Source organism: Rhipicephalus microplus, chromosome 3 (genome assembly GCF_043290135.1).
Source record: "Rhipicephalus microplus isolate Deutch F79 chromosome 3, USDA_Rmic, whole genome shotgun sequence".
Lineage (NCBI taxonomy): Eukaryota > Metazoa > Arthropoda > Arachnida > Ixodida > Ixodidae > Rhipicephalus > Rhipicephalus microplus.
In genome coordinates, this window is record NC_134702.1 from 102534066 (window position 1) to 102822423 (window position 288358).

General features: G+C 46.3%; 1 long non-coding RNA gene across 2 annotated transcripts; it reads right to left on the minus strand.

The window, feature by feature from the left end:
• Positions 1 to 40728: 40728 nt before the first annotated feature.
• Positions 40729 to 222374, minus strand: LOC142803270 (uncharacterized). Of its 2 annotated transcripts, XR_012894036.1 has the most exons (5): positions 222235 to 222374; positions 213110 to 213200; positions 199373 to 199479; positions 100049 to 100114; positions 40729 to 40826 (listed from the first exon to the last, which is right to left on the minus strand). It is a non-coding gene; the product is annotated as an uncharacterized LOC142803270 (long non-coding RNA). The 2 variants fall into 2 exon arrangements; XR_012894035.1 differs by lacking the exons at positions 40729 to 40826; positions 100049 to 100114 and adding an exon at positions 193407 to 193556.
• Positions 222375 to 288358: the final 65984 nt, after the last annotated feature.

The following is a 288358-nucleotide window of genomic DNA, read 5'->3' on the forward strand; positions in this document are numbered from 1 at the left end:
GACTGAAAGATAGGCAGACGAACGAAAACTATGGATGGACGGATGGATAGACAAATAGACGCACGAACGGACTGAGAGACGGGCGGATGGACGCAAGGACGAACACATGGACGGACGGACGCATGGACGAACACATGAACGGCTGGAAGCAAAAATGAACGGACGGACGGAAGCGCGGATGAACTGATGGATGCTTCGCTCCTCTCACCATCATTCAGTCCAGGCATATTCTGTGATTTTTTCGCTATTTCCAGCGTTTATCTAGTCTATTCACTACGTACATGGCCTATGTGTCTTTCCTATTCTCGAATTTTGGTGCCCTGAGGAGCTTCGGGACCCAAAAAGCTTGTGACCCGCCAGGGTGCATGCACAGAACCCTAGCCAATCATAGGCTGTTGCGTTCGTTTTGCCCCAACGCTCAAAAAATCGAAAAATAGCGTGGTCCCCTAAGGCGTCTTAGGTCCACAGCTTGGTGTAAGACACAAACAATTGTTTGTATCTCACACCATGGTCCTCGGCCAGATGAAGCATACGCAGCGTGAGGTGCGGTGCCGTATGGTCAGGATCCCTCATAATTTGAATTTCGCAACGTGTGCCACCCCAAGTGTTTCACTTAATTGTGAACTCTGATTATGCTTGATCAAACGTAAAAGCAAAGTATGTGACGCAGCTTGAGTATTCTCAAACCAATTCTCAACCTGCAATTCTTAAACGGTATTTACGGTAACCTTAACCCTCGTTTGTTCCCTGACCCACTTTATTATCTTCCTGCCTTATGAGGTTGCACGAATCAATTACCTTTTCATTGTTCGCTGCGTCGTCGTGAATTTAGGTTGAACCCTCTTAAGTTAGCCTCCACGCTTCCGCTCCACGTTTATGCGGCTGTTGTATACCTTCCTCTTCAGGGATAGTGGTATACTACCCGTCATGTCTTCAAAATGCTTGCAAAATGGGCTTTTAAATATTAAGCGAAATAGCTAGAAAATCTTTATTATTCCAGTTTTTCGCTATCATGGTCAGTTTCCGCACATACTACCTATAATAAGCAGGCATATTACTTTACAACTTCCAGTGCCTTGCAACGTATCGCGAAGTGCTTTTCTCGGCAGAGACTAGCACAGTACTTTTGTTTTATGCCTATTAGCTATTACGCCTACTCTTCTGCTTTTCGTGTGTAGATCAGCAATCACGAGATGTAATTTTTCCTTTGAGGTACTCATCATTGCAATGTAATCAACGAATCGCAGGTCACTAAGATACTCTCCTTTATTCCTTATTCAAAACTCTCCCTATCTAAAGGCCTCTCAAGCTCCTGTAAGCACGCGGTGAATAGCACTGGAAAAGTCAGGTCCCTCTTTCTTACACTCTTCTTTATTGCGATTCTGTTGCTTTTTTTATGGAGAACTGTCGTTGTTGTGGATCCACTGTAGATCTCTTTCAGCATGTTTATATAAACTTTGTCGATTTCCTGATTCCGCAGTACCTGCTGATATCTCTACTGAATCAAACGCCTTCTCGTAAATCAAGTCTATGCATAGAGGTTGATTTTATTACGCGCATTTTCATATCGCCTGATTGATTGTACGAATATGGCCTATTGTTGAGTAGCCTGCGCGAAATCCTATTTGGTCCTGTGGTTTACTGAACTCTGATGTTGTCCTAGTTCCATGAGCTGTTACTTTTGCAGAGAACTTGTAGTTAATGTGCTGTGACTTCATCGGCTTGTAATATTCGAGCTCCTTGACGTCGCCTTTGTTACGTATCAAGGTGCTAATGAGCTTCTTCCAAAATTATGGTACCATCTCTGTAAAAAGACCCTTCGGATCTACAGTGGTAAGTTCAAATTAGGAGGCTCTGGTTCTCATTCTTCCTGAGCACAATGTGTCTGAAAAGCAAGAGAAAAAATCTACTAGACATGAAAAGCAACAAAAAAGTAGAATTTCACAACAAATGAGCATAGGGACGCTACGCTAGGGCTGATGGCCAAGCTGCCATCAATGCCTATGGAGTCGCGACAGAGCAATTACCAGGAAATACAGAATACCAGTGTGGACATTAAGGCTCACTGCTCACATGTAGGCAGGTTAGTGGTTATCTCTGGCGGGCCCAAGGCTGAATATTTATTTCTATTCACTAGTTACATGCGCTTAAATTAGAAATCATCTCACTACAATCGAATAGTAGGGCCTAATTAGCGAGGGCGCTATGTGGCTGTCAGTGGCAACTTTGTAAGCACTAGGCGTAAGCAGAAGCACGTTTTTGCTCTTGGACTGAATACCTTATAATGTCCCATGGAAGCGCTAACAAAAGCGGTTCAAGCACGCTCAAACATGTACTGTTATTTTCCCACCCAGCGCCTGTAGTTCACAGAGAACTGCACATTTTAAAGAGGTTCTTCGATGTAGTACCTATCTTGGTACAGTCTTGCCTATTGCTATGAGTACTTTTTGAAGTCGTAGCCTAAAATGTGTTTTTTTTTTGTTGCTCTTGACGGTTACGAAGGTGATTCAGTATCAAAGCCATCGGTGTGCATAATTTTACACTCCTTGGGTGGCGTACACTCCAGATTGGTGTTGTGACCTTACATTATGAAAGTGTGTGTTTATCTTGTGCTCAAGTCTGTACACGATCTAGCAGCCTCATGAACACGGAGGTGCCGCAGGTGTTGTTGTTTGGGTTTGCGTCTATTACGAAGGGTGGATGAGATATCTTCTATGTGTGTCAAGTCGTCCGTCACCGTCTTCCGCTGGACACGCACTTGCACAATTATCATCGGGTAGTCCTTTGATGTCGCCTCATTGGATCCGTAACAGTTTGCCCATTTAGTGAAGAAGAAGGGACACAGCAGTTAAGTTTCTACATCTTAAGACTGCACAGTTGGCATGCTGTCTCAATTTTGCACACCGCACAAAATGAGAATTTACACTTGACGTAATTAGCCGACTCTCGCAACAAAACGAGTTGAAGACTTAATTTCAAGTACATAAGGCGAACAGCTTACTCATATAAGTGATTTTACAGGTTAACATGCACATAAAAAATCCAAATTGTCTAAAATTTTTAGAAAAGCTAATGTATAAAATTGATCAGATGTAGTTTTTAAAATGCAAAGCATTTCTTAGCCAACTTCGGCGACTTTGAGCGTATCTATCTATCTATCTATCTATCTATCTATCTATCTATCTATCTATCTATCTATCTATCTATCTATCTATCTATCTATCTATCTATCTATCTATCTATCTATCTATCTATCTATCTATCTATCTATCTATCTATCTATCTATCTATCTATCTATCTATCTATCTATCTATCTATCTATCTATCTATCTATCTATCTATCTATCTATCTATCTATCTATCTAGCCGCCTAACACTTTTAGCTGTCCTGACTGTTTAGACAAGGGTATCAATACCCAACTCTGTATGGCATAACATGACTGTATGTAGAACTAGTCATAACATGAAAATCATGATATGTGCGTCATGAATGTCATGATTTACATTTCATGGTCCTGTAGCTCTTGCGGTGGTTTCGTTCACATGACATGTTGCAAAACTGGAATGGTATGGCAGGATTGCATGGCGAGCACAAGCGACATACCTTAACATGAAAATCATGACATGCGCGTCATGCAATATCCTGACTACTCGCAACGCTTCTTTTGCATTCGCGGCTGTTTCGCAAGCGTCACATGTACCAAATTTGGTACTACAGTACGTGAATGGATGACAAATGTACGTGACAGGTGCAAATATGGTAATCATGAGATGCGTGTCATGTAACAACATGACTACATGCCACGCTCGTGATGCACTGACGGCCGTTTTGTTAGCTTCACTTATACTAAATTTGGTATTACGGGACTTGAATGAATGACGAAGGTATGATAATGGTGCAAACATGATAAAGATGAGATGCGTGTCAAGTAACAACATGACTACATCCAACGCCCATGATGCGCTCGTGGCCGTTTCGCTATCTTCACATGCACCAAACTCAAAATTACGTGACGCGAGTGGACGACATAGGTAAATGACGCAACCAAACATGATAATCACGACATGGGTGTCATGTAACAACTTGAGTACATGCCACACTCACGATGCGCTAACGGCCTTTTCGCTAGCTTCACATATGCGAAATGTGGTATTACGTGACGTCGATACATGACGAAGGTACGTGACTGGTGTAAACATGATAATTATGAGGTGCGTGTCATCTGAGAACATGACTACATAGTCAAGGCGCCAATATAATTCGACGGGACGCGGTGTGTGTGCTTGCCGGCGTTCATTTCGTCGCGTAACACCAGCGTTGCCATGCCAGGCGCCGGTCCTGCCATATGCTCGCAGGCGAGCGCCGCGCTGCGTGGCTTTGACGCATACGCGCTTCAGGGCGTCCGGCGTCCCTCCGTCACGAAAAGAGGAGACGCAGTGTTGTGGGGGTGACGCATCGGCGCGAAATGCAGCATGTCGCAGTTCGCGCCGGTTGCTGTCGGGCCGCACCGACGGACGCAGGTCACGTCTGCCGATAGACTGTAGAGTGCTCGCAATTTGCTAACTAAGCGTTGCGGTGCCACCATGCGCGCGCGTCAACGCTACGATAGAGTACATTGGGCCCTTTTGATGCACTCGGGGCCGTTTTGCTAGCTCCGCATATACCAAACTTGGTGTTACGTGACGTCAATGGATGACGAAATATATGACTGGTACAAACATGATAATTCTGACATGCGTGCCATGTAAGGACATGACAACATACCACGCTCATAGCGTGTTGACGGCCGGCTCACTAGCTCCACATATACTGAATTTGGTAACACGTGACGTGAATAGCTGATGAAGGTAAGCGACACATCCAAATATGATAATCATTACGCGGACGTCATGTACGGCATCATTTACCTTCACCTCGTAACGTTTTGCTGATTTTAAAGTGTCACATCATTATTTCTCATTCACGCTTTTCATATCATTGATTCCCACTGTACGTGGGAACTGCCAATGTTTTAAGCGCTGATATGGTTCCAGGTAGGGCACTGTATTGTGCACTGAACCTACTAAGCACTCTTAACACATGCTCAGCTTTTTTTATTGGTGTCAATATGTCTTGCGGCGTTATTTGAGCAAAAAAATCACAGCATATCTACAGAGTGAATAATGACGAGTGGGCGAAGCTCCGGAGAGAGTCATGAGTGAAACTGTGAATATTCCGTGTGTTATTGGCTCAGTAAACCATCATTTAAAGACATCAGAAACACTGTGTGTGTACATAAAGGAATCAACTTTGCGTTTGTTTTAAGAGGTGACGAATGGCTTGGGATGTCCCTTCATTATTACGGTTTTTTGGTGTTTGAAATGAAGGGTGAGCAGTTCCTCTACAGGTTGCAGTGGAAAATTTGCAAATGCTATGCTGAATTTTAAGTTCAATTTGCAAATGCATGTTCCTCAAATTGTGGTAAGTTTCATAAGGTCATAGGACATACATCCGAGTGCATATCTAGAAGCCATATCTTGGATTAGCCAATTATTGGTTGTGTCTGTGATATCTACGTTAAAATCGCCAACGAGTATGAATGGGGCATTTGGTACTTTGTAGTGTACTCTTTTATTGCTTTGTCTATGTACGCCTTGGCATTTCCGACCAACTGGGCTAGATACATGGTCATGTATACGAATCCAGAGTCAAGTACTTTGATGGCTGCGTGTTCTACATTGTGACTTTGACTAATGACTGGTAGTTTGGAGATCTTCAGCCGTTTCTGTTTGCCTCACGTAGATGGCGACCCCACCTGCAGGACGTTCTAATTCATCAGTACACACGACGAGAACGTATTCTTTGATGAACGGTCGTTTGGCGTTCCATCTCTCGGTAAGGCAAAGCACGTCGACTGCGGTGGGTATGGGGTCCCGTTCCACATCGTCCCCATGTGCATTGAGAGAACGAACGTGGAAAAGGGCAATGGTAAACTCGCTGAAATAGTCAACGTCTTCTCGCAGGGATCTTAGCAGATAGCGGTGCGTCAAGGTCGGTGATCGATGTCGGTCTGGACGTTGAAACTCTTTCAACATCGCCGTGTCTTTGTTATTGTCGATATGATAGAATTGGTGGGCTCCTTTAGCATTGGTGAGATATAGGTTATTAACATTGGTAAATCCCCTGAGTGTGATGTACACCAACTTCTGGGGGTATATTTCATTATATGCATAGACAATTGACGAATACGTTCCCCATTGAGACTTGTGGACCGTGATGGCACTGGCCTGAATGAGGGGGAACTGCCTTCTGTTGCAGGCTACGACAGCTTTGTCATCTAAGGTTAGGGTGGTAAGTCGTGGTTTGATGGGGACCCAGGAGGCATCGATGGCGTGACCACTCCGCCTGGCCTCGTTCACCATTCGCTTGGACTGAAGACGAACAAGCTTACCCATGTTTGCCGCATCCGCAAAGTGTAACTAGAGGCGTTTCGGGAAGCCACTGGAGTTTACCGCTCTCTCGCACACCTTCAGATTGCCAACGGCCCCGTTGACAAGACTGTCTATGACGCCAATGTTGGTGGTAATCATGTACAGTTTGCCGAGAACAATGAGAATTTCGCGAGGGAGGTTTGCAAACTTGGTGTGTGTCACTCCCTCAAATTTTGCGATTGCCTTGTTTAGAGCGTATTGGTTGGCGCACCTTCAGTAGGTACCTTCGGCTCGGAGTGAAACAACTTCTTCTCCTCCCCGCTGTGCAATGAAAGTATTGAATTTGTTCACCTCATCGTTGAAGTAGTAGATTCTTATCGCCGAGGGCGCACGAACCAAGGCTTTTTCTGGGGTGATGAAGTGGATCTCGAGTATTCGCACCTCTTCGTTTCGAAGTGCTCTTCTGTCTCCGATCTTTTTGAGCAGAGCCGAAAAGGAGGCATCGGATTGTCTGATGACTGGAATGAGCGGAAAGTAATCTAGATAGTGCCATTTAATTGTGGCCCCGAAGCACCCGCTTCTCTGCATCTCTTGTACACCTCGTTTTTGCGGGTGAGTGGTAACTTGCGCAAATCACCACACATGATAACGTTGAGGCCTCCGAAAGGTTCGTCTAACTTTTGGGTGATTTACCAGAAGCGACAGTCGATTGCATTCAGGTAATCAGACGACAGCATGTTAATCTTGTAAACGATGATGTACTACGTAACGGAAAGCAACTCGAAACGTATTGAGTTCACTGTCACCCAACCACATGTCAACCTGACTGCGGGTAAGCTTGAACGCAGAGGGTACAGTGGTGCCTCCGAACGCAAGTGCTTCCTTTGCCGTGCTGTCGCAAACGACGTACGAGTTGTACGGTCGTGCCTCTCCATTGTATTGTTTGTATACGTTCTCGATTAGCTTGAGAAGAAATGTTTGGCCACGCCCTGCAGATCTTGTGAGGAAGACCCGCAGAGGAGGCGAACTGGTGGTGGTTTGCCTGTGCACAATCTCTCCTTTCAATTCGTATTGCTCGGAGTTCACCATGCGCATGAGTTTGGCATATTCCTATCTACACATAACGTCTTGCCTTTTGCGCACGGTGGCATAGATACTGGTGTCTTCGACAGCACGCATCAGCTCTTCGTTGGGAAAGAGGTCGGCGTCTTCATCGGCGGATGGGAAGGGTGACGGAATGTGCGGTGTGAACGGCGGCGGTGACATCTTTTCTTTGCTGCCGTACCCTGTGCTCTTCAATCAACTGAGCCACTATGTCCTATTTGTTGCCAATTTTGTATTGACGATGTTTGGTAGCGATCAGGTCTTTCTTTGCCTCATATGTCTGGATGTATTTTTTATTATCTAGAACGTCGACAGCCTCGTTCCTGAAAAGTTCGTAAAGGAGGACCTGCTCTTTCATGTAATTATCTGGCCAATCCGTGTCACTGTAATGGCGGTAGTGGATGATGATTGGGTGCTCGCGACGACCGTATCCGCATTTTAATTTTCTTGCAAAACCATCAAGGCAAAGGTCTTCCGACTAGGGCGCCCTGCCATTGTACCTCTTGACAATGTTGAGGTTCCAGACGCCGGTGGACGAGGCGTCAATGTTTGCCAATTTTTTGTTGGTCTTGCGTACGCGCACTCGTTCCTCTGAGTAGCACATGGGTATATGGATGACCTCATGGCTCTTTTCCAACATTTACCGACATAAAAGGTACCAGGCCGCCTCTTGCGCTGACATTTCGCCCCCCTTGAGCATGGTCACTACCATGGAGCGTTCGATGACAAAATATTCATTTATGGCCTTTCTTCTAAACTTTGTATTACGGCCTTGTGGAGGTTGGCCATGCAGCGATCAGCTTTGACGTAATCGACGACATACATTGCACTGGTGTAGGGGTATAGGATCACCTGAATATCCATGTTGGAATCTAGGACCTCGGTGACCCAGGGTTTGAAGCGATTGACGTTTTTTGTTTTCCATCGGAGTGTGGCAATGTAGAAGGCAGAGACGCATAAATTTGGCTTTTAGAATGTCCTTTATATTCTGCGTCGCGCCGAACGCCGAAGGTGGCAAGAAATTCTTCCAACGAGACGAACGATCTCCTCTCAAAAGCGTCGTGCATGAATTCATACCGTTTCTTTAATTTCCAACGACGTGCCTTCTCAGCTTCGTCCTCGGTCGGAGAAAGGGGGACTACAACCGTAGGGTCATGAACGGTGCTCCGCAACAGCAATTGGTGCGTCCCCACTTATAGCAAGTCTGTGTATGAGCACGCAGCTGAGTCCTAGGTCTCTTTGGATTGTCTGTGTCGAGAGGGAACAACGATTCGACAATTTACAGCGTGCACGACATGTCTCCAGACACTTCCTCTTGAGGAGCGTTTTCAAGCCGCAGCATGGTGTGAGTGTGTGCGCTACCACTCTGTTGGAATTCGACCCGCTTGAAGAAGTCTACCACAATATACAAGAAATTTATGGAAAAAATTTAATTATTAGTAAGTGGTAACTACACGCCGCTTCCGTTCCCCCTTAATTATAACAGCTTTATGGTTGGTGAAGTGATGGATTGGTGATGGGGCGTAGCGGGATGTTTGAGAGGACGAAGTAGTGGGCCATTTGCAAAAGTGGAACTATAGGCGGCCACGTAGAAACTAGAGATAAACACAGTAGGAAAATCTATGGTTCTTTAGCGTGCACACAGATACATGTACACGGTCATCTTGCACATCATATTAGCTACTTCCCAACAGTATTATGGTCGCTGAAGGTCGCAGTATTATGGTCACTCATGGTTGCAGGCTTTATGGTCGCTGAAGTGGTGGATCAGCGATGGGCTGTAGAGGGGTGTTTGCAAAATGGCTACATGCACCAACTGGTGAAGGACAGACCCACATCTTAAGAAGTTCCCTCCTAGAAGAAACATTTCAGTTGCTTTTACAGAAGCTAGAAGTGGTCTATGTGTCGATCAGGGTCGCAGTCAAGGCCGTGTAAGCCATTACAAAACGCTTCCTGTTTTAGGTGGGAAGTTTTGAAAACCATTCTTATAGGCCACAAAGCTCGCACAACATGAAAATCACGGTATATATCGCCGCGTTGGTGTAGTGGCTAAGGTACTCGGCTGCTGACCCGCAGGTCGCGGGATTGAATCTCGGCTGTGGCGACTGCAAGTCAGATGGAGGCGGAAATGTTGTAGGCCCGTGTGCTCAGATTTGCGTGCACGTTAAATAACCTCAGGTGCTCGAGATTTTCGGAGCCTTCTACTGTGGCGTCTCTCATAATCATATGGTGGTTTTGGGACGTTAAACCCCACATATCAATCAATCAATCATCAAAGTCGCGGTATATAATTGTAAGAGGCACGCAGAATTGGGAGCCTGCCATTGGCGTCGCCGGCGGCATGAAATTCCAAAGTGTACGTTGTTTTTTCGTCCGCTGAGGTATTGAATCTTGAGGAGGAACACCATTGGGGACTACACACTGAACTTAAAATTGTCTTGTTTTGATTTTTTTTGCGTTCATATTGGCACACAGCAATGAGCATCCATCAGCTCTGCCAAGTGTAGACTGAAAAAAACGTTTCAAAGCAGAGATCGTATAAAAGCACTGCTTGTTCTGGCTTTTGCTGGCTTTTTAAATACCAATAATCTAGTCGTAACATTGCCTTTAGCCGCACTACCAGTTCACTATTCTCTAATTTCTTAGAGCTTTCTCCTTAGCAAAATTTGTCATGTTTGATTAAAACGAAGTTTTTTATGAGTTATTTGCAATGCTCTGTTCTTCAACTATTAATTTCAATATGGAATGAAAACTTTCTTACTTGTGGAAATAGAGTAGCTTGCCATAAATGCGCTACGTACAACATGTGTTGTTTTTAAACCTTTAGCATAAGAGAGCTAACGCATAGTTACTTTGCAGCACACAAAAACACATTACAACAAACTTTAAAGGAATGCCTAATATTGGCGTTGCTCATGCAAGAACTGCAAGGCAGCAGCGACTTACACACTGTGTATTCACGTCCTTTCCGAGGCCCTCGCGTACGTAAGCAGTGCATTACCAATTGGCAAATACAAAGAGCACTTTTTTTTGAGAAAAGAGGAGCATTATTGTACTCTCAATGTTAGCTTTTTTATTTTACCACATGCGATAACGGTTCTATGAAAGAGGCCTATAATCCCTCATTCCTGTATTCAACTGACAAAGCAAAAAGGTTGCCTTTTGCACACCATAGTGCCATTTGTTAAAAAGAAATAATTCTTGAAAAAAAGGAAAAAAATAAAGCAAAACCATTTTGAGTGACCAAGGAGGTAACTTGCGCATTCAGATAGCAAATAATGAACCAAGTGTTCTCTGGAAACAATGAATTGCGTTCGTACACCAACAACAGGAAAGAAGTATCATCTCATGAGCTTAGATATACTGCCCGAAGAGAACAAAGATTCAGGCGATACAGGCGACCTCATGCAAAGGAATGTCCACGTCTTTTGGTTATTGTTCGAGCAATTGCACAAGCAAAAAAAAGAGAGGGTGAAAAATTGTACTCTACCCTTTGGGTCATGCAGTGGGTTGTCTCATTATGCAAAAAGCTATATCACATGCCCATATGCATACGGATTCACTAAAGCAATATCGACGTTTACATCTACAGCACAAAACACCTGGTTCAACATACAGTATCGCTGTGTGGGGTTTTGGCTGTAGAGTTCCACACAAACGCAGCAATGACGTCTGATAGAAGCCATTCCGATCAGTATATACGTGATAAACCGCTGCATTCATTTATGCAGGCTTTTGGTACGCCTAGCTGGCAGTTTAATCTTGCATGAACTATCGATCAAGCGTGCCTAAAGTCCTTAAAAAATTTACTTTAACAGATATCCATCTACGTCGCTGTTCTCGTGAAACCCTTAGGCCACTGAAGGAAAGCAAAAAAAAACTATAGCTCATATTTCTTCTGAAGTGAATGACATGCCGAAAAAACAGAAAATCTTACGCATTTTCTAAATGTTCTACGGATTAACTGTAAGCGAGCATGAAGCACAAAAAGCATAGTGGGCTGTGAAACGTTTACAGTACATAGCGAGAGTAAAATATTTTTTGTGCCATCGCAAAAGGCCATGCCGTATTCCGAAGGTTACTGATGGGACCCTACAACAAGTTTTTCCGAAAAAGCTGCTTATCTGTAGCCGAGGCTCCTGAAAACACATGAAAACAACCGACAGCATAGCACGTGGTCTTGAATATGCAGATCCTTCTCAATGTGACTGAAACTTTAAATTGAGTACGTATGAAGTAGCTCAGATTTTTGTAATTCCGGCAACTATTTCCGATACCCTAAGCTCTTTGTATTGTTCTGATAATCAACCTAGTGAATCTAACAATTATTTGTACTCTCAGCTCTTTTTAATGTTCTGATACTTATCTAAGCCCAAACATGGTTGCAGAAATAAATCAGAGGAAACGTGCAGTAGGTATACCGCACATTAACGGCGTATCTCACACGCTAAAGAAAATACGAGTCAGATACGGTGTTAGCGTCGTTTTTACGGCTACCAATAGGCTAGGTAAAATTTCTGCAGAGACTGAATGAGTGAGCGAAATGCAAGAATCATGCAGACATTTCTTTTGTAAAACACACCAACAAATTTACTGATTGTCGTACGAGTGTTGCGTATAAGGACTCCTTAAACTGTGGCCGCTTCTGCGTAAGTCAGCCGTGCGGCTGCCTTAACAAGAGATAATCGGAACTTCAGAGATGGCTAACAGGAGGCTCATCTTCTAATGTTTCTTTACATTGCTGCGAATCTAACTGCACTCAAGAGTTCGATGAATGCGCAGTTTTGTACCGGCATGATTGAGGCATGGCATGTCAATATTAGCTACAGTGCATACGTGAGCCAAAGATAGGTTAACTTGCATAAAAAAGATGATCAAATGTCTCAACTGCTATCTTTCACGTAGACCATCACGCATGTCAGGTCGATGAGTTGATTTTCACATTGCATGAGCATGTGGAGGTGAATTTTCAGGTTTTTATATACGCAATGGTGCCTTTTTTAGTGTTGAATAGCCATTTGTGGTGTCTTGAGTTTTTTATTGTGTGCGTGTTTGAACGCCCTGTCTATTTTAGAATGTTATTTCTTTTTTCAATAAATGGTACCACAAACATCGCCGACCACATCACAAAGGCAAGTTTTATGGCAACGGGTTAATTTGATCTCGGTGAATGCATAAGTACCGCGGCCACCGCGGAATTCCGCGACATCAGCACGTGCACACGTGATCATAGTCAGTGTAGGCTACGGGATTGGAGGAAGAAAAGAAAGTGCTGAAGGTCCTGAAGCCCGCTGGCGAAACGGCGCATATTCTGGCCTTCTGCAAGCAAGCCCTCCCTTCATGCCGCGCCTGCGTTGCTATCAGCATGCTCTCTGGAAAGAAAAAAAAGAGCAAGATCGTGACGCTTGCGGGCAAACTCTTTGACTCAGCTCTCATTTGAAACACTTGGAAAATTTTCGCAGCCCTTCATCAGGGAGTAAACGAGGTATTTTATTAAAGCTGATTGATGTTCACTCAGCAAATTGCTGCGGGGCCACTTTATTATTCTTCTGAAAAAGAAATTACGCGACACCATCACGCAAGCACGGCACAGCTCTTGTTAACTATTTCAGTTAACACTCATCTTCCTGCAGCATGGCAAATATATATAAATATACCAGTCACACACAATATAAGACCTCAGCGCTTTAAACGCACAGATATTATCACCAGAGATGAACGTCGAAGTTTTGGGAAAATATTGTGAAATATGGCGGTCAACGACAAACAAACTATCGAGAGGGAAATGCACAACAGCATTGGAAAGCTCTTGATGAACAATAGAATCCCCTGTCAGTACCAACTGAAAGGTTGAGTCACAGGCATGGGAGCACGTGGAAGCAGAATACATATGTTCCAGTTGACGTTGAATTGTCTTTGTCACGTGCTCTACAGCCAGGTGAATATGGACGACAGCCACGTCTTCGCACGACCATGTTGTGCCTGTCATGAGAGTCGAAGAGATGGGCTGTACGTCGATACTTTTGAAGCCGCAAAACGCTGCCCCTTCATGATGTCTTTAACTGCGTCTCGGTTCTTGCACATAAAAAGGTTGAATGCATCATCTGCTATTCATTTTACTATGTGTGCAACGCTTACCGTTTCATCTATGCCACTATGCGCTTTGTGGGAAAACGCAAGCGTGTCCGGGATGAACTCCTGTACGGTTCTGGCAACGCTTTTACCGTGATACCAACTCTTTCTTGGTCGCTGGAAGTCTATTTGTAGACTTGCGAAAAAGGGTGTACTTTTCTTTTTCCCACGCATTCCAGCTCCCAATGTTTTCCTGTTTGGTTCTCGAACCACACTATCGCTGTAGCTTCAGGCAAATAGGATGTTCGTCGGCATAACGGTCTCATCGCAGCGGTAATCCGGACTTGTAAATTCTTACAACGGTGACTAGCCCTTCTTGTCGACATAGTGAGATCCGCGGAGCGTGTCAGGATCTTTTACTTAAGGGAGGACAGCCGTTGTTGTGGTCGTTTCGGTCGCAGTGGACCCGTCATCTGCCAACGTGCACAGGGCCCATAACGTCGGCCACTGCGGATATGAATTACATGATGTTCTTACCACGCACATACACCGTATAGTATGGACTTGAGATTGTAATAGAAAAAAGCGTACTTACATTGGATTCTACGAGAAATAGAAGCACCTGCGGCCAAAACGGTGGAGCAGGGGCAACACGACCGCTATCATTTATTGTCGCCGTCATATGTCTGCCGTTTTCTTGCTCCCCATGACAAACAACAATGTTTAATCTTTGTATTAGTCACAAATTAGATAAATATACCTTTCAAGTAGAGCGATGTTATTTCTTTATAAGTATAGTGTCTGTGTATTTCTTTGTGTTCTAGTGAGAAAGAAGATGAAGTGTTTCTGCGTCCGTTGTACTGCACGAGATGTACCCTTTGCATTAGCCAATTAATGGTACATAATAAGACATCGTGATCCTATAATAAATTGTTGTGTGACCCCTGTTGGTGGTTGTTGACATCTTTGGCTTCAATCTTGAACCTCGGAAGCGAACTTTGTCAGCTCCTTCAAACGGTCTTTTTTTTGTTGTAGTGCTCATTATTTGTACTCTGTTTCAAACATCATTTAGAACGCTGTGGAGGCTAGCAAGACTTTGTGCAGCCGATGCGTTCACAAAAAAAAGCAGTTCAGTTTTCTACCACTAGTAACGGATATTTTATCGTTATCACGGTGAGAAGTTTTGGGTGATAATTTGTGGCTTACAAGCCAAAGCTGTATTGAACGTGTGTTCTCAAGAGGCTGGATAGCTTAGTTTCCACGTGACGTTTATTAAAGGCTCGCAGCGCTCGGTGTGTTATAATGACAGCAACCTTGACTTTTGAGACTGTCAGTTGAGGGGAGTACACCACACCAGGGTCGTTTATTATACGCGTTTTTTGCGCCCTTCCCATTTACTTTTGCTCACTTTCTTCTGTTCGCTCATTTTTTTCGCGAGGTATACTACCACCTCAATCGGTGGAGTCATGCTACACTGTTTCGGCCACAGTTGTGTGACTCTATTGAGGTGGAGCACCTTGACCTTTTCTAGGAGTATTAGTATGATCTGCTTCAAATAGAGTTGATTTATTCTGAAAGTATAGGTAAACATAGGAGGAACAATATTTCCCAAGAAGAGCACCGGACACTATCTTCGTTGACAGAATGAATATTTTGGCGTTTTGCAAAGTTGTGCGGTCCACCACAAATCTATGCGCAACGTCCATCAAGAAATTTAAAGATGACCTCGATGCGCACGCCTGGCTAAGTGGCTGCTAACGCCGTTAATTAGCTGTGTGATTGCTTGTACGAGAATGGTAGCGTTTTTTAGTAATGTTTTTATGGTGTCAAAATGACTGTATTGAGCCGCAATTGTACGATGTGCCCATTGTGCAAGTAGAGAGCTGCTGTACCGCAAAATCTTGGGTAAGGAGTGATGGCGATAGGCGCAGAACATGTGCATATGCGTATGTTTTTTCTTCCTATTGTTAAGAGTTTAAATGCTGTCCTGATGCGAAGTGACCTTTTTCTTCAAAGTAGCGTGCTCTTTGTGTCTTCTTTGTAGTTTCTCTGGGGGTCCTTCGCTGGGCTCTCGCATAATACATGGTGTTATTTTAGACAAGAGATATTTTTAAATAAAGATGCTATGATCGTATGGTTCATGCCGTATTCGCAAATGAACTCTACGGAGAGGTGGAATATTTTTAACGCACGTAAAGTGACATTCAAATCACCTATAAAAAAATAACCACCCATGCATTACGTAAAAACGGGTCACCAGCGAAAGCTGAAGCATTCGGCCCTGGTGTATAGCAGTGGGCTCAACCCGACGCTGCATTCAAGCCTCCCACAGTTACATGTTGTGCTTCTTAATGAGGTTAGACACATGTATCGCTTGGGTTTACCACAAGGTTTATTTCACATGCCGTGCCTCTCATGATCACGATTGTGAAGGCAGTGTAAAATGCATTTCTCAATTCGTTAACCACAATGGTTGTTCTTGAACCGCAAGCGATCATAGACGTTGCAGCCGAAGCCAAATGTCACTGGGGCAACTCCCACAGAAAATGGGCATTCGCCCCAGAGAACGTGTTCTCGCAATCATCACTTTGCCTCCCCTAAATTTAGGCATCTCATCCTGCAATAGTTTGAGCTGCTTTTGAATAGAGCTGTCAGGAGAGGCTACATCAGCCTAGCTCATCTCGTGTCTAGGGCCAGTTCAGGGGCTGAATGCTTTTGTTGTGGCTTCGGCTGCGGCTGCGGTTTTTTCGGCTTTGTTTTGTTATGCTGGGTGAGTGTCCTCTAGCGACGTTCTTGAAAAATGGGCTTGGGTTGAGGAATGAAGCTGCATCTTGCTCGAAAGTTGAGGGTGCGTAGTTTAGTTTCGGCTTGTAGTGCTGTAGGCACTGGGGCGATCTGGCGGGGTGATCACCGTTGCACAACACACACTTAGGTTCACATTTGTGATAAAGGAGTGGGTTCAGAATGCAACACATTGGACATAAAGACTGAGGGACGCCTGGGCATACGTCTGGTCTGGGGCCAAATTTGCGGCAGAGAATACAGGCTTTTGTCCTATGACGATAAGATACGCATCTGTTGAAGCCACCCTGATAGGTTATGTAAAAAGGCACGTGCGTACCTCCGAAGGTGACCACGATGGACGTTGTCAAACCCATGCAACATCCGGTCAGGATGAGAGCATGTCTGTCATAGTCCAATAGACTTGACAAGATGGTTTCAGGTGTGTTGATTGATATGTGGGGTTTCACGTCCCAAAACCACCATATGATTATGAGAGACGCCGTAGTGGAGGGCTCCGGAAATTTCGACCACCTGGGGTTCTTTAACGCGCACCCAAATCTGAGCACACAGGCCTACAACATTTCCACCTCCATCGGAAATGCAGCCGCCACAGCCGGGATTCGAACCCGCGACCTGTGGGTCAGTAGCCGAGTACCTTAGCCACTAGACCACCGCGGCGGGTGTGTGTTCCATATGAATAATATAGATGGCCCCTCAGCAAATACTCGATGGATCGGTAATGTGGGGGACAACCTCAAAGTTGTGCTTGTCCATCTTGATAGATTTGATACGGTGGCATGCTTCGTTCGGTGCGTTCCGAGTCCGGTGTACTTATGAGCAGAATGTTGCTTACAGAGTTGATGAGTTATTGGTCGTGTAGACAGATGTATAGTGAGCGCTACAGCTTTCAGAACTGCATGTATGAGCTTCGGAAGTGAAATGTCAGTACAGCTGACGCCTTCACCTATCCGCAGAGCTATTTTGTAGTCGTTGGCTGGAAGTGGAGAGGGTCTGAGGGCACTGCGAAGAGTCAATGGGAGAGCTTTTTGTCACTGTTTTTGCAAAGTGTTGATGGCAGGCGTCGATTTCTTCTAGGTTGAAGCAGGATTTCTGGCTCTGGCATACACTTGACGCCAGCTGCCTTCATCAACGTTGAGAGCTTCGGCGGATGGAAGCTCCTCTCCCTCTGCTTCGTGGATGATCATGTTGGTAGGCCTAGCCGTTAGGCTTACCCAGCTAGTGAAACGCTGCCCAAAAGTCCATGCTAAATTCGAACGCTGCCCAAATGCGAACCACTCACTTGAAATCACTTCAGATGAAGTGGTCGAATGCGTAGAAAGCTTTGCATTCGTTCAAGTGGCTATTGAATCACCTAAGCAGTCTAAACAGGAGTTTTGCTGGAGCACTTGCGAAACACGGTCACTCCCGCTGCTGTCTATGGCGCCTCTCTCTCGTCTTCGTAGCATCAGGGCCGCGTCTACGGATGGGAAACGAGGAGTGAGGCTGGCAGGCTCAGTGGTACTGAGTGGCGGAGGTGACTATGGTGCTCGCAATCTCAGTGAACCGCATACAATGTCTACGGAAAGCTTTTTCCGTTTTGCTTCACTTAACGTTCGCGGTGTCTCTGCTGAAAGAAACAGAACCAAATGTATTGAGTAGTTGTAGAGTAAGATCTCAACGTTATAGCCGTACATGAAACCAAAGTTGAAGAACAACAAGAGACTGGAAGCATGATGCGGCATTTTATTTCACGGTTCATTGTTTGTATAAGTCATCATATTTGTTCCTCAGCCGGTTGTGCTTTTTTGTGCGCCAGTTACAGAGGCTGGTCATTGAATTTATTATCTAGCTTATCGGGCAGATTAATATTATGCGATTTCAGGCACTTTTATTCTAAATGGTGCGTAATGACTGTGTATGCACCTAATGTGCAATCCGAAAGGTGTGATTTTTTTCCAATCCCTAGAGAGATATTGCGATACCGGCGGGTGGTTGTAATAATGGGAGAGCCTAACTGTGTGCTTTCTGCCCATGACGAGACTAGCAGTGTACCGTATAGGGATCCGAGTACGGCAGCCCTTAGCAACATTGTGATGGGGCGAGATCTATGCTTGTAGTATCGCGTCCACAGAGAATCCGCAGCCGGACAAGATGGCCGAGTCGCCTCTTGCGCAAGCGTCTAATGCACAGGCGTCTTTGTCATCTTCGCAAAGTTCCACGCTTGCTCCTGTCGATAATGCACCGTAACATCACTCCCCTACGGCGAAAGTGCCATCACCGCGCTTGATACGGCAGCGACGAACTAGCAGGGTGATACGGTTTGAGTCTGAAAACGTGGACAACGTCCGTCTAGAGTGAGGGGGTCGAAGAGGCATTGTTTAGGGGTGGGATGTCGTAGCTCACATCACTGAGTTGTCGTAACACTTTGTAGGGGCCATGGTAGTGTTGTAGTAGCTTCTCTGATAAGCCGACTTGGTGGTTTGGTGTCAAGAGAAGTACCAGAGACCCCGGCGAGAAGTGCACGCTTTGGTGGTGACTGCCATAACGGTCTTTTTGGTGCTCTTGCGAGGGGTGCAGCCGATCATGGGCAAGCTGACAGGCTGCATGGGCTCGAGAAACGACTTCGCTGGCGAGCTCAGTAGACAAGGGGGCAGCTGAAGGAAGGAGCGTGTCAAATGGTAACGCTCGTTGTCGGCCAAATAGCAAATAAATCGGCGCATAACTAGCTGTGTCGTGCCGTGAAGAGTTGTACGTTAAGGTGACAAAGAGTGTGCTTTGTCCCAGGTACGGTGATCTGGTTAAACGTACATTGACAGCATCTGCGTCAGCGTTCGGTTCAGACACTCGGTCAATCCATTTGTTTGTGGATGATAAGCGGTGGTAAGCTTGTGCTCAGTAGATCAGGGGTGGAGAATGTCATCCACAACACGTGGAAGGAAGTACCTTCCTCGATCAGTAAGCAGCTGTTGTGGAGCGCCGTGATGAAGAATGCCTTTATACAATAGAACGTCTCCGCGACGTCAGTGGAACAGCTTGTCCGCATTGCTTGAGTGATGGCAAAGCGTGTGGCGTGATCTGTGGCAACTGCAACCCATTTTTTCCAAAGCTGGACGTAGGAAATGGGCCCAGCAGGTCAAGGCCAACACAGAATGGTTCCGTCGGTATGTCAATGGGCTGTAGGAGGCCACATTGTAGCACAAAGGGGCGCTTGCGGCGTTGGCAGCGGTCGCAAGCAGTGACGTAGCGAACCACAGAACGATACAGTCCAGGCCAGAAAAAGCGACGTCGCACATGATCGTAGGTACGAGAGATGCCTAGATGACCAGCTGCAGGGACGTCGTTTAGTTGTTCGAGAACGCTGGTAGGCATGTGATGGGGAAGCACGAGTGTTAATTCCGAGCCATTGGCTTTGAAGCTGCGACGGTAGAGAATGTTGTCGTGCAGTTCGAAGAGGCGAGCGAAAGGGCCTGTTGAAGCAGGGGTCAGACGCTCGATGATGGAGAGTATTGATGGGTGACGTCGTTGTTGGGTAGAGATATCACCCAAAGCATAGATGGAGAGCACGCAGGTGTCTGATTCAAGGTCCTTCAAGTCGGGCGTTTTAACCAGATGACGTGACAAACAGTCTGCGTCTCTGTGCAGGCGGCCCGACGAACGAGCATTCTTGCAGACACAGTGCCCAGCGACCATAACGTCCAGATGGGTCCGTTAGTGATGAGAGCCAGGAGTGAGCGTGATGGTCAGTAACAACGGAAAAAGTTCGGCCGTATTGGTAAGGCCTGAATTTTGTCACGGCCCACACTCAAGCTAGGGATTCACGCTCAGTGATGGAGAACTTCCGTTCGGCAGGCGAAAGAAGACGACTGACGTAAGCAATCACGCGGTCCTTCCCGTGCTGTCATTGGCCGAGGACTTCCCCGATTGCATGGCCACTGGAATTGGTCCGAAGCTCTGTAAATGATGTAGGGTCGAATTGGACCAGTATTGGTGGCGTAGTCAGCAGATGAATAAGAGCCGAAAAGGCGTCCGCTTGCTCAACACTCCATACGAAGGGAATGTCCTTCCTTAGAAGATCTGTTAGTGGCTCAGCGATGTCGGCAAAGTTGCGGACAAATCAACGAAAATAGGAACATAGCCCTACAAATCTTGGTACGTCCTTGGTTTAACGTGGTTCAGGAAATTCTTGTACTGGTCGCACCTTGTCGGGGTCTCGTTGAACACCAGCGGCACTGACAAGGTGGCCGAGTATGGTGATTTAGCGACGTCCGAAATGGCAATTTGCAAAATTGAGCTGGAGAGTGGCTTTTCGACAAACATCCAGAATGGCTGACAGACGTGTGATATGGCTGTCAAAGGTTGGTAAAAAGACGATGACATCCTCTAAGTAACATAAGCAGATGGCCCACATATATCCTCGGAGAAGGGAGTCCATCATGCGCTCGAAAGTTGCCAGCACATTACATAGTCTGAAAGGCATGACTGTGAACTGGTAAAGGCCGTCGGGCGTAAAGAAAGCGGTTTTTTCGCGATCTCTGGGGTCGACAGAAATTTGCTAATAGCCGGACCAAAGGTCAATAGACGAAAAGTAGTGGGCACGCAATCGTAGTGGGCATGCAATCGTGAGCGTGATCAATACTAGGCAAAAAGTATTCGTCTTTATGAGTGACTTTGTTCAAATGATGATAGTCCACGCAAAAGCGTCAGCTGCCATCCTTCTTGTCAATGAGCACGACTGAGGAGGGCCGGGGGCTGGATGAGGGTTCTATTACGTCTTTAGTATTCATTTTGTCCACTTCCTTTTGAATTACTTGGCGTTACTTGTGAGATACGTGATACGGAATCCGCCTTATGAGACTGGCATCACCAGTGTTGATCCGGTGAGTCACTGCAGTTGCTTGGCCTTGATGGTGGTGGTAGAAGTCGAAATCGTCTCTATATGATGTTAGCAGACGGCGGAGGCCGACAGCTTGCTCTGGAGTGAGATCAGGAGCAATATTGTTGATATTGTCATCGGCAGGCAGAGTGTAATTGCGGCCAAGACAGGGGGATGTCGCATCGGTGTCCAAACCAGTAACGTTGCAGCTGTCAAGCGGAGATAGGGTGGCCAAAGACATGTCTTGCGGAATAACTTGAGTCAAGAGACTGACGTTAACTAGGGGTATAACCACTGTATGATCAGTGACGGAGACAACAGTGTGAGCAAGGGCAACGTCTCGGGGCACCAGTACGTCGCATATAAGAGGGACGAAGTAGTCACCATCGGGCACATCATGTGAACACGACAAAGTGACATATGTAGCAGCTTGCGGAGGCAAGCGAACGTGGTGACGAGAGCATAAACGTTGAGAACGGTCAGCTGTAATATCGGCAAGCTGTGGCAGCTCTACCTGAAGAGCACCAGTGGCAGAATCAATGAGAGCAGATTGACGTGACAGGAAGTCCAAGCGAAGTATTAGGTCACAAGGATACAGTTTAATGAAGGCAAACTGAACAAATGTCGGATGACCGGCAATGGACACACGGGCCACGCTCATCCCTTGAACGGCAGGGGTTCTCCCATCAGCGACTCGGAGTGTGCGGGAAGTGGCAGGCATTAGTACTTTATGTAGGTGTCAGCGAAGGTTCACGCTCATTACAGAAATCTGTGCTCGAGTATCTACAAGGAAAAAAAATAGCCACACCATCAACGTAAACGTCTAACAAAGTTTGTCTCGTCGGAAGCGTCAAGAGAGGATTTGTGGACGGAGTCGAAAATGCAGCGTTACCTCCGCGCGCTGCACCGTTTAGTTTTCCGGGTGACCAGGGTTGAATGGCGACGACGGCCTGCGAGTCTGTGGGGAGTGAGACGACTGGTGACGTCCGGAAGTCGAACGATACTGACGACCATGCGGTGACGAACAATGGCTGTTCAACCTTCTGTAGATCTTTGGCGAAAAAGGCCGCACAGCAGATGCAAAGCGGGTGCTGTTCTGCCTGTAGTGAGGTTCAGATGACGCCCGAGGTGGCGAGGACCAGCGGTAAGTGCAGTAACGGACGACACGACCCATACGGTGGCAATGAAAACAAATCGGTCGATTGTCGGTGGTTCTCTACGCAGCAGCTTCCCGAGATCGGGCCGTGAACTGCTTCTCGTGATAGGACAAGCGTGCATGCCATGGAGCTCGCTGTGGGCTGGGCAAAGCGCACACCGAGGGAATACCTATGCTGGTGAGTTCTTGAAGGACGATGGCTTGAAGCATGTTAGCAGTAAGTGGGGTCGTGTCACATGCAGCAGTGTGAGCCGGAGCAGAGACAATGGATTCAAGTTCGCGCAGAACAATTCGGGTCACCTGATCCGATGAAACTAGAGGTGGTGGCTGTGTTATTGCACGGTCTTCGCAAGGCGACGTTGCAGCCGTATTGGGCAGGTGGGCAAACACGTCGTCATCCACCGGCTCTTCACTTGCTCAAAGCGCCGACATTTCTCAATATAGGCGTCCACTCTAGAATAATTTTTGCAGATGAGGAGGTTGAATGCGTCGTCCGCAATCCCCTTAAGAATATGTCCAACCTTGTTAGCCTCCGGCATCTCGGCATTGGCATTGCGACACAATGCTAACACATCTTCTATATACGAGACGTACGACTCCACCGAAGTCTGCGCCCGAGACGCGAGCATTTTGTTCGCAGCCATTTTTTTTCCAATCGGCTTCCCGAACAGGTCCAACATTTTCTCCCTGCACATTGCCCGAATCCCAAGTTCTGCTTCATGGTTCTCATACCTCGATTTGGCGGTTACCCTAAAATAGAACTACAATTTTGTCAGCATAAGAGTCGGGCCGCATCAGTATCGAGTACTCACACGTTCGTACTTTGCCAGCTAATCTTCGACGCCCACCTAATCTGGATCGCTGGAGCCACTAAACGTGCCAGGATCCCACGGGGGCTTGAGCACGAAGGTTGTGGTTGCAGGAGGAGATGTAGTCACTGCATCATCTCTAGCTGCAGGAACACCAGGAGCAGATGCAGACGCCGTATTTTCCGTCATCGTTGCGGAATGACCCTTCAAACGACGGCGGCTGCGAAGTTTCATTGCGAGGCGGTTTCTTCGCACCTCCACCAAATGTGACGGGGCGAGATCTAGGTTTATAGTATAGCGTCGACAGAGAATTGGCAGCCGAACAAGATGGCTGAGTTGCCTCTCGCGCAAGCGTCAAACGCACAGGCATCTTCGTCGTCTTCGCAAAATGCCGCGCTTGCTCGATGATGCACCGTAACAATATTGATTTGGGAACAGTAGTGTCAATCATGTAGGCTACTGTATTCTAGCAGTGATATCAGAGCATAACGACGTACCAACCTCCGAAGCGCACAACATATTTTTTGTCTATCAACAAGTTCCCTTGGGCCAACTGTAGGTCGTTAGGCTTAGAATCAATGTAGCGTACTTACCGAGTAAAGCGGATGATTTTCTCAACCCCATTCAAGACCACATTGTTCAAACTATAATTATGTCGTTCCAGCTAAACGAAAATATGAGTGGAAGCTTTTTGTTGCAGACAATCATTTATAGTTTTTTTGATGACTAGAGATATGCAAAGAGTGCTGTTTCTTGGGCTAGTTGGAAATTCACAGCTTAATGAAATATTTGTGGGGTAACTCAGACAAGGAAAGAAAAAAGAGGAGGCAGGACAGCGCACCAGCCTAACAACTGGTTTTTAAATAAAAATCTGCCTTTCGTATATAAATTCTTGGCTACATGACAATTTCTGGGCTTGATGAATTCAAGAACAACATTTTTTATCTGATAACAGTATCGACAATGAGGTGACACATTTCTACCCTTCGATGATTATGGTCTTTGCGTCCGTGATTTCGTCAGTACAGTTATTTTTGTGCCGGTTGAATATAGTACATTTTCAATACATAGGTAAGCAACCACAGTCATTGCAAAGTGTGAACAGGTGTCGATTTCTCTAACGAGCTACGTTTTGTTTGTGTTCCCAAAAATGATCATTGTTACATCTGCGAGAAATCGTGGTATGAGAAGTGGCCGAATATTTCCCGCCACATGTCAGTGGTAAGATGTACACCATGCCTTCTATGCATGCCACGAAAGGAGCACAGTGTTCTGTCTGGCGTCCTGCCGACTTTTTGAAGTCTGGGTCGGGAAGCTTGCACATGTGGCCTAGCTTAACTAGTGCTCAATGAACCACCTTTACGCCGACCTGTTCTGCTACTTTCTTTAGCCGGTGTGAGACTTTGTGAATATATGGTATCACCACCGCCTTCTCCATTTTGTGGATGTTGTGCCGGGTTTACCCTTCGGGTGATGAATTTTAGTGAGCACATTGCCGGCTACAGAGACGAGTACCTGCGTAGGGTATCCTGCCAAGCACAGCCGTGCTGCTGGTTCATGCAGGCTGATTTCCACGTTGCGTATACAAGATTTCTGGACGGCATTTATGAAGCATAGTTTGACAGTACCGCGCTTAACCAACTTTGATTGTGGTATAAATGGTACGCTTAAAGCGGCTTGTTGGCTCGGGGGTGATAAGCCCAGCATGCATTTTTTTTGTTAAAGGTTATTTGAAGATTAAGAAACTGCAAAGCATTGTCTACCGGTAATTCATGGGTTAAATTGAGTGGGTCGAGGCGACTCCGCAAGATGTCAAAAATATGCTTCCTGGTCATTGTTGTTTAAGGCTTTGTCACAGATGATCACGTAATCGTCGACAAATCTTAGCTTCTTAAAAACATTTGTGCCCTGTAGAGTGTTAATGAAACATTTGTCTATCTGAGCTAGACTTGTTTTCGCTGAAGAGAAATGCTCAAGTAACAGCCTAGAGAGCACCAAAATGTTGCAGATGTTCAGTAGTTAGGCAACAGATCAGTGTAATGATAATGAAAGGTTATTTCGAATTATCAGTGAAAAATACGTCGAGGCAAGCTTTTTCTAAATGAGGTTTTGTAAATATCATCACAGAGGCTTGAAAGCATTAAGAAGCCATCCCATGCATTGATATACCGTAAGCTCATCAAATGTGATCAATGATTTTAAGTCCGACGGAAAACACTACGTAGTGTGAATTCTGGTTACGGGAACGTATGGGAGTGCATGTGGAAGCGCCGACACGCTTTACCCGAAAATCTAAGTTCAACAAGTCTCAGCTGTGCTGTTTGAGCACTGCTTAATTCAAAATATTGTCGGCACTACCGCATAAAGTTTACAAAAGAAGACAATAACAAGCCCAGCCAAACAACCATGACTATGAATAAATCGCCCACACCTATTCAATTGAAATATTTGAATAATAAAACGAACAAAATAAAATGATATATACATCTTTATTTAACTAGTAGATCTTTGATTAGAACATTGCTCTAATAATACCACTTTAAGAAATGGAAACGATCAGCTGTCTCAGGCGCCGCTGAACTACACGGGGTACCATGCTGGCACCACACTGTCTGTGCGGTCACGCCAAATCCGGTTGAACTTGCTTCTTCTGAACGACATTCAAGCAATGTTGCCTGCCAATGACTGACATGCCTCCCCAAGCCTAGGGCACAACCTAAATGAAAGTAAACCAAAAACTGCAGTGCAACCAATTTTCACCGCGCGTCTACACCCAGTCCGTCTTTAAACAAAGTCTTCGAATTTCTCACTGATGCCGAAATTCAAACAGGTTTTCAAGCAGGACCATAGAGTGCCTGCGAAAATTGAGAGCAGTGCGACAGCGACCGACGACTAAGAACGTCCATGAATTTGGCAAGCTTCTTGACTTTAATGGATTAGTCTTGGTGGGGTGGAGCTTTCTTGCTGCTCCATTTTCGATTCCGCCCTTGAGTTCTTCCCTCGGCTCAGCATAGCGACTATTCGTATGAACTTCGGCCTGGATATTCCAGTTTTTGAATAGACCTTGTTAATTACAAGTCTCAGGCTACAGCAGAGATGAGATATCATGATGATAGCAAGAAATGTGTTTTTCTTTGAACCATGCTTCGAAACATGAACATTAACTACATTAGAAGTGTAGCTATAAAAGATATTATGTTTTTTGACTTTAATAAATATAAAACCCCCAGAACAGGATGTTTATTCCCGCATATTATTTGTTTTCAGCCTAGCATCTTCTCTTTGCTACAGAACTACTTGCTTCTAAGCAAAGCTCATTTATTCACGAGACAAAATCGAATATGGTTGTTGGACTGTTGTTGCGAGCGGCTCGTTTCCGAAAACGTGGACGAAGGGTACCAAGTCGGAAATAAGAAACCTCACCATTAAACTAACAAATGAAACACGCCCTTACAAAAATGGCCCCATAGGGGCGTCTTCTTAAGCAGGCGCTTGGTGTGTAGCGGCACCATGGACCCGAGCTAACGAAGGGGGGTTCGACTCCCTCCCACATCTAGCCGTGCGCTGCTCATCCGTGTCAGGGGAAAAGGGGATCCGGGGGTTGAGCTGACGCTGGGTGCTTGGAACCTTTGGGCCTCCTAGCAGAGGTGACACACCCCTTCGGCCCCGGATTCACGGCACCCCTGGGCTGACCCACCCAGGGGAAATCGGCAGTCACCTTTTCCTATCTCTCTCCCCCTGCACCTGCGTCTTTATCTCTCCTTTTTTATATCTCCTGCCTACTTCCATCTTCTGCTTAAATCCGATTTTTTCTGGTGGCACGGGTTAACCTCGTGTGTTCAGACCACCTTGGGATGAATCACATCAGGTTATAGATGCGGTGTACAGCTGGCGTATGCACGCCATTTTTTCGTGTCTTGCTGCGTCCCCTCGTTGGGCTTGGTGGTGAGTGGCTGCCATCGCTACCGAACACAATCCATATTTTATGGCAAAAAACTTTCAACTCTCCATTGATCGCTCCCTGAAGAGGGTGTGCACGGAAGCAAACTTTTAACCTTTTTAACTCAGCAAGGACAACTTCCCACGCCACCTTGTTATTCATAGTGAGATACCTACAAAGCCAGTCAAAAAACTCTCCCCGTTTCTAATTTCAAGGCGCCTGATAAAAACACTGACAACAAGTTCCAGAGCTATGAAAATGGCTAGTGGAGATCTCTTTATTGAAATCCGGGACAAAGCACAATATGAAAGACTATCCAACTTAAGGACCTTTGGTGATGTCCCCATCAGTGTATCGGCACTCCATCCATTGAACACTGTCCGAGGAGTGGTATCGGAGGATGATCTAGCGGACTTGACAGATGCAGAACTTTTTGACAGATGGAAAGATGAGAATGTAGGAAATGTCAAAAGAATTATTATGAAGTGAGATGGCAAAGATACCCAAACTAAACACATCATCATTATGTTTGGCTCCAGCATTCTTCCAGAGACGCTTGTAAATTGGTACACAAAGCTTCGTGTTCGCCCATACATTCCTAACACTCGCCATTGCTTTCAATGTCAGAAATATGGTCACGGCTCCCAAAGCTGTCGTGGTCGGCAAACCTGTGCCCAAAGTGAGTTTTTTGCCACTAATCCAAAACCTGCAAACAACCAGCGCATTGTGTGAATTGTGACGGAAATCATGCTGCCTACTCATGGTCCTGCTTATTCTGCAACAAAAGAAAAATAGATCGTCAAGTTGAAGGTGAGGAAGAAGATCTCGTTTAAAGAAGCAAGAAGAAGTGTTTTGCCATTTTATGGCCCAACCTACGCTGATGTGGTGCGTAAGGGAGCAGCGTAGCACCAGCCCTCGCCACTCATTCTGCCCGTGCTTAGCGAGCCATCGGCTGTGGCAGCTGCCCCCAAGGCGGCAGTAGTTCAGCCTGTTTCGCCTACTCACGAACGGAGATCAGAGACCCTAGAGTTTTCAGGTCTCAAGGCCTCACCTCACCAGGCGAGGCCCAAAATTCGAACTACCAGCTCACACGCGTGGGCATCAAGTGCCTTCCAGGAGGCAATGAATACGTCGGTACGCTTGGTGCCGAAAGAGTGGTGTGGCTCCTTAGAACAAGTCAAGAAAACAAAAAGCAGATAACGGAGCCTGGTGACAGCCCTGTTACTTGAAATCAGACTTCCTGCCTAAACAGCCACTCGCTCTTCGTACACACAGCGCTACTTCACTTTCGCCATAAACACTCAAATTATACAATGGAATGTCAGGGGCCTTTTGAGGAACCTTGATGATGGCCAAGAACTTTTACATGAACACTCACCAAAAGTGCTGTTTGTACAAGAAACACACCTAAATCCAAAACACACCAACTTCCTGAGTAAATACGCGAATTTCCAAAAAACCGTGATGATGCCGTGACATCATCCGGAGGTGTTGCCATTATAGAGAATCAATGATGATATATGGTGTTTTTTTTGGTGCAAGGGCCAATTGATGGCCAAAGAGCGCCAGTTCATGGGACAAAGAATGTGGACAATGATTGTGATTAGCGGCTGTATAAGGGCCATAAAATTCCTCGCAACAAGGCGGGTAAAAACATACAAGTAATAAAATCATGACCATGCCGTGAAAGCTGTGTGTGATGTGAATAGGTGACAAAAGTTAGTGATAATGAAAAACGATGGTGGACATGTATGGCATCAGCACAAGTACCTCACTCGTTCATACCCTTGCGTCCAAGGGCCGTGAGGCAAGTGCTTTCCTGTGTAGCCACCGCAGCAAAAACCTCTCTAGAGAGGTCGTGCTACGGTATGCCCGGGTATATGATATGAAAATTATGAATTTCCTTTAAAAACGCTAATAATGATTTGTGACTAAAAAGCGGTTCCCTACCGACGAACATTGCAGGGTGTAAAGGTATATCTTGTCGGTAGGATAGTGAGAAGTGTTGTCTTCTTAGAGTGTCTAAATGTTTACATTGAATTAAAACGTGAAGAACTGTTAATGCCTCACCACATTTATCACACAATGGTGGATCACCACCGGACAAAAGATGTGTGTGTGTCGAGTATGTGTGTCCTATCCTGAGTCTTGTTAGTGTTACCTCTGTTAGACGTGATTTTGATACTGGTGGCCAATGGCCAAGGTGTGGCTTCATAACGTGTAGTTTGTTTTGTGTGTGTGTATCCCACTTGCTCTGCCACTAGTCCCTGAGTTTTCGTTTGAGAGACGGCTTAAGATCAAGGGCCGGGATTGATGTGGGTGTAATGGCGGTGCTTTCGTGGGCGGATGCAGCAAGCTGATCCTCCATCATGTTGCCTTGAATCTCACGGTGCCCTGGCACCCAGCACACAACAACATGTCCGTTGAGTGTGTACAGTGTTCATAAAATGGAGTAAAGTGAAACGAGGACAGGGTTTTTTTTTTTAAGACTGTGCAGAGCCGTTACCACACTGAGGGAGTCTGTATAAATTACTGCTTTTTGTATTTGTGATTGTTTGATGTGTTTAGCTGCCACAAGTATCGCGTAAGCTTCCGCTGTGAAGATACTTGTGCCTGTATGTAGAGGGCCAGCATCCGAAAAGGAAGGGCCAACAGCAGCGTAGGACACAGAGGAGTTAGACTTAGAGGCATCTGTAAAAAACTCAGGACGTGTGTATTTGTGTTGAAGTTCCAAGAAGTATGTTCGAATATGGGCAATAGGCGCATGTTTAGTAACTTCTAGGAAAGACACATCGCAATCTATAGTCTGCCACTGCCACGGTAGCGGGTATGCTACAGGAGCCATTAAACTGTGTTCGAGTGACACTCCAGTGTCCTCAGCTAGACCCTTCAGGCGGACTGAGAAGGGCTGCCTCATTGAAGGCCTGTTTTGAAAAGGAATGGAGCTCGACAAGTCATTAATAGTAGAGTATGAGGGGTGCCTCTTGTCTGCTCTCACCTTAAGGAAATATACAAAGGACATGTAGGTTCTTTGCAGATAAAGCGACCACTCATTTGACTCAACGTAAAGGCTTTCTACGGGGCTGGTGCGAAAAGCACCCGTCGAAAGGCGGATGCCCGAATGGTGCACGGGATCCAGCATCTTCAAAGCACTTTGAGTAGCTGACTGATAAACAATGGCCACATAATCTAAGCGGGTGCGAATAAGGCTTCTATACAGGTTCATGGGGCATTTCCTGTCACTACCTCACGTAGTACGTGACAACACTTTTATAACATTCATGGCTTTTAAACATTTTGTTTTTAAATACATTATGTGGGGTACGAAAGTCAACTTGTTGTCCAAGATTAAGCCTAAGAATTTATGCTCGGCTTTGACGGACAGTTGTTGCCCGTTCAGTTAAATGTCGGGTTCCGAGTGCATGCCTCTCTTTCGAGAAAACAAGACACACGTGCTTTTTTGTGGGTTAAGTCGAAATCCGTTTTCATCTGCCCACTTGGAGACCTTATTTAAACCCAGCTGAACCTGCCGCTCACACATGGCCAAGTTGCATGACTTGAAGCCAAGTTGAACGTCGTCGAGATATGTACAATAGAACATATTGTGGGGAATGGACAAGTGCAAAGAATTCATTTTAATAATAAAAAGTGTGCAACTAAGCACACCACCTTGTGGCACGCCTGTTTCCTGGACAAATGTTTGGGAGAGCACACTGCCCACACGGACACGGAATGTCCAGTTTGACAGGTAACTTTCGATTATATGAAACATTCTTCCGCGCACACCAAGGTGGGACATGTCTCTTAGAATTCCGTAACGCCATGGAGTATCATAAGCCTTTTCGATATCGAGGAACACAGAGAGAAAATATTGTTTATGGACGAACGCGTCTCTGATCTGTGCCTCGATACGAACAAGGTGGTCTGTGGTGGATCTACTTTCTCGAAACCCGCACTGAAATAGGTCGAGCAAATTATTTGTTTCAAGAAAATGTACAAGTCGGCAGTTTATCATTTTTTCGAAGACTTTGCACAAGCAGCTTGTAAGTGCTATAGGCCTATAACTCGAGGATAAAGAAGGGTCCTTGCCCTCTTTCAAAATGGGAATAACAATAGCCTCTTTCCAGGAGGTAGGAATAGTGCCAGAAGACCAAATAGCATTGTACAAACAAAGTAAGGTTTTTCGGGTTTTGTTTGGTAGGTTTTTTAACATTTCATACATCACACGGTCAGAACCTGGGGCAGAAGTACTGCAGGAGTTTAGAGATGTTTGGAGCTCAGCTAGATTGAAAGCTTGGTTATATGCCTCGTATCTAGTGGATTTGTGTTCGAGCTTCTGCTTTTCTATTCTTGTTCTGTATTTTTGGAAAGTGTCAGTATAGTGGGACGAGCTGGATACCTGTTCGAAGTGTGCACCGAGGAAGTTTGCCTGATCTTCCAAGGTATCACCCTGAGTGTTTATGAGTGGAAGTGTGTGTACTTGTTTTCCTGCTATCCTACCGACCATGTTCCAGACTTTAGCCTCCTGTGTGTATGAACTAACCCCTGATAAAAACTTCTGCCAGCTTTCTCTTCTGGCCTGCCGACGCGTTCTCCTGCCTTGAGACTTTATTTTCTTGTAGGTTTCAAGATTTTCGGCTGTCGGTGAGTTCCGAAGCAGCCTCCAAGCTCTGTTTTGCTGTTTGCGCGCGTTTCGGCATTCAGAGTTCCACCATGGCACACATCGTTTTCCAGGGTGTCCAATTGTTTGTGGGATGCATTTTGTTGCAGCATCAATCAAAAACGCTGTGAAGTAGTTCACAGCAACATCAATGTTCGAAGTACAGATGTCATTCCAACCTAGACAAGCGATAGTATGAAACTGTTCCCAGTCGGCTCTGTTTATGAGCCACTTGGGAACACGTGGTGGACACTCAGTTACTGTCGTTGTGCTCAAAACTACGGGGAAGTGGTCACTTCCGTACAGATTACTGACGACTTTCCACTGGAGTAGAGGCACAAGAGATGGAGATACTATGCTCAGGTCTATGGAGGAGTAGGTGTTATTAGGGAGGTTATAATAGGTTGGTTCTTTTCGGTTTAGGAGACACGCGCTCGACATGATAAGGAACTGTTCGATCAGTCGACCTCGCGCGTCATACCGAGAGTCACCCATTAGCCTGCTATGCGCATTAAAGTCTGCAAGGAGAACATAAATAAGGCTCCGGAAGTTCTTCAATTAGAGAGTGTAAATCGCGTTTTTGCAGCTGATAGCTAGAAAGAATGTAAATAGTGCAGATTGTGATCAGTTTATCAAAAAGAACCGCTCGAACAGCCACTGCCTCAAGGGGTGTTTGGAGTTGTAAGTGTGTGCATGCTATTCCTTGATTCACTATGATGGCAACACCTCCGGATGATGTCATAGCATCAACACGGTCTTTTCGGAAAATAACGTATTTACGAAGAAAATTTGTGTGTTTTAAATTAAGGTGTGTTTCTTGTACACACAGCACCTTTGGCGAGTGTTCATGTAAGAGTTCTTGGATGTCGTCAAGGTTTTTGAGAAGGCCCCTGACGTTCCATTGCATAATTTGAGTGTTCATGGTGAATGTGAAATAATGCTGTGTGTACGAAAAGCGAGTGGCTGTTTAGACGGGGAGTTTGAGTTCACTTGACAGGGCCATCACCAGGCCCTGTTATTTGCTTTTTTGTTTTCTTGGCGCGCTCCAAGGAGCCACGCCGCTCTTTGGGCACCTAGGGTGCCGACGTATCCATTGCCTCCTCGGAGGCACTGGATGCCCGCACATGCGGGCTGTTAGTTCAGATTTCGGGCCTCGCCTGGTGAGGGGAGGCCTTGAGACCCGAAGACTCTGGAGTCTCCGGTCTCTGTTTGGGAGTAGGTGGTGTAGCCTGGGCTACAGCCGCCTTGGGGGCAGGTGCCACAACCGCCGGCTCGGTATGCGCGGGCCGGAGGGGTGGCGAGGGCTGGTGCGGCGGTGCCCCCTGACGCTCTGCATCAGCGTATGTAGGTCCATAGAATGGAGCGACTCTTCGCCGTGCTTCCTTAAATGTAATGTTCTCCTTCACCTTCAACGTAATTATTTCTTTTTCTTTTTTCCAGTATGTGCAGGAGCGTGAATATGCGGCATGGTTTCCTTCGCAGTTTACACAGTGTGGCGGTTGTTTGCAGTTCTCAGACACGTGGCCTAAGACTCCACATTGTGCACAAGTCTGGCGACCACGACAGGTTTTAGAGCCATGGCCATACCTCTGGCATTGGAAGCAACGACGAGGGTTTGGTATGTACGGCCTGATAGATGTCTTTGTGTACCCTGTTTGAATTGATTCCGGTAGTTTACTGGATGCAAATGTAAGTATAAATGTTTTGTCGGTGTTGCCTTATTATCTCTTCTGATGATGATTCTCTGTACATTAGTGACATTTTGGCTCTTCCACCCCTCCAAAAGTTCAGTCTCAGTCAAGTCAAGTAAGTCCATGTCAGATATCACTCCGCGAGTTGTGTTCATTGATCTATGTGGTGTTACGGTTATTGGTATGCCACCGAAATCTGAGAGACGGTCTATCTTTTTAAATTGTTCTTTGTCACGGATTTCGAGGAGAAGGTCTCCACTAGCCATTTTGGTTACCTTGTATCCTGTGCCAAGTTTTTCGGTAAGACATCTAGAAACTAGGAAAGGATAGACGGTCCTGGCTTGCTTTTCAGTTTTTTCACAGTGAATGACGTGGAAATGGAGAAAAGTTTCTGTTGGCTGGTTGAAAAGATTTATGTCGTCGGTGCGTACCCGCTTTAGGCTGGTACGATCAGATAGTAGAGGGAATGCGCCATGCATGCCGGTCTTATTTTTGTTCAGCAGCGTTGGCAGCCACCCATCACGGAGCCCAACAAGGGGACGCTGCAAGTTTGCAGGTGCTGAAAGCTTGCAGACGTCAGCCGTACAACACTGCCATAACCCAATGCGCCTAGACCAAGGTAGGCTATTTGCACAGGGTTAACCCTTGCCGCCAGGAAAATTGGAAGTAAACAGAAGAGAGTAGAAGACAGGACAGATAGATAGTGAGAGATAAAGACGAAGATGTAGGCAGAGAGAGATAGGAAAAGGCGACTGCCGATTTCCCCTGGGTGGGTCAGCCCAGGGGTGCCGTCTACGTGAAGCCGGGGCCAAAGGGGTGTGTTGCCTCTGCCAGGGGGCCTTAAAGGTCCAATCACCCAGCGTCGGCTCAACCCCCAGGATCCCCTTTTCTCCGGACATGGCAAAGCCACGCACGGCTAGGAGTGGGAGGGAGTAGAAACTCCCCCGTTAGCTCGGGTCCGTGGTGTCGCTACACACCAAACGCCTACTTGCGCAGGCGCCCCTGCGGGGATTATAGAGAATCAAGGGACTCCATGCACACACTTTCAACTCCAATCATCTCTTGAGGCAGTGGGTGTTGAAGCTGTGCTTTTCAACAAATTGGTTACAATTCGCACTGTTTACATTCCTCCTAACTAGCAGCTGCAAAAACGTGATTTACGCTTTTTAATAGATGAACTTCCAGAGCCTTATGCCCTCATTGGAGACTCTAATGCACATAGCAGGCTATGAGGTGACTCTCGTTGCGATGCGAGAGGTCGACTGATTGAACAGTTCTTTTTCTCGTCGAGGGCTTGTCTACTGAATTGATTGATTGATTTGTGGGGTTTAACGTCTCAAAACCACCCTATGATTATGAGAGACGCCGTAGTGGAGGGCTCCGGAAATTTCGACCACCTGGGGTTCTTTAACGTGCACCCAAATCTGAGCACACGGGCCTACAACATTTCCGCCTCCATCAGAAATGCAGCCGCTGCAGCTCTTCTGAATCGGAAAGAACCAACGTATTATGATCTCGCTAATATTACCTACTCCTCCATAAACGTAAGCATAGTATCTCGGTCCCTTGTGCCTCTACTCCAGCGGAAAGTCATCAATAATTCCTACGGAAGTGACCACTTTCCCGTAGTTTGAGCGCAATTATATAGTAACTGATTGTTCACCACGGGTTCCCAAATGGCTCATAAACAGACCTGACTGGGAACAGTTTTATACCATCGCTTGTTTAGGTTGCAATGATATATGTACTTTGAACATTGATGTTGCTGTCAACTACTTCACAGCGTTCTTGATTGATGCTGCAACAAAATGCATCCCACAAACGAATGGACACCCTGAAAAATGACGTGCGCCGTGGTTGGACTCTGAAGGCCGAAACGCGTGAAAACAGCAAAGCCAAGCACGGTGGTTGCTTCAGAACTCACCGAGAGCCGAAAATCTTGACAGTTTTAGGAAATTGAAGTCTCAAGGCAGGAGAATGCGTCGGCAGCCCAGAAGAGAAAGCTGGCAGTTTTTATCAGGAATCAACTAATATACACAGCAGGCTAAAGTCTGGAACATAGTTGGTAGGGCAGCAGAAAGACAAGTATACTCACTCACACTCGTAAACACACAGGGTGACACCTTGGAAGATAAGGCGGACTTCTTCGGTCCACACTTCAAATGGTTGTTCAGCTCGTCGCCCTATACTGATTCTTTCCAAAAATAGCGAAAAAGAATAGAAAAGCAGAAACTCGAACACAAATGTACTAAATACGAGGCCTATAACCAAGCTTCCAGCGTAGCTGAGCCCCAAACATTATTAAACTCCCGCAGTAATTCCGCGCCAGGTTCTGACCGAATGGTGTATGAAATATTAAAAAACCTACCAATTAAAGCACGAAAAACTTGAATTTGCTTTCACAATGCTATCTGGTTCTCTGGCGCTATTTATACTTGCTGGAAAGAGGCAATTATTATTCCTATTTTGAAACACAGCAAGGACCCTTTTTCAGATACGAGTTACAGGCCTATTGCACTTACAAGCTGCCTGTGTAAACGTTTTGAAAAAATGATAAGCGGCCGACTTGTACGTTTCCTTGAAACAAACAATTTGCTCGACCAATTCAAGTACGGGTTTCGAGAAGGTAGATGCACCACCGACCACCTTGTTCGTGTCGAGGCACATATCAGAGACGCTTTCGTTCACAAGCAGTACTTCCTTTCTGTGTTCCTCGAGATCGAAAATGCATATAATACAACATGGCGCTTTAGAACATTGAGAGACCTGTCCCACCTTGGCGTGTGTGGCAGAATGTTTACCCTAATGGAAAGTTACTTGTCAAATTGGACGAGTGGGCAGCGTTGTTTCACAAAAATTCGTTCAAGACACAGGTGTTCCACCAGGTGGTGTACTTACCTGCGCACTTTTTATTATCAAAATGAAATATTGCGCTTGTCTATTCCTCGCAATAGTTTTTACTGTACATATGTCGACGACGCCCAGCTTGGTTTAGGTCTTGCAATCTGGGCATATGTGGGCGGCAGGTTGAGTTTGGTTTGAACAAAGTCCCCGATTGGGCAGAAGAAAATGGTTTACGGCCGAATGCACAGAAAAGCACGTGTGTCTTGTTCTTCAGGAAGAGAGGCATTCATTCCAAACCTAATGTTCAACCGCATGGGCAACGTCTTTTTGTTAATACCGAACACAAATTCTTAGGCCTAATCTTGGACACCCAGCTAACCTTCATACCACACATTAGGTATTAAAAAAACAAGTGCATAAAAGCCATGAGCGTTCTAAAAGTGTTGTCATGCACTACGTGGGAAAGTGACAAGAAGTGTTTAATGAATTTGTATAAAAGCCTCATACCTACTCGCCTACACTATGAGGCAATAGCATATCAGTCTGCCAAACCTACTGCACTTAAAATGCTTGGCCCTGTTTATTATCTAGGCATCCGCCTCTCTACGGGTGCTTTTCACACTAGCCCCGTGGAAAGCCTGCACGTGGAATCGAACGAATGGTCGCTCCACCTACAGAGATGTTACATGTTTTTTAAATATGATCTTAAATTGAACGCATACAAGGAACATCCTTCACATTCCACAAATAATGACATATGACGCTTGTTCTGTTCGAGAATGGGCCTTCTATGAGACAGCCCTACTCACTTCGTGTGAGGGGCCTACCGAAGGAAACCGGTGTGCCGCTTGAACCCCGTTTGTTGGCTCCCGCAGTATCCCTGCCACCGTGGCAGTGGCAGGCGATAGATTGCGACGTGTCTTTGTTGGAGGTTACGAAGCACGCACAAATTGCACATGTTCAGACATACTTCCTAGAACTACAACAAAAATACCATTCTCCTGAGTTCTTTACGTAAGCTTCAAGGTCCAACACTTCTGTCTCGTACGCAGCCGTCGGTCCATCCTTTTCGGAAGCCGGCGTTCTGCACTGTGATACAAGCATTTTACCGGCGAAGCTTATGCGATACTTGCGACCGTTAAACATAATAAACAAATAAAACTACAGAACGCAATAATATATGCAGATTTCCTAAGCAAGTAAAAGCTCTGGAAACTCTTAAAAAGCACAAAACCCCTGTCCTTGTCTTGCTTTATCCACTTTTATGCACAGTCTACTCATCCAAACAGCATGTTGTAGTCTAGTGGGTGCCAGGACACCGCGAAATACAAGGCAACGTTCTGGTGAACCAGCCAGCTGGATCCATCAACAAAACCGCTACCAATACATACAAACCGCTACCGAAACCGCTACCAATACCGATTCCTGCACTCGACTTGATACCTTTTCTGAAACGAAAGCTCAGGAATTATTGGCAGAGCGCATGAGACACACACACAGATGATATATTGCACGTCATCAAGCCACACCTTGGTCATTGGCCACAAGTATAAAAATCACGCCACACAGAAGTAATATTAACGAGAATAAAAACAGGACATACATACACTACGCATACATTTCTTTTGTCTGGTGGTGATCCACCGTTGTGTGATGGATATGGAGAAGCACTCACCGTACTTCGCATTTTAATCCAGTGTAAACAATTAAACACGCTAAGAAGACAACATTTTCCATTACCCTACCGTCAACAGATTCTACTTCATCCTGCAATGTTCCTCGGTAAGGAATCACTTTGCACACATAAATCATTGTTGGGTTTTCTGAGAAAATTCCGTTCGTTTCGTGAGATATACATGGGCGTTCCGTAGGACGATCTCTCAAGAGAGGTCTCCGCTGTGGTCGCTACACTGAAGAAAGCACTTGTCTCGCGACCTTTGGACTCAAGGGTGTGAACGATCGAGGTACTTGTGCTAATGCGATCCATGTCCACCATGGTTTTTATTATCACAAACTGTTGTCATCCATTAACACCACACACGTTTCACGAAGTGGTGATAATTTTATTATTTATATGTTTCTAGCCACCCTAGCGCGAGCAATTTTAAGGCCCTTATATAGCCGCTAATTATAATCATCGCCCACATCTCTAGTCCCATGAATTGGCACACTTTAGCCAACAAATAGCTCTTGTGCCACAAAGCACCAAACATCATCATCACCATCCTTACGAAAAATGGGTTTTACCTTCTTGTCACCCACGAGTCACCTATAAGTCACCCTAGTCACATTCCTGTAGACTCGACCTTTTTGTGGACCTGGTCTGCAGCGAAGGCTTATCATGCATGCAGGTCGCATTAACAGGCTATCGCAACCGCGACAAAACATTGCAGATATTCTACAGAAATACGGGAGAATTTCTGTTGACTTTTTGCAGATGTTCCACACATATTATGCAGACGCGCTGCGTCCTGCGCGGCTACAAACGCTCTGCAGATTTTCTGCAGAACGGGTGTACCAACTTCCTACTCGGAGGTGACAGAGGGTGACAGAAAGTTTGTCACTTGGCTTCATATATTCTCTATTACGGGTGGCTAATGGTCTGTAGACTTTCTGCAGATAAGATGCAAGTGTTTTAAGGGCATGACTGACACGACAGAAGTAACACCCGAACGTTGGCAGTTTGTGAGGAGACATGTAATGGATGTCACTTTGCTACACCCGCGTATAGCCGAAATTTAAAACACCGTTGATGTTGACCCAACAAGAAGTCGCAGTCAAGAAAAAAAAAGAAGAAAACAAGACAGAAAGCAGGGAGTTTCACTCAGAGTCGTACGAACAGTATTTCAATTGTCGGTGAATTGTTTCTGGAGGTCAACAAGAGCTGCGATGCCCCAACACGTTAATACTGGATGGAGCACTCTTCGCACCCAGTGGAGACGTAGTTCTAGCATGAAACACCTTCCAGCATGCAATACCTTCGATGAGACATTTTTTCATGCTGAAAGCTAGGTTGCACGTGAGTGCTTGACAGCCGGCATGAACAGCAGCATGAATTTCGTTACTCCCTTGCTAGAAGTTTTCCGCTATGTTGTGAATTCACGGCACTAGGCAGAAAAGGGCCAACAGCGTAATTTTGAGGTTAATTGTATAAGTTTATGTAGCGCAGCTATGACAGCACTGTGGCTAGCATCAAAGTGACTGACACCCAAATGGTAACAAATTACAGGAAATAAATGTTAACCAACATTTACAAAGTGGGAGTTCCAGAAATATTTCGCTGATTGAGGCGAAACGGTGGTATGAGAGAAAAAAAGTGAACTACTGTTTAAAGTTTACTGGAAATTCCAAAAAGGTTAGTAAGTGGCACGCCAGATTTGTGAAGATTATAAGTTAGCCGAGGAACACTACACTGAAAGCTTATGAGCGCCACCTGGCATTGACGTGAAAGGCGTTTTGTTGTGTTGTCTACGTATCTCTGTTGCTTGCTTGACCTTTAACATGTAGCTCATACCCACTGCGGCGGATTGGCCATTTAAACAGGCGGTTAATATAAGGCAACAAATTGAGTTTAGTTGATGAAAAATGGAAACAATTGGCTGTCTAAGAATTATACGAGTATAAAATTTTAATATGCAATACTATCTGCTTAGTAAAAAGAAATGTAAAAATTATTTTTCTTAGGAATATTATAACAAGTATTGCATTTCCAAGTAATTTGCTGATGGAAATGCAGACGTTCTTATTACTGTAGCCTGGGAAAAAAGTCGCAAGGAAAAGAATATTTTCAGAATTAAGAGTAATGCTTTACACTCATCGTAAAATTTTGTAAGGCTTTTTCTGGCACTAGTGAGACCACTGCCAGGAAGTGAAAATTGATCAATCTTTCAAGGCCTTAAATGTAAAGGCATAAAAGGAGGCAGCACTTCCGTCAGCGCGCGTCTTGATCTTTAGCACTTTATATTTTTTGTTCGAATGCGCACCTGACTTTCTGTGTGATTGCGAGTGCACATGTGCCCACAAGCATACCGTGGCGGCCGCATTTACTACGCAGCAAACCATTCTCAAATAAATCAATGGCCGTGGACTTTGAATTTATAGCGCCATTTCCTGAGAGAGTAGTTAGCCGTTCTTTGTTGTCTTGAAGAATGAAAAGCCCAGGCCATGCTGCCCTATATTGTATCAATCACAAGTTCGCAGAAACTTCCACTGCCACTTGGCAGCTTTTACTGACCACACTCTCAAGTTGTCGCAGCGTCCCTTTAAGCCTAGTCAGAATCTGGGCAGTAATGCAACGAAACCTGAAAATTTTATTACACGTCCAAAATATACAAACCGATTATTTATTCATCTGTGAAACACATTTTATTCATAACTCAAATGGTCTCGCAATCTTGCAGTTTGATTTTAATACAATGCCCTTTTCTGCATTCGCCAACCATGCAATTCTTTTTCCCCAGGGTTTTTGAGAATCGCCTATCCTGAGAAAATAAAGATACATATAAAAAGGTGTTTGATGCAGTCTCATGTTTTCACAAATGGAGTTGAATTAGTATTCAGAGAAGAATAACAACTCAAGGTGAAAGAAAGTGCATGCAGTCTTGTCAAGGGGAAGGCAGGGTTGATGAGTGACAAGAAGTGGTGTGAAAAAATGGCTGATTTCCTCTGGTACGTTGAATTCGCGCTTTGTGTTGTATGTGTTGCTACCGTTATTAAAAAGCCCCAGCAAACCTAGCTTTTGTAATAAGACAAAAAAATTGGCCGATCCCACGTTCAGTTGGAATAGATGATATGCGAAGCACGAATCAGAGATGTTCATATGTCACTTTAATGTCAGCACAACGTTACGAGGTGGAGGTAAATGATAACGCCCATGACTTCCGTGTCATGATTATCATGTTTGGATGTGTTGTTTACCTTAGTCCTCTATTTACGTCACTTGATACCAAATTTAGTATATGTGGAGCTAGCGAAACGGCCGCGAGCACGTTATAAGCGTGGTATGTGCTCATATTTTTACATAACATGCGTATCACGATTATCATATTTGCACCAGTCATATACTTCGTCATCCATTGACGTCACGTAACACCAAATTTGGTATATGGGGAGCTAGCAAAATGGCTGCGAGCGGATCATTTAGGACCCAGTATACTTCGATGTAGCGTCGATGCGTGCGCACGCTGGGTACAGCAACGCTATGTCAGCAAAACGCTAGCACTCTACACTGTAAGCAAAAACTATCCGAGTTGGGGGTTTTTGTGGCTCATGACTTCTGAGAACTCTCTCGCGTTTAAAATTACTGCCTCGTGTTTGAATAAAAGATAGTACATGACATAGTTTTACCACCACCTCTGAGGCACGTAGATAAAGGATGTCAAAATCTAGTTTTACCGCGTAAAGAGTTTTCTATTACGTGATTTTTAACCTGCGTTTCAGAGTTTATTACCACGTGAATGCAAGGTGCTGCTGCTTTGGCGGATTTTGCCCCATAGCCCCGGTGACGCTCTCAATGAATCCTGAAGGTACGCGAGGACCACCGATGTTTTTTTTTTTTGCATCGTTGTGCCTCATGACTGACCTCGAGTTTACGCACTTTCACTGGAACGGGGGGCAGCATAAGCACAACGAGCGGGGACAGCATTCTGTGAACGAAAAAAAGGGGGGGGGGGGCGTTAAAAAAAGAAAACCTGCTGCGGAAAGCTGTCCTGCATATTTTCGCAAACTGTTGGCTTTTTGCTCTGTGGTGGCCTTGGAGACGGACGGTGCAAGAAGCTCGAGATCTGTGTGTCGGGTTAAGCTGATGGATCTCACGTGTTTTCTACATCATCGAGTGACCGTGCGCTTCTGAGAGCCTCCGAACCTGCACGTCGCGGATACCTCGCTTCCGCGCGGAATCGCGAAGATCTGCCAGTGGTAACAAAATCAATCTGGTGTCATCGTCCGTGGTTGCTTCCTGGAGAAGCGATAAGCAAGACGCTTCCCTGTGTTGTCAGCACCGAGCTGCGGCCGCCATGACCAGTGGGAGTGCGTCGCCGGGGCAGGTGAAAGAAGCATCGCATATATTTTGTTCTAAGGAAGACGATGTCTGCTGGAGTAAAGTGGTGCTCGAATCGCCCGCCTCATGCACCAACTGTTGTCAAACATGTAGCGCGAAGCCGATACGAGGCAGACAAAACCAACGAGCGGATGCCGGTGAGCATAAACAAAACCCAGACGGTGGTCCGTCTCTTTCGTTGGAAGTATACATACATCCCTCCGTCTATGTAAGACAGCGGACACATGTTCATTTGGGTCTGAAATGACGACGAAATTCGGATAAGATATGTCTTCTGTGATGGCCAGCTGTGTTTCATCGGATAGCCGTGCGCCTCAAAAAGGCCCAGTACGCCATCGGTAAGAAGCTTGTATGCAGGCGTGCACCGCTCTTCTACGCCTGCTGTCATGAATACGTGCTGCTACTGTGTTTGTGCACCGTCTCTGAATGAAAATCATTGAGCTGCCATAGTTTGTGCGTACTTAGGTATATTTTATGGACTTCTTCATCAGCAGTGCTAACACGTGCGGGGCCAAAAGCCTGGTGTGCCAAGTAATTATTGGATAATCAAAAAGGTGAGACCAGGTAGATTTCTGGTAAAAAAGGTCGGTGTGACATTTAGTGGTCTGCAGCTCACCTCAAGTTTACGCTTGCACCTTCAACCGTTGTTGATAATCGATGCAAAAAAGGAGCTCCCCTACCGGTACTACACGGCCGGTCAAAAAGTCGTGCCTATATATAGCGGATTGTCAAAGTACAATCAGTAACGCGTGCAGTCTGTTCGAGTGGGGTTTTATTCTGCATTTATTGTGTGTGCGTGTTTGTCTGCTTGTGAATCTATGTGTCTTCAATTCTGCCGTAATATGACATTTATTAAATTCGTCAACACCAGGCGAATTCACCCATCAATTTTCACTTTTTTACCGCCACAAATACTTAAACTCCCAGAAATCACCTAAAAAACTTGTGAAGGCAGTAAAAACTTGCTCTTTCTATACTCGCTCGAAACCTAACTTGGGTAAATAATTGCTACCCTTCCTACATTCAAAAACTCAGTTAGCACGAGAGTAAACTTTTTCTTCGATAGTAGGTAGTAAAAAAAAAACCAGCAAAGGTAGTGCGCTAGAGGACGTGGGAGAGCGCCGCGGGAGAGCAGTGATCCTCACTTTGGGCCGCCGGTATCATCAGAATTAGCGCTGGCCACAGGATCTGCAACGAACGGCCACGCCTGCTGCGTACTTTGCAGCCACCATGAACACAAAAGGACTGTCATATTATCATGACAGCCGACAAAATTCTATGTAGCTAATCGAGAAGAACTGCCGCTTCAAGTGTGCCAGAAAGGGACACGTCGCACGACAGTGCCGCAACGCAGTGTGGCTTATGTGGAAGCACTACGTGAAGCATCATCTCGCCATTCTTTTTAAGATATGGAAACCGGTAAACCGCATGAATGCTGACAGCAGCGACAAAACGAAATTAGATGGCATCACAGTGATCACCAATGTGCTCGCAAGCAGTTCTGCGCCGCCATCGCCAGCGGTTCTCATGCAAATGGCTACAGTATGGGTTTTGGGAAGACACTATTATTTACTGCTTGACACTGGCAGCCACATGATATTTTTACGGCATGACTTCTTCACGAGACATGGTCTACTTCCGTTGGCACAGAATATCTGTCTCTGCTAGCGTTTGGTAATGCCAAACCTTCCCGCACCTACCGATACCAAACCTGGCAACTCAAGCTGCAGAGTCGTTTCGATGCAAGCAAAATGATCGATTGATTGATATGTGGGGTTTAACGTCCCAAAACTACTATATGATTATGAGAGACGCCGTAGTGGAGGGCTCCGGAAATTTAGACCACCTGGGGTTCTTTAACGTGCACCCAAATCTGAGCACACGGGCCTACAACATTTCCGCCTCCATCGGAAATGCAGCCGCCGCAGCCGGGATTCGAACCCGCGCCCTGCGAGTCAGCAGCCGAGTACCTTAGCCACTAGACAACCGTGGCGGGGCGATGCAAGCAAAATCACGTTGGTTGCTCTGGAAGTGCCAAAAAGCTGCAACGGGAATACGCCAACTCTCGGGCAAGGTCTGCTGATGCAATTGCATGACCACAAGATGCTTGTAGCCGATGAACAGTGGCCAGGAGATCAACCAACCCAAACTATCGCTGTCATCATTGGATTTGACAACTATTGGCGTATAGAGACGGGGTAAATCGAACACCCAGGGAAATCGAACACCAATGCGCCGTTGAGACGACCTTTGGTTGACTGGTGCAAGGCATCTGCCAAAAATACGCCGCCAACAATATGCTTCACACAAAATTACCCAGCATCGGCTCTATTCTTGTCGTGTGAGTACCATAGCCATCAATGAGTCTATTCAGACAGTACGTGAACAAGGATGCTAGTCGGTATGTGGTTAGACTTGTGATAAAGTACCAGAGAACATTGGCTAGCAAAAACCAAAGTGTCGTGAAAAACTGACTCGAGCGCCAACTTCAGCGCTTCGAGGGACAGTCAAAGTTGTTGGAAGAGTACGACCGCCCCATCTGTGAATAGTTTACCGAAAGTCACGCCGAACGTGTCGACACTTCTGCAGAGCCAGGAGCAACCGTTTCTGCGCACGAACGCATCTTCGCACGAACGTTTAGAGTCATCCCTCAGCGATTTGTTAGACAAGGAGGTCATAATTGGTGCGGAGCTCTTACAACTCGTGGTACAGTTCATAATAAACCAAAGTACACAGCCAGAAGGTTTTTATACAAATTGCCACACGAGAAAAAGACCACAAAGCCCTCTAATTTTCATGAGTCAACCGAATCAATGACGAACAGGGGACACCTTATTGCATCGTCGAATGACGCATGACTCGCTGGGTCTTGGGAGCGTCCTCAAGCCCTTTTTTCCTGGCTGCTAATTGGCAGCATCTCATCGAAGACTGCAAGAAGATGGAGCTACGCGTCTACGGAATACATTCTATGTCGACGACCTCGTCTTGGGAGCTTCCACTGACCAAGAGGCTTTCGAAATCTACCATGCTGCACTGACTACTTTAGCAGATGCAGTATGGAGCTGAGAAGGTAGTGCTCCATCTCAAGCCTTTTTAGTGGCGAAGCTTCTTTTACCGGCACCCATTCATCCCTCGTAGCCGTTGTAGTGTGTAACAAGTATAACATTTCGACCTCTAATGTGGTGCCCGTGAGAAATTTATTCTGTGCGTTGTTGAACCATAAAAGATAGTGCTCAATGTACATGCCAATGGCTGCTAAGAGAGAATGAGAGACAGGAGCATTCGGCTTTGAGTTAACGCGCACGCTGCGATCCCCATTAGCAGCCGTTGGCATGTACATTGAGCACTATCTGACAAGAAAGGGTTGCTACGTTATACACGGTAGGTGTAACCTCCTTAGCTTTAGAAAGGTTTAGCGAGCGTTGAGCCGCAGTGCCATGAATACAATGAACTAGTAAAAAGCATGAACTCGAGGTGGTTAAAGGTGAGAAGAAGATACGAAGCATAAGCTGTAAGAAAGTGTGCGTGTGTCACCTCTCGTTAAGTCCTTGGAATGTCCGCTCGATGGCGGTGCTTCTATATGGGGAATATATGATGAAAAGATGCGAGATGGTGTTACTTGGAGCGTTGAATAGAGGGACGAATGGACACACAGATAGATGCATGGATGGACGCATTAACGGACGCAGGGGCGGATGCATGGATAAACGCAGGGACGGATGCACGAACAGACGCACGCACAGACGGGCGGATGGAACATGAACGGTCACACAGACAGACGCATGGACGGATGGAAGCAAGAATGAATAGACAGACGAATGCTTCGCCCCACTCTCCATCATTCACTCCTTGAATATGTTGCGAATTTGTTTGTCAACAATTCCTCGAAGACAACAACTCCATAGACAACACTGGGGAAGCCAAAAAGAGCAAAGTTGCTCGGTTTAGTTTAGAAGCGCAATGATGACACCATCGTGGTAAGCCCCAGAGCCGTTTCCGCACATTCAACCACGAAAAGCACCAATCTACAGCCATTCGCTGGACTTTACGATCTGTTACAACTCATTGCTACGTTCGTCACTCTAGCGACTATTGTTCCAACAACTGTGGTCACTGAACTCGCCATGGGACAATTCATTAGTGATAGACAATTAGAGGCAGTGGCGAAGTATAACTTCCGAATTACCGACGCTCTCCTCACTAAACATCCCACGCTGCGCTGTTTGTTCAACTTCCCGTAAGGTTACGCCTTTTGAACTGCACTTGCTCAGCGATGCAAGCCCACTGGCATACCGTATTTGTGTCTACACGCGTAACGAGGTTGAAGGGGAAACGTTCAAGCTTAAGCTTCTATTGAGCAAGAGCAGGGTCGCACCACTCAAGGCAACTACGCTGCCACGTCTAGACTTGCATGCGTGTCGCCTGCCAGGCTTTGGAACTACTTACGAGGAATAGCAGAAACAGCTAACTGCTGCGTTTTTTCTCAAGTGATTCGTCGATAGTCAATTAGTGGATCACGGCTCATGCTAAACGATGGGAAAATTTCGTGAGGAACCATGTTTTCGAAATACAATGACTTACTTCTGGGTGTTTTTGGAGTCACTGTGCAGGCAACGAATATCCAGTGCATTTTCTCACGCGTGGAGTCGCAGCCGAGGTATTGACGCGCAAGCCGCTGTGGTGGACCAGTACTTCGGGGTTGTCGCAGCATCATTCTTAATGTCCTTCGAAGATTTCGTTCTCTACCTCAACAGATACTACTCCTAGCAAGACCATTCAAGTGGCATCAGCATATCCGACCGCCGTGGTGATGCCCTCTACGCGCACGTGTGAGCATATCATGCTTAATGTGTCGAGGTATGAACGTCTTTCACTATTACTCCAGATTACTGCTTGAATCGAAAGATTCCGCCGCAACGCCCCTTCGATCGAAGCATCTCTAACAGAACCACTGATGGCTTCAGAGTTGAACAAGGAAGAAATATAATGATTAAAGTTAATCCAATAAACCGTATTTGCAAACGAATTTGTGGTCTTGCAAAAAGGATTGCAAGTCCCAAATTCATCCAGTGTCCACACTTCATATAACCATTTTTCAACCAGCTCCGGCTACTTTGTGCAGGAGGCAGGCGTCAGCAGTTGGACGGCACAGAGCATCTGAAGTGTACGATCTTGCTTCCTGCTGACCAACAATTCACCTATCTCCTGGCTGATGCAGCTCGCAGTCGTTCACGAAGCGCACAGACGACTGCTGCACGGTGGAATTCAAACCACCCTAGAACTTCGAGCGTGCTTTTGGGTAATAAAAGGGTGCCGTACATTGAAGAGCGTTCTAAAAGTGTGCTTACCCAGGCGGCGACGCTGCTTACTTCGAGAATATGCTCGTGTACCAGCCCTGCCAAAGGAAATAATAAGTGAAGCAACACCATTTGAAGTAGTGGGAATTGATTTCCGTGAGCCATTGTATTGCCGTGATAAATTACTCTCGTTAGAAAGGTGTACATTGTTGCCTTCTCTTGCGCGGTGACCAGGGCAGTACAGCTGAAAATGATAACCGAGTTGACCGTGCAAGCATTTATATTCGCTGCCAAGTGCTTCGCAACATGACGCGGAATACCTGCGATCGTGTACTCGGACAATGCGAAAGCCTTCCATTGCAGTGTCAAGCATCTATGCTCACTCTTCGAAGACGACGTTCAAGACTGTGCCAGTGCTCACAGTATTCAGTGGCGCTTCATAGTCGAATGTGCGCCGTGGTGGGGTGGCTTTTGGGTACGCGTCATTCGCACTATCAGGGAAGCATTCAAGCGTTGCCTCGGACACAGCAACTTGCGTAACAAGCTGCTCACCGTGCTAACGGAAGTTGAAGCGCCAGTAACTGCCATCCATCCAAGTACTTAGAGGATGACGCCACACCAACAAAAGCTTTGACACGATCCCACTTATTAGTCGGAAAGCGTCTCGTCACCCTGCCTACAGAACGAACATTCTTGGCCTCAATGGAACCACGCCTGACCTGCGACGATGAGCGCAGTACTAAAAACAGCTACTTCGTAACCTGTGGAAGCGGTAGAAAAAAAAGATATCCTGTGGCTGTGCACTGCTCAACACAGCAGGCCGACGTCGTCATCTAAAGTAAAACCCGATGATCTCGTCTTGCTATAAAATTTAAATATTTATCCTCTAACATAAAAAAATCTGGTCGTGTCGGTGAGACATTCCCAGGTAAAGAGGTACACTGCGTGTTCCCTCTTGATACGACTGATGAACGGTCAGCAAGTGCGACGGCCTGGGCAGTGACTTTATCTCCTGCAGGCGCAATCATGTAACATGGCCGCGGGATTGTGATAAAAACTGAATAGGACGATGCGGCGCAGTGCGGGTGCGATGCGTGCTTAGGGCAGAGCCGCTAGAAGGGAAGAAAGAAGCCGTTGCGTTCGAGCAATAAACCGTTACCGTGCGCACGTCACTCTCTTTCCTCTACAGGGGCAAGGAAGGAAACGTCACAATAATTATGAATAAGATAGTTGAGGTGGCGAAGTAGTTATACAGAGGCCTGTGCAGAAGCCAGAACAATCAGTATGATTGCGTAAGAATCAATATTACCCCAGAAGAATTTGACATCCTACCACTCATGACAGGGTTTGTAAGTAAAGCCCTAGAAGGAATCCAAAGAGGCAAAGCCACTAGGAAAGATAAAGTAACAATGGGCCTGTTGAAAAATGGCGGATAAACTGAGTTGTAAAAACTGTCCACCTTATATACAAAGTGTCTTTTGTCGGGAAGAGTACTAGAATCTTTGAAGGACACGAACATCGTATATTTCATAAGAAAAAAGACTTCAAGGACTTGAAAATTAACAGGACACTCAGTTTACGGTCCGTTCTCTCAAAACTATTTAGAAAAATAATAGCTAATAAAATAAAGGTGACATTTGATTTCATTCGGCCGAAAGCCCAAGCAGAATTTCGCACAATGTACCAAATTCATACTATCAATTTGGTAAAAAATTTCGTGAAATACAACCAACCTTTATACATATCTGTCATCAATTACGAGAAGGCGTTTTGTTCAGTCGAGACATCAGCAGGAATGCAGGTACTATAAAATCAGGGCATCGATGAACCTTACCTAATTATATTGAAAGAAATCTACAGTGGCTCCACAGCCGGCACAGTTCTCCATGGGGATAGTGACAGAATCTCAAAAAAGAACGGTGCAAAGCAGGCAGGCACAATCTTTTCAGTGCTATTCAACGCTTGTTTACAGGAGCTTTTCAGAGCCCTAGATTGACAAGAGTTAAAAATAAGAGTTAACGGAGAATATCTCAGTAACCTGTCATTCGCTGATGAGGTAGCCTAGATGAGTTAATCAGGGGAAAAATTATAGCTCCCAATTACTGAACTGGATATGGAAAACAGGAGAGTAGGTCTGGTAGTAATATGCACAATGTTGTGCCATAGTCTTCACAAAAAAAACTGCTCTTAGTGATAGGCGGAGCGACGCTGGAAAATGTTCAGAAATATGCCTATTTAGGACAGGTAGTAACCGCTGAGTAGAACCATGAGAGTGAAATAACTAGAAAAATAAGAATGGGGAGATCACATTCGGCAAGCATTCTCAAATAATGAATGATAATCTGCCACTCACCCTCCACTAGAAGGTATATAACAGCTGCATCTTGCCGGTAATTATCTACGAAGCAGAAATATGAAGGCTGACAATGAGGGTTTAGTCTAAACGAGGGCTGACGTAGCAAGCGATAAAACAGAAAATGATAAATGGAACTGTAAGAGCCATTAAAGCAGCGTAGGTTAGGCAACAATCCAGAGATAAAAATATAACAGTTTAAATTAAAAAGAAGAAATGAACATTGGCTGGGCACGTAGCACATAAGCAGGATAGCTGCTGATCATTAAGGCTAACTGACTGGATTGTCAAAGAATGCAAATGCACGAAGAAAAGACAGAAAATAAGGCGGCAGACGTGGCAGCAGAAAGCACAGGACTGAATTTATTGGCTGATCATGGCCGAGGTTCTTGTCCCTCAGAGGGCGTAGGCAGGCTGCTGATGATGATAACCCTGCCTTTGGCACACACACACACACACACACACACACACACACACACACACACACACACACACACACACACACACACACACACACACACACACACACACACACACACACACACACACACACACACACACACACACACACACACACACACACACACACACATATATATATATATATAAATATATATATATATATATATATATATATATATATACAGAAGAATAACTTCGGTTGCCGCAAGGTTATAAATATGAAAGTAGATGCGCTTTCACATAACAACTGTTTATTGTGCCGACGTTTCGACAGGAACCCTGTCTTTTTCAAGGCATAATACTATTTACACATGTTCCGTGCCTTTTTATATCCTGTCGAGACAGGAGGGGAGGGGTCAAATGAGAAAGAGAGAGAGAAAAAAAAGAAGGAAGAAACAGCGAAACGGGAGGACAAACAATAAATAAAATATAGAAAATCTAGGAGAAGAAGCAAGACCGACATGGCGTAATTAGAAAGGGGCGGCATTTCAACAGAGTAGGGCAGAGGTAGATGAGGAGTGTCATCATTGTCAACAATACCTTTCTCGCACCCACACTTCCCCAAGTGGGCAGGGAGCCGCCGTTTTTGTATTTCACCTTTCCGTGTAGTCCGCTGGCGGCTCGTTCCTCTTTGAAGTGTATGACAAGTTAATGGGGAGGGCTTAAGCGCTTTAAGTGCATGCTGGTGGCATCGGGAGTAGCGAAAAAGCCGGTGAATGAGGCACTGCCATCGATATTCGTTATATGCATTGGTTCCTTGTCAGTGAAGGAACAGAATGTGCGTAAAAGGATTAACGAAGGAAAAAAAAAAGAAGAAGAACAGGGGGGGGGCAGAGACTGTACCACTCCGGGACAGTCACCACACAGTTAAGGCGCACTAGGAAGATATGCGCGCATGTAGGAAAAAGTTAACGAAACCACCTAGCTGTCAGCTTCTTGTCAGTGAAGGCAAAGAATGTGCGTTGAAGCTTGACGAAAAAAAAAAAAAAAGGGAGGGGGGGGGGAGGACCGTACGACCTCCGGAACCACTTATCTGTGCGTTCCGGCTGTGCTTGATGAGGCAAATCGTTTCTTTGTTGTCAGATGCATAGGCCAAAAGCTTCGTTAGCGGGTAATATTATTGTCGTAATGAAACCGGACTGATTAGAGAGAAGCGTTTGCGTCTTTTAGTTGTCGTAACGCAGACAGAGTGCCTGGGTGTTCATTTATTCCGTATTTTATCGTGTTAAATTTGTAGATAAAATAAGATTCCCGTTGTTCCCGTTCTCTGATTGTTCGAAATTTGTTTTCTAGTAGTGTAACCCTGATGTCATCAAAGCTGTGGTCTTTTAATGTGCAGTGTTTTGAAAGTGGAAGGCCTGGCAGAGATCGTACATGTGCCCGATGGTTGTTGAATCTAATTCTAAACGGAGTGTCTGTCTGGCCCACGTATTGCTTGTTACATACCCCACATTCCAGGAGGTATATGACGTTGTCGGAGTCACAGTCTAGTGCACCTCTTATCATGTGCTTAAAATCCGAGTGGGTGCTTTTCGCCACTGTCGTTGTCTGCATGTGTTTGCATACCCTGCATCTGCTTTTTCCGCAAGGTTGACACCCAATTTGAGATTTCACACCTATCTTTGAATTTATTAAATGATCCTTTATATTTTTCGGCCTTCTGTATACAACACAAGGAGGAGAAGTGAAAATTTTGGATAGTCGCACGCTCTGTTCCAATATGTTGAAGTGCTTTCTTAGGACCTTGTTTATGTTCGGTGGGTTGCTCGTGAAAGTTAATAGCAAGTTTTTGTTGCGGTGTTGGTCGGCGTTTCTCTGGTGGTTGAGAAGAATCTGGCGGTCCAGATTTTCAGCTTTTTTGATGGCGTCATCGATGATAGCTGGCGGGTATTCTTGATTAAGGAGTACTTCGCGCATATGTGTGCTGTTTTTGTGGAAGTCCTCGGTGCGGGAGCAAATTCGTCGAAATCTGTGTGCTTGGGAATAGGGAATGCTGGTCTTGCAATGTCGCGGGTGGCAGCTTTTGAAGTGCAGGTATTGTTGCCTGTCTGTAGGTTTTCTGTATACGTTAGTTACCAACGCACCATCGTCAACTCGAATGAGTACATCAAGAAAGTTTATTTCAGTGTTAGAGTAGGTGTGTGTAAAATAAATGCTGGGGTGTACCTGGTTGAAAGCCTGTATGAATTTGAGGAGCTCGTTTTCCGAATGTGTCCAAATTATGAATATATCATCTAGGTACCGTTTATAGAGTAATGGTTTGATATTACAAGATGAAAGAAAATTGGACTCTATGTGGTGCATGAATATGTTAGCGTAGTTTGGGGCCATTCTTGTACCCATTGCCGTACCGCTGATTTGAAGATAGTACTGGTTGTTAAATTCAAAGCTGTTCAAATCGAGTACAAGTCTTGTGAAGATTTCAATTACTTTTTTGCTTGGATAAGCGACAGGGTTGTGTGTGCCATACAATTCAACAAGTGCCCTTACACCATCGTCATGTGGGATATTTGTGTAGAGTGAGCTAACATCCAATGTTACGAGAAATGCACCGTCTGGAATTTTCACGTCTGCTATTTCCCGAAGAAAGTGGTTTGTGTCACGCAAGAAGGACTCATGTGTGGGTGGTATGTCTTTGATTAAAGAATCAATATAACTGGAAATGGGTTCCGTTAACGTTCCCGTGCCTGATATAATGGGTCTGCCAGGGTTATTTTCTTTATGAATCTTCGGCAGCATGTAAAAACGACCAGGCGCCGAATGTACCGTGATAAGTGCCTTTTTAAGCTTTGAATTAATGGCGCCTTCACGTGTGAGATTCTCTAGGGTTGTTACAATGATTTTTTTGTGTTCCGTGGTAGGGTCAAAGTCGAGGTGTTTGTAGAATTGTTTGTTATTTAGTTGTCGCTTGCCTTCCTCAATGTAGTCCGATCTATTCAGAACAACAATCGCGCCTCCTTTGTCTGCTGGTTTGATGACGAGATCTTCGCAGTTGCTCAACGTGAGTAGTGCCTCTTTTTCTCTTTTTGATATGTTATTCATGCTTGGTTTGTGCACTTTGTACGCATGTATAACATCTTTTTGGACCGCGTCTATATAGAGATCCAGATGTCGATCTCTGTTGGCGTCTGGGGTCCATTGCCGTCCGATTACCCCACGAAAAAGTGTGTTATCTTTTTCGGGTTTATCAAAGAAATATTCCTCCAATCGTAAATTTCGTGCGAAGTTGTCTAGGTCTTTTAGGAGCGTGTATTCATCATACCTTCCGTTGCCAGGGCAGAATGTAAGTCCGCGTGATAGTATACTCAATTCTTCTTTGCTGAGTTCTTTGTCGGAAAGGTTAATAACGTTTGGCTCTTTGGGGTGTGGTGGCAAATTTTTTTCAACGTGAGATGATTTGGTATTTTTTCTGTAAGCAGCAGTGGGTATAGCTTGTGACACATTGTCCCGCGCAAATTTCTTCCTCCTAAGTTTTTCAATTTCCTCCGTTTTTTTGTGCTCAAATACGTCTAGTTCTTTAGTTTCCCACTCCGAAAGAGAAAAGTTATTTCTTAAATACCGCTCCTCGTCTGTCAGTGCGTTTAGAGTCTTTCTACAGTGTTCGATGGTGACCTTCATTAGCTTCTGTGTGGCGTGATCGAGAATTTCGTTCCACCGTTTCATTTCCCCTTCGGCAAAGTTATGCATCGATGGTGTTAGCGACAAGCGCAGCCCCTTGGGAGCCGTACCCGCCAGTACATATTGCTCGAGGCTTTGCACGTGAAGTTCTTGCCGTATTCTTTTGTCAACCACTTTTCTAAGTTTAAGAAAATTTGGACCCGTTCTATGGCCTAGTTCATCTGAAACGGACGGAGTTTGCCCACTCGCACAGCCAGTATGTCACTTTGCACAGACGCGGCGAATAGGGCCGCAAGGTGCCCGGAGGTCGTACCTGGTTTGGGTTGGAGCTGGTTTGGGTTGGAGCAGCCCCAGAAACAGTTGCTGCCCGTTCTCCAGGCCAGCATACCCCGTCGAGACCCCCCTCACCGAGTGCACAACTGCCGTCACGCTTGCCACGGCGTCACGCTTGCCACTGTCGTCACGCTTGCCACCGAGTGCACAACTGCCGTCACGCTTGCCACGGCGGTCGTCGACGCCTACAACACACACCCCGGAAACGGTGACGAAGGGTAATCCGGGCCAACAACAACGGCCAGCTGTACCAAAATCAACAGCAACGAGCGGCCAGAGTAAACCACCCGCAAGGAAAAATCAGCAGCCAACATTATCAACGAACAAGCAGCAACCACCAGCAGCCAACAGCAGGCGTCTACAGGCCAGCTCGTCACGGGAGGCACAACGGGATGGAGCTCCAACCCAAACCAGGTACGACCTCCGGGCACCTTGCGGCCCTATTCGCCGCGTCTGTGCAAAGTGACATACTGGCTGTGCGAGTGGGCAAACTCCGTCCGTTTCAGATGAACTAGGCCATAGAACGGGTCCAAATTTTCTTAAACTTAGAAAAGTGGTTGACAAAAGAATACGGCACGAACTTCACGTGCAAAGCCTCGAGCAATATGTACTGGCGGGTACGGCTCCCAAGGGGCTGCGCTTGTCGCTAACACCATCGATGCATAACTTTGCCGAAGGGGAAATGAAACGGTGGAACGAAATTCTCGATCACGCCACACAGAAGCTAATGAAGGTCACCATCGAACACTGTAGAAAGACTCTAAACGCACTGACAGACGAGGAGCGGTATTTAAGAAATAACTTTTCTCTTTCGGAGTGGGAAACTAAAGAACTAGACGTATTTGAGCACAAAAAAACGGAGGAAATTGAAAAACTTAAGAGGAAGAAATTTGCGCGGGACAATGTGTCACAAGCTATACCCACTGCTGCTTACAGAAAAAATACCAAATCATCTCACGTTCAAAAAAATTTGCCACCACACCCCAAAGAGCCAAACGTTATTAACCTTTCCGACAAAGAACTCAGCAAAGAAGAATTGAGTATACTATCACGCGGACTTACATTCTGCCCTGGCAACGGAAGGTATGATGAATTCACGCTCCTAAAAGACCTAGACAACTTCGCACGAAATTTACGATTGGAGGAATATTTCTTTGATAAACCCGAAAAAGATAACACACTTTTTCGTGGGGTAATCGGACGGCAATGGACCCCAGACGCCAACAGAGATCGACATCTGGATCTCTATATAGACGCGGTCCAAAAAGATGTTATACATGCGTACAAAGTGCACAAACCAAGCATGAATAACATATCAAAAAGAGAAAAAGAGGCACTACTCACGTTGAGCAACTGCGAAGATCTCGTCATCAAACCAGCAGACAAAGGAGGCGCGATTGTTGTTCTGAATAGATCGGACTACATTGAGGAAGGCAAGCGACAACTAAATAACAAACAATTCTACAAACACCTCGACTTTGACCCTACCACGGAACACAAAAAAATCATTGTAACAACCCTAGAGAATCTCACACGTGAAGGCGCCATTAATTCAAAGCTTAAAAAGGCACTTATCACGGTACATTCGGCGCCTGGTCGTTTTTACATGCTGCCGAAGATTCATAAAGAAAATAACCCTGGCAGACCCATTATATCAGGCACGGGAACGTTAACGGAACCCATTTCCAGTTATATTGATTCTTTAATCAAAGACATACCACCCACACATGAGTCCTTCTTGCGTGACACAAACCACTTTCTTCGGGAAATAGCAGACGTGAAAATTCCAGACGGTGCATTTCTCGTAACATTGGATGTTAGCTCACTCTACACAAATATCCCACATGACGATGGTGTAAGGGCACTTGTTGAATCGTATGGCACACACAACCCTGTCGCTTATCCAAGCAAAAAAGTAATTGAAATCTTCACAAGACTTGTACTCGATTTGAACAGCTTTGAATTTAACAACCAGTACTATCTTCAAATCAGCGGTACGGCAATGGGTACAAGAATGGCCCCAAACTACGCTAACATATTCATGCACCACATAGAGTCCAATTTTCTTTCATCTTGTAATATCAAACCATTACTCTATAAACGGTACCTAGATGATATATTCATAATTTGGACACATTCGGAAAACGAGCTCCTCAAATTCATACAGGCTTTCAACCAGGTACACCCCAGCATTTATTTTACACACACCTACTCTAACACTGAAATAAACTTTCTTGATGTACTCATTCGAGTTGACGATGGTGCGTTGGTAACTAACGTATACAGAAAACCTACAGACAGGCAACAATACCTGCACTTCAAAAGCTGCCACCCGCGACATTGCAAGACCAGCATTCCCTATTCCCAAGCACACAGATTTCGACGAATTTGCTCCCGCACCGAGGACTTCCACAAAAACAGCACACATATGCGCGAAGTACTCCTTAATCAAGAATACCCGCCAGCTATCATCGATGACGCCATCAAAAAAGCTGAAAATCTGGACCGCCAGATTCTTCTCAACCACCAGAGAAACGCCGACCAACACCGCAACAAAAACTTGCTATTAACTTTCACGAGCAACCCACCGAACATAAACAAGGTCCTAAGAAAACACTTCAACATATTGGAATAGAGCGTGCGACTATCCAAAATTTTCACTTCTCCTCCTTGTGTTGTATACAGAAGGCCGAAAAATATAAAGGATCATTTAATAAATTCAAAGATAGGTGTGAAATCTCAAATTGGGTGTCAACCTTGCGGAAAAAGCAGATGCAGGGTATGCAAACACATGCAGACAACGACAGTGGCGAAAAGCACCCACTCGGATTTTAAGCACATGATAAGAGGTGCACTAGACTGTGACTCCGACAACGTCATATACCTCCTGGAATGTGGGGTATGTAACAAGCAATACGTGGGCCAGACAGACACTCCGTTTAGAATTAGATTCAACAACCATCGGGCACATGTACGATCTCTGCCAGGCCTTCCACTTTCAAAACACTGCACATTAAAAGACCACAGCTTTGATGACATCAGGGTTACACTACTAGAAAACAAATTTCGAACAATCAGAGAACGGGAACAACGGGAATCTTATTTTATCTACAAATTTAACACGATAAAATACGGAATAAATGAACACCCAGGCACTCTGTCTGCGTTACGACAACTAAAAGACGCAAACGCTTCTCTCTAATCAGTCCGGTTTCATTACGACAATAATATTACCCGCTAACGAAGCTTTTGGCCTATGCATCTGACAACAAAGAAACGATTTGCCTCATCAAGCACAGCCCGAACGCACAGATAAGTGGTTCCAGAGGTCGTACGGTCCCCCCCCCCTCCCTTTTTTTTTTTTCGTCAAGCTTCAACGCACATTCTTTGCCTTCACTGACAAGAAGCTGACAGCTAGGTGGTTTCGTTAACTTTTTCCTACATGCGCGCATATCTTCCTAGTGCGCCTTAACTGTGTGGTGACTGTCCCGGAGTGGTACAGTCTCTCCCCCCCCCCCTGTTCTTCTTCTTTTTTTTTCCTTCGTTAATCCTTTTACGCACATTCTGTTCCTTCACTGACAAGGAACCAATGCATATAACGAATATCGATGGCAGTGCCTCATTCACCGGCTTTTTCGCTACTCCCGATGCCACCAGCATGCACTTAAAGCGCTTAAGCCCTCCCCATTAACTTGTCATACACTTCAAAGAGGAACGAGACGCCAGCGGACTACACGGAAAGGTGAAATACAAAAACGGCGGCTCCCTGCCCACTTGGGGAAGTGTGGGTGCGGGAAAGGTATTGTTGACAATGATGACACTCCTCATCTACCTCTGCCCTACTCTGTTGAAATGCCGCCCCTTTCTAATTACGCCATGTCGGTCTTGCTTCTTCTCCTAGATTTTCTATATTTTATTTATTGTTTGTCCTCCCGTTTCGCTGTTTCTTCCTTCTTTTTTTTTCTCTCTCTCTTTCTCATTTGACCCCTCCCCTCCTGTCTCGACAGGATATAAAAAGGCACGGAACATGTGTAAATAGTATTATGCCTTGAAAAAGACAGGGTTCCTGTCGAAACGTCGGCACAATAAACAGTTGTTATGTGAAAGCGCATCTACTTTCATATTTATAACCTTGCGGCAACCGAAGTTATTCTTCTGCATATAAGCCTTACCACAAATGGCTGCTGCCCGCGCCTTTCGCAAGCAACTTACATGGAGGTTTCCGATCCACGGAGCCTCGACGGCAATAGTCGGTGACTCACAACTAAAGTACCTGCATCAACACTTCGATCCGGCCAGCCCCCATTCACCTGCCTTCATCTGCCAGCCTGGCGCATGCATTGGCGACATCGGAGAGCTATTGGACTTCGTCCCTAAAGGTACCTCGAACCTTATTCTGCATATTGGAACTAACGACCTGGCCAATACGGATGCCCCTACAGCATTCAACCGTTACGTCGCCCTCCTTGACCGCATCCGGCATGAGAGACCAGATATTCCTATGGTGTTTGCCACACTAGTGCTCCCACGAGCCCCCAACCAACGACTCCGCCGACACAACTGGCGTGCGGTGAGGCGGTTCAACTTCGAGGCTCGGGAGTTTAACTTGCGACTGCTGAGTTTGTGCCATGAGAGAGAGGGCGTCTTCTATGTGAACCATCGCATCGACGCGCTCCCGCCGTGGACCGTACTCGCGGCCGATGGTCTGCACCCGAGCTTCGCTGGAGTGTCTCTCCTGGCCTGGAACATCTACAACCTGCTCCTCGACCTACGGCGGCCTTACATCAACAACTGGCTGGAACACGCGCCACAACCAGAGGCGGGGGCGTACGAGCTTCGGGAGACGCCATCCTACTCCCAAGCACTGCGGCGTGACTCTTCCGATGCCACCTGTCGAGGCGGCAAAGAGAAGAATATGAACCCAGCAGCCCCAGAAACAGTTGCTGCCCGTTCTCCAGGCCAGCATACCCCGTCGAGACCCCCCTCACCGAGTGCACAACTGCCGTCACGCTTGCCACGGCGGTCGTCGACGCCTACAACACACACCCCGGAAACGGTGACGAAGGGTAATCCGGGCCAACAACAACGGCCAGCTGTACCAAAATCAACAGCAACGAGCGGCCAGAGTAAACCACCCGCAAGGAAAAATCAGCAGCCAACATTATCAACGAACAAGCAGCAACCACCAGCAGCCAACAGCAGGCGTCTACAGGCCAGCTCGTCACGGGAGGCACAACGGGATGGAGCTCCAACCCAAACCAGGTACGACCTCCGGGCACCTTGCGGCCCTATTCGCCGCGTCTGTGCAAAGTGACATACTGGCTGTGCGAGTGGGCAAACTCCGTCCGTTTCAGATGAACTAGGCCATAGAACGGGTCCAAATTTTCTTAAACTTAGAAAAGTGGTTGACAAAAGAATACGGCACGAACTTCACGTGCAAAGCCTCGAGCAATATGTACTGGCGGGTACGGCTCCCAAGGGGCTGCGCTTGTCGCTAACACCATCGATGCATAACTTTGCCGAAGGGGAAATGAAACGGTGGAACGAAATTCTCGATCACGCCACACAGAAGCTAATGAAGGTCACCATCGAACACTGTAGAAAGACTCTAAACGCACTGACAGACGAGGAGCGGTATTTAAGAAATAACTTTTCTCTTTCGGAGTGGAAAACTAAAGAACTAGACGTATTTGAGCACAAAAAAACGGAGGAAATTGAAAAACTTAAGAGGAAGAAATTTGCGCGGGACAATGTGTCACAAGCTATACCCACTGCTGCTTACAGAAAAAATACCAAATCATCTCACGTTCAAAAAAATTTGCCACCACACCCCAAAGAGCCAAACGTTATTAACCTTTCCGACAAAGAACTCAGCAAAGAAGAATTGAGTATACTATCACGCGGACTTACATTCTGCCCTGGCAACGGAAGGTATGATGAATTCACGCTCCTAAAAGACCTAGACAACTTCGCACGAAATTTACGATTGGAGGAATATTTCTTTGATAAACCCGAAAAAGATAACACACTTTTTCGTGGGGTAATCGGACGGCAATGGACCCCAGACGCCAACAGAGATCGACATCTGGATCTCTATATAGACGCGGTCCAAAAAGATGTTATACATGCGTACAAAGTGCACAAACCAAGCAAGAATAACATATCAAAAAGAGAAAAAGAGGCACTACTCACGTTGAGCAACTGCGAAGATCTCGTCATCAAACCAGCAGACAAAGGAGGCGCGATTGTTGTTCTGAATAGATCGGACTACATTGAGGAAGGCAAGCGACAACTAAATAACAAACAATTCTACAAACACCTCGACTTTGACCCTACCACGGAACACAAAAAAATCATTGTAACAACCCTAGAGAATCTCACACGTGAAGGCGCCATTAATTCAAAGCTTAAAAAGGCACTTATCACGGTACATTCGGCGCCTGGTCGTTTTTACATGCTGCCGAAGATTCATAAAGAAAATAACCCTGGCAGACCCATTATATCAGGCACGGGAACGTTAACGGAACCCATTTCCAGTTATATTGATTCTTTAATCAAAGACATACCACCCACACATGAGTCCTTCTTGCGTGACACAAACCACTTTCTTCGGGAAATAGCAGACGTGAAAATTCCAGACGGTGCATTTCTCGTAACATTGGATGTTAGCTCACTCTACACAAATATCCCACATGACGATGGTGTAAGGGCACTTGTTGAATTGTATGGCACACACAACCCTGTCGCTTATCCAAGCAAAAAAGTAATTGAAATCTTCACAAGACTTGTACTCGATTTGAACAGCTTTGAATTTAACAACCAGTACTATCTTCAAATCAGCGGTACGGCAATGGGTACAAGAATGGCCCCAAACTACGCTAACATATTCATGCACCACATAGAGTCCAATTTTCTTTCATCTTGTAATATCAAACCATTACTCTATAAACGGTACCTAGATGATATATTCATAATTTGGACACATTCGGAAAACGAGCTCCTCAAATTCATACAGGCTTTCAACCAGGTACACCCCAGCATTTATTTTACACACACCTACTCTAACACTGAAATAAACTTTCTTGATGTACTCATTCGAGTTGACGATGGTGCGTTGGTAACTAACGTATACAGAAAACCTACAGACAGGCAACAATACCTGCACTTCAAAAGCTGCCACCCGCGACATTGCAAGACCAGCATTCCCTATTCCCAAGCACACAGATTTCGACGAATTTGCTCCCGCACCGAGGACTTCCACAAAAACAGCACACATATGCGCGAAGTACTCCTTAATCAAGAATACCCGCCAGCTATCATCGATGACGCCATCAAAAAAGCTGAAAATCTGGACCGCCAGATTCTTCTCAACCACCAGAGAAACGCCGACCAACACCGCAACAAAAACTTGCTATTAACTTTCACGAGCAACCCACCGAACATAAACAAGGTCCTAAGAAAGCACTTCAACATATTGGAACAGAGCGTGCGACTATCCAAAATTTTCACTTCTCCTCCTTGTGTTGTATACAGAAGGCCGAAAAATATAAAGGATCATTTAATAAATTCAAAGATAGGTGTGAAATCTCAAATTGGGTGTCAACCTTGCGGAAAAAGCAGATGCAGGGTATGCAAACACATGCAGACAACGACAATGGCGAAAAGCACCCACTCGGATTTTAAGCACATGATAAGAGGTGCACTAGACTGTGACTCCGACAACGTCATATACCTCCTGGAATGTGGGGTATGTAACAAGCAATACGTGGGCCAGACAGACACTCCGTTTAGAATTAGATTCAACAACCATCGGGCACATGTACGATCTCTGCCAGGCCTTCCACTTTCAAAACACTGCACATTAAAAGACCACAGCTTTGATGACATCAGGGTTACACTACTAGAAAACAAATTTCGAACAATCAGAGAACGGGAACAACGGGAATCTTATTTTATCTACAAATTTAACACGATAAAATACGGAATAAATGAACACCCAGGCACTCTGTCTGCGTTACGACAACTAAAAGACGCAAACGCTTCTCTCTAATCAGTCCGGTTTCATTACGACAATAATATTACCCGCTAACGAAGCTTTTGGCCTATGCATCTGACAACAAAGAAACGATTTGCCTCATCAAGCACAGCCCGAACGCACAGATAAGTGGTTCCGGAGGTCGTACGGTCCCCCCCCCTCCCTTTTTTTTTTCGTCAAGCTTCAACGCACATTCTATGCCTTCACTGACAAGAAGCTGACAGCTAGGTGGTTTCGTTAACTTTTTCCTACATGCGCGCATATCTTCCTAGTGCGCCTTAACTGTGTGGTGACTGTCCCGGAGTGGTACAGTCTCTCCCCCCCCCCCCTGTTCTTCTTCTTTTTTTTTCCTTCGTTAATCCTTTTACGCACATTCTGTTCCTTCACTGACAAGGAACCAATGCATATAACGAATATCGATGGCAGTGCCTCATTCACCGGCTTTTTCGCTACTCCCGATGCCACCAGCATGCACTTAAAGCGCTTAAGCCCTCCCCATTAACTTGTCATACACTTCAAAGAGGAACGAGCCGCCAGCGGACTACACGGAAAGGTGAAATACAAAAACGGCGGCTCCCTGCCCACTTGGGGAAGTGTGGGTGCGGGAAAGGTATTGTTGACAATGATGACACTCCTCATCTACCTCTGCCCTACTCTGTTGAAATGCCGCCCCTTTCTAATTACGCCATGTCGGTCTTGCTTCTTCTCCTAGATTTTCTATATTTTATTTATTGTTTGTCCTCCCGTTTCGCTGTTTCTTCCTTCTTTTTTTTCTCTCTCTCTTTCTCATTTGACCCCTCCCCTCCTGTCTCGACAGGATATAAAAAGGCACGGAACATGTGTAAATAGTATTATGCCTTGAAAAAGACAGGGTTCCTGTCGAAACGTCGGCACAATAAACAGTTGTTATGTGAAAGCGCATCTACTTTCATATTTATAACCTTGCGGCAACCGAAGTTATTCTTCTGCATATAAGCCTTACCACAAATGGCTGCTGCCCGCGCCTTTCGCAAGCAACTTACATGGAGGTTTCCGATCCACGGAGCCTCGACGGCAATAGTCGGTGACTCACAACTAAAGTACCTGCATCAACACTTCGATCCGGCCAGCCCCCATTCACCTTCCTTCATCTGCCAGCCTGGCGCATGCATTGGCGACATCGGAGAGCTATTGGACTTCGTCCCTAAAGGTACCTCGAACCTTATTCTGCACATTGGAACTAACGACCTGGCCAATACGGATGCCCCTACAGCATTCAATCGTTACGTCGCCCTCCTTGACCGCATCCGGCATGAGAGACCAGATATTCCTATGGTGTTTGCCACACTAGTGCTCCCACGAGCCCCCAACCAACGACTCCGCCGACACAACTGGCGTGCGGTGAGGCGGTTCAACTTCGAGGCTCGGGAGTTTAACTTGCGACTGCTGAGTTTGTGCCATGAGAGAGAGGGCGTCTTCTATGTGAACCATCGCATCGACGCGCTCCCGCCGTGGACCGTACTCGCGGCCGATGGTCTGCACCCGAGCTTCGCTGGAGTGTCTCTCCTGGCCTGGAACATCTGCAACCTGCTCCTCGACCTACGGCGGCCTTACATCAACAACTGGCTGGAACACGCGCCACAACCAGAGGCGGGGGCGTACGAGCTTCGGGAGACGCCATCCTACTCCCAAGCACTGCGGCGTGACTCTTCCGATGCCACCTGTCGAGGCGGCAAAGAGAAGAATATGAACCCAGCAGCCCCAGAAACAGTTGCTGCCCGTTCTCCAGGCCAGCATACCCCGTCGAGACCCCCCTCACCGAGTGCACAACTGCCGTCACGCTTGCCACGGCGGTCGTCGACGCCTACAACACACACCCCGGAAACGGTGACGAAGGGTAATCCGGGCCAACAACAACGGCCAGCTGTACCAAAATCAACAGCAACGAGCGGCCAGAGTAAACCACCCGCAAGGAAAAATCAGCAGCCAACATTATCAACGAACAAGCAGCAACCACCAGCAGCCAACAGCAGGCGTCTACAGGCCAGCTCGTCACGGGAGGCACAACGGGATGGAGCTCCAACCCAAACCAGGTACGACCTCCGGGCACCTTGCGGCCCTATTCGCCGCGTCTGTGCAAAGTGACATACTGGCTGTGCGAGTGGGCAAACTCCGTCCGTTTCAGATGAACTAGGCCATAGAACGGGTCCAAATTTTCTTAAACTTAGAAAAGTGGTTGACAAAAGAATACGGCACGAACTTCACGTGCAAAGCCTCGAGCAATATGTACTGGCGGGTACGGCTCCCAAGGGGCTGCGCTTGTCGCTAACACCATCGATGCATAACTTTGCCGAAGGGGAAATGAAACGGTGGAACGAAATTCTCGATCACGCCACACAGAAGCTAATGAAGGTCACCATCGAACACTGTAGAAAGACTCTAAACGCACTGACAGACGAGGAGCGGTATTTAAGAAATAACTTTTCTCTTTCGGAGTGGGAAACTAAAGAACTAGACGTATTTGAGCACAAAAAAACGGAGGAAATTGAAAAACTTAAGAGGAAGAAATTTGCGCGGGACAATGTGTCACAAGCTATACCCACTGCTGCTTACAGAAAAAATACCAAATCATCTCACGTTCAAAAAAATTTGCCACCACACCCCAAAGAGCCAAACGTTATTAACCTTTCCGACAAAGAACTCAGCAAAGAAGAATTGAGTATACTATCACGCGGACTTACATTCTGCCCTGGCAACGGAAGGTATGATGAATTCACGCTCCTAAAAGACCTAGACAACTTCGCACGAAATTTACGATTGGAGGAATATTTCTTTGATAAACCCGAAAAAGATAACACACTTTTTCGTGGGGTAATCGGACGGCAATGGACCCCAGACGCCAACAGAGATCAACATCTGGATCTCTATATAGACGCGGTCCAAAAAGATGTTATACATGCGTACAAAGTGCACAAACCAAGCATGAATAACATATCAAAAAGAGAAAAAGAGGCACTACTCACGTTGAGCAACTGCGAAGATCTCGTCATCAAACCAGCAGACAAAAGAGGCGCGATTGTTGTTCTGAATAGATCGGACTACATTGAGGAAGGCAAGCGACAACTAAATAACAAACAATTCTACAAACACCTCGACTTTGACCCTACCACGGAACACAAAAAAATCATTGTAACAACCCTAGAGAATCTCACACGTGAAGGCGCCATTAATTCAAAGCTTAAAAAGGTACTTATCACGGTACATTCGGCGCCTGGTCGTTTTTACATGCTGCCGAAGATTCATAAAGAAAATAACCCTGGCAGACCCATTATATCAGGCACGGGAACGTTAACGGAACCCATTTCCAGTTATATTGATTCTTTAGTCAAAGACATACCACCCACACATGAGTCCTTCTTGCGTGACACAAACCACTTTCTTCGGGAAATAGCAGACGTGAAAATTCCAGACGGTGCATTTCTCGTAACATTGGATGTTAGCTCACTCTACACAAATATCCCACATGACGATGGTGTAAGGGCACTTGTTGATTTGTATGGCACACACAACCCTGTCGCTTATCCAAGCAAAAAAGTAATTGAAATCTTCACAAGACTTGTACTCGATTTGAACAGCTTTGAATTTAACAACCAGTACTATCTTCAAATCAGCGGTACGGCAATGGGTACAAGAATGGCCCCAAACTACGCTAACATATTCATGCACCACATAGAGTCCAATTTTCTTTCATCTTGTAATATCAAACCATTACTCTATAAACGGTACCTAGATGATATATTCATAATTTGGACACATTCGGAAAACGAGCTCCTCAAATTCATACAGGCTTTCAACCAGGTACACCCCAGCATTTATTTTACACACACCTACTCTAACACTGAAATAAACTTTCTTGATGTACTCATTCGAGTTGACGATGGTGCGTTGGTAACTAACGTATACAGAAAACCTACAGACAGGCAACAATACCTGCACTTCAAAAGCTGCCACCCGCGACATTGCAAGACCAGCATTCCCTATTCCCAAGCACACAGATTTCGACGAATTTGCTCCCGCACCGAGGACTTCCACAAAAACAGCACACATATGCGCGAAGTACTCCTTAATCAAGAATACCCGCCAGCTATCATCGATGACGCCATCAAAAAAGCTGAAAATCTGGACCGCCAGATTCTTCTCAACCACCAGAGAAACGCCGACCAACACCGCAACAAAAACTTGCTATTAACTTTCACGAGCAACCCACCGAACATAAACAAGGTCCTAAGAAAACACTTCAACATATTGGAACAGAGCGTGCGACTATCCAAAATTTTCACTTCTCCTCCTTGTGTTGTATACAGAAGGCCGAAAAATATAAAGGATCATTTAATAAATTCAAAGATAGGTGTGAAATCTCAAATTGGGTGTCAACCTTGCGGAAAAAGCAGATGCAGGGTATGCAAACACATGCAGACAACGACAGTGGCGAAAAGCACCCACTCGGATTTTAAGCACATGATAAGAGGTGCACTAGACTGTGACTCCGACAACGTCATATACCTCCTGGAATGTGGGGTATGTAACAAGCAATACGTGGGCCAGACAGACACTCCGTTTAGAATTAGATTCAACAACCATCGGGCACATGTACGATCTCTGCCAGGCCTTCCACTTTCAAAACACTGCACATTAAAAGACCACAGCTTTGATGACATCAGGGTTACACTACTAGAAAACAAATTTCGAACAATCAGAGAACGGGAACAACGGGAATCTTATTTTATCTACAAATTTAACACGATAAAATACGGAATAAATGAACACCCAGGCACTCTGTCTGCGTTACGACAACTAAAAGACGCAAACGCTTCTCTCTAATCAGTCCGGTTTCATTACGACAATAATATTACCCGCTAACGAAGCTTTTGGCCTATGCATCTGACAACAAAGAAACGATTTGCCTCATCAAGCACAGCCGGAACGCACAGATAAGTGGTTCCGGAGGTCGTACGGTCCCCCCCCCCCCTCCCTTTTTTTTTTCGTCAAGCTTCAACGCACATTCTTTGCCTTCACTGACAAGAAGCTGACAGCTAGGTGGTTTCGTTAACTTTTTCCTACATGCGCGCATATCTTCCTAGTGCGCCTTAACTGTGTGGTGACTGTCCCGGAGTGGTACAGTCTCTCCCCCCCCCCCCTGTTCTTCTTCTTTTTTTTTCCTTCGTTAATCCTTTTACGCACATTCTGTTCCTTCACTGACAAGGAACCAATGCATATAACGAATATCGATGGCAGTGCCTCATTCACCGGCTTTTTCGCTACTCCCGATGCCACCAGCATGCACTTAAAGCGCTTAAGCCCTCCCCATTAACTTGTCATACACTTCAAAGAGGAACGAGCCGCCAGCGGACTACACGGAAAGGTGAAATACAAAAACGGCGGCTCCCTGCCCACTTGGGGAAGTGTGGGTGCGGGAAAGGTATTGTTGACAATGATGACACTCCTCATCTACCTCTGCCCTACTCTGTTGAAATGCCGCCCCTTTCTAATTACGCCATGTCGGTCTTGCTTCTTCTCCTAGATTTTCTATATTTTATTTATTGTTTGTCCTCCCGTTTCGCTGTTTCTTCCTTCTTTTTTTTTTCTCTCTCTCTTTCTCATTTGACCCCTCCCCTCCTGTCTCGACAGGATATAAAAAGGCACGGAACATGTGTAAATAGTATTATGCCTTGAAAAAGACAGGGTTCCTGTCGAAACGTCGGCACAATAAACAGTTGTTATGTGAAAGCGCATCTACTTTCATATTTATATATATATATATATATATATATATATATATATATATATATATATATATATATATATATATATATATATATATATATTTATGTATATATATATATATATTGTTGCGAGTGATTTCTTTAATACTCTATTTGCAACGCACAGAACTCGACGACCAAGATGGCGCTGCCCAGCATCAAACAAAACTTACTTTATCCTTCTCTTTCATGAAGCCGCAAATAGCGGCTATTATGTATCATAACCCCCGGCGGTAGAAGCACCGTCCCAATGTTAAATCTACGTAGATGATGTCGAAGGGGGGTAATAGGGCTTTAGCCGAGCCACGTGAACGGTGTTGCTCGGAGTTGACGATGACTTTGTTGGATCGGTTGAAAGAATCTTGTACGTGACGTCTGTCACTTGGCGAACGATACGGAATGGTTCAGTGTAGGGTGGCAACAGTTTCTGAGACAGTCCCACACGCCGAATGGGTGACCAGAGGAGCACGAGAGAACCCGAGGAAAAGTGGACGTCCCTATGGTGAGAATCATAGAGCTGTTGTTGGTGCGCCTGTCAAGCCTGTAGACGGTTACGGGTGACTTGGCGCGCGTGGTCGGTGCGGGCAATGATTTCCCCGGCATATTCAGTGGCTGCCGGTAGCAAAATTTCTAAGGATAGAGTTGGGTCCCGGCCATATAGGGGATAGAAGGGCGAATAGCCGGCAGTGTTGGGACGGGATGAATTTCAGGCGAACGGCACATACGGCAAATTAATGTCCCAATCCGGGTGGTCTGGTGCTACGTATTTTTCAACCATATCGGTTAGGGTCCTGTTGAGGAGCTTCGTGAGGCCATTTAACTGGGGATGGTACGAAGTAGTAAATTTGTGCTTGGTATGGAAAGACCTCAGGATTTCACGAACGACAGCTGATAAGAACGTGCGGCCATGGTCGGTGAGAAGTTAGCGGGTAGCTCCGTGCACTAATATTATGTCGTACAGCTGGAAGTCCGCAATGTCGGTAGCGCCACTGGACGGGAGTGCTCGTGTGATTGCTTACCGCGTCGCGTAGCCTGTGGCAAGAGCAATCCATTTATTTCCGGCTGTGGAGAGTGGAAAAGGGCCCAACAGGTCGAGACCAACTCGGAAGAAAGGTTCAGTGGGAACGTCGATCGGCTGAAGATAGCCGGCCGGGAGGGCAGACGGCGTTTTGCGACGCTGACAGTGCTAATAAGCGGCGACGTAGCGTCGAACAGAGCGGGTATGTCCAGGCCAAAAAAAAAATGATGTCGTACCTGATCGTATGTGCGAGAGAGCCCAAATGGCCCATCATGGGAGCGTCATGAAGTGTATGCAGGACAGTGGAACGCAGGTGCGCTGGGATGACAGGAAGTAAGTGTGATCCGAAGGAATCAAGTTGACGGCCATATAGGATCCCGTATTTTACCAAAAACATTCGTAAGGACGGTTCGCGAGGCGTTGACTCCAGTTTGTTAATAATGGCTCGTAAAGAAGCATCCCGACGTTGCTCTTCGCCAATGTATAGGTGCTGCGACACGGAAAAAACGGCCGTGATAGCGTCAGTATCGGTTGCTTCGTCAACAGGGTAGCGGGATAAACAATCTGCATCCCGATATAATCACCCTGTTTTATACATTACAGAGAACGTGTATTCTTGAAGGCGTAGGGCCCAACGAGCGAGACGTCCTGTGGGGTCCTTCAGGGAGGCTAGCCAGCAAAGCGCGTGATGATCCGTGACAACACGGAATGAGCACCCGTACAGATATGTACGAAACTTGGCGACTGCCCATACAAGGGAGAGGCACTCGTGCTCCGTGATGGAATAGTTGCGCTCGGTTGGAGAAAGAGTTGACTTGTGTAGGCTATAACACGGTCGTGTCCCCGTTGTTGCTGCGATAGCACAGCTCCTATGCCGTGTCCGCTGGTGTCCGTGTGAACCTCGGTTGGGGCTAATGAATCGAAGTGAGCCAAGATTGGTGGTGTTGTAAGCAGTGTCGTAAGTTGGTAAAACGATGACGCTTGGTTGTGACCCCAGATAAACGGGGCGTCTTTCTTCAAGAGGTCTGTGAGAGGGCGTGCAATGGTCGCAAAGTCTTTAACAAAGCGTCTGAATAATAAGCACAACCCCACGAAACTGTGGACATCCTTTGTGGTCCTCGAAACAGGAAAGTTGGTGACTGCGCGAATCATCTGAGGGTCTGGACGCACGTCTTGGGCATCGACAGGGTGACCGAGCATGGAAATTTGGCGACGAGTGAAGTGGCACTTGGAGGCGTTAAGCTGGAGTCCGGCTCGACGAAAAACGTCCAGAATACCTGACAAATGATCGAGATGTCAGTCGAATGTGGGTGAAAGTACAATAAAATCGTCTAGGTAACACAAGCAGGTGGACCATTTCAACCCTTGGAGTAATGAGTCCATCCTTCTTTCAAATGCGGCTGGCGCATTGCAGGGACCAAAGCGCATCACCTTAAACTGATAAAGACCATCAGGAGTGATGAATGCGGTCTTCTCGCGGTCCATCTCGTCGACAGCTATCTGCCAGTAGCCTGACCGAAGGTCAATAGTTGAAAAATAAGTAGCACCGTGCAGGAAGTCCAGGACGTCGTCGATGCGAGGCAAAGGATAAACGTCTTTTTTGTAATTTTTTTGAGGTGACGGTAATCGACACAAAAGTGCCATGTTCCATTCTTCTTTTTAACAAGGACGACTGGAGAAGCCCAGGAGCTGCATGAAGGCTCCATGATGTTTTTCGCAAGCATTTTGCCGACTTCATGCTGTAATATAGCACGCTCCGACGCAGAGACACGGTAGGGGCGTCGGTAAAAGGTAGTTGCATGGCCAGCATTTATGCAGTGGGTGACAATTGTCGTTTGGCTTTAAAAGTTGCTGGCAAAGTAGAAAATGCTACGATAGCCTTCAAGAACGTGGCAAAGCGCTGCAGCTTGCTCAGACGTGAGGTCTGATGACACCATCCGCTCGATGTCGGCACCCCAAAAACGTGATGAAATGAAACCACTGACTGAGCTGCAGCAATCATCGACTCTGAAGGGCTCGACATGGTCATCTTGGAGAGCGGTAATTTTGGCCAGGGAAATACCCTGTGGTGGAACTTGGGTGGTGACTGAGAAGTTGACCAGTGGAAGGAAGGTGCAGTTTCTCGTAATCGTCAGAATCATATGCGGCACAGCGACCCCATGCGGAAGCATCGTGGCAGGAATTGGGGTCACCATGTAATCACCATCAGGTACTGGCAGCGTGGAGGATAAGTCGACATGTGTGACAGAGTTAAGCGGGAGGCAAGTGAAATCAATGCAGCACAGGCTGGTTTGTGGTGGGCTGGTGGGGTCGGAAAAGAGAGATAAATCGAGATGGAGAGAGCCAGCTGGATAGTCTATGAGGGCAGAGTGCGTGACTAGAAAATCCATACCAAGAATGAGTTCATGAGGGCAATGTTCGATAACGACGAAAAGAACAACAGTGGTTCTCTCCCCTATAAAAACTCGCGCAAAGCACATGCCGAGAATTGCGGCAGTTTCTCCAGTGGGGCTCGTACAGCTCGGATGAGGGCAGGCGTGACAACTTTTTTAAGTCGGCGGCGAAAGTTAGCACTCATAATGGACACATGCGCGCCAGTATCTATCAATGCGCTGGCACATCATCAATGCGCTGCCGACAGTAACGTCCAAAAGGTGCTGGTTTGTCGTTAACGTTAATCGATGATTTCTCACGAAGGTTGTCAACGCAGCTCCACCTCCAGAAGCTGCATGGCCTAGTTTTCTTGCTGGAGGTGCTGCGAATAGGTTGGGGAGGCCGCACGGCGTTGTGGGGGCGACCGGGACTGACGCCGAGCAGGGGACGGTGACCGGTCGTAGCGAGGTCTGCTCAGAGGTGCTCCAGGAGCGGAAATTGTGGTCGGCGTTGATGGAGAAAGTGATGGGGAAGACTGGCGGACAGAAGTGGCGTTAGACTGAGATGCACAATATGACGGTGGAGCCCAGCGGCTGCGGCAGTGACGAGCGATATGACCAATAGGTCGACAGTTAAAACGTATGGGCCTGTCATCAAGGGTACGCCATTCTGACGGGTTGCGTTGGATGCGAGGAGCAGAAGGGGGACGATGAGAAGGCTCAGCAGAGTATACGGCAGGAACAGGATGTAGGCTGACATTCGATAGCTCTTGACGAACGACGGCTTGTATCAAAGCGATCGTGGTCGGGGAAGGCACAGGCGTCGGTAATGGCATGGCTACCAGTTGTGCTGCCTCGACCTCTCGACAATTGATGTGTGTGAGGTTGTCACATAAAGGGGCCTGGTGGAAGGCATCGTCACGCGAAGTAGCCGCTGTGTTCAGAAGGCGCACGATGATTGGGCTACGCGACGGGATTTAGCTTGTTCCAAACGTCAGCATTCTTTAAGGATGGTGTCGATGTTTGGGAAGTTGTTAAAAACCAGCAGGTTGAAAGCGTCGTCGGCAATGCCTTTCAAGACGTGGTTAACCTTTTCGTCTTCTGACATGCATGGTTCGCCTTGGAACAAAGGGCCAAGACGTCAAGAATGTAGGAGACATAGGTTTCGGTAGAAGACTGGGCCCGTGTGGCAAGAGTCTTCTTCGCAGCGAGCTGATGACCAGATAAATTGCCAAACAGGTCGCGTATCTTTTCTTTGAAGAGATCCCAGCTCGTTATGTCGGCTTCGTGGCTTTCAAACTATGCTTGTGGAGTGCCGTCCAGGTAGAAAAGCACGTTGGCGAGCATGAGCGTTGGATGCCAGCGGTGAGTAGCACTGAGACGCTCGTACCGGTTCGGCCAAGTGTTAAGATCGATCGTACCATCACCGGAGAAAGTGCCGGGATTCCGGAGGTGAGGGAGCGTGACGTAGGTGGTGGCTTGGACTGATGAGGGCGCCGTAGAAGAAGCGCCAGAGGTTGAAGCAGTCGAAACGTCGCTAATTGTGCGACCACTGCGCATCTCCATCGAGGTACGGGGGTCGTCCACCTCCACCAATAAAGTTACTTCTTTAGCAATCTATTTAATACGCACAGAACTCGTCGAGCAAGATGGCGCCAGTGCAACATCAAACATAACTCACTTTGGCCTCGTCTTTCATGAAGCCGCCTTTAGCAGCTGTGATGTATCAATATTGTGAGCACGACTAGCGAATGACTCTTCATTCTTTTTAGATATAATCATCACGAGTACATCTTCATTGTCTGTAAATATCATCGCCAGTGTGATTTAGCTCGAGCCTGGCTGAATAAACAGGTTCATCACAAGTGGTGGAGGTGCTTTTCGTTCCCCCATGTCTTCTCGCCCGTTCTCGCTGGAGCTCCGCTCGGGTCGTCGCATACAACCCGCTGCCATGGCGGCCAAAGAAAACACTGGCCTATTCAACGTCACCGTCCTACTGCAGCCATCGCCACCCGCTTCGCCCAACAACATTCGCCTGCGTGATCCACCAGTGATTTCCGGTCTCTGAGGCGATGATGTCGAAGACTTGATCAAGAACTACGGACTCGTCAGCGATTTGAACAAGTAGGACAATCCACAGAAGTTGCTCAGCGTCCCATTTTAGTTGTCCGATGTTGAGAAAACTTGGTTCTGGAACCACCACCCAGTTCTTCCCGACTGGGACACTTTCGAGCAGCGAATTCGTCAAATTTTTGGTGCCCCTACAGTTCGCACTGAGGCAGCAAAGAAGAAGCTCGCTGAATGCACGCAGCTGCCTGGTGAATCTTACACATCTTATGTTGAGGATGTGTTTGCACTGTGCAAGCGTGTTAATACTGTCATGTCTCAGAACGACCAAAGACGCCACATTATTAAAGGCATTAATACAGCCGCCTTTGACGCCCTCGCCCCACAAAACCCTGCCACCACGCAGGACGTGATAACCATCTGTCAGTGACTTGACCAACTTCAGTCTCTTCGCCTCTGCTACGATGCCACTGACATTCGTTTGCCTGCACCCCTCAACTTGCGTGCCCTTATTCACGACATCGTTCGTGAAAAGCTTCACGGGCGCTGCTCTTCCTGCGCGGCGGATGTTACTCTCCTTTATGAAAAAAGATAGCTTGCGAGAGCTGAATAAACAAAAGATGGCACCCGCATCGCATTGGACTTGTTCCAACGGTCCCTTCGTGCGCCAGACGCGCACGTACGCCGAAGTTGCCGCACTCTACACTTCTACCCTTCGTGACATTCGCCTATAATACGGCTCTCAACCCACTACCGGTTTTACTCCATTTTTTCTCGTTCATGGTCACTCGCCGAGTTTCGCTCTGGATGTTTCTTTCCTTTCGGCTGCAATGGCTCAAGCCGATTACCAAAAAACTGCATTTATTACACCTGACGGACTATACGAGTTTAACGTAATGCCCTTTGGGCTTTGTAACGCGCCCGCCACGTTTGATAGACTTATGGATAATACGCTACGTGGCCTCAAGCGGAATATGTGCCTCTGCTACCTCGACGATGTCGTGGTTTTCTCGCACCACTTTCCTACGCACCTCCTTCGCCTCAGGCACGTTTTGACTTGTCTGACCAACGCTGGCCTGCAGCTTAACCTGAAAAAATGCCGCTTCGCTGCACGCGAGCTCGTCATCCTAGGCCACATCGTGTCGAAGCACGGCGTATTACCTGACCCAGCAAAACTTCGAGCAGTCGCAGAATTTACCAAGCCAACGACCATGAAAGAACTTCGCGGTTTTTTAGGCCTATGCTCATATTTCCGGCACTTTGTTCACAATTTTGCATCCATCATGTCACCATTAACCCAGCTTCTTCGAGGTGACGTGAACATCTCCTCCTGGTCCCCTGTATGTGACGTTGCCTTCACTACTCTGCGCCGCCTGCTCAACTCCCCACCTATTCTTCGCCACTTCGACCCGACGGCTCCTTCCGAAGTGCACACCGACGCCAGCACGGTCCTCACTCAACGAAAACCCGGTTATTCAGAATAAGTTGTAGCATACGCTAGCCGCACTCTGACGAAAGCCGTAACTAATTACAGCGTGACAGAAAAAGAGTGTTTGGTTCTGGTGTGGGCGCTTGGAAAGTTCCGGCCGTACTTATACGGCCGCCCGTTCGATCTAGTAACTCGATCACCACGCGCTTTGCTGGCTCTCCACGCTGAAGGACCCTTCTGGCCGTCTTGCGCGATGGGCACTCCGCATCCAGGAGTACGACATTTGAGTCGTATACCGCTGCGGACGCAAACACTCTGACGCTGACGCCCTGTCCCGCTCACCTTTGCCACTAGATCCCACGTGCGGAAACACGTGCCTCCAGACCTTCTCATCGTTAAATCTTGACTCAATTGCCACCGAACAACGTCGTGACCCGTGGATCACATCTCTTCTCGAATATCTATCCAGTACGCCCAACCTTTCGGTATCTTGATCCCTCCGACGTCAAGCTTTCCATTGCGCCGCCCGCGATCAACTTCTCCGTCGACGCAACTACTCTCCTGATGGCCGCCGGTGGCTACTGGTCATTCCACGCACTTTACGATCGCAGGTATGCGCCTCTCTTCACGACGATCCACAATGTGGCCACGCCGGGGTGTTCAAATGATATGAACGCCTTCGCCATCGCTATTACTGGCACGGCATTTACAAATTTGTACGCAAATTTGTGCAGTGCTCTCCTGGCTGCCAGCGACGGAAATCAACACCGCTATGTGCGACTGGCAAATTGCAGCTACTTTCGTGCCCTGCCAAGCCATTTGATCGCGTTGGCGTTGACCTCTACGGCCCACTTCTATTGACACCAGATGGCAATTGGTGGATTAGAGTGGCGGTCGAACATCTAACACGCTACGTCGAAACAGCCGCTTTACCGAGCGCTACCGCTCAGGATGTCGCCTCTTTCATTTTACGTCAAATTATCCTTCGACATGGCGCACCTCGAGAGCTCCTTAGTGACAGAGGCCGCGCTCTCTCTCCGTCATCGTTTTAATCCACATGTAGACACGCGTCATTTGCCTCCCTCTCAAAGAGCATCGCCCCGATGCGAAGTCTGTAATGAAGTTTTTTTTTTCTCAAGAAAGGTCTCTCGCAATCACTCGCTAACTTAAGGCTTCATGCAGACTACGTGAACGAGTTCAGGATGGTGCTGGCGACGCCTTGTACTAAACGAACTGCCGGGAACAACTTCATAAGTGACATCAATCAGTCGTCGCAGCACTAGGTACGGTTCAAAGTATCTTCTTAAGAACTTTTCGGAAAGTCCTTGTTTTCATTACGGGCGTCCAAACCCATACTTTGTCGCCAGTTTGGTAGACGACTGTTCTGTGGTGAACATTGTAGCGGCCTGCATCGTACTCTTGCTGCTGGCGGATCCGTAAACGTGCAAGTTGCCTAGCTTCTTCTGCGTTTTCGGTAAACGTGTGGGCGTCCGGGACGATATCGTCGCCTTCGTGCGGTAACATTGTATCTAACATACTTCGTACTTCCCGTCCATGAACGAGGCTGAACAGTGTCATGCGGGTCGTTTCTTGCTTGGCCGTGTTGTATGCGAATGTTATGTAAGCAAGGTTTCATTCCGATTTTTGTGTTCAACGTCTACGTACATCGAAAGCATGTCTTGAATGGTTTTGTTTAGATGCTCTGTCAGCCCGTTCGTTTGCGGGTGGTTGGCGGTGGTCTTAGGATGCGTTTTCCAACTCAGCATCGAGACATGGTCCAAAAGAGCTGCCGTAAATGCGGTTCCTCTGTCTTTGATTACGACGGTTGGTGCACCATGCCTCGGTACAATATTCTTGATGAAAAATCTTGCCTCCTCCACTGCTGTACCTCTGTGGATAGCCTTTGTCTTGGCATAACGGGTTAGATAATCTGTCGCGATGATAACCCATCAGTTGCCTGCAGTAGAAGTAGGGAGTGGGCCCGAAATTTCCATGCCGATCAGGTGGAAAGGAGTCATTGGGACCTGTACAGGTTGCAGGAGGCCAGCTAGTTTAGTCGGTGGGGACTTGAGTCGCTGGCAGTCGAGACAGGTACGAACGTGGTTCTTCGCGGCTGTGGTTAGTCTCGGCCAGTAATACCTTTGCTGTACCCTGGCCAACGTTCTCGTGTAACCCAAGTGGCCAGAGGTAACCTCGTTGTGGCATGCTTTTAGTATATCGGTGCGAAGGGCTGCTGAGATGACGAGTAGATAGGTAGATCCCGTCGACGAAAAAATTCTTTTGTAGAGTATTCCGCCCCGGAAACAAAATGATGACAACACTCTTGCGAAAACTCTTGGCGCCTTCTGAGATCTGCCATCCAAGTAGGTAATCAACCCAGGCAACACAGCGTCGTCCCGTTGTTGCTGCTTCAACCCTCCAAGTACCGTGGGTAACTTCATTAAGGAAGCTACGGCTATCCTGGGGGCCCTTCATGAACGCTGCAGGCAATATGACCGCATGTCCAGCAAAGTCCCAGTCAATGCTAACGCCATGACGTCTGAGAAACAAAGGTCCTTACGAGAGTTCATTAGGGAGATAGTTCACGAAGAACTGGAGAGGTTACGGAATCCGGTTGCGGAAAATCCCATCGCGTCGATCGCTGAAGTCGTACGCGACGAAATCTACCAAGCGTTTTCTACGGCTGGTATTGATACTCAGCAGCGTCCTATGAGCTACGCTGCTGTTCTCCGACGTCCACCACCCGCTATGCCGACGCTTTACCACCAGGTGCCAATGGCCCCTTGGTCTCCGCTGCAACAGCAGACACTGCGTCAACTACCCAGCACCTCCAGCAGTGTCGTGGTACAACGCGAATAAAACATAGGTACACCTTGAGACAACGAAAACAGCGTGTTCTGAACAGCTGAGCCACAAGATCGTCTTCTTCAGTTTGGAGTGAGAGAAGCTAGAGGTCTACTACTTCGTGTCCACTAAATCCCCCATGATCGTTATATATATATATATATATATATATATATATATATATATATATATATATATATATATATATATATATATATATGGGATATGGCACAACGGGAGCGTTGTCAACAAGGATAAGTATATTTTTTTCCCAACAGTTTCGGGAGGGGTCCTCCCTTCATCAGGGGATGAGTTATACTGACATGAATTTCCAAACTTCGTTGCTGCCGCGTCCTTCTCGCCTGGAAACATGTTTGCGAGAGTGAGAGAGAACTAAAAAAAGGGAAAAAATAAAAAAGAGGGGAGAAAAAAAACAGAAAAGAAAGAAAGTAAAAAAGAGGAAGAACCACTGTCAACACTGAGAACGAAACCAGCTGTCCGTGTACGTCCACACACATTTTTTATCACGTGCTGTTCAGTTCTCGACGTGTGTCGGGCCACCCAAGATTGTCGCCGCGGTGCCGGGAGGGTCCGTGACGCGTGCGTAAAGAAAGGGTTTCCCCGTAATGGGTCGGTCGGCGTGCGTTGTGCGTAAAGGAAGGGTTTCCCGTTAATGGGTCGGTCGGCTCTTTTTACCCTTAATCTTCGTCCGTTTCCCTTCAATGGTCATCAAGTGGTAGGCGAACGAAAACACTTTGTATGTGCAGGTGGAAAAAAAGGAAGAAAAAAACGAAAACAAGAAACAAGAAAGGACAGTGTACACGTACGAGTCAGAAAAAAGCATGGTCTCCAGCTATCAATCTTTGGGACCAATTTCCTTCTGGCTTACTTCTCGGAGGCAGTTGAGTTTTCCAGGGTCCTCGTTGATGCCGGCTACTAATGTTCAAAATTTGAAAATAAAATATGCCTCACGCTGTTCGCGCTCGTGTCTGTTTGAGAAACCGGACTGCAAAAGAGCTACGCTGATATTTTCAAAACTGTGGTATGGCAGGCGCAGATGTCTAGATAAAGGTAGCTTCGGCAGTGAAGTGGCGTGGTACCGGTGATTATTGAACCGCAGCCGAAATGGCGTGTCTGTTTCGCCTATATATTCTTGTCCGCAGATGTTGCAATGTAGCATGCATATTACTTTACCGGGGTCACAATTAAGGCTTTCATTTATGCAGCTTTGAAATCCGAGAAGTTCGCTTTGGATTCACGTGTTGTGACCATCTGTGGGCATACCTTGCATCGAGCTTTTCCGCAGGGATGGCACCCTGATTGAAATTTGGGGGTGGTTGATTTTTCTCTGAAAAGAATGTCCTTCATATTTTTATCCCGGCGGTACACCACGTGAGGTGGCTTCGCGAAGATAAAAGTTAGTCGTTTGCTTTGCCTGATTATGTTGAAATGGCGGGACAGTATGTTGTTGATTCGTGGCGCTGATGAGGAGTAAGTTAGTACAAGGTTCGTTTGGGAAGTCGTTTTAGATACTCTGTTTGGTCCCTTAATAATATCATTCCTGTGATATTATAAATTCACATATAAACCCAAAAAAGTGGAGGGAGGGAAGGCCGCTGTGGTAGCTCAGTGGTTGGAGCATCGAACGCGTTATTCGAAGGTCGTAGGTTCGATTCCTGCCCACGGCTGGTTATTTTTTCATCCACTTTTCTTTCTCTTTATTTACATTACATTGATTTTAATAACTTCCCCTGTACATTCCTTGGCAATACTGTCTGTTAGATCTCATTATTATTGTGTTAAAACACGGAAAAACGAGCCCTTAGGTATACACTTCTTTCTCTTATATATATATATATATATATATATATATATATATATATATAAATATATATATATATATATATATATATATATATATATCAATATATATATATATATATTATATATATATAAATATATATATACATATATATAAGGGAAACAACTGTATACTCAAGGGCTCGTTTTTAGTGTTTACACATCATTAATGAGACCTAACAGACAATAATGCCAAGGAAAGTATACGGGAAGTTATTAGGCCAATTGTAATGTAAATGAGAAGAAAGAAAAGTCGGTGAAAAGATAAGTTGCCGTGGGCCGGATCCGACCCTGCGACCTTCGAATAACGCGTTCGATGCTCTACTACTGAGCTACCATGACAGTCATTCCCCCAGCCACTTTATTGGGTATCTATTATGTTCATTTAAACGTGGGAGTGTCAGTCAGCGCCACTAGTAGCCATGGCGGCGAGTGTGGCACACTCTTTATGAGCCTGTTAGGTGTCACGTAGCACGTGAACCTATTACTAACTGGCAGCTGACCAATAGTGCCTCGTATACAACCTAAAGGCACCAAGTCTGCCAGTACGAGACCCTCGGTAATGAATAAGGGAAACAAGTGTATACTTGTGGGCTCATTTTTCGTGTTTACACATTATTAATGAGAATTAAAAGACAAATTGCGGTGGGCAGGATCCGAACATGCGGATCCTGCCCACGACAAGTTATCTTTTCACCCACTTTTCTTTCTTCTCTTTACATTACAATTGACCTGATAACTTCCCCTATACTTTCCTTGGCATTATTGTCTCTCTCTCTCTCTCTCTCTCTCTCTCTATATATATATATATATATATATATATATATATATTTATACATATATATATATATATATATATATATATATATATATATATATATATATATATTATTTCGAAATACTGTCAACCCTCTATTGAGGGTCATTACAGAAAAGGTACGACACACTGTACAAACAAATTGGGGATATACCTAAACATCTCCCAATAATAAACCAGGTATACATATATAGAAATCCGTGAAAGCTCTTCATTTCAAACGAAAAACACACACCCTGATTCGCAATGCAAAAATGACAATCGCAATAATATTTACAATAAATCACATAAATGTAAATCAAGTAAATGCACAAATTCATTAACATCACCCGCATTGACTATGTTACTCGGTAACCCATTCCAATCTTCAAAGACATCGGGGAAATAGTTACAGTTTAGTTATAGTTTTATAGTTAGAAGTTATATATATATTGTCACGAGGTCGTGACGTGGCGGAAGACAGGAGACTTCGTGTCGGGATTTAACTGTTTATTTGGGCGAACCTGTGCCCGGTAAACAGAAAGTCTAATTACAGCAGCAGTCTCGCACAGATAGCAGTCTCAGACTGATAGCGGCGAACGGAGCGTCGGCCTTCGATCAACAACTGACAAGCGGCGAAGCGCCTCGGCATTTATACTCCCGCCGTCGAATGTTCTAGCGCTACCGCTGGCGGCGGCGTACGTTCCAGAACAATCTGTACCATTCGCACAGTGGGCGTGATCTTATCGAAATGATCTACTACAGTCAGGAACCCTCTCGAAAACTGCAGGCGCGGTTTGCGCAGAGAATCGTGTGGTGTTTTGGGACGATAACAAAAACTTGGGAAATGGAACGTGGCATTGCCCCCTCTAAAAAAGGCATCGTCTCGATGCTTTGACTAAAGATGAAGGTACAATAATAATGCAAGAAAGTACAATGAATAAGTTACGATACAACAATAATACAAAAAAGCACTGTTTCAATTTGTTAACGCGCATGAACCGGCTTGAGGCGTGCGACATGGACGACTTCAGGTCGCAATCGGCGTCGTTGAGAGTTCGTGATGCCGTCGGGGACAACCTCGTAATCAAGTGGGCCGAGACGTCGAACCACCCTGTACGGTCCGAAGTACCGTCGCAGAAGCTTTTCACTTAGTACACGTCGGCGTATCGGCGTCCACACCCAAACACGTTCACCTGGCTGGTATTCGAGGAAGCGTCGTCGAAGGTTGTAACGGTGGCTGTCGGTCGTCTGTTGATTCTTGATACGGAGCCTCGCAAGTTGTCGGGCTTCTTCAGCGCGACGAAGGTACTCGCTCACATCGAGGTTTTCTTCATCGGTGACGTTGGGTAACATGGCATCGAGCGTCGTTGCCGGGCTCCTTCCGTAGACCAATTTGTATGGTCATATCTGCGTCGTCTCCTGCACCGCCGTGTTGTATGCGAAGGTCACATACGGAAGAATGGCGTCCCACGTCTTGTGTTCGACATCGACGTACATTGACAGCATGTCGGCGATCGTCTTGTAAAGCCGCTCGGTGAGGCCGTTGGTCTGTGGGTGGTACGCTGTCGTCCGGCGGTGGTTTGTTTGGCTGTATGCCAAGATCGCTTGAGTTAAGTCGGCAGTGAATGCCATTCCTCTGTCGGTGATAAGGACCTCCGGGGCGCCGTGACGTAGGACAATATTTTCGACGAAGAACTTAGCTACCTCGGATGCGCTGCCTTTTGGCAGGGCTTTTGTCTCGGCGTAGCGGGTGAGGTAGTGGGTAGCTACCACGATCCACTTGTTTCCGAAAGCCGATGTCGGGAACGGCCCCAGTAGGTCCATACCAATCTGCTGGAAAGGTCGGCAAGGTGGATCAATTGGCTGCAGAATTCCCGCTGGCCTTGTCGGCGGTGTCTTGCGTCGCTGACAGTCCCGGCATGTCCTCACATAACGAGTAACGTCGGTGGTAAGACGTGGCCAGTAGTACCTTTCTTGTATCCTCGCGAGCGTGCGAGAAACACCGAGATGCCCTGCCGTCGGATCGTCGTGCAGGGCCACCAGGAGTTCTGGTCGCAGAGCTGAAGGCACCACAAGGAGGTACTTAGCTCGAAGCGGTGAAAAGTTTTTCTTTTGTAGGAGACCGTTTCGTAGGAAGAATGACGCAAGTGCGCGCTTGAATACCTTCGGGACTTCGGCGGTCCTGCCTTCGAGGTATTCTATTAGGGCCTTAAGTTCCGGGTCGGCCTGCTGTCGTTCAGCGAAGTCGTCTGTAGTTATCGTTCCCAAGAAGCAGTCGTCATCCGGGTCGTCGGGTAGCGGTTGGTCGACAGGCGCACGAGAGAGACAGTCGGCGTCGGAGTGTTTTTCGCCGGACTTGTAAATGACAGTAATGTCATATTCTTGAAGTCTCAGGCTCCATCGTGCGAGGCGACCTGAAGGGTCCTTCAAAGTGGCTAGCCAACACAAGGCGTGGTGGTCGCTCACAACTTTGAAGGGCCTGCCGTAGAGGTATGGGCGAAATTTCGACGTAGCCCAGATGATGGCGAGGCACTCCTTTTCTGTTGTGGAGTAATTTGCTTCTGCTTTGGATAGCGATCGGCTGGCGTAACTAATAACCCTTTCAAGTCCGTCAGCCTTCTGCACAAGAACGGCGCCAAGACCTACGCTGCTTGCGTCAGTATGTATTTCTGTCTCGGCGAATTCGTCGAAATGGGCAAGTAACGCAGGCGTCTGGAGGCGATGTTTAAGCTCCTGGAAAGCGTGTTCCTGTGGCGTTTCCCACTTGAACTCCACGTCGGCCTTAGTAAGGTTAGTGAGAGGATCGGCGATGTGGGCGAAGGTTTTCACGAACCACCTATAATAGGCGCACAGGCCCAGAATTCTGCGCACGGCTTTTTTGTCAGTGGGCGGCGGGAAGTCGGCGATGGCGGCTGTTTTCCGTGGATCGGGACGAACTCCAGACTTGTTGATAACGTGCCCCAGAAACAAGAGCTCTTCATACGCAAATCTGCACTTTTCTGGCTTCAGTGTGAGTCCGGAAGTCTTGATGGCTTGAAGTACAGCTTCAAGGCGCCGAAGATGCTCGTCGAAACTCAAGGAAAACACGACGACGTCGTCCAAGTACACAAGGCAAGTCTGCCACTTCAATCCTGCCAGTACTGTATCCATAACGCGTTGAAAAGTTGCAGGCGCTGAGCAAAGGCCGAAGGGCATCACCTTAAACTCGAAGAGGCCGTCCGGTGTTATAAACGCCGTCTTCTCTCGGTCTCTTTCGTCGACTTCGATTTGCCAATAGCCAGTCTGGAGGTCCATTGACGAAAAGTACTTGGCGTTATGGAGCCGATCAAGTGCGTCGTATATTCGTGGGAGAGGATACACGTCCTTTCTTGGGATTTTGTTCAGGCGGCGATAATCGACGCAAAAACGTAGGGTCCCATCCTTTTTCTTCACTAACACCACGGGGGATGCCCATAGGCTCTTGGACGGCTGGATAATATCATCCCGCAGCATTTCATCAACTTGTCTCTTCATGGCCTCACGTTCTCGCGTCGAAACCCAGTACGGACTCTGACGGAGTGGTCTGGCAATTTCTTCGGTTATGATGCGATGTTTCGTGATTGGGGTCTGCCGAATTTTTGATGATGACGAAAAGCAATCTTCGTATTGCAGGAGCAGGGCATTGAGCTGTTCTTGCTTATCGTTCGGAAGTCTGGGATTGACGTCGAAAGCTATGGGAGGGGCTTGGTTCCTCTGAGGAGGTTCCGCAGAATCGGCGAGGGCGAAAGCACTGGTGGCTTCGACAATTTCTTCGATGTAGGCGACCGTTGTTCCTTTGTTCACATGTTTGTACTCATTGCTGAAATTCGTGAGCATAACCGTTGCTTTGCCTCCCCGCAGCTCTGCAGTTCCTCTTGCGACGCAAATATTTCGGGTGACCAACAGATGCTGACTGCCTTCAACGACGCCTTCCAAGTCAGGTGATTTAGGAGCGCCGACTGAAATAATGACGCTTGAGCGAGGCGGAATGGTGACTTGTTCTTCCAGCACATTCAAGGCATGGTGTCCTGACGGCGTGCGTGGCGGTAGTGCTCCTTCTGTGGATAACGTTATCGATTTCGTTTTTAGGTTGATGACAGCACCATGGAGGCATAAGAAGTCCATGCCAAGGATGACATCTCTCGATCAACGCTGTAGGACTACGAAGTCTGTAGGATAAATACGGCTGTTAATGGTGACTCTCGCTGTGCAGATTACTGCAGGCGTTACGAGATGACCTCCGGCTGTGCGGATTTCAGGGCCTTTCCATGCTGTCCTAACTTTCTTTAACTTCGCGGCGAACGACCCGCTGATGACAGAATAGTCGGCTCCAGTATCGACGAGAGCGGTCACACTGTGGCCGTCGATAAGAACGTCGAGGTCGCTAGTTCGCCGTCTCGCATTACAGTTAGGGCGTGGCGTCGGGTAACGGCTGCGTCGGCTTGTTCCGCTGCTTCCATGTTGCGTCGTCAGGCCATTTTCGGTAAGTGAGCTTTCACCGTCAGGTCTTTGGCTGGTTGGCGTTGTGTTCGGAAAGCTCCGTCGCGGCGTCGTCGTCGTCGGAGGATCTTCGGTAGTTCGTCGCACAGCAACCGCACCTCCACCGGTTGCTGCCCTTAGTTTCCCGGATACGGGCTAGGAGACCGGCCCCGCGTTGGGCCAGAGTACTGTCGGTGGTGCGGTGACGTGCGGCGGCTGGGCGACGGTGAACGCGAAGGGCTTCGTGGTGTCCACCGAGTTCCTGTCAGGTAGTCGGCGATGTCACGTGGTCGTTCTCCTGGCTGTGGGCGTTGTGCATTGACGGCGAAGCCACGCAGTCCCATCTGTCGGTACTGGCAACGGCGGTATGTGTGTCCGGCCTCGCCGCAGTGGTAGCAGAGCGGGCGATGGTCAGGGGTGCGCCAGACGTCAGTCTTCCTCGGTGCACTGCGCTGGGCCGTTGGCGAACAGTATGACGTCGGTGGGGGTGGTGGCGGCGGTGGCGTCGGTCGACGGAAGTGCGATGGGGCGGCGTTTTGGCGTGGACGGGGAGGAGCGTTGTGGCGCAGTGCAGCGGCGTAGCTCATAGCTTCCGGCTCGGGCCGTGGTGCGTGGGGAATTTGAAGCGATTGCCGAACTTCTTCTCGCACAATGTCGGCGATTGAATCCACTTAGGCTGCGCCGAAGGCAACAGCTTGCGCAGCTTTTCCCGCACGATCGCTCGGATCGTTTCACGCAGGTTGTCGGAGTCACTGGCTTGAGCAGCAGCACATTCTGAAGTCAGGCGACGATTATACTGTCTGGTGCGCATGTCCAGGGTTTTTTCGATGGTGGTCGCCTCGGATACAATTTCTTGGATGGTGTTCGGTGGATTCCTCATTAGTCCCGCGAAGATGTCTTGTTTGACCTCTCGCATGAGGAAACGAACTTTCTTCTCTTCAGGCATGTCTGGGTCAGCGTGACAAAACAGGCGGGTCATCTCCTCTGTAAAAATTCCAACCTTTTCATTTGGTAGCTGAACCCGGGTCTCTAAAAAAGCAGCGGCCCTCTCTTTGCGAGCGACGCTCGCGAACGTTTGCAGGAATGCGCCACAGAAAACATCCCACGTTTGGAGCGTGGACTCCCAATTTTCGAGCCAGGTCCTTGCGGTGTCTTCCAAATCGAAGAACACACGACGCAGCTTTGCGTCATGGTCCCAGTGGTTGAGGGCGGCCACACGGTCGTATGTTTCTAGCCAGGACTCCGGGTCTTCGAACGATGACCCATGGAAAATTGGTGGTTCCCTGGGTTGATGCATGACCATCGTGGGCTGGGACGCTGCGGTTGTCATACTCGCTGCAGTCGCGGTCATGGCCTTGGTCTTCCGCGCGTTGTCGTGTAGAAGCCCGTACTCCGGTGGTAGCCCTTGCTGTCGGCGGCTTGTTCGCTGCTCCGGTTTGGCGTCGTTGTCTTCTCCGCGACGTGGGCTGGATTCACGGCTTGACGGGGACGTCCGGTACATGAACGAAGCAGCACCTCCACCAGATGTCACGAGGTCGTGACGTGGCGGAAGACAGGAGAGTTCGTGTCGGGATTTAACTGTTTATTTGGGCGAACCTGTGCCCGGTAAACAGAAAGTCTAATTACAGCAGCAGTCTCCCACAGATAGCAGTCTCAGACTGATAGCGGCGAACGGAGCGTCGGCCTTCGATCAACAACTGACAAGCGGCGAAGCGCCTCGGCATTTATACTCCCGCCGTCGAATGTTCTAGCGCTACCGCTGGCGGCGGCGTACGTTCCAGAACAATCTGTACCATTCGCACAGTGGGCGTGATCTCATGGAAATGATCTACTACAGTCCGGAACCCTCTCGAAAACTGCAGGCGCGGTTTGCGCTGAGAATCGTGTGGTGTTTTGGGACGATAACAAAAACTTGGGAAATGAAACGTGGCAATATATATATATATATATATATATATATATATATATATATATATATATATATATATATATATATATATATATATCATTTGGTAAGCATACATTGGACATCATCTTCCTCATCTGTAAATAACCATCATGAGTTTTCATGCCGTTCGTCTTCATTGTTGTCAGTGTCATTTGCTGTTGCTGAAATAAAGCGTTGACTGAACCGTGGTATTTGAGGTGATGGAAGGCGCTTCCTGATCTCTTCGACCTCTCTCTATCCAAACATATCTCTTGGAGCTCCGTTCTGGACGCCGCTTACGCCATCAGACCATCATGTCACAAGAAGAAGCAACAGTGTCTACTCATCCGGTGCAACCACCCGCCGCCAACCCCAACCCGGCCAAGCACCCCCCTCGGGAGCCTCAAATCTTCTACAGTCTACCTGGTGAAGATGTCGAAGACTGGCAGATGTGCGCCCTTGAATACTGCGTAAAACGCTTATCCTCAGTTCCAAGGCGCTAGTGGCCGATGCGATTCGTCGCATGTGACGAAGCACATTGCAGCTTGTTCGCCTTCGCATGCCCGCTAACGCGATGTCCTTGCTCGCTAAGTTTTGATTTGTGTTATAAAGCGATGCCATGAGATGAGTTAGGCTTGGTTAGAGTGTACTAGAAATGTTGAGTGGCGTGACCGCGCCTCACCGACTGATCCCTTCCGCATTGCCTGTTGCGGCGGCGCTTCAGTCGAATAGTACTAAAAGAGCCGCGCGCCGCTTGCAGGAACTGCTTTGCACTTCGCCTCCTCCGTCGCGCTTTCTTGATGCAGATTTCTTCGTATCTGCCCATGATTCGTGTCTAGCACATGATGCCACAGACCTTGATGTATGACACGCCAATATAATGAACTTGAGTTCCATGAAAGCCCTTATGTGAGATCAAAAATAATTCAGAAAGGGCGTGTCTTATACTGATTTCTTCGGTCTTAACTTTTCCTGCGTTGGTTAGGTGTCTACAATATACAAAGAACTGAGCCGATTTATTGGAAGTTACCGGCGCTCAGAAAGCTGGCAGATTAAAGAAATACTGTTTCAGACGTACGGAGAACCAGGCGGCCGTTAGTAGAGAGGGGAGAAGAAGGGAACCTGAACCCCCTACACCACAAAAGTTTTCCGTAATTTTACTTTTTAGGGCATACTAAAATATTTACACGCATTCACAGCGACAACGAATAGGCAAAGTTAGTCGTCCTGCTGCATTCCCCCCCCCCTAAAAAATTCTAAAAGCTAGCCGTGCGCCGAAGGTTTACAGTTGGCGAAGCTAAATATAGCGTGTCTATGTACAAATGCACTCTGTAAATTTTACCTTTTCGACAGTAGGACGTTCTAAAGCTAGTTCAAGTCGAAAGTAGTCGGACGAGAAATGCACCGCCTAAACATAGTAGCTCTGCTAAAGGGAAGTGCATGGAAATTGTTAATGGGGCGGGCGGTAACGTTTGACATGAATGCCGGTATATATATATATATATATATATATATATATATATATATATATATATATATATATATATATATATATATATATATATATATATATATATATATATATATATATATATATATATATATATATATATATATATATATATATATATATATATATATATATATATATATATATCATCAGCCTGACTACGTCCACTGCAGGACAAAGGCCTCTCCCATGTTCCGCCAGTTAACCCGGTCCTTTGCCTGCTGCTGCCAATTTATACCCGCAAACTTCTTAATCTCATCTGCCCACCTAAACTTCTGTCTCCCCCTAACCCGCTTGCCTTCTCTGGGAATCCAGTCAGTTACCCTTAACGACCAGCGGTTATCCTGTCTACGCGCTACATGCCCGGCCCATGTCCATTTCTTCTTCTTGATTTATTTCAGCTATGATATATTTAACCCCCGTTTGTTCCCTAATCCACTCTGCTCTCTTCTTGTCTCTTAAGGTTACACCTACCATTTTTCCTTCCATTGCTCGCTGCGTCGTCCTCAATTTAAGCTGAACCTTCTTTGCAAGTCTCCAGGTTTCTGCTCCGTAGCTAAGTACCGGCAAGATACAGCTGTTATACCTTCCTCTTGAGGGATAGCGGCAATCTACCTGTCATTATTTGAGTGTGCTTGCCAAATGTGCTCCACCCCATTCTTATTCTTCTAGTCACTTCAATCTCGTGGTTCGGCTCCGCAGTTATTACCTGCCGCTGCTCTTTTCCGAGGTTGTTGTACATTACTTTCGTTTTCTGCAGATTCATTTTAAGACCCACCTTTCTGCTCTGCTTGTCAACCTCCGTAATCATGAATTGCGATTCGTCCCCTGAGTTACTCAGCAATGCAATGTCATCGGCGAAGCGCAGGTTACTAAGGTACTCTCCATTAACTCTTATCCCTAACTGTTCCCATTCTAGGCTTCTGAAAACCTCCTGTAAGCACGCGGTAAATAGCATTGGGGAGATTGTGTCCCCCTGCCTAACACCCTTCTTGATTGGTATTTTGTTGCTTTCTTTATGAAGCACTATGGTAGCAGTTGATCTTCTGTAGATTTCTTCCAGGATGTTTATATATGCTTTATTGACGCCCTGATTCCGCAGTGTTTGCATGACGGCTGATATTTCTACTGAATCAAACGCCTTCTCGTAATCTATGAAGGCTATGTATAGTGGTTGGTTATACTCTGAGCATTTCTCTATTACCTGATTGATAGTATGAATGTGGTTGATTGTTGAGTAGCCTGTTCGAAATCCTGCTTGTTCCTTTGGTTGATTGAATTCTAATGTTTCCTTTACTCTGTTAGCAATTACCTTTGTAAATAGCTTGTATACTACAGAGAGCAAGCTAATCGGCCTGTAATTCTTCAAGTCCTTGTCATCTCCTTTCTTATGTATTAAGATGATGTTAGCGTTCTTCCAAGACTCTGGTACTCTTCCCGTCAGGAGACACTTCGTAAACAGAGTGACTAGTTTTTCTAACACAATCTGTCCTCCATCTTTCAGCAGATCTGATGTTACCTGATCCTCACCAGCAGCTTTGCCTCTTTGCATGCTCTCCAAAGCTTTTCTGACTTCTTCTATTATTACTGGTGGGGTGTCATCTGGGTTACTGCTAGTTCTTGTAGTATTAGGGTCGTGGTTGTCTCAGCTACTGTACAGATATCTGTAAAACTCCTCCGCTATTTTAACTATCCTATCCATATTGGTAGTTATTTTGCCTTTTTTGTCCCTTAGTGCGTACATCCGATTTTTGCCTATCCCAGGTTTCCTCTTCACTGCTTTGACACTTCCTCCGTTTTTCATAGCGTGTTCAATTCTCTCCATGTTATACCTTCTTACATCGGATACCTTACGCCTGTTAATCAACATCGAAAGCTCTGCCAGTTCTATTTTGTCTGTTGTACTTGAGACTTTCATGATTTGACGCTTCTTAATGAGATTCTTCGTTTCCTGGGAAAGCTTGCCAGTGTCCTGTCTAACTACCTTGCCTCCAACTTCCACTGCACACTCCGTAATGATACTCGTCAGATTATTATTCATTGTATCTATGCTAAGGTTGGTTTGCTCATTAAGAGCCGATGCACACCCAGGTATCGTGCAAGATGTGGAAGTGGTTGGCAAGGTACGATGCAATGACCATAGAATGGTACGGTCTCGAATTCACCTAGATTTGAGGAAGGAAGGACAGATACTGATACGCAAGAAGCCAATCAATGAGCGAGCACTGAGAGGGAAAGTAGAGAAATTCAGAGTCTCGCTTTAGAACAGGTACTCGGCTCTTAGTGAGGAAACCAACCTTAGCATATTATATATATATATATATATATATATATATATATATATATATATATATATATATATATATATATATATATATATATATATATATATACAAGAGTTGCATTTTTCAAGACAAGATGCACCTCTGCCTGCCTACATTTTTGACACTTATTAATACAACTACACTTATATTACAAAATATCGCCATAAGTTCTGCCTTGCAATGGCCTTACGCCAATAGAAAATTTGGAAAGCAGCACAATTTATGCTGTTGATACAAAAAGAGAACAGGTTACAGTGAACTTACGCAGATTAATAGTCGGGCTGTATATACAATTGCCACTTTTTATTATTTTTGTGTGTTGTTTTTAATATGTTCAATGTGTAATAAGTGGTTCAGAAAAGAATAATTATTATTTCCCGCAAAGCTCGCTTGATAAAACTGAGTCGTCACCGAAATAGATGTAACAACGTTACTTATACTCGGGTTTCTCGTGAAACGATCGAGCGTATATAGGCTCATATAAGGAACACTGTGATCTGCATTTCGTAGAGACTACCGACAAAAAGAGCTTATGATTTTTTCGCAGTGTTAATTTTACTTCTCTCTTTGTAGTTTGCCAGTAGCCACCTATGATCTAACGCAGCTGAAAGCGCTGCTTGAGTGAGAAGCTTGGCGGACCCGTGCGAATACCAATTGACGTTTTTTTATGTGTGTGGGTCAGCAGGCTCTTGAAACAGTATATGTATCGACGCGATTTCCTAGTGGTTGCATATTCACTCGTGCACCATGGCACGTAGCAGGTACGTCCACTTTCATTAGAAAGGCTAAGAATTGCATTAAACTCGCTAAAAACGAGCAATGGCACTCTTTCGCAGGCTACGGCGAGCGCGCTCCTAATGTAGACGCTCCTGAGATGTTCAGTACCATGAGACTACAGCGCCGCCGCACCTGTTACCCGCCGGAGAATCAGCCGAGATGTGGCGCAGCCGCCTCGATCATTAAATTACCCCCTTCTGGTACTCTGTAGCCCTGTCACGAATTTGAGCAGCAAGCTCGGCAATGATGTCCCAAGTTTTCAAATAACATCGTGTTGGATCTCGAATAAAAAAAAGTGCCGGCATATCCACGAAGTGATTGATGATGAGTGGGCGAAGCTCTGGAGGAAAACCTGGTAAACCATGAATCTTCCGTACATTTTGCCTACTCGATTTTATTACAATGCTCCCCCTAGCGTACGTCGCCGCACTAAATCGAGCGATTGCCTTCCACCAATGACACGTGCCATATGTGACATCATTCCTATTTTATAACATCTCGCATCTTTCATCATCAACTACAAGTACCGCCGTCTAGTTTATAACATCTTGCATCTTTTCATCATCAGCTACAAATCCCGCCATCTAGTGAGCACTGAAAGAACTAAACGAGAGGTGGCTACATGCAGGAGACGGAGCCGCCATCTAGTGAACACTGCAAGAACTAAACGAGAAGAGGCGACATACAGGAGACGGTACCGCCATCTAGTGGACACTGCAAGAACTAAACGAGAGGTGGCTACATACAGGCTACAGGGGACGCACAGCCCACGCCCTAAGGAGCTTCGCCCCTAAAAGTGTCGTTGTGCGAGGGTCTTTGCCGAAAAATTCCCAGATCCCGCGTACAGTGGGAATCAATGATACGCGAAGCACGAATTAGAAAGGTTTACATGTCACTTCAAAGTCAGCAGAACGTTGCGAGGTGTAGGAAAACGATGCCAAAAATGACTTCTGTGTCATGATTATCATGTTTGGATGTGTCGTATACCTTTGTCTTCTATTCACGTCACGAGATACCAAATTCAGTACATGCGGAGCTAGCGAAACGGCCATGAGTATGTTATGAGCTTGTTATGTTGTCATGTTCTCGCATGACACGCATGTCAGGAGTATCATATTTGCACCAGTCATATCTTTCGTCATCCATTGACGTTACGTAACACCAAAGTTGGTATATGCGGAGCTAGTGAAACGGCCACGAGTGCATCATGAAAGACCTATTATACTCCAATGTAGCGTTGACGCGCGCATGCTGGGCAAGGCGACGCTACGATATCAAAACGTGAGCACTTTGTTGTCTGACGCCAAGCGCGACCAGCAAGATCAGCGTCCATCGGCGTGGCCCGACGGCAAGGGGCACGAAATGTGACATGCTGCATTTCACGCCGATGCGTTACCAAAACAACACTGCGTCTCCCTCTTTTCGTGACGGAGGGACGCCAGACAAGCTGAAACGCGCATGCGCCAAAGCAACGCAACACGACACGCGCCTGCGAGTATATGGCAGGACCGGCGCTTGGCGCGGCAACGCCGGTGTGACGCGACAAAATGAACGCCGGCGAGCACGCGCACCGCGTCACGTCTAAATGTATTGGTGCCCTAACTGTGGCATGTAGTCATGTTCTCACATGACACGCATCTCATTGTGATCATGTTTTCACCAGTCGTCATCTGTTGACGTCACGTAATACCAAATTTGGCGTATGTGAAGCTAGCGAAACGGCCGTGAGCGCATAATGAGCGTGGCATTTAGTCATGTTGTTACATGACACACATGTCGCCATTATCATGTTTGGATGTGTCATTTACCTATGCCATCCATTGGCGTCACGCAATACCGAGTTTGGTACATGTGAAGCTAGCGAAACGGCCGCAAGCGCATCATGAGCGTAGCATGTAGTCACGTTGTGTCATGACACGCATCTCATGTTTTTCATGTTTGCACCAGTATCACTTTCGTCATCCATACACGTCCCGTAATACCAAATTTGGTATGAGTGAAGCTCGCGAAACGGCTGCCAGCGCATAATGAGCGTGGCATGTAGTCTTGTTGTTACATGACACGCATCTCAAGATTATCGTGTTTGCACCAGCCATATACCTTCGTCATCCATTCGCGTACCACAATACCAAATTTGGTATATCTGACACTAGCGGAATGGCCGCGAGCGCATCATGAGCGTGGCATGTAGTCAAGTTGTTACATGACTGCATGCCATGATTTTCATGTTAGAGTCCGTCGCTGGTGTTCGCCATGCAATCATGTCATACCGTACCAGTTTTGCAACATGCTATGCGAACGAAATCACCGCAAGAGCTGCAGGATCATGAAATGTAAAACACTACATTTATGACATCCATTTTCATGTTAAGCAGAATAAAAAATGTTCCTCGTACAGTCAGGTTATGCCATACCAAGATTGGTATTGATACCACTACCGAAACGTCCTAAAAGTCGTAGGCGGCTAGATGTATATATATATATATATATATATATATATATATATATATATATATATATATATATATATATATATATATATATATATATATATATATATATATATATATATATATATATATATATATATATATATATAGAAAGATAGATAGATAGACAGATAGATTGATAGATACGCTCAACGTCGCCTAAGTTCGCTAAGAAATGCTTCGCATATTATCGTCATCAACAGCCTGATTACCTCTTCTGCAGGACAAGGGCCTCTCTCATGTTCCGCATATAAAAGTGCGAAATGCTCATAAGCAGAACCTATAGACGTTTTTAGGCCAGTGGTTTGCTCATTCAAATATAGATGGCGCCACAACACGATAAAAGTCTCTTTAGCAGCGATTGCGTTTCTTCATCGCAACGCTTGCATCTCTTCTTCCTTTCTTGAGGACAAACGCTCGGCCAATATTCGCTGCGTCAGCAGTTAAAACATGCCTCTATTCGTTCTTTGAAGGGGTGGATTACATGCGTCGCCCCGCAATACCTGACGTACTCCGGTCGCTCTGTTCCTGCGGAAACGGCAACAATGTGTTTTCTTCCTAGTTTTCTTGCGGCGACCGGTTTGATGCTTGCATTCCTTGCCTGCAGTTCCGTGACGATAGCCCCTTCGGTTTCGCCGGAGCATGCGTAGTAGATGACTACTTTTGTTGAATTTTCTGGAAATTTAGCTGAAAATTTAGGGGCAACCTCTGTGAATTCATGTTTGGGAAAGGCATTCGAACACGTTGTCTTAGCCAGACTTCATGAACAAACAGAAGAACATCAACTATTTCCGCCAACCCTATTCGGCTTTAGGCAAGGTATGTCCACTGAATACATTATGTGGCTGATAAAAAAAAAGACATCATGTACCCAGGCATTCCCGGTTCCACCAGGATACTACAAGGATTAGATGTTCAAAAAGCTTTTGATCAGGTAACCTACAAGTAAGTCTTATCTAATCTCACTGAGATGAATTTGGGAGTGCGAACGTATAACTACATTACAGCCTTTCTCAAAGACAGAACTACCATCCTGCGATTTGATGAAACCCAAAGTCCAGTAATAAAACTCGGAGCACGAGGTACACCCAGGGCGCAGTGTTGTCACCCTTCTTGTTTCGTCACCCTTCAACTACAGAGCGGCCTTAGGATTACCCACTTGGGTTAGCAACGAGAAACTTTTGTAACTGGGTGTACATAACATCGTAAACGAAATTTTTGAAGCCCAACGAGCATCGCCATGGTAGAGACTATCCTGCACTCGACAAGGATATTACATTTTGAACGTCCTAAACTTAAAGCCACTAACTGGACCCACAGTGAGGCTTGAAACCGCATTAAACCAAATCTAACATAAAAGTCCTACCACTGATAAAAACGTGGGTAGTCTAAGAAAAGGACGTCCGCAGGAGCGGGCGGACGCATTAAAAAGCACTGGATAGCAAACCAGCAGCGTATGTGGACGCCAGTCACGCTGGCGGGATGAATTATGTTATTGCGGCGGTTGATGGCTATGGACGCACATTAGGGACAGAAACCATTCAGGCCGGCTCCACAACCGAGGCAGAAGAAACAGCAATTGCTATTCGAACTACCATTGAGGGCATGAAATTTATTATATCGGATTCGATGTCGCCTATCAAGGCATATGCTGCAGGGTATACAAATAGAACCGCACTTCAAAAGTTAGCATGACCTCAACAAGAAATCAAGCTCATTTGGCTTCCGGGCCACTGTGGGAACCCGGGAAATTAGGCCGCTTACCAGACAGCCAGAGGGAACATAAACCGGGCAGTGGTGCGGTACCAGGAATGAAATCCGAATGACCTGGCACTCAGCTACGGAGTCCGGCTCAGTCGTCACCGAAAACAAAGAGGCTTTATCCACCTCCAGATGAAGCATTAACCCGGGTCCAAGCGACTACACTGCGAAGGGCTCAGACTCTTTGCATACTCAGGCAGAGGAGGCTGGCCGCAATAGTGAAAAACGAAAAGCTACACAAGTGCATTTGCTGTGGCCTAGCACAGGCAGGACGAGACCACGTATTATGGGGTTGACCCAACAACTCTCCACCCGAGGAGCTCCTGCAGCCATCTCCCTCACCGGAAGCCTGGGAGAGGTCCTTAAGGAGCTCGAATTTGCATATACAGGCCAAGCTGGCGGACTGGTCTGCTAGTGGTGGCCCCTTGGGCCCCAACCTAGCCCCTTTCAAACTTGGTTTCCCCCATTTCTCTCCCCCTTTATGAATAATAAAGTTTATTCCTCCTCCTCCTCCTAACATGGCCGTATTTCTGCCATGTTCATATTTTTGCAGTGGCCTTCTGCAGCACTGCTCAATAACAGCTTCGCGTCGTCTGCTCGGCCTCCTTGTGACGTCTGCGCGCACACGAGTAAAAGCGAAGCCAACGCAACGGACACGCTGCGCAGACGACGCGACGCGGATGTTCAGCAGCGCTACAGAAGGCCACGTCAGAAAGTCGGCCACGGCATAGGCCACGGTCGGCCACGGTATACAGAGAACGTATACATGGCAGCACCTATGGGTGCGATTTCCATCCGCATCGATCTTATCATGCCGTCATCCTGCGCTGTGTGGCGCGTAAGTTCGCAGCTCACGCGTTTATTTGCTGTAGATTTACACCCTGAAGCTTCAAGAACAATGCATTCGTTGGCATTTTACAGTGTTTTCTAGATTCGTTTTGAAGCCTCGGAGACAAGGCTTAGCAGACATAGTAAGCACAGCTGATCTCCTTTACAAAAACAGTACATACCTAATGTATTCTTCCCAGCGTGATACGACATGAAGCGGTACGTAGCTTATTTTGCAATTCATTTATTTCTGTGACGCCAGTGGGCAAGTTGCAAGCGTAAGTTTAGATCGAAGCGGGTTGTCGCATCTGCATGCATGGAGGAAAAAGAAACCGAGGAGAGGCCCTATCCTATCCCAATGCATTGCGAGAAGTGTGGTGGAAGTGACGTCAAATTTATGTGGCAAACAAACCGGTAGGGGGGAAACAAAACAGCACACGCTCCACGGCGTGCTCTCAGCGCTGGTTCATTCTGCGCGGACGTATAGCCTGGCATAAACTTAACGAGTATTGTATGATTTGCAAGCAGTAAAATGTTGCGAGCGCACCTTTTCGCAACTGTTCGTTCGTGGCAGGCCCGAGCGCGGAGTGCTGAAATACTTCGTGGAGTGTTTTCGTGCGAAAGCACAGGAAGCACCAGTAGGTGTCTTAATCAAAATCATTCAGCCCCTGCATCATCGGATTCGAACTCAGCCGGCAGTGACTTACGCGTTCTACTCGCCATAAGGCCTTTTTTTTCTCTCTCTCTCTTAACCAGACTTTCCGATCTTCGGGCCGATTAGCAGTTCCTTGCTCGTATATAGTGACAGTGTGGCAATGTACGATTTCGAGAGCTTGCTTCGCAACTATTTCGTGTAATGCCGGCCAAGTACTTGACGTACTTGACGTCGGTAAGAAGGCAACACTGTATTGTATACGCGATCGTGCACGTAAAGTGTGTATTTTCAGGGAGCGCACTAAAATAACAAGCAGCGAGCGCACACCGTACAATGCACATTTAGTCCGATAACAAGAAAAGTTGATTGTCCTTCGGTATGAACGACACAACTTCTGAAAACGCGACACGATGCCTACAACACTAAAAGTGAAAGTTTGCTTGTGTTCTAGCTCAGTTGACGCAATGAGTAAGAACTAATGTAGCGTACAGCTGAGAGCTCCACATGCAAATATCATCCATTCTTGATCAAGAGTGAAGCGAGCATACGTGAAAAGTGCTACCAGGTACATCCGGCGGTGCACGCGATTCGCACTAAGTATACACTACAGCTGGGATCGCACAGCTTTTCTAAAACAGGCAAAAAAAGCAGCACTCATGCATCGACTCGCTTCCGGCAGATAACACCTACCTCTCAGCCGGCGCCACTTCGAAGGCGCTGCGGCGGCTGCTCACCGGCAACCGCGAAGTGTTTACCTTCTTTTCCGCTAGGAGGAAGTGCGGGTGTTTGTGATGTAGGGAGCCTTCATGTGTGCGCGTCTCCGCGTTTTAGGGTAGTGACAACCAACGTTACTAGATCCTGCAGGATCTAGTAACGTTGGTGACAACTCCGATCATGGTTGCTTACAACTGGCTAAAACAGCCCCCATACTTGACGGGCCACCATGTTGGTTCTGAGTGGTCGCTCATTTACATTGACGGCAACGTGGCTTTCAACGAGAAGAGGTTTTTTTTGTATAGCTAGTGCTGAAGGCTGAAGGGTTGTTTTCTGAAGTTAGCCGTGGTTTGGTAGAACAGGAAAGACATGTTCGTTACTCGAGTTTGTATAAAAAAACTCCCAAGCATTTCCCCGACGGTGAACATGGTTAAGTGCGAATACACGGGGTGATGCTATGAGGGGTATTTATTAATTCGGACTATTATATTTATTAATCACACTATGGTGCCTTTATGGTGTAATGGTTCCTGGGAATAACAATTTGATCACACGGGGGAGTTTACGTTAACTCACTGGCGAATGCCAACGGATTTTAACTTTACTCCCCCTAACGACCCGCTCTCGAAGGGAGACTGAGAGAGAAGGCGGGCGCGCGAGAGAGAAGGGTGCGCGCGCAGCTGCAGCGAGCGAGGAGAGCGGAGGAACGAGCGAAGGGGGAGGGGTATAAGGCGCGTTACTGACACAGATATCAGCGTCGCGTCCGTGGCTTATTCGGTAGAGCGTCGCGCTGCGGCCCGCCAAGTCCTCTTTCTTTTAAAGATAGAGAGAAGACTGCGGACGCCGCCGACGGCGGTGGATGGTTTGGGGTCGCTTATAAAGTGTATTCACACTTAAAACAGCGGCGAGCGCACGTACCATTGACGCATGCCCACGCTGGGCGCAGCGACGCTACGCTAGCGGAACGCGAGCCCTCTATATTCTCACTCTAGGCACGACCAGCGTCTGACGCCGGGCCCCGGCGGCAACCGGCTCGAAATGGGATATGCTCCATTTCGCGCCGACGACGTCCCCTAGACAGCACAGCGTCTGCTTAGCTTCGTGACGGAAGGACTCAGGACGCGCTCAAACGCGAATGCACCATAGCAACGCACCACGGCGTGCGCCTGCGAGTATATGCCAGGCAGATCGCTGCCTGGCATATACTACCCCGTGTATATACTACCCCGTGTATATACTACCCCGTGTATATACTACCCCGTGTATATACTACCCCGAGTTAACGTAAACTACCCCGTGTGATCTAATTGCGACTCTCAGGAACCATTACACTATAAAGGCACCATAGTGTGAATAATAAATATAATAGTGCGAATTAATAAATACCCCTCATAGCATCCCCCCGTGTATTCGCACTTAACCATGTTCATCCTCGGGGAAATGCTTGGGGGTTTTATTGCTAGCTTCATATAGGCCAAGTTTGCTATTACGGGACGTGAATGAACGATAAAGGTATGTGACACGTCCATACATGATAATCATGATATTCGTGTCGTGTAAAACATTACCACATGCTACGCTCATAGCGTGCTCGCGGCCGTTTCGCTAGCTGCACATATATTAAATTCGATATCTGGTGACGTGAATAGATAACGAAGGTAATTGAAAAGTCGAAACGTGATAATCATGACATGAAAGTCACGTACAACATCATTTACTTCCGCCTCGTATTGTTGCGCTGATTTTAAAGTTACATATCAAGCTTCCTCATTTGTGCTTCGCATATCAGCGATTCTCACTGGTTGTGGGATCTGCCAATTTTTTCTAATTTCGAAATGTAATTTCTACCTGACGTGGAAGCAAAACAATACGCACCATACAACCTTTTCCATCTTGAAAGGGCGTACCATTTGGTTGCATACAACCTTCATATGTCCTGGGCTGCGGGAAAGTGATATCACACTTACTTGCGGCAACGTCGCATAAAATAATTCAGAACATTCATGGATATAAATTTTATTCTCGGATGAAAAAACTAAAGATATGATGATCAAATTGCAGAAAACGTGTTTAACATATGTGCCGCTTGATGGAGCATTTTTACAGCACACAGTTTTTTTGTAGAACTTGTTGTACCCTACAAAAATTTACTTGCAAGCGTAATGTACGTCCCTCGGCATGTCACTGGACGACGGTTTCACATGGCTCCTTATTCCCCTAATTTACTTGTCATTTTGTCGAACGAACATGCTATAATGCTATGTCAAAAATGCATGTTGATTGCATTTCCAAGTCACGCATTTTTATTACTACGATGTTTAAGACCCAAGTAATTTTGAGTGATCTATATTCAAGGTTTTTGTAAAAGTTGGTAAAAAAGTCGTCTTAGATTTACGTCAATCATTATTTACCCATATATTCATGCATATGGGTTTTCGTCAGGACATCTGTGAAGTAAAGTATACGAACGATTGTCGGTTGTGTACATTTACCCTTTGTGCCGTCTAGTAGCGAGCCAGAGAACATTTCTATGACAAATTCTGTCAGAGTAATGCCCTCAACAGCCTTTCCATCAAATAAGTGCGCTCCGCAGCAGACACCTCAGGACTCGACCACGTCGTCAATGATTCCCGCTCACACTTCTATCCTCCGTATATTTTCGCGCATTGTATGGGGTACATTGACGTGTTTGTCCGTCATATTAACGCAATAGCGTTAAAGAGCTCGTTTCGCAGAAACAGCGGCGTCGGCATCGTTGGTTGTGGGCGGAAAGTCATCACCTTATGTGCGACCTAAAAATCGAGAACGATGCACAGTAAATTATTATATGATAAAAAATCGTACAGCACAGTGGGAACCGAACCACGCATGTTTGAATTTGCGTGGCAAGGCGATGTTCTACCACCCAGCCACTCAACTGCTTGTGGAAACAGTGAAAAGAACTTCATCTGCTTGATAATGCCGTGAAAGTAGCTTTCATGCTTCACAAACACACGCGTCCTCTATATATGCTTCACAATGCAATGTGAAATATTGCAGTAATAATGCGTAGTACAAGCGTACATTGCCAACGGGCGTCAGAATATGTGATTCAAGTTTTAAAGGTTCCAAGGTTTAAAGCTGGTAACCCACTGCAAAAAGCACACACGCTACTGAACCTATTCCTTGGTGGCCACGTATAGTGGGTGCATAGCCAATTTGAAGAGGTTTCATGAGCTAAGTGTTTTAAATACGCACTACAAACAGAATGTCGCTATCGCGTTCAAATTTTGAAACAAAGATTTGCTTCCCCTCAATTTTCGCCTTTATACGTTTTCTGCCTGTCACCATAAAAGGCCAAAGAACTAGTTAAGCTGCTATGTGAGGTTTCGTCAATCTCTGCCTTGCCTAGAGGCGAGGCCAATACCAACTTGAACATGTTGAAAAGTTCGTGAGTGTTTTGCAGAACAAGTACCAAACCACAAAATTACTTCCGCTACTAGCACATCATGGTATAACGGTTGTTTGCGCACAATGTTCATGCAAAAGAAGATTATGTTGTGACAAAGGCAAGATCGAGGTTTATTCAAACAGCTCCTCGTCAGCCAGACGATATAGCAGATGAGTACCACGCACCCACTCTACGTGTGCTCGTCGTCTTCATCTTCGGCGACCATCACACTGGTTCATGTCTATGTCACACCGTGACATCACCCTCTCACAATGGAAGTGCCGTGGCGGAGCTTTCTAAGGTGATGAAGAGCTAGCAGGGCAATATCGTTTCAGTGTATAAACGTGTACAATGCCCGTCTAGAGTGACGTGGTCGAAGAAGCTGAGTCCAGAGGTGTGATCTCATAATTGACGTCGTTAAGTTGGTAGAGTACTCTATAGGGGCCGTTGTAATGGGAGGGAAGCTTCTCGGATAAGGCAACTTACCGGCAAGGTGACGAAAGGAGTACCATAGATTCCGGTGGGAAGTGAACGTTTTGATGTCGGCTGTCATACGACCTTGTTGGTGTGCTTGCGACAAAGATAGTCGGTCATGGGCGACTTGTCGGGCTGTATGTGCTCGAACAATGTCGTCGATAGTGTATGTAGTAGACAAGGGTATGATTGAAAGGAGGAGGGTCTCAAATGGTAACACTGGATGGCGACCGACTAGCAAATGGAATGGTGAATAACCTGCTGTATCATGTCGTGAAGAAATATAAGCAAAAATTACAAATGGCAGTGCACTGTCCCAGTCGCAGTGATCCGTCGAAGCGTATATTAACAGCATCTGAGTAAGTGGTTGATTGAGACGCTCGGTCAATCATTCGTCTGGGGATGATAAGCTGTGGTAAGCTTGTGCTGAGTGGAGTAGATACGGAGAATGTCGTCGACGATACGTGAAAGGAAGTACCTTCCTCGGTTGGGGAGCAGCTGTCGAGGGGCGCCATGATGTAGAATCACGTCGTACAAAAGAAAGTCGGCGACGTCGGTGGCACAACTTGTCGGCAGTGCTCGAGTAATGAAAAAGCGTATGTGCCGACAGCAACTCATTTATTACCCGAGATGGACGCAGGAAAAGGAAGTATTAGGTCAATTCCAACACGGAAGAATGGCTTCCTAGGTATGTCAATGGGGTGTAAGTGGCCAGAAGGCTGTACTGAAGGACGCTTTCGTCGTCGGCAGTAGTCACATGAACAACGTAACGAACCGCAGTATGGTACATGCCAGTCCAGAAAAAAGCGACGTCGCACTCGATCGTATGTACGAGAGATACTAAGGTGACTGGTAGTTGGTACATCATGAAGTTGTTCCAGGACACTATTGCCTAGATAGCGGCGTAGCACAAGAAGTAGTTCCGGGCCATCAGCATTGAAGCTACGACGGTAAAGAATGTGGTCATGCAGCTCGAACAGTTCATACGACCTTCGAGCAGCTCCTGCTTCCTACAATGATCTTCAAGTGATTTTTTCAAGTGCGCGTTCAGCTTTGTTTGTGTCACATCAGTGAAAGTGCCAGGACTATTTTGATGCCAAAACCTGCTGCGTGAGTGGACTATTTTTACGTTTTATAACGGTTTTTTTTCCGGAGCCGGCCACCGATTGGGCTAAGCCTAACGAGGTAAGCCCATGCCGGTGCGATGCCAGCAACGTCGCCGTTCCCGGGTGCCCTTTTCGCTCTTCTCAGGGCCTATTTTTCGAAAAAAAAATTGAATATCTGGTGGTGGGGGAGGATATAACCCCCGAAGAGGTGACAGAAGACCGAGGTTGGCAGTCTGCAGGCGCCAGAAGTGCTGGCACGCGCTCGGCCGGCGCTAATCCTAATGGTGCTACTCTCAACGAGACGAAGTCGACAACGGCCGAGTCCCTGCGAGGCCACAACAGTGGCAATAACATCAAAGCTAGAATCATCCGCGCTGGCCGCATGCCCCAGCTCCCCAGGAAGGATACCAAGATTGTGATTCAGCCCCACGGAGGCCTCAATATTGTCAAGACCGGCTGCACCGTGCTGGCTGATGCAATCCTGGCGGCCACAAGCATCTGCGCCGAAGATTTTTGGGGCGACGCGCTATGCCCCAATGTGCAGCAGAATATTATGGTTGTCTGCACGCCTAGAAGGGAAAATGTCAACCACTACATCAAAGTTCGGCAGATCATCGTCATCGGCCGAACATATGAGGTCAGTGCCTACGAGGCCACCCCTTATTCCACGTGCAAGGGCGTGATCCGAGGTATTCCACTCGTTGACAGTCCGAATGATATTGACAAGATCGTAAATGAAAGAAATCCGCGCGCCCTGGCAGCCAAGCGCATAGGCAGCACCGGTACGGTAATCGTCGCCTTCGACGGTCATAGAGTCCCAAACTTTGAACGCTACGGCCCCACCCTTGTGCAATGTTCGCTTTATCGCAAGAAAATAGACATTTTCTACGCTTGTGGTCGGCTCTGTCACCATGCTGATGTGTGTCTCAGACCAGGCAACGTCGTATGTCTGGGCTGCGGGGCTTCAAATCCTGACGCACAACACAAGTGTAACCCCAAGTGCAGGCTGTGCGGTGGGCTACACCTCACGGCTGACAAGGACTGTAGGCAAAGATTCCAGATCCCGTATGTCGTGCGACGAAGGCGCTGGGAAAAGTCTCACGCCACCGATCAAGGCAGCCCACGGCACCACCATCAGCTCCCCCGGATGGGGAGGACTTCCAGCAGTCACGCGGTTTCGGGGGCCATTCCAGGCCACGTTCTCGGTCACATTCCAGGGGCCGTTGCTGGTCCAGGAGCCGCTCCTTTACAAGAGGAGGAGCACGGCGCTACAAATCTGGGAGCCACTCCAGGTCTCGATCCAGGTCTACTGGGAGTCAACAGCAGCCTAGTGGGGTGTCAGCGAGAAGCATGAAGTCGGGCTCTATAATCTGGACCAACACGATCCGAGTAAGGCCAGCTGAGGTACTGTCGGGGTCACTTCCAGAACACGCGGAGGGTGCGCGCGAGATTTCCCACCTGAAACGCGAGAACGCAGCGATGAGGGAAACCATAAACAGGCTTATGTCCGAAATTGCCTAGATTAAGAACGCGAGGAACCCACCACCGCAACCCGCCGCCGCATGTGTCACTGATACAATGCCCCTGCTCATGGAGGTTCACAGCACTGAAGCCGTAAACAGCAGCAGTGAGGGTTGAAGTGTTCCCAAGAAGAGGGCCGTCGCCTACGAACAGGAAGGTGTAGCGATTCGAGTCAGGCCTGAGCTTCGAGACACGCTATCCGCGCTCAGTGAAAGCTTCCACAAGCTTGGGGAGAATTTTTCCCAACTCCAGATCAGCCTGGCCGCGCACAACGACTGAATATCCAAGGTAGAGTCCTTTCTCGAAAGCATAGTGAAACCCGCTTTGACCTGAACTGCCGTCGTACAACCCCAGCCTGGCACTACGCGCCCCATCGTCCACGCTATTCTTAGCTAATCTGAGGGCAGCACCAGCCCACAAAAGCACCAAGATGGCCAAGCCAAGTGAGACGTTTTTCATTTGGCAATGGAACTGCAGGGGCTTCTCAGTAAAAAGACGTCCTTGCAACAGTACACTCGATGCTCTAGCGAAAAACCCCTCGTCATTCTGCTTCAGGAAAAATTAACCCCAAACGTCACACTTACTGGTTACCAGCCCGTCTCGCGTTATTCTGATGGCCGGGGCGTCTGCACCTTGGTCAGTAATAAGCTCACACACATCTCTCACGACCTCAAAATGACCACCAGCAGCGCCGATTAAGTCATGACCGAGATTCTGCCGCGCAGCTCGGACAGAAGCAGCATCTTTTTTCTCAATGTGTATAGTAGCCCTAAGGACCGGCGACAGCACTTCAGGGCCCTCATAAAGAAGGCTGTCAACTTGGCGGGTCCCAACCCCCTGGTTGTGGCGGGTGAATTTAATGCTCCGCACCACACTTGAGACTACCCGCACAATACCAGCAAGGGCGCGGAACTGTGGAATAACGCGACAGACATGGACCTGACTCTAATCACCGACACGGCCTTTCCCACTCGTGGGCACCTCATCCTGCAGAGACTCGACTCCCGACTTGACCTTCGTCGAGAATCTCTCCGATGTACAGTGGGCCAACTTGAACATTGACTTAGGTAGCGACCATTACGTCCTGGTGACGCAGTTCTTAGTGGTACGAAAGAGGGCACAGGAGTTTTCTTGGACAAACTGGGACCAGTTTGGCAAAGTCGGCCACGACCGACCCCTACCTGCTACCATGCCAAGCCACCAGCAGTGGATTAGTCAGCTCAGAGGGGATGTCATAAGTACCACGAAGAATATTAGTACTGATCTTCTGGTTGAAAAATTGGACAGCCGTCTTGCTCACCTGCTCGAGGCCAAGCAGTCACTTCTCGCCAGCTGGAAAGGCCAGCGCCTCAATCACAGGTTGCGCAAGAAAATCTCTGACCTAAACAAGACCATAGAGGAGCACTGCCACGTCCTCTCCAAGCAGCAGTGGGACGAGGTGTGCAACTCGGTAGATGGCCAGATGCGTAATGGCAAGACATTGAACCTGCTCAAGCACCTGCTCAACAAGACTAGCACCAAAACTAACCAGCGGATTGTACTAGCTCGAGCCATGCACGAAGCCAAGCAGTCCCCTTCAGAAGAGGAGGTTTTGAAGCAGCTGGTGCAAAAGTACCTACCTCCCTGTCGACTCGAACCCCGCAACAACGTACCCCAACTATTCGGGACCGGTCAACACTGAACTTGACGCCGAGATATGCCATGAAGAGGTTCGGCAGGCGCTCCACGGGCTCAATCAAAGGTCTGCGGCGGGCCCTGACAGCATAACTAATAAGACCCTGAGCAACCTGGACGACCGGTCAATCGACTACCTCACCGAATTCATCAACGAGTCATGGCAGAGCAGCGAGGTCCTTGACCCGTGGAAGGTCACACGCTCTGTGCTCATTCCCAAGCCGAGGAGGCCACCCAACCTGGACAACATGCGCCCCATTTCTTTCACATCCTGCGTGGGAAAGGTAGCCGAGCATGTGGTCCTCAATAGGTTGACTAGGTACCTTGAAGACAATGGGCTCTACCCGCACACCATGATTCGTTTTCGGGCCAAGCTTTCGACGCAAGATGCCATAAAGCTTCTCAAGCAACCAGTCATCGACTGCAACACTCGAGACATGCGGGCCATTCTCGGCCTCGACTTAGAGAAAGCGTTCGACAATGTTACTCACTCTTTCGTGTTGCGGTCGATGGCTGAGCCCGGCCTTTGAGTCAGATTCTACGAATATGTCAAATCATTCCTGTCCCGTAGGAGAGCCACCCTCAGACTGGGAGACCTTGTCCCCGAGGAGATGGAGCTGGGCTCGCGCGGCACGCCACATGGGTCTGTGATATCGCCCACCCTGTTCAACCTTGTCATGGTCGGGTTGTCCAAGAGGCTTTCATGTACCGAAGGCATTAACCACATAATTTACGTGGACGATAATACCATTTGGTGTACAGGTGGCAGCGACGGGCAAGTAGAGCGCTCCCTCCAGGAGGCCACAGACACCTCGGAAGATTACCTCCGTCTTAAGACAAACTTGGTTTAATGGGTTCGTTATGTCGACTAGCCAAGCAGCAGCTCAGATAGATCGTCTTTGTCTTCTTTCACTCCTGGATCTCACCCAAGCATATCATGTGGCAATAGTCCCCCCTTTGAAAGCATCAACTCGATGCTTGTAAAAAAAATTAAGGCATACACATGCAAATATAGAGAACCAAAAAAGGGAGAGTACCAGAACACGCAGCGCAATTGAGGAAATTTCGCCTATGCTTGCGCCAAGCGCAAAAAGAAAAGGCATAAAAACACAGGAGAACACGAACAGCAGCAGCAGCGCAATGTCACGGCATGTCGCAACACGTGAACCACAAGGGCTACTGTGTGAAGTAGGGCTTCAGCCTAACGACATGCACGGTTTCGGTCCGAAGCTGTCGACGAGAAGACGCTGCGCCGTCCTGAAATACCTCGTAGGTAAGATCTGTGACACGTCTAAGAACCTTGTATGGTCCAAAATAACGGCTTAGGAGTTTTTCGAATAAGCTCTGTCGCCGAACAGGGATCCACACCCACACTTGGTCCCCAGAATGGTAGGTGACGTTTCGATGGCGGAGGTTGTAACGTCGTGCGTCTGCATCTCGTTGGTTACTGGTGTTTATGCGAGCTAGCTGACGAGCTTCTTCGGTGTATTGAGTGTATTGCTCAGCATCTGGAGCGAGTTCATTGCTTTGGTCACACGGAAGCATAGCATCCAGCACGGTTCGCACGTTGCGTCCGTAAACAAGTCGAAAGGCGGAAATCGCGTTGTTTCTTGCGTTGCCGTGTTGTATGCAAACGTGATGTATGGAAGAATCTCGTCCCAGGTTTTGTGTGGTAGGTCAACGTACATTGACAGCATGTTCGCTATGGTCTTGTTAAGCCTCTCTGTCAGTCCATTTGATTGCGGGTGATAAGCCGTCATTTTCGATTACTTGTGCAGCTTAATTAAAAAATGTCCTCCATCATTCGTGCTGTAAATGACGTCCCTCTGTCCGTAATCGCGCATGACCGGGCACCATGCCGTTGGAAAATTTGGTGCACAAAGAACTGTGCAACTTCAAAGGATGTGCCACAGGGTAACGATTTTGTTTCAGCATAACGAGTAAGATAATCTTTCGCAACTATAATCCATTTGTTCCCAGAGGACGACAAAGGAAGGGGTCTGAGAAGGTCCATTCCCACGTGGTCAAACGGTGTCCGTGGTATTGCGATCGGCTGTAGCAGGCCCGCGGGTCTCACAGGCGGAGTCTTGGGACGCTGGCACTCACGGCAGCCTTTCACACATCGATGTACACAAGTTGATAGTCGCGGCCAGTAATACCGTTGGCGTACTCCGGCGAGAGTTCGCGAATAGCCCAAATGTCTTGACGTGAGCTCATCATGGCACGCAAGGAGGATCTCATCACGCATGTCGGTAGGAACAACGAGTAGGAAGGCTTTGTCGCTACCACGGGCGTTTTTCTTGTAAAGAATGCCTCTTCTTAGACAAAAAGGCTTTGTCGCTACCACGGGCGTTTTTCACGAGTAATCTGTTGAGGAACCTGAGAGTTCCGACCTTTCAGGGAATCAATAGCTGGGCATAATTCGTCGTCTGCCCACTGTTTTGACATAAATTTGGAATCACTGACTGCGCCGAGAAAGTCATCTTCATCCTCGGAGCCCCTGACAGCGCGCCCCACAGGCGCTCGAGAAAGCGCGTTGGCATCTTCGTGTTTGCGCCCTGACCTGTACACAATCGTAATATCGAACTTCTTCAAACGTAAAACTCCTCCGAGCGAGACGGCCGAGTGTATCTCTGAGATTTGCCAGCCAGCAGAGCGAGTAGTGGTCAGTCACTACTTTTAAAGGGCGACCGTAGAGATAAGGCCAAAAATTGGTCGTCGCCCACACGACTGCAAGGCATTCTTTTTCCGATGTAGAATAGTTGGTCTCGGCTCAAGAAAGAGTACGACTGGCGTAAGCTATTACATGTTCAACGCCACCGTGTCATTGTACAAGGACAGGGCTAAGTCCGACGTTGCTGGCATCTGTATGAATTTATGTAGCAGCATCCTCATCAAAATGGGCAAGAACAGGGGCTGCTTGCATTCTCTGCCGTAGCTCTGCGAACGCTGCATCTTGTTCTGCGCTCCAAGTAAAGGGCACGTCATCTCGGGTGAGTCGCGTAAGAGGTTCAGCTATCTTCGAGAACTTGGCGATAAATCGGCGATAATACAGGCACAAGCCGAGAAAACGGCGTACTGCTCTTTTATCTGATGGAACAGGAAAGGCGGCGACAGCAGCAGTTTTGTCTGGATCAGGTCGCACTCCATCCGCACTAATGACATGTCTCAGAAATTTCAGCTCTTCATAGCCGAAATGGCAATTTTGGGGTTTAAGCGTGAGTTTAGCTGTGCGAATGGCTTCCAGAACCTTTTTCAGACGCTTCAGATGTTCTTCGAAGCTCTCGGAAAAGATGACCACATCATCGAGGTAGACAAGGCAGCTTTGCCGCTTCAAGCCAGCGCGAACTGTGTCCATCATCCTCTGAAAAATGGCTGGGGCAGAAGAGAGGCCGAAGGGAAGAACTCAGAATTCGTAAAGTCCGTCTAGAGTCACAAACGCGGTTTTTTCTCGGTCTCGTTCATCCACTTCAATTTGCCAATAGCCACACTTCAGATCGATGGACGAAAAATACTTCGCGCGTCGTAATCTGTCGAGAGAGTCGTCGACCCGTGGAAGCGGGTAAACGTCTTTTTTCGTGACGCTATTAACTTCCTGTAGTCAATACAAAATAGTAGCGTTCCGTCTTTTTTCTTCACTAGATTGACTGGCGAGGACCATGGGCTGCTGGATGGTTCAATAATGCCGTCATCGAGCATATTTTTTACTTGTGTGTGAATAGACGCACGTTCTTTGGAAGAAACGCGATAAGGCTGCTGCCGGATGGGGCGGACGTCATCGTCGGTAATAATTTGATGCTTGGCGAGGTGTATTTGACGGACTTAGGAAGAAGAGGCGAAGCAAGACCGAAACTCCCTTAAAAGGGAATGAAGTGCAGCCTTTCTCTTGTCTGACAGCGTCGAATTAATTTCGATGGGGTCTAGAAATTTCTCATCCTCATGCGTTTCCTCGGACGCGAAGCACTAAGTGACGTCGGCAACAGGGTCTCCATAGGCTACGGTGGTTCCGCCGAAAAGATGCCGGTGCTCGTAGTTGAAGTTCGTAACTAGTATTTGCGACTGCCCATTACGGACACGCACAACACTTCGGGCGGCACATACACCTTGGAGTAGCAGAAGTGATAGGTTGCTTTCAGCCACCACGTCATCGTCCCGGAGGTCTTCACAAGTGACTTCGATGGGAACAGTCGCTCGAGGCGGCCGCGTCACACTGTAGTCAGCAACACGCAGTGCAGGTCTACGGCAATTATCCGCGTCTCGATCTGTTGCGCCTTGAGTCGAGAAGGTCACGATGCACTCACGAAGATTTATGATCGCACCGTATTCCTGAAGAAAGTCCATGCGGATAATCAACTGACGTGAACAGTCGCGCAGAACGAGGAAGCTGAGCACAACAAACGTTGACGCACGAATTTTAACTCTCGCCGTACAGTGACCCAGCGGTGTTACAAAGTGTCCTCCAGCAGTTCGAATTCGCGTTCCATTCCATGGCGTATTCACTATTCTGAGATATTTTGCCAGCCTCCCACTGATAATCAAATAGTGTGCACCAGTTGCTATCAATGCATTGACCTGAAAACCGTCAATCAGCACAGGTATGTCAAGTGACACGCGGTACTGAGATTACTCTCTGATGAAATGTCTCCCGTGTTGCGTGCAAGCGTCGATGGGAGGTCTTCCCCACTTTGAGTCCCAGCGACCTTGCTCCCGAAGGCCGCTGCCTTCAGCTTTCCCGACAAGGGCTCGGAGAGCGTTCCCGTGCCATCACCTCGAAACGTGACCCAGTGGCTGCGGGTCTCCTCGGAGATGGTGACCGCGATTGCCATCGTGTAAAGGGTGCACGCTGTTGCGCGAGATACTCTTCGATATACATCGGCTTTCGACCAATTTGAGGACAAGGTGAATTGACGGAAAATCCACGCAGGCCAAGTTGACGGTATGGGCATTCGCGGTAAATATGACCAACCTCACCGCAATGATAGCAGAGTGGTCGTCTGTCCGGCGTACGCCACAGTTCAGACTTGCGCGTCGGTGCATGGCGACCATCGATGTCCAAACCAGGGTGCGCTGACTGAATCGCGACTGACAGCATCATTGTCTGGATCGGAACGTATGGCATTGCCTGGATCGGGACGTATGGCATTGTCTGGATCAGGACGTGTGGCACTGTGTGAATAGGAACGTGCGGCACTGTCCGGATCGGGACGTGCGGCACTGCCTGGGTCGGGACTCCTTGACCAGAAACAGGCATGGCAGATCGCAAGGCTTCCGCGTACGTACGATGGCGACTGTCAGTAGACACAGAAGCCGTTCCGGATCAACCGACATCGGCGGAAAACGATGGGCGTGCAACACCTGCTGGTACTCGTCAAGAATGACACTGGTGATAGAAGCAACATCGATTTGCCTTGTCCCATACATCTTTTCCATTTCTTCCCGGACGACAGATCGGATGACCTCGCGAATCCATTCGGAGCTCTTGCTCCTAGGGGTGGCGAAAATTTCGGGAGTTGAGGCAGCATTCACTTGGCGGTGAAACAGGGCAGACCATTGGTGCAGTACTTGCTCCATTGTTGCCGCTTCAGTAAGGAACTCAGCAACACTCTTGGGAGGACTACGCACCAAACCAGCAAAAAGTTGTTCCTTCACACCATGAATAAGGTGACGCAACTTTTTTTTCTGTCATAGCAGGATCCGCTCGCTTGAAAAACCATGTCATGTCCTCGACATACATCGAGACGGTCTCGTTTGGCATCTGGATGCGTGATTGTAGTGCACGCTCCGCCCGTTCGCGGCGGTTGGGGCTCCTAAAAGGTCTCCAGAAGGCAACGCTGGAACTCACGCCAAGATGTCAGAACATCATCCCTGTTCAAAAACCACGTCTTGGCACCGTCTATTAGGCAAGTGTACACGTTCCGGAGCTTCGCGACATCAGCCCAGTAATTTATCGCTGCGACACGTTCAAACTCACTCATCCAGTGATCATTTTCATGCTACTCTCCGTGAAAGGGGCTAGGCATAAGTGGGTTCTGGACGGTGCAGTAGATCGGCGTGGAAGGTGTCGGAGCTTGTACGGGATCTTGTGTAGAAGTCATAGTCGCTGCGCCAGTGGTTGGTGTCTCAGGTGGTAGGCCTCGTTGGCGGCGGCTTACTCTGTGAACAGGAGTGTCCACGGGTGCAGGGCTTGTGTTCCGGCTGCTGGGTTGGGTCTTGGGCATCGGGTGGATCGTGAGACGTTGTACCCAGCAACTCCACAAGTCTTGTCACGTTTCTTAAGACCAACTTGATTTAATGGGTTCGTTCAGTCGACTAGCCAAGCAGCAGCTCAGATAGATCATCTTTGTCTTCTTTTACTCCTGGATCTCACCCAAGCATATCATGTGGCAATACGTTGGAGGAGATTGCCGAAGCGCAGGAGTGGGCCCAGCTCGCACGCCTTTCGAGCTCCCAGACCGGCAGACATACACTCCGAGAGCTCGGTCACTCTCCGGCTGAAGTGGACGAGAAGATGAGACAGGTGCCCCGTGAGATGCGCGACCTCATCACCGTGGCACCGATACCGAGGAATGTCCATCCCGAGCACAATCGTGGTGAGCGACGGGCTAGAGCTGCCACTCTTGTCAAGCAGGTTCACAGTGAGGAGCGCGGCGCCAGCTTTGTCGTCGCGGCAGCGTACCGTGGGAGCCGCGCCTTCTCCGCAGTCGTCGTCGACTCCAAACAGCAAGTCACCAACTGCGCATCGGTTCACACTGACAATCCGACAATTGCCGAGCAAGTGGCCATCGCACTGGCCATCCTGGAAAGTGAAAGAAAGGTGTTTGATAGTGACTCTAGGTCAGCTATTTGTGCTTTCGAGCCTGGTGTAGTCTCCAAGAAAGCGATGCACGTGCTCCAGGGTGGTGGCCGTGACGGTATCAAGCACCACGTACTGATCTGGTTTCCTGCACATGTTGGACAGGTCCATGGCAATCCCCCCAACCTCAACGAGTCGGCCCACGAGGCCGCGCGCGCGCTAACCGACCGCGCCGGTTCCAGGCAACGATTCGGGGCTAACGGGGTTGCTGAAAACAGGGACGCGCCTGGCACGTACAACGAAATTACAAAGCATTTTTACCTCGCGTGAAGACTATATCCACTGCCTCGTTCAAATCTTAATAGGCCACAGGGCCTTACGGTCAGACTACTGCAGACCGACACGTACCCTAACCTAAGATCCATTCCCACTATTTATCCTGACGTGTTCCCCAATGACGCTTGCCCCGCATGTGGGGATGTCTCCACGCTGGCGCACATGCTCTTGGAGTGCATGGCAATGTACACCATCCCTAACACTACATCGGTCAGCTGCACGGGAGGCGGCCCTACGCAGCTCCCTGCTGGCCGACCAACTTTGGGCCCCAGCACGCCCACGGAGCGGCTGATAGGCTCGGCCTAACAGTCCCGACGTGGGAGTCGCCCACTGCACGCTGACGCGCGCCTTGCAGGACCAAATTAAAGTTTCGCAACCAACCAACAAATGCAGCTCGAACCATTTGTCGGTTCAAGTCGGGTTCAGTGATGAGGACATTAGACGAACGATAATAGCCACTAACAATGGGTCCCGTCACTGTTCATTGGCGATGTCAAGCAAAGCACGGATGAACAGCACGCAGGGGTCCGAATCAAGGTTGGGATTTTGTGCTCTCCAAATGGATGACGTGACAGACAGTCTGCGTCTATGTGAAGTCACCCCGACTTGTAAATGTACCTCAAACGAATATTCCTGAAGACGTAGTGCCTAGGAACCGAGACGTCCAAACGGGTCCTTTAGTGATGAGAGCCAGCAGAAAGCGTGATGGTCCATGACTGCGGAAAACGTGCGGCCATTAAGGTAAGGCCTGAGTTTGGTCATAGCCTACACTAGCGCTAGGCATTCACGCTCTGTGATGGAAAATTTTCGCTCTGCGGGTGAAAAGAGACGACTGGCGGAAGCAATTACTCGGTTCCTGCTTTGCTGTGATATGAATTCATATGAATTCGAATCAAATCAATGTTTCTTTCAAAATTTATTTATTTATTTGTCCTACTGTTAACCCTCACTTGAGGATCGTTACAGAGAGGGTGAAGAATTGAGTTGCACAAAATTAATTATTCGAAAAATATTGTGAGATGAACTCTGCAACTAATGGCATGATTATATGAGAAACACAGTTACATGCTTTTTCACTCAATACATTTCCAACATGATATCTATGACTGATGAAACATTTGTAAGGAAACACATACATGAACACTGATAACGATACATTTTCAACAACATGCCTATCAAGAGAAATCTCAAAATCACTCAAAGTTCTTTTTTGCACCACATCATTCGGTGATTCATTCCACATAATGATACCATCGGGAAAGAAGGAAAATCGAAAGATATCTGTTCGGGCATGTATTGGTTGTATGAATGTAGTGCATGTTGTTCTTGGAAACATTTTAAAAGAATGCTTCAAATAATCATCCATGTTGATTTTCACCCCGGCATGCAAGATCTGAAAAAAAAGTTTCAACCTCTGTTTCCCCCTTCTTAGTTCTAGCGATTCTAATTTACATACATTTAACATTTCTGTAACAGAATCCCTTCTTCAATATTTGGAGCAGATAAAGCGAGCTGACATTCTCTGAATGCGTTCGAATTTATTTTTTAAGACCTTTTGGTGTGGGTTCCACGCAGCACTAACGTATTCCAATCTCGGGCGGACATACGTTTTGTAAGCAAGCAGCTTGACATCTTTCGTGGCTCGGCCGAACTTCCTTCGTAGGAAGCACAATTTTTGACATGCTGATTGACAGATGTTATCGACATGAGGACGCCAGCTCAACTTATCTGTTACAGTTACACCAAAGTATTTAAAATTACAGACTTTCACCAGCATATAAGCACCAATGATATATGCAAACGAAAGCACTTCCTTCTTTTTTGTAATGTGTGTGTAAGTGGATTTTTTAATGTTAATTTTTATACTTCATTTAGAACACAATAAGTTTAGGGTTTGTAAGCACTGATTGATATTCACTTAATCTTCTCTGCATGATACCAGCCAATAGATTAGGCAGTCATCGGCAAATAGCTTAATTTTTACTGGTACAACGTTTGTACAACAAATTTGTACAACGTTGAAGATCATGAACAAAAAGCCCAAGGCTTGATGTGGTTCATGGCCCCAATTTTCCAGGCAGAAACAAACAATGAATGAGAGCAGCATTTCAACACTGAAACAAAACTTATAAATTATAAGGTAATTACACAAATTATAATAAACATTCCTCGTCAAACATAAACATTTCTCTTCATTATACATACTGCAAACTCAAAAGTAAGCAAAGTAAACTTTATACGAGTGAAAATGCAAAAGTTAATGAGCACAATACATAGAAAAGGTGGGAACAGATTTTTATACAAAAATACATACCACGCTCTTGGCATTGCCACACAGGTATTTGCAGAGACAGCAAATGTTCACTCTTAGATACAATCACATGGATTATAATAGGATGTTATTCATGTTTACGTTGTACGGAAGTTTATACCATAACATCTCATAGATATAATTTGTCGTGGACCTTGGTAGTTCCCATAATTTGGAGCTCCTTGGGTTGATTATTTTATGTTTTGGCATCAAGTTGAAAGTGCGTTTCGAGATGCCGTTGTTTTTTGTAGTACTGTTCTTATAACTTCCTTTTGTATATTTTCATAACAGACAGACATTGGTAGCACGTTAACTTTTGCTAAAAGAGGACCCATTGGTATTAAATAAGGAACGTTTAGAATGCAACACACAGGTTTTTTCTGCATTGTATGGTGGGTAATAGAGTTAGTAAGTGTTGTAGTGCCCCAGAGGAGATGACAGTAGTTGATGTATGATAGAAACAGAGATTTATGCAATATAAGTTCAACATTCTGGAAGAAAAAAACCGCAACTTGCACAGTATTCCAGTCACCTGGGAGAATTTACCCACCACTGTTTGCACGTGATCAATCTATAATATATGTGACTGAAATATGACACCAAGCCATTTAAAAGAGAGCACAATTTGCAGACCAGGAATATTGAGATGTAAACTCGTTGAAGTGTCAATGTTTCGATTTTTTGGTCTAAAAAGTATGGCTTTTGTTTTATTAACGTTGATTTTCAATGAGTTTGCTGTGCTCCAAGATGATAGTTTTAACAGTACTACGTTGGCTTTATTCACGGCATTTTCAGCATTCTTCGAAGTTGCTGGAATTGTGGTGTCGTCCGCATATATATTAAATTTTTCGTCATGATCAATGTTCAATAAGTTATGAATATAAATGCAAAAAAACAAAGGACCTAAGATGCTTCCCTGTGGTGCTCCTTGAACAAGTGGTTTCACATTGTACCTGTAATTAATAATAACCTCTTTTTGTATGCAGTGCTGAAAGTAGGATTTTATTTATTTCAAAAAAAAACACCCCGAAAGCCATAGTAGTCTGATTTTTCTATAGGCGTGGTATGATTTATATATTCAAAGGCCTTGCGAATGTACATAGCTGACGTTCCAAAGATTCTAATAATATCTCCTTTTGTGTTAGGAGGCTTATTTTAGTAGATTGACCTTGGGTGAACCCAAATTGCACATTGGTCAATAATGTATGCTATGTTATAAAAGAAGAAATACGACTTTGAATTGACATTTCAAGTGGTCTTGGAAAAAACCGGCAAGACTGATATTGGTATAATTTGTTCAAGCGTTTTACAGCGAAAGCTGTTATGAGATCACAGCTCAGGTCACGCACAGTTGCATGTTGTCCGCCACTGCCGCCGTTGTACGTTACCACATCACGCGAATTTTGCACCAGCCCCCAAGTCCGCAGGGTGCCAGCCCAATCCCTGAGTTACGCCGGTGCTTGTAACTCGTTGGCAAACTTGCCTTAGGCCGGCATGACCTAGCACGAATGGCACAGTGGGGCTCGAACCCGGGTCGGCTGGGTGCCAGCCCAGTATTCTACCACTGAGCTACTCCAGCGTATGTGAGTTGTCGTCAAACTTGCCACAACTTGGGTCACGCGCAGTTGCATGTTGCCCGCCGCCGCCGCCACCACTGCCACTTCCGGTGTCCGTAACTACATCGCGTGAATTTCGCACCAGTGAGGCTTGAACTCGGGTCCGCTGGGTGCCAGTCTAATTTTTTAACTCTGAGTTACACCGGTGCTTGGAACTTGTTGTCGAACTTGCCTTAGGCAGGCATGAACTAGCACCAATGGCACAGTGGGGCTCGAACCAAGGTTCGCTGTGTGCCAGCCCACCATTCTACCACTGAGCTACTTAGGTGCTTGTGACTTGTCAAACTTGCCTTAGGCAGGCTTGATATCAGGAAAACAATCGCGTTAGAAAGCGTTTTACAACAGCAAAAGTACAACTAGTCGTCGCCTAATGTGATTAGCGTAACGAGTGGGCCGTCCAATGCTCCAACCCATAAAAAGCTTGTTCTTGTTTCCCTAATAACTGTGGTGCATACCCAATTCAACCATAATGCCTCATCATCGTCAGCCACTCCATGAACAATTGGCACCAAATCCCTAGCAAGTGTTCAACAGGTACCACGCTTCTCAGAAGAATGACGGAAAATAGCATAGCGAATGCCAGCCTACTACGCAAAAGTTAATTATTAATGCCCTAGTGGGTACCAAGCAAGTGTGCTTGCAGTAATTACCCAATGAGTGTCAAAAGAGTATTTTCGAAGGAAGGTGACAATGCAGCGGGGGTGGCCCTTACTCCGGCCGTTATATCGTCATGAAACTGGTCACATTTAAGAGTTGGTGATACGTGTCTGTGTTGTTCAACTCCTGTGATGCAAGCAGATACATACCACCTTTTATTGACATGTTTGAAGGTTGAAGTTTATTCATCATCTTTGAAGCATACATGTTTATCCAATAGTTTAATGGGATGGGAGGGGCGAAAAGGCAACTGAATGCCTGACACTAGTCAGGCATTTAGGTGCCTGACTGGTGTAAAGGGTTGCAGCCAGAACGCTCCTGTCACCTTGCTCAAGCCTGCATTCGCTACAGTGACACAGCCAGTTACAACCGCTGGATACATGAAAACAGATTCCACAAGACACTACTTCACTTCATACACAACACCGGCCTAACGGCACACATTTAACAGAAATATTATGCCTTGAAGGCAAGTCTTTGTTGCAAGAAAAAAAGGCCATGCAGCGTCACCTCCGGGCGCTTGACTATTTCGTTTTCCGGGTAGGAAGAAGCAGGGTTAAGCGGGGAGGACGGCCGGTGAGTCGGTGGTGAGCGAGACGACTGGCGAAGATCAGGAGGTGAGCGTGACTGATGACCACGGGGCGATGGGGAGCGCCTGTTTAACTTTTGTATACGTTGGGCGAAGAGAACTGGGTCGGCGGCGCAAAGCTGGTGTAGATGACGTCCGAGGTGGCGAAGACCAGCGGGCACCGCAGTAACAGACTACATTGCCGATAAGATGGCAGTGGAAACAAATCGGCCGTTTGTCGGCAGTCCTCCAAGCTGCTGGGTCGCGAGAGCGGGCGGCAGGAAAGCGCTGTTCGAAATTGGACGAGGCTGGACGCCATGAGGTTGGCTGTCGACTGGTCATAGCGCACGCCGAGTGGATGCCGACGCTGGCCAGCTCCTGACGAATGGTGAACTATGGGAGCAGTAACCAGTGTCGTATCAGCTATACCGGTGTAAGCTGGCGCAGGAGCCATGGCTTCAGTTTCAAGCCGTATGATTCAACTCACCTGTTCTGGTGAAACGGGAGCCGGTAATTGCGTTCTCGCGCGATTTTCGCACGACGGCGTTGCAGCCATGTTGGGAAGCCAGGTAAACACGCCGTCGATGCAGCTGCTCTTAGCTTGCTCAAACGCTTGCACGTCTTAGTATTTGCATACACGGTTGAGTGATTCTTATATACGAGGAGCTTGAAGGCATCGTAGGCAATCCTTTTAAAAATATGCTTAAATTCGTCGGCTTCCGTCATATCGGAATTGACTTTCTGACAAAAAGAAATCACATCTTCGATGTACGAGATGTATTATTCGGTGGACGTTTGTGCCTGCGAGACGGCAGCATTTTGTTTGCAGCCATCATTCTTCCAGTGGGCTTCTCGAACAAGTCCAACAATTTCTGCCAGCACGTTTCCCAACTCCCAAGTTCCGCTTCATAGTTTTCATACCACACTTCGGCGGTTCCCTTAGGTAACACAACAGGTTCGCCGGCATAATAGTCGGGCCCCATCGGTAACGAGTACGCACATGTTTGTTCCTTGCCAGCCAATTCTCAACGTCCACTTCATTCAGATCACCGGAACCGCTACACGTGCGAGAATACCGTGGGGGTTCAATGTGAAGGTTGTAGTCACCGGAGCAGATGTAGTCGGCGCATCATCTCTAGCCGCAGGAACACCGGTGGCAGATGCAGACGCCGTAACTTCCGTCATAGTTGCAGGGACACCCCTCAAAAGACGGCCGCTAAGAAGTTCTGTTGCGAGGCGGTTACCCAGCACCTCCACCAAGTGTGATGGAGGCAATATCGAGGTTTATTCAAACAGGTCGTTGTAAGCCACACGATATGACCGATGAGTACCACGCCAGCTCTACGTTTATTGGTCTTCATCCTCGGTGAACACCACCCTCGTTAATGTCTATGTCGCACCTTAACAATATCGTACGGCTGTAATAAATCCTTCAGAAGACCATTGGACAATCTGTAAAGAAGCTAACAAAACTTACGTTGTGGTACTGAAACAAGCTCTAAGTTGCTTCATGCACAACACACTATTGATGCTCTGCGATAACCCCAAAGGTTTTGGCACGTTAATAATCCTCCGCTAAAATCACCAGTAACAGGGACTTATTATAGGGGGGGGGGGGGCTCTATCACTGAGCCTGAATGTCGAAAAATCATTAACTATGCATTTTGCGGCTACTTTGTCGTTTCAAACGCTTCTTCTTTACCTAATTCGCCCTTTCACAACTGTTTATCCATGAATCACATTGCTATTGACAGAGACGGAATTGAAAAAAATATATTCCATGCTTTATAAATGTTGTAAGTCCAGCCGTTAACCTTACTAATTCGAAATTTCTTGAAGGTACAAAGGCATATTCCTTTCTGTTCTTTGCTACAAATTTTTCAACAGTTCACTGATGTAGGGGAAATTCCTTATGACTGGAGAATCGGGAATGTGATTCCAATCCATTAATAAGGTAACAGCACTTCTTTGTACACAGCTACCACCCTATAGCACTAACCAGGATCTCAAGCAAAATCTTGGAGCAATATTGTTTTCTCCTCAATTATTCAATTAGTTGACTTAAACTTTTTTCACCCGCATAACATGGCTTCCAAAAAAGCTAAATTGTGAAACACAACTAACTACGTTTGTTTAAAAGCTTCATGCTATTGTTCATTACCCCTTGTCCGTCGACTGCATGTTCTTGAATTTTTCAATGTCAGTTCCCAATGTTTGCCACCAGCAGTTTTTTTTTTCAAAAATAGCACAAGTTGAGCTTTGTCCAAAAACCTCATAATAAAAAAACACTTCTTCAGTTTCTGATCTTTGCTTGGGAATGCTATAGACTGTACTTCACCCAGTAGCTTGGTCAATTCTGGAGTGCTTAAGTGGTCGGTCTTAGGACCCCTTCTTTCCTTATTCCACATTAATGACTTACCTCTGCATGTAGCAAGGAAGGAATAAACTTTATTTTGTATACGGAGTGTTAGTGGGCTGGGCTCCCGCCTAGGTGTAGGATAGAAGGTCTTGCCTCCTGGCGGCTTCCTCGGCCCACTGGATTTCCCATAGCTGATTGTCCAGGGCTGAACTGAGCAGCACGGCCAGCCAACGCGCGCGAAGGCTGTCGGTGGAGGCCACCATCTCATTACTGTGTTTTAATACCTGGCATTCCCATAGTATATGTTCTAAGAAAGCTCGTGCCTGACAATCTTTGCATTGAGCGGTCGCGTAGATCTCTTGGATACATAGCATGTAGTAGCGCTAGATTCCTATAAAATCTTGTTTGTAATTGTCGCCGTTGGACAGACTGTGCCTTGTTGAGTTTATGATGAGGAGTGGGGTAAACACGCCTCTGTAATTTATAATGTTTTGTAATTTCATTGAACGTTGTCGTCCGGCCCTCTACCTCCCACACATTTGGAAATTTTCACGAGGGATCAACATTAGTCGCAGCCGGGAAAGTGAGTCCTCGAGCTACGTTGTGTGCGCCTCGTTAAGGTTGATATCTCCCGTGGTGTCGGGTATGTGAGCTGGGAACCAGAGAATGCAAACGCATCAGTCCTCTTGGTTAGTTTTGCCTATTCTAAGAATACGGAGTGCTTCAGGGGTGATTCTGTCATTTGCAAAGTTGCGTACAGCTGCTTGTGAATCGCTGATTATATAACACGCGCCAGTTTGTGATATGGCCAAAGTTATAGCTATCTCTTCCGCGGTTTCAACGCGTCTCACGTGTATTGTCAGACTGGTGCTGCATTGTCTCTTGTGGTTAACTACAGCCATGATGAAGCAGATTTTGTTTCTGTAACGAGCGACATCTACAAAGACCGTTTCTTTGTTGTTTCCGTTGCTCTCTGTCATCGTTTTGGCTCTGGTCCGCCTTCTACTTGCGTTGTGCACGGTATGCATGTTTTTAGGTAACGGAGGCACTGTGAGCTTAGCCCGTACGCCACGAGGAAAGTCGCATTTGGTGCCAAATTGTGTGTGGTAAGTGATGCCTGATTTTTCCGGGATGCATCTACGAGTCTTGGTTTTAGAGAGGCGCTCGTACTGTGCAATACGTTGCGCCTCCATCAGTTCCTCAAGTGTATTTCAAACCTTGCTCTAACAGTCTCTCTGTAGTGCTTTGCATGAGCCCCAGCGCTTGTTTGCAGATTTTTTTTATGAGGCTGTTTAATTTCATTTTTTTTCTGCTGCGAACCATTTATGATATGCAGAAACTTACGTAATGTGGCTGATGACAAACGCGTGGATGAGGCTTATGACATTTGCCTCTTTCATGCCGCTATGCTTATTCGTAATTCTTTTGATTAGGCCCATCGTTTGAAAAACCTTCGCTTCAATATTGCGTACCGTTTCCTCGTTGGTGCCTTTGGCTTCTATTATTAACCCCAGTACCCTTATCTTGTCGACGATAGGTATGGTGTGTCCATCTCGGGTTTTAAGTTGTATATCTGTGTAGGTATGTGTGTTGTGGCGCTTGGGAGGTCGGCCTTTTAATGTTGGTCTGTACAGTAGCAGCTCAGATTTTTCGGCTGAGAACGTGAGACCAGTTCTTTCTACGTATCGCTCCACGGTGTCCATCGCTTCTTGTACACGTTGTTCGATTGACCCACCGCTGCCGTTGCTTACCCACAGAGTAATATCATCTGCATATATTGTATGGTGCAAACCTTCTATTTTTCTAATCTACTTGGGAGGCCAGTTAGGACTAAGTTAAATAACATAAGTGATATCACTGATCCTTCGGGTGTACCTGCACTATACATAGATATTTCCTTAGATGTGAGGCCTCCTACAACGATTTTGGCTTGTCTATCCGTTAGGAAGTTCCAAATGTAATTATACGTCCGCTCACCTAAACCTAAGTTACTGACATGATTCAGTATGGCTTGGTGGGTGACATTATCAAATGCCTTTTTAGATCAAGCCCTAGGATGGCTCGAGTTGGTCTGCTAAGATCATCTATCATCTCGTGTTTTAATTGTAGCATCGCGTCTTGCGTACAGAGATTTTTCCGAAATCCTATTGTTGTAAATGGGAGTACGTTGTTGTCCTTTAGGTAGTTAGTCAATCGGGTCAGTAAGGCGTGTTCTATAACCTCACCCAGGCAAGGAGTTAGTGAAATAGGTCTTAGGTTCTCAAGCTGTAAGCGTTTTCCAGACTTGGGTATAAGCACGACGTGCGCCGTTTTCCATTGCTGCGCTATGTAGCCTTGTCTCCAACATTCATTTATAAAGTCTGTTACTTTGCCAATGGACGTATCGTCTAGGTTTCGCAGTGTTTTGTTCGTAATGGCGTCAGGGCCCGGTGCCGACGTAGTATTTAGTTTGTGTAGAACTGCTCGTATCTCGGCTTTGTTGAATTCTTCATCAAGGTCAGGATTCGGCGCTCTTACGTAATCAGCGTGAGTGCATGGTGGTGCCTGGTATATGTATTTAAGCGCGACCTCTTTGAGAAATTCTTTTTCTCTGCCTTTATAGGCATGCAGAATTTTGTTCATATTGTCACGCGCTAGGAGCACGAAGAAACGTACAAGGAGACGCGACTGTCAAAATCTGAGACGCAAAGAAGGACGTCTCCGCTGGCACGGGTTGCTCGTCTTTGTCTTCTTCGTTCACTGGCACAGAACTGGCTCACAGTTCGCTGGCGCAGAACACCAGGTGGCATTACTCCTCCCCCCAAGAGAGCATCGACCCGATGCTCAAGAAAAGTGTGCACAGTAGTGGGTCAAAGTAGGCAACATAAACAAACAATAAACAAAGTAGTACACGAGAAAAAAAAGTGCCGCCATACCCACGAAGTGAATGATGATGAGTGGGCGAAGCCCCGGAGGTAAACCTGGTAAACCATGAATCCTCTGTACATTTTGCCCACTCGATTTTATTACATCGCTCCCCCTAGCGTACGTCGCCGCACTAAATAGAACGATTGCCTTCAACCAATGACACGCGCCATATGTGACATCATTCCTATTTTATAAGATCTCGCGTCTTTCATCAACTACAAGTACCGCTTTCTAGTTTATAACATCTTGCATGTTTTCATCATCAGCTACAAGTACCACCATCTAGTAAACACTGCAAGAACCAAACGAAAGGTGGCTACATACAGGAGACGGTACCGCCATCTAGTGAACACTGCAAGAACTAAACTAGAGGTGGCTACATACAGGGGACGGTACCGCCATCTAGTGAACACTGCAAGAACTAAACTAGAGGTGGCTACATACAGGGGACGCACCGCCCACGCCCTAAGGAGCTTCGCCCCTAAAAACGCGTCCTGAGCCTAGCAATTAGAAATAAACGGCATTCACTGTTCACATAAAAAGTTCACTGGCAAACGAAGAAAATTCGCATCACCGCGTAAAGTATGGTTTTAGGCGGACGACGTGTACAGTCTCTGGGCGTGGTAACCAGCGCTGGGATGATGGTGAGCATCCGTCTGGAACCACTTCGTAGTTGACGTCGCTCACACGTATGAGTATTTTGTAAGGACCAAAGTACTTCCTCAAGAGTTTCTCACTGAGACCCCATAGCCTAATGGTTGTCCAAACCCAAACTTGGTCACCAGGTTCATAATTAACTTCTCGATGGCGGATGTTGTACCGCTGTGAATCTGCGCACTATTGAGTTCTTATGTGCACACGGGCCAGTACGTGCTTCCTCAGCGTGCTGAATGTACCCATTGATGTCGGGGGCTAATTGGTCGAGCTCGTCGATGTCCTTATACGGGATCATGGCATCTAGCATAGTTCTGACATCTAGACCATAAACGAGCCGAAATGGTGGGAAGCGTGTAGTTTCCTGTGTTGCAGTGCTGTACGCAAATGTTACGTACGACAGGATGTCGTCTCCCGTTTTGTGCGGCACATCCACGTACATAAAGATCATGTCGGCTAGCGTTTTGTTTAGCCTTTCTGTTAAACCATTACTCTGGGGGTGATACGCAGTGGCCTTTGAATGGGTTGTATAACTCAATCTGAAGATATCATTCAAGAGCTTCGCTGTGAATGTTGTCGCTCGATCAGTGACGATATATGACGGGGTGCCATGCCGTAGCACAGTTTGATGCATAAAAAAATTGCCCGCAGCTTCCCTCGGGGGAACACTGAGGAGGATGCGGACCATATAATTGGTTAACGGGGTGTTAAAGTGCGACTTACTTGGGTCGATGGCTAAATTGGTTAACGTGGTTGTGAAATGGGGTGTTAAATTGCGACTTACTTGGGTCGATGGCTAAATTGGTTAACGTGGTTGTAGGAGGGGGTGTTAAATGAGTGAACACGTACACACGTATGCGAAAGGGCGGCGCTGGTCGAAGGGACGTCGATCATTGTGTTTGTGGATTCGTTGGAATTCATTTCACCGCGACCTTGGATGTCGACGCGCCGTACAAACCAACCGACGAGCGGCAACTGAGCGAGCGAGCGCCGACCTTGAGTATATATACAGCACGACGGCGCATGCACTGTCAGCTGTTGAATGTTCTCGAAGCGCGACGCCACATGCGCGTCCACTGGAGAATCAGGAGAATTGTAGATGTCGAACGCGGTGTGTAGAGGAGGAAGGGTGCACAGATGGTGGAGGAGTGAAGCGCGCGCGGTGTGTAGAGGAGGAAGGGATGCACAGATGGTGGAAGAGTGGGCGACGGCGCGACGGCGCATGCGCGCGCGTCAGCTGTCGAATGTTCAAGAAGCGGTGCGGACGGCGCGGACGGCGCACTACAAGGCGCAAGTATAAGATGCTCCGCATCTAAAACTGGCAACTTCAGCTGCGGTTCCTCGTGGCAATGCCTTCGTCTCAGCGTAACGCGTCAAATAATCGGTTGCGACAATAATCCATTTGTTGCCGGAAGAAGACAAAGGAAACGGGCCTAGGAGGTCCATTCCCACTTGATCGAACGGTATAGGGGGTAGATCGATCGGTTGTAGATGGCCTGCAGGCTTTGAGGGTGGTGCCTTGCGACGCTGGCATTCACGGCATCCCTTCACATAGCGTTTGACACAGGCAGACATTTTAGGCCAGTAGTAGTGTTGTCGCACCCGATCCATAGTTCTCGAGTAGCCCAGTTGGCCGGATGTGGGCTCGTCATGGCAAGCTAATAAGACGTCATCGCGGAGGGCTTCAGGCACGGCGAAAAGATGCGATCTGTCACCAGCACCAGTGTTCTTTTTGTATAAGACGCCATTTCGTAGGCAAAATGATGGCAACGTTTGCGACATTGGACGAGGAATGGGCGCGGTGCCATCTTCTAAGTGATCTATATTCATTCTTAGATCGGCGTCATTTCGTTGCTGAGACTGCAGATCCGGCCCGCCCAGCGTTGCCACGAAGGCGCTGTCCTCTTCTGCGCTTGTACTGGCGGATTGAAGAGCTGCTTGGGATAGCCTGTCGGCATCTTCGTGCTTTTTGCCTGACTTGTACAGGATGGCGACATCAAATTCCTGTAGGCGCAGACTCCATCGTGCTAATCGTCCTGAAGGGTCTCGTAGATTGGTCAACCAGCACAAAGTATGATGATCAGTCACCGCTTTAAATTGTCTTCCGTAGAAATATGGCCTAAACTTTGTAATTGCCCCAATGACCGCAAGACATTCTTTCTCTGATGTAGAATAGTTAGATTCTGCGCGGGAAAGTGTGAGACTTGCGTAGGCTATTTTTCGTTCAATGCCGTCTTGTCGTTGTACCAAAATAGTTCCAATACCAATATTGCTCGCTTCGTACTTCTGTGTCAGCATCTTCATCGAAGAGGCCTAGCACGGAAGGGGAAGAGAGCCGGTGCTGTAATTCTGCAAAGGCAGTCTGCTGTTCGTCAGCCCAGACAACTGGTGTGTCATCACGCGTGAGGCGTAATAGTGGCTCCGCGATTGGTTGGTTGCGAAACTTTATTGAGGTCCTGCAAGGCGCGCGTCAGCGCGCAGCGGGCGTCTCCCACGTCGGGACCGTTAGGCCAAGCCTATCGGCCGCTCCGCGGGCCTGCTGGACGGCCCAAAGTTGGTCAACCAGGAGGGAGCTGCGAAGGGCCGCCTCCCACCTGACCGATGTAGTGTTGGGGTTAGTGTACATTGCCTTGCACTCCCAGAGCATGTGCGCCAGCGTGGATACATCCCCACATTCGGGGCAAGCGTCATTGGGGAACACGTCAGGATAAATAGCGTGAAGGGATCTCAGGTTAGGGTACGTGTCGGTCTGCAGTAGTCTGAGCGTAAGGGCTTGTGGCCTATTAAGATTTGGATGAGGGAGTGGATATAGTCTCCGCGCGAGGTAAAAATATTTTGTTATTTCGTTGTACGTGGCAGGCGCGTCCCTGTTTTCCGCAACCCCGTTGGCCCCGAATCGTTGCCCGGAACCCGCGCGGTCGGTAAGTGCGCGCGCGGCCTCGTGGGCAGACTCGTTGAGGTTGGGGGGAGCGCCTTGGACCTGTCCAACATGTGCAGGAAACCAAATCAGTACGTGGTGCTTGATGCCGTCGCGGCCACCACTTTGGAGCACGCGCAGGGCTTTCTTGGAGATTACACCGCGCTCGAAAGCGCGAATAGCTGACCTAGAGTCACTATAGATGACCTCCCTCTCACCTTCCAGGATGGCCAGGGCGATGGCTACTTGCTCGGCAACCGCCGGATCGTCAGTGTGAACCGATGCGCAGTTGGTGATTTGTTGTTTGGAGTCGACGACGACTGCGGAGAAGACGCGGCTCCCACGGTACGCGGCCGCTTCGACAAAGCTGACGCCGTGCTCCTCACTGTGAATCTGCTTGAGAAGAGTGGCAGCTCTAGCCCGTCGCCTACCACGATTGTGCTCGGGATGGACATTCCTCGGTATCGGTGCCACGGTGATGAGGTCACGAATCTCACGGGGCACCTGTCTCATCTTCTCGTCCACTTCAGCCGGAGAGTGACCGAGCTCTCGGAGTATATGTCTGCCGGTCTGGGAGCTCGAAAGGCGCGCGAGCTGGGCCCGCTCCTGCGCTTCGGCAATCTCCTCCAACGTATTGTGTACTCCGAGCTGGAGCAGGCGCTCGGTGCGCGTCCTGATCGGGATACCGAGGGCCCGCTTGGTAATCTTTCTGAGCAAGACGTTGATCTTGTCACGCTCGGCACGCTGCCAATTGTGCATGGCCGCGACATATGAAAAGTGGCAGAGCACAAAGGCATTGACCAGGCGGATTAGGTTGTCTTCCTTGAGGCCTTGGTAGCGGTTGGCCACCCGCCGAACCAGCCGAACCACGTTATCCGTCTTGGCGGCGAGCTTGAGTATAGTCTTGCCGTTGGAACCATTGGACTCGATGGTCATGCCGAGGACCCGAATGGAGTCAACTCTGGGTATCGCACTGCCATCTCCGGTGTAGAGCTTGATATCACTCTTCGAGATCGGCTGCCAGTTTTTGGGCTTGGGCCCTCGCCTAGTGGGTTGGTAAAGGAGAAGCTCGGACTTGCTTGGGGAACACCTCAGGCCTGTGGGACGGAGGTAATCTTCCGTGGTGTCTATGGCCTCCTGCAGGGAGCGCTCGACTTGCCCGTCGCTGCCACCTGTGCACCAAATGGTAATATCGTCCGCGTAAATTGTGTGGTTAATGCCTTCGATACATGAGAGCCTCTTGGACAACCCGACCATGACAAGATTGAACAGGGTGGGCGATATCACTGACCCTTGTGGCGTGCCGCGCGATCCCAGCTCGATCTCCTCGGAGACAAGGTCTCTCACACTGAGGGTGGCTCTCCTACGGGTCAAGAACGAGTTGACATATTTGTAGAATCTGACTCCAAGGCCGAGCTCAGCAATCGACCGCAACACGAAAGAGTGAGCAACATTGTCGAAGGCTTTCTCTAAATCGAGGCCGAGAATGGCCCGCATGTCTCGAGTGTTGCAGTCGATGACTTGGTGCTTGAGCAGCTTCATAGCGTCTTGCGTCGAAAGCTTGGCCCGAAAGCCAATCATGGTGTACGGGTAGAGCCCATTGTCTTCCAGGTACCGAGTCAACCTATTGAGGACCCCATGCTCGGCTACCTTTCCCACGCAGGATGTGAGCGAAATGGGGCGCATGTTGTCCAAGTTGGGTGACCTCCCCGGCTTAGGAATGAGCACGGTGCGCGCGACCTTCCACGGGTTGGGGACCTCGCCGCTCTTCCATGCCTCGTTGATGATCTCGGTGAGGTAGTCGATTGATCGGTCGTCCAGGTTGCGCAGGGTCTTATTAGTTATGCCATCGGGGCCCGCGGCAGACCTCCCATTGAGCGCGTAAAGCGCCTGCCGAACCTCTTCGTGGCATATCTCGGCGTCCAGTTCAGTGTTGGCCGGTCCTGAGTACTCGGGGTACGTTGTTGCGGGGTTCGAGTCGACAGGGAGGTACTTTTGCACCAGCTGCTTCAAAACCTCCTCTTCTGAAGAGGACTGCTTGGCTTCGTGCATGGCTCGCGCTAGTACGTTCCGCTGGTTAGTTTTGGTGTTAGTCTCGCTGAGCAGGTGCTTGAGCAGGTTCCATGTCTTGCCATTACGCATCTGGCCATCTACCGAGTTGCACACCTCCTCCCACTGCTGCTTGGAGAGCACGCGACAGTGCTCCTCGATGGTCTTGTTTAGGTCGGAGATTTTCTTGCGCAACCTGCGATTGAGGCGCTGGCCTTTCCAGCGGGCGAGAAGTGACTGTTTGGCCTCTAGCAGGTGGGCAAGGCGGCTATCCATTTTTTCAACCGGAAGGTCAGTACTAATAATCTTGGTGGTACTTATGACGTCCTCTCTGAGCTGGCTAATCCACTCCTGTAGGCTTGGCCTGGTTGCAGGTAGGGGTCGGTCGTTGCGGACTTTGCGAAACTGGTCCCAGTTTGTCCAAGAAAACTCCCGTGCCCTCTTTCGGACCATTAAAAACTGCGTCACCAGGACGTAATGGTCGCTACCTAAGTCAATGTTTGAGTTGGGCCACTGTAAATCGGGGAGATTCTTGACGAATGTCAGGTCGGGAGTGGAGTCTCTGCAGGATGAGGTGCCCAACCGAGTTGGAAAGGCCTTGTCGGTGATTAGAGTCAGGTCCATGTCCGTCGCGTTCTGCCACAGTTCCGCGCCCTTGCTGGTATTGTACGGGTAGCCCCAAGTGTGGTGCGGAGCATTAAAATCGCCCGCCACAACCAGGGGGTTGGGACCTGCCAAGTTGGCGGCCTTTAGGACTACTGTCCTAAAGTCGGTCCTTAGGACTACTGTACACGTTGAGAAAAAAGATGCTGCTTCGGTCCGAGCTGCGCGGCAGAATCTCGGTCATGACATATTCGGCGCTGCTGGTGGCCATTTTGAGGTCGTGAGAGATGTGTGTGAGCTTGTTACTGACCAAGGTGCAGACGCCCCGGCCATCGGAATAACGCGAGGCGGGCTTGTAACCAGTCAGTGTGACGTTTGGAGTAAATGTTTCCTGAAGCAGAATGACGAGGGGTTTTTCGCATGAGCATCGAATGTACTGCTGCAAGGACGCCTTTTTACTAGAGAAGCCCCTGCAGTTCCATTGCCAAATAAGAAACGTCTCACTTGGCTTGGCCATCTTGGTGCTTTTGTGGGCTGGTGCTGCCCTCAGATTCGCTAAGAATAGCGTGGACGATGGGGCCCGTAGCGCCGGGCTTGGGTTGTACGACGGCGGTTGAGGTCAGAGCTGGTTTCACTACGCTTTCGAGAAACAACTCTACTTTGGATACTCGGTCGTTTTGCGCGGCCAGGGTGATCTGCAGTTGGGCGAAATTCTCCCCGAGCTTATTGATGCTTTCACTGAGCGCGGATAGCGTGTCTCGAAGCTCAGACCTGACTCGAATCGCTACACCTTCCTGTTCGTGGGCGACGGCCCTCTTCTTGGGAGCACTTTGACCCTCACTGCTGCTGTCGCCGGCTTTAGTGCTGTGCACCTCCATGGGTAAGGGCATTGTATCGGCGACGCATGCGACGGCGGGTTGCGGTGGTGGATTTCTCGCGTTCTTAATCTCAGCAATTTCGGACAAAAGCCTGTTTATGGTTTCCTTCATCTCTGCGTTCTCGCGTTTCAGCTGGGAAATCTCGCGCGCGCTCTCCGCATGCTCTGGGAGTGACCCCGACAGTACCTCAGCTGGCCCTCCTCGGACCGTGTCGGCCCAGGTTACAGAGCCCGACTTCTTGCTTCTCGCTGACACCCCGCTAGGCTGCTGTTGACGCCCGGTAGACCTGGATCGAGACCTGGAGCGGCTCCCAGACTTGTAGCGCTGGGCTCTTCCTCGGGACCGGGAGCGGCTCCTGGACCGGGAACGGCCCCTGGAATGGGACCGAGAACGTCGCCTGGAACGGCCCCCGGAACCACGTGACTGCTGGAAGTCCTGCCCATCCGGGGGGGGGGGTGATGGTGGTGCCGTGGCTTGGTCTTGATCGGTGGCGCGAGACTTTTCCCAGCGCCTTCGTCGCACGACATACGGGATCTGGAATCTTTGCCTACAGTCCTTGTCAGCCGTGAGGTGTTGCCCACCACACAGTCTGCACTTGGGGGTACACTTGTGTTGTGCGTCAGGATTTGAAGCCCCACAGCCCCGACATACGACGTCGCCTGGGCTGGGACACACATCAGCACGGTGACCGAGCCGACCACAAGCGTAGCAAATGTCTATTTTCTTGCGATAAAGCGAACATTGCACAAGGGTGGGGCCGTAGCGTACAAAGTTTGGGACTCTATGACCGTCGAAGGCGACGATTACCGTACCGGTGCTGCCTATGCGCTTGGCTGCCAGGGCGAGCGGATTTCTTTCATTTACGATCTTGTTGTCAATATCATTCGGGCCGTCTACGAGTGGAATACCTCGGATCACGCCCTTGCACGTGGAATGAGGGGCGGCCTCGTAGGCACTGACCTCGTATGTTCGGCCCATGACGACGATCTGCCGAACTTTGACGTAGTGGTTGGCATTTTCTCTTCTAGGTGTGCTGACAACCATAATATTCCGCTGCACGTTGGGGCATAGCGTGTCGCCCCGCAAATCTTCGGCGCAGAGGCTTGTGGCTGCCAGGATTGCATCAGCCACCACGGTGCAGCCGGTCTTGACAATATTGAGGCCTCCGCGGGGCCGAATCACGATCTTCGTATCCTCCTTGGGGAGGTGGGGCATCCGGCCAGCGCGGATGATTCTAGCCTTGATGTTATTGCCACTGTTACGGCCTCGCGGGGCCTCGGCCGTTGTCGACTTCGTCTCGTTGAGAGTAGCACCATTAGGATTAGCGCCTGCCGAGCGCGCGCCAGCTCTTCTGGCGCCTGCAGAGTGCCAACCTCGGTCTTCTGTCACCTCTTCGGGGGTTATATCCTCCCCCACCACCTGATATTCCATTATTTTCTGAAAATAAGCCCTGAGAAGAGCGAAAACGGCACCCGGGAACGGCGACGCGGCTGGCGTCGCGCCGGCGTTGGCTTACCTCGTTAGGCTTAGCCCAGGCGGTGGCCGGCTCCGGAGAAAAAACGTTCCAAAACGTGAAAATAGTCCACTCACGCAGCAGGTTTTGGCATCAAAATAGTCCTGGCACTTTCACTGATGCGACACAAACAAAGCTGAACGCGCACTCGAAAAATTCACTTGAATATCATTGTAGGAAGCAGGAGCCACTCGAAGGTCGTATGAACAACACAGACGCCCTGGCTCCGCGATGTTGGAGAAATTTTCAATAAAGCGCCGGTAATACGCGCACAGACCCAGAAATCATCTAAGACTTTGCAGTTGGAGTTGGAAAGGCGGCGACGGCAGCAGTTTTGTCCGGATCAGGCTGAACACTAACGGCACTGACGACGTGACCAAGAAACTTTAATTCTTCATAACCGAAATGACTTTTCTCATGCTTGAGTGTGAGATTGACCAATTTAATGGCTTCGAGCACATTCCGAAGGTGACGCAGATGCTCGTCAAACGTTTCTGAAAACACAACGACGTCATTGAGGTATACGAGACAGCTTTTCACTTGAGGTCTGCCAGGACGGTGTCCATCATTCGCTGGAATGTGGCCCCGTCATTCCAACTGAAGTAGACATGTCGGAGCTTATCTGTGTCATTCCTCATGTTATGAGCGGCAACGAAGTCATAGTAGACTAGCCAATGCTGAACGTCCTCATAGACAGCACCATGAAAGAGATTCGGCGATCGTGGTTTGAACAGCGCATAGTGCATTGGCGTTGCGCCTTCCATGCCGGCTGGGTGGGAGCTACTTGGGACGGCACTGCCCGGGCAGTCATCCTCTCTGAGAGAAGTCTGAACTCGGGGTCCAGTCCACGGATCCTTCGGCTAGCACGGTGAACAGGCGTAACCCCCGGTATGGGGCTGGAGCTTCTTGTACTGGGAGGGGTTGGGTGCATAGGGTACCCAGCACCTCCACCAGTTGTCACGCCCTAGGAGCACGAAGAAACGTACAAGGAGACGTGGCTGTCAAAATCTGAGACACAAAGAAGGACGTCTCCGCTGGCACGGGTTGCTCGCCTTCGTCTTCTTTGTTCACTGGCACAGAACTGGCTCACTGTTTGCTGGCACAGAACACCAGGTGGCAATATTTTGTTTGTGTACTTGATAATGTTCTGTAAAGGGCTTCACCCTGTATTTCAGGTTGATGGCGCACAGTTTTTCAAAGCACTGGGGTTTAGGGACACTGAGGGCAAAATAGACTTTAAGCGGGCAGAATTAACTAGAAGGAGGTTATCTGATTAGTGGCTAGAGTCAAGGCACGAGTGAAAATTGAACCCTTTGCTGCAAAGTACAAATCTTCAACCTCACTATTTAAGGAAAAAAAAATAAATCCAGTTTTTGGTTCATTAAGTATTACCGCTTGGTGGCGCTAACCACTGCCCGATCTAAAGGGTACAGCCATATCCATCCATCCATCCACTGTTTTTGTGTCTTCTGGGTTTAGGAGGTGTCGAAGTAAATTCCACGTTTTGCCTAGGCTCAGTTCGTTGTCCATGGCGGTACAAGTTTCTTCTCATTGTTGGCAATAAAGCTGTTGTGCGTAGTGTTCAATTTCCTTGTTAAGTGTGGCTATCTTTTTTCTTGGTGTTCTGTTATGTTTGTGCGTTTTCGAGCGTTTTTGTAGCCTTTGTTTGGCTTCCCAGATATGTAATAGCCTACTGTCCAGAATTTCAAGCTTAGCTCCGGTGGAAATAGTTTTGTTGCCTCTGAAATATCCTTCTTTAGATTAGCTGTCCATTGGTCAATGTCTGTAATGCTTCCTGTGATGCCCTCTCGCATATTTCTGAATTTAACCCAGTCAAGCAGCCTAAGCTGTTTGCCCATGTGTTTGGTGCCCCCCCACCATAAGCTGGATTTCAATGATAGAATGATCGCTTCCAAAGTCTTGCTGTGTATTCAGCCATTGCGCAGATTACGTGTTTCTTTATAAAAGTATGGTCGGGCGTGGTATCACCGCAGACACTATTCTCTTGCCGAGTGGGTACTGTGAGGTCAGTGATGAGTGTAAGCCCTTCCTCCTGTCAGTCCAGCCAGAGATTCCTGCCCTTGGGGTGGACGTGTTTATAACCCCATGTAAAATGAGGGCATTAACGCCCCCTCCGATTATTAAAACTTGATCACCCGCTATGGTGAGCGTGTGCTTAAAGAGAGCTAAAAATCTGTGCCGTGTGAATTTTGGGCTACTGTACACGTTTAGGATGAACACACTGTCCCCTGTTTTTCTTTTGGGTTCGATTTCAATTAGTATATTTTCTATCTCGGTAACCTGTGTCCTGTGTTGCACTGCTGTGTCATCCCTGCGCACTAAAGTTGTAAGGGCTTTGGTCTCCTCCTTGGCACTGCCGATAGAGCGGTAGGCAGACAACTTACCAAGACCATGCATCTCCTGTAAGATGATTATATCTGGTTTCTATTTATCTTTAAGATACTGGTGTAGAATGGCTTTCTTGTTTCTGTAACTTCTACAATTCCATTGCCATAATACGTATTTGTTGCGTCTGTCCATGGCGGCAATTATTGCTGAGGAGGCGCCGGGTTCATAATAGCCGGCTTTAGTAGAGGAGGTTTGATGATTGGTTTAAAGGGCGCTACTCCACTGGCTTGTAGACCTGTAGCAGAAGGGCATTTTTTAAGTTCTATTACTCTAGCAGATAAGCTATCTAGTTGCTGCTGGTGAACCTGCTGTTGTTGTATAACTGCGTTAATTTGCTGCATAATAGCCATTCCCCACTCTTTGATTTGCGCTCCCATGGTTTCCTCAATGTCGCTTAGTACCTCAATTTCAACTTTCACAGCTTCTTCAACTTTGCTTATTCGTAAATGTACGCATTCTTCATATGCATCTTGACCTTTGTGCAACATGTTAGCAGTTTTGGTTTTCTTGTGCTTGCAAGTACCATCGTCGTTGTTCTCTAAAGCCTTACGTTTTGGGAGAGGGAAATAAGTGCTCTCCTCTATACTGGTTACACTATCCTCTGTTGTAATTATTGCGTCATTGCACAGTACCGTGCCTGTTCTGTAGTTATGAATTTCTTCCCTTAATTTTTTATTCTCCTCCCTTATGGCGGCAATTATCTGATTGTTTTGCAGAATCATTTGTTTAAGTTGTGCTATCTCTGCCTCGAGTTTGGTGACTTTCTGGTGAGAAGCAGCCTCCACCTCCGCGCGCGTCCTCTTGACCCTCTCTGCCCAGCTCACCTTGAACGATGTATCGGCGTCGGGGTTTTGGGGTTTCTAGGCCCTTGACTGGGAGCGTGACTTTGACCTGGAGCGGTTCTTGGACCTTCAGCGGCTTTTCCTCTCATGTGGAAACTGGGGGAGGACTCCAATATGTTGTCTCTTGCTGCGTTGGCGTGAGATGGCCTGTCTTGTGCGGCGAAGGACGCGTTCTCTTGTTCTTGTCTGGCTCTTTCCCAGCGGCGTTTCCGCACTAGGAATGGTGTCTTATACCTTACTTTGCAGGTTCCGTCTGCTGTGGGGTGGTCTTCGTCGCACAGCTGGCACCTGGCCTTGCATTCGTGGCTTTCGGGATGATTTGGCATCCTGCAGCCTCGGCAGATCTTATCTTTAGGGTTAGGGCAAACATCCGCCCTATGCCCCAAGCGTCCACAGTGGTAGCACACGTCCAACTGTTTTCTGTACAACGAACATCGTAGCGATTCCCCGCTGTATTTCACGTAGCTTGGCACAAGGTAGCTATCGAATAGTACAATTACATTGGTGGTATTGCCCATTCGCTTGACCACCAGTGCAGTTGGGTTTCTGGGGCTTACGACGTTTTCAGTTATATCTCGGGCAGTGTCTTCGAGCGGTATTTCCCGGATCACTTCCTTGGAGGTGTTTTCTGGGGCTCCTTCATAAGCGCTAGCTTCAAAAGCTTGCGGCCGATTTTGATACAGGCAATTCGCTGGTATCTGTTGGCATGTTCTTCGACAGGAGTGCTGACCACAACGATGTTTTGTTGGTAGTTGAGGCAGATTGTGTCTTACTCTCGGACTTCCCTTGGTATATTGGCCGCTTCGTAGACGCTGGTGGCAATGTGGGTGGCACCGTGGCCACGGCCGCGAAGTCCCCCACGAGGTCGAACAATTATCTTGTAGTCTTCCCTTGGAAGGGGCGGCATTCTGCTACCTCTGGTGATTTGGCGAAGCCGTTGTTCTATTAGTTTCTTGTCCTTCTGCCCTGCCGAATGCAGCCCGCTTGGTTGGTTTAACATTTGCTCCGTAATCATTCGGTGTCCCAGCGGTTGCCATCCGGTATTATCCTCAAATTCTTCTTTCGAAATGCTTTCTCCCTCCATGGTCACTTTCATCTGGTCAAAAAACTTGAAACGCCAAGCGTGCAGGGCGGCACGTTCTTCGTGGTTCCTCGCGACGCCTATCTGTGTCGCAGCGGTGGCGGCAGTGTCTGCGGCGAACGCTATGCAGGTGGCTTTTCTGCCGGCGCAGCGAACACACAAAAACGGGCGTAAAATAGTCAATAAAGTCCTCCCACCTAATTTTTCGTCAGGATGGTCGCGATGGCAAGTGGCGTCGATTCCTAGCAAGAAATCCGTTGGATATGGTGATTTCCGCCGAGAAACATCCAGAAAACACGAAGCCGACGCGATGAGCGACTGCTCCTGCCGGGCGCCTCCCTCTATCCCCCCCTCCGCATGTAGCTTCCGATATTTATTTATTTTTAGAATGAAAATATTATAGTCCGTAAAATTACTAACGGCAAGCACGTAACCAACATGCACACTCATGTTGACGCGATTTATGAATAGTGAAACGTCTGGATAATGACACTAAAAGAATAAATGCAAAGTCTAACGTGTATCCTGTACTGTGTTCAATCCACCAGCATACCAGCCTAACAATACCATTCTTGAGTCATTAACATCTTACTGCTACCTTGAACTGCTCATAATTTTACATTTATTTGGTATATTCATAATAACCACATAGTTAACAACGCTAACCGGACACTTGGATACCTACGACAGAATTTCTTTTTCCCCTGTATCAATAAAACTGCTTCTTGCAACTTTTCCTTCACTGCCCCGCCGCGGTGGTCTAGTGGCTAAGGTACTCGGCTGCTGACCCGCAGGTCGCGGGTTCAATTCTCGGCTGCGGCGGCTGCATTTCTGATGGAGGCGGAAATGTTGTAGGCCCGTGTGCTCAGATTTGAGTGCACGTTAAAAAACCCCAGGTGGTCGAAATTTCCGGAGCCCTCCACTACGGCGTCTCTCATAATGATATGGTGGTTTTGGGACGTTAAACCCCACAAATCATCAACTCTTCCTTCACTGTATACTTGATTACGCTTCTGCTGCATGGTACCGCACTCTGCACAGATAATTGACTTTCTTGAGCTTGTTCAAAATCATTCTACTCGATTCATTATTCACAACTACAACCAAACTGCTAGTATCTCCTACATGAAACTAAATCTAGTTCCGCGGTCTCTTGCTTCACGTTGTATTTTTCACAATCCTGTCGTTTTTCCAAAATTTATTTCCGTTATTATTTTCAGATTCAGATTCATTAATTTTCTTGAAGTATACAAAGAAAGGCACGAAATATAAAGGTATAGTAGGCAAATACAACTCGTTTCCTATTAGTACAGTGATAGGTAATGTTGTTTTGAACAGTTGTTGGTCATCAATGACGACCGCCCATGCTTCCAGAAAGGCGGTTCCAATCATGTGGTGTGTGTGGGATAAAACTATGGATAAAAGATAACTTTATTTCATCAGAAAAGAGGCGTCAAGGACATGACAAATTACTGAGCGATCAGCTTAGTGTCTGATCTCTACAAACGATTTACGAAACTAATAGCTCATAGAACCAAGGCGCAGTTAAAGTTAAAAATACCAAAGAACCGAGAATGATTTCATTCTGACTACTCCACAACATAGTTACGCAGTTCATTACTCATACCATGCTTGTGTGTAACAAAATGGTTGCTAAACCAACCAAACAATTCATTTGCTATGATTAGTCTATATTTTCCGGTCTTTCTAATCACTGCTATTGTAGTTTTATCCCACACATACCACATGGTTGGAATCGCCTTTCTGGAAGCATGGCTGGCATTATTGAACACCAACAACTGTTCAAAATAACATTATCTATCACTGTACAAATAGGAAACGAATTATTGTATTTATTTTTTGCTGCAGCTCTTGTGTGCTTTTATTTTTCTTTATTTATTTATTACCCCCTGAAATAGCTTTGGTTTTGAGGCCATTGATTACTGAAATGAAATAAAACAACATTCAAGTTCAAGAAGAGGAAAGAGGCAAAGCCTGGTTTAATCGTGTATAGTACGGTAAAGAAAAAAGTGGAAATTAAAAATGAAAGCCACGTTGAGGATAAGGAGAATGCCAGTGAGTCACGTTGAAATTTATTGGCGCCTTGACTGTGGCATATAGTCATGTTCTCACACGACACACATCTCATGATTATCATGTTTGGGCCAGTCACAAACCTTCGTCATCCATTACCATCACGTAAAGTCAAATTTGGCATGCGTGAAGCCAGCTAAACGGCCGCGAGCGCATCATGAGGTGGCATGTAGTCATGTTGTTACATGACGCGGATGTCTTGATTATGATGTTTGGATGTGTTATTTCCCTATGTCGTTCATTCACGTACCGTAATACCAACAGCAGAACGACCGACAGCAGTAAGATAGTTTCTGCCGAAAAAGCCGTCTTCGTCGACAATCATGCTGTCAACGCTTTACGTCGACCCCGGTGCCGACTATCCCGTAATGAGCGCCACACTGGCATCTGAACTGAGGAAGGTTACCACACCGTGGCAAGGACCCCAGTCGCGCATGGCTGGTGGCCATCTGGTGATGCCTACTGGTATGTGCACGGCACGCATTCCAACACGTACGTCGATATTTGCGGGCTCTTTCCTCGTATTGCATTCTAGGAATGGACTTCCTTCGTAAATACCGTGCCGTCATCGACCTCCGTGAATTACTTGTGTCGTTAGAGGATCTTTTTTGCGCTCCAACTGACAGTACACAATTTCGAAAAAGAGCGCTCCGTGTTACCGACGATTATCTGACTCTCTGACCTCGAAGCAGCCTCTTTGTCAAAGTAGAATTGGGACAGGATGTTTCTGACGCGGTACATGCAAAGGCCAATTTGTCTCTCCTAATTCACGACAAATCTGTGTTGCCCGAGGAATCATTCAGCCTAGCAACAGGCATGTTCACCTGCTGGTCACGAGCTTCAGCGAAGAATATCGCCACCTAACGAGACACAGTGCCATCGCATATTGTGAAGAACTTGCCGATGCCGATAGTTCATCCACGTTAGCTTCATTTTCATCGAATGACAACTCTAACGAGGCCTTCGCGAGCACTCTTGACGTAAACGAGAGACTACCTTCGGCTCAACGAGAAAGTCTTTTGCCTATACTCAACTCATTTCAAGACTGTTTTGCCACTACATCAAAGGTTAAACAGACACCACTTGCTCAGCATCGTATCATCACGGAACCCACCGGGAGACCCATTCGACAACATGACTATAGAGTGTCCCAAAAAGAGCAAGACCTTATACGTTATCAAGTCCAGCAGATGCTTCAGGACGACGTCATCCAGCCATCAACCAGTCTTTGGGCTTCGCCTGCTGCGCTAGTCAAGAAGAAGGACGGTACGTTGCGTTTTTGCGTTCATTAACGTAAACTGAACAACGTCACGAAAAAGGACGTTTATCCTCTACCCCGGATATATGACTCGTTGGACCGTATACGCAATGCTAAATATTTGTACTTCATGGATTAGCGTAGCGGCTACTGCAAAATCACACTGGAAGAGCGCGACCGCGAAAAGACGGCAATTATTACTCTCGAGGACCTGTACAAGTTTGAAGCGTTGCATTTCGGTCTATGCTCAGCGCCAGCTACTTTCCAAAAAAAAATGGCAGCATATCCACGGAGTGAGTGATGGAGAGTGGGGCGAAGCATTCATCTGTCCATTCGTTCTTGCTTCCGTCCGTCCATGCGTCCATCTGTGCGACCGTCCGTGCGTCCATCCGCCTGTCCGTGCCTGCGTCTGTTCGTGCGTCCGTCCCTGCGTTCGTCCAAGCATCCGCCCCGGCGTCCGTTCATGCGTCCATCTATGCATCTGTCTGTGTCCGTTTGTCCGTCGATTCAGCACTCCAAGTACCACCATCTCGCATCATTTCATCATATAGTCCCCATACAAAAACACCGCTATCCAGCGGACATTCCAAGGACTAAACGAGAGGTGGCACACGCACACTTTCTTACGGCTTGTGCTTCGTATCTACTTCCCACCTTTAACCACCTCAAGTCCATGATATATACTAGTTCACTGTATTAATGGGACTGCGGCTCAACGCTCACTAAACCTTTCTAAAACCAAGGAGGTTACGACCAGCGAGCATAATGTCGGAACACTTTCTTGTCAGATAGTGCTCAATGTACATGCCAATGGTTGCTAATGTGGAATGAGAGACAGTAAAATTTGGCTTTTAGTTAACGTGCACGCTGCAAATGTTTTATTGTTCCACAACGCACAGAAAAAATCTCTCACGGGCACCACCTTGCAGGTCCAAACGTAAGACTGGTTACACACTACTACGATTACGACTACTACGAGGGACGAACGGGTGCCGCTTTAAGAAGCTTCGTCCCTAAAAATATGAATACGGTTCTCACGGGGCTCAAATTGCAATCATGTCTTGTTTACCTTGATGACGTCGTGGTCTTTGCAGACATGGTTGAACAACACGTCCAACGCCTCCAGGCAGTTTTTCTGGCAATCAGAGCAGCGGGGCTTTCTCTCTAACCCGAGAAATGTCATTTTGGATATGAAGAACTGAAGTTCTTTGGTCACGTTGTGAGCCTTGCCGGCATCCGCCTGGATCCAGAGAAAACCCGCGTCATTGAAGCCTTTCCCGTGCCTACAAATAAGCGCGACCTACGGTGATTTCTGGGGCTATGTGCGTTGTACAGGCGCTTTGTCAAAAAGTTATCGAAGATTGCTGAACCCCTCAACAAGCTTATAAAAGACGGTGTCTCGTTTCTTTGGGGTCCCGATCAGTGTCATGCGTTTGACACCCTCCGAAACCTCCTCCAGGCTCCGTATGTACTGGGTCATTTTGACGAAAGCACCGACACGTAAATACACACTGACGCCAGCAACGTTAGACTAGGAGCGGTATTAGTTCAGTGGCATAAAGGCGCAGTGCGCGTGATCGCTTATGCGAGCAGAACGTTATCCCAAGTGAGAAAAACTATTCTGCAACCGAAAAGGAATGCCTCGCTGTTGAACACAAAAAACGAAGAAAAAGAACAAGAAAACGAAGAAAGAAAAAAAAGAAAAAAAGGTTGAATATAAGGTGGACTCCCTCGAGCGGCCCCTTTGAGTCTTCCTTCCCCTTCCCCCTCCTTCTCCTCGCCTTTTCTCGTTTTCACCTTTAGGATGTCTGCGGTCTGTGTATCCTTCCTTTCATTAACGCATTGTTTCCGACCAGACGGCCGAACCACCAGAACCAAGAGGCGTTGTCTGGTCGGGAACAATGTGTTAGTGAAAGGAAGGAAGGAAGGTGAAAAAGAGAAAAGGGAGAGAGATGGAGGGAGAAGGGGAGGGAAGAATGAAAAGGGTGCCTGGGACGTCCAGCTTATACTCTCCTTTCTTTTTTTTCTTCTTTTTTCTTTTGTTTTTTTCTCTCTCTCTCTCCCCTGATTGAAGATTTTATAAAGCTGAGCACCAACAAACTGTACCCTCAATCCTGATGAAGGCCAGACTCTAGGCCAAAACGTTGAAATAAACCACCACGTTGTGACCTATCACGGAGGACTACTCGAATATATATATATATATATATATATATATATATATATATATATATATATATATATATATATATATATATATATATATATATATATATATATATATATATATATATTATGACGTCTGGGTTGAGACAGCGTTTATTGAGCCCAAGGGCTCAGCAATGAACGGGCAATCTGAGACCGAGCGTGCACACACCCGATGATGATTGTGAAGATGAGGACAGGGACCCAGATGGATGATGATGATTATGCATATTATGCTTCACAGTGTCACTGCAGAACAGGTACTCGGCTCTTAGTGAGGAAACCAACCTTAGCGTAGATACAATGAATGATAATCTGACGAGTATCATTATGGAGTGTGCAGTGGAAGTTGGAGGCAGGGTAGTTATACAGGACACTGGCAAGCTTTCCCAGGAAACGAAGAACCTAATTAAGAAGCGTGAAATTATGAAAGTGTCAAGTACAACAGACAAAATAGAACTGGCAGAGCTTTCGAAGTTGATTAATAGACGTAAAGTATGCGATGTAAGAAGGTATAACATGGAGAGAATTGAACACGCTCTGAAAAAACGGAGGAAGTGTCAAAGCATTGAAGAGGAAACTTGGGATAGGCAAAAGTCGGATGTATGCACTAAGGGACAAAGAAGGCAAAATAACTACCAATATGGATAGGATAGTTAAGATAGCGGAGGAGTTTTACAGGGATCTGTACAGTAGCCGAGACAACCACGACCTTAATACTATAAGAACTAGCAGTAACCCAGATTACACCCCACCAGTAATGATAGAAGAAGTAAGAAAAGCTTTGGAGAGTATGCAAAGGGGCAAAGCTGCTGGTGAGGATCAGGTAACATCAGATCTGCTGAAAGATGGAGGACAGATTGTGTTAGAAAAACTAGCCACCCTGTTTACGAGGTGTCTCCTGACGGGAAGAGTACCAGAGTCTGGGAAGAACGCTAACATCATCTTAATACTGCCACGTTCCATTTCCCAAGCTTTTGTTATCGTCCCAAAACACCACACGATTCTCAGTGCAAACCGCGCCTGCATTTTTCGAGAGGGTTCCGGACTATAGTAGATCAATTCGATAAGATCACGCCCACTGTGTGAATGGTAGAGAGTGTTCTGGAACGTACGCCGCCGCCAGCGGTAGCGCTAGAACATTCGACGGCGGGAGTATAAATGCCGACGCGCTTCGCCGCTTGTCAGTTGTTGATCGAAGGCCGACGCTCCGTTCGCCGCTATCAGTCCGAGACTGCTATCTGTGCGAGACTGCTGCTGTAATTGGACTTTCCGTTTACCGGGCACAGGTTCGCCCAAATAAACAGTTAAATCACAACACGAAGTCTCCTGTCTTCGGCCACGTCACGACCCCGTGACATTTGGTGGAGGCGCTGCTTCGTTCATGTACCGCACGCCCCCGTCAAGCCGCGAACCCAGCCCACGTCGCGGAGAAGACACCGACGCCAACCAGGAGCAGCGAACAAGCCGCCGACAGCAAGGACTACCACCGGAGTACGGGATTCTAGAAGACAAGGCACGGAAGACCAAGGCCATGACCGCGACTGCAGCGACAATGACAACCGCCGCATCCCTGCCCACGATGGTCATGCATCAACCCAGGGAACCACCAATTTTCCATGGGTCATCGTTCGAAGACCCGGAGTCGTGGTTAGAAACATACGACCGTGTGGCCGCCCTCAACCACTGGGACAACGAAGAAAAGCTACGGCGTGTGTACTTCTACCTGGAAGACACCGCAAGGACCTGGCTAGAGAATCGTGAGTCCACGCTCCGAACGTGGGATGTCTTCTGCGGCGCATTTCTGCAAACGTTCGCGAGCGTCGCTCGCAAAGAAAGGGCCGCTGCTCAACTAGAGACCCGGGTTCAGCTACCGAATGAGAAGGTTGGAATTTTCACAGAGGAGATGACCCGCCTGTTTCGTCACGCTGACCCAGACATGCCTGAGGAGAAGAAAGTTCGTTTCCTCATGCGAGGGGTCAAACAGGAGCTCTTCGCGGGACTAATAAGGAATCCACCGAACACCGTCCAAGAATTTGTATCCGAGGCGACCACCATCGAAAAAACCCTTAACATGCGCACCAGACAGTATAATCGTCGCCTGACTCCAGAATGCGCTGCTGCTCAAACCAGTGACTCCGAAAGCCTGCGTGAAACGATCCGAGCGATCGTGCGGGAAGAGCTGCGCAAACTGTTGCCTTCGGCGCAACCTCAAGTGGATTCGATCGCCGACATTGTGCGAGAAGAAGTTCGGCAATCACTTCGAATTCCCCATACACCGCTGCCCGAGCCAGAAACTATGAGCTACGCCGCTGCAGTGCGCCACAACGCTCCTCCCCGTCCACGCCAAAACGCCGCCCCGTTGCACTTCCGTCGCCAGACACCACCGCCGCCACCACCCCCACCGACGACCTACCGTTCACCAGCGGGCCAGCGCAGTGCGCCGAGGAAAACCGACGTTTGGCGCACCCCTGACCACCGCCCACTGTGCTACCATTGCGGCGAGGTCGGGCACACTTACCGCCGTTGCCAGTACCGACAGATGGGACTGCGTGGCTTCGGCGTCGATGCACCACGTCCGCAGCCAGGAGAACGACCACGTGACATCGCCGACTACCTGACAGGAACTCGGTGGACACCACGAAGCCCTTCGCGTTCGCCGTCGCCCAGCCGCCGCACGTCACCGCACCACCGACAGTACTCTGGCCCAACGCGGGGCCGGTCTCCTAGCCCGTATCCGGGAAACTAAGGGCAGCAACCGGTGGAGGTGCGGTTGCTGTGCGACGAACTACCGAAGATCCTCCGACGACGACGACGCCGCGACGGAGCTTTCCGAACACAACGCCAACCAGGCAAAGCCCTGACGGCGAAAGCTCACTTACTGAAGGTGGCCTGACGACGCAACATGGAAGCAGCGGAACAAGCCGACGCAGCCGTGACCCGACGCCACGCCCTAACTGTAATGCGAGACGGCGAACTAGCGACCTCGACGTTCTTATCGACGGCCACAGTGTGACCGCTCTCGTCGATACTGGAGCCGACTATTCTGTAATCAGTGGGTCGTTCGCCGCGAAGTTAAAGAAAGTTAGGACAGCTTGGAAAGGCCCTGAAATCCACACAGCCGGAAGTCATCTCGTAACGCCTGCAGGAATCTGCACAGCGAGAGTCACCATTAACGGCCGTATTTATCCTACAGACTTCATAGTCCTACAGCGTTGCTCGAGAGATGTCATCCTTGGCATGGACTTCTTATGCCTCCATGGTGCTGTCATCAACCTAAAAACAAAGTCGATAATGTTATCCACAGAAGAAGCACTACCGCCGCGCACGCCGTCTGGACCCCATGCCTTTAATGTGCTGGAAGAACAAGCCACCATTCCGCCTCGCTCAAGCGTCATTATTTCAGTCGGCGCTCCTAAATCACCTGACTTGGAAGGCGTCGTTGAAGGCAGTCAGCATCTGTTGGTCACCCGAAATATTTGCGTCGCAAGAGGAATTGCAGAGCTGCGGGGAGGCAAAGCAACGGTTATGCTCACGAATTTCAGCAATGAGTACAAACATGTGAACAAAGGATCAACGGTCGCATACATCGAAGAAATTGTCGAAGCCACCAGTGCTTTCGCCCTCGCCGATTCTGCGGAACCTGCTCAGAGGGGCCAAGCCCCTCCCATAGCTTTCGACGTCAATCCCAGACTTCCGAACGATAAGCAAGAACAGCTCAAGGCCCTGCTCCTGCAATACGAAGATTGCTTTTCGTCGTCATCGAAAATTCGGCAGACACCAATCACGAAACATCGCATCATAACCGAAGAAAATGCCAGACCACTCCGTCAGAGTCCGTACAAGGTTTCGACGCGAGAACGTGAGGCCATGAAGAGACAAGTTGATGAAATGCTGCGGGATGACATTATCCAGCCGTCCAAGAGCCCATGGGCATCCCCCGTGGTGTTAGTGAAGAAAAAGGATGGGACCCTACGTTTCTGCGTCGATTATCGCCGCCTGAACAAAATCACAAGAAAGGACGTGTATCCTCTCCCACGAATAGACGACGCACTTGATCGGCTCCATAACGCCAAGTACTTTTCGTCAATGGACCTCAAGACTGGCTATTGGCAAATCGAAGTCGACGAAAGAGACCGAGAGAAGACGGCGTTTATAACACCGGACGGCCTCTTCAAGTTTAAGGTGATGCCCTTTGGCCTTTGCTCAGCGCCTGCAACTTTTCAACGCGTTATGGATACAGTACTGGCAGGATTGAAGTGGCAGACTTGCCTTGTGTACTTGGACGACGTCGTCGTATTTTCCTCGAGTTTCGACGAGCATCTTCGGCGCCTTGAAGCTGTACTTCAAGCCATCAAGACTTCCGGACTCACACTGAAGCCAGAAAAGTGCAGATTTGCGTATGAAGAGCTCTTGTTTCTGGGGCACGTTATCAGCAAGTCTGGAGTTCGTCCTGATCCACGGAAAACAGCCGCCATCGCCGACTTCCCTCCGCCCACTGACAAGAAAGCCGTGCGCCGATTTCTGGGCCTGTGCGCCTATTATAGGCGGTTCGTGAAAAACTTCGCCCGCATCGCCGATCCTCTCACTAACCTTACCAAGGCCGACGTGGAGTTCAAGTGGGAAACGCCACAGGAACACGCTTTCCAGGAGCTTAAACATCGCCTCCAGACGCCTCCGTTACTTGCCCATTTCGACGAATCCGCCGAGACAGAAATACATACTGACGCAAGCAGCGTAGGTCTTGGCGCCGTTCTTGTGCAGAAGGCTGACGGACTTGAAAAGGTTATTAGTTACGCCAGCCGATCGCTATCCAAAGCAGAAGCAAATTATTCCACAACAGAAAAGGAGTGCCTCGCCATCATCTGGGCTACGTCGAAATTTCGCCCATACCTCTACAGCAGGCCCTTCAAAGTTGTGAGCGACCACCACGCCTTGTGTTGGCTAGCCACTTTGAAGGACCCTTCAGGTCGCCTCGCACGATGGAGCCTGAGACTTCAAGAATATGACATTACTGTCATTTACAAGTCCGGCAAAAAACACTCCGACGCCGACTGTCTCTCTCGTGCGCCTGTCGACCAACCGCTACCCGACGACCCGGATGACGACTACTTCTTGGGAACGATCACTACCGACGACTTCGCTGAACGACAGCGGGCCGACCCGGAACGTAAGGCCCTAATAGAATACCTCGAAGGCAGGACCACCGAAGTCCCGAAGGTATTCAAGCGCGCACTTGCGTCGTTTTTTCTACGAAACGGTCTTCTACAAAAGAAAAACTTTTCACCGCTTCGGGCTAAGTACCTCCTTGTGGTGCCTTCAGCTTTGCGACCAGAACTCCTGCAGGCCCTGCACGACGATCCGACGGCGGGGCACCTCGGTGTTTCTCGCACGCTCGCGAGGATACAAGAAAGGTACTACTGGCCGCGTCTTACCACCGACGTCACTCGTTATGTGAGGACATGCCGGGACTGTCAGCGACGCAAGACACCGCCGACAAGGCCAGCGGGACTTCTGCAGCCAATAGATCCACCTTGCCGACCTTTCCTGCAGATTGGTATGGACCTACTGGGGCCGTTTCCGACGTCGGCTTTCGGAAACAAGTGGATCGTGGTAGCTACCGATTACCTCACCGGCTACGCCGAGACAAAAGCCCTGCCAAAAGGCAGTGCATCCGAGGTAGCTAAATTCTTCGTCGAAAATATCGTCCTACGTCACGGCGCCCCGGAGGTCCTTATCACCGACAGAGGAACGGCATTCACTGCCGACTTAACTCAAGCGATCTTGGCATACAGCCAAACAAACCACCGCCGGACGACAGCGTACCACCCACCGACCAACGGCCTCACCGAGCGGCTTAACAAGACGATCGCCGACATGCTGTCAATGTACGTCGATGTCGAACACAAGACGTGGGACGCCATTCTTCCGTATGTGACCTTCGCATACAACATGGCGGTGCAGGAGACGACGCAGATATCTTTATACAAATTGGTCTACGGAAGGAGCCCGACAACGACGCTCGATGCCATGTTACCCAACGTCACCGACGAAGAAAACCTCGATGTGAGCGAGTACCTTCATCGCGCCGAAGAAGCCCGACAACTTGCGCGGCTCCGTATCAAGAATCAACAGACGACCGACAGCCACCGTTACAACCTTCGACGACGCTTCGTGGAATACCAGCCCGGTGAACGTGTTTGCGTGTGGACGCCGATACGCCGACGTGGACTAAGTGAAAAGCTTCTGCGACGGTACTTCGGACCGTACAGGGTGGTTCGACGTCTCGGCCCACTTGATTACGAGGTTGTCCCCGACGGCATCACGAACTCTCAACGACGCCGATCGCGACCTGAAGTCGTCCATGTCGCACGCCTAAAGCCGTTTTATGCGCGTTAACAAACTGAAACAGTGCTTTTTTGTATTATTGTTGTATTGTAATTTATTCATTGTACTTTCTTGCATTATTATTGTACCTTCATCTTTAGTTAAAGCATCGAGACGATGCCTTTTTCAGAGGGGGGCAATGCCACGTTCCATTTCCCAAGCTTTTGTTATTGTCCCAAAACACCACACGATTCTCAGTGCAAACCGCGCCTGCAGTTTTTGAGAGGGTTCCGGACTATAGTAGATCAATTCGATAAGATCACGCCCACTGTGTGAATGGTACAGATTGTTCTGGAACGTACGCCGCCGCCAGCGGTAGCGCTAGAACATTCGACGGCGGGAGTATAAATGCCGACGCGCTTCGCCGCTTGTCAGTTGTTGATCGAAGGCCGACGCTCCGTTCGCCGCTATCAGTCCGAGACTGCTATCTGTGCGAGACTGCTGCTGTAATTGGACTTTCCGTTTACCGGGCACACGTTCGCCCAAATAAACAGTTAAATCACAACACGAAGTCTCCTGTCTTCGGCCACGTCACGACCCCGTGACAATACATAAGAAAGGAGATGACAAGGACTTGAAGAAATACAGGCCGATAAGCTTGATCTCTGTAGTATACAAGCTATTTACAAAGGTAATTGCTAACAGAGTAAAGAAAACATTAGAATTCAATCAACCAAAGGAACAAGCAGGATTTCGAACAGGCTACTCAACAATTGACCACATTCATACTATCAATCAGGTAATAGAGAAATGCCCAGAGTATAACCAACCACTATACATAGCCTTCATAGATTACGAGAAGCCCTACTGAAACGTTCCGCATATATGGATCCGTACATACGCAATTATTGGACTACGGAAAGCCGCATCATGCGGAAAGATGCGAACATCGGCAGCTTACGGAAAGCGCCATATCATGCGAAAAGATGCGGACATCCGCAGCTTACGGAAAGCTCCATATCGTGCAGAAAGTTGCGGACATCCGCAGCTTGCAGAAAGTGCCATATCATGCTAAATTACCCGATAAGCAGCTCACAGAAATTAGCATAATGCAGAAACTATGCAGCTATCTGCTGCATCTTGCAAAGATCAAATGGACATCCTAGATCTCGAGTAAAAGCAATTGGCCATTCACGTTGTTTGCAAAAGCAAGTACTGTGTAGAAATATATATGAATATTTCATTCTTAATATGTTGCATGAAGGTGAAATATGTTTGCTATCTGAAACAGCCTTGATGAGTAAACAAAGGCTTGAAAGAAACAAATGTGTTAAGAAGCTACTTAATGAGGGATTGAATCATCGGCATCTTTCTAATTGTCGTGATGCGGAAGCAAAATTACCTTTCAAATAAAATACATTACAAAACTACTAAATTAACATGCTAGCGATCATAAATGGTGGTTACATTGCAACACATTAATGCAGTGTTCTATGCAAGACCTAAAGAGCTTATAAAGTTATTATTATCAATAGAGAAGCATTATTATACACACCAGCCCTGCTACAATCAATATATTTTTTTATTTGTCTGTATGCTCCAGCTGAGAATGGTGACATTGCAGTGTTGATGGTACACAAATGAGGTGACTACACCATAATTTCACGAGCTCCACCTAAGCCACAGGATGGTGGCACAAAACACAATGTAACAGCAATTTTAGAACGAAATGTTTAAACATAAATAATAATCATAGCACTGTGAAAGTGTGGAGCTGTGTTTGTATCATGAACACCTTGTGGAGATCGGCGAAATGCTGCTTGAGGCTCCGGCACCACTGTAAATTTGGAAGGTCACTGCCATAGAACTTATGTGTCCTTCATAGGCACCTGGAAATGAAAATAATTGGCACAAATAATGTCAGAGACACATGTTAGCACATTAGTTCACATGCACAAGAAATATAACACACAGAATGAAACTGAAAATGTAAGGCACACAATCCTTCATGTTATGCATATGTGAATAATAGAAGGAATGAGTGTATAAATTAGTTCTGCCACATCAAAGAAAACAGCATGCTTATCACAGTGAAAATAACTAGGTTGTCACGCTTTTCAATGGTAGAGATAATCGATTAATATGTCCTTATGAAATTATGATTTAAATGCTTCCTGCACAGTAAAACTTTAGAAACTGCAAGTGAAAGCTCTCAATGTACATTTAATAGTGTGTGCATGTATATCTGCTGCCTTTATACTATACAGTTTGTGTACAAAATTGGCATCTTGAACAATTTTGAGAGTTAAATCTATGTAACTTATGAAGGTTAAAATCACCATGAAAGCAAGCAGGACAAGGCAGGTGCCATTAAATATCTGTGCAAGCCAGATAACTATAACCGAACTGCACACATATAGGGGAGCAAGAGCACCAGAAATTCGGCTGCTGACCCACAGGTCGCGGTATCAAATCCCGGCTCCATTTCTGATGGAGGCAGAAATGAGGCAGAAATGCTGTAGGCACGTGTGCTGATTTGGGTGTACGTTAAAGAACCCCAAGTGGTCGAAGTTTCCAGTGCCCTCCACTACGGCCTCTCTCATAATCATATCGTGGTTTTCGGACGTGAAACCCAACATATAAATCAAGAATAACAGAAATAAACTGCCAACAGAAAAGTTGGGTGCATGTGCTATCTGTAAGTGCTTACACCTTACTACATACAGCATGCTCATTCCATTTTAAATACCAATATTGAAAATAACTGCTCTATTAGGAATATAAAAGGTAAGGTAGAACTGAACGACCCTACAAAAAGTGACCCTATTATGACATCACGTTTTCTTATAACAAAATTGACTAAGACTCTGAAATATCATTATGCAAGAAAACATCTTCAAAAGAACAATCATGTTTGAAGTCATATATTTTTAATATGGCTACTATGACTATAACCAAGAAATCGACCTCAACATGGCTAATGTTAGTTTTTAAGGCCTCTGTTCACTAGACAACGAAATATACCACAAAAAGCACAGCGTTCAGGCAAAGCACCACACAAAAAAAGAAAGCAGTCCTTTTTGTTATTATCTACAATGCCTTTAAAATGGTATTTTTACCTCTACTTCCCACTTTTTATCGAAGTAACTGGTGTGAAACAAGTTAGCTGAAAATGCACTGTGCCTCCAAAACCTGTTGGTTGAATCTGAATTTTTAAAAAATGGTGAAGCTTGCACTAAATTAGGCTCCACAAGCCTTAGAACAGCGAGACTGCATGACTCTTAGGACTACTTTGGTTACTTGTGTTTTGTTTCTGGGCCTAAGCATAAAGACAAGGGCTTAACTGAATTGCTGCTAACAAACAAATGCTTTCGAAATTGCCGGAGCGGTAAAGAATGCTCAGACATTTGTTGTTTTTCGCACTGGGCTATTCTACACCAAACATACAAACCATACTGCCTGGCGACCATCACAGATGTATAGTTTAAAAAAATGATGGTAATTTACTCTTCTGAAAATAGCTATTTGCAGAAATGTTTTGAAGAGGAAAAAGTAGTGGTCACGTGGGTACCATCAGAATTTCGCAGAATGTCGTGCGGGTGTTATTTGTGAGAAAAATTTCGAAGTACCGCTTTTTCTTGCCATATCAAATTTGATGTACATATTAAGTAAAGGTGCTTCTTAAAGTATTTGAAGCCGAGTAACATTAGTGCAATTTTTCCGCTACATAGGCTTTGAAGAATTCAGCCAAACTGTTTATCGTTTGCATTTCTTGTATGGCAACACTGCACTTTGTATGAATATTTGAGCCACAAATACTGACTGCACAGAAGTTATATTTCACGAAAAAAAATAATGTTAGGTCCAGATTACAAATATCACTATATAATCGTTTTTGTCCACATTGAGATGCAACTTGAGCTGTGTGTTTGTCTAATTGAATATTACTTTTATGTGTAAGTTGAAAGCAAATAAACAGTTCTTGTTATATGGCAAGTGTTATCATTACAATTTTTGTTTAAATGAGGAAAATGATTTTTGAAGTCTCCTATTGAGGGCCATGGAGAACTTCGGAATGGAAGCTGTCGTATATCAAATGCAGAAAACAGCCATCATAAGAAAACTTCAAAAATTCATTTCTACTTTAAGACAAAGTGTAATCATATAACTTGCCATATAAAGAGAACTGCTTCCTTGCTTTTGATCTGGCAAAAAAATTGCACTAATACTACTGAGCTTCATGCACTACACACAATCACCTTTACTTAATACCTACGCCGAATTTGGTGTAAAAGAGGCAGTATTTTTGAAACACTTTTTACTTTTCACAAACAACACCCAGACGACATCCTGGGAAGTCCAGAAGGCACCAACGTGGCCTAATATTTTGTTCTCTGCGATATATTTTAGCATTTTGCTGTTTTCAATACAGTAACCGAGCACAATATTTTTTTTTTTCAAAACACATTTAGTACGGTTGGCAAAATGGCTGGGATGTTTGATGTGTAATTGCTTCACTGCCAGCATTTATTCTTCCGAAGCTCAAGCTATTACCTCTCTGTTACTGCCTCCCTCACATACAATGCCTGCATAGGAAAGAAAAAGAAAGGCAAGTCCGACAAAGTTTGCAAGGCAAGATATTTTCATGTTGGATAAATTCATTACCATAAACAGCAGCAAAACAACATTCATTTTGAGTAGTCCAAGACACAAGCTATATACCAGCATACTAAGAGCCAAGCACAAACTTTTCATTTGAACATGTGTGGTGATAGACAGGAAGCACTTATTGCAAGACTGATCAGTCTGTAATTAACTGAATGAAGTACAATGCACTGTTCAATCCAACACCACATAGGCATCTTTGCTATAGCAAAGCCATGTGTCATTGATTCATGCATTAGATGGGACAATGCAAATGTAACAAAAAGGGTGAAAAAAGAAAACAAGGGAAAAAAAAAGAAGAAAAGGGGGGATGCAAAGCAGGAGCAGTGTAGCACTACTTTTACTTCATCCCCCTTTTCTTTCTTCTTTTTTCTTCTTTTCTATCATTTATCTTTTTTTGCTTCCCTTACCCCCAACCTCCGACAGGAGAACACTGTGTATCAGCGCAACCTAACTTGAAAAGAAGCAAGGGCTGCACTCTTCTGCGTTATAGTTTTTTTTTTTTTCAGACAAACATTTCCAACAGGCACACACGCCTACACCAAAAGATGATGTCATTACTGACCTTATTTAAACTAACACGCCAAGGATGACAAGGTAACTTCTAAAAATTAGGTCCTCCTTTCGCAACATCGGCCAGCCTGTCTGAGGCACTTCCACTGTTCACCCTGATTACTAGATGTTTCCATCTGTCGACTCACATCTTCATTTTGGATAACACTAAGACGAGCTTACATTGATGAATACCTACGAAAGTTTAGTGATGTATCATGTATCAGATTAAGCAACTCTGTTAAAAAAATTTTTGATAGCTTGCTTCCAGGCTTTTTATACTGTAGCCTAAAACTTCGTAATGTCTTCTATGCACATGAACCAGATTGACAACGTAATGCACAACATGCTTAAGAATACTGCGAGGAACATGATAACGGCAAAACGACCGGCCACCCAAATTTTTCGCTGTACATGTTTATAAAATGTTCATGTACACCCAAACGAGGTGCTTATGATACAAGCCGAAAAAACCTACAAGTAGGGCCTTGGAGCCTTCTGGAAGTAGACGTGTTGCATTTTTTCTGTGGAGGACTTTACACCCATAAGTGAGGAACAAAACTCCTATATAATGAAGAATGTTGGCAGCTATCAGTTATAGAAAAACCTAATGCAGCTAATCTTCCCCGACACATCTGTACATTTAGAGAGGTGACGTAGCTTCTGTGATTGTGGCAGTAACTCCAACAGGACCAGTGCGAAAATTGGCACTACTTGGCTAGACAAATGTCCAAACATGCCTGCCCGACTCCCTCTAGCCATCCCGGCTGAATCTGACACATGATTTCTTAACTGCTGGCTGGACAAAAACAAAACCACTGAAGCACTCACAATACACAGCGTGAAGTTCCTCTGGAGTGGTCAACTTCGTCTTCTGCGATGAAAGAGCAGCACAGTGTACTGATAAGGCACTCCTTGCAATGGCTTTCAATGCCACACAGTGACCATGATGTTCCTGTGGAAGAGAGCTTCGGGAGCTTGGAGGGTGCTTGCTCTTTTCTGGGGGCTGCTGCTGCTCCTCGTTTTCTGCTCAAGGTCAACCTGCACAAAGTTGTAGACGAGGCTTTAAGAGTTGTATATAATGATATGCAAATTTTCGCTGAACACACATTTCCTCGTGGCACACTGAGCAATTTCTTATAAAACTTAAGGCCTCGCATATGCAAACATTTACAAACGATCCGAAGATGCACTCGACTCTAAAGGAGCAAGTTTGTTATGTAGTGTATATAAAAAAAGGTCATTCAGCACAACCACAACTACAGTTGCACACGAAAACGACATTTTACACGATCCTGTTTATTTACATGGTCCATTTTATTTTATTTACACGGTCCATTTTACACGGTCCTGTTTTACACGATCTGGTCTGCATGAACTCTTGAACCGGGCACCATATAGATTGAAAGACACACACAGAGTTTGAGACTACAGTTGCACACGAAAACGACATTTTACACGATCCTGTTTATTTACATGGTCCATTTTATTTTATTTACACGGTCCATTTTACACGGTCCTGTTTTACACGATCTGGTCTGCATGAACTCTTGAACCGGGCACCATATAGATTGAAAGACACACACAGAGTTTGAGACAAACCTAGTTTCCCGTGGAGCATCTTCTTGCACTATAACAACACATCTCAATTTAGTTAGTTGGTCAGAACGAGGTGAAAACAGCTCGCACTTGAAAAGCACGGGCAGAAGGAATGACGCCTGCACCCTGTGCTCCCTGTACATTCTCGTTGAGGGTGCAGTTTTCACCTTATCCTTATGCAATTTCGCATTTATAACATTGTTCGCTGCATAATCTTTGTGGCATTAAAGTGTGTGATACCGTCATGTGTATCCCATGTAATTTATAAAAATAGAATACAAGATAGCTTGATTAAAAAATAACAAAGTGCATCCAGTGCCACGTCCTGTAGCCATTCTTTAGGCAAGTGGCAGAATGATTTATTCTTCAAAACATATCTTACTTGTAACCACTACAAGAGCTAACTCGTGCACTGGCAGATTCTGTTTGCCTCTTCAGATTATAAGGTACCTTTGTTACCCCAGAAAGTCTTCAAGAAGAATAGAAGTGTTGTAATTGTGAAGAAGGAAAACTAGAAGGAAAAAAAGATAACCTGCCCTGTACAGGGACCGAGCCTGCGAACTTCGAATAACATGTCCGATGCTCTATCAACTGAGCTACCATGGCGGCTATCCCTCTTCCATTTCGTACGGTATATATGTGCATTTATACATGGAAGAGTAAGTCAGCGCTGCTTGTTACCATTATGGCGAGTGTGGAACACCTTTTTTTTGCCTACTGGCAATTACATTACGATTGCAATTACGTTACGATTACTTCCAATATCCCTATACTTCTTTGGCAGCATTATGCATCTGTCAGTTCTCAGAAAATCTGCTAGTCACAGGAGGTGGCAATGGTTCACCCTCCCACCTAAATGCATGTACTTGAACACATGCACAACTGATAAAAAAAAAAAAAACAAGTCACACACCGCTAAGATTACTGAGATTCACTGTTTCAGATTCATGAGTAAAGGAAAGAACTATAAATTTAAGGGTTTGTTGTCTTTGTTGAACACATTATAATGAGAACTAGTAGAAAATGATGCCAAACAAACTCTAGGAGATGTTATCAAAAGTAACTTTAACAAAATTATGAAAAGAAAAGTGAACAAAAACGCAACTTGGCAACGTTTCTTGACAATTGAATTGACATTACTTTTTATAACATCCCTATATTTTACTGGGTAATGTTGTCGGGTAATTCTCATTATTAGAGTGGTGAGTAGGCTGACAAAGAAAGCATATGGCATTGATACTTCTTTTGAACACCTAATAGTTTGAGGACCTTAAAAGAGCGGAAGCTATTTTGAGTAGACCAGAATATTTAGTTGGAGCGAAAAAAAAAAACGTACACACATTTTTACCAAGCTTTTTAACACATTTTGAGACATAAAAGTGTATGCTGCCAGTAATGTTAAGTACCATTACTTTTGTCACACTATGCACTATAGCAGGTGTAGTTAGAGTGGTGATAGTGAAGGATTAATCAAGCATGCCACCAACTGTGTTCACATCAATGGTCGCGTATTTTAAAAATAAACCTGCTGTATAATAAAAAAAAGTTTAGAGCATTTATGTTTTTATCAAAATCAAGTTAAACCGACTGGGTAAGCAAACCATTTGCATAAAATCAAAAGGCATAAAGTGATTCATGTATTATAACTATGTGAACAATTTCAGCAACGCAGGGCAAAGTTACAACAGTTCTATTAAAAACCCCTCTCATTATAACATGCATGAAAAGCACCACACCAGAATATTTTATAGTGCATGTAATATCGAGACTACTAGACTGTCTATTGACCTTTCAAAAGAAGGGTATCTCCTTCACGTTCAAGGGGCAACCACTTAGCCTTTTCCTGAGCTTTTCTGTGAATATTTCCTGAATTTCAGATATCATTAGGATTGATTTAGAGTGAACAGATTTTGCTTACGCATTGAAACCTAGTTCTGTATGTAACTGCAATTATGGGTGCCAAACCACCTCCAATTAATTTTTAACATTTAACTCATTTTTTAACTGCAGCAGCACAACTAGCTGTGGGTGCCCAAAAAGTAGCTAGAAACAATACCTTTACCTCTTTGAGCCTTTCGGAAGTGTTCAGCTTCTCAGTGCTCACCTTACAACATTTTTTTTAAATACGTGTTTGTGTGCCCACTACTCTGGCTCCTTGTACAGTGAGGAGGAGCACATGGCAAGAAGAGACAAGAAAGAAGCATTGCGAAAAAAAGCGAAATAAGCGAGGACCTCTTTTGTATCGTACAATGTGTGTAACATTACTATTGCGACAACATATAGACAAATTATCACGGCTATGCATCCATTGTAGAGTCATACACAGCTGCAACACCAAGACTAAATTTCAACCTTGTGTTGGTTTAGTATCCCTTTATAGTGGCAAGCTAATGATATCTGCATTTGTTTGGCACACATTGAGATGCAGCGAAATGTGATATGGTAATCTCATTTAGAATGCACGTCATGTGGCTTCATTGTATATGTGGCCACAAGTAACTCTGGTTGCAAAGCAATATGGCAGAGCCTAAACAGACGTCACCGACCACTCCAATCTGAACTTGCCTTTGCTACTTGCCCATTATCATCCCAGCAAAAAATGAATAATTGAATCTACTACAGGTATGTGCTAGCTTATGCTAAGGACCAAGTATGAAGGGTGTTTTGTCATTATTGAGATCAGTTATTTGTTCAAGAACACTTGCTGTCAAACACAAATACATTGCTGTCGAAGCATCAAGACTCAAATATAAAGCAAAAAGAAGTGTCTCTTTAAAAATTACAGGCCACAAGGTGCAAGATAAATATTTGATATACTTGGGATGTAAGGCACGCACAAGAGGTGCTGCCATATTATACTTTTTCTTGTGTTGAAACCTGCTTGCTTTACTCACCCAACACATCTGTAAAGATGCCGTGAAAACACCAAGGAGCTGATGCAGCAAGGTTGAACACATGTCCAGGGATTCCACCAGTCCTAAGCAGCCCTACGGCCTCCACAGTACTGCAACCATTTGTAAGAAAAATATATTTCTATCCAAAGTTCTTGGTTTACAGACACACATGCAAGACGCATAACCACTCTATAGGAAGTTTGCATGATAATGTGCTGGGTAGCAAAACGGATGCCAATATCAAGTATCCCGGTCTGCCGCTTCTTTCTTTCCGTTCTTAATTAATCAATCCATGGTTAATAAATGTTCCCCCAATGTGAAGTGTACTGGCAGTCCGGTGAAGAATTGCAATGTATTTCAAACACAGTCCAATTCATGGCAAGTAAGCATCCAATAGCATTTTGTCAGCTGTTCAAGAAAAGAGCATGAAGTTTAGCTAAAACCCATGTTTTTTATAAACACCATTCAATTTGATGTAAAAGTTGTGAGCATTATGTGAAGGAACACGGATTAATGTTTAATCAATGATTTCTTATAATGTACTGATATGAATGCAACTAACTGAATATGAAACGATAATTTTTGCTTGAGAATTTAGAGTTATGAACACTATCGCACTTGCCAGCTGCATCTTGTCTAAAACAGCAGCAAGATAGGCTAGTTTCTGTAGGTGAGCAGTAATGAGCAGTGCAAAGTAACAACAAGAAACACCAGTAACAACAGTATGGAGCAAGCGCAGACTGCCAACTGTATAATTTATTGCACAAAAGTTTGCCTGAATATCAGTCAGACAACTCGTGCAAATGAAGGTCCAGTTGGGAATGAACAAGTTACGAAATCAACAATGCCTGCTTTCACTAACAGGACCCTCATTCACATAAAGTATGCAGCGATAGGCCCCTACCGAGGTACGTCACAGCATGATGTCACTGGCACATGTAAAAGGTGTGGCTGGAAAAACACTCCCGCTGGTGGCTTAGCCCGGTACAGTCGTGCGGTGTTTGGGGCAAGTTTTAATTTTTCAAAGCTTACACTTCACGTTACAATGTCGACATTAGCTGTAGTATGTGTCAGCAAACATCTAGCTGTGTGGTAAAATATTTGCCACGCTGTCTGTTTATCTTGAAGAAGTGAACACACGTGGTGGCCTGTGCGAGGAACAGTGGCATAGTCTTCAAAAATGTGCACTGTTGATTGCGGCATGTAGTGTGCATTGAAAGGTATTGAGAATATTGGTTCAACTGAGAATATTGTGTGTGGTGTGTGCAGTGTCAATAACAATGTGTCTTGTTTGCGAAGACGTTAGCACTCATGGCAAGGACCGGTCGATGAAAAAACTTGATTCGACATTTTAGTCAAGGTAAATATGCACTTGACGCGACCATCTGCGAGTGGGTACATCTCGATGTTTGCGCTATGTGCAGAAAAAAATTGCATGGTCACCGGGCTAGAAGATACCATTTGCTGAAGCTGCATGTATGAATCGCCCCGACGAGTACGCAAGCCCAATAAAGGTATAACTCGTTTTATCGAAGGCCTCATATATCTTCATGTAATAAGCAGAGATTCTTGTTTCACATATACTCAGTACCTTTACCGCTCGATATTCATGAACTGACAATGCAAACAACAAGTTTGTGTGTTAGGTCCTAAGGGAGCAATGTAAATATGCAAATAAGTTGTAGGTGTCAGATGCAGCGATGTAACTGCGCAAAAGATTACGTATATATTAGGCTACAGGTTTACAATCGCATACATCTCAGTGGTCTATCAGGAACGTCACAAACAACTTCCTTGCCAACCAGCCCTTGCACAGAGGGAGGGAATGGCTGGCACGGCGCTCGAAGTGACGTCACACTATTTGCAAACATAGAGAGGTTTCTTACTTAGGCAACATTTTGCACAATATATTTTCTAGATGCACGACTGTACTCGTCCACATTAATCATACTGATGTCTTTTGTTGTTACTTTGTGCTGTGAATTACTAGGCATTTAGTCACCATGATCTTTAAAAGCTAATTTCAGTGTTCTCTCTCATATTGCTGACAACTGTGTTGTTGCATAAATTGGGCAAAAAAGCAACACAGAAAGGCTGTCACAATAAATACACCAACATGGGTATTCTCCTGCAAACAAAAATCGACACTCGTCCTGTCATTACCCGTCTTCCTTCTCTCTTTGCCTTGTTTGTGCTGAAACAGCCAAACACCTGATGAGTTAGATGAGAAATATTAACGCATCAAAACTATAAGTGCTTGCATCAGCAACTACACAACAGCGTGATAACCGCACCCCTGCCACACAGCAGCGAAACATATTTTGAACATGCTGGCAGTGTATTATTTTATAAAAAGCAACTCTAGCAGATTACAAAATCTCACATTGTGCATGCAAGTTTTCTTCAAAGTCAGGCGTACAATGTAGGTGCTGGCCGGTACATTATTACTTACAAGCTAAAGCGTCTTGCAGGTACATATGCAGATTGCACGAACACCTCTCTCTCTACACTAGGCACACACATTATATCTTTTAACAAGCACACGCCACTGTTTAGGGGCATAATAACGCTCTGACGTGAACGTATGCTAATCAACCCACTTAGGCGGTTGGCTAGGTGAATCGAGCCAAGTTACGATTTGTATCGCCCGCGAACGTAAACAAAATGCTGCTTTCCATCAAATGGCACTGCAGGCTTCGTTTAATCAACAACGTAGCAAGCGCCGTGTGCGTCTTCCTCACTACACTGCACATATGAAAAAATCGATCACCATACACATGCATGTTGCCGCAGTTGTCTCGAATGAGCTCCAGTAAGGCCGCGCCGATGCACCATGGCTCTGCTAGCGTTAGCGTTGTCAAAGCGAATCGGCAACCGCACTCGCAAAGGCGCGTAAAGTTGCCGTTTCACGACGCCTCGTTCGAGTGCAGCGACACACATTTGCACTGAGTGGCATATTTGGTCTAGATAAAAAAGTGTCCCCCTTACCTTTAGTTTCTTTCACACTGTCCTGAGGGAAGCAACCACAGGCGTCAGCCGTCACCTCGGAGTCCTTCGAGCGCCCGCCCAACCCGCCGATTCCTTGGACGACTCGCACTTGATCCACACTCGAACAACCGCGGGAATAGGGCGCAATCTTAGCACATCACACGAACGAGGAACGGCGCTTCCTTGCGTAAATTTAACATTTCGTGCTCTCGTGTGTAGCAGCGCGAACACAGGAGAGAGCTACCCACGGAGACAAAGACAAACAACATGTGGCTTTAGCTGTGAATGGATTTGGCTTGAATATCTGTGTGAGGAAAAAAAAAAAAAACATCTGTCGTTGCTATAAACTGAAAAAAAAATGTATGTTATCTGGCAAAAAAACTTTAAAAGTGATAAACGGTTATTCAAAAAACAAGTTACAACTTATGAATATTTTCGCAGGTTTTTGTTTTGTTTTTGTTCTAGCAGACGACAGCCTCCTACTGCTTCTACGACAGACGTAGTGCGGTTTCACGTTCGGTGCGTGTCGCCGACGCAAAGCTCTACAGTAGTGATATCAGAGTTATCAATTCTCAATGAATAATAGGATGGCTACAAAGCAGTAACATTTTGACATAGTGCAGTGCGCAATCTTTCAAGGTATGACATTTCTTTGCTCTGAAGCAAATCGAAGCAAGCGGGCCAGCGCAATCAGCTGATGTCGCCACTACGCGAGGCATGGTCGTGCGCAATAACGTCGCGCCCCGTGCTCGATTTGTCATCAAGCGATAGAGCTACTAAGTGGAATGCAGCTAGATGCAGGGATTAATGGCGTATCACTCTAATTCCCTGTGGTGGCCGACTCAATCGCAAGAGAGCCCCGGGAAACAACCTTCAACTGGTCAAGCTTGTGTGTGGGTGTAAAAATACTTGTTTTCATCCGCGGCGGGGCAGCAATCTATAGTTGAAAGACATGCGAAAAGCATGTGACGTATATACAATCCCAAAACATATGCACACAACAATAGATACGATCGCATATCGTACATAAATATGCCAAGACATAGCGTGTAAAGAGCAAACTTATATACATAACTTAAACCCATGCACTACCTTCAGCGTGATTAGCTTAGCAAGCTAACGCACTCGGTTCACGTGCACGAGCACAACTAAGTGGCGCAGGTTCGAGTCCCGCCAAATTTAATTTTTTTTTGTTTTTTTTTCAACGTTTTTGTACTGCTATCTTTTCTAATGCCTTAGGTTATAAAACAAAATAAAAGCAATATTGCGTTCAAGTACGTATGTGGGACTGTGTTTTTTGCGCAACAGTTATTAGTATTTTTATTTTCATTATTAATTTTTTTATTTATTTCATAATATAACAAAATTAAGGACTAAGGGGAACAATGGGTCTGCTTGATTGTGAAGGGACTCGATAAGTGAGGAAACTCAAACGAAAAAATTTATTTGAGAAAAAACTGAGCATTTCACAGCCGGACCAGTTTCTTCAAGGGTAGGCCCTAGGTATGCGCGAGACTTGCTATATGACTCCTCTCAAGCTGTGGCAGTTGAGGGAAGGCAAATCACCGAGAAGCAGTTCCAAAATATATTTTGGTTGATGTTTTTTGATTCCTCTAAAATAAGGGCTGCACAATTGTGATCGAGCCAAACCAAGAATTGCGGGCACGAAGTCATCAGACAGAAAATAAATAATGTTGATTGTTTGAAAAATTGCCCTTAATAAAAGGAAGAGTTATGGAGTGCTACGTAGCTTAACTCGCAGTAGGAATTTTATATATACATATAGATAGTTTAAAATGGACAATGTTGCACACACAGACATTGGTTAAATTTTTTTGCAGCACAGTTGAAGCATCTATGTAGAACTGAAGCATCAAGAGAAGCTCATGCGTCCTCACTTTATTGCGCTTTACATAGCTTGTATGCGTCCATGCAGCCATGATATGATATATTTTAAAGCATTTGTTTAACCTATAATCTTCTTATTCATTAAAGCTGGCCCATAAGTTGTGTCTTATGTAGCACTACAATTGAAGCGTAATCTGCATGGTGGTCTGAAACAATGCTTTTGAAGATCTCAAAACGACCCAGCTCTATACACGACCATCCGTGCATCAGTGATAAGCACCATTATGTGTTTGTACATATCAGTTGTGCTCTCATACTTAATTATTTTTCTGACCACTCCCTCTGCCCCTACCTCGTTTCTGTCGTGAAGCTGTGGCAAGTTGTGTATAGCTGTATCTATATTGTAGGAGCACATATACTATCAATAAAAAATTATTTTTAGGCTACATGCAATTAGTTTTCATAGATTTTCATTTCTTTTGTCGGTGCTCAGGAGAGCTAAGCTCATGGTCGATATTGTAAAATGACATTTCTCTTTGCCAATGTTAATGAGAACAGTTTCATTAATATTGACAAGTTCATTCACATTGAATTTAGTTCTCATTATTATTGTTTCTACCAAAAAACAAGCCCTTGAAGTTATGCTTTGCTTGCTTAATTTGTTTTCGTGTGACAGCATGCAAGTAAAATGACAGTTGTTGTCATTCCTTGTGAATGACACATTTTCCGTGTGACAGACTTTAGCACCTGGTCATCTGCAGAAGTTGTATTCATTCTGGAAAAGGGCGAACAGTGGTGACTGACAACACAGACTAGCCTGCGTTATTCTTTTGTACTATATATGTCACTGTGCATTCATTTACAACTTGATAGAGCTCGGATTTCCTGCTGAAAATGTGACAACAACTGTACAGTTTCCACATTTTTGCAACAATCCACATTCCTTTCATACACTATTACACATTTTCGTAAGCACCTTACAAAATTTGTATATTTCCGTAAGACCTTACATTCTGTATTTTCCTTATGATAGCTTCTGTACACTCAATACACTTTCCTTATCCTCCCATATCTTCCATAATGAACTCTCCGTATGCCCCATAAGTCTCCTTATCTTTCCATATTTTCCATAAAACTCACTCCATCCACGCCATAAAACTTCCTTATCCTTCCATATACTCCATAAAAAGCATTCCATATATGCCATACATTTTCCTTACCTTTCTGTATACTCCATAAAAAGCCTTCCGTATACGCCATACAATTTCCTTATCCTTCCATATACTCCATAAGAAGCTTTCCGTAAATGCCATACAACTTCCGTATATTTCCATAAAACTCCATTAGTTTTCCGTATGTAGCATAAGGAAATGTTACGGAGTCCATATATTTTCCGTAAGATTTCATACGGAACTTTTCAGTAGGGAGGCGTTTGATTCAGTAGAAATATCAGCCGTCATGCAAACACTGCGGAATCAGGGCGTAGATGAAGTATATATAAACATTCTAGAAGAAATCTACAGGGGATCAACTGCTACCATAGTGCTTCATAGAGAAAGCAACAGAATACCAATCAAGAAGGGTGTAGGGCAGGGGGACACAATTTCCCCAATGCTATTTACCGCGTGCTTACAGGAGGTTTTCAGAAGCCTAGAATGGGAACAGTTAGGGTTAAGAGTCAATGGAAAATGCCTTAGTAACCTGCGCTTCGCCGATGACATTGCATTGCTGAGTAACTCGGGGGACGAATTGCAACTCATGATTACGGAGTTAGACAAGGAGAGCAGAAAAGTGGGTCTTAAAGTTAATCTGCAGAAAACGAAAGTAATGTACAACAACCTCGGCAAAGAGCAGCGCTTCGAGATAGGTAATAGTGCACTTGAAGTTGTAAAAGACTCTGTCTACTTAGGGCAGGTAATAACCGCAGAGCCGAACCACGAGATTGAAGTAACTAGAAGAATAAGAATGGGGTGGAGCACATTTGGCAAGCACTCTCAAATTATGACAGGTAGATTGCCACTATCCCTCAAGAGGAAGGTATATAACAGCTGTATCTTGCAGGTACTTAGCTACGGAGCAGAAACCTGGAGACTTACAAAGAGGGTTCAGCTTAAATTGAGGACGACGCAGCGAGCAATGGAAAGAAAAATGGTAGGTGTAACCTTAAGAGACAAGAAGAGAGCAGAGTGGATTAGGGAACAAACGGGGGTTAAGGATATCATAGCTGAAATCAAGAAGAAAAAATGGACATGGGCAGGGCATGTAGCGCGTAGACAGGATAACCGCTGGTCATTAAGGGTAACTGACTGGATTCCCAGAGAAGGGAAGCGGGTTAAGGGAGACAGAAGGTTAGGTGGGCAGATGAGATTAAGAAGTTTTGCGGGTATAAATTGGAAGCAGCAAGCACAGGACCGGGTTAACTGGCGGAACATGGGAGAGGCCTTTGTCCTGCAGTGGACGTAGTCAGGCTGATGATGATGATGATGATGATGATGATGATGATGATGATTATGCGTATATGAGAAGAAGGGCATAATGAATGCCCACACTAATTGCCCCCACATCGAAGCGGCCAACGTGGCCGTAGCAAGTCATTGTGGCAGAGAACGTCGCCTGAAGGGTTTCATGCGAGACACGTGCACGATCTCTGTGGTGCGGTGACGGCGGTCTGTTGGGACGACAAGTGGGGTCACACGATAAATAACGGGCGAAGTCTGCTCGATAACTATGTAAGGCCCAATGAAGTGTGGCTGAAACTTGACGCACAGACCAGGCGTACGTATAGGTGTGAACAGCAGCACCTCGTCACCAGGTCCGAAGAGTACAAGGCGATGGGATGCGTCGTAAATGACTTTTCGATCTTGCGGTCGCGCTTCCATGTGGATGCGAGCACAATCGCGACACCGGGCTAGTCTTGAAATGTATTCCTCGCTGGAAGACGGAGATGAGCTGACGTCACTGTTGAAAAAGCAAACGTCGACGAAGAAAGTAGGGGAACGTCCGTAAACGAGGTAGAACGGCGAATAACCGGTGGTGCGTTGAATGGCCGTGTTGCAAGCAAAGGTGAGGAGTGGTAGGAGAGTGTCCCAGCTTTTGTGATTTGGACTGATATACACAGCTATCATATCAGCAAGGGTACGGTGAAACCTCTCAGTGAGACCATTGGTCATAGGGTGGTAGCTTGAAGCTGTCTTGTGCGTTATTCCAGAGGCGCGCAATACTTCATTTAGCACTTCTGCCAGGAACACCCTTCCACAGTCACTCAGCAATGCACGAGGGGCTTCGTGGCGCAGATTGATTGCGTGCAAAACGAAGTCGACAGCTTCCGAAGCAGAAGCAGTAGATACAGACGTTGTCTCCGCGTAGCGTGTCAAGCGGTCTACGGCGGTCACTATCGATTGTTTGCCCCATTAGATGTGGCGGGAAGGGCCGTAAAGGTCAATACCTATAACCTCAAATGGCGTTGTGGGGCACTGAATTGGCTGTAGAGGCCTGGCCGGTGCAGTTGCCTGGATTTTACGACGCTGGCATGGGACAGAGGAACTGACATAGCGCGCGATGCTAGTAGAAATACCGGGCCAGTAGAAGCGACTTCGAACTTGATCGTGAGTTTTTTGAATACCAAGATGTTCGGCAGTCAAGTTATCGTGGAAGGCTTTAGGCACGTCAAGTCGAAGAGAGTTTGGTAACACGGGAACCCAGCGTTGACCATCAGGGTGGTAGATGTGACGGTACAGAACTTCATTCTCCAGCTTTAATCACAAGAGTTGACGACGATGCTACGCGTTAGGTGGATGGGAAGTTCCTGAGAGCTGGTCCATAATACGCCTACAGTACGGATCAGACAACTGGCAGGAGTGAAGTGTGCGCTTGTCGTCCGATAATAGATGGTCTATTGAGGCGAGCGCAGGCGCTGCAGTAGATGTGATGACTGAACTTTGACCGATGCTGAGCTCGGTATTCGGTAGCGGGCAGCGCGAAAGGGCGTCGGCGTTTTGGTGTTTTCTACCTTACTTGTAAATGATATACAGTCTTACTCCCCTAAGCGTAGAATCCACCGACCCAATCGTACAGACAAGTTCTACGCGAAAAGCCAGCATATGACGTGGTGATCAGTAAAGATCGTGAAATGACGGCCGTGGAGGTAGAGACGGAACTTTTGCACTGCCCAGACCACAGCCAAGTCCTCCTGGTCAGTTAAGGTACAGTTCCTCTCGGTCGCGGTTAATACTCTACTGGCTTACGCAACTACCCTCTCTTGTGAAGAGGTGTCACTTTGGAGCAGAACGGCACCTATACCGCGGCCGCTAGCGTCCGTATGTAGGATGGTCGGCGGCCTCATTAAAGTGACGGAGTACAGGTTCGGACGTGAGGGCACACTTTAACAGGTCGAATGTCGTTTGACATTCTTCCGACCACAAAAATAGCACGTCAGAAGCAAGAAGCTTGTGCAGGGGAGCCGATTTTGATGTGAGGTTTTGTATAAAACGGCGAAAATAGGAAGCGAGACCAAGAAAACTTCGCAACTTCTTCGGCCTTTAGGGGCGCGGAAAGCGAAGCACCGCAGCAATTTTGCCGGATCCGGCCGAATACCGTCTTTGCTCATGACGTGGCCCAAAACCTTGATAGCTTTTGTGACGAAACGGCATTTTTTGTGTTTAGTTGGAGACCAGTGGCGGCAAGGCACGTCAGAACGTCATCCAAACGTTGCAGGTGCTGAGAAAACGTTGACGAAAAAATGACGATGTCGCCCAAGTAGCAGAGACAGGTCTTTCATTTAAGGCCGCGCAGCATGGTATCGATCATGCGCTCAAATGTGCGGGTGCGTTGCATAGGCCGAAAGGCACAACGTTGAATTCGTATAGCCCGTTTGGGGTTGCCAATGCCATTTTCTATTTATCCTCTTCGTCCATAGGATTTTGCCAGTATCCGGAACGCAGGTCGAGGCAGGAAAAGTATTTCGCGCTTTGTAGAGAATCAAGGGCATCGTCAATGCGCGGCATTGGGTACAGACCCTTGCGAGTGATCTTGTTGAACGCACTGTAATTGACGCAAAAGCGCACGGAGCCATTCTTCTTGCGAACCAGAACCACAGGCGACGACCAAGGGCTAGATGAAGGGCGAATTACCTCTCGTTTGAGCATGTCAGCTACGTTTTCTTCGATGATATTTCTCTCAGCAGGAGACACGCAGTAGGGCCGGCGGCGTGCTACAAATGTTCCAACTGTGTGAATTTGATGCGTGTGAATTCGTGCGGCTCAACGTCGAGGAGTAAATGTCGAAGGAACTTGCGTGTTTCTTTAACAAAGCAAGTAGCTGATGCGTCTGTGAAGGTGTGAAGTCGTCGCTAATGGCTGCAGTAAAAGCTGAAGAAGAAGCAGGCTTACTCCTAGGGCTGTCGTTGGAAGAGACGGCATGAAGTGGCATGACGCACCCCGGCTCGGGATCCGTCACGTAGGCCACCGTGGTGATCTGGGGAAGTAGAATTTTTTCGGTTGTTGTATTCACGGAGGTGACAAGTGCGGAACCATTGAGAAACCTAACTACACCGGAAGCAAGAATGATGCCTTTATCGACGCGACTAAATGATGATGAGACCAAAACGTTGCTAAGGTCGATGTCCTTGGAGGTAATAGCTACAATCCACTCTTGACCTGGTGGTAATTTGGTATTTTCCGCAGCTGTCAAACGAAGTGGCCTCTGGGGGTGTCGTTGAGCGTGCGGTCCATATCGGTGAGGTGGACGACGCGTTGGCCACAGCGAGTAGCCGCGAAGGCAGAAGAAAGAAAATCCCACCCTAAAATAATTGGTTAGAACAGTCATTTAAGAGGGCGAACTGAATGTGGTGCCGGATACCATCAATAAAAACGCGTGCTGTACAGAAAGCGGAAAGGCGAATGGTATACCCCTGCGTAGCAACCAACGTGGGTCCATCGTAGGGGGCCATCAATTTTTTCAGACGTTGGCCTAAATCGACGCACATAACGGAAAATGCCGCACCCATGTCCACCAGAGCACCAACGTACACTCCTTCCACTAACACCGAAATCACGCTGCACGGGCCTGACGGAGTTATATATGTCCTAATTCGGAATGCAGTTTTTCCCCCAGAAACCGTATCACTTCGTTTTCTGAATGACTGGTAGTGACGAATGATGCAGGCCGAAGTGGGGAGGAGGAGCTGCGAAAAGGTGATGGTGAACGGCGTCTGGAGTTCTGGCTCTTCCGAGGTGCACTCGATATGGGCGTAGATGGATACCGGCGTGTAGGTGATGAATGGCGTTCACCTTGATAGTACACATCGCGTTCACCCATGTCGTAACCGCGGCGCTCGTCTTGCTGGCGCTTGCGGTAGAAACGAGAAATGTGGCCGCGATACCCACAGTAATTGCAGACAGGGCGGGATGAGCGCCAGGGTGGAGAGAAAAAGGCGTAAGGGGCACTTGAAGATAGTGCGCTTATGTGAGCCGAAGAAGGGTCAGCTGGCATCGAACAGTAGTTGACCGGGGGAGTGGCAGCAACCGACGCGTAGGATGGTTGCGGCTATGTCACGTGTACGTTGCTCGGAGGCGCGGCAGCGACTTGAGCGTAGGTTGATATGGTGCGAGAAACAGGCGGTTGTACGAGATCAGGGCCAGTCATGGATGTAAGTTCATCCCTAATGAGGTCACGCAAAGGATCTCCCGAAGACTGTGTTGAAAGCGGTGAAGAAGGTGTGAAGCCCATAGACCGCAATTCTTCTCGTATAATGTCCCGGATAAGGTCATGCAGATGGCTATGAGACGTGGAGTAGGGGTCACCAATGTCCGTTTGGAGACGCACGGAGTCCAGCGAATCAAGACGCTGGCATGTCGCGACGACGTCAGCGATAGTAGCTGGATTTAGAGCAGCGAGGGAATTAAAAGCAACCGGCCCAATGCCCTTTAAGATGTGGCGTACTTTGTCCGACTGTGGCATAGATGAATTGACACGCCGGCACAGTGAAAGGACATCCTCAATGTAGGAAGTGTAAGATTCGCCGGGATGTTGTCAGCTAGTATCGAGGGTTCTCTTCGCGACGGCGGAACGCATAGTAGGTGTCCCAAAAACATGTAGTAGCTGGTGCTGGAAGGTCGCCCAGTCCGGTAAGTCAATGACGTGGTTGAAATACCATGTCTTCGCCACACCGGTCAAGTAGAAAGAGACGTAACGGAGCTTGGCGCCATCGTCCCAGTGATTTGCAACACTCACGCGGCTGTACTCATCGAGTCAGTCTTCGACGTCTTCCCCGCGAAGACCGGCGAGGAGAGGGCGATCACGCTGGTGGCTGTGTATGTAAACAGGAGGCGCGGCTGGAGATGGCGGGGGAGAGATGGCAGCAGCGATTGTAGCAGCGCCGGCAGGCTCATTCTGTGACATGCTGACAGACAGAGGAGGCAATCGGTGGCCTGAACGCAGCTCCAGGGTGTCGAGCGAAGTGGGAGAGGACCAAGGACCGAAAATCCACCTCCACCACGTATGACGTCTGGGTTGAGACAGCGTTTATTGAGCCCAAGGGCTCAGCATCAGCAACGAACGGGCCGTCTGAAACCGAGCGTGCGCACACCTGATCTGATGATGATTGTGAAGAGGAGGACAGCAACTGAGATGGATGAATATATATATATATATATATATATATATATATATATATATATATATATATATATATATATATATATATATATATATATATATATATATATATATATATATGGGTGGGCATGGAGGCGCCGAGAGAACAATGCTCATACCGTGGTTCTTCGTTTTTTCGCAGATTATTGGCGCCTGCGCTGACCGCTTCCAGCCCGGTGGATTGATGGGTGATAGCAGCATGAGTGTCTGTCTTGAGAGCCCCCGTGCCATGCGTTTCGCCGCCAACGATACCGGCTTGTGCCTATCGCATATGTCCACGCACTCGCCGACGCCGCTCGAACCACATCGTCCTGCTACGCTTCCTGCTCAAGCAAGCTTCGTTGCGAGCTATCCTGGATTGACATCGACAGTTGCAACAGTGGCTCCACCGCAACCTACAAACCCAGGACGCGCGCTAGTCTTCGCCAGTGCACATGGAGGCACCAAGAGAACAATGCTCATACCGTGGTTCTTTGTTTTTTCGCAGGTTAGTTACCTTAGTCAACTTCCTCATTCCTGTTTCAAATCTGATGATCGCTTTCTTGTGGTGCTTTCATGCCCAGAAGCATTGCTTGAACCATTCAGTGCCCTTTTCTTGCTTATGTGTGGGTATGTGGAGCAAAATCGTGGTCCTGGCGATAATTTTCTGGCAGATATTGCCAAAATGCTGAAGGACTTGTCCGCGCGGTGTATTAGAATAGAGGCATCCCAAACAGCCATGTCCAACGACATATCCGAGTTAAAAGAGCAACAGAAAACAGCTGCGAGCCAAATCGCCGACATTGGCAAGCCTCTGGGTTCTGTGGAAAGCCAGTTAGCTTGTTTCGACGGCGTGAGGGAAGACCTTAATGCGACACGTGCTGCAGTGGAGCGCGTGGAAACTGAAACTAACTTGCTTCGAACCCGTCTTGACGATCTCGAGGACTGCTCCCGAAGGGACAACTTTGTGTTCTTTGGGATTGAAGATGTCGCTTTAGAGACTGCCGAACAATCTGAAAGTTCTTAAACTTTTCGCTAGCAAGCTTCAGCTGACGATATCGTCCGATAGTATAGCCCGTGCGCATAGCATTGGCAAATTCTCTAGTGACCGGAACCGCCCTCTTATCGTAAAATTTTCGGCCTACAAAACAAAAAAAAACCGTTTTTGATAAACGCTTCTTACTAAAAGCCTGCAATGTTTCTGTGAGTGAGGAATTTTGTGCAACTACGCGTGATACGAGAAAGGCTCTGCACGAATATGACAAAGGACTGCATGTTCCGTTCAATCTCCAACACACGAAACTTTTCGCCAACGGAAAATGCTACGGCTATGATAAAACCACTAAAGCAGTGTACGTCATCGGTCCAGCCACAAGAAAAAGTTCCCCGGCTAGTAATAACGTAGGAGATAGCGCAAGTGTTAGCGACGCTGTAAGTAACGACGAAAACATCAGTAATTCCACACACAGAACCACAAATAGTCATGCTGCCTCCCCGCGTCGACTCCGGTCTGGCCGTATGCCGCAAAGTGATCTAAGTTAGGGTCACACCGGGGGCGGTGCTCTCTCTGTACCAAGTGCTAACATACGTAGCCTTTTGTCAGAAAGTGATGACTTGTGTGCCCTGATGAATGATTTTGACGCTGGTATTGTCGCTCTAACTGAAACGTGGTTGTCGAATACATTCTCTGATGCCGAATTATTAAAACGTGAACAACGTTACAAGGTCTTTCGCTGTGACAGGTATGAGCGACGAGGTGGTGGTGTTCTACTTGCGATTAAAGATGACATTGAATGTTTCCTTGTTCCTGTTCTCACCGACTTAGAATCGGTATGGTATTGTATTCGTACTGGCTTTAAAAACCTAATAATTGCAGTTTGTTACCGACCCCCATCCAGCCCATCGAACTTTTGCGATTCTCTTCTTGACTGCTTAAACCAGATTACTGTTCGTTTCCCAGGTGCGACTATTATTCTTTTAGGCGATTTTAACTTCCCGCAGGGCGCGGGTTCGAATCCCGGCTGCGGCGGCTGCATTTCCGATGGAGGCGGAAATGTTGTAGGCCCGTGTGCTCAGATTTGGGTGCACGTTAAAGAACCCCAGGTGGTCTAAATTTCCGGAGCCCTCCACTACGGCGTCTCTCATAATCATATAGTGGTTTTGGGACGTTAAACCCCACAAATCAATCAATCATTTTAACTTCCCGGACATTCATTGGTCAGACACTTACCAGTGCTCTATGGCAACGTCATCTGAATCTACCAAATTTCTTTTGATTTGCAACGACTTTGGACTATCACAATTAGTTCAGCATCCCACACGTGTCACCTCGACTACATCATCACTTATAGATCTCGTGTTGACGTCATCTCGAGATCTTGTGTCCCCGATAACACTGCTGCCTGGGTTAAGTGATCACAACATAAATAATTTTTCTCTATCGTTTCCACGCTTGCGCTCATCCAACCCTTTTAAAATGATCAGAGATTATAACAGAGCTGACTTAACACCATAAATACTAAATTATGCTCTTTCTTAGATACTTTTTTCCCTGCAAGTTTTGAACGCACTGCAGAAGATAACTGGAACCTATTTAGAAGTAAAATTTTGGAACTAACAAATAAATATATTCTGGTAAGAAAGGTGTACTGCAATACTAATTCTCCCTGGTACAAACGACACTTAAATAGACTCTCTAACCGCAATAAAATACTGTTTAGAGCTGCGAGGACATCCCAGTCGATGGCTAGCTTACAAATCTGCAGCTGCTACCTACTTAAGTGAAATAAAAGTAGCTAAATTTACCTTTTTTAACAGAACCTTACTATCAGTGCTGCAAAAAAAATATCAAACAATTTTGGAACATTGTACGAGGTAACAAGCATAGCAACCTGTCTTTAATATCCCAAGGTAATGTAATTCTGGATCATCAGTGTGAATGTTTACTTAACCGTACTTTTGCTGAAACTTTCTCTGAATCATCAAGTAGTAATGACATACTTCCTGCAAAGCCGTTTAATTTTCCCTCAATAGACATTATTGTCATTAGCTCGGAAGGAATACGGTGCATCATCAATAAACTAGAGATTTCATCTTCATGCGGCTGCGATGGTATCACCACAAAATTCTTGAAAAACACGGCAGAGTATTCTTCTCTAATCCTTGAACGAATATTCACACAGTATCGTCTTACGGCAGAGCTTCCTAACGACTGGTTAAATAATAGGGTGGTACCTTTACATAAGTCCGGAACAACTCTCGATCCAGGTAACTTTCGTCCCATCTCTCTCACATCAGTACCATGTAAAATTTTAGAACATGTCATTTACTCTCACCTTATCAAGTTTCTTCAAGACAATGATTTCTTTACACCCGCTCAGCATGGCTTCCAAAAACAGTATTCGTGTGAAACACAGCTTCTACTTTTTACTAATGACTTACACATATCTCTTGACTCTGGAACGGAACAATAACTGACTGCATCTTTCTAGATTTCAGCAAAGCCTTTGATAAAGTAACACACTCCCTACTACTACATAAACTAAGCCTATTAAGCATTGACTCATATGTGCTCGCTTGGATCCGTAGCTTTCTTACTAACCGCTTCCAATACGTATCGGCTAATAATTTCGACTCGTCTACTGCACCACTTCGCTCCGGAGTGCCACATGGGTCTGTCCTTGGGCCATTGCTGTTCCTAATTTACATTAACGACTTGCCTAACAATATTTCTTCAACAATGCGCCTATTCGCGGATGATTGTGTAGTTTATCGCCAAATATCTAATAATAATGACATCACTACCCTCCAAACAGATTTGACTAACGTGCTTAACTGGTGTAAAATATGGCAAATGGAATTAAATGTTTCGAAGTGCAAGTCTATGGGCATATCACGTAATACTACCACATGTCCAAATTATTTCCTTAACAGCACCGTACTCGATCCCGTCTCCTCTTATAAATATCTTGGTGTCCATATTACTAACAACTTATCTTGGAAACATCATATCAACTCTGTCACATGTAAGGCAAACCGGGTTCTAGGATTCATGCGAAGAAACTTTTACATGGCCCCTGTTGATTTAAAAAAAGCTTCTTTACATTACGTACGTTCGTCCGCATTTGGAATACGCGTCATCGATATGAGACCCTGGTAATATCACTTTAGTTATTGAACTTGAGAACATTCAGAATCGCGCTGTTAGATTTATATTATCAGATTATCGCCGTACCGCTAGCGTAACAAACATGAAATCAATTATTAACATTCCTTTACTCGCTACACGCCGTAAGATATCCCGTCTCGTACTCTTCCACAAAATGTACAACAACTCCCTTCTGCGTTCACTTTTATTAACCCTACCGTCATACATTTCAACTCGTACTGACCATGCGCAGAAATTTGCTGGTGCTCGCTTCAAGACATCAACATATTCCCACTCATTCCTGCCTAAAACTTGCAAGGATTGGAACCACCTCCCACAAAAAGTTGCATCCATCACTTCGCCTTGCAGTTTTAAAACATCGCTCGATAACATACTTAGTGTTGGAAATGTAAACGTTTGATTTTTGTTCTTAGTTTTCTTGTATAATCTACTGGCTGTATAACATAGTGGCAGTTGATAATAGTTGCTTTCCAGTGTTTATTATTGTTCTGGTGTCTTGTCTATGTATTCTTTTCTTTAACATTGTTCGTCAGTGCCCGCTCCCCTCTGCAATGCTGCAAAGCCCTGAGGGTACAATAAATAAATAAATAAATATAAATAAAGATATATATATATATATATAGTTACGGTGATAAAACCAGTGCTAGTAACACTGTAGCAAACAGCGGAACAGCTTCGATCGAGCAGCGCAAGTTCATCGTCGTCTTCATGCAGACCAAATACTTCAACACACACAAGTAATAATGACACTAGCCACGCAACAACCGAAAACCCACTACATGCTCGTGTCATTACTCCTCCTCTCTAAAAGCATCAACTCGATGCTTTCAAATGTATGAAGGCAAGAGCAAGTCTTCAGCGTGACTAGTACAGCTTCATCCTAGCCATGTGAATGATGTCCGGTTGGGCACCACGACGGGAGGACCGCACGCTGGGCTCTGCGGTAACGTCGTAGTTTACATAGTTTAGGCGCTGAAGAACCCAGGAAGGGCGAAATAACGATGCAACGGTTTTTCAGAGCGGCCACGTTGGAGTATGGGACTCCAGAGCCATACTTTTTTTCCGGGGTGGTAGGTGACTACTCTGTGGCGAAGGTTGTACCTATGAGCATCGTGTTGTTGCTGAGAGCAAATGCGTAAGCGAGATAGTTGTCGCGCTTCTTCGGCGCGCTGCGCATACTGGTCAGCATTTTCGGTGGTGGTCAAAAAGGCGTCAGGTAAAAGCTTGGCGTCTAACGTCGAAGTAACTTCATGGCCGTGAAGCACGCGGAAAGGTGTATATCCTGTAGTTTCTTGCACGGCGGTGTTATATGCGAAAGTTACGAAAGAAAGGACATTGTCCAAGTTCCTATGGACCACGTCGACATACATGGAAATCATGTCTGTGTAGGTCTTATTGAGTCGTTCTGTTAATTCGTGTTAAAAGTGGCTGCCGAATCAGCATGGTTGGAATTTTACAACTGTCCATACAAGAGCGACTCACTCGCACTCAGTGATGGAAAACTTGCACTCAGATCGAGAGAGAAGGTGACTTGCGTAGGCAATTACACGAATTTGACCCTGTGACCGCTGGGCGAGGACAGCGCCAATACCGTGCCCACCGGCCTTGGTGCGAACTTGCATGGGCGCTGAAGGATCGAAATGACTTAAGATGGGTGGGGAAGTGAGCAACGCAGTGAGTAAGTGAAACGAATTGGCTTGCTGGGGACTCCAAATAAACTGCATGTCCTTCTTGAGTAGCTGTGTCAAAGGATGGGCAATGTCGGCGAAGTTGTTGACGAAATGCCGGAAATAGGAACAGAGGCCGACAAAGCTTCGTACATCTTTCGTTGAACGTGGTGTGGGGAAATCTTTGACGACGGGAATTTCGTCGGGATCAGGTTGCAGGCCTTTAGCATTGACAAGATTGCCTAGCAGAGGGATTGTTTGGTGGCCTAAACGGCATTTGGATGAGTCGATCTGTAGGCGTGCCCCACTGAAAACTTCCAGAACAGCTGACCGACGGCTAAGGTGACTTTCGAATGACGGCGAGAATACAATGACGTCATCGAGATAAAAGGCACGTTGATCATTTGTACCCCGTAGCAGGGAGTCCAGTATTCTCTCAAATGTATCAGGAGCATTACATAAGCCAAAGGGCATCACCTTAAACTGGAAAAACCCATCCGGTGTAACAAATACAGTCTTTTCACGGTCTAATTTGTCGACGGAAATCTGTCAGTATCCTGAACGCAGGTCAATAGAGGAGAAGTAGGCAGACCCGTGCAGGCAGTCGAGGGCATCGTCAATCCGTGGCATTGGGTAGACGTCCTTGCGCGTGACCTTGTTTAAGTTACGGTAGTCTACGCAGAAGCTCCAGCTGCCATCCTTGTTTTTTGCTAGAACGACTGGTGAGGCCCATGGACTGCAAGATGGTTCAACGATGTCTTTTGTGAGCATTTTATCAACTTAACGTTGGATGACTTGTCGCTCTGCATGTGCCACGCGATGAGGACGTCGTTGGATTTGGCTGGCGTCTCCAGTGTTGATCCTGTGAGTAACAACTCACGTCTGACCTAAAGGTCTGTCGCCAAAGTCGGAGATGTCCCTGAAAGATGCCAAGATATGCCGGAGATCAGCTGCCTGTGCTAGAACGAAGTCTGGCGCGATCATCTTGTCAAAGTCGGCATCAGTGGAGCTTTGTAAAGAGGATTCAGTAGAGGGCAAAGGAGCGTCTGCAATAAATGCAAAAACAGAACGTTTACTGATGGAAGAGACGTTGGCTAGAGTCATGCCATCTGGAACAACTTGAGCGCAGCAGCTGAAGTTCAGTATCGGTAGCGACGCCACATTATTCGTAATTGTCAACAAAGTATCAAGAAGGGCAACATTTTTGCCTAATAACACGTCCAAAACTGGTGCCAGCACATAATCGCCGTCGGGTACCGGAGGAAAAGACCTCATGGTTACATAGGTAACGGCTTGGGGCGGTAGGCGAACGTACTCGACAAAACAAAAACGTGAATGAGGTGTAGTTGGAGTGTCATAGCAATAAGTTAGGTGAAGCTGAAGCAAGCCTGTTCCACAGTCAATTAAAGCAGAGTGCAAGAAAGTCCATGAGTTCATGAGAGCACTTCTCGAGCACGGCAAAAGCACAGTTGTGGAGCGGTCAGCAACACTAACACGTGCGGAGCAGATCGCAAGCACAGGAAAAGTCCCACCGTCGGCGACTTGGATGAGTGGCACTGTGGGCTGTGTTAAAACCTTTTTAAGGCGGTGGCGAAGCTCCGACTTCATCACCGAAATGAGGGACCCTGTGTCTACAAGGGAAAAAACAAGTGCATCATCTACTTTCCCGTCTCTGAAGTTGCGTCGGGTCGGCATAGTCAGAGGATTTGGCTGGCGAATCGTCGATGCAGCATCACCTCTGGGAGCTGCATCGTCTATTTTTCCCGAGCCAGATGTGCAGTCGGTGAAGGAGGACGGCGAAATTGGGGTGAGTGCGACAATTGGCGACGAGACAGCGCTGAGCGGGACTGGTGGCCGGAAGGGGATAGTGACCGACAACGCACCGTCGACGAACCGTCACCACCGTCTGGCCGAAGCGACACGTGGCGAGTTCCGAAGGGGCCATCATCTGCCTCTGCGCGACGGTTGTAGCCATAGGAAGGCTGATGCCAAAGCCACCTGCTATTGCAATAGCGGGCCACGTGACCAACACGATGGCAGTTAAAGCAAATGGGCCAGTCATCAGCAGTCCTCCCCTCAGCGGGATTGTGAGAGCGCACTGGGAGCCTCTGGCCTTGTGCGTAGGAAACTGGCGGACGCCGGTCAGTCAGTCGGGAGGGGGCGGCGGTGCACACAGATTCCAGGCCAACGATCGAAAGCTCTTGACGAACGATGGCATGCACTAAAGACACCATTTCGGAGCTGGACTCACACGCACGAGAAAAAGTTGAAGCGGGAGACATAGCTTCAACTTCTCGATGGATGATCTTCGGGACGTGCTCTGCAGTCAGCGGTGCCTTTGGTACAGGCATGTCTTCACACGACCATGTTGCTGCGGTTTTGGGAAGTCGAGCAAACTGATGGTAAATACATCGGCTCTTGGCCGCCTCAAAACGCTGGCACTCTCGAATAATGGTATCTACTGTGTCACAGTGCTTGCGAAATAGCAAATTGAACGCGTCATCGGCAATGCCTTTTAATATGTGCGCTACCTTCTCGGGCTCTTCCATGCCGTCATCTGCTTTGCGGCAAAGGGCGAGCACGTCCTGTATGTCAGACAGGTGCGACTCCGATGACGTTTGAGCGCGAGATGCCAGCTCTTTCTTGGCCGCTGTCTTCCTGCCAGTCGATTTGCCGAACAGTGCACGCATCTTTTCTTTGCACGCATCCTAGCTGCCGATTTCCGCTTTGTGGTTCTCAAACCACACTTTGGCTGTCTCTTCAGAAAATATAAGATGTTCGCCAGCATGAGCGTTTTGTCCCAGCGATAATTCCTGCTTGGTCACTCGTACAGCGGCGACCATTCTTCAATGTCGACATTGTCGGTCTCACAGAACGTGCCAGAGTCTTTCAGCTGGGGCAGAACAACTTTTGTCGTTGCGGTGACCGCTGCGGGAGCGGGAGCCGGATCTTCTTGTGCCATCGGGGAATGAATGCAAAACTTTACCACAAATATTTTTTCCGGTGAAGGTGGAGCCCTCAGTCCAGGGCCCCTGTAGCCTTTGCCATTTTGCAAGGTCTGTCGATCAGCCTCAGCTGTTCTTCAGGCCTAGAGCAGGACAGCGCAGCCTCCCACTGCTTCGGTGTTGGTGTACAGTTTCTTGGCACTACCTGTGTGTGTTGGCAGGCCCATGTCACGTGGTAAAGTGTGGGGTGTTTTCTGCATAGCGGGCATTTGTTGGTGTATATTCCCGGATAGACTTTACTCAGAAGACTGACATTGGGGTACGTATTAGTTTGCAGCTGTCTCCAGGCAACCGGCTGTTCTGCTCCATCGGGGAAGAAACCAAGCGTCGGCTGCTGCGTAGCTCCTGCTTGTTACCCCACACCACCACCAAAATTTCATGGGGTGAGAGCAGAGGGTAGAAATATATTTACAGATTGTACACAGAGTACACAGTGTCTGAACCAAGATGGTGAAGTGGCAACAAGAACACGAACTTTTGTTCAATCGTCATCTTCGTTGCCTTTATGGTGCATTTGTTGATGTTAATAATGACTTGTATCATTATGCTCAAAAGCCCAGAAAACGGGGTACGTCGTGTTTGTTTGTCGGAGTTGGGAAGGCAGCGACAGGCAGTGTTTTCTCGTGGTCTGGGTGAACTCCGTCACTGTTGATGACATGGCCGAGAAACTTCAGCTCCTCGCAGCCGAAGTTGCATTTTTCGGGATTGAGTGACAGGCCAGTTGTTCGTAGCGCCTCAAGTACTGCACGACGACGCTGAAGGTGCTGCTCGAAAGTCGATAAAAAAACGACGACGTCATCTAAATAGACAAGACAGGATTGCCGCTTGAGACCAAACAAAACAGTGTTCATCTTTCGTTAAATAGTCGCGGGAGCAGGGCACAGTTCAAAAGGAAGCAACCTAAATTCGAAAAGCCCGTCAGGAGTAATGAATTCGGTCTTTTCCCGGACACGCTCATCGACTTCAATTTGCCAATAAACACTGCGTAGATGCATGCATCAGTGAAAAATATCGGGTGTTTCTAAGGTGGCCTAGGGAGTCGTCGATGCGAGGAGGCGGATAAACGTCTTTCTTCGTCATGGTGTTCAGTTTGCGATAATCAATACAGAAACGCAATGTGTCGTCTTTCTTTTTCACCAACACAACCAGTGATGCCCATGGGCTTGTAGATGGCTGAATGCTGTCTTCAGCAAGCATCTGTTGTACTTGGTCTTGGATGGCGTCTTGTTCTATGCGGGATACTCGTTAAGCATGTTGTCGAATAGGCCTTTCGCTGGGCTCTGTTAGGATTTTGTGCTTTGCGATGAGTGTCTGTTTGATTTTGGATGTAGTGACAAAGCAATCTCTGAAGGAAAGCAAGAGGGAGCGAAGACTCTCTTGCTGTGAAGCCCACAGTGCGCCACTCACTTCAAGCTTAACGGGAGACTGTTTGTCGTCGCGAGGACCGGAAGAGAGTTGCGCGAGTAATAAGCTGGCTTTCGAGTCCCCGATTTCTTCAAAGTAAGCGATGACATACTGCCTCATGAAGTGCTGGTATTCATGACTGAAATTTGTTAGTGAAATTTTCGCAGGCTCTTGTGTCAATTCAATGAGAACATGGGCGACGCATACTTGACGAGACAAGAGGACGTACACATTGCCTTCCACAACTCCAAGAGCCGTTTGGTTCATGTAACTCTGCACGTGAACCACAATACTGGAGCAGAGTGGTACTGTCACTGAATCATCGGATACACGCAACGCCATCATACGTTATTCACAATCCTGAGAATGTTTGTTGCGTGAAAGCGTCACCAGCGACTCTCGGATATTTATAATAGGCCCACATTCTCGAAAGAAGTCTCATCCGAAGATGACCTGCAAGGAGCATTCTCGCAGTACGACGAAAGTCCTGATGAAGGTCGAAGCGCCAATATGTACTCGGACAGGGCACTTCCCAACCAGCGTCACTAGATGACTACCCGCGGTACGGAGCTGCAGCCCGTTCCATGGCGTCACCCCTTTTCGGAGAGCAGCCGCGAAGTCACCACTCATAACGGAGTAATCGGCGCCAGTATCCACGAGTGTGGTGACCGAGTGATTGTCGACGGTTATAGAAATATGGACAGAAATTGCTGCGTCACGTTCAGAGAACTTTGTGACAGAGATATCGGCGTCGTCAACGTGTCGTGGCGGATGATGTTTGTCAGTGAGGTCAACAGCGGCCCCACCGCCAGAGGCCACTAGCCTCAGTTTCCCTGGCGTGGCCCAGGACTTGGGGATCTGTTTCATACACCCGAGAACGCGGCGCGACGACTAGGCGAGCCGAGGCGCCGAGGAGAAGGTGAGCGTGGCCGGTGGCTTTGTGCAGAAGCAAACGGCTGCTGCGCTGCTAGGTATCGCTGAATCTCGCGAGCACGCTCCCCGTTGCTGGGTCGACGGGCGTTTGGGTGAAACTACTGTAAGCCCATCCTGCGATACGCACACTTGTGGTACAGATGGCCCGCTTTGCCGCAGTGGTAGCAAAGGGGCCTGTTGTCAGAGGTGCGCTACACGTCAGATTTATGGGTGACTTCACGCGCAACGTCATACTGGAGAGTGGTCTCGTATTTATTTGCAGGTGCGAATTGATGGGGCGATGGTGAGAAAGTAGAGGGTGGGCAGTTCGGGAGAAGGTTGAGGAATCCTCAATGCTTCGGCGTAAGACAGAGAAAGAGCTTCCGCACGCACTGGGAGCGATCGTTGGGTCACATTCCTGAGTTCATCGCGAATAATGTCTCCCAGAATCGTCACACTTGGGTGAGTAGAAGTGGCACGAACTTTTTCGAGCTCCTCGCGGACCACGCTCCGCACAAGCTGACGGAGTGCTGATAAGTCCGGCCCATAGGTGAAATGTGACACCGCAGGAACAGAAGCTTGGTGGTTGTACTGTAGGGAGTACTGAAGTGCCCGTTCTATGGTAGAAGCTTCCGCGATGAACTCACAGGTACTGGTTGGACGCTTGCGTATGAGTCCAACAAAAAGTTGCTTCTTCACAACCTGCAAGAGGAGTCAAACTTTCTTGTTTCATCCATCCCTGAGTCAGCACGCTTAAACAAGCGTGACATGTTTTCTACAAACATAGCCACGTTTTCATTTGGCTTCTGAACTTGGCTATGCAGAGCCTGCCCAGCTTTTTCTTTCCCTTCAGGATTTTTGAATGCCTGGCATAGCGGTCGCTGAAATTCTTGCCAGTTGGTGATAGACGGCTCATGGGTCTCATACCAGATGCCAGCATAGTCTTCAGCTGCAAAATAAACACAGCAAAGCTTTTTGGTGTCATTCCATTCGTTGGTGGCTGCGACCAGATTGAAGTGGTCTAGCCTGTCGTCTACGCCTTCAAATACATCACCATGAAACGGCTCGGGGGTGCGTGCTGTGTAGACAACGCCTGCGGTGAATGTGAGTTGGTCTACGTTGCTTTCTTGTGTCTGACTTGCCGTTGTGGTGATCATTCTTGCCGAGCTCAAGCAACTGAATTCAGGAGGTAGTCCTAGCAAGCGGCGGCTGAGGTGAAGTGCCAGGTTTTCCTCCAGAATTGTAAACGGTGGCAGAAGCTTGACGCGGCTTGAGTGAAAAATAGCTAATTGGGATTGTATCCAGCAGCGCCACCAGTTTGTGATGGTAATAAAACAAGCGCAAGTAACACTGTAGCAAAGAGCGGAACAGCTTTGATAGAGCAGTACGAGTTAGTCATCGTCTTTCTGCAGACCAAATCCTTCGACATGCACAATAATAATGACACTATATATATATATATATATATATATATATATATATATATATATATATATATATATATATTGATGAAGAAAACGCATCGTTGGGAAGCAACATCGCCGCCGCTTGGGTACTGGGCGCTGGGCTTCTCTCGCTCGGCTCGTGCTCATCATCGCCGCCATCTGCTTGACCGTTGCTCTTTCCCGATCGTGATTCATCGTCGGACCACCGTCGCATCAGACGCCATTAAACCCCTTTTCGATTGGTGGAGGTGCGATGGAGGTGGTGGAGGTTGCCATATCTGTCGATGGTGTTTCTACCTTTGCCCTCATCGACACAGCTGCTGCCGTTTCTGTTATAGCCGCTCAGCTCTGCCGCTCCCTACGCAAAGTGACCACGCCGCTCTCTGGACTATCGCTTCGTACGGCTAGCGCACAACCAGTTTGACCTCTCGGCACATGTACAGCCCGCATATTCATCCAAGGCTCTATGTACGTTGTCGAGTTCATCGTCCTTTCGGTGTGCTCGCATGACGTTATCCTCAGGTGGGACTTCCTGTCACATCGACTGTGGACGCGCTGAAGTTCAATTTTCGCACCTGTCTGACGAACCTTTGCACGAAACTCTTGAGCGGTCCCCAAAACTCGTCGTGCGGGAAGACCCTGAAATTCCGCCAGCCTCTCTTGCCGTCGTCCCATTTTGCTGCGTTGACCATAGCGATGCTACAGTAATGTTTACACCTTCCGACATTTTCATAAGCCGCACAGCCGTTTTCTTGCCTTTCGCTACACTTGACGTCACTGCTGGTCGATGCAATATTTTCGTCCACAACAACCTTTCTGCACCGCTTACGCTACTTGCCGGCGAATGTCTTGGTCGAGTGGAGTACCTCGATTCCTCTTTATTCCTTAACATGCCAGACGAATCATGCAGTAACGCCTCGACCAAACTTCATGCCTTTCCCACTGGAATGCTCGTCGAGTGGCACCTTCTCGAGTTCCATCGCCGACACCGTAAGTGTACATGAACGCGCCGAGCTTCTTAATCTCCTCCAGCACTTCGCGAATTCATTCGACGTTTCTCAGCCACGATGGCGTCGGACTTCCGCAGTGCACCACTACATCGACACCGGTTCGCACCAGCTATTGCGTCAAAGACCGTACCGTGTCTCTGCTGCAGAACGTCACGTTATCAACGACCAGGTCGAATAGATGCTACGCCGTCGCATCATTCAACCATCGCATAGTTCTTGGGCATCTCGTGTCGTTCTAGTTCGAAAGAAGGATGGATCGATTCGATTTTTCGTCGACTACCGGCACTTAAACAAGGTGACGCGAAAAGACGTGTATCCATTACCGCGCATCGACGACGCCCTTGACAGCCTCGAAAGAGCCGAATTCTTCTCCTCCTTAGACTTACGATCGGGATATTGGCAGGTTTCTACGGCAGAAGCTGATCGCCAGAAAACTGCGTTCATTACACCAGATGGCCTGTACGAATTTAACGTAATGCCATTTGGGCTTTGTAATGCTCCTGCCACGTTTGAACGACTCGTGGACAACACACTGCGTGGACTGAAGGGGTCTGTGTGTCTATGATACCTCGACAAGTTTGTCGTTTTCTTTCCCGATTTTCCTAAACATCTTCTTTGGCTCAATCTGGTTCTGACGTGTTTAACCAACGCTTGGCTCCAACTGAACCTTAAAAAGTGCCGCTTCGCCGCGCGAGAGCTATCTTTCTTGGGACACATCGTGTCCAAGCATGGTGTTCTACCCGACCCTGCAAAACTGCGAGCAGTCGCTGAGTTCCCGAAACCTACTACACTGAAAGAATTACGCAGTTTTGTTGGAGTATGCTCGTACTTCCGGCACTTCGTGCGAAATTTTGCGTCGATCATGTCACCACTGACCAACCTCCTACGCCGTGACGCAGACCTTTCATCCTGGTCTCCTGACTGCGACGTTGCGTTTGCCACGCTCCGTAGTCTGCTAACATCTCCTCCAATTCTTCGGCATTTTGACCCCACAGCTGCAACGGAAGTTCACACAGACGCTAGCAGGGTTGGTCTTGGCGCTGTTCTCGCCCAACCCAAGCCGGGATACTCCGAATACGTCGTCGCTTATGCGAGTCGCCCGCTTACTAAAGCTGAGGCCAATTACAGCGTCATTGAAAAGGTGTGCTTGGCGCTAGTGTGGGCGCTTCGCAAGTTCCACCCTTATATGTATGGTCGCCCATTCGACCTGGTAACAGACCACCATGCACTTTGTTGGCTCACCACATTGAAGGATCCTTCTGGCTGCCTAGCTTGGTGGGCACGGCAAATCCAGGAGTACGACATTCACGTCATCTATCGCAGCGGACGCAAGCATTCTGATGCCGACGCCATGTCGCGTTCGCCTTTACCTCCCGACTCTGCCTGCGGAACCACTGGTACCAACTCCGTCGCATCTCTGGACCCCGACTCCTTTGCCAGTGAACAACACAAGGACCCGTGTATCGCTTCCCTTTTTGACTGTCTCTCTGAATCGTCAACCACTGCGGTACTACGATCTCTCCGACGTCAAGCTGCTCATTTCGCCATACGTGATCGGCTGCTACACCGACGCAACTACGCCCCTGAAGGTCGTAAGTGGCTCTTGGTTGTCCCGCGCAGCTTGCGATCACAAATCTGCGCCTCCTTTCACGGCGATCCCCAATGTGGTCATGCCGGAGTTTTCAGAACTTTCGAACGCATTCGCCATCGTTTCAACTGGCGCAGAATGTATAATTTTGTTCGAAAATTCGTTATGGGCTGCCCTGACTGTCAACGCCGCAAGTCACCGCCTTTCCACTCATTCGGTGCGCTTCAACCGCTTCCGTGCCCTGCCAAACCTTTCGATCGGATCGGAATTGATCTCTATGGCCCTCTACCGACAACATCAGTCGAAAATCGGTGGATCATAGTCGCCGTGGACCACTTACCACGCTACGCTAAGACCGCCGCCCTTCCAAGTGCCACTGCGCGGGACGTAGCATCCTTCGTCCTTCATCGCTTCATACTACGACATGGTGCCCCTCGAGAACTACTAAGTGACCGAGGTCGAGCTTTCCTATCATAGGTCGTCCCGTCTCTGCTTTCTGAATGCCATGTTGCTCATCGCAAGACCATGGCATACCACCCGCAGATTAACGGGCTCACGGAGAGATTTAACCGCACCCTTGGAGATATGCTCGTGATGTATGTGACATCTAATCATACTAACTGGGATCGCATTCTTCCATTCATCACGTTCGCATACAGCACCGCGCCACAGTTTACCAATGAATTTTCACCTTTCTTTCTTCTTTATGGACACGAACCATCCCACACCATTGACACTCTCCTTCCATACCGTCCTGACGCATCCGAATGCCCATCTGTGTCCAAAGCTGCCCGAAATGCGGAAGAGTGCCGTGAACTCGCACGCACCTTTACGTCACAAAAAGAGCAGCGCCAAAAAAAAAATAACGCCGACTCTTCACAAAGCCACAGCTATCCCCCGGGATCACTTGTATGGCTGGCTGTTCCTTACCAAAACCCCGTCCTTTCCTCAAAACTCTTTTTAAAGTACGAGGGCCCATACCGCATTTTGGAGCAAACCTAGCCGGTGAATTTTTTTATTGAACCACTTTCCCCATCTGACGACATGCGCCGGCGTGGACGTGACATCGTCCACGTCACCCGCCTTAGGCCAACTTATAGCCCTCTGCCTCCAGGCTTTTAGGTCGCCAGGATGGCTCGTTTTCGGCGGGGGCTAATTGTGAAGAAGAAAACGCATCGTTGGCAAGCAACATAACCACCGCTTGGGTACTGGGTGCTGGGCTTCTCTCGCTCCGCTCGTGCTGATCATCGCCGGCATCTGCTTGACCGTTGCTCTTTCCCGATCGTTTCATCGTAGGACCACCGTCGCAACAGTCGCTAATAAACACCTTTTCAATATATATATATATATATATATATATATATATATATATATATATATATATATATATATATATATATATATATATATATATATATATATATAGATAGATAGATAAATAGATAGATAGATAGATAAATAGATAAATAGATAGATAGAAAGATAGATGAGCAGGCTTACCATTTCAAATCGGGTCACGAAGTTCAGAAGGGTTCGTCCTTTTCTTCGGAATAAAATTAAAACCAGCAAGGAATGAAGCCGCAAGTACGATTTGCCGCCCGCAAGTACGAAGACTGGGCATATACGTATACTACCCATCATTACCATGGTCGTTGAACGATAACAGCACCAGATTACCGTCTAAGTATTTTAGGAAACTCAATGACTTCCTCCACTGCAATCACCGCGTCTACGAAACGGTGACTCGGTCCACGCGACATCCTCGAAAAATCAAAAAAGAGAACGAAAGCAATACAGTCATCCCCATCGGGATCTTACCAGAGAACACGCGCGAGATAGGTGTCGAGTACAGACGAACCCGTAACCACACTTTCAAATAAATCACCACGTAAATACTACAATATACGCACGAAACTGTCCGTGGTGTAGCCAACAGCCAACTCTCGCCCACATTACGTGGGATTGCGAATCACGGGCCCAAAACGTCAATTCTCCCCTTTTGGACCAACGTCTCGACCAAGGCTGTGCGAGACCGGGCTTGCTAGCAAGGATCGGGAAAGCCAGCTCTCTTTGCTCGACCAAGTCTAGCGAGGCGCCAAGGCCAGTGGAGTCCTGGACTGAGAAACCCATCCACTTGCCCAGAAACCTTTTAAGGAGTAAAAGTAAAGTTTCTTACTCTCTCTCATGGCTGGGACCAATAAGCCATCGTGTACCAATAAGCCTTGGATGCTCTTTGCGCTCAAAATAGAATACTTTTCACGTAACAAATGCGATTCATATTTCGCTAAAAAATCACAGCGTATACAAGGAGTGAAAGAAAATGAGTGAGGGGAAGCGTCCGTTCGTCAGTATGTCTTTCTGCTCGTCCGTCAATTCATCCGTCCACTCCAATCTCACTAGAGCACGCGTGAGACAGATGAATGGACGAATGGACGCTTCGCCCCACTCATCATCTCTCACTTCGTGGAGATGCTGTGAATTTATTTCATACCAGCGCCTCTTTATCCGTCCACTAAAACCACTAATGCCACCTAGTGATAATATTTCCAAAGAAATACGCACACAACGCCACCTAATGATCAATTCTTAAAGCTAACTAGAAGTGGCGACAATAACAAACTACGAGGTAACGACCCACACCCTAAGGAGCTTCGCCCCTTGAAAAAAGCTTGCGCATACCAAAGAATTGAATGAACACCACATATAAAGTTTAAATTTTGGTGTTACTGCTCATTGAATCACTCAGTCAGTTGGTTGTACAAGTGGACGCCGACGTTTTACCTTGCTGATCGACATCGTCTGAAAGCACTCGTCCACCTACCTTGCAACCGTGAAGTTGCCTAAATATACACTAGAGAGAACTTTGGCGCTAGTGTCTAAGGGAGCCGCGACGCACGGTGCTTCAGCGAGCATCGAAATTATGGGTAGTACACGGATTTGTATAATCTTCGTACTTATGGCTCCGTGTGTGTTCGTGTGGCTTGGAGCAGTTTTCTCACGAAACAAAATCAGCAAGTTTTCAGTGGTTGCGCTTCACCGCCGTACTCTTTTAGGCTTACCATTTCAAATTGTGTCCCAAAGTTCAAAAGGGTTATTTTTTTCAATCAAAACAAAACCGAAAGAAAGCAATAAACGAAGTAGTAGGTGTGATTCGCCGCCCGAAAGTACGAAAACTAGGCAAATCCGTGTACTGCCCATCCTTCGCAAGACCACCGCACGATCACAGTGCCAGAGTCTCCTCTAGGTAATTTTAGGAATATCTACGCTTACTACCACGCTGGTGTCACATGCACTGCGTGACATGGATTTAGAGCAACAAAAAGATTCCTGGTCCAGTGCTGTCGTCACCACGATTTCTCAAACCTACAACCCCAAAAATTTTGGATTTTCCCGCCAGGCTACACATTTGTGTGTCTCCGATGGCCTATTTTTTGAATGGTACCACCAACCATACTGACGGTCCATGGGCCGCTATAGCACCACTATGTAATTTTAGTGGCGTTATATGGTCTCGCCGTGTTGGTCTAGTGGCTAAGGTACTCGGCTGCTGACACGCAGGTCGCGGGACTAAATCCTGGCAGCGGTGGCTGCATTTCCGATCGAGGCGGTAATGCTGTAAGCCCGTGCGCTCAGATTTGGGCGCACTTTAAAAAAAAACCCAAGTGGTCGAAATTTCCGGATCCCTCCATTACGGCGTCTCTCATATTCACATTGTGATGACGCGAGATTGATGAGCACACAAAGCGCCTCAAACAAATACGATTTATCGATCGCAGGAAACAGACTGCAACGACTTCTTCGTCTTTTTTCCTCTGCCAAGGGCACTCGCGCTGCTTCGTTGTCCTCACCACTGGCACATACGCGCAGCATTATGATGGTTTTGGAACTTTAAACCACACATATCAATCAATAGTGGCGTGATATGCGGGGCAGTCAGCGGGTACTCTCCGCGTTCACGTTAGCATTTAAAAGAGCTATGATCTACAGGCACCTGTTTTTTTTTCTTCTGACAAATATAAGGGCGTGAAGTCATGCCGTCCTGCGCTCAAGTCGGTGCCGAAACGACTTCCTTGGGCTGGCCTATCCATTGCAGTGTCATGCCTTCCCTCGTTGACCACTTGATTGCGCAGGCAATAGACAACCAATATCCACTTTAATATTTAACCGCTGAAATAATGTAGTGGTAGATTACGTGACTCGCTCTCCCCAATAACCCCCGCAGCCACCTGCCACAGCTCACAAGGTTGCACCATTTTTGTTGTAACATTCTTTTCTGTGCCATGAAGCCATCATGAATTCCAGTGCTAAAGGGACTGCGTTATACTTCGGTATTTTGAGGCACTACTTCACCAATGTAAAATGGTCTCATGCAAAAATGAACCGCCCCATGTACAATGCAACGGCTGGACGCAATGTTTAGTAGCATGTTTCGCTATGTAGTATTGCCAGTGTAGTCACCCCGATAATGTAAAAAGGATGAAGTTCTCTCTTCCTTTCCTCAACTACGCTTTAACATCACGGCAGCAGTCAAAATTTTCCTCCGTTATTTCTTCTATGCGGTCGAAAACAGCATGTGTGTGTGAATACCGTAAATGTGGACAAATACTCGTCAGTCGATCGTTTCATATAACCCTGAGTCTGAAGGTAAAGTAGTGCTGAAATATCTTCATTAAGTCGTGGAAGGCCACCCTCTTACCTACTTTTTTTTTCACTGAGGACGATTGGCAGAAGCACTCTCGTCAACATCGTGTTCCTTCGCACCAACCCTTTTTTCTCTGGGTCTCTGGTCTTCTACCCAACTTTCAGTACCGCAATCAGTGTTAAGATGAAATACAACGGTCTTCACCACGTTCTCCGGCAAACTTATCCTACATCAATTACGGCGTACATCTAGCTTCAACATCCAGAAACCTGCGACATGACGGTCGTTAAATTTTTCACGTCACGCACATTAAGCATCATACCCAAAAGCTGTGCATTTGGCTTATGACTAAAAATGATATGTATTTAGTGCAATGTGATTTAGTTATAGTGCCATGCACAGGTTCGGGAGCACACGATTCCCGTCACACTGGTACATAAAAAACTATTTTTTTCGGCAAACTTGGGCTAAGTAAAGTGGGAGTACAATAAATGCATACGGTACACTTATAGCGGCGATCGCCGTCGTTGGTCGTCGGTAACCAGAACATCCGGGGAATGCTTTGTCTTGCATGAGTGACAGAACGAAAATACCAGCGTTCTTGATGGTACTCGCTTTAGCTCCAGGATAAACTCGAGTGCTTGTAAACGTAATGCCATCGGAACCATCCAAAACAGTCTCAAAGTTTCACAAAAATTTCGGTGCAGACTGCGCCGTGCGGCTAATAGTTTTCTTTTTTTTCTGGTGAAGGTCAGTCACATAACATCAAAAAAATGAACAGGAGAGGCAAATCTCCCTCTTAAAGACATTGTCTGGACACTTCAAAACACCACGAAAGCAAATAAACGTGAGAGTGACACAGCAATAACGCAAAAAACAAGTGGCACCTAATGTTTTAGAATCTTCTAGTGACTATACAATAGTCTAAAGGGCCTATCACTCAGCCACATAGCTAGCTGTAGTTACGCAATGAAAACTTTTGTGCAAAAACTTTCACCACAAGTATTTTTAAATTGATTCATTGCAAGCTCACACAGAAAATATTTGGAAGACGCGGCATCCATGCCGCGAGCAGGTGACCTTCGCGCGCTTGCAACCTTCATTGTCTGCTGCGGAAGAAAGGTTACGAAGTCGCTCTCTAACGAACCAACCTGTGTGGCGAGCCAGGTCGGAAAACTTCGTTGTGTTGCGTCGTGGCTAAGGAAAAGGAAACGAAACAACCACCCGTTTGTGGTACAAAGGTACTAGGGAACTCTCACAGATTTCTCAGAAAGAAAAGTGTCTTGGTTGCCAAAAATTCGTCCTGGTATGAGCTAGGCTATTCGAAAACACACCGTGGAGTACCTCATAGGCATTTCTGTGAATGCTTTAAAACGAGGAAAGTTTTACGATACATGTGTTATACTGTGGGCTCGCCATGTGTGGTCGTTAAAAAAAACATCACCATGAGGACCAGAACTCCACAAATGCCCACCAATTCGCTAAATATCATTGAGAAGCGACACTGAAAGCTGATGGAATTTTCGTGCCACATACGAGCTATGAGAATTTTACAATACAGCTTTCTTAGTCGTAGTTTTTTGTTCATTGCCCATTCGTTGCCATCTTTTCTACTTTGACGCGTTCACTGACCTTGTTCGCGCGCTTTTACTCGCTGGTAGAACATTCGTTGTCCAGATAATGTTAGTTTGAACTTTACACGACACATAGCAGTAACATAAAAACCTGTCGAGAGTGTGATGTAACTAGCACAACAAAACAGGGTATTTTTTGCATTCGCCTAAAACGACTCGAAGGTGAAAGCCATCTCTTTTTTTTCTCTGTCGATCTATAAGCAAGCAGAGAACAGAAGCCGTGAACTCACGTGGCACATAAGAAAGAAAGTTGCTTGTGTGCAAGACACTTGCCGAGCACACCATCCTCATTGTACGCGAAACGGATTTAGATAAGATATTGTGAGCCCTTGTTTGGTTTATAACTCGAGTTTTTTTCCTCATGACAGAATCACATAGCATGAGTAACTATGAGAGCTGTATCTTGAATTCTGCTTCGCGGTGTCATGTTTAAAACCTAATGATCATTTATATGTTTTTCATGTTAATAGCAGGGGCTTGATTCCTAAGGGCATAGAATTAGAAACTGCTTTGGATGCATTAGATCATAACTTGACATTCTCCCATTTACAGAGACATGGTTTTCTTCGGTTGCTGATGTCAATTTTCTCAATGGTTATATTTGTGAAGGAGTTGTCAGAAAAAATCTTCTAGGTGGCGGTATTTCACTTTACATTAAAATAACCTGAACTACTCGGTTCTAACTGAATTTGAAGCTGTTAATGACGAATAGGAGTCAATCGCTCTAAAGTGTTGCGGTATCGTGATTGTAACTATTTATCGCCCATTCTTGTGTTTTTATGAATTTATTTTCTTTGTGAGCGAAGTTCTTAGATATGTTACCATGACAGGTCTATCGGTTGTTCTGATTGGTGAACTTAATATAAATTTATTATGAGCCAATTATCAAACAAAATGTTTTATTGAGCTCCGCTAACACTATAGATTCACTCACCTGAATTACGGCAGACACAAAGAGCTTATTTGATCTTTGTATAGCAAATCAAGATACCGCAGTAGTGTTTTTATAACGATTTATTTTTGAATTCGGTGATCATCTGCCGATCTTTGATTTTGTACCACGCCCCAAATGAAACAATAGTGCACATGATGTTCCTATTTTTAGATGAAATTTTAATAGTGAGGCACTGGATGCTTTTCGGCTCCTGCTGGAGAATATAGATTAAACAGGTGTATATAAGGAGACATATCCAAATTTATCTTACGATTTATTTTTGCGAAAAGTCAAACATTTGTGCATTTTGACTATATTAGGTTAAGGTCCACCAGAATTTAAACAAAAACATGGGTTACCCGTGAGTTTTACCACAGAATTCGAATGAAGGATAGATTAATGTATATTTTCATTCACGTAAAAGAGAAACGATGCTTCGGTAATATAAAAATATGAGGAACAAGCTTAACTCGGATCTTCGTAAAGCTCACACTGAGTACTACGAAAATATGTTTGCTTCAATATCCAGCAACCACCCAAAATTATGGGCTGAAATCTGGAGGCTCAAAGGTAGCTCAGGTAGTGCGATCCCTAGCACACTTACCTTTGATAATGTTGGATATACTGCTATTTTCCTATTAAACAAATCCAATAATAATTTTTTGCATGGGGGTATTGTAGATGACACTCGTACAAGTAACTCTAGAAAGGATCTGTGTGAATATATATTGTCTATGTTTCTTTTACCGTGCACTGGTCACAAAGTATTTTTTATAATCAAATTCCTAGAGCCAGATAGCGCAGCCGGATTCGATGAGATCAAAATAAGACCAATCATTCATGTCACTGATTTATTATGTGCTCCTCTTTGTCATATATGCAATAGCGCACTGCTTACCAGGGTTTTTTTCTGGTAATAAGAAAGTAGCTCGAGTAGTGATTTTGTACAAATGTGGATGGCTTAAATAATTACAGGCGAATATCTGTGCTACCCATTTTCCAAAAGTATTAGGACTAATTTTAAAGGTCAGGTTGACCCGATTTCTGAATGAAAAGCAGGCCCTTGTTGACTACTAGTATGGTTCTCGAAATCATTTTTATTAACAATATTGTGAAGATACCGCACGCACCTAAAACGATCCTCTACGCTGTCCATACTAGTTTATTTTTGTCTAGTAAAAAATTAGCTCACTTGGAAACAGCGGCGAACCATTGGTAGCGTGAACTGATTTCGTTATCTCAAAACCAACTAACAGTATATAGTTATGTCTAAAACTAAATACATTGTTTTCAAACCTAGTAACAAACCTTATCACGCGGAAATTTTTCTTTCTTTTGATGCTTCTTGTGTTATTGACCGGGTATCGGTATTTAAATTTCTGGTAGTATCATTCGAACAATACTTCAACTGGACTCATCGTGTAAACAATTTACATAATAGCATTTCCAGATCTAATGGAATGATTTCTGATTTCTTAAATACGCCATCTTGTTTCGACTTGGCTAAAATGTCAGCTGTATTACTCGATGACACATTTTGAGCTATGTTGCTGCTTACTCATCTGGGGCACTACAAGCAAAACCAACTTAGGTAGGCTGTCAGTCCTTGAAAAGCAAGCTATCCAACAAATATAAAAACTTATATGGCTTGACCACACACCGTCATTCTTCTTAAAAAAGATTAGATACTAAAAATTGTTCAGCTATATAACCTAGGACTTGCTACATGCACACACAGAGAAATGCGAAAAGATAAATCAATATTTTTGTAGACGTATTTAACCGCATGTGAGCACGGTATTGTTTAATATACTGCCGCTTCGAACTTCTGCTTTGAAATACTAAATACGAAACTAATCAACTTAAATACCTGGTACCTTTTTTTCTGAGTCAACATTCACAACTTATTGATTGATTTGTGGGGTTCAACGTCCCAAAACCACCATATGATTATGAGAGACGCCGTAGTGGAGGGCTCCGGAAATTTCGACCATTTGGGGTTCTTTAACGTGCACCCAAATCTGAGCACACAGGCCTACAACATTTCCGCCTCCATCGGAAATGCAGCCGCCGTAGCCGGGATTCGAACCCCCGACCTGCGGGTCAGCAGCCGAGTACCTTAGCCACTAGACCACCGCGGTGGCGCATTCGCAACTTATAAAATATATACATGAATACATGTTATTGCGTGTCCTGTGTGCCCTCATAGTTTGAGCAGGGTCTCAAGCGTTATGTGGTGCACGACATTTAAAAATAGTACATTTATCGGAATAGTTTCATGTGTATTCTGAAGTGTTCTGATAGCATTGTGCCATGTTTTACAGCGAAAGCTGTTATGAGGTGACAACTCGAGCAGCGCCGTAGTTGTCCGTCGCTGCCGCTGGTGTCCGTAACCACTGCCGCACGAAACAAGAAAAAAAAAACAAGTACCAATGACGCAGAAGGACTCGATCCCGGGTACGCTGAGTACTAGACTAGTATTCTACCACTCATCTACGCCGGTGCTTGGAACGTTTCGGCAAACTTGCCTTCGGCAGGCTTGACATCGCGAAAGCAATCACAATATTACGACTTGCAAAGCCTTTAAAAGCAGCGAAAGAACAAGCAGTCGTAGCACAATGCAAATAGCATAACGAGAGGGTCGTCCGATGCTCGAACCCATTACAAAAGCTTGGTTTTGTTCAGCTGTTGACTGTGGCGCATACCCACTTCAGGCATAATACTTCATCGTCGTCAGCCACTGCACGAACAATTCGCACAGGATTCCTCTCGATAGTCTAACAGATACCACGCTTCTCAGAAGAATAACAAAAAAATGGTATAGCGAATGCCAACCTATGACCCTAAAGTTTTTTTTTATTAATGCCGTAGTGGCCATTAAGCAAGTGTGCTTGCAGCAGTTACCCAATGAGTGTTTAGAAAGGCTCTGAAAGGCCGCTCTTCTAGCATTCGTTGTGACTGTGCTGCACCTCCTGCGCAGGCCTGGCGTTTTTTTTTATCTTAGTGCTGCCACTTTCTGTTGAATTGTATAATTTATATATGTTCGAAACCCTGTTGAACAGGGATTAGGTGGTAGGGCCTTTGTGAGGCAGTTTATCTGCCTTTAGCCATATCACCATTTGAAAAGTAAAGTTTGGATATTTAACATGTTAAAAATAAACATTATTATTATTATTATTATTATTAATATTATTATTATTATTATTATTATTATTATTATTATTATTATTATTATTATTATTATTATTATTATTATTATTATTATTATTATTATTATTATTATTATTATTATTATCATTATTATTATTATCATTATTGTGCCACCCAAGCGCCGGCTTTATTTCCTTTCCACGTGGTTTCGTGCTCTCTCGTTTTTTGCACCGTCCAAAAGCGCTGACGCGCCATCGAGTGATCTTACTTCACATAACATAGGGCCCTGAAAACCTTCTACATGAGGTTTTTAGGGCCGTACATTGTGAAGAGTTAGGAATAAGAGTGATAGGACAGTATATTAGTAACCTGCGATTCGTGGTTGATATTGCCTGCATGAGAAACTCCGGGGATGAATTACAGGTCATGATTACTGAACTGGACACGGAAAGCAGAGCAGTAGGTCTGAAAATTCATAGGCATAAAACTCAAGCAATGTCCAATAGTTTTGGCAGAAAAACAGCATATATATTGCATATTTTTGGAGGATGGCATATCGGTACTGTACGGTCGCGCTCTGTGGGACCTATCCCACTCTTCTTCCGTACGTCGACATTTTTTTTAGAGGGGGGGGGGGGCAAAGCTCCTCAAGCCGTGGGTTGTGCATCCTCAATGGATGTAGTAATAGTAGCAGCAGTAGTAGTCGTAGTCGTAGGTATAGCCATCTCTCGTTTAGTCCCTGAAATGTCCGCTGGCTGGTAGTACTTGTACATGATGTATATATGATGAAAAGATGCGAGATGGTAGGACCTAAAATGTTCACAAGATGAATGAACGGACGCATGGACGGACGCATGGACGCACAGACATACAAGCAGACGGAAAGACGGGTGGGCGCGGACGGAAGACTGAGTCAACGGACAAACACACAGACGCTCGGAGGAACGGAAGGACGAAAGGACCGATGGTGAGGTCATAGACTCTTCGACGGCAGGACGGACGGACGCACGGATGGTTAACGTTATTACTCTTTCAAAGGCGTTACGTTTAATATGCATGACGCCAGGTTAGTACAGCGCGTGTGTGGCTCACATGCATGATGACATCACGTGAGTCACTATTGACGCACGGACGCATGGACGGGCAAAAGCAAGAATGAAGGGAGGACGGAAACACGGACGGACTGACGAACGCTTCGCCCTACTCATCATTATTCACTCCTTAAATATGCTGTGATTTTTTTTTGGCTCCGGGAGTGGCGATAGCAACCACACGAACCCGCCCCCCCTTCAATTCCTGTCAAGAACCCACCTGTCCAGTTAGTGTGAATGACCGCAGGCGATGAGAAGTGATCCGGGTAACAAGAGATAAAACGAGTGGCCGGGAGAGCCTGTGACGCCTTTTGGCTAGGATCGGCTTGTTGGCTTGACACCAGCACTGCTGCTGACTGAGATATAAAGGGCACGTTTTACTTTTACTGTTAATAAGAGTGGCGATGTGGGCTTGTTGGTGAAACATTTGAAAGAAATTTATGTAGCGCGAGGCGAAAAAACGAACACAGGAAAGAATAGACTGAGAGGACAGAGCGCTCTGTCCTCTCAGTCTATTTTTTCCTGTGTTAGTTTTTTCGCCTCGCGCTACATACATTTCTTTCAAATTACTGTTCATAGTTATGTATAGTGTTCTGTTTTTATTTCATCGTCCAACTGTGAAGGCGTCTTTCTCCGGAGCCATTGACAACGGCGGCGATCCCCGCTGCGATGCTCAGCCCTGGTCTCCCTTTGCCCGAAATGGACCAGTTCAAACACCTCCCAGTAAGGACGACAATTTACTGGTAGTATCTACAATTAGCTGTATTCACAGCTATTTACTGGATGTTATAACTAAACCGTTCATATGGCGTCGTATTGTACAATGATAACCATTCTCATCTGATGAAACGTGTGCAACATTGTGTACTGCTAGGACGAAAAGCTGCAGGCAATCGCTTATTAAATCATAACCCAATTGATGATCAGTATAAAACCAGGTTTTATTGCTATGTTTTGAAGAACGGCAGTGATTCGGCACCCTACCTGTGTTTTTATAAAAACATCCCATGCCAAGAGAAGGTTGTGCAACGACATTATTACATGCCGCAGAAACGCCGACAAGTAAATGTTTCACGTTGGTAGAGTACATTCGAAAATTGAAAAGGCAAACCTTTCAGAGAGCTCAGAAGATTGTATATTAGTTTACTAAACAGCAATTAACGCTCTTATGCAAGACAGTATTCGAAGAAACCACCAATATAAAGGATACGGTCTCTAGGTGTCGTCTCCTTGCGTGTTTTATTGGCAGAACAAACTATGAATGTAGACGAATTTTCTAAGGAAACTGCGAACTTGTACGAGCGATGACAAGTGAATTACACCGAGGAACAACCTAATGTGTCGAAGTGATTTAAGATACAAATGGCAGGTGACACATTTATTACAGTTTCAATATCTTGTATTGAGATAAAAAATTCTTTTATACTCTGTCATTTTTGTATCCTATTTTGGTGCACTTGCGAAGTACCTTTTCTGTTCTTGAGCCTGGTGCCACTTCGATACATCTCATCGCTTGGCTGTAAGTTCTTGCGCATCTATCGCATTTAGAAAACGCGATTGCGCGGGGTGTATACATTCTTTTTATGACATTTCCTTGTAACCCCGACAAGTCTTCTATCTTAACATTTTTTAAAATTCTTGGCATCCGTCATACTTAAAAAATGAAATAGACTATACATACAGTCAGTAACATAAATTATCTAATAATATGCTGAAGACACCACTAAATAAGCGATACCACAGCAGTGCATTTCGAAGCATGAAACGTGTGTCAAACGGAGTTACTTACAATGTCTGGCAACACAGTAGTCGTTGTGGTTGAAGTTGTGTTAAAGCCAAAATACTGCTCATATATTTTAGGCGAAAAGGTACTATTTTTGTACCGAATATCATAAACTAGACAAAATTAGAGAGAAAATACATATAAATTGAGCATTTACTACACTCCGTGCACCTAATGCATTCGCAGAGCAGCTGCAATGAGCAGACGTATCAGCCTCCAAAACAACGCGAAAACGCAGTCAATATAAATGAATCCTTAGCTGTGCTGGCGAACGCCTGTTGTCCTTCAAGGCAGAAACGAAGCTCAGAGGTCACAAGAAACATGTTTTGAGTCAAGTAAAAACACTGTATTCACATTCATTTCAATTTTTATGTCATCAGTACGGGTAGATACTGCCTTTCGCAAACGACGTCACAATGACAGCTAGCATTCCTGATTATATTGTGACCACGTGCTATGCTTGAGCGCGCAAACGCGGACATTTTGGAAAACTGATTTTCGGGAAAGTATTTATTTATCTAACTAAAACACTGAAGCCCTAATTGCGCTACGGCAGGAGTTGCTGTACAAGGATACAAAGAAATATAACTACAAACAATAAGAATAACACAAACAGGTAACATAATAACATCGTGTGAAAATTAAAGCAAAAATATCAAAACATGGAAAACAAAGAAAGAAAGTAATACGATTTGCAAACAGATTATCGTACTTCACATATATATGTTGGGGATTTCGGCTATAAAACTCTGCCTTGGGCAGGAACAAATAGCGCCAAGTAATGAATTCTAGTCTTCGATATAACGGGCGAAAAAACTCAACTTCAACATATTAGTTAGAGCGTAGAAAGGCCTACAATTTAGGTTGTGATAGCTTCTGCACATTGAGTGTGGGGCGAAGTTTATGTGTTCCTTGTTATTTGACAGTTTAGCTGTGGAGAAAACGATGCTTAGCTAGAATTTGAATGACTCGATTTGGTGGAAGCGGAATCTCTGTTGGCTTGCTACATTCAATGAAGTCACAGCATTTACAATACGGGGACCAAAGAACTGGAGCATCTCCTGACCTCTTGGCCGTGGCTTCATAGAGCGAAAAGCCGAATTTCTTCTGAAACAGCTACTGGCTACAGCGATAGTTGCTGGTCTGTTTTATGTCGCAGGTAGAATTAAATGCCGACTCACCTTGCCATGAATAAGATTAACAATGGCCCTCGTTCTGTTCACCGATATCTGTCGACAACGTGTGTGGCTCATACAGCAACATTTCATTTTACAGACACAGTTTTACCGGAATAATAGTTCAGTTTTGAAAATAGCGTGTGTTATCTTCGTGAACATCCCGACCCGGTGACACTTATATTACATGGTCGTCCTGTTCTGGTGCGAACACAGCACGGCGTGGCCGTGCTGTGCTAAAGCCAAGATCAAGGTAATTTATGCTCCGCCGGATGCCAGTGCACACAGTGCGGCCATAGAGATGCATACTTAGATAAAGAGGGAACACACCAGAAGGGCCCTGCGGCCAAGCTACAGCACTGTTTTCAGCGCCACGAGTGGCTTGTCAGAAACGATAACGTATTGATCATAAGTAAAATAACGAAGTGTTTTTTTCCGGCACTATGATTTGAACTCTCATGCTTCGAAAGCGAGTGTGTTTACCACTAGGCGACACACCCATTCTTTCCCAAAGGCAATACATGTGCAGTACGTCTAAATTACATAAATGTGTCGCTTTGTGCGGAACAAATGCAGAAAGACCACACTTTCTAGTCATAATTTACTGATTTTTGTTGCAAGGCATTAAACGTTCTCAGCGGAACATGATACATAGCGGATATGAAAAAAATTTATAACTGAATAACATTTATTGTTTGCGAAAAATAGATTTCCAACTTGGATATTCAATGTCCTCTTGAGGCGGCTATTACAAATGTTAATAAAGAAGTAGTAGTGAGCATAGGTACGCCATCTAGTGGTTAGTTGGACTTTATCTTGATGGACTGTGAAAATACTCCAGTGGCCCCTCTTTATATTGTTTATTTCTCTATTACAAATGTTAACAAAGAAGTAGTAGTGAGCATAGGTACGCCATCTAGTGGTTGGTCGGACTTTATCTTGATGGACTGTGAAAAGACTCCAGTGGCCCCTCTTTATATGGTGCGGCTGCGCTTCAAAGTTTATCACCGGACGGGCATAGGCATTGTCTGATCTCCTTTGACGCCCTCGTGCACCGTGCTTGTTTCGCCGCGAAGCACACGTAACGATCAGCATCAAGAGCGTAGCCAGAAATTTTTTTCGGGAGGGGTTCACAACGACCCGACTGGGGGGAGGGGGGGGGGGGCACAGGCATCAGCTTTCCTCTGTGACATCACTAACAGTAGTAGTTTGAGCAGATTGTGTACATGTATATTAGAGTCATGAGACTCCCCATCTCCCTATACGTGTGCTTGTGAAGAGAGGAAGTAATAGTAAAGTAATGGCAGTTAAATAAAGCAAACGACCGGTAATTGATTCAATGTTTTGTGGGGTTCAACACCCCAAGACTATCATAAGATTATGGGAGACGCGGTAGTGGATGGATCCGGAAACTTCGACCACTTGAGGTTTTTTTACGTGCATTCGAAACTGAGCCCACCAACCTACAGCATTTTCGCCTCCATCAAAATTGAAGCCGCCGCAGCCGGAATTCGATCCCGCTAACATGCTGGTCAGCAACTGAGTATATTAACCACTAGAGCGCTGCGGCAAGTGTGAACGACAGGTAGACTGACCGTGTGAAGCAACGGCCTCTTGTCGCACCATTGAATGAACTCCTCTTCGAAAATGCATCGTTGCGACGACCTGGCCGATCGAAAAAGACATCGTTAATCGTTCTCTGAAAAACGTAGAGGGCGTAGTCCTCGTTGTGGTGAAGTATACGTTTCACAAGTCAAGGATGGCTCCGCTTTCAACGAGGAATGAGAGGTATATGCAGCATGTTTTTCTATATTTATAGTTATATTCCGGCTCTGCTTACTTTGCTGAGCGAATAATTTCTTACAATGTTGGTGACTGCATGCATTTGGGAATAATTTTTATGTTAAACGCTATATGTCAAGCAGCCCTGACGCAGAAATAGCTTTTAGTCAACAATTTTTACCTTACTGTGTGCATCCAAGCATGCTTCAGATACACAATAAATAATATTTATAAGTTATGCTGCACGTTGGAAACACGATTTCACACGCGTTATTTTTCGGACAGGCTTTCTCACAACCCTGTTTTAAATTGCAGTTGCACTGCGACTTTTCATAGCAATGAAGTACTCCAATCATACATCTTTTATCGTTAACTATGCACGGACAATAATTGCTTAGAAATGTTCAGTTGGTCAAATTCGAAAATGCACGTGAGGCGAGACTATATCTGCTCAATTAGAAATAGCTTGTTCGCTGGGTATATCCACTAGTAAACTTAAGTACGCCTGAAAACGCGTAATGTTCTCGTTTCATTAATTTTTTTCGAAGCTTTTGCAGCAATGTTCCTTCAAGCGAGAGCGTTGCAGCGAGGTGTCTTCTGTTATTTGGAAGTGTGCAGCCGCCTCTTCCCTTCACATCAACAGATTCAGAAATGTCTGTATATTTCACAGCGCAGCGTAGATATGTCAAGTGTACACTGTTCTAACTAGTACGTGCATTCATCCTTGCAGCACTTACGCCGGCGTGAACAGGAACAGCCTCGTACCGCAAAAAATACAAGTGATCAGTTCATTTGCGTTTATTCCCGTTTGTGCTATGGCATCACAACGCTACAGAACCCACCAGCTTCCGTAGGGGGCAATCATAAACACGAGACGTTTCGCGCACAAAGTAAGATATTGGGCGAGCGCGACTTTACCGGCGCCTGAAGGGAGGCGGACGAAATATATACCCGCGAATCTTTCCGCCAGGGGAGAAACAATCCCTCGTATTTAAGGTAGAACTTTACCAGCCGACATGTATCGGCGCTAAAGTTCTCGTTTCTCGCATTCAGTCTTTCAGTGTCACTGCCCGACCTTTACTGAGTGCATTGCTTCCTAGCAATGCGAAGTCACCCCCTTGAAATACGCTGCCTACACGTATTGGTGGGTAGATCGTGATCGTGTTAATCAGCGCCCTTCTATGAGACTCAATGGCCGTGCCGAAACGCTCTAAAGTAACGCTTGACGATCATTTTTTGTTGAAGGATGACGCTTGCCAAGCGCACACTCAAGAACTGGCGAAGAGGCTACAACACCGAAAAAATAGTTACCAGCTGTAGTTTTGTTCTGCCTGAGTATGACTAGCTTGAAAAGCAATTGGAGCAGCAGGCATGCACAGAAACCACGATTCTAGACAAAATTGATGTTTACATGTTGAACAGACCAAGACGCCAGGATTTTCAGGATGACGAGACTAGACGACGTTTGCTAATGTCATAGAAACCAGGCGTTATAACTACTTCTTTCCCCTAGTAAGCGCCAACTCAAGTTCCAACCACTCTGGCTGAAAAAGTTTGTCTGGCTGGCGTATTCCAAATATCAGGAGGGAGCTCCCTGCAAGACATGAGCGCCTTAAAATGCGAAGCATTTCTTAGCGAGCTTCAGTGACTTTGAGCGTATCTATCTATCTATCTATTTATCTATCTATCTATCTATCTATCTATCTATCTATCTATCTATCTATCTATCTATCTATCTATCTATCTATCTATCTATCTATCTATCTATCTATCTATCTATCTATCTATCTATCTATCTATCTATCTATCTATCTATCTATCTATCTATCTATCTATCTATCTATCTATCTATCTATCTATCTATCTATCTATCTATCTATCTATCTATCTATCTATCTATCTATCTATCTATCTATCTATCTATCTATCTATCTATCCTCCTACGACATTTAGCTCTCCTGGCCGTTTCAGTATTCGTATCAATACCGGACTTGGTATGGCATAACATGACTCTATGTAAAGCATAGTTGACTACTCAATGCATGCAAATCATCACATGCATGTCATGGTCTTGCATTAAATTAACATTTAACATTAAACATTTACATTTACATAAAACATAACATAACATTAAACATAACATTTAACATTAAATTAACATTAAATTAACATTTCATGGTCTTGCAGCTCTTGCAGTGGTTTCATTCACATGGCATGTTGTAAAACTGGTACGGTATGACATGATTGCATGGCGAACACAAGTGACAGGGGGGGGGGGGTAAACAACAAGAGGGAAAGGCAGGGAGGTTAACCATGCACATGCGCGGTTTGCTACCCTACGCTGGGGGAATAGGAAGGGGACATAAAGATGAGAGAGAGAGGAAAGAGAAGAGAGAGAGAGAGAGAAAAAGGAGGATTGTCAGTCAATCGGCTGGCGCGTATGCAGCAGTGGTACTACACAAAAGTTAAAGGTGGTCACAGAGGCCTGTAGTCCTCAAAAAGCACAAGACAGCTTTGACTGCTTTTTGAGCCGACTAAAGGCGATGACGGTGTTCCAGTAGCATCTGCACAGAGAGTGGCCGATCGTCCAATTGTCGCATTGCATCCGAAAGCTTCTGTCTTTCAGAAGCAAATCGAGGGCAATGGCATATCAGATGGTCGATGTCTTCTTTGGTGCAGCAGACGTCGCATTCCGCATTGTCGGTCGATCCGATTAGGGTTCTATATGCTTTTGTGAAGGCAACTCCCAAACATAGGCGAAAAAAAGTGAAGCATCACGTCGACAAAGTCCGGATGGAGGTCGAAGTTCGAGTGGAGGGTTTATTTGGTATAGTCTCGTATGTCTTATGCTTGGGGTGTTCCACTCCTGCAGACTCAGACTACGTGCCAGGTGACAAAGTTGATTTGCAGCGTCAGTCCTTTGCAAAGGAATCGGAAGGGTGTGTTCTTCTTGGTGCGATGTACGAGCCGCGTTGTCTGCGGAATCATTGTCACTGATCCCACAATGGCCAGGAAGCCACTGAAACTTGAACTCGTGTCCAGTTTCTGTGACGTGGTGAACGAACGTGACAACTTCGTAAGTTAATTGTTCATGGCAATTTCGTCGAAGGACTGACTGCATTCTCTGTAGGGCTGGTTTTGAGTCGGAAAACACAGCCCATTTACTAGGTCTTTGAGATTTGATGTACTGTTTGGCGCCACGCAAAGCCGCAAGTTCTGCCGCTGTGGATGTAGTGGCATGTGACAGTCTGACTCGCAGAGTGATTCCTCTAGCTGGAATCACCACCGCGCCACCAGAACCAGACGCTGTGGTTGAACCATCGGTGTATATGTGCACGTGGTTGTTGTACATTTCGTGCAGATGGCTCAAGCTCAATTGTTTTAGGGCTGACGAAGGCAAATTTGATTTTTTTCTGTATTCCTGGAATTGAAACACGTACTTGTGGAAGTGTCAGGCACCACGGAGGATACACCAGTTTCTCAGCAGGCGTAAAACCTGACGTAAACGACGCACGATGAGCGCAGACAATTGCACTAAATTTCGTGCGGGGCCTCTCAGTAGCGAGGGTTGCCAAGTGGTGGGAAGGATTCCTAGCATGTTGCCCAAGGTACGTACGCTTCGTTTCAATGGTGATGTGCGTCATGATCGAGTAGTCCTGTGCAATGGCAATTGTTTCAGCTGTCGATGCGCAGCGGGGTAAACCAAGGCATATCCTAAGCGCTTGGGCTTGAATATTTTGGATTGTGCGCAGGTTCGTTTTGCACGTGTTAGATATAACAGGTAGGCTATACCGCAGGAATCCAGTAAATAATACCTTGTACAGCCCTAAAATAGACTCGACAGACATTCCCCAACTTTTTCCAGCAAGAAACCTGAATAAGTCACAAATGGCAGTCAGCCGCTTTTTCACGTAGTTTACGTGGGGTGTCCAAGACAGGTTTCGGTCGGTTACGACTCCCAAGAACCTGTGACTCCGGCTGCATGATACCAAGTGCCCGTTAATTGATATGCCGTAAGCGGACATTGGTTTTCTGGTGAAGGCCACGACTGCACACTTCTCACTTGCGATTTCAAGCCCTTGTTTGCGTAAGTGGTACGATGTCACTGATGCTACCTTCTGAAGTCGAGCGCGAAGTTGAAGTCGAGTCACACCTGATGTCCACACACAGATGTCATCAGCATAAATGGAAAGTCGTACACTGCTTGGTTGCTTGCCAACTAGTTCAGTGAGTGTTAGGTTGAACAGCGTCGGGCTTAGCACTCCGCCTTGCGGGACTCCTCGGCTGCAGTAATACTCGGGTGTCGGGCCATTCTCTGTCTGCACGTGAAATGATCTATTCTGTAGGTAGCTCTGAACCCACGTATATATCCTGCCTCCGAGTCCCACTCCTTCTAGTGCGCTGAGAATGGCTTCGTGGGTGGCATTGTCGTAGGCCCCTTTACCGTCAAGAAATAGAGCAGCAGATAACCGCTTGCAGGCCTTCTGGTGTTCTACATATGTCACCAAGTCACCTACATTGTTAATTCACGAGCGGCCTCGTCTGAACCCGGACATGGCATCTGGATATATTTCGTAGAATTCTAAGTACCATTCCAGACGCGTTAAAATCATCCTTTCCATAACTTTTCCCACACAGCTCGCGAGGGCAATCGGGCGGTAAGAGGAAATGTCCAAGGGTGACTTGCCGGCTTTAAGAAGTGGAATCAGGTGATTTAACTTCCATTCCTGTGGAACCATGCCAGTTTATCAGGAGTCGTTGTACAGCTGCAAGAGTGCCTGCCGAGCTTGATCTCCTAGGTGACACAGAGCGCGGTAAGTAATGCCGTCAGGTCCTGGCGCTGAAGAACGTCTACACAAAGCAAGCGCAGCCTTTAGTTCGTCCATTGAAAATGAAATCTCCATTCGGGGATCACGTGAGGATACAGAAAAGTCGGGCGTCTTTGTCCCAGTTGAATTTGAGCCGCAGGCAATCCTTCGACAGAAGGAATCTGCGACATCAATCTCTTCGCAGCGTAAGTGAAGTGCCAGAGATTTTAATGGGTAGCGCTGAGTAATGGTTGTACGAAGACCCCGGACAGTTCTCCAGATTAGTGACAGAGGCTTTCTGGGATCCAAAGACTCGCAAAAAGATACCCATCGTTGCTTGGCTAACTTGTCCATGTGACGCTGTATTTTCTTTTGTGTGCGTCTGGCCACTCTCAGATCATCAAGTGACCTCGTGCGTCTATAACGTCGTTCTGCACGACGACGAATCGCTCGGAGTTTCTCGAGATCAATGTCCATATCAGTGCGAGATGAGCTCACCGGAAGCGAACGCGTCATTGACTGTAGGGCATTCTTTATTGCGTCCTCTAGGTTGAAAGGTGAGGCGCCAACATAGTCTTCCATGATTAACTTGTATTTTTGCCAATCGGTGCACTGGACGGCTCTGGAGGACTTGAGACTTGGAAAGCCGTCCATCTTCAGGTATGTTGGGATGTGGTCACTACCCCTCGTCTCCAAATCCGAAAACCAGTGCACTCTGCGTGTGAACGAGCGTGAGACGAAAGTGAGGTCTAAGCAACTGCTATAGGCCGATCCGCGCAGATAAGTAGGGCTGCCATCATTCACGAGGATAAGTTCACATTCAGAAGCGAAAGACACTAACTGTCTACCTCTAGTGTTGACCCTGGAGCTTCCCCATAAGTAGTGGTGGGCATTGAAGTCACCAGTTATCACCCATGGCTGGAGAGTTGAATTCAAAATTCCGTGCAAGCGCTCTCGGTCTAGACGACTTGATGGATGTAAGTAGGCTCTGATGATGGTGAATGTGGTCTTCTTGTTGTTTACTGTTAGGCAAACGTACTGGTTTTCTTCGTCAGGGGGTACAGGGTGATGAACATAAGTTAAGTCGCGCCGTATGAACACAACGACCTTGCTGCGTTCTCCATGGGTAGAAGACATAAAGCACTCATATCCAGACAGTCTCATCTGGGCTGACAGGTTCGGTTCACAAATCACAATTATGGAGAACTGGTTTGTGAATACATATTGCCGGAACTCGGACATACGTGCCCTAAGTCCTCTGGCATTCCACTGAAGGGCAGATGCGTTCTTGACCTCATCGCGAAAGGATAACATTTTGCGGGCCATCGTTTTACCTTAGAGCTGCAAGCACCGGACTCAAAGTGTCCAGCACTTGGAGTGCGCTCTGCGCTGATGGGGTGTTCATGTTGCTTAGGAGCATGCGCATTGCGCTCATAAGGGTCTGCTACATGTTTATGACCTGGCGATCCTCAGTTGTCTTTTCATCAGTGGTTCGTGATGGCATCGAGGTTGGCGGGGATCGATGCACCTCTGAAACAGGCCGTGTTCGTGGAAGTGATGGCCACTCTTCACGATGTGGGAGTCTTGACCCTGATTCTGTTTTCGGTGTATCCGTCTTCGCAGAGCTTGACGATGGGGGGCCAGTTCTTCTTGCTTGAGATGACGGGTCTCTATCGGCAGATGCCACGTTGCGTGATGATCTTCTGTGGTGACGCCGACGTCGCCTGACAGTAGCAGCGGCTTCCCTGTGCGTTGATTTGTCGCGCACCATGCGTTTCAACACCGCGCGTTCATTTTTCTCTCGTGGGCAATCTTTAGACGACGCTTTATGAGCGCCGTGGCAATTGGAGCATTTGAACGCAGTTGCGTGGCAGGTGTCTTCTGAATGAGGTTCGGCACACCGCGGGCACACGACATTGCTGGTACATGCTCATTTGACATGTCCCTTCTTGAAGCATCTGAAGCATTGTAGGGGCTTCGGTATGTATGGACGGACCTGATGGCGAACGTGGCCAACTGTGACGTGTGGGGGAAGACTGTCTCCCTCAAAAACAATCTTCAGGCATCGTGACTGACCAAGCCTTGTGATGTGCTTGATGAGGATGTCGTCTGTAGTTGGCTTTATCAAGATTGGGAAATCGTCAGCGGGAATGGAAATGTCCACGTCATAAATGACGCCAACACTGCCCTTACAGTCAGTGGGGATCACTGATTTAACTGTCACTCTGTCGATTTTCGAGATGTTCTGCAGGCTTTGCAGCGCACTACGGTGTAGAACATCAACTGCCAGAATATTCTTCCGTGAATTAATCCTGACGTCTTTAATTTCATTTGGAGCGAGTCCTTCGAGGTATGCAGAGAGGACTTGCCTATTAAGCCGCCGTAGGTTGGCTGAAGGGTCCACTGCCATGAAGAGTATAGTGTGTGGCCAACGCTGCGCGGTAGCCTGCACGGTGGATATACTCGTCGTCGACGATGTTTGTAGCAGTCTTCTTTTTGCATTGCGGCTCATGACGACTGTGTAGTCGTCATCCGATGACTCGAAACCGTCGGAATAGAGCTCCGTTGCCTCGCTGTCTGTGCCACTTGAGGTGGTCCCACGTTTCCTAGCCGCTGCCAGACGTAGCGGTTGTCCACCTCGAAAATCCTGAGAGACTTCTTCATCCATTCTCGCAAGAAGGGAGCAGCAGCTCCCAGAATTTTCGGTAAAACAAATAGAAAATTTGAGACAAGGGTACAAGCATTCTATGAAATTGCACAAGTGACAGAGCCAGCATGAAAATTATGACATGCGTGTCATGTAACAACATGACTACGTTCAACGCTCAAGATGCGCTCGCGGCCGTTTCGCTAGCGTCACACATACCAAATTTAACATTACGGTACGGGAATGGATGGCGATGATATGTGACTGGTGCAAGCATGATATTCATGATATGCGTGTCATGTAACAACCTGACTATATGCTACGCTCATGATGCGATCGCGGCCGTTTCGCTAGCTTCACATGTACCAAACTCAGTATTACGCGCCACCGATGGATGACGAAGGTATGTGACTGGCACGAACATGATAATCATGAGATGCGCGTCATGTTAGAATGTGACTACATGCCACAGTGAAGACGCCAATGCATTTCGATGTGATGCGGTGCACATGCTCGCTGGCATTGCCACGCCAGCTGCCAGTCCGGCCATATACTCGCAGGCGTGCGGCGCGCTGTGTTGCTTTGACGCATCCGCGTTTCAGCGGGTCCGGCGTCCCTCCGTCACGAGAAGAGGGAGACGCTGTGCTGTCTGGGTAATGCTGCATTTCCCGCCGGCTGTTGTGGGGCCGTGCCGACGGAGGCCGGTCGCACCTGGCGTCAGACTGTAAGTGCTCGCCTTCTGCTAACATAGCGTCGCTGTGCCCAGTGAGCACGCGCGTCGAAGCTACGTTGGAGTATATTGGGCCCTTCGTGATGCGCTCGCAGCCGATTTGCTAGCTCCACATATACCGATTTTGCTTTTAAGTGACGTCAATGGATAACGAAATATATCTATGGTGCAAACATGATAATCCTGACACGCGTGTCACGTAGGAACATGACAACATAACACGCTCATAGCGTGCTCGCGGCTGTTTTGCAAGCTCCATATAATATTAAATTTGGTATCACGTGACGTGTATAGATGACGGAGGTAAACGACTCATCCAAACATGGTAATTATGACACGGAATTCATGTACGGCATCAATTAGCTGTACCTCGTAAATTGTGCTGATTTTAAAGCTACTTATGAACATTTCTCATTCGTGCTTCGCATATCATCGATTGCCGTTGTACGTGGCATCTGCCGATTTTTTCAATATCTCTATGATATGTATCGCTTGGAGACTCGGAGATGTCGAAAGCATAGAATACTCATTTACGCAGATGACGCCAATATATTTCGTTTCGTTGGCACAGACGAAAAAATAAACGAAACCACTATAAGCAGCTGTAAAGCTCACTGAAGGGTCACCGATTCTAGCGGGAATCCTATGCTAACCTAAAGAGTATGAACTCGTGCAATACAGATTTAGGAGAAGCGCTCGTAAACTATGGGGATGGATTTCTCCAGAAGAAAATGACACACCGCTCTATGCCATGAGAGGAAGCGTAATCCCTAAAACTGATTTCACCCGTGTTCTGGGTTTGGAGATAAAAAGTTGTGGCTCCAATATTTAAACAATTCAACGTATCACTAGGAATGCGCCAAACGCAATCAAGCACGCAGCCGACAAACAATGGGTAAAGACAACGCCATAAGACTAGTTGACAGCTTTGAGCCGTGTCATTTCCTTCACGTAGTTGTTATGCCCGAGTGGCTGAGATCCGAAAAAGAAAACCTCTAGGCATTTAGGAAGAGCAATCAATGTAGATTTTGGGTTACCTGATGACACCGAAAGTGAAGTACTTATGCGGGTCGTCATGTAGTTACATGACACGCTTGCCAAAATTTTCATGTTAGGGTCTGTCGCTTGTGTTCGCCATGCAATCATGTCATACCATACCAGTTTTGCAACATGTCATGTGAACGGAACCACCGCAAGAGCTGCAGGACTATGAAATGTAAATCACGACATCCATGACATACATGCCGTAATTTTCATGTTATAATTAGTTAAGTATGTTCTACATGCAGTCATGTTTTGCCATACCAAGTTTGGTATTGATATCATTATCGAAACGGCCAGGAGAGCTAAATGTCCTAGGCGGCTGGATGGATAGATAGATAGATAGATAGATAGATAGATAGATAAATACGCTCAAAGTCGTCGAAGTTCACCAAGAAATGCTTCGCATTCAAAACAGAGTGAATTGTGGGAAGAGAGCAGGCGGCTTGGGTACCACTGAGCAAAGCATAATATGGCTAATTCTATTTTTAGCAATCGGTGTAACACGAAATTGAAACATGTGTCCACCGAAGTGTTTGAGCATTGATTGTTCATTGTTTCGATACTGGGGTAAAAAAAATGAATGCCACATCAACAAACTGCCATTTTACGCAAAAAACAGCAACTAGCTCGTAACTTACAGTGCGCAACTCATGCAGAAGGCATGCACAAAAGGACCATACCCAGCGCGAGCACAGGCAAACAACTGTCTCACCTTGACATTTCAAGCACGTTCCTCAAGCAGAAGACTCACGAAACGAGCGCACGAGTATACAGAGGACGAGCGCGAGCAACTGTCACGATTATTTTTTTATCGCATGTGATCAGCATGCTCCTTTCGTAAAAGTGGCATGGCAGCGAGCGAAAGGACCTTTGTGCTCTCCTGAATCGCGAGTTTGGTCTGATAAGCCCGCGCGCAGTGAGACAGCACTGAAGCCTTTCACAAATATTGGTCACATGTCCGTGCTTGTTAATTCAGGTTAGACACAAGTTTGGCTTGGGTTTACCACACTGTTCTCGAACCACAGGCAGTTGCAGATGCTACAGCCGAAGCCAAAGTGCCGCTGGAGAAACTTCGGCCGAAAGCAGGCGCGCTCCCCCCCCCCCCCCCCTTGGCGACCCCACACCCGCTCTTTCCCAATGACGACGTGGACACTGCTGTGCCTGCAACGCGTCGCTTGTTCGGCGTGCCTTTGTTTCAAGGGTTTGTATCGCGTGCTAACTTGGAGGTGGGGTTCGCAGTAGAATGACTTGGTACTGCTTGGAAGGCTCCCAGATGAAGGATACGCTGGCTTTCGGCCTCACGGGCCAGTTTTGTTTCCAGACTTCATGCGCCACAGGCAAAGGCAAGTGTAGTTTTCGAATTTCGCTGTGAAGATGCCTATATAGGAGCTGGAATTAACTATAGTATATAAAGCCGAAGATGTCACGAGTCATATCACTTTCTAAAGAAATAGCGTACAGTTACCACTATCAATGGGCATGTTTGCTCACAATGGAATGAATAAATCTGGACACAATAAACTTCAACTTTTTTCGAAGAATACATATAACACTCACCCTTACTAAAAGCACACAAAGAATATGTCAGAAGAAGAAGGACAATCCTCAATGACATCATTCTTGTACATACGATACCGAATAAGTGATTCTAGAAAAGAAGTTGGGTATGATAAGTTCAATAACAAGAAAACGTGAGCATTACATTACCAATGATTTAAATTATATGTGGTTATATACAAAGAGTAGTGTAAAAGCGCCAGCTTAAACCAAGAACAATAAATGTCCACCTAGTGTTTTTTTGTGTCGTTCGTGCTCTCTTCGAAATCTATAGATGTTGAAGCGATGGTTAGTTCGCACAATTCGTGAGGAAATGCATGCTGTCTTGTTGAAGTGGGCTCATTTTCTAATGTTTAGGAATCAATTCAACAGCGACGGCGTGAAGGCTGATAACCCTTTAGCCATTTTCACAAATGGAAGGAAGACATGGAAAGAAGGTGCTTCTTTTGTGGGCTCGATAGTGCTCAGAGGGTTCTGATTGCTAGGCTAGCGCGGGATTATGAAGCTTGGGTGGTCGGTATGGTTTAGTTCACCTTTTCCTCAGTTTTCTTTGGTCTTGGGTAGTTGGGCCCTCAATGTAAAGTAGCGGTATTTTCACAATGAAACGGTTCGAGCTGTTTTACGGGTGCTAAAAAAGCCATTACTTCAGAATTATTGACTCCTTGCTGGCAAGCTTTTGTTAGGAATTTCGGTTTTTGAAAGTGATTCTGTGGCTCCTTCTTATTTGCGTTCTGCAAGTGGTTTTGTGGTCATTAAAATATCTTGGCGTTGTTTCTTTGTTACTTTAACATTTAAGGGCAGAAAAACTTAATTGAGCTCACATCAAAACTATTACTAAAAGCGCCCGATCGTTTCGTCTTCTTTGACGTATTAACTTTGCTCTCCTGAGTGACCATACAGCTTGCAGTCACCAAAATTGGAGACGCACTTGGGCACAACAGAGCATAACAAGAAAACCCTGTAGAAGGCATAACATTTCGCATAATTTTAATAAGTGAATAAATTATGCAATTTTTTCTTTTCAAGGCCTATTGTACAGCAAACTAAAGGTAGTACCAATGGGAATCTCAATATCAGTGACTATCGTCCTGTAAAACGTCGAAAAAAGAGCGTTCGGGACTTTCACAGTGAAACTAAAAGCATTTCTTGGGTATGCGGACATTTGTTTGCCTTATAAGAAAATAGCAAGTCACCATTCCACTCAGCTGCCCCAAATCACATAATATCAAATATTAGTTCAGCTGTGAGCACGAGAATGACGGATTCCTTCGATTCTTTCGCTTACTAATAAATTAAACGTGTTGTTGCCATCACCTCATACTGTAACTCAAAACGAGAATCACTCCACAACAATGCAACATTGCCTACCATGAATAGCTGAGTGCGCGAACAGGTGGCATTACATTTTAGGAAGAAGTGCATTTTTAATAAAACGATAAATGTGGCACTCATCATGTAAGGAGGGCACGATTTTGAAGTGATGTTAAGCCAGGACATGGTGAGGTGTGCTTTAGTGCAGGGCTCAGAAAGTAGGCAGCAGCTGGGGCAGCTAAACGAGCAGCTAAACGAGCAGCTAAAGTTAGGAAGAAGGACCTCTGGCATATCGCCTACATTAAAATGAATCTGCTGTGGCTGGGATCGAGCCCGCAACTTTCCGGCCATGTTTCGAGCTCTCCTATTGATGCACCGCCGCACGGCACCTCGCATATATATAGCAAAGTGTCAAGTAGACTCAAAAATTGTTCTCGATTTGTAGCGTAAGTGGAGAAAAAAGTGCCGCAAGAGACAGTCTGTCTTGTATTCGACTAGTTATTATGCACCCTTCTTGAAACCATGCTTACCAATGAAGAATTCGAGCATTGATCCGATGAAAGAGTGCTATCCTCATAAAAAAATATACGACGGATTTTGCTTGAGTTACCGACAAGTGAGCTATGTCAAATTATTCTACACATGTTTAAAAATATAGAGAAGATTAAAAAACACGTTGTTTTTATAACAAAAAAAAGAAATGCCAGCGCACGCGGCATGTATTGCCTGTCGAGTTATTATTCAATTCGTCGGGACCTTTCTGTTGATGGCATTGAATTTTCGAGAAATGAAGGAGCAACTATAATAAAACGTTTTATTGCCATTAACACATTTAGGAACTCAATTCGTATTCAAGTGCCCACGTGCACTATTTGTCAATGCCTAGGTAGTAGTGTTCTCTAATCTAGAATTTCGCCTGGGTAGAGGAGACAATCCAGTGGTCATTCTACCAAAATCACAGTGCTTTATTCACGTACGAATAACCGAGGTCGTTTGAATGCTTGTCGTAAAGGAACACGTCATCCTTAAAATAGCAAACATATATTTCACTGCACAAAACACAAAGGGCGTCAGTTAGAGAGGTATTTCTAAAAGCGAACCACTTCTAATCAGAGGCATCCTATCTATCTATCTATCTATCTATCTATCTATCTATCTATCTATCTATCTATCTATCTATCTATCTATCTATCTATCTATCTATCTATCTATCTATCTATCTATCTATCTATCTATCTATCTATCTATCTATCTATCTATCTATCTGTCTGTCTGTCTGTCTGTCTGTCTGTCTGTCTGTCTGTCTGTCTGTCTGTCTGTCTGTCTGTCTGTCTGTCTGTCTGTCTGTCTGTCTGTCTATCTATCTATCTATCTATCTATCTATCTATCTATCTATCTATCTATCTATCTATCTATCTATCTATCTATCTATCTATCTATCTATCTATCTATCTATCTATCTATCTATCTATCTATCTATCTATCTATCTATCTATCTATCTATCTATCTATCTATCTAATCTATCTATCTATCTATCTATCTATTTATCTATCTATCTATCTATATATCTATCTATCTATCTATTTATCTATCTATTTATCTATCTATCTATTCAGCCACCTACGAGTTTTAGACCCCCTGGCTGTTTTGATGATGGTATTGATAGCAAAAGTGGTATGGAAAAATTGGCAGATTCCACACAAAGTGGAGATCATGATCGAAGCCTGAATGAGAAAGGTTAATATGCCATTTTAAAATCAGCACAACTTGAAGTGGTGGACGTAAATTTTACTGTACATGACTTTCATGCCCCAAAGACCACATTGGGACGTATCATTTACCTTCATCGTCTATTCACGTCCCGTAATACCGAATTCGGTATATGTGAAACTAGCGAAACGGCCGTGACCGCATCATGAGCGCGGCATGTAGTCATGTTTTTACATGATACGCATGTTATTATTATCATGTTTGGACGTGTAATTTACCTTCTTCGTCCATTGACGCCACGTATTACCAAATTTGGTATAAGTGAAACTGGCGAAACGACAGCCAACGCATCATGACCGTGGCGTGTAGTCATTACTCAAGGCTTGCATGACATGCGTGTCTTGATTTCCACTTTAGGGTCTGTTACCCATGTTTGCCTTGCAGTCATGTCATACCATACCAGTTTTGCCATATGTCATGCCAACGACACCACCGTAACAGCAACAAGACCATGAAATTTACATCATGACATTCATTACATAAATATGGTTCTCATGAAATGACCAGTCAATTGCTATTGTCATACAGTCATGGTATGTCATACCAAGTTTAATGTCGATATCATTATCTCAACGGCCACAGGGGCTAAAGGTCGTAGGGGGCTAGATAGATAGAAAGATACATCGATAGATAGATAGATAGATAGATAGAAAGAAAGATAGACAGACAGACAGACAGACAGACAGACAGACAGACAGACAGACAGACAGACAGACAGACAGACAGATAGATAGATAGATAGATAGATAGATAGATAGATAGATAAATAGATACATAGATAGATAGATAGACGCTCATAGTCGCCTAAGTTCCCTAAGAAATGCTTCAAATTTAATAACTTGAATGTATGACGAGCATAAGTGAGTAGTCATAACATGAAGATCATCACACGTATGTCATAAATGTCATGATTTGAATTTCATGGTATTGTTGCTCTTGTGATGGTTTCATTTACATGACAAATTGTACAACTGGTATGGTAGGTTATGGCTGCATAGTGAACATAAGTGATAGACCCTAACCTGAAAATCGTGACAGGCATGTCGTGTAATTCTTGACAAGCCACTATCATAGTACGCTCGTGGTCGTTTCGCTAGCTTCACATATACCAAATTTGGTATTACGGACACGAATGAATAACGCAGGTATATGACTTTTCAAACATAATTATCATGAGGTGCGTGTCATGTCCGAACATGACGACTTGTCACGTTCACGATGCGCTCGAGGAAGTTTCGCTAGTTTTCAGGCGAACGGACTACGGAAGTAAATGACACGTATAAACATGATAATTATGGCATGCTTATCATGTAAAACATGACTACCTGTTGCGCCCAGAGTGCGCTCGCAGTCGTTTCTCTAGCTTCACATATGTCAATTTTGGTGTTACGTGATGTATGTGAGGTATATGACTGGTGCAAACGTGATAATCATGACATGCGTGTCATACAGAAGCATGAGAACATACCGCGCTTTTGATGCGCTCGCGGCGTTTTGCTAGCTTGACATATACCAAACTTGGTATTACGTGACATCAATGGACGACAAGGGTAATGACACGTTCAAAAAATAATAATCATGATACGCGTGTTATGCAAAATATGACTACATGGTGCGCTTATAGCATGCTCGTGGCCGTTTCGCTTCACAAATACCAAGTTTGGTAATAAAGGAAGTGAATGGACGACAATGTGAAACGACACGTTTAATCATGATGACGGTGATATGCGTGTTATTTAAAAACATGACTATATGGTGCGCTCTTAGCGTACTCATGGCCGTTTCTTTAGCTTCCTATATGCCAAATTTGGTATAACGAGATGTGAAAAGGTGACGAAGGTAAATGACATGTGCAAACGTAATAATGATTGGTGACATGCATGCCATGTAAAATATGACTATATACGTGGTACGCTCAAAGCGTGCTGGCGGCCGTTTCGCTAGATCCACATGTACCAAGTTTGGTATCACGTGATGTGAATAGACGATGAAGGTAGTTGACACGTTCAAACATGATAATCATGGCATGCATGTCATGCAAACATGACTATTCTGTACTCTCCTAGCGTGCTCGTGGCTGTTTCGCTCAGTCGCCGAGTTTCGATTATGGTCAGTCGCCACTGTGACAATTGCGCCAACAAGTCTTGTCTCGAGACGCAGTGATGCTCCAATAACAGCTCAAGCCCCTCGCTCTTATTGTGGCCTAACGGGTTTCAGCTGGTGTTAGTGTTTGCTGAGGCAAGCCCCCCGTCATTTCCTCGTCTTTTTCGTCATGGCACAGCTCCACAGTATTTGCTGTGGAACCCGGCGCACTGTCAAATCAGCTGGTGGTAACACTATTATCAGTACGCAGTCGCGATTATGATTACACAGCCGTAGAAAACCCAGCAGTTCGCGTTTGTTCGATGGCCTGGAAATGTTTCGAACTGCCAAAACCCTTTCTGGGCAAGGTGCCTGTTTACCCGAGCCTACAGCATGGCCCGTATTTTAACGTGCTGCTGTGCAATCATTCCGTTTTAGGCATTAGCGGTTAGTCCCAACTGGGTCATCGTCTGTAGCCACCGTATTAAGAGATCTGTTCCACCATAAAAGTCGTTGCTGCTTTACATGCTCTTCTGCAGCGCCGACCGTTCTCCGGACTCCTCGCCGGTTTTAATTTGACCGCTTACGGAGCTTACCTTTGTTGCAAACTAATGCAACTCATTTGCATAAGCACTTCAGTGGCTGTCATCACCTAACACAATTAGCTATGTGTATGGAATTTCGCGGCACACAACAGTAGCCACTCCTGTTCCTTTCCGAGCTATTTTTCTGCGTTGCTGTAGGCTCCTGCATAAGAACCTTATCTCTCTATTAAAACTTCTTGTGTTTACCTCTTAAATATTGCTGCGCTGCATATTTCACTTACTTTGCAGCTCATAGTTCTCCTGCTGCCTTATTAACATCCTTAAGCCTCGACCTTAATTTGTCTAATTTTTAAACTCCAGAATTATTTAGCCACTTTGGCACTGCGCCTTCTGCTGTCCTAGCTTCAGACTGGGTCAGCCGTGATTGATCGCATGGCCACAAGCCACGTTATCCTAATAGTACACCAACCTTTCGATCACAATCACTACTTGCGTGCGCGCCCTTGCCTGCTCTAACGCTTATTTGAGGTGGGAATCAGCCACCTGTCTCAGCCTGAAACGACCACGTTCGCCGACATCTGCATCGCACTCCAGCCGATCTGTTTGCTGAACGTCGTTGTTGACACACACAACCTCAACTTCAGTTGTAACTGGTATGGGTCCGTCATGCTCCTTAGCCTTGCACACCACGTTTTTTATGACAGGGTGTTCACGAACAACAGCTGCTACTTTGAGTATATGGTCGTGCGTATCTGCGGTTAAGAGTGCGTCTAAACCACTCGTAAGTTTTTGCGTGACAGTGCACAGTATCTTTATGTTACCTTCCTCACGATCGATCTATGTGGCTTTCCCCAAAAAACTGAGGGAGACTTAGTTAGGCTGACTCAGCGACAGCCTGCTCGCCAAATGCCCTCGTCAATTGCAGGCTGGTTCTCGTCGGTCAATATCCCGGCATATTGCCTTTTTGATGATGCTGATCTCGGCACAGTAGCCGATGCTACCTTTAAACAGTGACTTGCGGTACGCGAGGACAATGGTGTCAATGGAGTCAAACGTAAGTGGTTTCAACACGTTTTTATGAGACATTATCTTCGTATAGACTCTACTATCACTGCCCGCATTTTCCTTCTGAAACAAATTTGCTTTAGGTCTCCGCGCTGTCGGATAGTGTCGGGCAGAATGCTTCACCGAGTTGCAGACAAAGCAACCTCTACTCTTCTTGTCGGTTTTGTTCGCCTCTAATGAAAAGCTGCTTGCATCATGGAGCGATTTTGTCCTCCAATCTTCTGTTATCTCACCTGAGTTAGCCAGCCCTCTCTTACTTTCTTCGAAGCTTTCTGCCAATTTGGTGACCTCCAGAAGAAGCATTATGTTGCTCTAGGTTTTGTTTTGAATGTCGAAGAAACAGGCTTCCGCACCCAGATTGTCGCGAAACCTGTCAGTTACTATTGAATTTCAGCATTGTTTGACCGTGCAGCTTTGTAGCCAATAAAGTAATAAATTACTAAGATTCCAAACCTCACTGCACATTTTGGCCATGTTTCATTCCTTCTTTTTTTATTGAGCAAAGAGGTGGCGACACTCAGCTGAAAATAGTCGTAGATATTTGAGCAAAGTTTCTTTAGAAACATTAAAATACCTTCTTTTATCTGTACCAACTTGTACGAGCAAGCTCCTGGCTATCTCGTTTAGTCGAGGAAAATCAGCCTTGCTCTCCACTAGAGCGGTATATCATAGCGATCAAATGTAGCCTTGACGTCGTCAAACCACGATGGAACGAGTGATTCCTACGTAAGCATGGGCTCTAACACGTAATTTACCAGGCTCGTGTACCTTAGCCTCCTGTCGTCACTCTGAGCTTTCTCTGCACTTTCGGGAGTTGCGGCAGAACTGTCACTGTTGCTTCTAAGCCATTACGTTGCTAATTCCATCTCTGTATTGCGTGGCTGCAATTGTAATAACGCCAGCTGGTCAAAGCCTCACTCTATTGGAGGATGTCCTGTGACACTGGTTATCTCGGCGTTCAAGCCTACATCTGGCTGTGTCCCACTGTGGTCGGATTTCATTTCCCCCATCCTACCACTGTGCAAGCTATACCCGCTGGTCATAAGCTGCGAGCCAGTAAAGAATGAGACACCATCAGCGCACCTCGCGCTTCCAGCAGTAGCAGTAACGGCCTTGTCAGCTCAGGCCATAAATGAACCCGTAACCATAGAGCCAACCCGTGTCTGCTCTTCCACCAAGACGAATGTTGCCCTATGTCCACTGCATAGTGGAGTTAAAGTGTGACCCTTTCTCTGGTGTGAACCGAGAAAGCTGACTCTCGTATGTCACTGCTGAGGAGAGACTTAGGACGGGTAATTGCAGTACGTTAATTCTCGATGCTCATTCGGTGTGCTTCGAAATTCGTCTTTCCGAAATCTCCGAACGCATCTGCTGAAATCACTGCTGCATGGGGTTTCCACAAGTTTGTCCGCGGTGTTCTCAAGCGAAGGTTACGTTCACATGGTGCGAGCACACTGTTCGGATGCTTCCATCCATCAAGATTTGCAACGCCGTAGTTGTCGGGTGATTTAGCAATCACATGTTCCTCCATGGTATTACTCGAGAGAAGGTCATGCTCACATGGTTTGAGAACGCGGGTCGGATGCTTCCATTCATCAAGATCTGCAATGCCTTAGTTGTCGGGTCTTTAGCAATCGCAGGTTCATCCATGGTGTACTCGAGCGAAGGTAACGCCCACATGGTGTGAGAACGCTGGTCGGATGCCTCCAGCCCTCGAGATCTGCAATGCCAATGTCGTCGGGCCATTTTTCGCAGCAGAGGCGTAGTTCGTCGCGACCATTTGAAGTCGTTAATTCGATGCCCCGAGCTCGCTGCATAGATGCTCGCTGCCGCCACCATCGAGAGTCCCCCGTAATGGCTTGCGCCCACCACACCTTCGTACAGGTCGGGGAAGGAGACGTTCCAGCCAACGCCATTATGCGCTCCCGAAGGCGCTCTTCCAGAAAAACTCCGTCGAAACCAGTGGATGTAGGTGGCGACCACTCGCATTCGCCCGCAGCTTGTTTTAGGGGCGAAGCTCCTTATGGTCTAACCTTGTCACTAGTGACGCGTAACCAAGAAAGGAAAACGCGTGAAAGATAAATGCCTGATATTTTTCACCTCATTTGACCATTTCTCTTCGATGCCCATTCCTCGATGAATTGGCGCTACTTTCCTATCGACTGCTGCACGCACTTCACATAGAAAGATAGATAGATAGATAGATATATAGATAGATATGTAGATAGATAGATAGATAGATAGATACGCTCAATATCACTGAAGTTCGTTAAGAAATGCTGTACATTGAAAATTGCTTTGATGTACAGCAAAATGAAAATTAGGCGCATAGAAAATGCAAGAAAACTTACTGTGATAATTGCAGAAGCGGTGTGCCTTGAGGGAGCAACTTATATACCATACGAATGGCTGTCAGTTAGGCAATGTAAAATATGGAAGAGGTATACCATTATATATAAATGTATTGTTACTTTAGGACATTTAAGAAAATAATATCAAACTAAAACAAAATAGCTCAGCAGGGTACAAAAAGAACGCTGCTACTGACGTCGGCAATACCATGCATTCACGCTGTGTGCGCTCTCAGTATTTAATATTTATTTTACTGTGACCTTCTTCGAATTGACAATAACTTTGGGCATGGGTTAATGGCTCATTTTTATTTCAACAGCACAAAATAGCAGCGTTATTTGAAGGTCACCTATTTTAAGTGTGAAGCATTTGTTTTCGTACTGCAACCACTTCTGGCATCTATCTATCTATCTATCTATCTATCTATCTATCTATCTATCTATCTATCTATCTATCTATCTATCTATCTATCTATCTATCTATCTATCTATCTATCTATCTATCTATCTATCTATCTATCTATCTATCTATCTATCTATCTATCTATCTATCTATCTATCTATTTATCTATCTATCTATCTATCTATCTATCTATCTATCTATCTATCTGTCTGTCTGTCTGTCTGTCTGTCTGTCTGTCTGTCCGTCCGTCCGTCCGTCCGTCCGTCCGCCAACATATGACTGAGCTCATGATCACCCGCTTGTCCTGGAGTACACCGAAATTAGGGGGCAGGGTAAGATGGTGTAATGAATACGATTGGCTGTTCATTACACTGACAATTCACACTCTCATTGCACACGTCATCAAACAGTTTCGAAAAATAGTGAAACATAACTAAGGGTGGATATGCACCACTGGTATGTGGGTATGTTCCACAAGTGATACACAATATTTACATAGGAACAGTGAGCACACGCAAGGGTTAGTGTAACGCTTGAGCGTTAATAAAAAAGCTGACATAGGCATCAATGACTGGACGAATGCAAATAATAGATGTCTGTGTCCCAGCTTCAATGGAATCCTGGAATTCGGCGGGGTTATCAAATATTGTACCACAGAATCTCGGATATATTTGCAAATATAAAGACATTTGTTTCTTGAACGTCAATTATGGTTGCAGTAGTGGCTATCAAATTTTATAAACTTTACATGCGTAATCCTACGATACAGCCGTCATGTCGAGTTAACATCCATAATAAATAGGTGGCTTCATCTGAGGTTGATTTTTGTAGCATGATTGAGGGCTACCATCCTCGTGTGACCCAGCGCAAACAGGAGTGCTTCATACCAGCCAATATCTCTGCTCCTTTTAACCTCATTATGCAAATGAAAATAACTGGCAATATAAAACATAATATAAAACATATGCGGCTGTTGAACATATGTGTAATCGTGAATTTGTAGACCTATTGAGCACCAATTCATAAGGTCTCGCTCAACAAAATAATAAAACACATTCACTTTGCATCCGCATGCTTCGCATAACATTGATTTCCAAGGTACTTGCGATCATCTAAATTTCTGATAGCTACGTATATATATCTAATCTTTGACTCCCTAATTCAAGAACGCCTTTTGGTTATTGACTAATTTATTTACATGAAATATTTACAATTTTTATTTAAACGTTTTACCACCACTGGCCCTTTCAATGATTTAAAAGATGAGAGGACATAACTAAAAGATTCAGTAAACTTTTGGCATAATTGTTAAAGCTAGACATACCAAAAGGGCGACATAATTCGGATGAACACTGTAGTAGTCGGCGCCGTCGGGTGTTTTTTAATGTACACGTATACCTAAGTAAATATGACCAAGAAACCTCGCCACCATTATAATAAGGTCTCAACAGCAGGGATTTGATATTGCGACCTTCAGGCGGGCACCCATCCGTCATAACGACTTGGCCACCAAGTGGGTCTTCAATCATTCCTACTATCTGCGCATAAAGGTTTTTTGTAGTCATCGTTTTCGCACCCTAGGCCTTTCAGCTTTAAGTTTTTAAAATTTTTGTCGGATATATTTCAGTGGGTAATTGTCGAATAGTTAGGAGCTCAGAACACCTCAAGTAAAACGTTTTGCCAGTGGTGTAAGTATTATACAATTTATTGACATAACATAGAAGTACGGCATCATGGTTCTGTGATTATAAAATAACAAAAATGAGAAGTTCAATCTTGTTATTTATTAGAATACCGAAAATCTGAATGAACGAACGTTGTATTTCGCATCGTAGAAGCTCAAAAGTAACTTACCGAAAAAACATCCGTACAGACTAGCCCAACATTCAATACTGCTGTAACTTCAGGCCTTCATCTCGAAAACGCCAACTTTCCGATTCTGTCTGCCCATCTCAGGGTCACCCATCAGTTTATTCAAGCTTCTGGCTCCCCACGGCTCCTAATTCTGCAAAAATTCCACAACGGTGGTGTCAATCGCTGCGCAGATTGCTGACGAGATTTCGCCCAACACTTAACAAGTTTGGTATCAATTTTGAGAAGATAGAATACATTTTGTTCGTTGATAATTGGTGACGCCAGTGCCGAATGGGCTAGAAGAGGCAGTGCAGTTGAGCATTATTGACGGTACAACATTATCATCTAAACTAAGCTTGAGCTTTGTCACAACTTGTTTCAATAGCGAAGTTAAATTATTGCAATCTATTGACCATGAAGGCGTTCTGCTGATTAGGCTGTTTTCAATTTTCATTGGAAAGAACGAAAATAACAGTCAAATTCCCGAATTACACAAGACTGATATGGCAAGCTTCTGCTTTTAAACTACTAAAGCAGGGAATCTGGATCTAACATGAAGATGATAAGACTGAAATCCAAACATATTGAGATTACAAATTAAAGCACATCCGCAGCGTCAAGACAACGTGATAATATTGATAACACACTTAATGAACAAAACAGTAACTTTACTGATCTCTGAAGCATCTATAGAATCAAAAGGTAAACCTCCGAAGCAACAGCTAGACAACCTTTTCCAATTCACTTTGACCTAAGTAAAGAACGGCAACACACGAGATAGACTAATCCAATATCTAAAATAGAGTTCACCGAGCTTGCAAATATGACCAGCAAGCCCACAGATTATGACAAAAGTCCAAGAACTACAACGTCAAAATACATGAAAGCAGCACTCAAAAGCTCTTCAGCTTCAAAAAAAGTAAAAAAAGAGACTTTATCATAGAGACAAAAATTGCCAGATCCCACGTAGCTTGGGAATCAACGTTATGCGAAGCGTGAGTAGGAAAGGTTATCACGTTGTAGTTATTTTATTGAGTGACACGTTATACGAAAATTGGCAGATCCCACGTACAGTGGGAATCGCTGATATGTGAAACACGAATGAGGAAGCTTGATATGTAACTTAAAAAACAGCATAACAACACAAGAGGAAGGTAAATGACGCCGCTCGTGACTTTCGTGTCATGATTATCAACTTTCAACGTGTTATTTACCTTCGTCATCTATTTCATCTATTCACGTCACCTGATATCAAATTTGGTATATGTGCAGCTAGCGAAACGGCCACGAGCACACTATGAGCGTAGCATGCAGTAATGTATTACACGACACGAATATCATGTGTATCATGTTTGGACGTGTCACATACCTTCGTCGTCCATTCACGTCCCGTAATACCAAACTTGGTACATATCAAGCTAGCGAAACGGCGGCGAGCGCAATTAACGATGACGCGCACCCACGCTGGGCACAGCGACACTACGCTATCAAAACGCGAGCAATCTGTATTCTGGAACTACGCGCGACCAGCGTCTGTCGGCGAGGCCCGGCGGCAACCGGCTCGAAATGCGACATGCTTCATTTCGCACTGACGACGTCACCTAGGCAGAACAGCGTCTGCTTATCTTCGTGACGAAAGGACACCGGGGCGCTCAAACGCGAATGCGTCATAGCAACACCCTTCGGCGTGCGCCAGCGAGTATATTCCAGGCAGATCGGTGCCTGGCGTGGCATCACCAGCGTGAAGCGACGAAACGAAGGCACGCGCGCCGGGTCACCTCGAAGTGTTTTGGCGCCTTGAGTGTGGGACGTAGTTATGTTCTTACATGACACGTATCTCATGATTACCATGTTTGCACCAGTCACATACCTTCACCATACGTTCACGTGACGTAATTTCCAATTCGGCATACGTAAAGCTAGCGATACGGCCGCGAGCGCACCATGAGTGTGGCATGTAGTCTTGTTGTTACATCACACACATCTCATGATTATCACGTTTGCCTGAGTAAATACCTTGGTCATCCATTCACGTCCCGTAAAACTAAATTTGGTGTTTGTGGAGCTAGCAAAACGAATGCGAGCGTACCATGAGCGTGGCGCAAACTCATGAATAATTACTTACATGACATGCATGTGACGATTTCCACGTTAGGGCCTGTCACTTGCGTTTGCCATGCAGTCATATCTTACCACGCCAATTTTGCAACATGTCATGTGAACGAAACGTCTGCAAGAGCAGCAAGACCTTGAAAAATAAATCATGACATCAATGGCAAACATATTATGATAGTCATCTTATGACTAGCCGCTTACGCTTGTAATACAGTCATTTTATGCCACACCAAATTTGGTATTGATGCCATTAACGAAACTGCCAGGAGAGTTAAAAGTAGTCGGTGGCTAGATAGATAGATATATAGATAGAGAGATAGACAGATAGACAGATAGATAGATAGATAGATAGACAGATAGATAGATAGATAGATAGATAGATAGATAGATAGATAGATACGCTCAATGTCGCCGGAGCTCGCTAAGAAGTCCTTCGCATTTAATAACTTAAATATATGTACATATGTTCTGGGACAGACCTAAGTTTAAGAGTTGCAGATGTTTCTATAAAAATGTATGAACCTGTGCAGCAATGCCATCAGGAACATGGGTATTCAAAAACTGGAAGCGATAAGATAATGCTAAACGCTGGTTATCGCAAGGATGGTAGCCGCGGACACTACTACGGTAATTAATTTCAGGACATGGCACCTAACTGCAACTTACGGCAACCCAATGTGACGGCTGAATCACAAGAGTACTTATGTAATCTTTAAAAACTAAATAGCTTGTACAGCGACCCCAATTGGCGTTTCATAAACATTAAAATTCATTTGAATCTTTTTTTTCGAGACATGGCATGGCTCTGTAGCAGAGTGTTTGACTGTTATTCAACATGCTTAGGTCCAATTTCTGCTGGGGCGCTGACACTTTGGATTCGTTGGGTAAGCGCTGCGGACTTCAGGCTTGTCCTGACGCTCACGTGTTAAAATCACCCATATGTGTTTTCGTCGTTCCTGGGCAGATAGTAAGTGTATATCACATTTGCCACGTACCAATGTAATGCCTCCTCGAATAAAACTATGCCTGGAACATGAGCCCCGAACGTGCTGCCCTACTCTCGGATTTTACCCACCCATACCGGTGTGAAGGTGAATGCCTTGGCGTTGGTCCCCTGTGAACACAGCAATGCTCTCACAGTTGCCTCCGAGCAGTTGTGATGTCACGTGAGAGAGCGGTACGGTAATGTCAAGTGACAGAGTGGTACGGAGGCGAGTGGTCGCACGCGGCGGCCGGTCGCTACATGGGACAGGAGGCCTGGCCTTAGAGTTTGTATGCTGGCAGGATGCTCCCAATTGAAAGGGGAGCGATGTTCCAGGCATGGTTTTTCAAGGAGGCATTGCACACCCACATACCAGTGGTGCATACCGGCTGAACTCGCCTTAGGACACCTGGGTTGCCATTTGACAGATGTACTGCCCTAGTTGAACTTTGTACGCACTTTCTAGAAAAATAAAAGCAAAAATAATGAGAAAGAACTTGTTCATGCGAACGCATACCAGGTATTAGTCGAATCGAAATAAATGAAAGGGGGTTGTCAATGGATACCAAAAGCGCGAACTTTTGAAAAAAAGAATTTTTTTATACAACTTGTGGGCAAGAGATAACGCGTAGGTGTTGCGGAGAGCTCACCAAGCACAGAGACCCGCGGTGGTTTAATAGGGGAATAATGGCCCGGAGACGACTGGGTCGTATCCAGTTTGAAATACAATGAGCTGAAAAAAGAAATGGTCCGAAAGAAAGAAACATACAAAATGAAAAATAATTCGTAAATGTAGCACATTTTTGCTAGCGTTAGACAAGTACAGTGAGTTCGCGAGTTTTTGCACAAAGTGCTCGTCGACAATAAAAAAAAATCACAGCATATCCACGGAGTGCATAATGATGAGAAGGGTGAAGCATCCGTCAGTCTGTCCGCGCTTCCATCCGCCTATCTATTCGTCCATACATCCGTCCCGGCGTTCATCTGTGCATTCATTTGTGCATCGGCCCATCCATGTGTCCGTCCTTGCGTCTGTCTGTCTGTCTGTCCAGTTATCCATGCGTCTGTCCATCCGTTCGTTCATGTTCTGAACACTCCAAGTACCGCCATCTCGAATCTTTTCATCACATATTCATCATATAGAAGTATTGCCATCCAGCTGACATTTCAAGCCCTAAACGAGAGGTGGCATGGCTGGAATAGAGGATCGGCAAGCGCGCACTCTCTTACGGCGCTCGCTTCCTGTCTAGTTCCCATCTTTCACCGCCGTAGTTCATGGCACTATGGCGCCACCCTCCCCAAACTTTGCTAATAATAAGGAGGTTACGCCAGTGAGTTCAACGTGGCAACCATTTTTGGTCAGATGTTGCTTTAGGTTGCGTTCTTCCATTATTAGTTTTTCATAGCGAACATCAAATTGAACGCATATACTGTTAAAGATTAAGACACCGATACTTGTCTCTGTAGATGATTTCATCAGAAACAATTTTCTTTTTATTTATGGGTACTGTGCGCGGGTTTCCTCCTCAATTCGAAAGAGTGCGCGAGTGTCGCTCCTCTAGTCCGGCCGTGGAGTTGGCTACATACTACTGCGACGAGAACAACAACAACAACACCACCACCACCCACAACAACAACAACAACAACAACAGATACTACTACTACTACTACTACTACTACTACCACTACTACTACTACTACCACTACTACTACTACTACTACTAGATACATCGAAGACACATGACACATGGCTTAAGGAGCTTCCCCTCTAAAAACACAGCACACAGTGTCCGTGGTGTACAGACATCTGGGGGGTACAGACAGGTCCGTGGTGTACAGACGTCGCACCCAGACCGTTTCGTGGACAAGGTGCAACGTCTAGGAACAGAAGCGGCATGTCTGTACCTTGGTAGGGTTTGTCCATAGGCAGTGTTGCTCGTAACGTCGAGTGGCAGGACCGAACTGGCAACCGAGGGGCGTCACGGTGGCTGGTTATGTATTGCGTGTCGCACTATCGAATCGAGTACCCACCAGCGGAAATGCAGGGTCTACGCCCCCGAAATACGGAACGTCTCCCTTGAAGGTTCAACCGGGGGACGTGGCCTATGCATCCCCTGGCAAGCACCTTCTGACGTATCGTGTTTTGTGCGTCTAATTTGCGTGTGAGTGGTGCTCTTTGTGCTACGACATCCTCCAAGAGATGGACAACGAGGAGGCCTGACGCAAAGATAGCGTGAATGGTCCAGTATGGCGTCAGTGATGAAAAGCATCAACCGAATATGAATGGTTCGATCACGCGGATGTTGGTGGATGTGCGGAAGGCACGCGTAATCCATAGTCGCGTGTGGTCACAATTGGGCTGCGATGTGTTGGGTATCTGAGCATTCAATTAGGTAAAGTAGGATAGACTCGGAAAGGCTTCCACAAAAGCATGTGGGATCTCGTAGCAAATACAATCGGTGGAAGTACGAGTGAAACGCCCGTTATTTATATCTTGTTGGGCATAAAATAGGCCGGCAGCTTCTGTAGGCCCGGCACCCACTTGTACAGTGTGGTGTCGTTGTCCTTTTGCGACCATTGCAGTGCCCAGCACTTATTGAGCTCGGTCCGGAAAATAGCTAGGCCATTCCGCCACGATCATTGCATATTTTTGTGCGGACCATGCCTTGCGGCGCGAGAAGCGTTGTAATTAGCGATCTTGTTGCCAAGTAACCCGCATGCCCTGGGACACGATAGAGAATTATGGTCGTGACATATGCACGTTAAAGAACCCCAGGTTGGCAAAATTTCCGGAGCCCTCCACTACGGCGTCTCTCATAATCAAATGGTGGTTTTGGGACGTTACACCCCACAAATCAATCAATCAATGGTCGTGACATAGGCGATGTGATGGAGCGTGTGTTGCATTTTTAAATACATTTCTTAGGGAACTTCACGGACTTTGAGCGCCGACTTTGAGCGAGATAGATAGATAGATAGATTGATTCATTGATTGATTGATACGCAGATCGACGACAAACGTTTTCATTTCTAAATACTGTTGGCCGTTATGGCCATAACGGGGTGGGTACAGAAAACATAAAACCAAAAAGTACAATGTATTGTAAGGAACAAAGAATTTTATAAAATACACAAAGGTGAAATATTTACACGCTGGTAATAGAAACGTACATACATATGTTGTGATGATGGTATAGTATGCAATCTGAAGTAACTACACGATGTATTTTCGAACATGGCAATATATGTACAACACTATAGCAACACTCAATGTTCACGACATACTTTTATTGCACTTTTCAAAGCTTTTTATTCCTTTCGAAATAAGTACCGGTACTGGCGACTGATTGCACTCTTTTATCGTTCGTGGAAAAAAGGAATACGCGTACACATCAAGATTGCATTTAGGAACCGAATACACAAATGGATTGCATGATCTGACATTGCTGGAAGGCCTGGGAACAAGATAGGGTTTAGTTTCAATATTAAGATGTCCTTTTGATAACAAAAAAAGCAATTTAAGTCGACCAACTTTCTGGTGATGAGGCAGCGTAGGCAATTCAAGCAACCGAAGCATTTAAGAAATGGAGTCACTTCCTCAATAACACGATAAAGTTAGCCTTGCGGCTTTTCTCTGTCATTTTTTCAATTGAATTTATTACCGCGACTGGAAGGGTTCCCACACCGCACTGGTGTATTCTAACGATGGCCCCACACAGGTCAAATATGCAAGCAGCTTAACAGATGGTGTTCCTAGCTTTTGTTTGCGACGAAGAAACCATAACGTTTTTCTGTGGCTGCACAAATGCTGTTCACGTGTGGTTTTCAACTTAAATAATTTGAAATGAATAAGCCTAGGTATCTTATCAAGTCAGCTTTGTTTAGAGTTGTGGAATTCATCTCTTATTGACATTTATTTACATGTTTTTTGTTCATAACTGGGAGCATAACAAATTTGGACTATTTGATTTGCATTTGCCATTTAGTGGCCGACCTTTCTACGACTCTAAGAGCTTGCCTAAGTGACGCCAGATCATTCTGGTTACTAATTTCATGGTATATTAGGCAATCCTGTGCGAACAACCTGACGGTTATATCGTCGCTTACGCCATTAGCAATATCATTTATGTAAATAAAAAAGCAGGGGTCCGAAAATGAATCCCAGTGGTACGCTTGAAGTTATGTTTAGCAGATGCGATTTGTTGCCGTTTATTTCGACCTACTGTGTCCGCCCTGTGAGATATGAGCGGATCCACACTACAACTTCATACTTATATTGATTTCCATTAGCTTATTTATTAAGTTGGTGCGCACCACCTGGTTTCGATAAAGCTAAATTTAAAGCGTCGATCTGCTTTCTCTTCTTTATATGTAGTCGAAAAGCCATTAATTTTTTCTACCAGTTGTGTAACAGTGAATAGCTTCTGTCGAAAGCCGTGCTGATTAAAAAAAATGTCCTCTTGTTTTCAGGATAACCGTACATTGATTTTGACAACATGTGCTCCAGAAACTTGCATCACACGCACGTCAATGAAATAGGTTGGTAGTTTCCTATGTCTTGCTTTCCACCTGATTTGTGTACTGGAAGAACTTTTGCAACTAGCCAATAGTCTGAGATTTGTTTCTGTACTAGCAATGCCTTAACCCATATATGCCGAGTGTCCTACATGTAGGACGCTGAACCTTTTCAGTGTAACTCGAACGTTTTTCCTGTAAAAAAAGGTAGCAGCACCTAAGGTGTGTCTGCGATGCCCTGTTCTCGTTACGTGCAATTCTAGGGGATCGCTCGGCTACAAATAGCCACGTAGTTGCAGTCACAAAATGGCTATTTTGCATGCTTGCAGCTCAGTGCCATACCGAGAAAAAATATATATAAGTAAAATACAGTCAAACTGTTCTCGATGCTCCTAATGTTTTTGTCAATTGTTCGTCAGTTATTGGGTGTGCAGTAACTTTGGTATGACAGTGATAGGCGCTAATATTTTTGTTCGCGGTGTATCAAATATTGGTGTCCAACATGTAGGACGGCCCCAAAACCATAGTTGGAAAGAGTTTTTTTAAATAAAAGCCTAATATGTTTTCTGAGGTTGTAGAAGCAATCGTTTTGGTGAAATAAATTAGTTTTGTTAAATTTCCTAAGTTTGGGCATATATGGGTTAAATATAATCTCAAAAAATGCGGGCTACCAACTATGAATACCTGCATAAAAACGCATTTGGTAAACCATCTAGACCTATTGATTTCTTATCTTTAAATTAAGCAAAAGTGCTACAATACCTTCATATGACACCTCTATCTCAGGCATTGTTGAAATGTGTGGGGATTGTAGCGCAAAGGGTGAAAAATCATTTGCAGAACTACCAGTAAACACAGATTGGAAAAAGTCATTGAAAGAATTTGCAATACGAGAGAATTGCGTCGCGAGTTCATCATTAAGGGCAATGTGTCTAGGACCCTCGTCATCTTGTGACAAATGATGCCAAAAACGGTTTGGGTCATTCTTCATAAAACCAGTTCTTGCAGTAGGCAAACAAATGCTTCGCCTTTAAAATGCACGCTCTAAAACACAAACATTGAAATTACAACATCAATGACATTGTTCGGGTGGCAATCGAATTCTACGTTGAACTATATTCTGGGAAAATGAGTAATGAATCCTCTAGTGACAGTAACGACAAGGAGAGCACGAAAGTCGCATATGTGCCAAACGAAGATACTAAATTTATTATACGTGATATTCTACATGAAATAACAGCTTGCACTGGCGGAATAATAGTAGCCTACCTTTATAAAAACGAAGCAATATTGATTAGGAAGACACTACGTACGCTTCATACACGGTGCCTCAAAACAACATGTGTTCTGTGAAGGTGAGGCACGCCCAGTCGCCGCACGTGTAGAATGTCGCCTTCAGGCCAATAAAGGCTCTCAAAAAGAGCATTTCCGGTGTCGTAGCTTCGCACTGTCACTACACCATAACAGGAGTCTTGAGTGCCCACGCGCAAGTACCCAAACTGGGACACAAGTCCAGCTGGTGAGGGAATCGCAAACTCGCCGATAAGTTTGTCCGCTATGTGCGAATTTGAGGTGTACGCTAGGATCGGATTTTGTTTCCGCACCTTCACAACAAAAATAAGCCGTGTCGCAGTCTCTCCGAGGTGGGCGACGAGCGTGCGTCCAGCCCCATTGTCGTGGAACGCGTCGGCGAGGGACAGCTGAGCCGGGGGTTTGAGTACGACGACGAAGTCCGTTGCTTTTGGTTTCGGCAGAGATGAGGCCGCCACAAAGGCTTTTGATGTACCCGCTGTGTGCCCACGGAGCGCGTCACAGGCAACAAAAGTGTTGGAAAGCCGGCGCTTGCGTCCGCGTTGGCAGTTGCGGCCACGGACGCCGCGGTGGCTGATGCCACCGTTAGTGCGTTGCTCGCCTGCGCACAGCGAGGGACCGCGGCCACAAGTGCGGTGCTCTTGAAGAATTCGAGCAGCTCCTGTCGACTGTCCGAAAACAGGACGCTCGTTCATACCACGCTGTAAGGATCATATCCAGTTTGGGTGTCCGCCACAGTTGCGGCTACTGTGTGAAGCCGGCCGTTCAATCTACTGGGAGTTGCCATGGACACTAAGCCTAGCGACGCCACTGGCGTGGTCGAGACGTAAACCGCCTGTAGAAGACGTAGAAGGGGTTCATTTGCCAAAATGTGTTTTCCAGGTGAACCGGATCACATTCCGGTGATGGCGGTGAGACGTTCCCGGAGGTTCGATAAGGTAATCCGGGGTTCCGAACAAAAATGGTCGGAGCCAGTGTGCTGCACATCCGATACAATCACGCGCTCGCAACCCCCCCACTTCCCCTCCAAGTGTAACGAGGCAGCTCCCCCTCCCTCGAAGTGTAACGAGGCAGCTAGCATAAGCGATAAAGCGGCCGTGTCCCTGTTGGCGTTGGGCGAGAACGGCTCCGATACTGTGACCACTGGCATCCGTTCGGACCTCAGTTTGGGCGGATGAATCAAAGTGGACCAGGATATAGGGCGTCATCAAAAGCGTGATGAGCAGAGAGAATGCTGCAGCTTGAGTGATTTCCAACGAAAGTGGGATGCCTTTCGGCGGATGGATGAAAAGTATTGTGCGCCATGGAGACAATTGAGAGCATCATCAATACGGGGCAAATGATACACGTCCTTTTCGCAACTCCATTTAGATGCCGGTAATCTATGCAAAAATGCCATGTGTTGTCCTTATTTTTAACCAGGACAACGGGTGACACCCATAAGTGTCACCCGGGCGCAGTAATGACGGCGCAATAATGTCTTTAGTTAACATCTTGTTCACTTCGGCGTGAATAATCTGGTGCTCCGATGCGGACATGCGATACTGTCGATGATGAATGGGAGCAGCATCACCTGTGTTGATGCGGTGCTAGAGAAGAGAAGTTTGGCTTAGTGGTCGATCGTCAAGGTCGAAGATGTCGCGATAGGAAGCTAAAAGGCGGATGAGGGCATTTGTTTGCGCAGGGGAGGTAAATAGCGATCTTGGGACGTATTGACATGTAGAGGCGTATGGCATCGAATGGGCGACAAAAAAGATTGTTTTATACGTAGGTGGCAAAAATGGTGACGTGGTCCCCAGCTAAATAACAGAACGTGGTGATTAAGACGAATGGGTGGAGGGAACTTAGTCAGGCAGAGGTAGTCTTCCTTTAGTCCCTTCAACCTAGGTAATCATGGTCTTTGTCTGAATAAAGAGTGAATGAATGGATGAATGAATGAATGAAAGATGCCTTCAGGGAGGACTTGCTTCGTGAAGCCGAAATTTATCACAGGTAGATGTATCCGCTCGGCGGCTTTAGTTACGACTCTGTGAGGGACGGTGACGTCACGAGGCAGTAGGAAATCAGGAATCGGCGTGACGATGTAATTCCCATGCAATACGGGTGAGGTCGTGGTGAATTCAGCAAATGTGAGAGTTTTAGGCGGTAAGCGGAGGAAATCTCTGAAACGGAGGCCACGTCGAAGTTTAGGCTGAGTATCCGGCTGAAGAGAAAGGTCTAAGCCAAGAGTACCAACAGAACAATCAATCAGAGCAGAATGGGTCGACAAAAAGTCCATCCCTAAGGTGAAGTCATCAGGACAGTTATGGAGCACCATTAATAGGACAGGAACGTAGCGGTCGGCGATGCTTATGCGAGCCGTACACATTCCGAGGACAGGAACAGTTGCGCCATCGACGACACATACAGCTTCTGTAGCAGAAGCCATTAGTACTTTTCTTTAGCGGTGAAAAAGATGAACACACTAATTATGGACAAGTTCGCATCAGTATCGACTAGCGCCATCACAGAAATACCGTACACGTGCACATTGATAAGATTCTTGTTCGTAAGAAGCCTCATTGGAGGGTTTGATTCAGACGGAAATGATGCAGCACTTTTTCAGGAGGTGAACGGTCTAGTTTTCCGTCGGGTACGACGGAAAGTTGGGTGGCAAGGGATGGTGGCGTGGCTGCGTCGACGGGTAACGACGGCGTTGAGGGGGCGGATAGCGAGCAGTCAGGCGGCTGTTAGGCGGGTCGAAAGCAAGATCCTTAGGGCTGAGCGAATACCAGCGAACATCTTCGTATGGGCGTTAAGGTGCGAAAGACAGGTTCCTACGTGGTGGTGTTCGGGAGGCACAGCAGTAGCGGGAAACATGCGGTGCAATGCGGTGGCACCGGAAACAGATCGGTTTGTCATCGGGAGTCCGCCAATCCATGGGGTTGCGAGGTCGTGGAGGAACAAATCGGTCACGTCAAGATACATTGATGGATGTTGGTCTGGAGGAGGCACGAGAGACGGGGCAGGCGACAGGGAACCTCGGGTTCCCAGTCGTCTGCCCCGGTTGTTGGTATTGTAGCATGTTCGAAAGGAGGGGGCTGAAGCGGTGCTGGACTTGCTGCTTCAAAATTCCGTCGAACGATATGCGTGACACTCTGCTCAAAAAGCGCTGTGGTGGCGGAATCAGAGCAGGTTGATGCAGCCGCCATGTTTGGCAAACTAGAAAAAGGAGGGCGCACCCAACGACTTTTTGCTTTTTCGAAACGGCAGCAATCTTGAATGATGTGGTCGATAATCGAGACGTTTGTGTAAACCAGCAAATTGAAAGCGTCATCCACGATTTCCTTTAAAACATGGCCAACCTTGTCCGCTTCAGACATCGCCTCGTCTACTTTCTGCCAAAGAGTGAGAACTTCTTTTATGTAGGACACGTACAATTCAGTTCGTGATTGGACACGGGTAACCAGCTCTTGTCGTGCAGGTGCTTGGCGACTGGTCGGGTCCCCAAAGAAGTCACGTACTTCTCATTGAACGCCTCCCAGCTGGTGAGTTCCGACCTTTTTCGTACCATACACGCGAGGTTCCGTCCAACTAGATGAGAGCATTATCGAGCACCATGGTTGGGTTGCAGCGGTGAGTTTGACTGTCTAGTTTATACGGGAGAAGCCATTAGTCGACATCGAGGCCAGGTTGCGCAGAGAATGTGCCGAGATCATGGGGTGTGGAGACCGTGGCAAAGGTTGTCAGAGAAGTCGCAGACGGAGAAGGCAACGGGTTGTCACCGGAAGCCACGGCAGGAAATTGGAGGATGCGGCCACCGTGGAGCTGCGTGGGGAGGACGGGGAACGTTCCACATCCACCAATTATGTTACGTGCATAACGAGTGGCGCATACCCACTATGGCACATATCCACTATCATGGCGCATACCCACTATGAGAGATAGGCCAAGAATTGAGTGGTTTCAAGTATTACTGTTCAGATTTGGAATAATGGAGTATAATGAAAAGATTACCGATAGCCTAGGAAAGTGTGGTGCTTAATGTAATGCATACAATTCTTTACATAAACGAATTTATTCTTAAAATTGAGCAATAAGCACATTTTTATACGCCTGTATTTTACTGACCAGTCTGGCTTCGAGCTGGAGCAGCAAGCGACTTTTATCCTCTTCGTCGAGCACACACGCACATTGACAATATGCATTGCGGCAGCCTACATGTAGCCTCGATATGTAGTATACAAAACAGAGTACCAACAAGATGGACTTTGAACCATGTATTGTGAATGCACTACCACTCGTTTTTATGCAGCGAATGAAGTTGGCATGTATTGACACCATAGCGAAATAATGCAATGGGAGGACTAAAGTTCAAAAAGCTTTTTCTCCGTTAAAACAAAATGACTTCGATGAAACTTCCTGTCAACAAAGTCGCTATGATTTTCAATCGTATCCGCATTTTTCCTGATGTTTTCTTAGACCACCTTAGGCTGTTACAGACCTCTCAACTTAAGCCAAAGTGTCATTTTTGCCAAGTTGAGGAATCCATTTCAGAGCCTATAATCCACATACCGGAAAAAAGAATGTGTATAGTAAGTTTTACAAAGAGTTCCATGAAGGTAATTTATAAATTCCATCAATAGTTTTGTTTTGTATAAAAATACTTGAAAACGCTTCATTATTTTTCATTTTTGTATACGCTCTAAAGCGTGAAAATTCTAAAGCTATAATGAGCAACTGTTTTATAATGAAAGCAAGTTGCTCTGAAAACACAAAAAAGCAAGTATTGCGCGAATGCTTCAAACGGTCAAATAACAGAGAATTTTTCGTACCTACTTTTCCACATTTCGTGTATTTCAAATGGTGGTAACGAGCACGAAAAATATGGCCACTCGAAATGTGTTGGGATATATATATATATATATATATATATATATATATATATATATACATATATATATATATGTATACATACATATATATATATATATATATATATATATATATATATATATATATATATATATATATATATATATATATATATATATATATATATATATATAAGGGAAAGAAGTGTATACCTAACGGCGTGTTTTTCCGTGTTTTGACACAATATTAATGAGCTCTAACAGACAGTAATGCCAAGGAATGTACAGGGGAAGTTATTATAACCAATGGAATGTAAATAAGAAGAAAGAAAAGAGGATGAAAATTATATATATATATAATATATATATATATATATATATATATATGTATACATATATATATATATATATATATATATATATATATATATATATATATATATATATATATATATATATTTTAGGAATGAAGATCGATGGTCCGGTGTAATAGATGATTGAAGAGAAGGACGCACGTACGAAATGTGGATTTATTAACGTTTCGGCTGGTGGACCAGCCTTCGTCAGAATCATATATATATATATATATATATATATATATATATATAAATATACAGCGCTTCTTCTTTCTCTACCCCCGAGCTCCGTGTCCCCTGCTGTCGTTACAATCACCCCCGGGCGACGAGGGAGCCGTCCTGGCAACCTAAGGACTGGTGTACACAGAAGGGTCATGGTATGGCTTGAGGCGAGAGATGTGTACGATTTCTTGTTCCCGACGGCGCCTGTCCGGAGACTCGTCCAGAGGCTCGACAAGGTAGTTGACAGGAGATGTTTGGCGTACAACTCAATAGGGACTATGGTACCTGGGCGAAAGCTTGTGGGAGAGTCCCGGAGGAGTAGAAGGAGTCCATAGCCACACCAGTGAGTTAGGAGCAAAGCTCATAGGCGTGGTTGACGCGTCGTGAAGATGTTTTTACCGCGTATGGTCATGTGACGTGAACGCTCGAGCAAGCTTCTGATATTCTTCAGTGTGTGCTGCTGCTCGTAAAACGGTTGTTAACTCTGAAGGGTTCGGCCGATAAGAAAGAACGGTATTAATTTTTGATGATGGCTCGCGCCTATAAAGAAGGAAGAAAGGCGTAAATCCTGTGGTGCTTTGAGTTGCAGTGTTGTATGCATGTGTCACTAAAGGCAGTATGCTATCCCGATTTGACTGGTCGGATGAAGCGTACATGGCCAGCATATCTCCGAGTGTACGATTGAAACGCTCCGTCATCCCATTAGTTTGTGCGTGATAGGCTTGGGTAGTGTGGTGTATGATGCGACATTCGCTCAACAACGCTTTGATTGCATCAGAGAGAAAAACGCGACCGCGGTCTCTTAGTAACTCCCGAAGTGCTCCATGCCTTAAAACCAGGTTTTGCAGAATAAAACATGCAACGTCTTTCGTGGTAGCAGAAGGTAAAGCAGCTGTTTCAGCGTACCGCGTTAGGTGGTCGAGAGCGACAATGATCCAGCGGTTGCTACTCGAAGCATAGAAAAGCGGACCGTAAAGGTCCATTCCTACACGATCGAAAGCTCGTGTTCGACATGAACGGCTGCAAGAAACCGGTGGTATGATGAGCGGGCATCTTGCGTCACTGGCACGTACGGCAGGCCGTTACGTAACGGCGAACTAAATAGTACATACCGCGCCAGTAGTACTGCAACTGCAAGCGAGTGTACATTTTTAACACACCGGCGTGGCCACATTGAGGATCATCCTGGAACGTGGCGCACATGTCAGAGCGGAGATGTCGGGGAATTATCAGCGACCACTCACGGTTGATCGAGCTGTAGTTTCGGCGGTAAAGCAGGTTATCTCGAAGAGAAAAGTGTTGTGCTTGACGGTGAAGCGTCCTGGAGGCTAGAGCGGACGTCCGGTTTGGGAGAAATTCAAAAAGGGAAGAAATCTAAGCGTCTTTGCGTTGCTCAGAAGACATGTCCGAAATGCTGATGGCCAAGGCAGCACTGGTGGAAATAGGCGAGCAGACAGGCTCTGAAGCCAAAGGCGAGCGTGACAGGGCATCGGGGTCGGAATGCTTCCAGCCAGAACGGTAGATAACACGGATATCGAGTTCCTGTAACCACAATGCCCAACGAGTGAGCCAACCATTCAGATCATTTAGTGAAGATAACCAGCAAAGCGCATGGTGGTCTGTCACAATATCAAACGTACGCCCAAATAAATAAGGCCGAATTTTCCGATTTCATAAATAATGGCGAGGCACTCCTTTTCAGTGACACTGTAATTCTTCTCGGCTCTACTGAAGGTGCGGCTGGAATAGGTGGCGGCGTACTCGTCAAAGCCATCCCTGCGTTGGGCCAGCATGGCCCCAAGCCCGACACCACTAGCGTCCGTACGAATCTCCGTTGGAGCAGACGGACGTAAATGTCGAAGTTCGGGAGGCGCAGTGAGTAGCCGTTGGATGTCCTGAAATGCACCATCGCATGCCTGTGACCACGCTGACAAATCAGAACTTCCGGCGAGATGGTAGGTCAAAAGGGCGATAATGGAGGTGAAATTGTGGACGTAACGCTGGAAGTACGAACCTAGGCCAATGAAGCTTGGGAGCTCTTTGATGGTGGTTGATTCTGGGCACGTCGCGACGGCATTGTTTTGTCGGGTACGGAAGAATGCCGTCCTTAGAAACCACATGGCCGTGGATTACAAGCTTGCAAGTGCCGAAGTGGCTTTTCTTCAAGTTAAGTTGAAGTCCCGGCGTAGAAAGGCACGTAAAAACTTGCTCGAGGCGGGTGAAGTGGGTCGCAAAGTCGCTTGAAAATACTACAATATCGTCCAAATAAGACAAGCACGTTTGTCGTTTCAGACCTCGCAGGAAGGTATCCATCATCCTTTCGAAAGTGGCCGGCGCATTGCAGAGGCCAAAGGGCATCACGGTGAATTCATATAGTCCATCCGGTGTCACAAAGGCTGTCTTTGGGCTGTCACCCTCTGCCATGGGCACCTGTCAATAGCCGGAAAGTAAATCTAACGAAGAAAAGAACTCTGCTCCTTGAAGGCAGTCCAAAGCATCGTCGACGCAAGGCAGAGGGTATACATCTCTGAGCGTTATCTTGTTCAGTCGGCGGTAGTCAACGCAAAACCAGATCGATCCGTCTTTTTTTGACGAGAGCAACCGAGGAAGTCCAGAGACTGTTGGGGGGGGGGGGGGGGCTAGATGATGCCACATTTCAACATGTCGTCCACTTGTTCGTCGATGACATGGCGTTCAGCAGATGACACACGGTATGGACGATGTTTAAGCGGGGCTTGTTGACCGGTGTCAATACGGTGAACGGCGGCAGAGGTTCGGCCTAAGCCTGACTTGTCATAAAAGAATGAAGAGTGAAAACACAGTAGAATATTTATAATCTCTTGGCGCTGAGTTGGTGTGGGCTCAGAGTCGATGGCATCCGAGAAGACGTCCAGAACATCATCGGGCGTGTTGGTAGGAGTGACAGCACAAATTGGGAGCGAAACCGTTGAATCGGGTATAGTAGCTAGAAGAATGCACTTGTAAGGTTCGTAGCTTCCCAGGCATTCTCCCCGTAGTAGGGATGACGGGCTGTCTGAGGGATTGCACACAGAAATGGCAGCGTGGCCGTTGCGAAAAACAATGACGGCAAACGGAAGCATGAAATTTCAACGGCACGCCGATGTGACCATTGGCATAAGCACAGGCAATTTCGAAGAAAAGGCACACGACACCGGGACAACAACAGCTGAGAAAGGCACTATGTCAACGTCAGAAGCAGCTAACACTCTACTCGAAGCTCCATCATCGGGGTCATAGCACGACACACATGACGCGAGTTCAGAATGAGTACAGTCGGCCAAAGCTGAATTTAACAAAAGAAAGTCCAATCGAAGGAAAACGTCATGCGAAGAACGGAATAAAACTACAATTGGGAGGATGTGCGTGGCACCTTGAATGACGCCTCGTCCAGTGCACAAAGCTGAAGGCTGAACATAGTGGGACGTAGCTGTCTGTAAAGATAGGTTGGTTAGTTTAGTGGTCACTTCCTTCAAGTTTCAGCACAGTTTCTCGCTGATTACAGATACGGCAGCTGCTGCGTCAACATTCCGTGCACCTTAATGCCATAAATATAAAGATCGATTTCGTTCGGTGAATAGCAGTTAGGTCTTGAAATTTTCGCTGTCAACGCAGTTCTTGCCTCCGGAAGTGCACCCGTCAGTTTTACCCTCGCGGTGGGCCGTTGCGACGTTACATTGGAGAAATAGATCTGCGACGAGGAGAAGGGGAACGGCTTGAGCCGGATGGTCGGTGACTGGGACGTACGTCTAGAAGTGGATCGGCAGGAACGAGATATCGCGGCTGAGGGGGCATGTATTGTGAGGCTCCTGAAATGTCATGAGTAGGGAAGCTGCGACAGTGGCAGTGAAGAGCTATGTGGCCTGGGATGAAGCATGAAAAACATATTGGCCAATTACCTGGAGTGCGCCATTGGCTGACGGTAGGGGACTATTCGCTGAATAAGGTACCGTAAACGGTCGTGCAGGCGGCTGCGTCATATCCGAGTTGTTCGTCCGAGTTGTCGTATACAGCCGGAGATGGGATGGTCAACGAGCGGGCAGGTGGCGTTGGCGAATAAACGTGGCGAGTTGCTTCGTACATAGCCGCAGACGATGGAGCACGTGGCCGAGAAACAGCGGCTACTTATGTTAGTGGTGCGGTAACAGATGGTCGAGCCTGAGCAGGCGGCAATGCTTCGGACATTTGCGATTCGATGACCTGGCGAGGCGAAGGCGACAAGGTTGCCATTGGATCGGTAGTTCTGGTGATTTTAGATAGCTGCCGAGCGGCCTCTTCTTGTATGAATTGCTTTATGAGTGGCATTAACGCGAAATGGTCTGCAGTGTCATGGTGATAGTCGATGTATGAGAGGTCCGCGGTGTCTTGAGCAGCGCAACGTGTGAAAGCACGCTATCTACGCAGCTCATCATAGCTTTGGCAGAGCTGAATCACCTCGGCGACCGTCTGGGGACTCTCGCAGCAAGCATTTGGAATGCACCGTCGTCGATTCCGTTCATGATGTTTTTTTATCTAGCCTGCCTCATCCAGAGTCAGGCTGACGAGCTGGCAGAGGAAGAGCACATCTTCTATGTAGCTCGTGGAAGTCTCGTTGGTTCTCCGTACTCTGCCACGCAAGCACTGCTCTGCACGAAGGTGGTGGGCAGCAGGACGGCCAAAGACTTCCGAAAGGGTTCTCGCCAATTCCGACCAGGCACTGAAATCACTTTAATGATTCCTGTACCATAGTTTCGCCACGTCAGTCAGGTAAAAACTCACATTGGTGAGCTTATCGGCTGCATTACACTTATTGAACGCACTCACCAGTTCATACTCGGCAATCCAGTTGTCCACATCTTGGTCCTCGGTGCCACCAAATATGGGGGGGGGGGGTCGCGCTGCCGGAGAGCGCCAGCGCAGAAGACAGGTATTGGTGTGAGAACTGGAGTGGCGGCCTGAGACGGTCCCGGATCAGTCATTGCAGAAGGTGGTTGGAGTGTACGGCTGCGACGTGCCAGGGTGAGGACCAGATGTACCCAGCACCTCCACCACTTGAAACGGGGTGTTGAATAAACAGGAGTTCACTCGGCGAACAAAAGATTTATTTAACGCAATGGCTAACTGAATGCAAGCCTGCGATCCCAGCTCGTCTCCTTTCTATACCCGAGCACCATGTCCACTGCTCTCGTTACAATATATATATATAGCCACGGGACTATCCAATCACAAAATATACACTGACCAATGAACACATCTGAGCTGGCGCACATTCGGTAGGTTCTGCGAAGCAATGTCACGAAATTGAAGCAAAATGTACAAAACCATCACTGAAGCAAACTATCATTGAAGCAATAAGTACAAAACCAATAAATACTGACAGTTCAGACGGATAATAAAAAACGGTTAGACAAAACGCCCAGGACAACACCACAGATTGATACGTAAAATGATAGGAATAACGTGAAGAGCGTGGAGACTAACACATTGAGTGAGAAAACTGGGGCGGACCATTCAAAAAGTATTCGCTGTGCTACTGCGTGCTTCACTGAAAATTTGAAAGACGATGGTTATCTGCCAACCAAGAGGCCATTATTTTTCTATCTTGCCTCAGACAGTGCTTCCGCAGCATTTAATTGGCCACGTACGGCTGGCATTGCTGAAGTAGAGAAGGCGCTGCGTAATTAGTGGATGCCTTCTGGCAGTGCCCTTGGTAACCATGAGCCACTGCCGGGCTAGACTGCACCAGCGCGCTCCCTTCTTACCGCTTTCGCAGCGGGCGTAGTACATGCCTCTCGCCACTTTTTTGAGGAGGGCGCTGTGATCCTGCCAGCTTCCACATCTCTGTGCAGCGCGCGAACACAAGAGTTCAGGCGCGCTTTTCCACTCACCGCCCGTTGAAAAATAAGTTTTCTAATTGTTGAAAGCACTGAAGGCACAGATATGGTTTGTTTTACTTCTTATTTTTGCAGTGTGTTTTGAGCTTATGTTTATTGAAAAATGTGTAAACCTAAGAGCCTGGGGTATAGTTCTCCGCCATCAAACGTGCAGACATTCTGAGGTCTGAAAATAAATATTTATTGCTCATAAGCACTGGGGATCTGCGTTGGCTGGACGCTGAGCTGTGCGGACGTGCCTCCACGTCACTCCGGCCTTTTGCATCTGTGTGATCTCTGTTGTGCCAACTTTCATACGGATGTCTGTTATCGAGTGCGTTTCGTCCGCCTGACCATGAGGAAGTGCCATTTGTCGTCTCTGAGAGCGTTTTCAACAATTTTCGACATATTCAACGTTGCGCCACTAAAGCCTAGCCGGACCTAGCTAGGAATGAATGAAAAACTTTCATACAAATATTTTTTTCCTGTGAAAGTGGAGCCTTCTGTCCAGGGCCTCTGTGACATATGCCATCTTGCAAGCTCTGTCAATCAGCTCGAGCTGTTCTTCGGGCTTGGAACAGGACATTGCAGCCTCCCACTGCTGCGGTGTTGGTGTACAGTTTCTTGGCACTACGTGTGTGTGTGTGTTGGCAGGCCAACATCACGTGAAAAGTGTGGGGCTTTTCTCGGCATAGCGGGCATTTGTTGGCGTATATTCCCAGATAAATGTTACTCAGAAGACTGAGATTGGGGTACGTATAAGTCTGCAGCTGTCTCGAGGCAACCGACTGCTCTCTGCTGAGGTCTTTGTTGGGAGGGGGGTATATTCTTCTCATTGATTTCTGCTGTTCTAAAATTGGTCCATAGCATCTAGTAACTGTGGATGGTTCCTCATCGCTGTGCGCCCCCCAGTCAGCGTATTCTCGGACAAAGGCGTCGGCACGCTGGTTTCCTGTCACAGTTTCATGACCTGGTGTCCGCGTAATGAAGCAGCTCGAGAGGTTGATTTTTATTCCCTTGAGTATGCGGAAGGAAGCACTGGATATGCGTTTACTGGTGTACCGTCGACACGCTTCTTGCGAGTCAGTAACTATTTCTGTAGTAGGCTCTTGTCTCTGGTGTGTGATGGTGATCGCGATCGCTACTTCCTCTGCCTCGAGGATGTTGTTGCTTTTGATTGAAGTGCTGTTGACTTCCCTAAGTTGATGATCAACAGCGCTTACAACTGTCCCGAAGTGCTCACTGTATGTGGTCGCGTCAACGTACAATACGTCAGTTCTCGCCTTGAAATTTTTTTCTTGTGCTTCGACCTGGCTTTTCTTCGAGTCTTATGGATTTCTGGATGCATGTTTTGGGGCATTGGGCGGAATTTAATGATCTGGCGAATGTCCTTTGGTATGCTCGCCATGGTATTCATTTCACCGCAAGCATCCCTCATACCCAATGTCTGCAACGTGTACCTGCTCGGAGCAGTCAGCAGTAGTCTCATTTTCTGCGCAAGAAGATGTGCCTCAATGTGTTCTTGCACTGTGTTGTTTATTCTGAGTTTCACGAATTTCTCTGTCGAGGTGCTGACAGGTAAGGGCACATTTGTAGGCTTTTCTAAGGATTGCCTCTACTTGTTCTTTTGCCTGTGGGAGTGGTGTTTGGTAGGGGACACTGCATACAATCCTACTGACCATGAGGGCCTGTACAAGCCTACAAGTGTCCTCCTCCTTCATACACCGTCTTCTGTTAGAGACTCTGGTGAACATCCTCGTGATCTGCGCTGTAGTGTTTGACAGCTGTCTGATGGTGTGGTCTATACGACAGCGCTTTGTATCCACATGCCGAGAATCTTAATTAGGGACATCTCTGAAATCTTCTTCCCTCCTATATAGACGTCTATGGAGTTTTGCAGATCGTATCCTCGTCTGTAGACTCTCAAGACTTCTGACTTCTCCGGAGAGCAGACGAGTCCGCATTGACGCACGTAGTCGTGAACTGTATCAGCTGCGGGTTGCAGAAGCTCTTGTTTTTGTCCTAAAGATTCTCTTGTCACCCAGATTGTAACATCGTCTGCGTAGATGGCATATCTGAGTCCTTCAATGTTTTCAAAGTTTTGAGCTGAGCCGATCATAACAATGTTAAGCAGCATTGCCGATATCACAGAACCTTGGTGTGTTCTTTTTGTGGGCGTATTAAGCGTATCAGTGCGGATGTTTCCTATACCAATTGAGGCGGTTCTGTTACTGAAGAAAGCTTTGATGTAGTTGTGAATTAGCTTTTCATAACCTAATTTGCTGAGCCTACAGAGCACTACCTTATGACTGACATTGTCGAAAACAGCCTTAAGATGCAGTGCAAGTAGTACGTTTTCGCCATGTTTTGGGACATCAGTAAGCACCTCCTCTTTGATTTGTAGGAGGATGTCCTGTGTTGAGAGGCATTTTCGGAAGCCAAACATGGTGTGTGGCATGAGTTCGTTGTCTTCCAGATAGGTCTCCAGCCTCTGAAGCATGATTCTTTCGTATAATTTTTTCAAACATGAAGTCAACGAACTGGGTCTTGAATTTTCCAAGCTTGGAGCCTTTGCATAATTTGGAATCATTATTATTTCCGCATGTTTTCAGTCGTTTGGCACGGTACCCTGTTGTTACAAGTCCCGTTAATTCGGGAGGCGATTGCCGGACTAATTTCAAGGGCCGAAGCATCGGTCCCCCCGAACCTCACCAAGAAAGCGTAGACAATTTAGAAGTGGTCCTATTTGGCGTGCCAGCGGACGCCGGCTGTAGCCCAAAGAACAAGTCAGAGCCGAGAGTTGATAAACAAAACAAATTTATATTCTCAGTTATGGCAGATCAAAACGATACACAAGTATGTACACTCGACAATAGTTGAATACTATATGTCACCAATCAAACAATATACTACACAGTACAATCAGCCACTCTCGAAACAACGGACACAGACAACAACACGCACTACGATGCAGTTGCATGCATCGAGCAACCAAGACACTTAAAGACTAAAGAGTTAGAAAACTTATTCAGTCCAAAGTTTTTTGAACAAAAGTCTGGATGATACTCTTCCGAGAATCACTCACCCAAAGTCCAGCGTTGTTGTCGTTCCCCTGCCTCCGAAGTTTTTCTTCCAGGAAACCTCGCTTCTTCACTTGGCCGCTCTCCAAGCTTCAAACTTCTTCGCCGGAAACACGTCGGCTTCCCACACGCAGCTGTTGCCACGCGTCTTCACTCGATAGCGGTAGACACACCTCTTGCCTGTAGCTTGAGTCTTCACCCCTCAGGTGGAAATCCTCTTCTTCTCCTTCTTTTTCACGGAAGACAAAAGGCTTCGCCCACAAGGCGGAGCACCCTACGCACTCTGGCGCATACTTTCTTCTGCTCCTGCTTTGTCACTAAGGACAAAACCTTCACCGACAGACGCGGTGGAATACCTCACGCACACTGGCGCTAACTTTATTTTTCTCCTGATCTCCCATCTCTCCTGCTCGCTTAAATACATTCCGCGCGAGATTCCAGAAAGTTCTCATCATTTCGTCGGCGCGATACGCAGCGAAGGCTGGGAGAGGGTGAGACAGTACGAGGGCCGTCCGCGAAAGATGACGCAACCCTGCATCACCACGCCCCTTTCCATCGAGAACTCTCTAGGGCTTGCTCGGCCGCCGATGCGAAGAGGTTCGTTGGCGAACCTACGCTTCCGTGGGGAGAGAGACGCGCGCCCGGGGAGTCTTTGGATGTTTATTTTTGTTTTTTTATTGTTGACCTCTCGGCGCTTCTTCGCGAGAATTTGGCGGCGCGCCCTTTTTTGAGCGCTCGTTTTGTGACACTGCCCCTCACTTCAAGAATATTATCTCATAATATTGAAAACCACACAAACGAGCGCGAACAGTCTCCACACACTAAAAGACTGCAACATTGTCCGTCACTCATGGCACGTCACAACGATAATAGAACACTCGATGCAATTGTATATTGTAGTTCAATCTCACAACACATGAAATATAACCACAGGTACATGATTACAACACTTCATTACAAATTCCTAACAATACAAATGTACTAAGTTCTGTCTTCACAACAATTATACAATACTACACATGACATCACCGTAAGAAACATTTTGACTCGCTTGACATGCAGTTGTGACACAGGATAACAAGAACATTAACACAACATATGGCACTCAGCTTTGCCAAACACATTCCGATTTGACCTCAACACCTATCCTGAGTACTTCGAGCTGCGCTTGCGCCCTTTCTTGCGGTGCTCTTTCGATCTCTTCTTATTGTTCTTGTTTCTGTTCCGATGAGCCCTTTCCAACGACGGTATCTGAGGCGGCGTCTTAGCCATCGTTGTCCCTTTCGACACCGTTAACGGGTCATAACGTTCAAACGATCCTGTCACCCGCCTGTTCATGTCACGACATTGTGCCTGGCTGGCCGACTCCATCACCTTTACACTGTCGGTTGGTTGAGGTCGTGCCGACGTAAGTCCAGCTGCCCAGCACGTGAACTCGCTCAATACGGTCATCTTCTCATTCACTGTCTCTTGCACCGTGGCTTCACCTTGGGCTCGATTGAGACCCATCACGGGATGCTCCTCCACTGTATCTCGCGGTCGCCGGGTTGGCGAGGGCTCTATCTTAGGGTCTTCTCCCAAACGTTCTGAATTATCCGGCCCTCGCGCCCCGTCGATGTTTCCGATGACGAGGCCGTACAGGGGAGTCGTCATGCATAGAGCAGTAACCTTCCCGCTGAAGTACGGGCTTTCAACCTCAATTGCTGCTTCGGGAAGCATCCGAACCGTACTGTCAATTAGGCAAACCGGTTTCATTTTGCCTGTCAACTCATTTTTTGTACCAAATTTCTCCGCGCAATAACAGTGGAGCTACTGGTATCTCTTAACACCGTAACCTTCTTGCCCGCAACTTTTCCAGGCAGCGTTGGCATTCCCTTCGTAACACCGGTAGGCTGTTTTGTCATTACAGCACCCACAATAGAAAGTTTCTCTCGATTTTTCAACTCTACGAATTCGTCGGTGACGGCATTATCATCGGATTTCGGTGCTGCTAGCATACAGGATACCTGGTGAGTTTGACTCGCTCCGTTACGACATGCGTCTGCTTTGTTCCCAGTCTGACCACACTTGAAACATTTTACGACCGTGGGACTCGTAAAGTTAGTTCGACAGTTGTTCGCGCGATGACCCACTCGGTTACACAGAAATCATCGCGGAACACTCTCCAGGCCACGCTTCTTTTGTTCGGGTGCCAAATGTTTTGAATCGTCGGGACACTCCTTCTTAATCTTGGCCAAATTAGTTCCACCTTGCGCTTCCAAGAATTGATCAGCTAATACAAGCATGCCTTCAAGTGACTTAGCTCTCCTCTCTTTCAAGTACAGCGACAGGCTTGGGTGGCATCTAGTAAGAAATTGTTCTCTAATTAGGAACTCTTTGAGCTCATCGTACTCCTGCGCTGTCCCTGAAAGTTCAATCCATCTGTCGAAATAATGGCAAAGTCGGGCGGCATACTGCGTAGCTGTCTCACCATCAGCTGGCTTTCCTGTCCGAAATCTGTCCCGGACACCTTCCACAGTAAATCTAAATCGCTTCAGTGAAGCAGCTTTCACCTTTACATAGTTGGCTGCATCGGTCGGCGTCAGCCTACCGTACACACTGAGCACTTCACCACTCAAGCAACTACTCACAACAGTTGCTCATTGATGTTCCGGCCAATTCTGGCTCCTTGCAATCGTCTCAAATCAGTGAAGGAACGCATCAAGGTCGTCTTTCCTTTCATCAACGCTACGAGCAGCTTGCTTGAGTTCAAGCAGAAGCCATGATCTTCCCGTTCGCTGCATATAACTCTAGCTTGGACCGGAGTTTCACTTCGCTGTTGCAAACGAAGCCGCTCGAGTTCCATCTCGTGCTGCCGCTGCCTTCCCTTTCAGCCATCCCCGCTTCTAGTTCTTCTTTCGCCCTCTCAGCTGCCAACATTTCTCTCTCCAGCTTAAACTTCAATTGCTGCTTTCTTCTTCTTCTGCTCTCTCAGCTGCCAAACTCTCTCTCCAACTCAGCTGCTTTTTCTTCCTTGGCTCTCTCAGCTGCCAATATCTCTCTCTTCAACTCAGCTTCTTTTTCCGCTTTGGCTCTTTCGACCGCCAACCTTTCTTTTTCCAGCTCAGCTGCCTTTTTTTGGCCCTCTCTTTTTATTCTTTTTTCTTCTGGGTGACCCACTTCCGTAGTTTTATTTCTGGAAGTGGGTGACCCACTTCCGGAAAGACCCATCTTTTCACCAAGAGCGACTAACTTTTCGAGATCCATTGTGTCTCGCAAATAAAACCTTGCCGCGTGCAAAAAAAATATCTGCCCAAATCAGTATATCAGAACACTCTCCTGCACTCGTTAACGAGAACACTGAGCAACACAGAAAATAGTTCCGATAGCACTATACACAACTCGAGGGTCTTTCTCACTACTTTGAACACACTGTGCACCAAAAGGTTCTTGTCGCGGACGCCAGAATAGTTGTCACAGGTCCCGTTAATTAAGAAGGCGATCGCCGAGCTAATTCCAAGGGCCGAAGTATCGGCCCTCTGAACCACACCACGAAACCGTGAACAATTTAAAAGTGCTCCTATTTGGCGTGCCAGTGGACGTCGGCTGTGGCCCGAAGAACAAGTCAGAGCCAAGAGTTGATAAACAAAACAAAATTATATTCTCAAGTATGGCAGTTCAAAACGATACACAAGTATGCACAGTCGACAATAGTTGAATACAATATGTCACCAATCAAACAATGTACTACACAGTACAATCAGCCACTCTCGAAACAACGGACACAGACAACAACACGCACTACAATGCAGTCGCATGCATCGAACAACCAAGACACTTAAAGACTAAAGAGTTAGAAAACTTATTCAGTCCAAAGTTCTTGGAACAAAAGTCTGGATGATACTCTTCCGAGAATCACTCACTCAAAGTCCAGCGTTGTTGTCGTTCCCCTGCCCCCGAAGTTTCTCTTCCAGGAAAACTCGCGTCTTCACTTGGCCGCTCTCCAAGCTTCAAACTTCTTCGCCGTAAACGCGTTGGCTTCCCACACACAGCTGTTGCCACGCGTCTTCACTCGATAGCGGTAGACACACCTCTTGCCTGTAGCTCGAGTCTTCACCCCTCAGGTGGAAATCCTCTTCTTCTCCTCCTTTGTCACGGAAGACAAAAGGCTTCGCCCACAAGGCGGAACACCCTACGCACTCTGGTGCATACTTTCTTCTTCTCCTGCTTTGTCACTAACGACAAAACCTTCACCGAGAGACGCGGCGGAATACCCCACGCACACTGGCGCAAACTTCGTTCTTCTCCTGATCTCCCACCTCTTCTGCTCGGTTAAATACCTTCCGCACGAGATTCCAGAAAATTGTCATCATTTCGTCGGTGCGATGCGCAGCGAATGCTGAGGGATAGGGCGAGACGGTACGAGGGCCGTCCGCGACGGATGACGCAACCCTGCATCACCACGCCCCTTTCCATCGAGAACGTTCTAGTCGTTGACCTCTCGGCGCTTCGTCGCGAGAATGTGGCGGCGCGCCCTTTTTGAGCGCTCGTTTTGTGACACCTGTTCCTAATGTTTGCTGATGAATTCTGTAAACCTTGTGATAGATTTGTCATCGAGGTTCCGTATCAAAGCGTTGCTGATGCCATCCTTTCCTGGCGTAGTGTTCTTTGTTGCCGACAGCATAGCATGTCGAACTTCTGTGGTGATGGGTTCGTCTAGAGCGAGACTAGCTTCACCAGTGTATGCCAGGCTGCCGTCAGTATTCGTTGTATCGCCATTATAGCGAAGCTTTGTGTTCTAGCAGTTCCCGGTCTGTGCCATTGAATTGGTGCGCAATCTTCCGGATCATCCTACAAGTTTCAGCTTGGGCGTGGTTGGGACTATGAGGGCCCTCAGCAAGGCCCATGTCCTTTTCCAATCTAGTGTACCTTGTAGCTCGTTGCGCTTTTGGTCCCAGTTGTGACTTGACAGCTCCGTCACATACTCTTCGGCCTTTCTGGTGACTTCGGGGATCCTGTCTCAGTTTGCGGTTGTGTTTCTGCCGCTTCCATCTCCTTAACAGGCCCCGGCAGGCATTACAGAGGTGTAAGAGATGCTTGTCCACCTCAGGCGTGTTTGTGAATAGGGTAACCTCTCGGGTTAATCTTTTCCAGTCTGCTTTGATTCCCGAGATCCAACACTCAATGTCTGCAATTTCTTTATCCTCGAATTCTGGCCTAGTTTTTCTCAAAGCTTTTCAGTCTGTAAGTTCAGCCAGGCCAGATTGTTTCCTAACCAGGAGGGTTTATATCTGGATAAGCAAAATGTAGTGGTTACTGCCAAGCGTTTGCCTGCTGTTTTCCCATCGGGCCTCCCTGACACCTTTAACGAACGCCAAGTCCGGGCACGTATCTGGGTTGATGCTATTTCCAATTCGCGTTGTTTAGTGTGGTCTGTAATGAGGCCTAACATTCTGCGATCAGCTTATCTGGCCAAATTCCTGCTTTCTGAGTTTCCTTGACATAACTCCAGCTCTTGCGCCACGCATTAAAGTCTCCAAAGATGACTAGACCCTTTTTGCCTGCTGCTTGTTCTGCCTTGCGTAGAAGAAAGCAGAAGTTGGTTTTCCGCTGGCTTGGTGGGTTGCAGATATTGAGGAGAAATATGCTTTCGTCGGTTCTTTTTTGTTGTGATTTCAATGAGAACGTGGTCAATGTCTGTTGCATCGATGTCATGTCTAATTACGGTGACCGCTTCGACAACCAGAGTAGTGACCTTACTTTGGGCAAGACGCTCATAAACTGAAAAGCCAGTGAGTTTCGGTGAACAGCCGGTTTCCTGGAGGGCTATGATATCTTTTGGAGTTGTGCATTTGTTGATGTGTTGATTCAGACGACCTTGCTTTCGACGGATTCCACGACAGTTTCACTGACATATTTCGAGGATTTCTAACTTTACCGAGCATTTACGGCTGCTCTCCATACTCAGGTGATGGCCAAGGGTAGGGTTTTCCTCTGGATTTCATGGCCGTGAGTTGCACCAGACGTTCTCTATCCTTGCGCGCCTCATCTTGGATGTTAAAGATGAGGTTGCTAAGAATTGCTAGGGCATTTTTTTTGGCATCCACGGTAGTTGTGAATTCCTGGTGCCCTACGGTGGCTGTCAGAGTCAAGCCTGCTTGGGGGTTAGCATTGGTCTGTTCTGTTCTCAGGGTCTTCAATTATTCTATGAAAACGTTTAGTTTCTGCCGGTGTTCGGTGTTTTCTGAATAGTCTGCTTTAAGAACTTTACTTGGTCGTTAGGCGGCGCACTGCCATTCTTAGCGACCAATACTGTCAGTGTATTAGTGTTCTTTTGAGCAGTGGGAGAGGCAGAGAAAAAAAGGCGCTTTCTTGCTCACCGTACCATCGTCTTCCTTCCTAGGCATGGCTTTCTTCTGCGGCTTTTTCTAGTTTTCTAGAGCCTGGCAGGTCCAGGACGCCGATCTCGACCATGACCGTGGTTTTGATGCTGATCGGAACCTGGATCGTGAGCTGCCACCTCTGCTGAACCAGCGCTTCCGGGCCCGGCCGCGTCTATCGGCGCCTTGTGCTCCGGCGGCCGTCTGCTATTTTGTACTTGGTCGTGGGCTTCTAGGTTTCCTGAGCGTGCTTTGCACTCCTTTGCCCGTGTAGGGTGCGCTTTCTTGCATAGCGCGCACCGGGGCTCACAGGTGTGTTCGTCTTCTATGACTTGCTCGGTGCGATTTGAGCAGACAACGGCGTCTGGTGTCAGGCATACGTCTGCCCTAAGCGCAGGCTTAAAGCATATATAGCAAACTTGCTGTGATGATCGATAGAGGTAGCAACGTGTCTCACCACCGTAGTAGTAAACGTAGCACGGGACAATTTTGCCCTCGAAGGTAATGACCACACTTCGGGATTTTCCAAGCATTCTTGCATAAAGTCTTTTCACTCCTTGGGTACGCTCCCGAAGATGAAGTATTATTTCGGTTGGCGTGGTCCCGGCGTCCAGTCCGCGAATCACACCCTTGCACGAGTTGTAAGGCGCGGCTACGTAAGCCATCACTGCATAGTCTTTTGCACCAAAACGTAGACTTCTAGATCTCTGCACAATGTTGGTGGTCTCCATGCTTGGCGTGCTGATTATGGCGATGTTAGATCCATTGCGCAGCCGTATAAGCAGGTTGCCTTTGTTGCACTTGTCTGAGTTACCACATGCCTTAGTTATAGCACGTGCCATCTGATGCGTTCTCAGTTGACTGACGTTGAGCCCATCGCTCGGTCTAATGATGACCTTGAAGTGGGTTTTCAGCAGTGGAGGCAGTTTCTCTTTTCAAGGAGGATTCCCTTTCTGTTTAGGTCGGCTCGACGCTGATTTGTCTACCGTTTCGGCCCATATTTCCGAAACGGCGATCAGCCTTGAGTTGCAGTACGTTGCAGTGAACCACCCCCCGTTGTCAAAAGGCGTCTTTTGCGAGACGCTAGTAGCATTATCTCCACTTTGAGTTTTCTCTTTCATCAATGTAGTGGCTGCGGTTGACGCAGCCGCGTCGTCGTCAGGCATTCTCTCGCGTTGGGTGGAAATGCGAGTAGCGTTTCGTCGGGCCAACGGCCCGATGACGCTTAGGCTTAGAGCAGCGTTCTTCGCCTTGGATCTTCAAAGAAGCAGACTTTCAGGCAATACAGACTACAGTTAAAAACTGGTTATCCGCCGACTGCGCTTGATTAGTAAAAGTTGGTGCAGTACTTCATAAGTGGCGGTGATGAGGTTTTCCGGGTTGGATGAGGCATCAAGGCGAGAGCTCATGCGAAGCACGTGTGCTTCGACTGGCCCCCTAGCGTTGTCTCCACCTAGCTAGTAACGCCAGCGGCTCCAAGTGGCATCAGCATTGCTACGCTTGCGATGGCAGGGAGTGCTTAGACGCCGCTTCAATCAATGCCAAGCGTCTGCAGCCCCGTTAAAGGGGGCTAAGAAGATGAAATGGAAGCAACAGAAGGAGCTGATTGGCAAGGGGTTCAATCTAAATCGGCCAAAAAGAGGCAAGCAGTGCAGAGCGGCTTGTCTCAACCCAATGCTTCAGGGCGCTTTCAAGACAGCAGCAAGGTTGGCGTCCAAAGCAGTCGCCGGGCAGCTGCCTTAAAGAAGATAGTGATCGCGGCCTCGCGTATGCCAGAGCTACCTTCTACACATTGGAAGATTATCGTCAGACGCCGATATGGTCCGGATTTACGCAAAACTAGTTGCTACGGCATCTCCGACGCAATCATCACGGCGGCCGGGATCATCGACATTCAAGCCTGCTTTGATTTGGCCTGCCCCAACGTCGTGCAAAACGTCATTGTGGTGTGCACTGAAAATGCAGGCCACGCTTGCAAAATCTTGGCTCTCAAAAACATTCGCGTCAACGGGAAAGAGCACGAAGTAGCGGTGTACGCTGCTACCGAAGACAAATATGTCAAGGGAATGATCCGCAACATCGAGCGCGACATCGGGGACGCCGAGGTAGTAAGGCTCATCGTACGCCAGGGAAATCACACGATTCACGGATTCAAACATATTAAGAATACCGCCTCCATCGTCGTTCTTTTTGACGGAGGAGACGTGCCAAGCTACATCAAAGTTGGCGAGGCAATAGTCCGCTGCTATCTCTACAAGAACGAGATTGAGGTGTGCAGCAAATGCACCCACGTCAGTCATTAGCGGACGTCTGCCCAACTCATTGATCGGCGTTTGCCATTAATGTGGTGCCAAGGGCCCGAATCAAGGACACTTGTTCCAAGTGAGGTGCGAACTCTGCGGCAAGGGCCACTCGACCGGGTGCAAAGCCTGCAAACAAAAGTACCAGACACCTTTTGTTATTCGACAGAGGCGAAATGAAAAAAAAAATTCAATGCGGTTTTGACGTAAACCTGTAAGATTACCCCACTCTCCAGGCCGGCCCGCCTGGGCCGTCTTCAAGTGGCTGGCTGCAGCACTTCACCATAGGACGTGCATCCACGCTTCCCGTCACCACGAAATGGGCTTCCAAAGAGAAGAATGAAGAACCTTACAAAGCACAAGCGGGACCCTTAATATCAGACCCCACTATTGTGACGGAGCTTGTACAAAAGGAGATACCACGCCCTTAGAACGATCCGAAGGCTCAGCCTTCTGCTAAATGTAATGGCTCGTCACGGCTGTGGTATCCAACACTGACTTTCGTGTCTGGCAGTGGAACTGTTAGGATTAAAAAAAGCAGTGTCAACTCAACACCTTTTACCGTGTGCTTCAAAAACACAAGTAATTTTGTTACAAGAGGCGCTCACGCGCAGCATCCGGTTTAGTGGTTACGAGTCCTTTGAATGCGTAAAGAACGGTGGCAGAGGCGTTGTTATTTTGATCAAAAAGGGCATCACTCATTGATCACGAAAACATAGATAAGCGCTCTAGTGCTGAATATGTCCGCACAGAACGCTTACCTAGCAAGCACATACGCAGAGAAATGCTTATCGTCAACGTATACAGTTGGCCAAATTGACGAGACGAGCATATTTACGGCCTTATTTAAAGCAGTGAAAATGGCTGCCGACGCCAAAATTCAATTCATAGTATCCGGCGACTTTAACGTGCGTCTCACTCCACGTGGGGCTACGTTAGACCCACCCAAAAAGGCTTCAATATGCAAGACTATACAGGACTTCAATCTCACGTTACTACGGGCCCGGGCTTCCCCACTCATTTACGCAATTAGGCAACGAGACCCTCTACCCCAGACTTCTCTCTGGTCGTCTATGGAGGCATGTCATCATGGCGAAACATGGAAGAAGATCTGGGTTTCGACCATCTCATTATTGAAATGACACTGCATGCTCAATGCCAAAGCACTACTATACAGCGCATCGTTGATTGGGACCTCTTAAGTTCCACTATATTTGACAAAGCCCCTCCTAGTGACTATGCTGAGTGGATAGAAACGTTCTTTTCTGATGTCTCTGCCTCCACTAAGGAGGTAGAAGCAGAAGAGAATCTTCCAAATATGGACAGCCACTTAGCACACCTTTTTGAAGCTAAAATGTCTCTCCAACAATGCTGGCTAAAAAACAAACTAAGCAGATCACTAAGCAAACGCATTGCGAAGATCAATGTGAAATTTCGTCATACTCTAAACTGTTAGAACAAAAACACTGGATCAAAACGTGTGACAAGGTTGACGGTCAGGCGGAAAGTGGAACTTGCTGAAACACTTTCTGAAACCTACCGACCCTCGAGTCGTTCAGAGATCGGTCATCGAGAGACTTGCTCACCAGGCACTCAATTATCGTAGCAAAGATTTGATCATGCAAGATCTAGCCAAAATTCACTTGCCGCTAGAAACCACCTCATCCACGCCGCAACTCGGTTACAGAGGAAGTGATTCCGCCGAGCTGGACAGCGACATATCGCAATGAGAAGTCATGTCTGCACTTCACAAACTCAACAGCCCCTTGACGCCAGGCGCTGTCTGCGTCACGAACTGCATGCTCAGGAACCTTGACGTTGAATCAGTCACATTTTTGACCAATTTATTCAACAAACATTGGAAAAGTGGCTAATATGCACAGGAGTGGAAGAACGCCATGGTCACACCGATACCCGAACCCGGAAAAAAATGCACAACAGAAAATCTTTGACCGATCTCACTTACATCATGTTTCGGAAATATTGTCGAACATGTCCTAAACGATAGGGCCTCTAAGTACAAAGAGCGTAATAACCTCTTCCCATCTAACATGATTGACTTTCGCCCACATCTTTCTACCTTGAACGCCATGCTTCTAATCAAATTGCAGGTCATCGACACCTCTACCAGAGATCCTAGAGTCATTGTGGCTCTGGATCTCAAAAAGGTGTTCGATACAGTACTCTAGGTTCACATCCTCGAAGCCATCTCCAAGTTGGGCCTTGGTAGGTGTTTCTTTCATTTTGTAGGGGAGTTCATGTCAGATAGAACCACCACCATAAAGTTAGGGGAGATGGAATAAGACAAGTTTGAACACGGGCAATTCTCAAGGGGTAGTGATCTCGCCACTGCTTTTTATACCCCTGTCCCACGGGCACCCACGATCATTGTTTAACTCTCTCGTCTTAACGACAAGGGAGATGGTGGCCATGTCACACGGCCACCCTTACGCAAACGAAGGTAAACAGAGCATTTCATAAAGGGCATTCAACGATCTCCCTTTGCAGCGGAACAAGGTACTCTCGTTTCGAGTATCTGCAGGTAAGAAAAAATTTCGAGTACCAAATTGCCACAGTGAGTACAATAATACGTTTTGGCAGTATTAAACGTTATGTTGTTGCAGTACTCGTTCACAACGTCTTTGCTTACATACATACACGCTCGCTGGAGTGCAGCTACTCTCCACACCGATGCCCTCCAGACTGTGCCTCGCGAGTTGAGCCGGGCAACGCTATTTAAAAAATATTTCGTGTGTGCGTGGGGTTGTTGTCGTCACCGTGTTTGCGTTTGCCCGTGAAAGGAATGACAGGCAGCGTTGCGTCATCGTCAACTGCTTCGACGGCTGCAGGAACGGTTATGGGACCTGATCTCATTCAAGGAAAACTTGGATTTTGCTCCCGATGAAAGAAAACATAGTACCTCTTGTACACATTGTAGCCTATGTCTTATAGGGTCGCGCTACGCTGCCCTCTCCGCTCGACCGCTCGCTCGTAAACGCGACCAGGTAAAACTGTCTAAATAACAAATAGTCGTCGAGCACGGCGCATTTGTAAACAAACAGTGGGTTGGGCTCAAGGTGGCCAGCGTCGCTACAAACATCGTTACAATTAGCGAATAGGTTTTCATTTGAAACAATTTAATGTTTTGTTAGCTTCAGATCTATTAAATATTGTGGTTTTGTAAAAATGAAATAACGAAAATTCACAAAATTAGCAACTAGAAATGAAATAATGATACTTCTCCGAAAATCAAACAGCGTCGGCTGAGCCCTCTCGCGGCAACTATTATAACCTTGTCATTGTAGTGTGACACTCCCAACACTCCATTTCCGTTTAACTCTGGAGGGGAGATTTAGGTTGACAGAGTTTACCACAGTTTGGTGGTGGCTGTGTGACAGGGGTATAACATAGGTATGACAGTTCTATCCAGAGATCTATATAATATTAATGACATCAGCTCCGCCATCTATGCTGACGGCATCACCTTTTGGTCCCGAGTTGGCTCGGTGGGCCACACCGAGAGTACCCTCCAAGAAGCTGTACGCACACTCGAGAAACACATTTGTCGTATAACCTCGCTGTCAGACAACAAGTCTGAGCTTCTTGTTTACCACCCATTCGCATGGGGCGATGCCCTAATATATGGGTATCAACCCCGGAGATCGACCTACATCTATTCGCGATGAGCGGCGTGGAAATACCCCACAAAGACACTATACGCATACTAGGCATGTTCATCTCCGAGAAAGGCAGGAATGCAGCTACGATACAGAAGCTGCAACAGCACACTGCTGCCACTGTTTGGCTTACTCAATGGATCTCAGCTAGACGAGGAGGCACCAAGGAGGACAACCTGCTCCGGCTATCCATGCCTTGCTTTCAAGTCATATCAATTGCGTTGCCTCTACGCATGCTTGCACTACTGCCGAAAAGGCCAAAATAAAAGCCTTGATTCGAAAACTGTCAAAGATATTTTTGGCTTCCATTCTCGAGCGAGTACCATGAAACTCGAGGCGCTGGGTGTTCATACCAAGCTTGACGAAATAATAGAAGCGCAGCGTGCATGCCCAGATTTCCAGACTTACTTGCACTGGAGCCGGCAAAGCGATTCTATCCAGAGCAGGTAACCCCTCTCCTCTGACTCAAAAGAGAACACTTCCTCTTCCGGACACTCTAAGGTCGACAAAAATGGTTCATCGACTACCACGAAACGAGCATCTGGTACATAATCATGGTAGAAGAGCGAGGGCTAAAGCTTTCCTCTCTAATTTGAATAGCAGATGCGAAAACGCGTTCTTCGTAGACGCATCTCGGTCGGGACCAAATAGGTTTGTGTCTGCAGTGGTAAACACGAGCGGCCGCACCGTTAGTGCCACCTCGCTGAGAACCAAGTCCATCGGGGTAGCTTAACAGGTCGCTATCTCTCTAGCGCTGACGACTAGAGATCCATCCGCTATTTTTTCTGTTTTGATGACGGCCGTCAGGTCTTTGACACCAACAAAAGCGCTTTGACTCCTTACAGAATTCTCGTGAACGGCACGGTATTTCCTCACGAGTTGACATGGTTCTCCACCCACATGGTGCCTCCGTCTTCGGAATCACCAACCCTAACAAAATGACTCACGCTCGGTCACGAGGACTTAGTATCTACCCCGGGCTAACTAGCCTCCCTCATACTGAGGGGGATGGGAGTGGTGATGGCGCTGACGGGAACCCGCTGACCACCTTTCATAAGTTGTGGTCGCACTACCAATTAGGTAGGGAATCCTTTCAAGATACACACAGATAGCTAACAAGAAGACAGCAGATAGCCCTCCTACTCCCCCAAACAGCTCATTTTCGTCACCAGCTACTGTGGCGCTGTATACGGACATTTTTCGCAACTTCTCGGCATGCGATCAGCTCGCCATCTTCGCTCTTTTGATGTGGCGGTGCCCCCGCTTGCGCGCTTCAACAAGAAGGCATCACGTAAGCGAGAAAGGTATTTAGAATGTATTGCAACTCCGCAACTTATGAAACAACTCAGGGCAGTCCAAGGAGCCTGTGAAGTGATCGGGACCCTTTGGTGCCCGACCCCGTCGCGAGTGCAGCACTCGGTGAGTTGTTAGAAACCTTCTTCTCAGGACGCAAATAAAGTTCACCTGTCCTTCTGTGTCATAAGCACTGGGAATAGTTGAGCACTTTGAAGTAAAAAAACATTGCTGGACTTCACAAATTGCTTGTTCATAGCGTAAAATGCTTCCTACTCGGCTTGTGTGCTTAGGTGGGAGGCTTGTCGTTTGCGTCAGTCAGTTGGTTTGTGTGGTTGACGAAGAGAGTTCTCAGAAATTCTTCGGCTATAAGATCTGCGGAACGTCGGGATTAGCTGTCGTCTACGCTTGCAGGGCAGCTTAAGATGGGAGCACGTTGCAAGTAGGTCTGAACCGCTGTTTGCAAATCTTGTAGCACATTTCTGCGTGGCAGGTGTTCAGAGGCCTTACCAAAAAGGACCACTATCTTGTCCAAAACAGCTAGAAACTCAGGCCTCGGGAAGTGTAGTTCACCCCTTTCTTGTGCTCGCAGCAGCTTGTACAGCTGATGCTGCTTGTTGTTGGTCGTCAGCAGCGCAGCGCAAGAGTCGCACCTGAGGTCTGTAGTAAGCTTGGCGATATAACCACCAAGTTATGCTAAGCCTGAGAATGTGACAGATGACGACGGACAAGCCTCGTACACAAAAAAGACCTCAGGTCTATATCCAGTATATTCAATATCATCGCAGTCTCTTCCTCAACTTTCACAATTGATAACTTGATTTCTTTTGGTGTTGGAGTGTGCAACTTAGCGATGTAGTCCAGAGCAGCGGTGATGACTCTAGCATCCAGCATGTCATTCCCGCCGCACATTGAGCGCACCCTTCCGAATATTGCTTTGATAGGGTTACTGTTCACTTTCTTTGTCAGGACGTAACTGACGCCTTGCTCCAGAAAGAATTTTGTTGTTTCCACCGTTGACCATGTTGCAAAAAGCAAGGATTAGAACATCTAGTTGGTGAAGCCAGCACTCACTGATCCGATGGAACTCGTCTGTTTTTCTTTTTCACATATGTGATAAACTCATTCTTCAGCCACAATAGATGATCGTCATCGCTCCTAAAAATGGGAGTTATGTGGCCACTTCTATTGAATGAAGTGTCATGAATGTCAATTCAACTTTTTATGGATTTGATAAAGAAAACGGTTCCACTTGCTCCCTTGAAGTTTTTGGCAGCACTCGTGAAATTTCGCTGAAGGTGCTTTATGGCTGCAGACACTTGAGGGCGAAAATTTGAATTACTTGCGTCATAGTCATCTTTTCCAAATGGGAAAAGTAGGCATGTTTTCTCGTCAAATTTCAGGCCAGCTTCACAGTCTTGTGTTTTTGATGCTCGTATAATTTCTGCACAAACGCACCACTAACCGCTTCAGTGCCACCTGTGCGTTCCCGTTCGAGAAAATGGTTTGTAACGTTTTTGAGCGCGTTGTACGGGTCAAAACTAGGAAAGATAATGCGGTTGGCATTGTGGGGATGGCGTACAACTGTGCTAAGGTTGCCGTTACCCATGTGCCTAAATATCGTCAAGTTCGCTGAATAATTGTCCGTGACAATGTGAATGATGCACTTTTGTTTTATGCTAGCTCCGTCTAATAATAATGAGGCCATATGTTGTGTGCTGCTGAGTAGCGAGGCCCCATGAACGAGACTGTCCTTCATAGCATTGTCCATACTCGATGATGTTGGTCTTGCACCTATATACCTCTGAATAGTCCACTTTCTGGCAGTGTCTGCATGCCTGAAGTGCGAGCGTGATCGTTGCTTTTTGGGGACAGAAAGCGCCGTATCACACATTCCCTAGAATCTACTTCTGGATATGCTAAATGCTTACCTCCACAACATTCTATTAGATTCCAAAAAAACACGGCCTTTTTCTTTCCTTTCTGTGCATCTGTTGCGATTTTCTTAACACACGTGAGGTGCTTGCTTTTGCGACAATATGCGGACGCCTATTTGTCTTCTTTCAAAAACTGCTTCCCCTTCACACATTTATAACGATGGTACGACACTTGGAAGCGTAACTTTCCTATCATAGCCAGGGATCGACCCGCGTGTTGAGCATTGCTGTTCATTGTTTGCGTACAAACGCTTACTGGTTCTTGTTCAGTGAAATCATCTTGTGGAGTCGCAACATCCAGGTCTGGTTCGTTGTCTCCGATTTTCGCTTCCTTAATGTTTGGCGTAGGGGCGAAGCTCGTGAAGCAGGATCTCGGCTGGGCTTCTGTGCACTTGGTCTCATATAGTAAGAATATTCCTCGAAGAGTTTGGGCGCAGAATTGAGAAAACGTTTTCTGATGCGGCACGCAAGCACAAAGTCTACATCGCGGAAGCTTCTGCGGAATACGGCTGTCGATGCAGACTTGTTGTTGATGATGAGGTTCTCTCTCGCAATATTTTTTCCATTTAGCGCACAGTTAAGCATTACTTGGGAATTGGTGAAAAGAAACAGCAGGTGCTTTTCCCGAACAGGACTTGTAATACGGAACACTACAATACAAGATCGCAGATCTGATATATAACCATATGTACCACTCATAGGTTGTACGACCGTCTTTCCGAATTGCTGCAGACTAAACACTGAGAAAACTCTGAACAGAATGCAGCCGCGGTGTGCAAATACCAGAATAAAGCAAGTCTCCCTACAGGGAAAGAGAAATCGGCAACAACCAGTTTTTAGAGCCACATGAGAATAAAAAAAAATGCTGTTTACATGCCGAAAAGTTGAAATGGCAGTTTCTCTTCCCAATAATTTTGTCCACGAACTCGAAGCATACGGCAGAAATGATTTACACTAGAGATTTTACTTCGAAAGCATGCGGCTTGCGAGCTTAAGCAGCTGCATTCTTCATATTATTGATGGATGTGGCTTGCAGTACGAAGGAACGCAAAAGAACTAGGGGTCTCCAGCAGTGATGTTAACAGCTGGTGTCAACGCCTTGAAAACACACGCCACTCTTCTAGGGGCATGCCGTCTGAAGGGGTTATTCAGCAGCAAAAGTCCACTTTTTATTTGTATTTTTAACCGTTATATACGCGTCACGTACGTGTTTCAAAGAGTTGTCAAGCAGCATACTGCAGCTTATCGCCCAGGAAACCACAACAGATGTATTTGTAAAAATAAAGAAATAGAAAATAGCTACCAAAGAGAATGCGTGCTTCTCATTTTTGTAAGCGACCTTTAATTGTGGCTTCGTTGTTCAACGAGAGCAAGCGCAAAAGGTGTTTGGTGTTCGCCGTTTGCAGGACAGATGCAGTGTTGTTTATCTCTATATCTCTGTCTAATCGTCGCCAATGCTTTATGCTTCATGCATTATGCTTCGTTATCCGAATTTCCGCATTTTTAAAGAGCTTCAGGTTGTATTATTGGTGACCACAAGCACACTTAAACTATGCGTCGAGCTGTTTGATAAGATTAGCTTTTTTCAAGAGATAATCCCTCTACCTCCGACTTTTTTACTAATCCTCCTCCTCCTCGTCGTCAAGAAACCTCATTCCACGGTTCTACATCGACAATCTCCCTTGTACCGTGTGTGCGGCGCAGAAGATGCAATGACAGGGTCGCTGCGCCCCTACCACTGACGGGTGGTGAAACATACTCAGAAACACTGCCATTGTATTCGCGACGGATGAGAAGGCCGTAAACAAACAAGCGAGCGCAGGTGCAGTCTAGCCCGGCCGTGCATGAGCTTGTGCAGAACTCAGGATTACTGCCAGGTGGCAGCACTGTACAATCAGCCGAGTGCTTTCTCGTGCATAGCGTCCCATTTTCATCGCAATTTACGAAACAGTAGGGCCTTTAGAATTAGGTTTCTATATAATTCGTAGTAGAGGAGCACTCCAGCGAATATTTACATATCCATGTTGCGCCTGAGATATGCGTATTATTTGCCTCTTTATCGACAATGTTCACAAGGATGAACGCAGCTATTAGTTGAAGATGGCAGGGCTTTGAGCAAGTGCTAAAACATTAGCCACGTGACTTAATCGTGTGACTGGCAGACACAGCGTCCATAATTCCTGAGTAGGCGTATCCCAAGGTGGACTAAACTTTCAAAGAAATACCGTCGCTGCGACTTCACTTTAACCCCGGCTTCCACGCAAATAAAGCGGCGACGATGTTCCATCCTCGTTGGTTGCAGCTATCTTATCTTTAGTACGTAAGCAAAACTCTCTGCATGTATGTTGCTAATGGCAAACACGTAGGTCGCTCGGTGAAACTTCTCTAACGCATGAATTCTTTCGGCTCCTATGGAGAACCCTCAAAAGGCTGGCAAGGTCTGAACTTAGAAGTTCGAGTTGGTGGGCTCTGCGGCTGTGCCACAAGACAGTCACCTAAACTGCTACTTTTAAACATGCAGGTCTTTGCCGTCGCAGTGATCTGCGCAGCTCTGCCCGCTACCACGGCCATCTCGCACGCACCTCCTGCTTGTGTGCAACCATTCTTTGGCCGCATCTCGAGTGCTCTTCCTGCTGATAAGCTAACCACCTCTGCACTTCTGCCAGTGCCACCTGACACGGATTTTGCAACCGTTGCCACCTGGGAGAAGCCTACGTCAGCAACATCAATCGCCACGTCGACTATAAAAGAAGAACACCCTGGTGCGCCCACCTGTGGGCTCAGCGGCTGTGCCACGAGAAAGTCGCCTAAACTGCTACTTTTCAACAGGCAGGTTAGTCAGCCTTTGAGTCTTTACTCTAAGAAATCGAGCGACTTGTTTTTGGTGCTGCTGCCGAGCCCCCAGTGTCTATTATCAATTATTGAGCAGTGTATCGATGTCTCGCGTACCGTTCTCTTACTGTCACGCGACATTGAAACTAACCCTAGCCCGCAATCTAACGCTATATTAGCTGAATTGAAAAAAAAAAACTTTCAGCAGGGCAACCGCAGCTAGTAGCCGAACTGAAGGGTCTAAAAAGTGAACTTGCCGAAACTAACAGTACTATAACTGAACTTAGCAGAAGAATGAATACCGTTGAGAGCCACTGTCAACACATTGAACCACTGCAACAACAGGTCGCAACCATCACATCTGCTGCCACCGGGACAACCCGTATAATCTCAGACATAGAATCGCGGATCGATGACGCAGAAAATCGAGCCTGCCGCAACAACCTAATCTTTTTTTTTGGTATTCCCGACCCAGGTGCCTCAGAATCTGCCCCATAGATAGAAGAAAAGCTTATTCGCTTTTGCTCAGATCACCTAGGCTTACCCGTAGTTCCCGAAAATATTGAGCGTGCGCTTCGACTTGGCCGCCACTCTACTAACCATAACCACCCCATGATTGCGAGTTTTGCTCGCTACAAAACCAAAGAAAAAATCCTGTCTTACGGACGCAAGCTAAAAGGAAGTAGCTACAGAATTAATCAGGACTACCCCCGCGCTGTACTAAATGCCAGGAAACACCTCCTTGTATTTGCAAAGGAAAAAGCTGTCGCCTTTTCTCTACGTTATAAAACCTTGTTTATGGGATCCATGAAGTACGTGTACGACGACGCTGAGAAACGTGTTAAAGAAATTAGATAGGAATTGCTGCATCACCGCCAGCCATCCCAGCGCCCGAAAGCAATGCGCTCAAGCACTACTATTTTAGCAATATTTACTAATATACGGAGTGTTCTTCCGAAACGCGACATCGTATCTAATATTGTTCTCTCATCTGGGTGTAATTTGATAATTCTAACTGAAACATGTCTTACTGCTGATGTATCTGACACTGAGGTCATGGATCACCTACCCGGTTTGCAGCTTTTCCGCAAAGATCGCCAGAACTCTAGAGGCGGTGGTGTGCTCAATGCCGTCAGTAATACCTTGCCTTGCACCATTGTTCATACGCCCATTGACCTTGAAATATTATGGCTACTCTTTCGCTCCCCTCCTCATAACATCTTACTTGGTGTATGCTACCGCCCACCGCGAACTGATACAGGCTTTACTGAGAAGCTTTGCTGCGTCCTGGACAGACTCATGACAAAATATACTAACGCTCAGACGCTCAGGTATTGTTATTCGGGGATTTTAACTTCTCTCTCATAAACTGGGCTGGAAACCCGCCTTCGTCACCGAGCAAAAATGATAGCGAGTTCCTCGATCTTTGCTTTATCTTCAATTCAAGTCAGCTTGTGTTGCAACCAACACGCGTCACGCAGGATTCGGCCAGCGTTTTAGATCAGATACTAACCAATAGACCAAATAGCCTCTCTTCGATATCTTACCTCCGGGAAATTAGTGACCATAAAATAATCCACGCAGTCTTCAGCTTTACCTAGCCAAGACAAGAATCATGGAATAAAACAATACGCCTATATGATAAAGGTAACTACGATGCCATAAACAACGAGCTTATTGCTTATTAGCCGACTTTTTGCACCGATTTTCATTGCAACACAGTACAAGAAAACTGGTTGATCTTCCAACAAAAGTTTACTGAACTCGGTAATAACCATATCCCAGTTATATCGGTACAAGCCAACCACAACAAACCTTGGTTTACCAGAAAATTGAAATCTCTAGAAAATAACAAAAACGCCTTTTCCGCTTGGCAAGAAAAAATTGTGCTGTGGCCTTGGAAAAATATTACGTAGCTGAGAAAGTTTACTCATCAGCTATGCGTCGTGACAAGCACTCCTTTTTTGATACCTTACCTTGCGTACTGAAAAGCAATCCTAAAAAATTCTGGCAAAGTCTGAATCCCAAGCCACCTTCTGCTGTTATCATTACCGACCATAATGACATTACAATTCCTGAACAAGAATGTGCTGAGGTATTTATTCTTGCTTTTTCATCTGTATTCACCACTGACCCTGATGCCACCTTACCTGTACCCCCATCCCCTGTCCAGAATGTTATGTCAGCAATCGATTTCAGCGAGGAAGGAATAATAGCCATAATTGAAAAGCATAAACTTTCATCGGCATCTGGGGCAGATTATATCAATCCGAAAGTGTTAAAAAACACCAAGAACATCTGCGCAGTTTATCACAGATTAATTTTCACGCAGTCTCTTTCTTCCGGTAGCATCCCTCTCACCTGGAAAGAAGCGCAGATTGTTCCAATTTATAAATCGGGCATCAAAACCTCTCCTCTTAACTACCGACCAATTTCTCTGACCAGTGTACCCTGCAAAATAATGAAGCACGTGATCTACACACATATGCAGTTTGTTGACACCAACAACTTTTTTCACACACCTCAACATGGATTCCGCAAGGACCTCTCATGTGAAACGCAACTTGCCATGTTCATTCATGACACACATACCAACTTCGATACTAACAAACAGGTCGATGCCATTTTTCTTGATTATGCAAAAGCATTTGATAAGTTACTCCACCAACGGCTATTACTTAAACTCTCACAGTTGAACTTACATCCCAACATTTTTCATTGGACTAATGAATTCCTTACTAGCCGATCGCAGTCTGTACATGTCAATGATTCCACTTCCGGCCCCCTCCCTGTAACATCTGGCGTCCCGCTAGGAAGCGTCTTGAGTTCACTGCTATTTCTTATTTATAATAATGACCTACCCCTACATGTTGCCTCTCAAATCCGAATGTTCGCTGACGATTGTGTCATCTACCATCCAATCACTAACAATGCCGATCACTCTCTTTTACAAGACGATCTTAATGTTCAAGATTGGTGCAACGAATGGTTGATGACCCTGAACCCCAACAAATGCAAGGTAATAAGATTTACTCGCCGCCTACAGCCATTATGCACACCCTTTACTATTGCTAACATTAATAAATTGGTCACATAACATAAATTGGTCACCTCATATAACACGCGTTACGGCCTCGGCCAACCAAACCCTTGGATTACTAAAACGCAATCTCCGCCATGCACCACGTCATTTGAAACTTCTAGCATATAAGTCACTCGTACTCCCGAAGCAAGAATACGCTTCTCCCATTTGGTCACCTCGTCAAACATACCTTATCGAAGCCCTAGAAACCATTCAGAACCGCGCAGTGAGGTTCTTTCAATCATCTTATTCTAATTATACCAGCGTATCACAACTAAAAATTCAGTCTGGCTTGAACACGCTATGGTCCCGGCGCCGCATCGATTCAATAGTATTTTTTCACAAGTTTTTTTTACAGCTCACTTCATCATGCCTCATATATTCTGGCCCCGCCACCGCGCACATCTCTGTGCACAGGGCATCATTTACAAAATACTCGTCCCCGCAGCCACACTACGACTTTTTCTGAATCTTTCTTTTGTCGATTGTCAGCTGACTGGAACGGCCGGCCCCACAATATCGTCGAAACTATCTGCTTATCCTCATTTTCGGAAAAAAATAAAACTTGGTATGTCTCAATAAGTGTATTGTAGCCACTATACTGTACGTGCATTGTAGTCACTATCTCGTAAATTTATGTAACCACTGTTTTGTATGTAGCCACTATTATGTTAACCCCACCCCTTATGTAATACCTTCCTGCGAGGTCTTTAAGGAAAATAAAGTGAAGTGAAGTGAAGTGAAGAAGTTTGAAGTTAATTTCCCTACAGGTTGCAAGGTTTGCCAAACCTTGAAGCGTCATATCTGGTGCAAGCGTCAGCTCTATATTGATCTTGTTTACTCCTGTTCTGGGCGTCGTCCTCGAAAACCCCCTTTTAAAGGCCTACTTCTGTTTCTTATAAGGCCTATTGAGGACCGGTTTCCTTTGAAAGCACGATATCTATAGCGTTTTGGTTTGTTTATTGTGAATTCTCGGTGTCTCTTCTGGCAATGGAACTCGAATTACAATTGGACCTAATGTGCTGACAATTAAGCAATTTGTTGTACAAACAATTCTACTTGTTATCTCCTAAACAAAATTGCCAAGAAACATGGTTGGTTGATCCTTCCGCCGCAGGCATAAGTAGAAGACGAGTGTGAAACTTGTCCTCACAAAAGTCCTTCATTATTTACTAAACATTGATATAATAGAGCGTGCTAAATGTCCTTTGGCAAGGTACGATGCAGTGACCATAGAATGGTACAGTCCCGAATTCGCCTAGACTTGAAGAATGAACGACAGAAACTCATACGCAAGAAGCCAATCAGTGCGCTAACACTAAGAGGAAAATTTCAGGAATTCCGAGTCTCGCTTCAAAACAGGTACTGGGCTCTTATCGAGGAAAAATGCCTTAGCTTTGACGCAATGAATAGTATACTGACGAGTATCATTACAGAGTGTGCAGTAGAAGTTGTACGTACTGTAGTTGCACAGGACACGGGCAAGCTGTCCCAGAAAGCGAAAAATATAATTAAGAAGCCTCAAGGCATGAAAGTCTCAAGTACAACAGAAAAAATAGAGTTGGTAGAGCTTTTGAAGTCGATGAATAAGCGTAAGGTATCCGATGTAAAGGTATAACATAGAGAAATTGAACACGCTCTGAAGAACGGAGGAAGTGTCAAAGCACTGAAGAGAAAACTTTGGATAGGCGAGAACTAGATGTATGCACTAAGGAACAAGGAAGGCAAAGTAATTACCAATATGGATAGGATAACAAAATTAGCGGAGGAATTTCACAAAAATCTATCTGTACAGTAGTCAGCTCAACCACGACTTTAGTATAAGAACTAGTAGTAACCCAGATCAGACCCCGCCAGTAATGATGGAAGAAGTCAGAAAAGACTTGGAGAGCATGCAAAGAGGCAAAGCTGCTGGTGCGGATCAGGCAGCATCTGATCTGCTGATAGATGAAGGACAGATTGAGTTTGAAAAATCAGTGACCCTGTTTACGAGGTGTCCCCTGATGGGAAGAGTACCAGAATCTTCGAAGAATGCTAACATAATTCTAATACATAAGGAAGAAGATGACAAGGACTTATAATTACAGGCCAATCAGCTTGCTCTCCGTAGTAAACAAGCTATTTACAAAGGTAATCGCTAACAGAATTAAGACATTGGAATTTAAACAACAAAACGAACGAACAAGAATTCAAACAGGCTACTCAATAATCGACCACATTCATACTATTAGTCAAGTATTAGAGAAATGCTCAGAACATAGCCAAGCACTATACATAGCCTTCATAAGTTACGAGAAGGCATTTCATTCAGTAGAAATATCAACAGTCCTACAGACACTGCGGAATCAGAGCGTCGACGAAGCTTATATAAACACTCTGGAAGAAATCTACAGGAGATCTACTGCTACCATAGTGTTTCATAAAGAAAGAAACTGAATACCAATCAGGAAGGGTGTAAGGAAGGGGGATACAATCTCTCAATGCTATTTACCGCGTGCTTACAGGAGGCTTTCAGAGACCTAGAATGGGAACAGTTAGTCTTAAGAGTTAATGTAGAGTACCTTACTAACCTGCGCTTCGCCGATAACATTACTTTGCTGAGTAACTCAAGAAACTAATTGCAACTCATGATTACAGACTTAGACAAGAAAAGTAGAAAAGTAGGTCTTAAATTTTTTCTGCAGAAAAAGAAAGTAATGTACGACAACCTCGGAAACGAGCAGCGCTTCAAGGTAGGTATTAGTGCACTTCAAATTGTAAAAGACTATGTCTACTTAGGGCAGGTAATAACCGCTGAGCCGAACCACTAACCTGAAGTAACTAGAAGAATCAGAATGGGGTGGAGCACATTTGGCAAGCACTCTAAATTTAGGACAGGTAAATTGCCATTGTTCCTCAAGAGGAAGGTATACACCAGCTGCATCTTGCCAGTACTTAGCTACGGAGCACAAACCTGGAGACTTAAAAAAAAGGTTCAGCTTAAATTGAGGACGACGCAGCGAGCAATGAAAAGCAAAATGGTAGGTGTAACCTTAAGAGATATTAAGAGAGCAAAGTGGTTTCGGGAACAAACCGGGGTTAAAGATATCATAGTTGAAATCAAGAAGAGGAAATGGGCCGGGCGTGTAGCACGTAGACAGGATAACCGCTGGTGATTAAGGTCACTAGCTGGATTTCTATAGACGTCAAGCGGGTTAGGGGGTGAGGGAAGTTTAGGTGGGCAAATGAGATTAACAAGTTCATGGATATAAATTGGCAGCAGCAAGCACAAGACCGAGTTGACTGGCGGAACATGACAAATGCCTTTGTCCTGCAGTCGACGTAGTCGGGCTCATGATGAGGATGATGAAATGTCCCTTGAAGATGATCCTAATGACAAACAGCTATTCTCGATGATTAAGTTTTAGTGGTTAGAGCGTATACAGATGAAGTGTTGTGTCAGCCAGAAACTTTTCGCTGACCTGACGCAGATTTTTGGCACAGATCATGATCTTACATCATGGTAAATATGTAGCAAAAAAATCACATGACGGCCCTGCTATAAAAACACAACGCAAGTCTTTTCTCGCCTCTAGGCCAACTGCTATTTCACTAGGGCAGAGTAAAAGCGGTCGATGCATTGTTGAACCAAGAGCGGCTGGTGGACACCATTGTATTACTTTTATATAACGATGTTCATGGACTGTCGGGCCACCAAGCGGAATTACGGAGTGTCCTCTCAAGGATGATCAGTAGGCAGGTGCTCTCACTACTGTCTTGTTCAGCGGTGCTAGCTGCAGTGTTAGCGCGCTAGTAAGAAACGAACACAAACTGCTTTGTAAGTTTTGTGCATCAGTGAATATTTCGGACCGCCATTACGCAATAAATCTGATTCGTGCTTGCAAGATGCAAAGATTTCGTAACTATACCTGGCAACTCGCGCTTTCGATTATAAACCACAGAGTACACAGAGTAGCTTAGCAAGATTTTCTGCAGCCACGGTGGATTGTTAAATGTTATCGTCTGTCCTTTGCAGTTGAAACTCACCTTGTTTCACGTGTGTATAGCATTTCTCAGTGTTTGTGTAGCGCAAGAATCACATACCATTTATTGTACGCGGAAAATAGTTCAGGCTCCCGATTTTCTCTTGCAAACCTTGGCCAATGCTGCGCTCGTTCGTTGATAGATGGCAGTTGTTCGTTGATGGATAATAGAAGTTGGTTGATTCACTTCTTGCTGGGTTTCAGAGCGAAATGTTCTCCGCACCCAGATAAACGTGGTGAGTGACGTGTTGTTGGTGATATCGAAGTCTTTCGAGGAAGATAATACCTCGAATTACTTTCAGCAGTGGTGTTTAAAGAAACCATCTCGACCTTGACGATTTTTGACCGTACTTAGAACGCACTTAAAGTGACAGTGACGATGATTGACGTGTCTGGTTTAACGTCCCAAAACCACCATATGATTATGAGATACGCTGTAGTGGAGGGCTCCGGAAATTTCAACCACCTGGGGTTCTTTAACGTGCGCCGAAATCTGAGCACACGCGCTTACAACACTTCCGCCTCCATCGGGAATGCAGCCATTGCAACCAGGATTTGATACCGCGACCTGCGGGTAAGAAGCTGAGTATCTTAGCCAATAGACCACCGTGGCGGAGCTGCTCGAGCAACGAGTTGCACTTTATGGCCCCTCGTGTGTTACTGTTTTTTTCATGCTCCTAAGTAACTTTGATTGTAATGATTGTACAATGTCCTTCAGTGAGCTCAAAATAGAAGTATTGTTTTTCTTGGGCATTCTTTATAGCCCTATACAGTTGATATTACGGAGTGCCACATGACGCCAACACGCTCGAGCTTGACTAGCGAAGCGAAAGGATTAGAGCAATGAAACGTGCAGTTACGACTGCAGTCCACGCCTCTCTGATAACTTCCCCTGCACTTCACCGGTACCGTCCGAACGACTGGCCTCCTAGTGTGGCAAATGCGTCCAGCAGGCTCGGCACAAATAATCTCGGAGGGCCGTTCAGTTCGTAGGTGAATTCAACTTCGCGCAGTTTTCTGTAGCACGCGCAGGATTGCGCATGGCGTCTTTGATGCACAGTTACCCAGCTGACACCACTACACTTCGCACTGCTGCAAGAAATGAGGTAGCGAAGTTTAGCAGTTTTTATCTTTCTGGAAAGCATTTTGGTCTAATATATACATTGATTCGACGATAAAGTGTTCATGCGGTGAAAGCCGCACGGTGCGTACGTCCATGTGTCCCATCTTTTCCAATGCGAGTTCACGCGTTGATCGTTCTAACGCAGCCATCTTTGATTGCACGCCATGACGCCTATGCCCGTGGGAATAGAAAAAATGGATGCTATGATGGAGGTCGAGGCTTGGGCTATTGTTGTCGTATCATGGCGTGTTGAGGCGTTGGAAAAAAGAGCCCTTATTGTATAGAAACGCCGGTTTTCACTTTTTGTTTGCTTAGTCGCCTAGCTTGATTTCGTTTTTCTTACGTCGCTACATTGACTAAGGATTTTCGATGACGATAAATTTAAATCAATCGTATGAAAGTGTTCGGCCTCAGTGATACGTCAAACGGCTTCGACAATGTTCAGCCGGTCCACGCAGGCCTATTTGAATGTTTAAGCAGTTTCAAACATGACCATCCTAGAAACCGAGAAGCCAATCTGTGAATATACTGTAGACGTGAGTAGTAAAATTTAAATAAACCCTTTTTTGAAGCGCGGAAAAACGTGTTTCGAAATGACGTTTTGCGGAACGCTGTCGTTTCTTTGACCGTAGCCTAAAGACTACATATCGTATCACGCCCAGAACGGCGTAGGCTGCAACAAAGCCATCTTTACTGGCAACTTCAAGCGTAAATGCTGCGAAACGAGTAATGAATCGCAGAGTGTGTTGTAATTGTTTATTTTTGCTGTCATAGCAATTATATGAACACTCTCGGCTGGTTTTTGTCGTCGCAGCTGCCGCCGCTGCTGTCATTCACGTATACATATACATGTATGCATACATCTACGGGGAAAGATGCGCTAGCCTCCTCTCTCTGTGGAGCGAACATCGTCTTTACAGCCGGGGTGGCCTGCTCTCGCCCTAACCTCGTGAGCGAACAAGGGAATGGGGCACCTATGGTCAGCGCTATCGCGGCAACGATCAACGTGCGCCTTGGGCACCCACAGCAGGTGGGAGCTTCTACGGGCGGTGTTCTCAACACTAAAAGATGGTGCGAAAGTGTTCCTGTAGTGGCCGTGTTCTCCTAAGCTGTGAGACACGACACTGATTTCGGTCAGGCGACTGTCGTTGGGAGCGTCTTTTGTCTTGTTATATTTACACTACACCGACACTAACAGCCCGCCGTTGGTTTCTGGAATACACCGTCCGCGCCTTGTCATGCTCACAGCCTTTCGTTGGCCCATGCGGTAGTCACACTAGAGGCCGAAGCTGCGACACGGACTAAACTTGCACACCTGTACCTAATTTTCAGCCTTGCTCCCTTCTCTGACATTGTCCCTCACCGGCAACGCCGCACAGACCCCGCCATAATCCATGGCGTAGAGAGTCTGCATTGGAGAAACATAAAAGGAAGTGAAAAAAAAGACTTTCGTAGGGTGCCCAAGAAGCCTATTCAAACGCCATGGAAGCATTGGAGAAAGAATTGTTGCCTTCTTCAAGATTTCCCCCTTCATTACCGCTTGGAACAAAGACATGGGTAAAGTTTCGCTCAGCCGCAGATCTCCCGGTGACAGGCTGACGACAGGTTTACCGATGTGTTTTGCTGGTGTTTTCACTTGGTCATTATGTTACACTACTACGACAAGCTGTCTTTTGAGGCATCGTCGTTGTCGTTGGCCTAGTGTGATCATGGGGTCTGGCGACTTTGTCGGCGAGCAACTCGTTGGCTGATGGTCTGCGTCTGCCTCGTGTCTTCGTCCGGGTCGTGTCGTGTTGCTGTAGTGGAAACGCGCATTTACATCAGAGTTTCGTAGAGTTACGTCAGATTGGACACTAGCCTTGCTTCGTAGAGCGTTCGATTATGTTGCTGTAGCATTTATTGCTTCGCCCTTTTGGTGCAACTGTCACTTTTCTTTCTTCTTTAGAGAATCGAGGGCGTTTGTGGCTGTCAAGAAGTAGTTGCCGTATTCAATTGCTCACCCAAAAAAAAGGCTTTGATGCCGGTCGTTGCTCCAGCATTTTGAAAAGAGGTGAATGTCCAAAGCATTTCACCGTCATATAATGACCTCTGTAGCAGAAAATCTTAATTCTGAAATTTTGCAGTTAAGCTTGGCCTCTTATGTAACATATTGTACAATGTATATTCCTAGTTTGATGAGATTAGCTCAAAGAAGCTTCTTTACACTTGACAAGATTAATCTACGGCTCCCTAACAAGAAACGTACTTATTTTTCCATCTATTTCGCATACGTTAATTCTAGTAAGTACTGTCGAATTCCACATAGTCGTGGTGTTCTGTGAGGAAATTTGAAGTTTTAAAGAAAGTGGTGTAACCACCACTATTTTGTTTTGATGCGTTTTTTAGTCTGCGAAGTGTCGTCCCGAGGTAAACGCTTTGCTTTCGGTATTTTAAATTTGTATGTTGACTGATACGTATAAATTGTTTTATCTTCAATGCCGTTGTATGTAACCCCACAGGGTATAATTTAGCGCAGCCAGTAACACCGGATGCCGCATTATCATATCATAGTTTTGGCCTGTAGAATCTCGGGGAATATTTTTACTGAGGCATGATCGCTAAATGTTTAGTTGCTTATTTGTTCACAAAAACTTTGAATTTGTTTTTTTTGCTGCGGCCATGATTTTGTATTTAGAAATAGTTCAACTAAACTTCTCATGTTTCATTGTTTCTTACAATACAGAGGGTCACTTATTGCATATAGGTGATATGAATGATGTCGCGACATTTATCGAATTATTTATGATTAGAAAACCCGGGATAAATAAAAAATAAAAAATAAATAAAAAAATAAAATATAATAAATAAATAGAAAAATAAAAAAAATAAAAAAAGCATCATGGCCCATCTATCTGTTTAGTTTATGGTGTAACAGAAGGAAGAGCCTCCGTCTAAGCATAGTGCTCAGTTAGCTCGTTGTAAAACGGGAAGGTATCTCTGCAATCTGAGACCTCAGTATTATTTTGCATTGTGGCTACATGGTTGACCAGTCGTCATGTAGGGTATTCATGGAGGTATACAGGAGCATCAATATTTTCCCGTGTAAGCGGAAAAACAGATTACGGTGTGTGGTTTCATCAATTTCTCTTAAGAACGCCTGTCTAAGATGACTTCTTTGGCAAATGCTAAAACGGTTCCCTCAGATTCGCTGTTGATGTTCGAGCATTATGGCTGTAAAAATGACCTGGTGATGGCTACTTGCTCGACAATTACTGATTCTGTTTTTTAGTGGAGTTTTTCAGCAGACTTTTGCAGTTCGCAATCACAGTAGTGAAGGCTAATTTACTAGACATGGAACCCACATCAACAAACGAGCATTCATAAGCCTGACATTTAGGTTTTATAGCTGGGCTTAAACTGTGGCTTGCCTTCTGTTACAATATGAATGGGTCGAGTATTTCTTAGAATAGGCCTGACTGTGATATTCTCCTTCAAATTTTGGGGAATTTTTCAGGCTATCATCTATTACTGTAATCCATTTGAGGATGTGCGTTTCTGATCGCGTGGTGGATATAAGCTAACGATTTGTGCTATTTCCTGTGTTCCGGCTATTTCTTCTTCTGTATTTGGCAACCGTAGCTGCATAGGTCTTTAACTTTCGGTGTCCACAGGTAACCCAAAAGCTGCATTAAGTGCTCTTCCTAAATGTATAGAAGTTGTTCCTTTCGCAATTCCGCCACTCAGGCATGGCAACTACGTAAAGGAAATGACATGGCACAAAGCTGTGAACTAATCTTGTGACGTTGTCTTTTCCCATGATTTGTTGGTGGCGTGCTTGATTGCGTTAAGCGCATTCCTAGTGATACGTTAAATTGTTGGAGCCACTAATTTTTATCACCAAACCCAGAACCCGGGTGAAATCAATTTTTGGGATGACACTTCCTTTAATGGCATAGAACATAGGAGAAATCTATCCCCGTAGTTTGCTAGCGCTTCTCCTAAATCTGTATTGCAGCAGTTCATATTCCTTAGGTTAGCATAGGATTACCATTGGAAGCAGTGACTCTTCAGTGAGCTTCACAGCTGCTTCTAGTGTTTCCGTCTATTTCTTCGTCTGTGCCAACGAGACGAAATATATTAGTTTCATCTGCGTGAATGAGTATTCCATGCTTTTGACGTCTTCGAGTCACTCGGCGATGCCTATCATAAATATATTAAAAAAGGTAGGCGAGATGACCCCTCCAAGAGGTGTGTCTAACACTTGTATTCGGAAACGCTCCTTAACTTGAGCTTGACTTGAAACAGCCTTCAATAGAGCGCGTTTGAAACTCGTCTCTCCGTTTCTGCTGCATTGGCACGGCCTAAAGACAGTGTGTTCGAAACGCGATTGTGCTGCATTGGAGTTGGTGACTCAGTCAAGATCCAATAAAGCAGCAATTCTGAATATGTGGATCAGTTGCGTAGCCTCAATGCATTGTATATCAGGTTTTCACTCTGGAGCGTTATCTGGAGGATATGTTCAAGCCTTTTTTGTTCAGTGATATTTTTGTCTTTTAGAAGCTCAATGCACAACTTTCTGATTCTTCCTTCAGCAGAGCATCTCTATAGGTTCAAACTTCTGATGAAGGTGTTCGGCTAGAAACATTAAACTGACACATTTCATATGTCACATTTTTTATTTCGGCTGTAGGTCACACATCGTTACATTATCCTTTAAAGGTGAGTGTTAAAGTGCCATTATTTTTTGTTGTTCAAACGAAGTAGCAGGACAGACAATGCCATTCACTGAACGATTTGAACCCTAAAGTCTTTGCAACCTTTCTTTGGGGTAATATTATTATTATTATTAGTAGTAGTAGTAGTAGTATACTAATATTTATAATATTACAACTGTTGTAATATGAAGCATCGTCACCACATAACACGATGTGAAGTCTTCGAGTGATGAGCGCAAATATGCGTGAATAAGACGGGGCACAACAACTTCCTCCTGCTTTATTTGAACACATAAGAAAAAAAATCAGATGAAGGTATTTGTCAAAAGTTAACCACAGGACAGAGAGACATGCAAAAAGGAAGTGTAAACACAAAATATATACCACAAAATGTAGGCTTCTTCACTTTAGGAAACTGTAACAGCAGTACCCAGCGGGCCTGCTCTCGACGATAAGCATTCCACTTAGAAACGAGCCCTGTGGGCTCGTTTCTAAGTCAATATCCTTCAATAATCAATAATAAGTTCCAAATTAAATAATGAGTTCCAAAGTCAATATCCTTCACTTCATTTCCCCCTTTCTTCTGATATTTAAAACATCCGTTGAGCCCGCTTTTTTGTAGGTACATTAGGTCTCACTGCGAAGTACCAGATTGACTGTATTGTAATATAGTCTAGATAAAATATGATTGGTAGGTGTCACAGCAGTTTCCCAGCTGATTCAGCGAGATAATGGCAATGTATGAGTGCAATAGGTGATTTATTTGAGGTCCCTCTCATTGATATTCAAATAATAAACCTTAGAAAATGCACCAGAAAAACTTGGACCGTCTACCGCTAAAGGGAAGCATGTGTAGATACCAAGCAGTGGGCGTTACACTTACACTGGCGGCGACATTGACGTAGGCGCTCATCAAGCGAAAGCCAAGTAAAGACGCCCTGGACTAAATTCCACATGTGCGATCCAGTGCCTACGTATATGAGGTAGCTAGTGAACGGCTGTGCAGTGCGAGCAGTCTGTTTTTTGCTAGCAGACGCTGTGTGCGTCGGCATTGCCAACCGAGAGAGAAAGACGGGAGCGACATTTTCGCTAGTGTCTTCCTGGGCGGCCACGACACTCAAGCGTGTGCAGTGGGGATGTACGGAAGGACAGCGTTATACAGGCTAGCCAAAAAGTTACTTCGCATCTGAAATGAAATAAAATATCATCGGAGTGTGAAGCGACACAAATTTATCTCTTTATGAGAAACAAAGCATGAACACTCTGACGCGTAATAACTGATTCTCGCCGTTAGCTATATTTCGCGCGGGCTTGCTTTAGTGTTCGTTTTATAAATATTGGGCTACTTTTGTTGAAATTCCATACAAGCCCTTCGGACATTGTGTAAGGCAGGGGGGGGGGGGGCTCTAAAATAACATCAATTAGGAAAAGAGTGTAAAATGAATAAACACCATTAGCTATACATATAACTATACATAAAAAATTGAACACTTTTTAAATAGGAAGTGCATAATGCGTAATATACAATGATTAAAAACATGATGTATTTATTTCGTGGTACACTATACATACACATATGGATACGCAGGTATACAAAGTTGGTGGTTTTTAATATTGGACAATCAAAGACTTCAGTTGAAGTAAAATACTAGTTGGTGGTAAAATGTGTGAGGGCTGGGATATGAATCTATGTTTTCTGGTAGGTTATTTCATTATGTAATGTCTTGTGGGAGTGCTGATCAGTTGAATGCTAGTGTACGATTATGTATGTATGTAAAACTCAAACGTATGCAATATTCTGGGTGTTCGAGATGGGACGGCGAGATGAAGGGAACATGACCTGTCAAAGTGTACATACTTGTGGAATAATGTTAGTAGGGCTATGTTACGGTGCATCGCTAAGGGCTGAAGGCCAAGATTGGTTTTAATTAGTGTGGCACTGCTGCAGTAACTGCAGTGTTGTGATATGAGCCGTGATACCCTATTTTAGATGGATTTTAGGGCGTTGACCTTATTATTGTGATAACTAGACGAATTAGAGGATGCAAACTCGTGTTTTGGGCGAAAAATTGTGAGGCAAGCTAGTTTACAAATTTTAGCGCATGAATTTCTGAGGTCGCACCGTATGTAACCTAAGGACTTTGAAGCATTAGAAGATACCGATGAAATATGAAAGGACCATGACAGATCTGAAGAAAGGTGAACACCAAGGTACCTGTAATTATTTTGGGACACGTGTAATAGTAAGTCGTCTAAAGTGTGGTATGCATATGGAGAGTTATGTTTACGGCTGAATGTGACTACTTTACCTTTTGATCTGTCAAGGGTCATTAGCGATGCGTTGCACCGTTTGTTACTAAGATAAAGATCACGCTTGAATGCTAAGTTGTCAGTAGCAGATGTAGTGGGGCGGTATAGAATACAATCATCAGTGAAGATCCGCATGCTTGGAGAAATATTATTGGGTACATCATTTATTAAACTAAAAATAATAATGGACCCTGTCCGCTGTCCTGCGGTACGTCTTAGTTAACTGGGGAAAGGTTACAGGAGAGAATGTTGACAAGTATAGGTTGTTGGTGGTTGGAAAGAAAGTTACGTGTCATGATAACGTTTGGTTTGGTTTGGAAAAACTTTATTGTGGAAAACTTTATTGTGGAAAAACTTTATTGATGATAACGTTATTGATTCCAATTTAGCTGATGACAATTAAGAGATCTTATGGCAGTAAGTTATATGGTCAAAGGCTTTGTCCAAATTCAGAAATACGCAGTCTGTTTGTAGTTATTCATTTTAAAATGAAAGTCAATCGTCCATTTCAACCACTGACTGACTGGATGACTTGAGCAGTCAAAAAAAGTTTTACCGGAGCACTTGCAAAACGCGACCGCTCCTGGTGGCGTCTATGGCACGTCTTGAGACGAAGGTGGAGTGCTGGCATCCTCTACTGAGGCGGCATCGGTTAAATACGCCTGTTGCAGGTAGGCGCCAGCATTAACTTTTGTAGACATCTTCGGATTTTATCTTGGCTGTCATTGCTGATGAAGGCGATTAATTGTTCTGAGGCATTCATTTTCAGCAGAGCGTCATTTTAGGCTGCCGATACTTCAATTTCAGCTCTCTGCCTGGATGTGGGGTCGTATCCAGTGATCTTCTGAGCCGCCATTGCCGGGAGACGCCGGCGAGCAGTCCCACCGTGTCGCCCGCTAAGTAGTCTTGGCGCTGCGACCATGAGTCCAGATTTTAGGTTGGCGCGGAAATTCTAAAACCAGTCCCACCTAAAAATTGTGTCTCCACTGGTTCCTCTAGACGTTAGGAACAAGTCGAAGCTATGTTCATTGGGGAAGGCCTTGGTTCCGCGAAAATATTGAATGGTTGATGGATCTGACGATCCGCACGTCCACTCGCGTCACGTTCAAATCGTGTTTCGAAGCTTCAACGTTCCCCGGTGAGAGACCTAAGCCACAGTCGCGCTAAACTTTGCCGAATGTTGAATAAATTTCTACCCGTCCGTTAACGAAACCACCATCGGCTCTAGGGCTATGTTATCGACTTGTACTTTATACAAAACATAATGGCAACGGCAGCAGCAAAAAACTACGGAAAGTGTTATTATAAGAGTTATCGCAATACGAAGGCATTGACGGTAAACACAAATGTTCAAGCGGGAAATTCCGAAAGAAAGACACACCGGACAAGATGAACTTGGCGGAACCAGGAAAAAAGTATTACACTGCCCCATAAGAAAATGTTTAAGAAACGTGCAGTGAATTCAAAGGAAACTTTTTTGAGAATATTTAAAACTTTATTGCACGATTATCCAACGGATGTCATTCCTTGTACTGTGCCACCTATGTTTGCTAAACAGCTTGACGGGGAAACAGCGCAAGAACGAGACGAAGGAAGGCTGACCACAGAACACAAGCGCTCACAAACATTTATGTACAATTGATTACACCATGAAATATATAGCTTAAAAAGGAAATAAGGCTAAAACCATCACGTGCATATGAGGATGAAATGAAAGATGAATCAGTGATGAGGCCAAATGTCCGAAGTTAACAGCTCAAAAACCTAATGTCTTTTCCCAGGAGGGCTAGTGAAAGTACACTGACACACATCTTTCTTGTCTTCTTTATATGGAAAGTCTCGTTCATTTGATGATGTGTGGTGCTTTATGGCGCAAGGGCCATTTGATGGCCAAAGAGCGCCATTTTAATGAGTAGAGATGTGGAAACTGATATGTTGCGTGGCTGTATAGGGGCCTTAAAATTCTTCGCGATAATGCGGGTAAAAACATAAGTATTAAAATCATGACAGTGGCGTGATATGCATAGTAAAAAGGTTGACAAAGGTTTTGATAATGAAAACGTGTAAAATATTTTGCACTAGCACAAGTGCCTCATCAGCGCCCTTGTGTCCAAGGGCTGCGAGGCAAGTGCTTTTAACTGTAGTCACTGCAGCAGCAACCTCCATTAAGAGGTCGCGCTACTCATTTCCTGGGTACATGGCATGATAAAAGCGAACATCTCTTAGAAAAGCTAGCACCGATTTATTAGTGAACAGTGGTTCCCTACCGACGAACATTGCAGGGTGTAAAGGTATATGTTGTCGGTAGGGTAATGAAAAGTGTTGTTTTCTTAGAGTGTCTAGTTGTTTGCACTGGATTAAAATGTGAAGAACTGTTAGTGCTTCACCACATCTGTAACACAATAGTGGATCCTCACCGGACCAAAGATGTGAGTGTGTCGTGTATGTGTGTCCTATCCAGAGCCTCGTTAGTGTTACCTCTGTGTGACGTGATTTTGATACTGGCGGCCAGTGGCCAAGGTGTGGCTTAATAACGTGTAGTTTGTTTTGTGTGTGTCTATCCCAGTTGCTCTTCGAGTAGTTCTTGAGCTTTCGTTTGAGAAACGGCTTCAGATCAAGAGCTGGGATATATATGGGTATAGTGGCAGTGCTTTCGTGGACGGATGCGGCAAGCTGATCCGACATCACGTTGCCTTGGATCTCACGGTGTCCTGGCACCCAGCACACTACAACATGTTGTTTGAATGTGTAGAGTGTGCACAAAATGGAGTAAAGTGAGACGAGGACAGAGTTTTTTTTGTTTTGTAGGATTGTGCACAGCCGTTAACACACTGAGGGAGTCCGTATAAATTTCTGCTTTCTGTATTTGTAGTTGTTTGATGTGTTTAGCAGCCACAAGTATCGCGTAAGCTTCCACTGTGAAGATGCTTGTGTTTGGATGTAAAGGGCCAGCATCCGAAAAGGGTGGGCCGACAGCAGCATAGGACACAGAGGAGTTAGACTTAGAAGCATCTGTAAAGAACTCAGGACGTGTGAATTTGTCTTGAAGTTCCAGGAGGTATGTTCGGATATGGGCAATAGGCGGATGTTTTGTAACTTCGAGGAAAGACACATCGCAGGCTATAGTCAGCCACTGCCACAGTGGCGGGTATGCTACAGGAGCCATTAAACTGTGTTCAAGCGACACTCCAGTTTCTTCAGCTAGACCCTTCAGGCTAACTGAGAAGGGCTTCTTCATCGAAGGCCTGTTTTGAAACAGAATGGAGCTTGACAAATCATTATTATTAGAATATATATGAGGGGTGCTTTTTATCTGCTTTCACCTTAAAAAAATATACAAAGGACGTCAGCCTTTGTATGTCAGCCATTTGGGAACTTGTGAAGGACATTGGTATGATGTTGGTGTACTCAGAATAACAGGAAAATGGTCACTTCTGTAGGGATTATTTATATTTTTCATTGAAGTAGGGGTAGAAGTGAAGGAGATGCAATACTGAGGTCTATGGAGGAGTAAGTTTTCTTTGCAAGGTTATAATATGTTGCCTCTTTCCTATTTAACAGACAAGCACCTGATGAAAAGAGGAACTGTTCGATGAGACGATCACGTGCATCACATCTACAGTCACTCCATAAACCGCTGTGCGCATTCAAGTCCCCTAGAACCAGATAAGGTTCTGGCCACTCATCTATTAAAGACTGGAAATTCTGTTTTTCAAGGCGGTTTTGCGGCGGTATGTAATGAGAGCAGATGGTGACAAGCTTATTCAGTAGAACTGCTCGAACAGCCACTGCCTCTTGGGAAGTTAGTAGTGGTACATGACTACATGCTACTCTTCGAATAACAATAATGGCTACACCACCAGATGACGCCACAGCATCATCTCTGTCCTTTCGGAAGACAACCTATTGACGCAAAACATTTGTATTCTTGAATTTTATGTGTCTTTCCTGTACACACAACACTTTTGGAGAATGTTTGTGTAGAAGTTCTTGGACATCGTCAAGGTTTCGAAGTAGTCCTCTGACGTTCCATTGTATAATTTGTGTCTCCATTATGGGAGTAAAGAAGTGCTGTGCGTACGAAATGGGTGTGGCTGGTGTCTAAAGAGAAAAGTGACTTATCTTACAGAGCCTTTAGAAGGCCCTGCAATTACCGTTTTGTCTTTTTTAGAGCGGTCGAGGGAACCCCGCCGCTCCTTTGGCATAGTCTGTTCCGGTGCAGTTGATGTGTCCGTCGCCTCAGGAGAGACGACAGACAATGTTGTTTTCGTTGTAGGCTTCGTCGTGACAGACGGAGCCTTCGACCTCACCGGGCTCGAGGTCGAGGGGACCTTTTTAGTTTGTGTGGTGCCCTGGCTGTTGCTGCAGGGTTCACAGGGGCCTTCGGTGGCGCTGTATTCAAGGAGGGTGGGGCAGCCGAGGCTGTTCCCCCAAGGGGACTTGTGGCGTTTGCCTCAGCATGTTGGGCGTGGTCCAATGCATTGCCGGAAACCGAGGTGGTGCTGACCCCCCTCGCACAACTTCGGCATACGATGTGTTCCCAGTAAAATGCAGGGAAACGCGCTGCCGCGCTTTATGGAAGCTTATGTTCAATTTAAACTTTGTAATTATAATTTATTTTTCCCTTTTCCAGGCCACGCATGAACTGGAATATGCAGGATGGTCACCCTCACAGTTTGCGCAGTGGTCTTGTAGCTGACAGTCATCGTCAGTGGTACGACATCTGGTGCCGCATTTCGCGCAGGTAAGCTGTACTTGGCAGCTCTGGGAGCCATGCCCGAACCTCTGACACTTAAAGCAGCGCCATGGGTTGGGTATGTATGGTCTGACTGGCAGTTTAAGATATCATTTTGCTATTTCAGTGGGGAGAGTGCTAGATGCGAAAGTAAGTACGATGTGTTTCGTTGGGGTTTCTATATTTTCTCTTCTTATTTTGATACGCTGCACCTGAATGACACTTTCTTTTTTCCAGCCTGTTAGAACTTCATCATCAGAGAGGTCCATCAGGTCACCATCAGATATAACACCCTTCACGGTGTTCATGGTTTGATGCGGTGATAGGATGGTCCCCAAATGATGTAAGTTTATGCAGTCTCTGGTACTGTGCGGGGTATTCTATTTCGAGTAGCAGGTCACCACTTGCAGTCTTTGTGGCTTTGTAGCCCGCGCCTAGCATTTCTATAAGACATCTGGACACAAGGAAAGGCGAAATGCTTCTATCTTTCTTTTATGTACTTTCACAGTGGATGATGTGGTATTTCGGGAAGTTATCTTTCTTGTTTGGAAAAAATTCGAAAATTGCATCGGTGCGCCACCTCTTGGAGGGGCGATTGGTTGTGAGAGGGCAAAGAGTTCCCATGAATTTGGAGTTCCCATGAACCACCGAGCACAACAAGGAGACGCTACGAGACGCGAAGGAGACGGAAGCGCCAGCCGTACATGGCCGCTATAACCTAATATATCTACCTAAGGTTGGATATCTACACCAGATTAATCCTTGCCGCCGAGAATTGTGGAAGTAAGAAGAATTGAGGAGAGGACAGGAAAGGTCAAAAGTAGTAGAAAAGACGAAGATGGAGAGAGAAAAGGAGACAGGAAGAGGCGACTGCCGATTTCCCTTGGGTGGGTCAGCCCAGGGGTGCAGTCTACGTGAAGCCGGGGCCAAAGGGGTGTGTTACCTCTGCTTGGGGGCCTTAAAGGTCCAATCACCCAGCGTCAGCGGAGCCCCCAAGATCCCCTTTTCCCCGGACACGGGAAAGCCACGCACGGCTAGGCATGGGAGGGAGTCAAAACTCCCCCGTTAGCTCGGGTCCGTGGTGTCACTACACACCAAACGCCTACTTGCGCAGGCGCCCCTGCGGGGAAGTCTCGTTCATTTCGGGCTCGATTCTGTAGCAATATCATGAAAACATCTTGCAATTATGAAAGAATGCGGTATGACTGCACGAAAAATAATGAGCCACTATGGTGCTGCGTAAGTCTTGAGTCCGCATGCTGTGTTAGGTCATCGTCGAACTAACGTTACTGAAAAAAGTCACCACTTTATTGAAAAGGAGAAGCAATGAACACGATAGCAACGTAACATGCAGAATGGAAAGCAGATCAAAACATGCCCCGCGTTCCTCACGCAAAAATAACGCACAAAACGTACTCACAGGTACGAATGTACGCGGTTAAGCGTCGCATTTGTTACTTTGCTGTGCGCGCTTTTCGCAAACGGAGACTGCAATGATTGCAGTGACCTTTGTAGAACGAGTAACTACAGCAGAATTGTTTTGAGGTAAAACTGAAGGACAGCCGAGGTGTACGACCTCCCCCTCTTTCCTGCCGCAAGACAATGGTGCGTGAAGTTGCGTCGCTTCTCTTCTCTGACCCAGGCAAAGTTCACTTAGGAGATTAGAGCGGGCGCCGCTGCGCGATGTAGAATGAATGGATGGATGCATATGGCTGTACCCTTTAGATCGGGTGGTGGCTAGCGCCACCCAGCCTTGATACCTAATGAACCAAAAACTAGACTTATTTTTTTTCCTTTAAAAAGTGAGTTTGAGGATTCGTACTTTGCAAAGAAGCGTTTAATTTTCACTCGTGCCTTGACTTTAGCCACCAATCAAATAACCTCCTTCTAGTTAAGTCTACCCGCTTAAAGTCTATTTTGCCCTCCCGTTCCCTAAACCCCAGTGCTTTGAAAAGCTCTGCGCCATCATCCTGAACTATAGGGTGAAGCCCCTTACAGAACAATGAGCGACACGCGCTCATTGCGCCGTCTTGTGGGTAATGCTGAAAACACGATTCCCCCTTCCCTTCCCGAGATGTTAGTGAGCAGCGGTAAGTGGTAGATATAAGCAGCTTGTCATTTCAGCTATGAAGAATGTGCTCCAGGGTTTCTCAGTGGCTAACCACTTTCTTTCGCGAAGCAGAGGTCCCACAATCGATT